Source organism: Schistocerca cancellata, chromosome 4 (assembly GCF_023864275.1).
Source record: "Schistocerca cancellata isolate TAMUIC-IGC-003103 chromosome 4, iqSchCanc2.1, whole genome shotgun sequence".
Taxonomy (NCBI): domain Eukaryota; kingdom Metazoa; phylum Arthropoda; class Insecta; order Orthoptera; family Acrididae; genus Schistocerca; species Schistocerca cancellata.
In genome coordinates this window covers 67,493,834-67,782,191 of record NC_064629.1, presented here as the reverse complement: position 1 = coordinate 67,782,191, position 288,358 = coordinate 67,493,834, and the positions used below count along the sequence as shown (strand labels likewise).

The 288,358-nt window shown below is 42.3% G+C and overlaps 1 protein-coding gene across 3 annotated transcripts; it reads right to left on the bottom strand.

Moving 5' to 3' along the window:
• Positions 1-84,805: 84,805 nt before the first annotated feature.
• On the bottom strand, positions 84,806-281,915 carry LOC126183485 (uncharacterized). Of its 3 annotated transcripts, XM_049925511.1 has the most exons (7): positions 281,823-281,915; positions 244,248-244,320; positions 188,009-188,297; positions 147,538-147,776; positions 132,645-132,786; positions 108,961-109,232; positions 84,806-85,842 (listed from the first exon to the last, which is right to left on the bottom strand). In XM_049925511.1, exons 3-7 carry the CDS (start codon positions 188,270-188,272, stop codon positions 85,515-85,517), a joined length of 1,245 nt encoding a protein of 414 aa, XP_049781468.1. In that variant the 5' UTR covers positions 188,273-188,297; positions 244,248-244,320; positions 281,823-281,915; the 3' UTR covers positions 84,806-85,514. The 3 variants fall into 3 exon arrangements, with proteins under 3 accessions (XP_049781468.1, XP_049781469.1, XP_049781470.1); XM_049925512.1 differs by lacking the exons at positions 244,248-244,320; positions 281,823-281,915 and adding an exon at positions 225,541-225,644; XM_049925513.1 differs by lacking the exons at positions 188,009-188,297; positions 244,248-244,320; positions 281,823-281,915 and adding an exon at positions 168,046-168,182.
• Between the last annotated feature and the right edge of the window lie 6,443 nt (positions 281,916-288,358).

Here is a 288,358-nt window from a genome sequence, read left to right as displayed (position 1 = left end):
GGACCTGCACCAGAGGGTATCGTCTGGGGTGTGATGATCATATAAAATTAATTGTTGGTAAGGCGGGTACCAGGTTGAGATTCATTGGGAGAGTCCTTAGAAAATGTAGTCCATCAACAAAGGAGGTGGCTTACAAAACACTCGTTCGACCTATACTTGAGTATTGCTCATCAGTGTGGGATCCGTACCAGATCGGGTTGACGGAGGAGATAGAGAAGATCCAAAGAAGAGCGGCGCGTTTCGTCACAGGGTTATTTGGTAACCGTGATAGCGTTACGGAGATGTTTAACAAACTCAAGTGGCAGACTCTGCAAGAGAGGCGCTCTGCATCGCGGTGTAGCTTGCTCGCCAGGTTTCGAGACGGTGCGTTTCTGGATGACGTATCGAATATATTGCTTCCCCCTACTTATACCTCCCGAGGAGATCACGAATGTAAAATTAGAGAGATTAGAGCGCGCACAGAGGCTTTCAGACAGTCGTTCTTCCCGCGAACCATACGCGACTGCAACAGGAAAGGGAGGTAATGACAGTGGCACGTAAAGTGCCCTCCGCCACACACCCTTGGGTGGCTTGCGGAGTATAAATGTAGATGTAGATGTAGTTTCCGTACGACAGCAGGTGCACTCTCGTTGTTACCACACGTATGCTGACTGCAAAACTGTACGTCCGTCTGTTGATTCGACCCGTTGTACTGTCATTCATGAACATCATTCCAGGGGGATAACGCTCACCCAAATACCGCTGTTGTAACCCAATATTCTCTGCAGAGTGCCGACATGTTGCCTTAGCCTGCTCGATCACCAGATCTGTCTCCAATCGAGCATATATCGGGCGTCATCGGAATAGAACTCCAGCGTCATCCACAACCTGCATTAACCGTCCCTGTACTGACTGACCAAGTGCAACAGACATCCCATTAACAGACGGCTTGCACGTGTATCACACAATGCATGCACATTTGCATGCTTTCATTCAACATTCTGGCGTTTACACCGGTTATTAATATACCAGTGTTTCACATTTTCAATGGCTTATCTCGCGTTTAAATTAACCTGAGATCTTGCACTGTCAATTACTTACATGTGTTACCTAGACAAATGTATTCCCGAAATTTCATTACTTAATTTTTGTTGTAGCGATTTTTTTCCGACTATGTATTGAACCGACGTGTATGTGTCGAGCAGCACACTGAAGAATGGAAATGAGCGTTTCGCGGTGCAGGTCCGGCCGCCTAGATGCAGGTCTTATTACATTCGACGCCACATTGGACGCGGATGGGTATGAAATGATGATGAAGACAACACAACACCTAGTCCCTGAGCGGAGAAATTCCCCGACCCAGCCGTAAATCGAACCCGGGCCCCTTAGGACTGCAGTCCATCACGCTGACCATTCAGTTATCGGGGCGGACCAGCAGCACACTAATAATGCTGTATTCGAACATTACGTGATAGTTTTTCCTACTCACCTCCACTGACTTACATTTTTCTACATTTGGAGAAAACTGGGATAAATCACACCAATTAGTAATTTTATCTAAGTCATCTTTTATCTAGTGCACCCCAGAGAATAACTCGAGTGTGTCTTGGTGTCTTGCACGCAAACAAGTTAGGTACAGGTCCCCAACTGGCTTCCTGATCGAAACACAGCCATCATTGTGACGGTGGTTTGGGGTCAGTGAATTCACGCTACAGAGCCTCTGGAGCGGAGCTGTACTTGAAGTAATCGATTTGTAGCAGTTCGTTGTGTCACTGTGGAGCCAACGGATGCTCAAATTGCTGTTGCAGATGTTGTACGATGCGACAGAGCCATACGCCGAACCTGATGATCTTCTCTCTCGGTAGAACCACGTGGCCACTCGGAGTCCTTGCGACCTTACGTTCTCGTGACCACTGTTGCCAGCAGTCATGTACAGTAGCTACATTCCTGCTAAGTATTTCTGCAACATCGGGAAGGAACATCCAGCTTCTCGTAGCCTATTACATGTCCTCGTTCAAACTCAGTGTGGTGCCGATAATGGCGTCTTTGTCGCCTTAAAAGCATTCTTGACTAAAGTCAACGCACCAAAGGTGACTAACGATCAAGAAACTTACAGCCTGTATTTAAAGCGAACCTGATTTTGCATCCTGTCAGCACTGTCAAAAGCTTCCTCTAAGTCTACAAATGCTGTAAACGTAGGTTTGCCTTTCCTTAACCTATCTTCTAATATAAGTCGTAGGGTCAGTTTTGCCTCACTTGTTCCTACATTTCTACGGAACCCAAACTGCTATTCCCTGAGGTCGGCTTCTATCAGTTTTTCCACTCGTCTGTAAAGAAAACGTATTAGTATTTTGCAGCTGTGACCTAATAAACTGATAGTTCGGTAATTGTCACACCTGTCAGCACTTGCTTTCTGTGGAATTATTATATTCTTGTTGAAGTCTGAGGGTATTACGCCTGTCTCATACATCTTGCTAACCACATGGAAGAGTGTTGTCATGGCTGGCTCTCCCAAGGCTTTCAGTGGTTCTAACGGAATGTTGTCAACTCCCGAGGATTTGTTTCGACTTAGGTCTTTCAGTCCTCTGTCAAATTCTTCGGGACCGATGACCCACCAGTTGGGTCCCTTCTCCCCCAACCGCCAGGCCCTCAATCAACCAACCACCCAAATTCTTCGCGCAGTATCATATCTGCCATCTCATTTTCATCTACGTCCTCTTCCATTTCCACAATATTGCCCTCAAGTACATCGCCCTTTTATAGACCCTCTACAGGGTGTTACAAAAAGGTACTGCCAAACTTTCAGGAAACATTCCTCACACACAAAGAAAGAAACTATTTTATGTGGACATGTGTCCGGAAACGCTTACTTTCCATGTTAGAGCTCATTTTATTACTACTCTTCAAATCACATTAATCATGGACTGGAAACACACAGCAACAGACCGTACCAGAGTGACTTCAAACACTTTGTTACAGGAAAGGTTCAAAATGTCCTCCGTTAGCGAGGATACATGCATCCACCCTCCGTCGCATGGAATCGCTGATGTGCTGATGCAGCCCTGGAGAATGGCGTATTGTATCACAGCCGTCCACAATACGAGCACGAAGAGTCTCTACATTTGGTACTGGGGTTGCGTAGACAAGAACTTTCAAATGCCCCCATAAATGAAAGTCAAGAGGGTTGAGGTCAGGAGAGCGTGGAGGCCATGGAATTGGTCCGCCTCTACCAATCTATCGGTCACCGAATCTGTTGTTGGGAAGCGTACGAACACTTCGACTGCAATGTGCAGGAGCTCCATCGTGCATGAACCACATGTTGTGTCGTACTTGTAAAGGCACATGTTCTAGCAGCACAGGTAGAGTATCCCACATGAAATCATGATAACGTGCTCCATTGAGCGTAGGTGGAAGAACATGGGGCCCAATCACGACATCTCCAACAATGCCTGCCTAAACGTTCACAGAAAATCTGTGTTGATGACGTGATTGCACAATTTCGTGCGGATTCTCGTCAGCCCCCACATGTTGATTGTGAAAATTTACAATTTGATCACGTTGGAATGAAGCCTCATCCGTAAAGAAAACATTTGCACTGAAATGAGGATTGACACATTGTTGGATGAACCATTCGCAGAAGTATACCCGTGGAGGCCAATCAGCTGCTGATAGTGACTGCACACGCTGTACATGGTACGGAAACAACTGGTTCTCCCGTAGCACTCTCCATACAGTGACGTGGTCGACGTTACCTTGTACAGCAGCAACTCCTCTGACGCTGACATTAGGGTTATCGTCAACTGCAGGAAGAATTGCCTCGTCCATTGCAGGTGTCCTCGTCGTTCTAGGTCTTCCCCAGTCGCGAGTCATAGGCTGGAATGTTCCGCGCTCTCTGAGACGCCGATCAATTGCTTCGAACGTCTTCCTGTCGGGACACCTTCGTTCTGGAAATCTGTCTCGATACAAACGTACCGCGCCACGGCTATTCCCCGTGCTAATCCATACATCAAATGGGCATCTGCCAATTCCGCATTTGTAAACGTTGCACTGACTGCAAAACCACGTTCGTGATTAACACTAACCTGTTGATGCTACTGATGTGCTTGATGCTAGTACTGTAGAGCAATGAGTCGCATGTCAACACAAGCACCGAAGTCAACATTACCTTCCTTCAATTGGGCCAACTGGCGGTGAATCGAGGAAGTACAGTACATACTGACGAAACTAAAATGAGCTGTAACATGGAAATTAATCGTTTCCGGACACATGTCCACATAACATCTTTTCTTTATTTGTGTGTGAGGAATGTTTCCTGAAAGTTTGGCCGTACCTTTTTGTAACATCCTGTATATACGCCTTCCACCTTTCTGCTTCCCTTCTTTACTTACGACTGAGTTTCTGTCAAAGCTCTTGATATTCATACAGGTGGTTCTCATTTCTCCAAAGGTCTCTTTAATTTTCCTATAGCCGGCACCTATCGTACCCGTAATGATATATGCTTCTACATTCTTACATTTGTGCTCTACCCATTTCCGCTTAGCCATTTTGCACTTCCTGTCGACCTCATTATTCAGACCTTTGTATTCTCTTTCGCCTGCTTCATTTATTGCATTTTTATGTTTTCCCCTTTCATCGACTAATCCAATATCTCTCCTGTTACCCAGGAATTTCTACTAGCCCTCGTATTTTTACCTACCTGATCCTCCGTTGCCTTCACTATTTCATCTCTCAAAGCTACCCATTCTTCTTCTACTGTATTCCCTTCGCCTGGTCTTGTCAATCGTTCCCTAATGCTCCCTCTGAAACTCTCTATAACTTCTGCTTCTTTCACTTTATCCAGGCCCCATCTTCATAAATTCGTACCTTTTTGCAGTTCTTTCAGTTTTAATCTACAGTTCACATCCAACAAATTGTAGTCCACATCTGCCCTGGGAAATGTCCTAAAATTTAAAACCCTATTCGTATATCTCTGTCTTACCATTATGTAAACTATCTGAAACCTTCCGGCTTCTCCAGGACTCTTCTACGTGTACAACCTTCTTTCATGATTCATGAACCAAGTGTTAGCAATCATTAAGTTATGCTCTTTGCAAAATTCTACCAGGCGGATTCCTCTTTTATTCTTTACCCCTAGTCCATATTCACAAACCACTTTCCCTTCCTTTTTCTACTATCGACTTCCAGTCCCCCATGACTATTAAATTTTCGTCTCCCTTAACCCTATGAATAATTTCTTTTATCTCTCATACATTTCTTCAATCTCTTCATCAACTGCGGAGCTATTTGGTGCATAAACTTGTATTACTGTGGTAGGTGTGGGCTTCTCGTCTCTCTTGGCTACAATAATGCGTTCACTATGCTGTTCGTAGTAGCTTAACCGCGTTCCTATTTTTTTAATTCATTATTAAACCTACTCCTACGTTACCCCTATTTGATTTTGTATTTATAACCCTGTATTCACCTGTGAGGAAAATTTACTCCTCCTGCCACCGAACTTCACTAATTCCCACTATATCTAACTTTAACCTATCCACTTTCGTTTTTAAATTTCCTAACCTACCTGCCGGATTAAGGGATCTAACATTCAATGCTCCGAACCGTACAACGCCAGTTTCGTTTCTCCTGATAACGACGTCCTCCTGGTTAGTCACCGGTCGGAGACCCGAATAGGGGATTGTTTTACCTCCGGAATGTTTTACCCAAGAAGGCGGCATCATCATTTAACCATGCAGTAAAGCTGCATGCCCTCGGGAAAAATTAAGGCTGTAGTTTCCTCTTGCTTTCTGCCATTCACAGTACCAGCACAGCACAGCGATGCTGTTTTGGTTGATGTTACAAGGCCAGTTCAATCACTCATCCAGTCTGTTGTCCCTGCAACTGCTGAAAAGGCTTGTGCTCCTCTTCAAGAGCCACGCGTTTGTCTGGACTCTCAACAGATACCATTCCGTTGTGGTTGCATCTACGGTACGCATATCTGTTTCACTGAGGCACACAAGCATCCCCACCAACTGCAAGGTCCATGGATTATGGGGAGGGGGGGGGGGGGGGAGCTGGTGACCTATTTGTTTTTAACTCTTTCAGTTGCTTTTGTACACCAGAAATGCCTAAATGCCTAATACTGTGTCCTCGATATAGAAGTCTGTCTGACGGTCAGACGACGTTATGCTAGTACGATCATAACTGTGAGAATGATTTCTTAAACACGAAATTTATAAAGTCTACTTTCCTTTTTCTGTCTTTTTATTGCCACACCAGACTGGCTAATGAGTCTCGGATACAAGCCTTTAACCCGCTGATCGGTTTTGTGCGGGACCAAAATTTTTTTGGGTCCATGGCAAGATCTTTTGCTGAAGTATGATGGTGGAATGCTTTGCGAATCGCTCTTTATACAGACGCAAGAATTTCTACTAACTTTTACCTGTCATTTTTGCGCCTCTTTTTTGAGCCGAGAATGCTAAAATCTCTGCTTCTTCAGCCATTTCCGAATTCTGTTATTAAACCACGGTGGGTCTTTTCCGTCCTCAATTTACCAACTCGGAAGATTTACAATCAGTTCAAACTTTGCCCATTATTCCTCTGCGTCCATAATACTGAAACTAAATGATACCCATTCATTTTCTGTGTGGGATCTTCACAAATGCAGTAGTATGTCTATGTACTACCTGGCCCACATTGTTTACATTTGTGACTTAGGTCAGTGACCTTGACCTAGATTCTGGCTTACTTTGGTTACATCGCATGACTCATGTCATTGGCCTTTTGATTGCATCATCACAGATAATTCCCAGAATTTCTTATCTCATTATGAAAACTCCCACTAGCTTCGAGTCTTCCTGCTGAATCTGCAAGGTATGGGGGGCCAATGCCCCAGAATTTGTTATTTCGTTTCAAATGTTGTAAGTTGGATCTGTAGTAGTGCTCATGTGCATGTTTTTCAAGCAATTTTTACGTATTTATACGAATTTAAGGCACGGCACAAAGATGAAACTACAGTCGTCTACTAAACCGTAATTTAAGTAGTGTCAATAAGCGATATGTACGCATTTTAGTAAGTAATATACACAATTTAGATATGGAAGTATTTAATTTCAGGGTCCACAGAACTTGTAATGTGTGTGAAATCCGACATATTTCGAGAAATATTAGAATTTTATTTTGCTTGCATCTTTGTAGAGGCCTGTAATTATACTTTCATATTGCGAGGAGCCTGGTAGCTGCGTGTAATTTACTAAGTAATGCAGCCAAGTTAAAGATGGAAATATTTAATTTGAGGTTGTACTGGAACTTACGCCAGGAGTAGGTCTAATTAATTACATTATTCCAGTAAGTAACACTTTCTCTTTATCTGTCTGCTTATATGCTTAGCGTAGTGTTGTAGTAATTATATATTTTCTGTAGTTGGAGGCTTGGTCAGGTGAGTTTTACGACATCAGTCTAACACGTAATTTTAGCTGTTAATTTATCCTTCTATTTGTAATTGTTTAGGCATCGAAATAGCATTGGAATACTTACTTTAGAGTACAAAATTATGTTTCAGATACTCACGTGACGGTTATATGTGTATGTGGAAAATAAAGTTGTGATACTTGATGTAAACACTGCACTTCTTGCATTTCTGATGTATTTTTGCAGATGTTTAGACTCTGAAAGAACATTGTAGCCCTTGAAACCCATCATAGATGGGTAAAATATTTAATTTGAGGCTCTATGGTGACCTAAGCCAAGGGTGTTACTTAGATCAAACTTTCTACGTCACCACCTGTTGGTGATGACAGACAACAGCAGTTTGAATTAGTAGTTGATTTTATTTATTGTTCTTGGAGTTTTGTGGAATAGGTTTCAAAGCAAAACTCATCTTTGACAACTGTGTATTACTAATTTGTTAATTACATTAGAGTTTAACATTTTGTGAAGCGTATCTTTTATACTTGTTCTCATATACCATAACAACTTTGACTGCCTGTCTAGCAGAGCTCATGTGTTTACATTTGAAAACAGTATTGGTGTATTTACTTTAGGGTTTATGCTCATGTTTTTATCTCCCTCGGGAATGTGTGTGTGTGTTGTCCTTAGCGTAAGTTAGTTTAAGTTACTTTAAGTAGTGTGAAAGCTAAGGAACCGATGACCTCAGCAATTTGGTCCCATAACACCTTAGCACAAATTTCCAAATTTTTTTTGGATCCCAATCTGATGTACACATTGCACATTGCTTGCATTGCTGATCCATTGTTCAGACTTAAAAAGAATATTGTGACATTTGACAAACATCATAGATGTGGTAAACAATTAATTTGATCTTCTTTTGTATCTTACGCTATGGTACAACTATCGAAAGTTGAACGTTTTACCAGTGCAGCCATCTGTTGACGAAGACTACCAACAGGAGCATAAGAGCAACAGTTGATTTCCTCTTGTTTTTTTTTGAAGATGTTTCACTGCTATGTATTACTGATCTATTAATTGAAGTGGATAAGCAAATGTCGGCTTTTAACATGTTGTGGAGAGTATGTTATCTATTCATTCTAATATTGTATAGAGAATTATATACATCATTCAATGAAATTTACCAAAGTGACTCGTGAGCTAGTCGATAAACGAAATTTTGAAGTCAGTAATGCGAACATTGTTGACAATATTTTTGCCATTTTACGCAATCCAGATACTTTTGCATTTGTGTGAAATATTTTTTGATAAATAATTCAGGTCGTTCGGATACCTTTGAGCACAGCCTAGATGGGGTTGCGCTGTAACTGACTCTTTCACTTTCGTGATGGATAAAATACTATGCTCTGAGGAGAAGAAGATGGTATATTATACAGTGTTTGTGTGAGTATGTGTTTGTGTGTTTTAAATTTCTCGCTAGTTCTCGAAACTACTTGTAAGTATTCGGAACGAGATGTAAACAAAGTGAGTCAGAATCTAGATAAACGTCATTAACGTGGGTCATAAATGTAAACCAGGTGGACCACATAGTAAAATTATATACTTCTAACTGCATATCCGTTCTTTCTAGAAAAAATACTCTCCTAGCCTTCTGGATGGGTTTATTATCTGTAGTAACCATCATGGCTATGATGTTATCATGATAAATAATCCCTGTCTTTATACTGACACTTTTGGTAAGGTCAGGCCTTTTTGTAGATTCAACATCTAAAATATTTCCATTGCATATGGGCTGTAGAACTAGCTGATCAGAACAGTTTTCTGTAGACATGCTCAAAACAACTTGGCAAAATTGTCTGTCGATACTACATGCAAGGGATCCATTGACGTCCCAGACAAGGTGGTTAAAGTCACGTCCAACTAATATTGCATGCTCTGGGTATTTCCATTCTACTGAGTATAGATATTCTTTGGATGATTTTAAAACATCATGGCACAATTGGGTGACCAGTAAAAAATCAGATAATTAACCTCAGTTTATCAAAGCCTGTTACTTGTATCCACATACCTTCACATTTAGACTCAATTTCTACCTTGATAGACACAATACGTTTGTCAACTGCAAATGAATACTCCTGATCATATACTATTTAATCTCTCTTTTCGATGTCGGTTCCATGCCTCACTAAATATATTTGAACCTTATACTTCGGATTTCAGCCACCTCTCGACCTTGAGTGCGCTGGCGTAAGCTGGCACCTGTACACCATGCGGCATAGAGGTTGCGCGAAGATAGACAGAGGCCAAAAACAGACTCTCAGGAAATGCGCAGCCAACGCCCTCTCGGCTGCTAGTATTTAGATAGCCGCCGCGGAACAGAGGGCACTCCAGCAGACCTTGTCTGAGGCCATTGAGGCTCACATCCCTACCACCGCCATCCACCTGCACCACCCCACCTTACCCCCACAGGCCATCCTCCTCCTTCGTGAATCCCACTGTCTCTACCGTGCATTCCTCCACACACAGGAGTGGGACACTGCAACGCCACTGGCAACTTCAAAGACACGTATGTAACTTGCTCATGGCCAAGAAACGCTGGGACTGGCGACAGACATGCACCCGCCTCAATGCTAACCTACTATTAACTCGTCTAAGTACTGGTCAGCCTTCTGTCTCCTTACTGGATCTAAACCCTCCCCCCACTACCCTCTCTCTCCTTCATGATGACCACCCCTTTCCTGATAACCTTAGTAAGGCCAACCATTTTGCTTCCTACTTTACGATATCCTTACCATCCCTGATGATCCCCAGTTCGACTACATCCTCTTCCCTGATGTCCGTGATCGAACTGACACCTCTGCTCCTCTGCTCGCTTCTGGCTTCCAGTACTTGGACAAAATTCCCCACACTGAACTCAACACCCCCATCACCGCTCAAGATAGCATAGCTAAACTAAGCATGAAACGCAACACTACTCCCGGTCACGACCATGTTACCTACTGTCACCTCCGTTAAGCTCCTGCATCCTTCCTCACCACCCTGGTCGACTATATAATGTGGTCTTGTCTACCAGCTTCTGCCCCGACCTGTGGGAAGCCTCCCAGATCCTGATGTTCCTCAAACCAGACAAACCACTGTCTGCTGTCTCCTCCTACCGTCCCACCAGCCTCACCTCTGTCTTCAGCAAGGTCCTGGAATCCACCCTCACCTGACGCATCCACCAGCACCTGCACCTGCACCGCCTCCTTCCCTCTACCCAATGTGGCTTTCGTCCTTCGTTCTCTGCAGATGATCTCCTTCACCTCACTCAGCTCCACTCCGAACAACTAAATTCCCTGACGATCGTGTATGGCATTCCGGTCTCCTCTTCAAGCTCGAATCCTTCGCCCTCTCTATTAACTACATCCGTCTGATCGCCTCCTTCCTATGTCACCATCCATAACACAGACTCCTACACCTTCTACCCCTCTGGCAGTGTGCCCCAAGGTTCCGTCCTCTACCCTCTTCTCTACCTCCTTTATATGGCGGACATGCCGCTGCCTTCTCACCCCATACACCTTCTCCAATACGGAGATGACACCACATTCCTTGCGCTCTCCCCATCCTGCTACGCTCCCAGCACCTTCTCCAATCCCATCTTGATCAGTTCACCACCTGGTGCAACCAGTGGCTCCACAAGGTCAATCCTTCCAAAACCCAGGCAATCATTGTAGGCAAAACAACCCCTTCCTTCCATATCCTTCATTTTTATATCACTATCTATGGCCATCCTATGAACCTCATCCCCACCCTCAAGTACCTTGGTGTCACGCTTCACCATCGCCTTTCCTGGACCCCACATCTCCAGACAACCACCTGCTGGAGTGGCCGTGTGGTTCTAGGCGCTACAGCCTGGAGCCGAGCGACCACTATGGACGCAGGTTCGAATTCTGCCTTGGGCATGGATGTGTGTGATGTCCTTGGGTTATTTAGGTTTAAGTAGTTATAAGTTCTAGGCAACTGATGACCTCAGAAGTTAAGTCACATAGTGCTCAGAGCCATTTGAATCATTTTGAACCAGACAATCCAAGCCAAGGCACGCTCCCCACTCTGCTTCCTCAAACTCCTCTCCGACTGCACATGGGGTTTGGACCCCTCCACTGTCCTCCACACTTATAAATCCCTCATCTGCCCCATCCTCTGTTATGCCCATCCCACCTGGATCTCCGCCACTCTTACCTACTACAAGTCTCTTCAAATCGTGGAAAGCCATGTGCTCCGTATCGCCTATCACATCTGCCTCCCATCCCCCACGTGGCTCCTCCACGACTTAATACCTTTCCCACACCTCCTCTTCCTTGAACGGATATGGATCCTTTACACCTCCTGTAAACTTGATCGCCCTCACCCACTTGTCTCTTCTGTCCTTTCCCACCCCAATCTGCTGCCACGCCTGTACTCCTCCATCCTACTAGCTTTCCATCTTACCACCCTCCATACCCTAGGCCAAGGTGGCTTCCGCCAAACTCCCCCTCCTTGATGAGGCACTCGTCCCTTCCATCCAACCCTCCTACCATATTTGATCCTCCCTTTCCTCCTCCTGAGCTTTTCCTCCAGGGCTCCCTCTTTCCCTTCTCACCCCCCTAACTTCCTTTCCCCTCATCTCTCCCTCTCCTCCCTTCCCGGGCTTCCACACCCAACCCTACCCTCTCCCCTCCCCCTCACTTCCCCTCTCCCACTGACGTCTTCCCCACCTCCCTCCTACTCTCCCCTATTCAGTGTGGCAGTCCCCCCCCCCCTTTTTTGTGCAATAGTGTGTGCAGTGCGTCGAAGATCATCGTCAATGTTTTCTGTGCAGTTTCTCCGTTCCAGTGCAATTGTGTCTCTTCAGTGTCCTCCACCGTTCGACAGTGTACTCATTGTGCCTTCGTGTACGGTTCACTTGCTTATGCAATTCAGTGTCTTCAGTTCGAACGTCTTCGTTATTATCATTATGTGTGTCTCCTGTTGTTTCATATTTATTTTTTCTGTATATCTGTCTACATGTTATCTGTTCTTTGGTTTTCTGTGCCCGAAGAGCGGCGTAGATAGGCCGCTGTCGGTCTACATTTCGTACAAAGTATTAAAATAACAATAAAGGAAAAAAGACGGAGGGTTAGTTAGTTCGAGTCTGTCACGCCGAGTGAGTTCCAACGTGTCACCGTGTTCGGAGGCACAGTCACAGCCTCTAGTTTAGAGTCAAGCAGCACATAGCAACCAGAAAAGTGTACATAGCGGACTTTGTACTTCACCTGCAGTGAAGCTGAAGTGGACTGGGACAGAGTGCTTGTACTACAGCACATGGAAGATTAAGTTTCGTAGTTCTTTGCTTATGTTTACAAAGAACCCTGCTACTTATGCGTGCAGTTTTTGTTATAGAAAGAGGATACCAGCCACCAAACAACATCCTCTCCTTGCTCCTACGGTACAGCTCTACAGAGACAACCGGAAGACATTTTTATGATAACGAGGATTTAAAATATGGCGACAAGAAAACTTAAGTGAAGAAGTACTTGCTTGCTTGTCTTGTGTTACAGATTGCAAGAGTGCTCCAGTTCAAGTGTTTGATACTTCGTTGTTGCGTTCTTGCATGTATTCCAAGAGGGGAGCCGCAGAACTAATCAAATTTCTGTTTTCAGAGGCTTTGCTTGCTTTTTGCTATTACGTATTTGTGTAAACCATGGCTACCCCGCCACCCGCCTCCACGCCTTAGCCGCAGACGGCCAATGTAACGGATCTATGACAAGCTTTTCAGTTTCAGGACCAACAATCGCTGCCTTGCTGATGACGGTACAACAGATTCTGGCTGCACAAGCAACGTCGCCCGCCGTTCAGACCGATTGACACACGCAACAAGTGCCGCCGACCAGTATACCACCGTTCTGGCATTTTAACGAAACAGAAGAGGAATGGCTCGAATACCTGACAGTTCTAAGCTCATTGTGCAGTTCATCGCGTTCAAGGTACTGTGAAGCTACAATACTTTCTTTCGATTACGGGGTCCCAAGTGTTCATGTTAATACACAAACTATTCCCAACTGTGTCTCCCTATGATCTCGGCTATGAGGAAGTAAACACTGCATTAACCAAGTTATACGACCAGCAAGTTCAAGTTGTACTTTTGACCAGGTCGCGATTTGTCGGGTGGAGTCGCCCCTTGCTCGCGACCGCACCAAGCAGCCACAACAGCGAGCATGTACACTGCCGATCGGACAGCCATGCAAACACGTAAACAGACCTGTGACCTTAGTGAAGTCTTGCCCTAGATGTTTTGCTCGCCATAAAAGGCAAGATTGCCCATCACGTAATGCAACGTGTTACACATGTGGAAATAAAGGCCATTTCCAAGCAGTTTGTTTGCAACGGCACAAAAACGCCAATCTTGCCCGCTCCCAGACAAAACAGGCTCTTGTAAATGCAGTGAACGTTGTGTTTTCCAAACCTACAACAGGTTCTGACAAAAGCAAGATTAAGGCTGTGCCTCCTTCTCGCTCTAGTGCTGTGCAACGATGTTCTAACAAACTGTTTGTCTCATTTTCAATTGCTGGCCGTCGTGTGAACTTTCATTTAGACACAGGTGCCTCGGTAACTTTGCTTGATCGTGCCACGTACGAACAGTTAGGCTCATCACGCCTTTCTAACTCTAGCAAGCACCTCACTGCTTACAATGGACAGGAAATTCTAATGCTTGAACAGTGTAATTTGCCTGATACTTACGAATCTCTCACTAGGACAGTGAATTTTACTGTGTTGAAATCGGGAAACAGTGAGAACATTGTCGGTTTAGATGCCTTTGGTTTGTTCTTAGCACCCACGACAATGTACTGTCGGTCTCTAAATTTGTACCACAAGGCAGTGTAGATAGCTCGCTTAAAGAATTTCCTGAACTACTCTCAGAAGGAATGGGAAAAGCAAATAACTTTGTAGCGCATGTTACGTTGAAATACAATGCACAGCCTAAGTTTTTCCGGGCCCACCCCGATACAATTGCTTTAGGAGAAAAAGTAGCCACTGAATTGAAAGAATTGCAAGAAAAATGGTATAATTGCTCCCATTCAAGCCAGTCATTGGGCAAGTCGACTAGTTTTGTTGCCTAACCCTTCTGGTCGCATTCGCATTTCTGTTGACTTCTAGCCTACAGTCAACCCAGAGACTATCCACCTGTCCATTACCTCGCCCTGAGGAGCTCATGGACAGGCTTGGTGCAAGACGTTACTTTTCTAAGATTGATTTGCTTGATTCCTACATGCAAATTCCATATGATGAAAAATCACAGAAAGTGTTTGTTGTAAATACACACTTAGGAATGTTCAAGTATTTGTGTTTGCTACTGGGTAGTGCTTCCGCACCCCCATTTTTCAACGTTACTTGGAGCAGCTGATTGCAAAAGTGCTATTTTGTTCAAACTACCTTGACGATATTGTCGTCTCGGGTCGTACACCAGAGGAACACATTGCCAATTTGCACACTCTTTTTTCGAGTGTTGCCAGAAGCAGGACTCCAGTGTCGTCTCGAAAAGTGTGACTTTTTCAAGCTGAACTACAGTACTTAAGTCATGTGATAACCAGTCATTGTGTGCACCTCCTCCAATCGCATTTGCTTGCAATCCACGACCTGCCTGTTCCCTCAACGTGTCTGAACTGCAGTCAGTACCAGGCAAGGTGACATACTACATTCGGTTCATACCGAATGGCCCTCAGATCGTGGCTCTGTTGCACTGCTTGCACTGCAAAAATGTTCCTTCAGTGTGGACTAAAGAGTGCCAAGACGCATTTTAGAAATTAAAAAATGCTTTTCTTAGTGACAGATGTTCAATGCATTTTGACCCTGCCACCCTAGCAGTTTTGCTAGTCAATGCTTCTTCCTACGGAATCGGCGCTGTGCTTTGGCACAGAATTGGTGCACAAGACACAACTATTGCTTTTGCCTTAAAGTTGTTAACCCAAACTAAGTGCAATTATTATCAAACTGAAAAAGAGGCTCTCGTTATTGTGTAGGGCGTGATTAAATTCCATCATTATTTGTATGGTCTCAAGTTCGATTTAGTGACTGATCATAATCCTTTGCAGTCCTTGTTTCATCTGTCAAAGCCGGTTTCTACGCGCATTGCTCAAAAATTGCAACACTGGGCTTTGTTGCTTTCGCAGTATCGGAATGGCATTGGGTACAGACCTACGGCAAAGAATGGAAATGCAGACGACCTATCCCACCTTCCGATTGGCCCCGACTCTGGTTTTGATGCATCTGCCGCATCTTGTTGAAAAGTGGGTGCAGAGGACTGTCAATTACTGGAATCTTTTCCCTTCCACTACAGAAAAGTAGCGCAGGGTACGGAAGAGAACCCATATCTCAAGATTTTGTTGCATTACATTCGCATGTCTTGGCCTCGTTCATTGAACAGTATCCAGAACTCAGTTGCACTCCGAAATTTTGCGTGTCGGCATAACCTTTCAGTTCAACAAGGTGTGATTCTAGTTCAAAATGAGAGTGGACAATCGTGAGTGCTTATTCCTGAAGTGTTGCAAAAGGATGTGCTGCTGTTGCTCCACCAAGGACATGGGGGAATTGTTCGCACTAAACAGTTAGCGTGACGGTACTGTACCTGACAGGGCATGGACGCCCACATTGAGTAGATGACGTCACAGTGTGGCGCAAGTAGTAGGACTAAGTATGTGCCAGCGCACTTTGCATTGTTGCCAAATTTATTCAAGATGGCGGCGATGACTTCATCCAAGATGGCGGCATGTATACTTGGCAACATCGCATGACGTCATCCAAGATGGCGGATTTTGGCGGGAGCATAGCTACACATCTGCGTGAGGTATTATTTAGTAGCACTTTGCTGTAGTGTGTACTGAAATTATGATTGGGTGCGTGTATGTGGGCTGTGCTACATGGCCCAGGGCACATCTGGGTGGGTGTTTTGTGATACCATGATAGATATACTGTATGGTTAAATTAGTTTTTCGAAAAAATAAATAGAGTGTTGTCAATCATTACACCGCAGCAGCGTTATTCGTGTGTGTCGACGAGCTATGCACTATTCTGACAATAGACGTGAAGGCAGGTCCAGACCTGAGATGCCTGTGGTAAACATGAGAAGAACAATGCAGCTTTCACGAGTGCCCTTTCTGGTCGGCTGTGAGGAGGGAGCGCTGGGAAGCTGAACTAGAGTGAAGGCTGTGGAACGCCCTCCCGCACGCGCGGCCTGGGCCTGCCTTGAAGCTTAATCTAAGGCGCATAGGCGATATCAATTTCTCCGGTGTTAGGCGCGAATGCGACTATGTTGAGGTCATGTTTGGGGGGAGGCCGAGCAGAGACTTTTGGTCGGTTTGGCAGCTGTGGGTGTTTGGGCGTGTCTGTTGCACTATTTTGCGAGCATGTCTGTGCACTGTGCTGTGCTTTATTTGGAGAGTTTAAGAGTACAGAGCTCGGCTGGTGATATTGTTTACCGCATTATTTAAGAGCTGTTTGCTATTGTGTGTTGAAATTAGGAGCTGTTTACGTGTTTGTGGGCTGTGTCATATGACCACAGTCGGATCAGTGCGGGTGTTTTGTGACAAATATACTCCTCTATTACATAAAAGGGCTTGAAATAAATAGAGTGCAGTCCTTCCTTACTTCCCCGAGAAGCACAGCGCAGTCTGAGCTGTTTTAGCGCAATAACGGCAATGTGGTCAGAATGTGAGTGAGTAGATAAATAACTGGACAAATTTATCTGTAGAGGAGTTACAGGTCTGGATTGGAATGAATATCTTGATGGGTGTGGTTGTGTTGCCAAGTGTAGTGCACTACTGGAGTTCAAAAACTGCCTTATGTCAGCCTTACATATCGAAACCTATGAGAAGAAAAAATTTCAAAAAGATATGTCGCAAATAAATAAAGTACCCTCGTTCCTCCTTCCATCAGTCTATGCACTGAAATTATTGCAGAAAATTAGCAGTTGTTTGGCTATTTGGACGTAAATGTTTTGCATTATTTACGAGCGGTTCGCATGTCTGTAGGCTGTGCTGTGAGTTATTTTCAACTGTTTACAATAGCAAGCGTGTGTCTAGAGCATTATAAATGAATTATGTAGGACTGTTTTGCAGGTCTGTGTGGTGTGGAACATGTCGGTGTGATACATATACTCCATTCCTAAATAAAGTAAATTGGTTGCTCCATCCATGGGCCAAGTGCAGGGTGACTCCTTTTAGCCGAAATGTGTAGGAAGAGGTTGAGTGCTGGTGGCTTAGTTTAGTGGTGATGAGCTTTGTTTGCAACAATTTTCTTAGGTTGGTGGCGGGAGCGCAAGTGAGCTTTGCTTACTGACAGATTTCAAACTTGGCGCTGGTTCCTAGGAGGTTGGTACAAGTGCCCTTTCTTTAGTGCCGGAACTCAAACTCGGCGCTGGTTCCTAGGGAGAAGTGGCTGTCTGGTCCTCGAAAAGTAGTTGAAATTAGGTAGTTGAACACCTTTGCATACATATATGAAATTGTAAATTGAATTATTTAATATGATTAAAATCGAAATGGAATTAAGTGCTTAGGTATTTACAGAAGACTATGCCCGTCGCGTGTATGGAGGGTGTGGGACGTAAGCGAGGGGGCGGCGCAGCAATTGTACAGTTACTACGCGCACGCAAGAGCGAGTCAATTAGTGAGTGTTCTAGTGTGGACCAAACATGCTGTTATATAGTCATGGCGGATTCCACTGTCGAACAAACTTTGCCGCCAAAAGTGTAGCACTGCATTCTCGATCGCACAAGGACATGTGGTGGATGGTGAGCGGTCGGCATATACAGGTTTGAATGTGCCCAGGAAAACAACTTTGGCGCCAAAAGTGTGGCAGTGAATGGTCGACCGTTGTGTGATTCAGCTCCGAGGCAAACATTTTTGGCGGGAAACGTGCGGAGGCAACGAATACATGTGATGATTGGACAAGGGGCACTGTGACGTCAAACTCGGCAGGTTCCAGCGTGTCCAGTGAAAACATGTTTACGACGTGGGAGCGATCGCTGGGCTCGCCCCCACCGCGAGTGGCCGGCCACCTCACGTGACAGGCGTCGGCTGTGTCTCCGCGCGCTGGCCAGGGGTGGCGAGAATTTGAACTAATTCAGTTGGAGCGTGGATGTTGTGGTGACTGCACTGCAATATCAAAGATGTGTGTGCTGACTGTGTTGGAGAACTAGTGATGACCGTACTGCTTGAAATAAAGTCTTCAGTCCCTTCCCCCCTGCAAAATCAAAGGACGTGACTTACGTTGCTATAAGTGCAGTTTATTATTTGACGCGATTATGATAGGCTACCAGTGAAAAAAGATAAGTGACGAAGAAAGCCAGTACGTGTGATCAATTATGGTGTTGGGATTTGAACTTGTGATAGATTTTTGTTATGGATGTAAGGAAAATGGCTTTCTTGCCGAGAAAATCGGCCATCTTGAATAAATAATAATTGATAATAAAAAATAGAAGTACTGTTTTCGAGACATTATCGTGTTGGAATTTGAATTTGGTGCAATTTTCTAGTGGAGGTAAGCCTATAATAATAAATAATAATAATAATAATAATAAATGATAATGAATGATAATAAATGATAAAGAATGATAATAAATGACAATGAATGATAATGAATGTTAATAAATGATTATGAATAATAATGAATAGTAATAAACAAAAGTTGCAGCCATTATCGTAGTGGAATTTGAATTTGGATGGAATTTTCTAGTGGAGGCACGTCAATAATATTACATAATAATAGATGATAATAAATAATAATAAATTATAATGAATGTTAATAAATGTTAATTAATAATAATAAACACAAGTACGGTCTTTGCATGCATTATCCTGTTGGAATTCAAACTTCGCGCCATTTTTTCTTCTGGAGGCTTAGGTTAGTGGACGTAGCACTATTGGCCTATTTTCCCGCCGAAGTTCAAACTTCCCGCCATTTTTTATTGAGGTTAGGTTAGTGGATGTAGCACAACTGGCCTATTCTCCCGCCAAAATCCACCATCTTGGATGACATCATGGGATGTTGGCAAGTCTACATGCCGCCATCTTGGATGATGTCATCGCCGCCATCTTGAATAAATTTGGCAACAATGCAGAGTGCGCTGGCACATACTTAGTCCTACTACTGGCGCATATGCAGAGAACCAATCCATTTGGCCCCAGACATTCTCAGCTTGGTCTACAATCGCCATGGCAACGAGTGCACATAGACTTTGCAGGATCACTGGAACCCTCGTTGGCTCATAGTGGTAGACTTTTTTACCAAGTTTCCATTTGCGGTGCCTATGGCTTCTACCACATCACGTAGTGCCATTCAAGCATTGTTCTCGATATTGAATCAGTTTACTTCATGTGATTTTGAGCAGTTTTGTGAACGAAATGTCATTCATCTAACAAGTGCTCAGTTTCACCTGCAGCCCGACGGAGAAGCAGAATGTTTCGTAGACACTTTTAAGCAACAGATGGCCAAGCTTCGCACCACCCACACACGGGAACTCCTTCTCTCCTCCTATCGCTCCCACCCACGAGACCGACCAACACCGGATGAACTTCTGCATGGAGGCTGCCATCGGACTATGCTACACTTATACACCACCGCAGTATCCAGAGTCGCCGGTGGTCCGCAAGTATCTTTTTGCGCCCCTTGGTCTTGTTATTTTCAGGGTTTATGGCAACCGTGGGCGCTGGGAAAGAGGCGCGATCTAGGAACGCGTTGGCTCTTTTATGTACTTCATTGCAGGTCCCGATCCTTTGCAGCGCCGCCACCAGAACCAAATTCGCTCACGTCATTTGCCCCGTGAGTCTGCTGCTTCCCCCCTGATTCACGGCTTCGCGGGACCGCGCGGCCTTCGCAGCCGCCCTCTGGTGCCACTAGGGCACCTCAGGAGGAGCGGATGGACGCTGCAGCCTCGCCCCCGCCGTCCTCGTGCGGACCCACTCAATCTGGACCCGCCATCGCCGTCGCCGTCATCGCCCCAGGACACGCCCTCAGGCCTGGATATGTGCCCTGGCAGCAGTTTTCCAGAGGATGTTCCTGTTGCCTCGCAAGCCAAATGGTGGGGTACGGTCAGGAGTACACTGTCCTCCACAACAACTGCTGCCAGCTCATCTCTACGTCCAGCGTGTTGCCTCCCTCCCCGTTGTCGTTTACAGCCTCAATACACGACAACGGTGCAGCATTTAGCGTGGGGGGGGGGGGGGGGGGGTAAGGAATGTGCTGGCGTAGGCTGGCCCCAGCAAACCACTAGGCATAGAGATTGCGCGAAGATAGACAGAGGCCCAAAACAGACGCGTGCTACCAACGCCCTCTCGACCGCCAGTATTTAGATAGCCGCCGCGAAATGGAGTTAGTTCGAGTTAGTTAGTCTGTGGCATCGAACGAGCTCCAGCGTGCCTCCGCGTCGGAGCCGCAGTCACAGTCTCTAGCTTAGAATCAGGCAGCACATAACAACCAGAAAAGTGTACATAGAGAGCTTTGTACTTCACCTGCTTCAGGCTAAAGTGGACTGGAACAGAGAGCTTGTACCACAGCTCGTGGAAGATTAAGGTAAGTAGCTCTTTGTTTATGTTAATAGACAACATTGTCACTTATGCGTGCAGTTTGTGGTATAGAAAGACGACACCGGCCACCAAACAACATCCTCTCCATGCTCTCATGGTACAGCTCTACAGAGACAACGACATGACATAAAAAATGAATATGATGATTTAAAAAAGAGAATAAATGAAGCATGCCAATTTTCCTGGAGAGTAGTCAATTTAGAAACTTTGTTGCAAATTTACTGTTAACATTTTGATAGTCGAAGTGTCTTGTACACAATCTAATTTTACTCTCTTCGTATCGACTGATGAGTGTTCATCAGAGGACCTCAGACTGCCACCTAGCCTAAGAAACCCCATGTGTACCCCCAAGTATTCTGCTGCGTTCTATGTGTAGTGACTCCTGATAAAACAAGGGGAGTCCTACAGTTCTCCACTCAATAACGCAGGCCCAGAAATCTGCAGCCAAGATTTTTACAGAAGGTATGGAGGCTTTCATTGAGACCCTCTACTCGGCTCCAAACCACAGGATCCCAATCGACTCTGGGTGTGATGCTCCATGTTGTGACCTCAGCTTGCATCCAACGAGCTAGGCCAGAATTCTTCACCACTTCCGCCAATCCACGTACGAATTGAGGATTTCCTCAGAACACAAGCGACAGACGTCACTGGTGCCGACCTAAGAAACAACTTGCAAACGACTATACCATGCACTCTCGATAGCTGCAGGCAGGGCCTCCTCCACATCTCGGATAAGACCCCCAGCAGAAATACTGAGTGCACATTGGACTTCTTTCCAACCCTGGATGCTATTTCCCTACAATGCTCCATAATGTGCCCAATTCGGTGCTCCAAAAGACTAGCAAATAACTGTCCTTGTGTGATTGATCGGACGCTGCTGAAGAAGCGGACACCTGTCCACTCAAAGGGTGAAGAGGGCAGGCCATATGGCCTCCACATTGACTATTTGTCTGAGGTTATCAGTCCCCTAGAACTTAGAACTACTTAAACTTAACTAACCTAAGGATATCACACACATCCATGCCTGTGGCAGGATTCGAACCTGCGACCATAGCCTAGAAAGTCTCGTCTACTCCGGCCGACGTTAACTTAATAATGAACTATAAAAGCACATAGAGAGAGCCAAATTTTCACCTTGTTACTCTTCTGGTGTTTCACTAACGGAGGCTGACGCCGTCGCATAGCTTGCGATTGCACATGAATAACAACTGCACTACAGACTACGTGAATCGTGTAGATTTGCAGTTACTAAAACGCGAGGCTAACACCTCTCAAATGCAGAAACACACCAGTAATTTACCAATTAAACTATGAAAGCAGACAGATAAAGCTTAATCAGTAACTTGCCGCTCTTCTGGTGTGTCACAGGCGGCAGGTGGAGCCTGACTGGTCCCCTCTCGTGTTTACAAAACACGCCTTCTGACAGCTCGGCAACGGGCGTTGTGTTAAAATACCTCCACTTCAAATCGAACATCTCGAAAATTCCATGTGAAATAGCACCATATACCCATTTCTTCATGTTTATACAACATGCATTATCTGTGACGGAAATAAAAATAGTCGTGGCAAGTGCACTAGTTTGAGTCTTATAGATATGACATAAAAATACATGCCAAAAACACAAAAAAATAAAAAAAACATAGTACGAGAAAGGCATTGATCTACTTCAGTGATTAAAGTCTTCCCTCTGTAGTATTACTTTTTAAATATTTTCTTTTCTTTTTTTATAGGATTATTAGTTCTGGGCTTTAATTACACACATAGATAAATTTAATTTACCTATGAATTATGTAAATCGACTGATTATTACATTTTTAAGAATTTAAGTATTGTACCGTAGCACATGACTTTCGTTACATGTGAAAATGATACGCTACTGCTGTGATCCGGAGTAGACTGTTAGAACTGTACGTTCTCCAGAGGTTTCTGTCGTGTTTGCGGCTCCAGTGACCAAGTACATCATTCTTACGTATGAAGATGCTCACATTACATTCAAGATAGTCGGTTTATGCCGTCTAAACACGAATTTGGTACAGGTCTAAATAATAATTCAACATAGCAAATACCCGTAGTTGAGGATGAAGGAAGGAAGAGTAGAGCTTTGTCCCAACAACGATGGGATTAGAAGAGATGGTGCACAACCCTCATATTATGGAAGGATGAGGAGGAAATCGAACACAGTCTTTTGAAAGGAATCATTCTTGCATTTGATTTAAACGATTTAGGGAAATCATGGGAACACAAATCTGGATGTATGGCTGGGGATTTAAACTATCGTCCTCCTGAGTGTGAGATCAGTGTGTAGCTGCTGTGCCACTTCGTTCGGTTCTGTACCTCACGCAGTGACCACTGTCTCCAGTGGCATCGATTTTTTTTCCTTTTTTAAAAAATTTGTTCGACCTACTGAGGACCTCATGAAATAACTTATGCATTCTTTCTTTTCTCCTTCTTTCTTTCCAGTAAGTTTTTATTCTTTCCCTATGTTCTTCTCTTCTTTCTTCTGTCTATATTGCACCTGTCTTTTTCTTTGTTTTCTCTTGGAAGCCCTTGAAACCTTTTACTTTTGCTCTGAACCTTCCTCTTTCCCCTATTTCTTCCTCCATTATTTCCATTTCCCTGAGGTCTGCTTTAACTTCTTTTATCCATGTCACTGATGCTTTGGGGTTTCTGATAAAGAAGCTAAAATCTCTTTTTGTTGTCCTGTTTTCATCTAGACTTTTTAAGTGTCCATATAATGCACCCTTCTCTTCCTCACGGTGTCTGATTGTCGCAGTATTTTTTCATAAACTTCGTTATTACTCCTAATTTCCATTTCCTATTCTCATATTTTTGTCCCAAGACTTCAAAAAAATGGTTCAAATGGCTCTGAGCACTATAGGACTTAACATCTCAGGTCATCAGTCCCCTAGAACTTAGAACTACTTAAACCTAACTAACCTAAGGACATCACACACATCCATGCCCGAGGCAGGATTCGAAACTGCGACCGTAGCGGTCGCGCGGTTCCAGACTGAAGCGCCTAGAGCCGCTCGGTCACTACGGCCGGCTCCCAAGACGTCACTGATCATTTTCCTTCCCTTTGTTGGCTGTATTTAACGAAAGACATTCTTATGCATGAAGGCATCATGATTTAATGACAGTATTGTAGTGCCGAAGTTTTGCATTTATAGAAATAGATTTCTTGTTGCCCAGTTTTTTTTTTGTTAGTATTTCCTTTAAATATGATGCTGGCAACAATCAGAGCAAAATGCCTCGGACCTTTGGAGGTGACGGAGTCCTACCTCTAACTGACAAACCAGGGACTCCTAAGATACGACTTGGCAAACAAATGGTAATGAGATGGGGAGCTATTAATATCAATGGGGGCTACTCTGGGAAGAACGTAGAGCTGGCAGAGGCTGCAAGTAAGATGGGGCTGGACGTTTTAGCTGTTAGTGACATTCGGGTAAGGGGTGAGAAAGAAGAGGAAGTGGGAGAATACAAGGTCTACCTGTCAGGAGTCAAAGCAGGAATAGCGCAATGGGGTGTATGGCTTTACATCAGGAAAGAAATGGAACCCAGCGTAGTTGCAATAAGGTATGTAAACGAACGACTGATGTGGATAGATTTGACAGTGTCTAGCAAGAAAATTAGGATTGTGTCAGTATATTCGCATTGTGATGGGACAGATCAAGATAAGATGGATAGTTTTTATGAGGCACTCAGTGATGTAGTTGTTAGAGTAAAGGACAAGGACAGTGTTCTGCTCATGGGTGATTTTAACGCCAGGATTGGAAATCGAACAGAAGGGTATGAAAAGGTTATGGGTAAATTTGGAGAGGATATGGAGGCCAACAGGAACGGGAAAAAACTCTTGGATTTCTGTGCCAGTATGGGCTTAGTAATCACAAACTCCTTTTTTAAACATAAGAACATTCACCGGTATACTTGGGAAGGCAGGGGAACCAGATCTGTCATTGACTATATAATAACAGATCAGGAATTCAGGAAGGCTGTGAGGGACACACGTGTATTCAGGGGATTCTTTGATTACACTGATCATTATTTAATCTGCAGTGAAATTGGGATTGTGAGGCCGAAAGTGAAGGAGGTCAGGTCCATATGTAGGAGGATAAGAGTGGAGAAACTTCAGGATAAGGAAATCAGGCACAAGTACATAACAGCGATCTCAGAAAGTTACCAGTTAGTTGAATGTAGTCAATTACAGTCATTGGAAAAGGAATGGACAAGGTACAGGGACACAGTACTAGAAGTGGCTAAAGAATGTCTTGGAACAATAGTGTGTAAAAGTAGGATAAGGCAAACAGCTTGGTGGAATGATACAGTCAAGGCAGCCTGTAAAAGGAAAAAGAAGGCGTATCAAAAATGGCTACATACCAGAACCCAGGTAGACAGAGAAAGTTATGTTGAAGAAAGAAACAAAGCCAAACAGATAATTGCAGCATCCAAGAAGAAATCGTGGGATGACTTTGAAAACAGGTTGGAGACTATGGGTCAAGCTGCTGGAAAACCATTCTGGAGTGTAATTAGCAGTCTTCGAAAGGGAGGTAAGAAGGAAATGACAAGTATTTTGGACAGGTCAGGAAAACTGCTGGTGAATCCTGTGGATGCCTTGGGCAGATGGAGGGAATATTTTGAAGAGTTGCTCAATGTAGGTGAAAATGCGATTAGTAATGTTTCAGATTTCGAGGTAGAATGCGATAGGAATGATGATGGAAATAGGATCACATTTGAGGAAGTGGAAAAAATGGTCAATAGATTGCAGTGCAATAAAGAGGCTGGGGTGGATGAAATTAAGTCGAAACTCATCAAATACAGTGGAATGTCAGGTCTTAAATGGCTACACAGGATAACTGAAATGGCCTGGGAGTCGGGACAGGTTCCATCAGACTGGACAAAAGCAGTAATCACACCAATCTTTAAACATGGAAACAGAAAAGATTGTAACAACTACAGAGGTATCTCTTTAATCAGCGTTGTGGGTAAAATCTTCTCAGGTATTGTTGAAAGGAAAGTGCGAGTATTAATTGAGGACCAATTGGATGAAAATCAGTGTGGTTTTAGGCCTCTTAGAGGTTGTCAGGACCAGATCTTTAGCTTACGGCAAATAATGGAGAAGTGTTATCAGTGGAACAGGGAATTGTATAGATCTAGAAAAGGCATATGACCTGGTACCTAGGAGGAAGTTATTGTCTGTTCTACGAGATTATGGAATAGGAGGCAAACTTTTGCAAGCAATTAAAGGTCTTTACATGGATAGTCAGGCAGCAGTTAGAGTTGACGGTAAATTGAGTTCATGGTTCAGAGTAGTTTCAGGGGTAAGACAAGGCTGCAACCTGTCTCCACTGTTGTTCATACTATTTATGGATCATATGTTGAAAAACAATAGACTGGCTGGGTGAGATTAAGATATGTGAACACAAAATAAGCAGTCTTACATATGCGGATGACTTAGTGTGATGGCAGATTCGATTGAAAGTTTGCAAAGTAATATTTCAGAGCTAGATCAGAAATGTAAGGACTATGGTATGAAGATTAGCATCTCCAAAACGAAAGTAATATCAGTGGGAAAGAGATATAAACGGATTGAGTGCCAAATAGGAGGAACAAAGTTAGAACAGGTGGACGGTTTCAAGTACTTAGGATGCATATTCTCACAGGATGGCAACATAGTGAAAGAACTGGAAGCGAGGTGTAGCAAAGCTAATGCACTGAGCGCTCAGCTACGATCTACTTTCTTCTGCAAGAAGGAAGTCAGTACCAAGACTAAGTTATCTGTGTACCGTTCAATCTTTCGACCAACTTTGTTGTATCGGAGCGAAAGCTGGGTGGATTCAGGTTACTTTATCAACAAGGTTGAGGTTACGGATATGAAAGTAGCTAGGATGATTGCAGGTACTAGTAGATGGGAACAATGGCAGGAGGGTGTCCACAATGAGGAAATCAAAGAAAAACTGGGAATGAACTCTATAGATGTAGCAGTCAGGGCGAACAGGCTTAGATGGTGGGGTCATGTTACACGCATGGGAGAAACAAGGTTACCCAAGAGACTCATGGATTCAGCAGTAGAGGGTAGGAGGAGTCGGGGCAGACCGAGGAGAAGGTACGAGTATTCGGTTAAGAATGATTTTGAAGTAATAGGTTTAAAATCAGAAGAGGCACCAATGTTAGCACTGAATAGGGGATCATGGAGGAACTGTATAAGGGGGGCTATGCTCCAGATTGAACGCTGAAAGGTATAATCAGTCTTAAATGATGATGATGATGATGATGATGAGTATTTCCTTTATTGTTAATTCATCCGCCCTCGCGTCATATGGGCAGATGGTGGCCGTCAGCGGTAGTCACCAGGTTCTTCAGCCAATTCACAAGGAAGTGTAAATGATACGAAAGTAATAAGCATTGAATTTAAGACTTTTTAAAGGTTAAAATAAAAGCGAAGTTTCTATATGTATGAGACAGGATTTCCTTCGCTTTTAGATAAAAACAGATGTAATAAAAGGTAAAAATCAGAAACTAATAAGATTACATTTAGAAACATTTTTGAAACCCATGATGCAGAACACTGATGTTAAAAAGAAGCACTACACTGGTACTAAAGCTGGAAAGACCTGCTCTGGGGCTGTCTGTCGTTGAAGATAGAGTGGAGGTGGTGTACGCACGGAGGACTGGTGCGGATGTATCGATGAGGTGGAAGTGGCTGTTGCAATACAAGCATAGGGTCATAAGTGAGGCTATACTGTGATGAGGAAAAGGGGCTAGAAAAAAAGGGTGGAAGGGAAAAGGGGTGGGTTAGGGAAAACATGGGGAAGGGAGACTGAGGGAACACTGAATAGGTGGAGTGGATGGGGTGGGTTTAAAGTTGGTAGGAGGGGTAAATGTCGGGACAGAGTTCATGATTTTAGAGGGAGAGACGGGTAAAGTTCCTTTGGGAAAGTATATAGAGGTTGTGTAGATGTAGGGTTGGTAGGATGTGTTGTTTGAGGCACGGCAGCGTACTAGGGTTGGAAAGTAGAGGGGAACCTATAGGGTTATTGGAGACGAGTTTGCGGAGTGTGTAGGTTGTTCGAGGTGTTCAATGAGAGTAAGGAGAGATGGGAATTTGATGAGTTGGTAGAGGATCGATATCGGCGAAAGCAGGCGCATGCAGAAGGCAAGGCGGCATGTGTGATGTCCAGGGATCTGGAGGGACTTAGACTTATAGAACTTCGGGTAGGGGGAGGGGGGGTGGAATCGAATACATAGTAGAGAATAAATAACAAGAAAAAAAACTTCAAGCCTTGAAAAAATACACTTGAAATGGTGATTACAGTTTTTCCTACAGTATCGTTCACAATCGTGATAGAAGGCGTGAACCCTCGATTAAAAGTATCCACAGAAATCTTTTGAATGTGCGGGGTCGGCAGTGTTTATTCCGACTGCACATGAAGCTGCAGGTGTGCCAGCCGAGAATGATAACTCTAGGCTGGCTGCCAGGGAGCGCCGCACTCGTCCCGGATTCTCCTTCATTCGCCACATGAGCGAAGGGTGGCGCTAAATGTCTGCAAATCGCCACGACGACAATGAAGCGAACTGTACCACTCCGCACCTCTTTATATGTCGATGCACGCAGAAGACACGGAGAAGACATGCGGCAGACGTGAGAAGATACACTCAGCTTTGGAGATCTGCTGCCGACGCCTGCTCAGAACCGAGAACAATATTCAGTGAGACAAACTACTGTAAATCCAACAGGTGAATTTAAGTATTTGTCCTTGCAAGTTTGGCTACATGTGACTACTGTAAATAAAAGTGTATAAGTTTTACCGATGCAGTTGTGTGTCTTTGTGCTTTTAGTATAGATATCTACCTGTTATTGCACCTACAACTGCAGATACAACCATGTCCATAAATAGTACGTATCGAGTACTCAGAATTCCGTTACTGCAGCATGTGATCGTAGACTAGAAAGGAGACCACAACCACAACTCTGCCAAATACGCCCAACACCGCTTATGGAGATCGAGATTCCAATAACTGACCTGCGTTCGTTTTTACACCGCCAGGTTTTTCGGCTTTGGGAGACGGAATGGCATAGTCTCAATACTCACAACAAACTGCGTGCCATTGAGGAGACTACGAATGTGTGGCAGTCCTCCATGCGGGTCTCTCGCAGGGAGTCTTTGGTTCTCTGTCGGCTCCGCATTGGCCACGCTTACATTACATTTACATGGGCTACCCACGGCTACCTCCTGTTGAGTGGTACTTAAGTAAATAAATTAGTGAAATCAAAGTGAATAAGAAATTAGAATATAAATGAAAAACTTGGTTTAGTTTAGAGAGTTACATTCTGGCATTCAGCGGGCCGAACAGCAGAACAGAAGAGACAATGACCGTGAAGTCAGCAAGTTCCACATAAGCGGGCGCTGTCGATTCAGCCGTCAGGGCATCGCCCGACCGGCTCACGTGTTTCTCAGTTGCCGCATGTGAGCAAAGGCCCTCGCCTACATCCCAAGAGCCAATGACCGACGTTAAGAAGATTCTTCGAGAAGCTTTTCAACGTGACAAAAGAGGCAATGACCGGCTCACGTGTTTCTCAGTTGTCGCGTGTGAGCAAAGGCCCTCGCCTACATTCCAAGAGCCAATGACCGACGTTAAGAAGATTCTTCGAGAATCTTTTCAACGTGACAGAAGAGGCAATGGCCGTGAAGTCGTTCACCTCCAGTAAACTGAAGTGAATAAATACGCGAGACGCAGTGGGCCCGACAGATGAAGACGAGAGGAAGACGAAGGCGAAGACGGAGACGAAGACGGAGACGAGCGACGAAGAAGACGAAGAAGTGAAGAAGCGTAGCAGTTGTTTTAAGTTAGTTTCGGTGCTGAAGACCGTCATGCAAGAAGAGACTACATCATGCACAGACGCACCAAGTCCGCCGCTGTAAAGGAATAGCAAGCAGCAGCCTCGGCGCCAGAAGACAGAAGTTAAAAGGTATTTGAAGTCTGATCTTTACGTACCCGGGTGACTCGTGAGGACGGGAAGGAGACGGCCTCACTTCAGCAGTCACCTGTGAGCTGGGATGAAGACCTGACAGCCGAAGACTGGCAAACGGGAGTCCGTGGTTCGAGTCCGGGGCACTGGCCTTCCCCCGCCGCGCCGCTCTGCTGGCCGACGCACAACACACGCGGCCGCTTAGACAAGAGAAACACTGGGACGCCACATTCAAGGTATCACCATCCGATGCACGACGTCGCTCGCAATAATTAAACGGGCCACCTCGCGCTGCGCGTCTCCGGTCAGCTGGGCGAGACGACGACACGAGATACACACCGCTACGCGTAATCAGACGACGCCGCCGCCGCCGCCGCCGCCGCCGCTGCCGCAGCAGAAGGCTACGTAAACGACACAGCTGCCGCTCTCCGAACCAGAACATCCCGTAAGATACAGTTGTACAAATCTTCAATAAAAGTTATCTTATGTAAAAATGATGTTTCATTCGACCTCATACCCGAGCCAAGGAAGAACCCACCCTGCCCACATGTTGTAAAGAGAGAAAAGTTAATTTATTTAATATTTTCACCCTGACAGAATGCTTTAGAATGCTCATCCTGACAATTGACAGCATCAAAAGAGAAAACCCAGTTACATTGAGTGACAGAAGTGTCACATTTAGTAACACAACTGTTACACTCCTGCGCCGTGAAGACTTGCCTCAGTGTCGATGGGGCGCCCAGTTAATAGTGGCCCATATTCTGGTGCACTGTCCCCTGCGATGAAATCTTCGCTTACCAGACTCGTTGCCGCTAATTTTATCTGACAACGCCTCATTGGCTGATTTAGTTTTACGTTTTATTCATGAGGGAGGGTTTTATCATTTGATCTAAGTTTTATTGGATGTCCTTTGTCCCTCTGTGTCCTCCACCCTAGTGCTTTTAGGGTGGAGGTTTTAATGTGTTGCTGAGTGGCTGGCATTTCCTTTTTATTCTCATGGTCAGCCAGCTACGGTAATCTGTTTTGTCGTTTCAATCTCTTCTACCTGTTTCTTGCTTTTCTTTGGTTTTGATCTCTCCTTTTGCCCATTTAAGTGTTTGTTGCCTTTCCGTCGTTCTTGTGGTTTTTCCTTTCTCTCCGTTTTGTGTTGTCAGTCTCGTTTGTTTTATTCTCACCCTTGTGGCATTGTTCAATTCGGATCAAGGAACCGATGACCTAGCAGTTTGGTCCCTTGCCCTCCCCCTCGCCCAATGACACGGCACAATTCTTATCTCTTCATATATAACCCCAAACTGTTTAAATTTCGTAGTCCCATTAGCTTCCAAGACAGAATATTTCTGCCTGTAAGCAATGTTTGTGTTAAGGGCAGAATGAATTGCTCTCACCATCGGCTTCTCTCCTTCTGAATTCGGAGCATTAATCCTCGTCATTCAGGGACATTTCATGTTTACTAAGAAAATCGGTTCCAAATTAAATGTCTTTTTAGCAAACCACTATAAATAAAACAATAGTTTTAACTCACCACACTTAAATTCCAACAACATTTAATTATGTATGAGCTTACTAAGTCCACAAGTGCAAGTATTCATATTGTCCCAATAAATTACGTGTTTCTGATGTTTGATTGCTTATGCAAAATTCTCGGAAAGCGCCGAAAAATTACTTGCTGGGTCTAAGAGGGCACATGAATAATAATTTCGATGATAAGCTGCACATATTCTATTACTTCCCTCTCCACATTTTTACCCTTAATAAGTCATTTTAAATACCTACTTCCTTTATTTTCTGCTTCCAAGTCACACGCTTATCTTCAGGAAAAGCCTCGACACCACGGTTTCCATTACATAATTAATTAAAAGCTTCTTTCACGCGAGACCCACCTTTTCACGAATTAGGTGCAAGAGTTGTATTAATTAAAGCACATGGTCTCCGGTCTGACCCATAAAATTCCCATTCATCTTTTGACATCTAACGTATATGTCTGAGCTAACGTGTATGTCAAAAAGTGTCAGCTCACCTCCCCCTGCAGAAACAAACTCATTAAGTCCCCCCTCCCAGGTATCGATCACAATAACCGCAAAATTATCCTCACGTATGATGACATTATCTAACTGTCCTCCATTTAACTCACCTTCCTCCGGTGATTCAGCGCAAATTTCTCGCGTACCCTAATAGTCATCAAATGGTTCAAATGGCTCTGAGCACTATGGGACTTAACATCTGTGGTCATCAGTCCCCTAGAACTTAGAACTACTTAAACCTAACTAACCTAAGGACATCACACACATCCATGCCCGAGGCAGGATTCGAACCTGCGACCGTAGCAGTCGCGCGGTTCCGGACTGAGCGCCTATAACCGCGAGACCACCGCGGCCGGCTAATAGTCATCGGCCGATGTTCCCGCGCTACGTTGCTCAAACCTCCCACAGATTTACGCATAAGAATTCGTTTTGCCTTGATGCTCCCGTTGCTGCGCCGCCTTCGCTAACATCAACCACCCATCTACCACTTTACCTTTTACCACATGATTAATACTAGAGTTGTAAAACTACCGTAGGCTATAGTAAGTAAGTAAGTGTAGACTACGGTAGTTTTTCTAGCAGCCTCGGTTAGTCAAGACACGATAGGTGTGTTGCATACCTATAGGGCATAACTCATTTTGATCCCTTTGTCTGCGTATGCGATCAGTGAGTGCCTTATTATATTGACCTACAAACAGGAAGCGGTGCACTGTCTAGAAACTGAGTGAAGAAATATAAAATGCCGCATAACCTACGGATCATTTTTGTTCCACATAGCTATCCTATTGTCTGTCACTTAAAAATATTCAGAAATTATAGCAAAATTGAAATTGTCAGTCTTCAATTCAGATTTTATTCGACAGTTGTTGATTTTTAAAGTGAAACATAGGGAAGCTGTAGGAAAAGGAAAGAACATAAGAGATTTATCATTTAGCGCTAGAAAAGGCATTTTTTCAAAAAAAGAAAAAAAATTGGAAAACCACAGAACAAAAACATATCAAACATCGCTCCAATATTTGATAGAGCTTATATACAACATGTTTCTGTTGTTCATAAACAAGTTTCGCACTTATTAGTAATAACAGGAGCCTCTTGTATTTGATGATGACGAAGAAAGTCCCATTGAGTATAAAGTAACAACAATAATTACATACATTGTTTTATGTTTGTGCATGTGAACTGTACTTTCATCGAAAATTATTGCTTTGGTTACATAAAAGCGTAGAAGTTACGCAGTCAGCTAATTTTTGTTACTCAGTTAGTGCAATTTATATTTCGTAAGGATATAAAATATACAATGGACTCACACTGAACAATGTGCGTTTCTAATTATGTGCAAAACGAGAAAGCAAAGAAGCAAAAAACAAAGATGAGTCTTCGGCTCCAAATTTCTCTATCACCCATTGATTTGCATTTCTTGCCTTAACAATGCTGCCAATACCATCGGTAATCCTACAATTTACTGTACCAAAACTTGAACATTTGATGGCGATATGCACATGTACAGATGGCGACAGTATCGCGTACACGAGGTATACGAGGGCAGTGCATTCGCAGAGCTGTCATTTGTATTCGGGTGATTCATGTGAAAAAGAGTCCGACATGATTATGGCCACACAGCGAGAATTAACAGACTCTCAATACGCAATAGCAGTTGGAGCTAGACGCCTGGGACATTCCATTTCGGAAATCATTAGGGAATTCAATATACTGAGATACACACTGTTAATAGTGTGCCAAGAATACCGAATTTCAGGCATTATCTCTCACCATGGACAACGTAGTGGCCGACGGCCTTCACCTAACGACGGAGAGCAGCGGCGTTTACGTAGAGGTATCAGTGATGTGAGACAAGCAACACTGCGTTAAATACCCGCAGAAATCAATGTCAGACGTACGACGAACGTATCCCTTATGCGGTGAAATCTGGCGTTAATGGTCTATGGCAGTAGACGACCGACGCGAGTGCCTTCACTATCAACATGACATCGCCTGTAGCGACTCTCCTGGGCTCGTGACCAAATCGGTTGGACGCTAGACGATTGGAAAACCGTGGCCTGATAAGATGAACTCCGATTTCAGTAGTTAAGAAGGTTCGAATGTGATGCAGACGCCACGAAGTCATGGAACCGTTTTCAATAAGGCGCTGTGCAAGTTGCTGGTGGCTCCATAATCATGGGGGCTGTGTTTACATGGAATAGACTGGGTTCTCTGGTCCAACTGAACCAACCACTGACTGGAAATGGTTATGGTTGGCTACTTTGAGACCACCTGCATCCACTCATGTATCACATGTTCCGTAACAACAATGTAATTTATATGCATGACATGCGCCGTGTCACCGAGCCACAATTGTTCGCGATCGGCTTGAAGAAAATTCTGGACAATTCGACTGAATGATCTGGCGACCCAAACTGCCCGACATCAATCCCATCGAACATAAATGGGACATAATCGAAAGGTCAGCTCGTGAAGACTTCTTGAGTCCATGTCGAGCTGCTGTACTACGCCGGGCTATAGGAAGTCCTACGCGATATTAGGAGGTATTCCATGACGTTTGTCACCTCAGTGTAATAGATTAACAGAAGTGTTCTACTGCATTACTCAATGTGACATTACGAGTGATTTGTTCTTAAAGGTTTGTGGGAGCACTGAATGATTGACGGAGCGGCTGTGGTGTGGCGTGCCCACACGAGCCAGTCTTGGTTCTGTGCGCAGGCAACCGGACGATGAGAAGCAGCGGAGACGGGAGGCGGCTACTGTTGGCCTGCAGGTAGCAATGAGGTGGCAGTGCGAAAATCCCGAGAGCAAATCCTTGGCGATCTCGTGGGGCGAGTTAAGAGAGTGGGCCCACTACCTTAGAATACAGAAACAGAAATACAGGGTGTAATGGGTATAAGTGCAGATACTTCTTTTGGTGTCTGAAGACGGTGTACTGAACAACGTTATATCAATATTTCGTCATCTGCAGACTAATAATCATAGCTCTTACGAGTCGTATATTTTTAGGTTGGATAGTACCTCCAAGTATATGTGGCAAGAGTAAGCCATTAATGTTTATTTCCTCTGGTCAGCAGGTCAGTTGTTGAAATGTGGACGCGTGAACACAAAACGGTTACTCTGCGCGAAACGGTGAGTCTGTATTGACAGGCGTAGCCACTCAGTGGGTCAGATACTACCATGTAGAAAACATCAGGTGGTAAAGTTTGTGAGGTGTTTGTGGAAATACTGTTCGACACATAGAGAAAATACCAACACACTGATGTGTGTACATATCAATGTACCATGTATAAAAATATCTGCACCTATACCCGTCACACCCGGTATAATATTTAATAAAATTACGTAACATGCTTCACAGACATTTTGAAGAATAACTAAATGCAGCTAATGAATAGCGGTGGTGAGATGAGCTCATTGCAAATTAAATTAAGATTGTAAACATATTTTAAAGTCATTAACATTTATAATTATTATTGTTTATAAAATTTGTAATACTTGAAAGAAGGAAGGGAGATTAGAGTTAAACGTCCCGCCGACAGTGCTGTCATTAGAGATGGAGAACAAGCTTCGATTGAGGAAGAATGGGAAAGGAAATGATCAGTGACCTTTTCAGAGGAAACATCGTGACCTTTGCCTGGAGAGATCTGGGATACCATGGAAAACTTGAATTTGGATGACGTGACAGGGATCTGAACTGGTGTGTTCCTGAATGCGAGTTCGTGTGCTACCACTGTGCCACCTCACTCATATAACAGTTGAATCCGACACCCTAAGTACACGTAAAACTTATTCTTACTCTCGTGGGCCCACAACCTGCAGTCTGTGTTTGGCATCATCAAGTAGCCTCCTCCACTGTTCTGTCCCTTGCTCCAAGTATCGGAGGATCCTTGGCTACCAGGTCTCTCCAACTTATTTTTGATCTGCATAAAGTCTTCGCCCCCCGGGTTTCTTCTTCGTCACTTCCCTCATTCTAGATCTCTCACCTATAGACGTGCCCGACCCGTCTCAGTCTCCTTGTCTTGGCTTCCAGTTCACTATATACTTCCCTCAGCTCCCCGTCTTTTCTTCTTCGCCATTCTCCTCTCTCACCAATAGTTCCAAATATCTTTCGCACGATTTTAATTTCGAAAACCTTTATCTTGGTCTTTGCATACTTATCTGTTCTCCGTATTTCTGCCCCATACAGTAATACTGGTCTGATTATGGTATTACACATTATGTGATCACAAGTATCCGGACACCTGGCTGAATACGACTTACAAGTCCGTGGCGCCCTCCATCGGCAATGCTGGAATTCAGTGTGGTGTTGGCCCAACGTTAGCCACTCTCGCAGGCATACGTTCAGTCAGGTGTTGGAAGGTTTCTTGTGGAATGGCAGTCCATTCTTCACGATGTGCTGCACTGAGGAGAGGTATCGATGTCGGTCGGTGAGGCCTGGCACGAAGTCGGCGTTACAAAACATGCCAAAGGTGTTCTATAGGATTCAGGACAGGACTCTGTGCAGGTCATTCCATTACAGGGATGTTACTATCGTGTAATCACTCCGCCATAGGTCGTTGATTATCAACAGGTGGTCGGTCGTGTTGAAAGGTGCAATCGCCATCCCCGAATTGCTCTTCAACACTGGGAAACAACAAGATGCTTAAAACATCAATGTAGGCCTGTGCTGTGATAGTTCCACGCAAAACAACAAGGGTCGCAAGCCCTCTCCATGAAAAACACGACCACACCATAACACCACCGCCTCCGAATTTCACTGTTGGCGCAACACACGCTGGCAGATGACGTTCACCGGGCATTCGCCATACCCACACCCTGCCATCGGATCGTCACATTGTGTACCGTGATTCGCCACTCCACACAACGTTTTTCCATTGTTCAGTCGTCCAATGTTTACGCTCCTTACACCAAGCGAGGCGTCGCTTGGCATTTACCGGCGTGATGTGTGGCTTATGAGCCTTCGCTCGACCATGAAATCCAAGTTTTCTTACCTCCCGCCTAACTGTCATAGTACTTGCAGTGGATTCTGATGCAGGTTGGTATTCCTGTGTGATGGTCTGGATAGACGTCTGCCTGTTACACATTACGATCCTTTTCAACTGTCGGCTGTCTCTGTCAGTGAACAGACGAGGTCGGCCTGTACGCTTTTGTGCTGTACGTGTCCCTTCACGTTTCCAGTTCACTATCACATCGGAAACAGTGGACCTAGGGATGTTTAGAAGTGTGGAAATTCACGTACAGACGTATGACACAAGTGACACCGAATCACCTGACCACGTCCGATGTTCGTGAGTTCTGTGAAGCGCCCCATTCTGCTCTCTCACGATGTCTAATGAGAACTGAGGTACCTGGCAGTAGGTGCCAATACAATGCACCTAATATGAAAAAGTATGTTTCTGGAGGTGTCAGGATACTTTTGGTCACTTACTGTATACCTATAGTCTGGACCCTCTCCATAAAATTTTGGATGACAGTAGTTTGTCCTTGGTTCTGTTTCTTGATTCCAATCATTTCTGTTACTCTAACCCCTAGCTATTTAAACTCTTCTACGTCTTCGAACACAAGACAATCAGTCTGTGTGGTTATTTGCCTTTTTGTCACGTAATTTCTTTCCACCCTCCTGAATTTTGTTTTCTCGTTACTTACATTTAATCCAAGTTTATTTGCTTTTTGAAATAGCTTTCTTGCCAGTATTTTCAGGTCATCTATATTTTCAGCGGCTATTACTGCAACATTTGGTAAGGCATTTTTATTCCTATGCTAATTCCCTCGTCTGCTTCACTTGTTGCATCTAGTGCTCTAGTGCTTCCTGTATTATTACACGGAAGAAGATTGTTGATATTCTATGTCCTTACTTGACTCCTGTTTTTATGTCAAAAGCTATGCAATATTCTCTATCTATTTTCACTATCCATTTTGAGCCTCTGAGTGTAACTTTTACAAGATTTGTAGTATCTATGATATTACAAAATTCTACATTTTCTCCCGCAGCTTTTCTCAGCTTATACTCTCACAGGGTTTTCTGAAATCAACAAACAATATTGCCATGTTTTGTTGTATTTTTAATATTTTGATGTGCCTTCTTTTAGCACTAATATCTGCTCAGTCGTGGGTCGATTCTTCATAAATCCTTTTTTCTTCTCCTGTATTATCTATTTGAAATACGGATCCTGTGTTTTCTGCAGTATCTTAGACAACACTTTGTAGGCTGTGCAAATTAATGAAATGCCTGTATAATTTCTGCAGTCTAGTTTATCACCCTTTTCAGATGGCTTTCTTTGCTAATTCCAAATAATGGTCGCGAGTTTGTGAACTTGTTTCGCAATTATATCCCCTCCCTTCTTAGTTCAGCTGTCTGATATTTATGTTGTTTCTCAATTTCTGTATCTCCATCTGCAACATCTGGAAGCTCCTCAGTATATTCCTTCCAAATTTCCATACCTTTTGTTCTTTCCAGAAGTGTATTGCTACTTTTATTTTTAATACCATATATCCATGGTATGTAACCTTTTCTGAAGAACCTAACTGACCTGTAAAACTCTCTTGCATTCCCTACAGTTTCACCCTCGCCTGCTCTTTTCACTAGACTTTTGACATGCTCCTTTTTTCCTTCTGAGAAGATTTTTGTTTCCCTGATTGCATTTTTATATGCTTCATCGCTTTCGTTGGAATCTCAGAGTAGCTGTTTCTCCTTTGATGCGCTTCTTTCTTTCACTTTTTGATCACATTCTCCCGAGAACCTTGGACTTTTCTTCCACCTTTCCCTTTCTCCGCACGCTTCTACTGCTGCTGCTTGTATATTTGTTTTTATTATTTCCAACTTTCCTTCATTCTTACGTACTATTTCCTCCCCTTGGCTTTTCTGTAGCTATTTGTTGTCGCATCTGTGACACGACTAGAAGTGGTCTTTGGCTGCCTTGGCTTCTCTTATGGTTTTCACATTCATTATACCGCTTTAGTGCCTTTGGTCTATCAGGATATGATGATGATGATGATGATGATGATGATGATGATGATTGGTTTGTAGGGCGCTCAACTGCGCGATTATCAGCGCCCGTAACAAAGTCCCAATTGTCACACAGTCCAATTTTTTCACAGTCCAGTCTGTCACAAATGATGATGATGGTGAAATGATACGGACAACAGAAACACCCAGTCCCCGGGCAGAGAAAATCCCCATCCCGGCCGGGAATCGAACCCGGGACCGCGTGATCCAGAGGCAGCAACGTAAGCTACTTTTTTTTTTTTGTATGGGGATGAGGTCACGGGCTGGCGGAAGCAATGTGGGCAGGGGTGCAACCCGAGGCCTGGCCACCATGTCTCTACTCTCACTTTTCTGGGGATGTGGTCCAAGGTAGGAAAGGGATTTTTTATATATATATATATTTTTAATTTCATACTTTTTAATTTTTATTTGAGGTGTTTTTTGTGTCTGTCGATTTTTATTGTCTTAGCTTCTCGCTAACTTAAAAACTATGTATAGTCCCCTGAATACATCAGGCTTAAACGTTAGTTCCTGAACGTTGAGCTATCTTCTCATTTCACTTCTCATACCCGGAACACCCCAACTAGCCGGAGGGTCCGTGAATGACGAACCCAAGTAATTGGAAAAACATGTTCTGTATTTCACGTGTTGCCGGAAGATATGATGTTGCTTTTGCAGTCTGTACCAGAAGTCTATGACGTTCTTGTCGTCGGTGCGATACAGATAATACGTCGCCATCCTCTTTATCCAGTTTACAGCATTTGTCCTGGCGGTGGGAAAGTATACTTTCTCCGGGAACAGTAGGTCATCAGCTTTGATAGCCGTGTGCGACATACGCACTAAAAGGGCCAGAATTTTCCTCTTTAGAAGCAAATAGTCGATTGCCGTGCAAGAAACCAAACGGTGCTCGTCGGAGTCGACATCCGCGCATTGGGGGCGTATCGGCGTGTCGACCAGATGAACAGAGTGCAGTCGTTGACGGTTCGGGAATTTGCCGATCACTACAACATACCACAGTGCACGTACCTCTGTAGGGAGAGAGGGAAGACGGACCGCTCTCCATATTCTCTGCCACTGTATCGCTGGGTACTTCTGTTCGGCCACATTGCGAGACTGTTGCTGAAGGAAGCTTCGATATATGTCTTTCGTTGTGGGCAGCCTGGTCTCCGACAAGCTGTCCTGAACGTAACTGTAAACGACGAAAAAGTCGAAAAGGTGTGCGAGCGGTGCCGTGGTGTGACCTACATTGTCTGGTGGACAAAGTGAATGGGGAGCCACTTCGTTGACCACAGCGCCCATTAAGGAGATGTGCTCAGTTCTTCAACAGCGTTGCGTCGTACTAAGAAATAGCGCACGCGCCCTGTTCTTCACGTTTACGAGTCTGATGCCTCCTCCTCGCGGTGGCAGCGTCAAGGTATCGTAGCGGATTTTGAAGAGAAGATCAGCACTTACGAAACGTCCGAAGGCCGACTGTAGTCTTGGCGCGTTCGTGGTGGGCAACGGCAGTATGTGTGCCAATTGAATTATTTCTGGTGCCAAATAGACGTTGACATAATGTGTGCGCTGGAACGTATCTGTGGCGCGCAGTGCATGTTGTCGTACGAATGCGCGAATCTGGGGTAATAGCCGCCGATAATTATCCGCCGCTGTACGTCGTACGTTTCCATGGAATACCATCCCCAAACACTTGAGTGTGGGGACCTTGGTGATAGGCACTGCTGTCCCTGGTGGCAGCCCTCTGACCACTTCCATACATCGGGTCTTTCGTAGGTTGGTGACAGTACTCGCTACCGCTCCATACTGCCGAACCAATTCCAGCGCCGCCTGGATTTCGTTTCCTGACTGGACCAAAAGAACGACGTCGCCGGCGTATGCGCGTCATTGGAAAGATGGGGTCCGTAGTTGGGCGCCTTCAAGTCGTCGTCGGAGGCCGTGTAGGGCAGGTTCAAGAGCGACTGCAAATAAGATGGCCGAAAGGGGGCAACCTTGCCGCACTGAGCGCTGGATCGTGAAAGTTTCTGAGCTAACACCGTTCACCAAGACTCTCGAGTTCGCGCCATTAATCAACCTCAAGATCGTGGCCACAAACAGGAGGGGGATTCCCATCCGTTCCATGACCCCTCTAGGAACACGTGGTCCATTCGGTCGAAAGCGTGATCGAAATCTACTGCCACGAGGGCTGCTCGTAATCGACATGCCAACATCAATGCTGTGACATCCCTGTATGCCCCTAGCGCTGTGTGTATATTGCTCTTCCCACCTAGACGTGTTTGATCTAAATGTATTTTGTCCTTTATCGCCGCTTGAAGGCGAACACGGAGGATATGTGCAAAAATTTTGTAGTCTCCATTCAATAATGTCAAAGGCCGGTAGCCTTGTGGTCTACGACCACCACTTGGTTTTGTAAAGGGTATCATGATACACTCTGTGAACTCGGTAGGGACACATAAGGTAGGTGTTAAGAATACATTGCACATCTGAACCCACCTCGGTGCCATCAGAGGAGCGAAGGTGTGATAGAACTCAAGAGGGAGCCCATCTGGTCGAGGGGATTTGTTTCGCACCACACTTTAGGGCAGCGTCCAGATCATCTACTGTGATTTCAACCATAAGGCCGTCCACTTCAGTGGGATGCTCGTCCGCTGGCATCTCGCGAAACACGTCTGTCAGTCCTGCTCTGTCCAGCTGGCCCTCCGGATAGAAACTGCGGTAGTGGTGAGCAAAAGCACGTGCAATATCCGTCCGTAAAGTGGCCCGCGATCCATCGGCCATTTCGACATCCCATATAAGAGTACGTCGTCGCTGCCTTCTTTCTCTCAGTATACAGGGCGAGTCAAAAGTCCTTGGACACTTTCATCAGTTGGAAGATTAAAGGGAAAATTGAAATGTGATGATGGGAACATAGGTTTGACTTGGGGCTGCAACTTTTGGAGTGAATGTCATTCATCGCCGCCATCTTTAAATGCGCTATTTTGGATTCAAGTCATTTTTTTTAATGGGAAGGGGGGTGTATGACACATCAAATAACACTCGCTGGAGTTTTGGAATTGAAAGGTGTAATTTGTTTTTGTCTATCTTGTACAGTTTAGAATTTATTAATTTTCAAAGTTACCTTGATACCAACTCATGTCCTCTTTGTTCCAGCTGATCTAAAATGGTATGAAGGTAATTTCCCAACTTTGAACATTAATAACTTCAAAACTGTGAAAGATAGACAAAAACAAAGTACACCGCTCAATTCCAGAGCTCAAGCGAGTGTTATTTGAGGTGTCATACACCCCCCTTCCCATTTAAAAAATGACTTGAATCAAAAATGGCGCATTTCAAGATGGATGCCATGAATGACATTCACTCCAAAAGTTGCGACCCCAAGTCAAACCTATGTTCCCATCATCACATTTCAATTTTCCCTTTAATCTTGCAACTTATGAATGTGTCCAAGGAATTTTGACTCACCCTGTATAGTGCAATGACGGCCGTTCGTTGCGTAATCCATCGAGCATCCTCGCACGAACTTTAACCCCTTACGTCTTCACTGCCGTAAGACGCAGCAGTTGTGCTTCGATACGCTGGACAGCCTGCTGACGGTCGGGACACGGTGGTTGTTTCGCCAACTCGCGTAGGGCTGTGAAACAAAATTCCGAAATCGCCCGTTGCCAATGTGACTTTTCTTGACCATATCGTGTAAACATTTTGCGTGAAGCCGGTTTGACGCAGCAGAGCCACCATTTAAGCGTTGAATCGTACGAATGTTGGCGCCATTGACATTGACTCCTCCCGTAAACAGTTTTCTACCTACAGGCGGGTAACGTCGAGCTTCCGTGGGCCCCTACTACGCCGTGTCCTCTGCCGTGGCAGAGCGATGGTGCAGTTGTAAGCCTGGTGGTCTGTACAGGCCGTAGGCCACACCTCGGTGTCAATCGTCGCCTTGCGTAGCCCACGTGACACATACACCCTGTCTATTCAACTAAATGGTTCAAATGGCTCTGAGCACTATGGGACTTAACATCTGTGGTCATCAGTCCCCTAGAACTTAGAACTACTTAAACCTACCTAACCTAAGGACATCACACACATCCATGCCCGAGGCAGGATTGGAACCTGCGACCGTAGCAGTCGCGCGGGTCCAGACTGAGCGCCTAGAACCGCTAGACCACCGCGGCCGGCTCTATTCAGCTAGCTGAGTGGCTTGTAAAGTACACTACTGGCCATTAAAATTGCTACACCACGAAGATGACGTGCTATAGACGCGAAATTTAACCGACAGGTAGAAGATGCTGTGATATTCAAATGATTAGCTTTTCAGAGCATTCACACAAGGTTGGCGCCGGTGGCGACACATACAACGTGCTGACATGAGGAAAGTTTTCAACCGATTTCTCATACACAAACAGCAGTTGACTGGCGTTGTGATGACTCGTGTAAGCAGGAGAATTGCGTACCATCACGTTTCCGACTTTGATAAAGGGCGGATTGTAGTATACCGCGATTGCGGTTTATCGTGTCGCGACATTGCTGCTCGTGTTGGTCGAGATCCAATGACTGTTAGCAGAATATGGAATCGGTGGGTTCAGGAGAGTAATACGGAATGCCATGATGTATCCCAACGGCATCGTATCACTAGCAGTCGAGATGACAGGCATCTTATCCGCATGGCTGCAACGGATCGTGCAGCCACGTCTCGATCCCTGAGTCAACACATGTGGACGATTGTAAGACAACAACCATCTGCACGAACAGTTTGACGACGTTTGCAGCAGCATGGACTATCAGCTCGGAGACCATGGCTGCGGTTACCCTTGACGCTGCATCACAGGCAGGAGCGCCTGCGAAGGTGTACTCGACGACGAACCTGGGTCAAAACGTAATTTTTCGGATGAATCCAGGTTCTGTTTACATCATCATGATGGTCGCATCCGTGTTTGGCGACATCGCGGTGAACGCACATTGGAAGCCTGTATTCGTCATCGCCATACTGGCGTATCACCCGGCGTGATGGTAATGGGTGCCATTGGTTACACGTCTCGGCCACCTCTTGTTCGCATTGACGGCACTTTGAACAGTGGATGTTACATTTCAGATGTGTTGCGACCCGTGTCTCTACCCTCCATTTGATCCCTGCGAAACCCTACATTTCAGCAGGATAATGCACGACCGCATGTTGCAGGTCCTGTACGGGCCTTTCTGGATACAGAAAATGTTCGACTGCTGCCCTGGCCAGCACATTCACCAGATCTCTCACCAATTGAAAACGTCTGGTCAATGGTGGCCCAGCAACTGGCTCGTCACAATACGCCAGTCACTACTCTTGATGAACTGTGGTATCGTGTTGAAGCTGCACGGACAGTTGTATCTTTACACGCCATCCAGGCTCTGTTTGAATCAATGCCCAGGTGTATCAAGGCCGTTATTACGGCGAGAGGTGGTTGTTCTGGGTACTGATTTCTCAGGATCTGTGCACCCAAATTGCGTGAAAATGTAATTACATGTCAGTTCTAGTATAATATATATCCGCGACTGTCGCCGTGCGTCATTTCCCAGGTGTCATGCAGTGCAAGATACCGGACCAACGTCTGTAACGCCGGGCAAGGAAAGAAGTGCGGTCGTTTGTCCTCGGGCCGCAGAACGCAGTTGAAGTCGCCACCGACAATATAATTGTGCTGACGTCCTCGAAATATCGGCGACACTTCCTCTGTGTAAAACGTTGTGCGTTCGTGTCTCTTGGTCGAGCCAGACGGTGCGTAAACATTCACCAAGCGTACATCCCCTACAGTCGGGGCAGCACCACTGGTCGACGGTAAGTATTCTGCATCTTCCGCCACTATTCCTTCTCGTAACAGTATGGCTGTGCCACAGCTACCGTCGTAACCTGTTAAATGATAGACGTCATAACCACAAAACTCAACTGGGGCATCGTTTCGTGCCTCCTGCAGAAAAACTATGTCGACGTCCGCTGTCCGCAGCATATCTTGCAGCATTTGTATCTTTACTGAGGTGCGAATACCATACGGTAGTCATGTAACATTGGTTGCGCACTGCTGGGAAGTCACGCGTCTACTGATCGGAGCGGTCTTCCTGAACAGGGACCGCACGACACGGCCTCATTGGCCGCCATGAACAAGGTTCCCTCCCGACTCTTTGTCGGTGGTTGAACGTCGGCGTCCTGCATCTCATCAGTTTGTTCCATTTCTTGTGCCCAATCTCCTAATGCATTGGTGAGGACTCTCGCTGTTGACGGGCGTTCATCTGCAGGTGAGACCTCATGCTTTTGCAGATCTGTATCCATCGCGTCTCTTTGATGTGGCGGCTTCTCCACGGTTTGTAGCACCGACGCTGTGGATGTGACGTCGTCCTGACCTGGCAGTGGATACGAATCACGATCGTTCCCACTGTCTTGTTCGTCGCCTCGGTTTTGGTGCTCGTCTTCTGCGGACAGCTGTCTTTTCTTTCGTTTCTTCGACTGCTGCTTTCGTGGTGGATCTTCCACGTCTGCTGAGGGTTGCTGTTCAGTGCGATCCTCTGGCGGATCCGCTTCCACAACTGAAGATGTGTTCGACTGGAGCGTGGTAGGACCGTGGCTGCGCAACTGTCGTGGGGCGTCTGGCTGTTGGTGTGACAAGCCCATTTGCGCCGTTAGTGACGTGGGATGGGGGGCGATACTCACAGACTCTACGGCCAGCGACCTGCCATGTGCGTCGCCCACATTGTCACTTAGCGCTTGCACGTACGTAATAGGCAGCGATGTCATCTGCTGTGGCGGGTGCTGGGTATCCCGAGGTAGCTGTACTAGACATCGCTGAAGACAGTCAGTTCGGATATGGCCTTTCTGCCCGCAGTCAGAGCATGTTTTCGGTTGACCAACGTATATAACGATGACTCGACAGCCACCTATCGTCACATAAGACGGTATTTGCTTCTGGAGTTCAATTATTATTTGGCGCACTCAGTTGAGTACGGGATACGTCTCGAAGCTGGTCCATTTCTCCGCAGCATGATTCAGGACCGAGCCGTAAGGGCGAAGTGCTGCGATAACCATGTCCGCAGGAACTTCGAACGGAAGTTCGAATACGGGTACCGTTCTCACTCCGAGACCGGCATGATCAACAAAAACCACACCCACAGTCCGTAACCGACCGTGGATCGACGAATAAGTCTGTCGCACGCTGCCTCGTCTATGAGTTTTACGTCTACGACGCTGGCCACTACTGATAGGTGAATTCGTATCAGCTCCCGGGGACCTAGTTTTACCACTTCGCTCATGAAACGTTCGATTTCGTGTGCTTTTTGTCTTGTGTATTGTGCGTCGAACGTGAACTTTATAGTCGCCTTCCGGTAAGAAAGAACCATCGTGATCTTTAGTAATCAACACACCGCTATGCGAAGCGTCACGGATGTAAACAAAGCTCGCGCTAAAGGGGGCGCGGCCAATGCGCCAGGCAAGTCCGAGCCGCTACAACGCCGAAGGCGGACTGCCGATAGACCACGAGCGGCGGACTATCAGGATATGGTTCTACCATCTGGCGATATACAGGGTGTTTCAAAAATGACCGGTATATTTGAAACGGCAATAAAAACTAAACGAGCAGCGATAGAAATACACCTTTTGTTGCAATATGCTTGGGACAACAGTACATTTTCAGGCAGACAAACTTTCGGAATTACAGTAGTTACAATTTTCAACAACAGATGGCGCTGCGGTCTGGGAAACTCTATAGTACGATATTTTCCACATATCCACCATGCGTAGCAATAATATGGCGTAGTCTCTGAATGAAATTACCCGAAACCTTTGACAACGTGTCTGGCGGAATGGCTTCACATGCAGATGAGATGTACTGCTTCAGCTGTTCAATTGTTTCTGGATTCTGGCGGTGTCCCCACAGAAAGAAGTCACAGGGGTTCATGTCTGGCGATTAGGGAGGCCAATCCACGCCGCCTCCTGTATGTTTCGGATAGCCCAAAGCAATCACACGATTATCGAAAAATTCATTCAGGACATTAAAGACGTCGGCCGTGCGATGTGGCCGGGCACCATCTTGCATAAACCACGAGGTGTTCGCAGTGTCGTCTAAGGCAGTTTGTACCGCCACAAATTCACGAAGAATGTCCAGATAGCGTGATGCAGTAATCGTTTCGGATCTGAAAAATGGGCCAATGATTCCTTTGGAAGAAATGGCGGCCCAGACCAGTACTTTTTGAGGATGGAGGGACGATGGGACTGCAACATGGGGCTTTTCGGTTCCCCATATGCGCCAGTTCTGTTTATTGACGAAGCCGTCCAGGTAAAAATAAGCTTCGTCAGTAAACCAAATGCTGCCCACATGCATATCGCCGTCATCAATACTCTGCACTATATCGTTAGCGAATGTCTCTCGTGCAGCAATGGTAGCGGCGCTGAGGGATTGCCGCGTTTGAATTTTGTATGGATAGAGGTGTAAACTCTGGCGCATGAGACGATACGTGGACGTTGGCGTCATTTGGACCGCAGCTGCAACACGGCGAACGGAAACCCGAGGCCGCTGTTGGATCACCTGCTGCACTAGCTGCGTGTTGCCCTCTGTGGTTGCCGTACGCGGTCGCCCTACCTTTCCAGCACGTTCATCCGTCACGTACCCAGTCCGTTGAAATTTTTCAAACAGATCCTTTATTGTATAGCTTTTCGGTCCTTTGGTTACATTAAACCTCCGTTGAAAACTTCGTCTTGTTGCAACAACACTGTGCTCAAGGCGGTGGAATTCCAACACCAGAAAAATCCTCTGTTCTAAGGAATAAACCATGTTGTCTACAGCACACTTGCACGTTGTGAACAGCACACGCTTACAGCAGAAAGATGACGTACAGAATGGCGCACCCACAGACTGCGTTGTCTTCTATATCTTTCACATCACTTGCAGCGCCATCTGTTGTTGAAAATTGTAACTACTGTAATTTCGAAAGTTTGTCCGCCTGAAAATGTACTGTTGTCCCAAGCATATTGCAACAAACGGTGTATTTCTATGGCTGCTCGTTTAGTTTTTATTGCCCTTTCAAATATACCGGTCATTTTTGAAACACCCTGTACAAGTGTGAATGTCCTTCCCAGGAAATTATTTGCTCACAATCCTTAGGTTGACTGTGCTTGTACAGCTAAGTAACCTTACTCCATTATCTTTATTTTCAGCTTTATTTCCCTGCTATTCCTTTCCAAAAAATGGCTCTGAGCACTATGGGACTTAACATCTCAGGTCATCAGTCCCCTAGAACTTTTAACTACTTAAACCTAACTAACCTAAGGACATCACACATATCCATGCCCGAGGCAGGATTCGAACCTGCGACCGTAGCGATCACGCGGTTCCAGACTGTAGCGCCTGGAACCGCACGGCCACTCCGGCCGGCCGACCGTAGCAGCAACGCAGTTACGGACTGGAGCGCCTAGAACCTCTCGGCCACAGAGGTCGGCTATTCCTTTCCAGATGGTCTCCCTACCGACTTTTTTTTTTTTTTTTTTACCTTATGGGACCAAACTGCTTAGCTCATCAGTCCCTAAGTTTACACAATACTTAATCTAACTTAAACTAACTTACACTATGGATTACACACACACACACACACACACACACACACACACACACACACACACGCACACACACACACACACGCACACACATGCCCGAGGGAGGACTCGAACCTCCGATGGGGATAGCCGCGCGCCTACCGACTTTAACACTGGGTCGTCAACAATGGGCTCTTGGAGTCACTGACAAGGGAACCTCCCCATCGCACCCCCCCTCAGATTTAGTTATAAGTTGGCACAGTGGATAGGCCTTGAAAAACTGAACATACATCAATCGAGAAAACAGGAAGAAGTTGTGTGGAACTATAAAAAAATAAGCAAAATATACAAACTGAGTAGTCCATGCGCATGATAGGCAACATCAAGGATAGGGTGAATACGGTAGTGCCGCGGTCCCGTGCGTAGCGTGAGAAGCTACGGCACGAGAAATCCGTAGTTCAAGTTTTCCCTCAAGTGAAAAGTTTAATTTTTTATTTTCAGTTTATGTGACAAACTCTTATGTTTTCATCAGTTTTTTGGGCGTGGTTATCACATCCACAAGAAAACCTAAATCGGGCAAGGTAGAAGAATCTTTTTACCCATTCGCCAAGTGTACACGTTAGGTGGGTCGACAACATATTCCTGTCATGTGACGCACATGCCGTCACCAGTGTCGTATAGAATATATCAGACGTGTTTTCCCGTGGACGAATCGGTTGACCTATAACCTTGCGATCAAATGTTTCCGTCTCCCATTGAAGAGGCACGTCCTTTCGTCTACTAATCGCACGGTTTTGAGGTGCGGTCGCAAAACACAGACACTAAACTTATTACAGTGAACAGGGACGTCAATGAACGAACGGACATATCATAACTTTGCGAAAATAAGGAAAATAAACTTTTCACTCGAGGGAAGGCTTGAACCAAAGACCTCTCGGTCCGCAGCTGCTCACGCTAACCACGGGACCACCGCGCTCCTGCCCTCACGCACTTCTTGATGTTGCTTATCTTGCACATGGACTACTCAGTTGGTATATTTTGCTTATTTTTTCATAGTTCCACACAACTTCTTCCTGTTTTCTCGATTGATGTGTGTTCAGTTTTTCAAGGCCTATCTACTGTGTCAACTGATAATTAAATCTGAGGGGCGTGCGATGGGGAGGTTCCCTTGTGAGTACCTCTTCAAATATTTCATAGAAACTATCTGTCTTTACATCCTCCGCTACATCAGTTGAGACATGTGGCGTAATTATTGTTATATTTGTGAATCTGCCTCTTAGTCTTATAGCAGCTAGTCTGTCATCAACTGGTGGAAAATCATTTACCGCCGCTACTACTCTATTACTAACCATGTATCGTACTCCATTTCAGAGTTTTTCATCTTGCGAACCACTGTAATATAGTATATGTAGTGCGTTTCCAGCATTCTTGTTCTTCAGTGTCTTGGCTTTTTTAGTGTGACTAGATCCATTTTACATTTGTCGAGTTCTGACAGCGTATTAGGGGCCCCAGGTGTTGCCAAAATTCTAATATTCCATGTTCAAAATCGAAAGTTCTCTTTCGTGAGCCGTTTTCAACGTCCCTTGCTACCATTTTCATCCGAGGCATGTTCTTGACGTTTCGTAACAGGTTCCTTTATATGAGACCGGTTTTCAGCCCAGTGCTCAACTCCCAACCTGGAGAATCAGTCCAGCTCATTTTTCATGGTGATTATTTTATTTCCTTATTACCCTCCAACTCTGTTGGCGACAGAACCAGAAAGCTTTCTCATTTCCTGTGGGGACGCACTAGTTGGAGTTAACTTGCAACACATATGGCACGTATTTTAAAAGCTCTTGATACTATTAGTAAGGACAGGAAGTTTCTACTCAGATGTATTAACAGCTGTAAACAACTTACTGAGTAATATGAGAAAATGTGCCTAAACTACGATATCTCTATATCAACACTCGTTATAAAGCCAGAATGAGAATCCCAGTTTATGATCCAACCAATTCCTACCTTGGTTAACTATAATTCGATATTGTAATGTATGCAAACTTCATGTCTTGACTAAAGTTGGACTGTATAATCTTTCATATCCCTTACTACACTCATGTTCAGAAAAAAAACAGAACGTCTTGAACGACTGGAGATAGGACGTTCATATTCACAGGACATGTACACTAGTATGTTCTGCAGAAATGATTAATATATGAACCACGTCGACCCGTGGGTTCAAGGTCAACATCGATGTCGCGGGACAACACAATCTACCGATAAAATGTGCCTGCGGCTCGCGTTGTCGCTATAAACCGAAGGTAATGCATCAGTGTGACTTGAACAGACGTGCAGGATGTCTCGCAGACGTATGCGCGAACCGTACCGTCATGTCAGTGAAAGAGGGCGTTATATTGGTATGAGCGAATGTGATGTGTCCATCCGGGAAATTGCTGCTCATGTGGGACTAAGTATTTCCACGGTGCAGCGGGTGTGTGCAGAATGATTCACGGAAGCCCGTAGAACACGACGAGATGGGTCAGGTCTCACCACCCTGACCATCCCCCGAGAATATCGAGACCTCACCCGAAAGGCATTACAGGACAGATCTGCATGCTTATCGGCACTGGCGCAACAATGGAACAGTGTAACACACCCTACGCTATCAGGGGTGACAGTCCGTCGCCGTTTATTGCGGCACGGGTTTCGTGCGCGTCGTCCACTTCTCCGCCTACCTTTGACTAATGTGCAGAAACATGCTAAACGGTAAATGTTGTACGGAACGACGTCACTAGGGACAGGAATGGCATCGGATAGTGTTTCCAGACGAATCCAGGTTATGTTTGTTTGAAAATGATGGTCGCATTTTGGTTCGCCGCAGACGGGGTGAGCGGCATCACAGTGACTGAATTCGCACGAGACGTACAGCGCCAACTTAAGACCATATGATGTGAGTCGTTATTGGGAACAACAACAAATCACAGTTGGTGTGTGTTCAGAGCACTATGACCAGTGTGGCCTACGTGAATGACATACTGCGACCCGTAGCTATGCCCTTTCTGCATAGCATCCAAGCCGCCATTTTTCAGCAAGGCAATGCTCGACCACACAGGATGTCAGTCTTTTGCCCTGGCCAGACAGATCACCAGACTTGTCCCCAATCGAAAGTGCATGGGATATGGTGAAACGATGGGTGCAGCGCTGTGACACAATGCGAACGACCACAGATGAACTTTGAAACCAGGTGAATGCAGCATGGACGGTTAACAGCAGGACGCCATTCTCGCCTTATACGTTTTGATGCTATCACGTATGGGACAAGTTATCAGGGCCCATGAGAGACCCTGTACCTACCAGGCAATGGGACACATGCTGAACGGAGGTGACTGAAATGCTGATCATTTCTGCAGAACATACTACATGTCCTGTCAATATGGATGACCTATCTCTAGTGGTTCAAGGCGTTCTGTTTCTTTTCTGAACGTGAGTGTTTAAAAATGTTCGTAGTTGTACAGAAAGTGAATATCCTACTTCTAGTGCTGTCAACATTCATATATTTTCATAGGAGTAGCAACATTATATTAGCAGATAAATGATACTTATCTTCCTATGGGTGTTTCGGCAAAAGTCGCTAGATTATTGTTGTTTTTTGACATCATCAGTGTTTATTCATAAATTCTTGACACTTTCTACAATACCACTTGTTAGATAACAGTACTGTACAACATTTCAACACCAATACCACTTGTTAGGTAACTGCACTGTACAACATTTCAACACAACACAAAGAATCTGATAGTTACATTGACCAATCTCGACAACAACTGACCCTTTTATGGCGCGTTTGGCGCTCAAATTGCTATAAATATTATGTACGTAGCTTCCAGATCCTTCTAGAACTGGATGTAATTCAAATGAAGTTTATTACGACTGTCTTAATTGAAATTACTTTTCAGGTATAATTCAAATAACGTTTTCTCCAAACAATTATTTATATAAAGATTTGTGGGCCTTGTAATTAATAATTGAGGCTGAAAATTATGACAGTATAAAAACAACCGGCTTCCTATTCAAACAAATTTCGGTCTTGCGGCAGGACGTCAATTAATTCATTGCATCGTCTTTCCACTGGGCACCTGCCAGTGATCTGCAGGTGAGCCAGCGAAGACTTGGGAAGACTTTTTATTTTCTTTATTGTGATTTCATTCCCCGGCCCGATATGGGCAGGGGAGGGCTGGCAGCAGCACAATCCGCCGCTCTTCAGCCGAGTGGCATTACAATGAAATAAAAAGAGAAAACGATACATAAAAAGGCGGAAAAAGGTGGATATAAATCATAGTAAGTGGAGACAATGGGAGTTAAAATATACACTGACACAGGGACGTTCACTGGGGGACAGTTAAAAAAATGGTCGACACAAAGCTAAAAGAATACAATTGGCGATTTGTGAGGCACTTAAAAAACACTGTGGCCACACACAAGTTAAAAGTCGGCCACAGTATTAAACACACAGAACGAGAGAAACTTAAAAACCACTGTTGGCGATGGAGCACGCATGAATAATAAAAACTGCCATGTGGGACTACCCAAGGAATAGGAGGCCTGAGGAGTAGGAGGGGGAAGGCGGGGTTGGTAGGACAGATAGAGATCAGGACAAAGTTCATCATCAGGGAGGGTTAGGTGCTGGAAGCTGAATTGGGAAAGGAGGTGGGGGGTATGGAGATGGAGAGAAGGCGGTACACAATGGTAAAGGTGCGGCAGCGGACTAGCGGTGGAGAGGATAGAAAATACCAGGGAGTGGGAGAATCGAGTTGGCGGACAATGTGCAGTGTGTGAATGTGTTTGAGGGAAAGAGGAAGGTGTTGGAAGGGGATGAGGTCATAGAGAATCTGTTGGGTGGACGGAAGTCGTATACAGGAGGAGAAATGGAGGGCATGGCGTTCTACGATTTGGAGGGCTTTATAAAATCTGTGAGGAGCAGAAATCCAAGTGACACTGGCATAACAAAGGATGGGATGGATCAAGTATTTGTAGGTGTGAAGGATGGTGGAATGATGCAGTCCCCATGTCCATCTGGACAGGAGTTTCAGGAGGTGGAGGCAGGTATGGGCTTTCTGCTAGATGGTCAGGAGATGAGGCGTGTCAAGGTAAGGTGACGGTCGAAGGTGAGGCCAAGGTACCTCAGGGTGGGAGTTAGCTTGTTGGGACCACCATAAATGGTGAGGTAGAAATCATGGAGACAGAAGGAGTGGGTGGTGTGGCTTATGATGATTGCCTCAGTCTTGGAAGGGTTAATGCGAAGGAGCCACTGGTTGCACCAGGTGGTCAACTGGTCAAGCTGGATTTGAAGGGTACCTTGGAACCGTCGAAGGGTAGGATAAAGAACCACGAAGGCAGTGTCATCAGCAAATTGGAGTAGGTGAACAGGCAGGTGAGGTTTGGGCATATCTGCAGTACACAGAAATAGAGGAGAGGGGAAACGATGGACCATTGGGTAGAAAGTATGGAAGTTGGTTTTGTGGATAGTGACATAGGAGAGACGATGGGAGAGGAAGGAAGCAACGACATGGACGAAATTGATGGGGAGAGCGTAAGTCTTGAGTTTAAAGAGGAGCCCAGGATGCCAGACATGGTCATAGGCAGTCTGGAAATCGAGGGAAACAAAGATAGCGGAGTGACGGGGCTTGAGTTGGAGGGAAAGAAGACTGGAAAAGTTAAGGAGCTGGTCGTCAGCTGAGAAGGAGGGCCAGAAGCTACCCTGGGTAAGGGAAAGGAGGTGGTGATGAATATAGTGGGAGAGGATGGACTCAAAGACCTTACTGAACATGGAGGTGAGGCAGATGGGACAATAGGAAGAGGTGTCAAAGAGGAGTTTGTTGGGTTTAGGGAACAGCAAGGCACTGGAAGTCTTCCACAGATCAGGGTAAAAGCCGGTGGAGAGGAAGGCGTTTTACAGAGTAGCAAGGGCAGCCAGGAAGGAGGGGGGGGGGGGAATTCCTTGAGGTGGCAGTAGGTGACACTGTCGTGACCAGGGGTAGTGTTGCATTTGGAGTGGAGGACTCGTTTGATGTGATGGGAGTGTTTATGTCTGAGGGGGGTAACTGTTCCAAGTACCGGAAACTAGGGGCGAGTGGCAGGACAGAGGTATCAGTGCGTTCAAGGACGGTGGGGAAGAGCGAGTAATCAAAATGGGGATCGTCATGAATGGAGAAGACATTAGAGAGGTGGGAAGTAAAACAGTTAGCCTAACTGAGGTTGCTAGGGAAGGGACAGTTGTCATGGAGAAGAGGGTAATGCAGGGCAGGATGGCTACCAGTAAGGCAGTGGAAGGCAGACCAGTACTTGGAGAGTTGATAGGGAGAGCGAAGTCAGGATGTGTACGTCTGGCGTCAATCCCAGCGTTTCTTTGCTGTGAGGAGGTTTCACACATGTCGTTGTAATTGTCAGTGGTAGAGGAGTGTATCCCAGTCACAGGTGCGGAGGAAAGAGCAGTAAAGTCTGTGGGATTCACAGAGAAGAGGGACGGCCTGTGGAGGAAATGTAAGGTGGTGAGGGTGGATGAGGTTTGTAGGAATGTGGGCCTTCACAGCGTCAGCGGTCGTCTTTTGGAGGAAGTTTCAACGTCGTCCGCCAACAGATAGCATAATAGCATAGCTACCAGGGCGCCATCTGTGTCTACCCTTTAACAGGGAATAATCACACCTAGAAGGCTCACTGGTGGAAACGTGTGAAATAAGTAGGAAATCATGCCTCAGAGATGCATTCGTGATTCCTATACCTAACTGTGGGTCTTTGAAAGGGGTCAAATTGTGACAGTCTCAGTGGCGGGGTGGTCCTTTTGGAGAACTGTCACACAAGTTGGATGTGGTGCATCAGTTTTGCAACAGCGCTGGTATCAGTGGTCACGTGAACATCCTCACACTTGTAGACGATGTTCTGGACGTCCACACAACACAGACATCCACCATGATTGATGTATTGTAAATGTAGCAGTGGCTGATCGTATAGCTACCACAGCACCGATAAGAGGACCTATGAGCCTAGAAATGTCAACACGAACTGTTGCGAATTGTTTATTAGCAGTGGGAGTACTGGCATGCCCAAGTCCAGCCCGTATTCCATTTAGGCCACAGTGTCGACGTGCATGGCTCGACTTGTGCCATCAGAGGATCAGTTGGAAGGTGGAATGGTGCACCGTGGTCTTCAGTGATGAAAGCATATTCTGCCTGCACGCAAGTGATGGTGGTTTGCGCGTTTGACGTAAACCTGGTGAGCACTTTCTTGAAGAGTGCATTCTTGTATGACACATAAGCTACAGCGCTCGTTCTCCTTTGGTGTTCCTGGAGGTGAAGGTAACCAGCGTTCGGTACGTGCAGAATGTTGTTAGATTCATTCTTATGCCGTCTTTGTAACAGAAAGGTAATGTGTTGTGCCAAATGAATAATACTCGCCCACACACTGCCAATGAAACTCAATGTGCTCTGCAATACGTGCAGCAACTTCCCCGTACTGCACAGTTATCGGATTTGTCTCCCATCGAGAACGTGTGGGACACGATGGGACGGTGGCTCTGAGCACTATGCGACTTAACTTCTGAGGTCATCAGTCGCCTACAACTTAGAACTAATTAAACCTAACTAACCTAAGGACATCACACACATCCATGCCCGAGGCAGGATTCGAACCTGCGACCGTAGCGCTGTTGGGACGAGAAGGGATTCGTGCGACATGGGTGATGTGAGCAGACGAAGACTTCCTCCGTTCCGCCCTATATAGCACGTTGCGAGTATTCCGCGAATGCGTCGAAATTCAAGTTGACAGATGGACCACACGTCACGATGGCAGCGGCCTCGCTGGTGTAACCGCAGAATTCAGCTGTCCTCTGCGTTACCGCTCGCCGCGGCCGTTGGCACAGTCTGTCGTCTTCGATCAGAACAAAACGTGGAAATGATGGGGTTCCACGTACTGTCCATCTGGTAGCGGCTATCACGGTTCATCAGATTTTCCACCAGGCGTATTTCCACGGATTCTTTAATAAAGGAGTTCCAAAAAGATGTAGCTGTGTTCAGAATCACGGTTCTATCATACTCCATTGAATATCAAGTGCAAATACAGTGTTCGGCAATAGAGGACTTGCTTGGTTGCGAAAGGCGAGTGCGACATTAAAGTCCGGCGCAGCGTTCTTTCACAGTGCGTGTCGTCTGTCCTATGTAAGCCATACTACACTGAAAAGGTATTTTGTAAATTACAGCCTTCCGCAATGACAAGTCGTGCTTCACCTATCCCAAAAGGTCTGAAATCTTAGACGGTGGATGGAACATCAGTTCCACTTGAAATTTACTGACAGTTCTTCCCATTTTAAACGAAATACTGCCCACAAAAGGAAAAAAAGCTAAAGATTTTGCTGGCGTGCTCTCCTCTTTATCCACTTCCTGATTCTTGATTTTAGCTGACAGTGCCCTGTTAATCTGCTGGGTGGTATATCCATTCTTTCTAAACACGTCTTTAGGAGGGCGAAGTCTTTAGGTCTGCATCTGAGGCAGTGTGAGCTCTGTTTACGAGTGTTTTAAGCACACTTATAATTTGCGACGGGTGATGACAACTTGACGCTTGCAAATACAAATCAGTATCAGTGGGCTTACGATAAACTGAATGCCCCAGAGAAACATCGTTCTTTCGTTTAACCGAGGAATCCAAGATTGACAGACAACCATCTTTCTTTGTTTCGATGGTGAACCGAATGTTCTTATGAATGGAGTTGCGGTGGTGAAGAAACTCCGTCAATTTATCTTCTTCATGAGACCACACTATGACAGTATCATCCACACGCCTCCAACATATAGTGGTTTTAAGGGCAGCTGATTCAAGAGCTCTCTCCTCGAAATCCTAAATAAAAAGGAGCGTGCTGCCCATGGTGACGCCGCCAGTCTGTTCAAAATATTCTTGGTTGAACATAAAAACAGTGAAACGTTTTGCCAGTTAGTGCCATAGACTTTGCGAGAGGGACCTTTGTAAAAATGGATGGTACATCAAAGCTAACCAAACGGTCGGAATTGCTTAGACGGAGACCCCGAAGTCTGTTGATAAAGTCAACTGAGTTACGAATGTGATGTGGGCATTTTTCCACCAACGGTCTCAGCAACGAAGGAAGATGTTCGACTAAATCATATGTAGGCACTCCAGTGTTGCTCACTACTGGACATAATGGAGCACTTTCTATGTGAATTTTTGGAAGGCCATACAGTCTTGGTAGTACACAACCATGGGGTCTTAACCTCTTGATTATCTCTTGAGGTAAGGAAGGGGAACATAATAGTGTAGAATTTCTCCGTTGCACACGTCCTGCAGGCTCGTAATCAATCCTCCTATAGGTAGAGGCACTTAACGGACCATACATCTTATCATTATACACACTACGAGGTAACAAAACGGTTGCGTTATCTTTGTCAGCCCTGAGTACCACTACATCAGTGTCCTCTCGTAGGTTTCGTAGCGCAGCCTTTTCTACAGAAGTTAAGTTACTACGTGGATGAAGAGCTTTTAAAAGAACACGGCAAGTTTCCCTTCTTATTTCTTCTGGAGCACCCGAATGAAGGCATCGTACTGCTTCTTCAACAACACTGACGAAACTAACAGAAGGCGGCGCTCTAGGTGTAGGTGCACAATTGTGTCCCTCGCTTAATACAGGCAGCGCCGCATCGTCAAAATTTTTTGCTTTCAAACTGACAATGGAACGTTGTGCAGTGGTGACGACTGCTGTGGCGACAGACGATCAAATTTTGACATCTGCCGAAAACTTGCATCCTTTTGGATGCAAATCGAACTTGGCCAAAGTCACTCCATCAAATGGTTCAAATGGGTCTGACCACTATGGGACTTATCTTCTGAGGTCATCAGTCCCCTAGAACTTAGAACTACTTAAACCTAAGGACATCACACACATCCATGCCCCAGGCAGGATTCGAACCTGCGACCGTAGCGGTCGCGTGGTTCCAGACTGCAGCGCCTAGAATCGCTCGGCCACTACGGCCGGTCGCTCCATCAACCCAATAACATGATATAGGAGAGAGAAGTGCTGCAATCTCTAGATGTTACTGGTACAATTCCTCTGAATCGGCATCCAGTCTTCGTCTTGGATTGCAAATACTCTCTTTGACTATAGCATGACTAACCTCCTCAGTGGCTCTGAGCACTATGGGACTTAACATCTGTGGTCATCAGTCCCCTAGAACTTAGAACTACTTAAACCTAACTAACCTAAGGACATCACACACACCCATGCCCGAGGCAGGATTCGAATCTGCGACCGTAGCGGTCACGCGGTTCCAAACTGAAGCGCCTAGAACCGCACGGCCACACCGGCCGGCTAACCTCCTTAGTAGTCGTTACCACATAGCCTGTCGAAAATTAGAATATGTGAGGCCTTCTCCTCCCCGTAAAAGCGTGTGATGTGAATTTTAAAATTTTCCAATCGAATTGAATGTTCAGATAAAGTTCAGGCTTGCAGCCGGTCGCTGATTAATTCATTGCACGATATTTCGTCTGGGAACTTGCCAGTCATCTTCAAGTGAGCCATCGAAGAGTGACGAAGGCTTGCTCCGTTCCTCCCTATATAGCGCTCTGCGTGTATTCAGCATATGCGACAAAATTCAAAACAATCATACTCCATTGAATGTAAAGTGGAAAACAGTGTTCGGTAATAGAGGACTTGTTTAGTTGCAAAAGGCGAGTGCAACGTTGATGCTGAATCGGAGGAAATACGCCTGGCGGAAAATCTGGTGAATCGTGGTAGCTGCTAGCAGTTGGACACAGTGCGGAACCCCATCATCTCCACGATTTGTACTAACCGAAGACGACAGAGTGCGCGAAAGGCCGGGGCAAGTGGTAACGCAGAGGACAGCTGAGTTTCGAGGTTCCACCAGCGGGGGGGCTGCCGCCGTGCAGTGTAGTTCGTCTGTCAGCTTCAATTTCGATGCATGCGCGGAATACTCTTAGCACACTATATAGAGTGTGCAAAGCAACCTTGCGTCCCCCCCTTCCCCCACTTCCACTGTCATCTCCTGAAGTGCGCCTCTGGCCTCAACCCTTACACATCGCTTCCCCTCCTCCCACTCATCCATTCCACCATCTCCTCCCCTGTTGTCTACCCCCACCTCTACTCCCTTCCCCTAACCTCCACTCCCCTAGCTCCTACTCCTGCCCCTGCCTCACATATGCCTCAGCTGCCTCCTCCACTACAACCCCCCAGGTGGTCAGCTTCCCTCCTCTCACCCCCCCCCCCAAAATCACTTCATCTTCTGCATCCTATGCCTGCATCACATCACACTGGGCCACAATTGCCACCGTGGAACCAACCACACCTCCCAGCAGCTCCACCACACCTGAAGGCTCTGCCGCCCACCACCTCATTCTCCTCCCATACCCACTCCTCTGTCCAGGCTACCCTCACCAAAAAAACCCAGAAGCGCATCACTGCCAGCTCTGATCCCACCACTTCCAACAAAAAATCATCTCCCCCTCCCTCCATCGTCTCCATTGATACCATCTCTCCTCTTGTCACCCACACCTTTGTCCTGTTGACCCCAGACCCCAAGTTCCTCAATGCCCATACCCTCACCATGGAGATATGAAAGTATCTCCCACATGTTCCTATCTCTCAACTGATTCCCCACAGGGACTCATGTGTGTGAATTCCTAAAGGATCAAACTGCTGAGGTCATCGGTCCCTAGACTCACACACTACTTAAACTAATATGCTAAGAACAACACACACACACCCATGCCCAAGTGAGGACTCGAACCTCTCATGGGAGGGGCTGTGCAGTCTGTGACATGGTGCCTCAAACTGCTCGGCCACTCCACACGGCCCCTCCCCCTCCTTTCAAATGGAACTCTTCTGTCAACTCCCACATATCATGTCCCTACACGTCCCTGACACCCTTCCTCTCCTCTTCCTTTTCTCTTCATCTCCTTGCCAGCCCCAGCCTCCCCGCCGCCCCCAACCTACAACATTGTGATCACCAAGCTCAGGCCGGTGATCACAGAAGATGAGGTGCTGGCTGAACTAAACTCCCAACCTGACGTTTAAATCTGCTCTGCCCATTGTACCCACAATGCCCACAGTTCCACTCACCTCATGCAGGTCTTTTCGGAGTCTGCTCCCTCCATTGACAATCTCCTCACTCATGGCACCCTAATTTTTCGCCGCCGCCACACCTCTGAATCCTCCAAATCCCCTCCCCAATCATACTGCTGCCAGCGTTGCTTAATGTATAATGATCACCTGAGTCATAACTGTAAAAGAAACCACCTGTCCCTATTGAAAGGCTTCTTATTTTCTCAAAAACTGACCTGAACTCGCCACCCCTCCTTCCTCTAATACCTGCAATGGACTGCATACCACCTACTTCGGTGAGGCCCAGTGGTTCTAGGCGCATCAGTCTGGATCCGCATGACTGCTACGGTCATAGGTTCGAATCCTGCCTCGGGCTTGGATGTGTGTGATGTCCTTAGGTTAGTCATGTTTAAGTAGTTCTAAGTTCTAGGGGACTGATGACCTCAGATGTTAAGTCCCATAGTGCTCAGAGCCATTTGAGCCACCTACTCACACAAATGTAAGGCTAAAGCCCATCCTGCCCTCCCTGAGCATACCATCCCCATTCATCCCACTGACCCCCCCACCCACCCCAACAATTCCCTCCATCCGATTCCCATGGCTGAAGATATGATCTGTTTCTTAACCATAGTCCTCCAAATCCTTTACAACGCCCCCACACCTTCCTACAGATCTCCCACACTGCCCACTCTGTCTTCCACCTCTACACCTTCGCCACTTACTCCACAATCAAAGCCACTTCATCTTCACCCACATAGACCTCCTAGTTTAAGCTTCTACTCTCCTCTCCCTTCAACCCCCCTCTCTTCCTGTCATGGCATGGTGCGAGTGTTGCATCCTCTTCTAGAACGTACACTCCTTCCGCACCAACAAATACCTCCTCATCAGCCAACACTGGATTGACACCTTCCTCCTGAATGAAACCTTTCCCCAGCCCCACCATACTGTCTGCACATCTCCCTATATCCTCTTCTGAACTGATGATCCTGGTCCCCAAGTGCAGGGTGCAGTTGCCATTGGTTAGCTCAAGCACATCCCCATCCGATCACAAACCCCTCCTCAATGACCCCACCAAACACCTCATTCTCAACATCTTTTTCCCTAACCTCATCCTCCACTGTGCCACCATCTACATCCGCTACACTGCTCCTATTCCCTATGACTTCATCTCCCATGTCAACCACACCTTCTCTGCCTATGTGATTGCTGCCCACATGAACATCCAAAGCCGCTCCCTGCCGCCTTTTGGCTGTGGCATCAGTTCCTCTCCACAGTCCAAGGTGACCTTGTTCCTCTTCCTCAGCACATGCATCCTGGAAGCTACACCACTCCCGATGTTGTCATTGCCTCTGCCAAGCTCCTTGGGTGTATCACTGTGGACATCCTTGACCCCATAGATAGCGACCACCTTCCCATCCTTCTCACTGTAACATCTGCTCATCACATGCCTCTGGCCCCCGCCCTGCACCCCCTCCCAAGGTAGTCCATGACTACAATTGCACCAACTGGGATACCTACCAGGAATCCACCGCCACCCAGGTCGAAAGCCACCCTCTTCCCTATCAGTGTCCCAACGACATCACCCACGTCTTGTCCTTCCTTCAGAAGACCATTACTGACACTGTGGAGGCCCATGTCCCTACTAAAACCATCCCACTCTCCCTCTATGGGCTGTCCTCCTCCCCCACGAATCCTGCTGTCTCTATCACTGCTTCCTGCACACTTGTGACAGTGATACACTCCACCACCACCAACAACTCCAGATACACGTTTGTTGCCAGATTACAGCAAAGAAACTCCAGGGTAGGCACCAGACCTGTACATGACTCAACGCTACTCTCCCTACAAGCTCCTCCAAGTACTGGTCGGCCGTCCATCACCTTACTGGTTTCCATCCCACACCCCCTTACCCCCTTCCTGACATCCTCAGTAAGGCCAACCACTTTGCTTCCCACCTTTCCAAGGTTTCTTCATCCCTGATGATCCCCACTTTGATTATTCTCTTTGCTCCATCATCATGGAATGCACTGGTACGTCTGTCACTTCACTCGCTCCCAGTCTCCAGTACTGGGGCTGTTACTCCCCTCCGACATCAACACTCCAATCACAGCAGAAGCAACATGGCCGTTGGTCACAACTGTGTCACCTACTGCCACCTCAAAGAGTTCTCTGTCTCCTTCCTGACAGCCCTTGCCACTTTATACAATGTCATCCTCTCCACCAGCATTTACCCTAACCTGTGGAAGAATTCCTGCATCCTCTTGCTCCTCAAACCCAACCAATCCCCTTCTGCCGCCTCTTCCTATCACCATTTTACAGTCACACCTTTTTGTATGCTCTCTTCCATTGTGTTCCTGCTTTTTATATCTATGATCCACCATGTTTTCTCCTTTCTATTGTTTCAAATGTCTTCATGTATACTTGTAATGTCTCTCGGCTGAGGAGCAGCGCCAGCCTGTGTGGCCGCGAGGTTCTAGGCGCTTCACTCTGGAATCGCGCAACCGCTACGGTAGCAGGTTCGATTCCTCCCTTGGGCATGGATGTGTGATGTCTTTAGGTTAGTTAGGTTTAAGTAGTTTTAAGTTCTGGGGGACTGATGACTTCAGATGTTAAGTCCCATAGTCCTCAGAGCCATTTGAACCATTTGAGGAGCACCGAATATGCTGGTGCCATCCTGCTCCAGATGGGGAACTGAAATAACATATAAAAAACCTTTCGTCCTGACCCCCACTTCACTCTTTACTCCACCCCCTCCAAACCCCCTTCCCTGCTGCACCTTCCTCTCCCCTCTTTTTCCCTTCTCTCACGTCACCTCTCCTTTGTCAGGTTCCTCCTGGCAGTTTTCATCATTCGTCATGTGTGCCCCATCGGCTTACCCTGGTTTCTGTAATTATCTTTTTTCTTGAGTGTTTTTATACTGTGGCCAACTTTTAACCTGTGCCAGTTGCCAACTGTTTTCTTTTAGCTTTATGTCGACCTTTTTACCTGTCCCACAATGAACGTCTCCGCGTCAGTGTATATTTTAACCTTTTTGGCTCCACTTACTATGTTTTTATGTGCCTCCTTTTTTTCGCCTTTCTTATGTATAGTTTCCTCTTTTATTTACTGTAATGTCACTCGGCTGAAGAGGGCCAGATTGTGCTGCTGCCAGCCCTTCCCTGGCCATATGGGGCAGGGGAATGAAATCACAATAAAGAAAAAACGTTTTTGTCAGTCTTCGATGGCTCACCTGAAGATGACTAGCAGATGTCCAGTCGAAATATTGTGCAGTGAGTTAATAGGCAACCAGCTGCAAGCCCGACAATTGCTTGAACATTCAATTCGCCATCAAAATTTTAAAATTCGTATCAACTTTCTGCCTTTTATAACTGTCGACTAAATTATCAATAATAAAATTAGAAAACTTAAAGATTAAAACAGAAATTTGGTTTAAATGAAAACTGAAGAATAATAATATTAGTTTCACTGTAATGAAGTAACAATTGCGATTACTAATTTTCATGGTCAAGATTGATGTTACTAACTGGATCGATATGAAAAAAAATTATATTTTCAGACAAATAGTGTTTTGGTGATCAAATATATGCAAAATTATCTTTTGATATGAAATACATAATTTTATTATAAAGAGTAACAAGCCGAAATTCATACGGAATCGAACATTTCAACTGAAGTACGAAAATTCTGAGGAGGCAAGATTCATTACAACTACAGCACTGATGTATGTACAGTCGATATTTTTACTGGAGTGGTTCGGTATTTCGTGTATGTACAGAGTGGTCAGGAACAGTCTGAAAAACCGGTAAGGATGTTGCAGGGTAAGTTTTGATGACAAAAATTGTTACGAAAAAAATTCGGTACGTTACGCTGTTTCCGAGTTAATTGGCATTGAAGTAAGCCAGTCAGGCAGTTGTGCACTTAACTTCTAGCTGCCCGCCATAGGCGGCGTCACAAAACATGTTCTTCGTTTGGTTTATTAAAACCGAACAAGAGAGCGACATAAAAACTGTACATGGAACACTAGTAAGGGTCGTACCCGAGCCAAAGGCTCATCATTCCCGTGTCCTATCATCTGCGCAATGGGAACAACTGAGACTGATTGTGTCTGGTGGGCCACTTGAATTTGCCTGCTCAAGGTTCTTATTGGCTAACTTCAATGCTAATTAACTCGAAAACGATGCAACGTATCGAATATTTTTCTTAACAGTGATTTCTCAACATAACATACCTTTAAACACCCTTGTAAGCTTTTCTGTTTCTCACCACACTGTGTATGTGGAATTTGATCTAAAAAGGTTAGAATGGTGGTCATTATATGAATACCTATGTTGAGTGGAGTAGTGGTCACGTGACCGAGTCTTTAAATAAGAATGTAAACAAGTGCGAAGGGTCTTTTGTTGATTTGTCTTCAGTTTGGTGAGGTCTTACGTCTCTTTAGGCGACCGCAGCCCCACTGAAACATCCGATTCTGTTAGTAGGACCTAGAATATTTTGGTAAACGCCAGTTGAACACTTGGAAATATTTCGGGACGCTGAATTCGGTTAGGACCGAGAAATTTGAAGTCACTTTTAATGCAAAATTGTTAAGCTTTCGCGGCCACTTGTTGACAAGCTGTCTATTTGCTTCTGCCTCGGGCTCTTCGGCCGACGTTCGTCTGATGATTTTACTGACGTTTCGCCAGCACGAGTGGCTGACATGGCCAAAGCTTCACCCTCCATTGCCGGTGGTGAACTGAAGCCGAGCTTCCACTTCCACTTCGCACATTGCTGAGGGATGGACCCTCTTCCGGAAACGAAGTTCTAGCGCTTACGCGCTTCTCCTTCTGAAATGGCGGGGTGATGCTACGGGATAACATGGCGGGTGTTTCTTCTGCTTGACTTGTGCTGGTTTTTTTTTTTTTTTGTTTTTTTTTTTTTTTTTTTTTTAAATAAAAGAAAGATGAAAGGATAGTGAGAGAGATAGTAAGAGAAGTGGAAAACGAACGGCCGAAATGACGGGCCGGTGGGGTTTGCAGGGGTCCCGCTACACAGGTGATGGCCTCGCATTACATTACTGGAACCGTCGCTGGTTACGTTCGATTTCGGCAATGGCTTCCAGGGCTTCAGGGGTCGGCTTCCTCCTACCAGACCGGAACTCTTCCTTCACGAACAAGTCTATAACGTCCACTAGATCGTCCCACTGGGAAGGCGTGAAGATGGGGTGGGAGTTTATCAAGGTCAGTTCCTTCTTATTGATCACTTCCGAAAATACGCAGCGGTACTTGTACGTGCGAAGGTGGAGCGGGCGATGGGGCAGTGGTGGTATGGGTTGGTCTGGCGGGGTGAAGGGGTAGGGTTGGTCGGTATAGAGGTAGGACCCGTTCTTCAGAGCCGCGGCTAAGTCCTTCAGGATGACCTGAACATTATACCTGTTGGGGAATGGGAGGCTAATCCTCCTCTTCTGCGCTGGCTTCCTGACGAGCGTGGAGTCAGGAGGCGGCTGGGCGCCCTTCCTTGCGGCTGCCACCCCGGAGGGGGGCAGCGCTGGCGGCACATCCTCCGTTTCCATGGGCGCCACCTCATGCATTGCTGCGGGAGGGGGAGCGGCGGATGTTGGCGTGGTCGCGTCGACCCTCACCGGACGGCTCACGGCGGGGGCGGCGGCAGGAACCGCCGACGTCTTCGTGTGGCGCTGCAACCTCTTGACGAGCGACTGCTCCACAGGGGAGGAGTCGTTCATTGGCACAGCACGGTGGTCGGCAGGCGTCGTAACAGAGTGGGACGGCGGCGGCGGCACGTCGTCGGTGTCCATAGGCGCAACCACTTGCGTCGCGGCAGGGGACGGGGCGGCGGTTGCCTGCGTGGCCGCATCGACCCCCGCCGGCCGAGGCACGGGGGGGGGGGGGGGGGGTGGCGGCGGAAACAGCCGACATCTTCTTGACGGCTCGCAGCTCATCGCGCAGCTGCTGGAGCTGGCGATGGACGGCCATGAGCTCTTCTTTCAGCGCGGCCCGTTCGGCCGCAAAGGCGGCTTGGAAGCCGGCCATAGCGTGGTCGGTGGCGGCTTCAAGACGGCGCGGCTCGCACCCCACGCCGGAGCGGGGGGGCGGGGCGGCCGACGTGGTCGTGGACGCCGCCGCAGGACGTGGTGCGGCGGACAGACGGCGAAACTCCCGAAGGTAGCCGCAGCTACGCGAATTTGCGGCGTGCGACCCGCCACAGTTCACGCACCTGCTGGCCGAACCTCGAGGCTTCGTACAGCGGCGAGTGTCGTGAGCCGCCGCGCACTTCAAGCACGCGACGGCGTTCGTGCACTCCCGCGCGGCATGCCCCAGTTGCTGGCAATTGTAGCACTGGAGGCCCATCCAATGCTGCTGCGTTCGCCTGCGCCGTGACGGACGTGGGCGGCGGCCGGTGAACCACAACGCGTGGAGGAGAACTTCGAGTGCGGCGGCAAACTGCTGTACAGCCATAGCGTGACGTGCGCGGTGACAGTAGCAATGTGTCGCAGCGAGTCGAGCAGCGAATACTAACTCGGTAATGAAGCCGAGCTCGCGGCCGCAGACTATATATACCTGGCGCGCCAACGTCCGAGGGCTTCTACGCGGTCATTTCCGGTGCGGTTCTCTTCTTGCTACCTGCCACGGTCGTTCGCTGCAGTACCGGAAGCCAGGATCCGTTTACCTTAAGGCATTTCTCTTTCTTGTTGAAGCTGTTCCCGTGTTTGTGTATTTCTACAGCTTCTCTAAACAATCGGGTGTGATAGTGCTTCTCTACAGCCAGAACTTCCGTGTCGGTGAATTGCATTACATGGTCGGTCTCACTCAGCGCGTGCTCTGCCACGGCCGATTTCTCCACCTGCCCTAGCCTGCAATGTCGCTTATGTTGTTTGATCCTGGTGTTAATTGATCGTCCAGTCATTCCAACATATACTTTTCCGCATGTGCATGGTAAGCAGTATATTCCCGACATTGCAAGTAAGTTCATTTTATCCTTTGCCAATCTAAGACATTCTTTGATCTTCCTTGTCGGTTTGAAAATTGTCTTTACGCCGTGTTTGGGCAATATACGGCCGATTCTGTCCGTTACTCTGGGAATGTACGGCAGAAAGGCCGTATCCGACATTTCTTCTCCTGATTTCTTACTTCGTCGAGTGTTTGGCTCTGTTACACTTCTAATATAATTTGTGAAGTACCCATTGCTCCTCAGAACACTTTCCAGATGTTTCATTTCGCGTTTGAGGTGCTGCGGCTCACATATTCATCCTGATCACGTTACGAGCGTATGAATCATGCCTCTTTTCTGGCTCGGGGGGTGGTTTGATAGTTTGTGCAGGTATCGGTCCGTGTGTGTCGGTTTTCGTTACACGCTATGTCCCACGCTTTCGCCTTCCCTTGTGACCAGCACATCTAGAAATGGTAGTTTTTTGTCCTTTTCTACTTCCATGGTAAATTTTATGTTGGTGTGGAAACTGTTCAAGTGTCCTAGGAAGTCACAGAGCTGTTCTTCACCATGACTCCACACAACGAAAGTATCATCGACGTATCTGTATCAGACTTTAGGTTTACAAGTCGCCGAGTCCAGTGTCTGTGCTTCGAAATGCTCCCTGAAGAAGTTGGCCACCACTGGACTAAGGGGACTACCCATGGCAACGCCTTCCAGCTGTTCATAGAAATTGCCATTCCACGTGAAATATCTCGTGGTGAGACATGCATGGAAGAGCATGTCTTGGGGGAAAATGGAACCGATGTGCTCCAGAAAGTCACTGAGTGGCTCTTTCATAAACAAAGAAACAACATCAAAGCTGACCAGGATGTCGTTTGGTGCAAGTTTTAGTTTCTTCAGCTTCTCAATGAAATGTCCTGAGTCTTTTATGTATGTGTCGGTCTCTCCCACGTGTGGCTGGAGCAGAGAGGCCAAGTGTTTGCCAGTTTATACGTCGGTGAGCCAGGAGCGCTAACAATCGGTCTTAGTGGAACGTTGGTCTTATGGATCTTAGGTAATCCATACAGCCGAGGTGGTAGGGCTTCCGTGTTGCGCAGGTTTCTCTGTATGTCCGACGGCAAAGAAGACGCCTTGATTAACCGTTTCGTATTCCGTGTGATACGCTGCGTCGGATCTGCGCTTAGTTTTCGGTACGTCGTCGGATCTAATAGGTCTCGAATCTTTTGCTCATAATCTTCGGTCTTCATTACGACGGTCGCATTCCCATTATCGACAGGCAGTACCAATATACCCTTGTTGGCGTTAAGATTCTTAATAGCTCGTACCTCTTCTTTCTTCAAATTGCAAGCTGGTGCAAGCGAACATGCCGAATTATTTTCGTAAAAGGTATTTTCTAGCATAACCTACCCTGCAACATTCTTACAAGCTTTCCAGATTGTTTCCGACCATCCTGTATTTGATGGTGGTTCGGAAGATGATTTGCTGTTCCTCCGTTTTCAGTTGAAGAACTAGATTTCCCTATTTGTCTTACACATTACTTAGCGTAAAGACAACTTCTTATCCTGACACATCATAAACACTACGCAGCTGTGCAAAGTAACTGACTTTATTTCTGATTGATTAATTCTTTTACGTTTACTGTAGTGCACAAATCTACATATATCTATTTTTAGAATCTTACTCTGCAAACTACTGCGAATTGTACGGCAGAGTATTTCCCGTTCCATTACGTGTTCAAACGCTGGTTCCTGAAAGTTTTTAAGTGGGCTCTCTTCACGATAATGGTGTTCCATCTTCAAGCGTCTGCCATTTCAGGTATTTTAGCATCACTGCGACTCTCTCTCAAGTGTCAAACACACCGTCACCACACGTCTTGCCCTTCTGTGTACACGTTCTGATGTGGGCCCACACACATGAACTGTACTCTAGGATGGGTCGTACAACTTTATTGTAAGCAATTTTATTTGTAAACTGATTGAATTTTCATTGTAGCCTAGTAGTGAGCCTGGGCCTACTACTTGCTTTCCTTACGACTGAAGTTACGTGATCATTCCAGTACCAGTAGCTGATCTCTAAATACGGTTAAAAGCTTACCGATGTCTTTATTTTCTGTGGATAGTGTTTCGTCATGAATATCTGTAGCATTCGTCAAATGTTCGAGGTTATAAGTAATATTAAGTCCGATTTCAGTAACATTCAGAATGAAAAGTAGTGGCGACACATGTGGCACTCTCTTCATGTTTGTGACCTCCTGTGTGCTCTTACACAATTTTCACTCCGCTCCCTAAGTATTTCAAAACTTGGCAAATTTCTAAAAAAAATCTTACACTGAGGTGACAAAGGTCATGCTTCATAATATCGTGTCCGACCACCTCTTGCCCGGCGTAGTGCAGCAACCCGACGTGGCATTGACGCAACAAGTCGCTGGAAGTCCCCTGCAGGAATATTGAGCCATTCTGCCACTATAGCTGTCCATAATTGCGAAAGAGTTGCCGGTGCAGGATTTTGTGCACGAACTGACCACTCGGCTATCTCCCACAAATTTTCAGTGGGATCCACGTCGGGCAATCTCGGTGGCCGGCTCTTTCTCTCGAACTGTCCACAATGTTCTTCAAATAAATCGCGAACAACTGTGGACCGATAACAAGGCGCATTGTGATCAATAAAAATTTCATCGTTGTTTGTTTGGGAACGTTAAGTCCACGAATGGCTGCAGAATGTCTCCAAGTAGCCGAACATCCAGACGATCCAGTTCATTCCATGTAAACCATTATGGATCCACCACCAGCCACCACTTGTTGACAACTTGGGGCCTTGGCTTCCAGGGACTTGCGCCACACTCGAACGCTCTTATCAACTGAAATCGGGACTCATCTGATGAGGCCACGGTTTTCCAGTCTTCTAGGGTCCAACCGATGTCGTCACGAGCCCAGGAGAGGCGCTGCAGGCGATATCGTGCTGCTAGCAAAGACACTCGCGTCGGTCGTCTACTGCCACAGTCTATTAACAGCAAATTTCGTCGCACTATCCTAACGTCCCACACTGATTTCTGTGGGTATTTCACGCAGTCTTTCTTGTCTGTTACCACTGACAACTCTACGCAAACGCCGATGCTCTCAGTCGTTGAATGAAGGCCGTCGGGCGCGGGATTAGCCGAGTGGTCTTTGGGAGCTGCAGTCATTGACTGTGCGGCTGATCCTCCCTCGGGCATGGGTGTGTGTGTTTGTCCTTAGGATAATTTAGGTTAGGTAGTGTGTAAGCTTAGGGACTGATGACCTTAGCAGTTAAGTCCCATAAGATTTCACACACATTTGAACATTTTTGAAGGCCGTCGGCCATTGCGTTGTCCGTGGAAATGGGAAATGCCTGAAAAGCGGTATTCTGTTGACATGTGGATCTCTGAATATTGAATTCCCTAACGATTTCCCAAATTGATTGTCCCATACGTCTAGCTCCAACTACCATTCCAATTTCAATGCCTTAAGAATCATTTTGCTTCTAAATCAGATAGACTAGGATGTAAAGTTAGTCGACAAGTCACATTACCACGTATGACGGTGGTCTCAGAAGTATCACTGTCATTTACCCCATCCCTGTTCCATTCTACAATTGTGCGTGGAAAGAAAACTGTCGATAAACCTTCGTATGAATCCTAATTCTTGTTACTTCCGCGCCGTGGTCATTTCGTGAAACGTACATGGTAGTAAGTAATAAGTTTCCCGACTCTTTCTTGAACGTCCACTCTCGGTATTTCAACAGCAAAACTTTCCGTGACACACAATGTCTACCTGTAGCGTCTGCACCTGGAGTTTGTCGAGAAATTCCATAACGATCTCGTGCCGATCTTCGTTGGATCTTCTCTACCTCTCACATCAATCCAAAGTCCCTCATTCTACTTTATATCGCTCCGGAAGATTGCTTTAGGTACATTTCAGTTGCTGCTGATTCGAGTGGTTCATCGCGAATAGCTTAATCGAAAGGTAATGGAGCTCTTCGCCTATTAAGGTGCAGTACGTTGTATACTGAATCGCCAGAGAAACTGGTATTCAAATACAGAGATATGTAAACAGGCAGAATACGGTGCTGAGGTCTATATAAGACTACAAGTGTCTGGCGCAGTTGTTAGCTTGGTTACTGCTGCTACAATGGCAAGTTATCCAGATGCAAGTGAGTTTCGGGTGTGGAGAAAACTTCATGAATCCATGAACCCTGCATGTCAGCAAGAATCTGTTCAAGATGGTGGGGGCTCTGTAATAGTGTGAGGCGTGTGCATTTGGAGTGATATGGGACTCCTGATACCTCTAGATACGACTCTAACAGGTGACACGTACGTAACCATCCTGTCTGATCACCTGCGTCCATTCATGTCCATTGTCCATTGTGCATTTGACTTGGGCAATTCCAGCAGGACGATGCGACAGCCGGCCGTTGTGGCCGAGCGGTTCTAGGTGCTTCAGTCCAGAACCGCGCTGCTGCTACGGCTGCAGGTTCGAATCGTGCCTCGGGCATGGATGTGTGTGATGTCCTTAGGTTAGGTACGTTTAAGTAGTTCTAAGTCTAGGGGACTGATGACCTCAGATGTTAAGTCCCATACTGCTCAGAGCCATTTGAACCATTTTGAGCGATGAGACACCCCTCACGTCCAGAACTGCTACAGAGTGGCTCCAAGAACACTCTTCTGAGTTTAAACACATCCGCTGGAAACCAAACTCCCCAGACATGAACATTATTGAGCATATCTGGGATGCCATGCAACGTGCTGTTCAGAAGAGATCTCCACCCCCTCGTAATCTTACGGATTTATGGACAGCCCTGCCGGATTCATTGTCTCAATTCCCTCCAGCACTACTTCAGACATTAGTCGAGTCCATGCCACGTTGTGTTTTGGCACTTCTGCCTATTCGCGGCGGACCTACACGATATTATGCAGGTGTACCATATGCTTTGGCTCTTCAGTGTTTTTACTTACGTTCAAGGTCAACTGCCAGTCCCTGTTACAGTAATCGATCCCCGTCATATTTCCCTGCATTTCGCAGCAGTGTTCTGGCGTTGCAAGCTCCCTGTATAGACAATGGCATCGTCTGCGAATAGCCCCATGGAGCGTCCGACGTTATTCACCAGGTCATTTGAATATACTGTAAGCAATACCGGCCCTGCAACGGTCCGTTGCGGAACTCCCAAAATTACCTTTATATCTGTCGATTTCGTATCGTTAAGAACAACATGCTCAGTTCTGTCAATGGGTCAGTCTTGAATGAAGTCAAAAAATCTGGCCGATACTCTCTAAGTTCGTATTTTGTTCATTAAATGACAGTGAGCAGCTGTATTATGGCCCTTTCTGAAGTCAAGCTACATGGCATCAAGTTGAAGCAATGTCTTCGGCGCTCTAGATTTCATGGACGAATAGTGTATGCTGTGTTTCGTGAAGATCCCTGTTTACGTAACACATATTGATTGTTTAAATACGGTTTTTACATGGAGCGGAAAGTGGCAGTTGGTCTCAGTAACAAAAGTTTGAGGTCATTACTATTAAAAGGATTTCGTTATATTTCAGTTACACGATAAACGACACAAATTTAAAGGCTGTCAATTCAACTAAATACCAAGGAATTACAATTATGAACGACTTAAACTCTAACGATTACATACACACCTCAACAACAGTTTAGAATCTCATAGAGTTTATTACCTTGACTTCTTATAGTACATCCACTGAGGTTTGTAAAATACCTTATTAAGAAAATAAACATAATTTCGTCTGAAAACAAGGAAGATTTTGGTTACTTACAAAAAATAATTACAAAGCAGTCATTATCTTAAGTGTACAGTTTGAAAACAAGAGCAGAGAAAAATCTTTATCTCTTGATGATGATTATCAGTTTTTAGTAGTGAGTATGTCCTCCTCGCACAAGGATGGGTTCTTCAACTTTACAAGCCATGTTTTGGATGAGACTATCAAGTTTATCTTGGGGTATGATGCTCCACTCTTCAGTGGCAGATTCAGTGAGGTCCTGAAGATTGTCAGGTGTATTCGGACGCTGTGCAATAACCACCTTCAACAGTTCCCATGCATCCTCAATTGCACTGATGTCTGGGGACGGTGCTGGCCAGTGCATTCGATTGATATTGCGTCTTCGAAGACACCGCGCAGCTATAGTACGGCATGGTCTTGGATTGTCTCTATTGGGATGAAGTTGCCACCGTCTTCACGTCTGTCTTATAGTCGTTTTCAGGACGTCTTGGAGGTATCGAGGACCAGTCAAATTTCCGTATCTGGGAATCAGAGGGGTCCACCATCTCATCATTTTTGCCGCCCAGAACATTATATTTCCACTTGCAAATAGATGGACTTTCTGACTGTATCGGCGTTCCTGGTATTGTCTAGCGCTTCTCCAAACCCTAAAACATCTACTGTCTGGTGGCAAACCAATCCTGGTCTCCTCAGCAAACATGACACTACTCCATTCTGCAATGGTCCAATGTTGATGTGCAAGAGCCCAGGCCCTTCTATTGCATCGGTTCCATTGATACAGCGCAAGACTTCTCATTGGTCCTCTAGAATAAAGATCACCCTGCTGCAATTTTCTACGCACTGTTTGGCCTGAGATATGAATACTTGTTGCCGGGAGAAGTCATTTCCCATATTTCATGCAGCTGATATTGAGCTCCTGCGAGCCGACAGTTGAAGGAAACGACTCTGCATTGGTGTTTCCATACGATGACGACCACTGCGAGGTCTAGCTTTCACATTTCTCGTGTCCCTGTACTTTCGTCACACCTTAGACACACCACTTGGAATGACATGTAACGGATCGGTAACATCTTCCAGCGTATGACCTGCTGAAAGTAAAGCCACTATCCTGACTCTGTCAAAGTGTTGGATGCCTCTATGTGGCATGTTACTGCAGTGCTGACCACAAACTGAACGAAGTTCTTGTTGATAGTACACTGTTCGCGATGTTCCGCTGCGGCAGCGGTACGTTATACGACAGTGAAATGGCCACAAAGCATGCCAGTAATAAAAATCGTCTAGTATATGGCCTCTCACTGGATAAAGCATGACCTGCCTATATCAGTGAGACCTCTAGTATCGTAGACTATATTTTACGATAGTATTCCAAACTCTTGTTCAGCAGTGTATAAAATGTTGTGGGAAAGGCAACCCAAAGTCTGCGTTTTACTGTCACGACACTTAAAAGATGAAGCAGGTCTACTAAAGACAGCGCCTACACTACGCTTGTCCGTCCTCTGCTGTGCGGTATGGTGCCCTTACTAGGTACGACTGACGATGGATATCGAAAATGGTTAGAGGGCAGCTCGTTTGGTATTATCTGTTGCTTGCGGCAAGACCTTTGCACGAAATTAAAATCTCGAACGTTCTACTCCAAATGTCAAAATGTTTTTTTCACGCCCTCCTACAAAGGAGGAAATGATGATTGTAATAAAATAAGAGAAATCAGAGCTAGTGCGCAAAGATTTAAGTGTGCGTTTTTCCCGCAGGCTACTCGAGAGCGAAATGGTAGGGAAATAGTTTGAAAATGGTTCGATGAATCCTCTGCCAGGGGCTTATGTGTGAATTGCAAAGTAGTCACGTAGATGTAGATGAAACGTGTCTAGTGTATCTTTCACTCGGTTTCTTCAATGTTTTAATGGTTTTCCATAATAAAGTTGAAGAAAGGGAAAAATGGCATTTGCTCCTTACCTGAAGAGATCATAGAAGTTGCCGTTTTCTGCTTCCCAGATTCTCCCGAGAATCCTCTTCATTCTCTGTAGTTCCTCCTTCTTCGCTGATGATATAACAGCGTAGACTCTGCAGTAACGATACGTATGAACTGTATTGGGATTCTTCTATTTTAACGCGCATTCCCTTTTAGAATCGTTCCTGGAATTGGAATAAATTTTGTAATTTCGTATACTCCTGATGATGCTGATTGTCAGATTATTTCACTTAAATTTTACGCTACCTTGTGCTTCACGTTCAACAACTGCTATTTTACTTCAAATCCAAGATCTTTTAAGAGGGGTGGCATTATCTTTTCCTGTGTCGATACCTTGGTATTATTAGAAAAGTAGCACCAGCAGTGCACTAAGTATGATAGGTGATTGGTGAATCCTTTTTCTTTTGGCGCTTACCTTCCGTGCTGCTACTACATAACTATTTTGTATCGCATTGTCTAGTAAGGCTCCGCTCGACTTTATGTCCAATCGGGTTTGAGCTGTTGCTCCCAGGGGTGACAGCTCTGCGTGCAAAATTGTGCACCATCTACATCCCCAGTGTAGCTACAAATTTAATCACATGTGTTCTTTCTACTACACATTAATGCGCATAATATTTAGTTGTTTGCTGTCCTTCCTGGTGAAGCAATTCTGATGGCCAGCAAAATTCCAGTTATGTTTCAACAGCCTACTTCAGGCCATGTATCCAGGACTTAAATGAATCAGCATTCTGTGAAAGTTGAGAATATAACCGCATCAGTGAAGACGTCTGACTCCTTCCTCAACAGTCGAACACGCATGATCAAAGTGGACTACATCCTCCATACGAGAACAGTAGATTTGATTCTCAACAAGACATGGTGTATTTTTTTGTAATTCTAGGAACTTCAGAAAGATGTGTTTTCCTCATTCAGTTGCGTATTACCGAACAGCCATACTCGTTTCAGAAGGCGAGGTCGTTATCGCAGTCTAGTCAGATGGCTCCTGAACTGTAGGTAACTGGTTTGAATCCTGTTGTGTAAAGAATTTTATAGCCAGAAAATGGCATGTGAAATGACATCTCAACACCTCGTCGTGCCGTAAATTCCGCATGATATTGTGAAGAATCATCGTGTGAAGAAACAGTGTATAATACTCCTCTCGTGATTGGTGAGGAGAACAAACGACTTTATGTAGCTGTAAGAGAAGTGAGAAAATCATGGCCTGTAACTTCCCCACTATCATCCAAAAAAGAAGTGTGTATTATTTCAATTAAACAATGACAGACAGACGTAGTTCACTAATATGTGATTGACGTAAAATATAACTTATTTATATTTAACTGCCAGTTGAAACCTCAGAATACATTCCTTGATCGACAAGTAGTCAATCCTTAACAACTCCACAAACCGCCAAATAATCCAAATAAGTTCAGTTTTGGAGCGTAGCCTTGTTGAAATCAACTGAAATGTGTCACAGGTATTTGTCTTTGTTGGTTCGCCCTTGGACGAGTTAGAAGCAAGTTTTATTTGTTATTAACTGCACTGCTTAAAAAAATGCTAAAAACCAACAAAAATTAACAACTCGTTTGTTTTTAAATAATGTTAAAAAATCGCAAAAGCCAATGCACCAGCCAATCGATACAAGACAATACACACATACAAACATTTATTGACAGATTTCACGAAATATACATTATCTATGTGACAGTGTGATATGGTAAAATATCAGTACACACATCAGTACTACATGTAATAACCAGCATGGTCAACGTGACTCTGAGTGATGATACATTTATTTTATGTTATTTCGAAATACGTATAAATGATAACAACATTTTACAAAATCAAAATGAAAAATAACAGTAGTGACACCCATAATCAATGAATACCGGCGCTAAACTTTCCTTTCTATACCACAACGTTTAAAGCATAAAAATCATAAATCTTACTGGCCACTTGATCTTTCTACAGCTCATGTACTTATCTGTTAGTTCTCACCTTTCAGGGTGACTCCATCAAACATTTGCTAAATGCATTTAAGAAATGGTATTGACCATATAACTTTTCTGCACTTAAGAAATACATGTGACCATTTGTTTCTTTTTGACACTTACAGATATTTATGCCATTTCTTAAAAACATTTACAGCATGTAGTGATCAAATGTCAGCAACTTTTTATAACCTATATAACTGACATGGATCTCTCATTTTGACGCACACGCACACACATTTACAACTTAAAATAAACAAATGTTGCTCCCATCATGGATTTAATTTAGCCTTTAAGACATATATAAAAGTTTAACTGATGTAATAAACAAATGTTTTGTGAGTTTAGTATTTAGTTTCATATTTAATGAGGGTCAGGCTCAATCACCCTTGTTGATCCACCCATAAATATTTTCACTGAGTGTTGACATGAATCTATATTCAACAGCCATTTATGGCTTTATTTTTGACACATATGTAACTATTGTATGAAACACACCATCTTTACATTTGACAGATATAAAGGTTTACAACAGATTAATGACAGTCGTGACCATCTAGCCTTTATGCCAGTACACAATTAATGGACGCCACTGCATATCATATTTCTTCATACACATACAACCAAATATAGAAAACGTGTGGTTTAGAAATTTCGAGGACCACCTCACATTCATGGATTTACAGAATGTCACTATCCATCTACCATTTTAAACTCATAAATATTTACAAGATATAACTGACATATACTCTTGTCCACATGCTCTGTACGTTATTAACAAATTATAACAGCCCTCTTCACATTTGATGGCTGCACGTACATACACACACACACACACACACACACACACACACACACACACACACACACACTGAGACACACACACATATATGTATTTATTTATTTACAAAGTTTATTTTTTCAGCTATATATGCTCATTATAAATTATATAATTAATAAATAAACCCAGTGTTCATATTTCCTTTACTTCAAAAACACTTGTGACATGTATGTCACAATCATAAGCCCCCCCCCCATACACACACACACACACACACACACACACACACACACACACACACACACACACACACACGCACATACACACTTTTCCTTTTAACATATCAGCCTTAACAGAATTAACTTAACGAATATGAGCATCAAAGTAGTCTTCATAAATGCTTAATTAACAAACTTCTGTTTCTCACATACATTTACATTTCTTAATTTAATAGCAACAACGAACACTTAATATTGACATAGGTATGAATGCTAATATTGATTACTCCTTGTGACGCACAAACATTTAAGACAAGGAATTAACATATATCAGCATCCACCTGGCCTGTATTAAGTATGCATTGCGTTTGTCTGCCTCTGCTTTTGACATGTGTAACAATTAACAGTGGGTTGGCAAGAAATTTGATAGACACATGGAGTTTATGTAATCACTATATCAGTGTTGATCTACTTTTGACAAAACATTTATTACAGATAATAATAAATATCCACACCTTTTATATAATTAATGTGCTCCAAGTCAATGTTTTAACATGGTAACATTTATGACAAGTAAGGAGTGTGTGCATATATATATATATATATATATATATATATATATATATATATATATATATATATATTCACCACTCATGTGGTTCTATGACACAATACACAAATACATACAAAGCATATTTCGTACACCATAGGACACACTACTAGCAGTATTATGGGGAACACATGTAAAAATAATAATACATTGAACATTAAGACATTTAATTTACTTGGCTCATTATTTGCTAGCTGCTGCAAGTTTGTAGACCCCATCCAGTAATATAGTGCATATAAATACTTGTAAACAATTTTGAATACATTCACCATTAAGACATTTAGTTTACTGGGAGCTGCTTTCGTAGCTGCTGCGAGTTTGTCCATATAATCCAGTAATGTAGTGCAATTAAATACTTGAAGACATGTTTGAAGATGTGGTGGATACATATTATGTCAGGTAACATTTGTGATCATAAGATTTTATAAACCTATAAGCAGTGCTGACACTGCAAGGCTCTTCACGACAATTTTAGTAAAGAAAGGAGTAAATATTCTCCAAACTATTTGCATCGTCTACTGACTCCATATAACCGACTATAACCTCTCAGAAAATCACTCAGTTTTGAAAAAATGTAGTACAAATGTAAATTCAATAGCGACAGTTCTACTGGACCCACTGAAGTACAATAATGTGTACATTTAAATCTGAAACATACAAAAAATTTTATACCATATTTGTCAAAAATCTGGATTTTATGTAAATCTGAAACTAGGCAAAACGTCAGCTACCTTTGCATATTACACACCAGTCCACAGCCTCGCTTTAGGCAGTCATCCATAGTAAAAATTGATCGAAAAGTTGAGAAGTGTTAAGGGAAGATATTTTATTTTGATAAATGGAGAGGCTGTAATTAATTTGCGGTCAATATCAACGATGGAACAATGTACATCTGATGACTCTTATGAAAATTACGCAAATGCAAATATAGACCCAATGAAGGTCTCGTCATAGACCGAAATCGATCGTCTCTAATAAACTATACAGTTACAGCTGTGTAATGCATTATGCAGTTCTCCACAAAAAACTTCATTAGCGATTTATGGTTCCCATAAGTCCATGCTACTAAATAACACCGCTATATGTTACGGTTACCATAATTATTATTATTATTAACATGGATATCCATTGTAAATTTCATTGATCTCAGACTGATCAGTGACAGCAAGAATTATACCTCCAATTGCTATTGAGCATCAGTGTTGCTATAGACACTACAATGCAGTGCTTGTGTCTTGCGATGTACTATACTGTGTCCGTCAGACATTTATAAAAACACAGACCTTGTAAAACAGTATTTCACGTCCACGTCACATTGTAAGAACACAGACATTGCCAAATAGTATTTCATGCCCACATAATGCTGCAACAATAATCAAAGGTTTCGCCCCGTGCACTAATCACAGCATGTGTGGGAGTATACAATGTTGGAACTCGGTGACAGGTGGAAATTTGGGTCGGTCCTGCAGGGAGGCGTTCGCGGATGGCCGAGGCGGGTTAGGCGACCGCTAGCGTAAAGCAGGAAACCCAGGTTCGGGCCCAGGTCCAGCACAAATTTTAGTCGTCACTAATACTTTACACACCTGGAGTGTGATCATATTCGCAACGGTGACTGCACTTCTTGTATAGGATACAAAAGGAGTTCAGCTTGCTATTATACTGAAAAGTACAGTCTACTACCTTGTAAGAATAGAAATTATCCACAGTCGGATCCAGTCGTCATGCCACCTTTATCACTGTTGGGCTACAGCAGCACCTATCTAAGCCTGGTTCACAATACAGCATAGTATTAAATACCACCGTTATGTGCGATGGCTATTATTATTCATATCAGTATCCATTCAGAAATTTCATTGATCTCAGTCTGATGAATGACAACTAGGGGTATACCACCGATTCCTATTGAGGATCATTGTAGCTATAGACACTATATTGCAGTGTCTGTGTCTTACAGTGTGCTATACTGTGTCCATCAAACATGTCTGAAGTCCACTGCAAGGTACATTGTAAAAACATAGATATTGCAAAATAGTATTTCATGCCCACACAAGGTTGCGACAATAATCGAAGGTTTCACTCTGTGCAGTAATCACAGCAAGTGTGCGAGTACACAATGCTGGAACTTGGTAACAGGTGGAAAATTGGGTCGGTCCTGGCGGTAGGCGTTCGCGGATGGCCGAGACGGGTTAGGCGACAGCTAGCCTAGAGCAGGAAATCCGGGTTGGAGCACCAGTCCGGCATAATTTTTCGTTGTCAGTAATGCTTTGCACACCTGGAGTCTGATCACATTCGCAACGATGAATTCATTTCTTGTACTAGATATAAACAGTCCATCTTGCTATTATATTGTGACGTACAGCCCGCTGGCTCTTGAGACTAGAGGTTATTCACAGTCGGATCCAGTCATCTCGCCACATTCATTACTGTTAGTCTAGGACAAGACCCACCTGAGCGAGGTACTGAGCTTTAGAGAATTTTCTGAAATCGATTACGCAGATGTTAAGCCAGTTCTTGATATAAGCCTCCAACACAATGTAGAAACGGTTATATTACATAAACAGATATGACAAAACTTCCACGATTCTTAGAGGCATTATTTTACACTGTTTTACCTCAAACCTTACAGTAAATGACCATGTGGTGATAGGAATGGCATTTTCCCACTAAAGTTTAGCAATTTTTTTGTGATATACAGGACAATGAGAAACAGTCTGAAAACTTGTAAGAGTGTTGCAGGGTAGGTTGTGCAGAGGAATAATTGTTTAAAAAAATCGATACGTTGCGCCGTTTCTGAGTTAATTAGCATTGTAGTTAGCCAATCAGGTCGTTGCGCGTGTAATTCCAGAGGCCCGCCAAAGACGGTGTCGGCAAACATATTCTTAGTTTGGTTTGCTAAAAACGAACAAGAGGGTGATACAAACATTGGACGTGGGGCGGTAGTAAGGATCTAACACGCAACAAGGCTGAGCACTCTCGTGGGCTGTCATCTACACTATGAGAACAACAAACACAAGTTTTGTCTGGCGGGCAGCTTGAATTTACGTGCTATTGCGTGATTAGCTAACTTCAACGCCAATTAACGTGGAATCGGCGCAACTTATCAATTTTTTTTCTTAACAATTATTTCTCAGCATGACCTATCCTGAAATACCCTTAACAGCTTTACAGACTGTTATTCACCAACCTGTGTATCATCTAGCAAACAGCAACGACTTCCGTTCTTGATATTTGTTCTCTGGAGAATCCTATCCTTACGTTCAATCATGTCTTATAGTTCTTATAAACAAATCTTCTATTCATGCTTAGCGAGTTTGAAAATATTGATCGCCCTGTTAAGGTGATATAAATTTCTCGCAAAAGGTAATTTGTCGGCAATGTGACTCCAGTATTTGAGTGAGCTCCGTGCTATAAATTTGTAAACACTTATTCGTCTGCTGTGAATTCCACTACATGTTATTTATGAATCCATAAACATATTAGCATCTACTGTGTGTGTAATAAATACGACTACTATTTAGAAGTGTTACTGAAAATTAGAGGAATAATTAGTTCCGCACCTAAGGTGTCAGTGACTCTCGCGTTGAAATCATGAAGGCTGGTAGAGTGAGGAAACAATAACGTGACAACAGGCCGTGAGCGTAAACAGGCGAAAAGTTATAAGGGGGCCGTGTCCACCCGCTGAGCCGATTTCGTCCAGGTTGATGGTATATGGAGGGTTTGTCCAGAAATGAAAGTGAGAGACGTTGAAACTCTAGATGGTCAAGGGTTTGGAAAAAATAGCAGTTTGGGTGCTGGTTGGGTGAGGCATGAGGCGTTCATGTTAGCAAAGCTTCCAGAAAGAGCTTGGCACAATGGGAGGAGTACAGAAGGGTATTGGGAGGGCCATAAGATTTCAATTTTTGCGTTACATTCGCTGCAAACAAACATAAATAATGCTCAATATATTGGATTTATTAATATTTTCATAAAAGGCATGAAAAAGAATGGTGAACGAATACTTGGGCTTGCAAATAAATTCGAGGAAGGGGACGTAAGGTGTACTCAAGAACATCGCATATAAAATTAGGTTGTTTTATTATTTTAGTGTTGATGATTTACACGTGCTGGGTTGATATTCATCGGAAAAACAGGGAAGTCTACTGTTCATGTGAAAATAAAAGTAACGGAATACGAATTTCTGGACGCTTTAATTGCAAACCCTTCCTGGAAAATTACTTGCAGAGTCCTTGTGGGTGGTGTATGTACAATTCTTTCTTGGAAATCATGTGCAATGTCGATTTCTTTTCTTTTTCTTTCCAGGCCTTTTATGAAGATATTATTAAATTCAATACATTGACCATTATTCCCGTTTATTTGCAATGTGTGTAATGTAAAAACTGAACAAGTAAAGATGGGTTTCTGCGTTGGGACACAACCTCACGACCCTCAGAATACCGTTCTGCATTCTTTCCGATGTGCCAACTGCTGCCTGGAAACTACGCTACCATGAACAGCTCACGCCTCATCAAAAATGCCGTTTTTTTTCGAAACGCCTGGCCATCTGGAACTCGCATTTGTAGTCTAACCCTGCATACACGATGAACTTGGACGAAATCGGTGGTGACGAGTAGGTACGGTCTCCTTGTTAGATCGCCGACGGGATACGACAGATCGAAGAAGAAATCCCACTTCCCTTTTCACCATGAGCAGTTTTTTGAATCATATTCCTATTAACGCCTGCTGTCCGGCTGCATAGCTGAGTGGTGATGGCGGCAGAATGATACGCGTGGGGCCTGGGATCGATTCCCGGCTGGGTCGGAGATTAGCTCCGTGCGGGGACTTTCTGCTCTGTTGTCTTCATCATCATATCATCCTCCTCGACACGCATTTCGCCGATGTGTCGTCAACTAAATAGACTTGTACAAGGCGACTGGTCTACCCGTCGGGAGGCCCTCTCAACACGACATTTGATTTCATTTCATTAACGCCTACTGCATCCCAAGTGAAATACTTAAAAAAAATTTAAAGCCTAAACATTACTGTCGGCCAGGAAGAACGGGTAATGTGCCCAACTGATGCCAATCGTGTAGCAGCAAGTGTCATTCCCAATGTGGACGACTGTGCGCTAGAATGATGGTGAAATTCAAGCCTGGAGAGACAAAAGTGTAATGCAACATTACCACACTGTCAGTTGGCTAATTGATGACAATAATACCGATCAGAAAATGAATAAGGCTGGAAGAATACGAAGTGGTAACGGTGCATCAACAACGTAAATAATTCACAAATTGGTCGAAAGTAGCAAACACGAATCAGTTCGACAAAGTGCACTTGTATACAGTATCGTTGATTAGGTAGCAGTCGCATCGATACGGTTTTAAGAAACGATGATCTTAAAAGGAGACGTAATAGTGAAGGATGAGGAGTCTTAGCTCACACGGTAGTAATAGTTATAAGAGTTTTGACAACGAATTTTAATTACTGCAAAGAAGTTACGAAAGTACACGCCGTGCTACGATGGTGTGGGAAGTTGCCACTCAGGAATGGATGGGTGAAGGCGAGTAACAGACGTGTTCCGCTCGTCACATTTTAATGACATGATGTTCGCAGATTCTGAGATGTTTGAAGACAGTCTTTTGTAATAAAGAAAACCACGAAACATCGAAATATTAAAAAAATAGTTCAGAAAAAATTTCTGGCTCCTGTAGTCCCCATTACCGGTAAGCATCGTGTGACGTCCTAACTTTTTTTTTTTATATACTTTATGCTGTTACGCGGACGGCTGTTAGTTTGAAACAATCGAGGAACTAAAGTACTGAATAGGTTTTTAGTCTGAGAAATGCCTTTTCAGTTCTCTTCGATTTGTAGCTGTTATCAAATATATCAAATCCAACTTTTAGTCATCTTTATGTCTCACTCTTTATAACTGAGAGATCCTAGTAGAATTCGATTTTTTCTGTTACCACATCTTATTATAACACATAAACTTTCAATTTTTGTTACGTTAGTATAAAGAAAAACAATAACCCACATGCAGTTTTCTGGGCCGCTTTATTCGTCAGAAATTCAGTTCGTACAAAACGGGATATCTCGTTATTAAAGTGCAGTGAGGCAGAGGACAGATGCCAATCGGAGATGCTATATGTATTATAGTTCCTAAGTGTGTAGTTAATAGTAAGTCTCAAATTTATGGTCTGTTTTGTACATTTCACAGTGCGTTATTGACTATCCGCGTAAATTTTATACACAAGTGGTAGTATAAAATGCAATGGTAGCTGATCTTGTTCGTGAAAATACGATATTTATGTCGAAATTTCAAATCTTCTTTTTTTTTCAAAATACAGTAAAATATTCCCAATTTCCATTTATGTGCCTTATTTCCGCTTTTTGGTAAAGTCTGTTTTTCCGTCACAGAGCACCAATAAACGGAAGCAGGATCGCGAGCTATGTTCGGCTCTTTCCACCGTTAACCTTCTTCCTGTAGCTTGCTGCAAGATAGGGACCTAGACACTTTTCGTATGTAATTTTTCTAGAGCAGTTTTCCATTTTTCTGGGGGCGTTTTTCTGTAGCTTGCTGTGGGCGAGAAAAGTAGTCAATGTGCATAATTTTTCTGAAGAAGTTTTCCATTTTTGCTGGCGGACATCATTTGATTACCGGACACAGATTGGGCAGCTTAGTCATCATCTTCGTCCTCCTCCTCCAGCTCGACCTCCTCTAAGGTGGCCTCCAGCTGGTGCATGACGCTGGCGGCGGTGGCCGCAGCGGCGAAGCTCAGAAAATCCACGGCAGCAGGCGGTAGGGCACCAGACGACAGTATGCTTGCCAGCTGCTCCCGTATTTCTGCTGACACTTCTCCTCGTCCCTGTAGACCCGATGGACCAGGAGTAGGGTCAGGAAGATCACGTACAGGAACGGCAGAATTCCCAGGCCCATCGCCGGCAGCGACCACGCTAGGGCGCTCAGGATCTCGAACGTGTAGTTGAGGTGGCGAGCCACCCCCCAGCTCCCTGACACCAGAAGCCGCGTTCGATGTACTCGGCCCTGCTTGTCCTTGTACTCTGCTTCCAGAAACTGCGCCGGACGACCCCACAGATGACATCTAAACAACAACACGTCGCGTTAGTACCAACTGCGAGTCCTTCTAGGAGTGGCAGCAAATAAAGTAGGCCGCTTAGTTACACGTTGCATAGATCATTTGAGCGAATATTTTATCGAAATGATGTGGAACGAGTCAGTTTACAGGATGTGTATAGGGGAAAGTGGCCCAAAAATGACACAGAAGGGCAAAACGACGTAGTGGTTTTTTCTTAACTTTGGCAGCTGGCAGAATGATAGTGGTTGGTTTACTCGATTGCTTGTGGTGGCTACACTTTGCCGTTAATCATTTCCTGCTTCCATTTGGTGGGATGAGACGCGGGAAACTACTTTCGAAGTTAAATATACCAATATTTCTGTTAAGAAACTTTTAAAATTGTGCAGTATTGATTATTTGTGTGGAAGATTTACTATCAGGCGGATATCTTATAAAAGTAAATCTTTAAATCTGTAGCAATATTTTGATTGTGTGTTTGTTAGTTTTCGAGCTTATGACCAAAGATTACGTTTGGGCTGAAGAGGGTAAAATGACACAGTATTATGTTGTTTTTGCGCTGCTCCATCACGTAGCTTATCGATTGCTGAAACGCAGTGTGTCTGTTCATAAAAAGCCTATTAGAAATTGAAACAGTAACTAGCAATAACAAATAGTATTTTTTATAGCTGAGTGGTAAGGTTCTAATTTCCTGGAAATAATTTGCCATAAATTTTGGTATATCTTACGAATTCACATTGTTAATTTGTTAGGATTACTGTTCTAATCCTTAATTAAGGCATGATATATGTTCATTCTGTAATTTATCCTTACATTAATAATTTAGTAGTAAAAATAAAGGAATAACTCTGCCTATTGAAAACTTGTATCATTTAGCCGCACAAGGTAGTCCAGAATGACATGCTGACAACATTTTTGAAATAATGAATTCATAGTGAAACTAATTATTTTACACTGAACTTCTTTATGACATCCTACTCTAGAAACCTCAGTCTAACGTAAAATTGCATTTATATAATTTTAATTGGCGTACATGGACTGTGAGAAATAATTAACTTTTTTAATTTAATTTTATCCGTATTTTGCATCTTAAAACGTGACTGTATTCAAAACATTGCAGGTATGAATTAAACAACGCCTTCAGTCACAACTTTTTCGTGTTTTATTAACTACACGATGCATTTCGGACCCTGTAGGTCCTCCATCAGGTGTAATTTTTCTCATTCAGCAGAAGAAATAAAACATGTATTGAGACAAATTACACCTGACGATGAACCCACAGGGTCCGAAATGCATCGTGTAGTTAATAAAACACGAAAAAGTTGTGACTGAAGGCGTTGTTTAATTCATACCTGCAATGAACTTTTAAGTATGTCATTTTCGTCCACTTTCCCCTACATGAATAGTTAACATTAATCAACACATTACCATTTCATTCCTATTCATGCAACTACACTTCAAAACAAGTGTTTTTAATGGCTACCAGTTTGTAAGCAGAGATTCGTCAATGATATAGAAGGGGTTGTCCAGGAGATATGATTTTAAATTAGATTTAAAACTGGTTTCGCTATATGTCAGACAGTTTATGTTATTGGTCATATGATCAAAAATTTTTACTGCTGCGCATTGAACTCCTCTCTGAGCCACTGACCGCATTATATATGGGAATGAAGGTGATTTTTCCCTCTAGTGTTGTAGATATGGGTATCACTGTCCTTCTCAAATTGTGATGGGTTAGTTATGACGAATTTCACTAGCGAAAATATGTATTGTGACGGTGCAGTTAAAATGCCTAGCTCCTTGAAGGGGTACCTACATAATAAGACACCACATATTATTCTTACTACTCGCTTTTGTACAATCAGCACTTTTTTCTAATTGGCGTTACCCCAGAAATTTTTTCGTACGACATTGTTGAATGAAAATATGCAAAATATATCACGAGGCTGATGCGTTTGTTTCCAAGATTAGTAATTATAGGAAGAGCAAAAATAGCTGAACTTAACTGTTCGAGAAATTCAGAGCTATGCTTCTTCTGGTTCACGTTTTCATCACTACACATGCCCCAGGATCTGAAACTATGTACCCCATTTACTGACTCTTGCTCATGTGTTACATTAGTTATTGATATGACTCTATTTGTTGTACAGGACTGAATGTAGTGTGTTTTCTTCAAAATTTATGGATGGTCCATTCTGAGAAAACCACATACGAATTCTTTGAAAAATATCATTTACCAATCTTCAGTTGCTTTCTCCCTAATGGGATTGATAATAATACTAGTCTGCAAAAAGTACCAATTTTGCTTATTGAAAGTTAAGTGGAAGGTCGTATATATATAATAAGAGTCGACCCAAAATTGATCCTTGTGGTACTCCTTTTGCTTTTTTTTTTTTTTTTTTTTTTTTTTTTAGTTTGGTCACCAAAATTTTCTACCTTTCAGACATTATCTGAGTTATTCAGCACAACCTTTTGCATTCTGTTTGTGAAGACACATATTATAGTGACATAGACGTATTACGAGGCTCACACCGACACTAATATCTCCCACTTTTTTTTGTTGACTTTGCACGTAAGAGGAAGATTAAGTTGGTGTAGTACTAATTTATAATAATATATGCTATCATGGTGGAATTTTAAGCTCTATTCCCGTGCTTGTAGAAGTTAACAATGAATTATTGTCTGTGACACTCATATAATAAATTATATAGGTTAGGAATACGTTGATATCAGACTTCCTTCTTGTTTAGATTATATATGTAATTCACCGTTTTTACTTCCCTGTAGCTGTCAACAGAAATCAGCCTCAAGCCTAAATTAATACAACGTGTCCCTTGCGACACATGGTTGTTCGGGAAACATCTAAATTGAATTCTGGTTTACAATATAGGCTTTCTACTACATACTCCGATAAAACAGTGACATATTCCCTTACGTTTTCCACTTACCACTGCTGTAGCTGACGTGCCCTGAACTATACTTGATTTTCATTGGCCTGCTAAATTTTTGTTGTTGTAGTTATTGTTTTCATTTTTTAATATTACCTATGTACATCGATAAAATTTTGTGTCGTTTGGTCTGGAAAACCATTTGGTGTGATTTGCTGTTTATAGATTGTGTTGCGTGTTTCTAATAGCATTTCGTTACCTTTTCTCGCGTTCATTAGTGAATTCTGAATGTTATTGTATTAATATGGCTTAGACACATTGTTCCACTGTACATTTGAGGAACACCGTCCAAGCAGAGCCGCACATGAACGAACCATTTCCTTTGATGTACCGACACTTCGTGGAACTTGTTCGTTGTGCGCGGAGTGGCGCGGTTTTACGTCAAACCGGACGCGCCGCGCTGCGCTGAACCCCTTTGCTTGGTTTTACGCAGCAAACACACACACACACACACACACACACACACACACACACACAACTCTCTCTCTCTCTCTCTCTCTTTCTCAAACACACAAAATGAAAACACTTCGGACCAAATTCAAAATTCACGGCCGCTAGTCTAAAACAAAACAGTAAAACAAACGATTGCTAACAGCGTATCTGAAACATAAATGTGCAGTGAAACAGTACGCTTGAGTCATATCAACATGCAAACATTCAGAATTCACCAGCGAGCAAGTGAAAAGGTAACGAAATGCTGTTAAAAATCCGCAACACAATCTATGAATAGCAAATCACATCAAATTATTTTCCAAACCCAAACACCGCGAAATTTTACAGATCTCCACAGATCATTTTAAACATAAAAACATTACCAACAACACTTTCAGAAGGCAAATAAAAACCAAGTACTGCTCACGGCATGTCAATTACAGCAGTGGTAAGCGTCAAAAAAGTGGCATATACCACTCTTTTCCCGGATTATAGAGAGGGTTTCACAATTCATGTCACATACTTCCAGACATTGTCGACGGGACTTAGTAGATTAAGCTTTGCGTAGGAGCGCACGGTCCGAAACGTCATCCAACGATGTTACAGAGCGCCGGCGCCTTCATTGCATGTAATATACAGGTGATTCCGTGACGGTGCTACAAACTTTCTAGGATGATGGAGAACGATAAAAGTATAAATGAGAGCCTGTGTTGAGAACGGCAACAAATATATATATAATTCAAACTTTTCCACCCGCCATCCCACAAGGTCCCTGTCCGGAAACGAATGAGTCGAAAGTCATAAGCGACAACCGTTCTTATAACTCTGACAGTGGAATACGTATACTGGTACTGTTGTTGTTAAGATTGTGTGGTACGCAACTTTCAGAGGTGGTAGTATGGACCAAAACTAGGAAAAAATGTCCAGTAACATGGACTCTAAAGTGATATCCGAGGACCTATGAGCACTTGTTCATCTTCACTACCGTGAAACACATCTCTATTGAACAAGTGCTCATAGCCCTTAATGTATGCGTTTTGTAGCCCATGCTTTCTTGAAACTTCGTCTTGTTTTCGTCCATCCTACCACCTCTGAAAGTTGCCTACCATAGAATCAAAAAATGGTTCAAATGGCTCTGAGCACTATGGGACTTAACGTCTATGGTCATCAGTCCCCTAGAACTTAGAACTACTTAAACCTAACTAACCTAAGTACATCACACATATCCATGCCCGAGGCAGGATTCGAACCTGCGACCGGAGCAGTCGCGCGGCTCCGGACTGAGCGCCTAGAACCGCTAGACCACCGCGGCCGGCACCATAGAATCTGAGCAACAACATCACCACTACATATACAGGGTGTCCCAGCTATCTTGTCCACCCAAAATATCTCTGGAACAATAACAGCTATTGGAAAACGACTTTCACCGGTATCAGTGTAGGGCTGGGGCCCATGAATGCACATATTTGGAAACATTCTAAAACTAAAGCATATGTGTTTTTTAACACAAACTTATGTTGTTTTTTTTAATGGACCTCCTATACAGGGCTATTACATATGACTGAAGCGATTTCATAAATTCACTGTAGCTCCATTCATTGACATATGGTCACAACACACTACAGATACGTAGAAAAACTCATAAAGTTTTGTTCGGCTGAAGCCGCACTTCAGGTTTCTGCCGCCAGAGCGCTCGAGAGCGCAGTAAGACAAAATGGCGACAGGAGCCGAGAAAGCGTACGTCGTGCTTGAAATGCACTCACATCAGTCAGTCATAACAGTGCAACAGACACAATGTGCGAATCTGGGCGGTAGAGAATCCTCACGCATTCGTGCAGCAAATTCGCAATTCACCAAAAGTTAACGTGTTTTGTGCAATCTCACGGTTTAAAGTTTACGGCCCCTTTTTCTTCTGCGAAAAAAACGTTACAGGACACGTGTATCTGGACATGCTGGAAAATTGGCTCATGCCACAACTGGAGACCGACAGCGCCGACTTCATCTTTCAACAAGATGGTGCTCCACCGCACTCCCATCATGAAGTTCGGCATTTCTTAAACAGGAGATTGGAAAACCGATGGATCGGTCGTGGTGGAGATCATGATCAGCAATTCATGTCATGGCCTCCACGCTCTCCCGACTTCACCCCATGCGATTTCTTTCTGTGGGGTTATGTGAAAGATTCAGTGTTTAAACCTCCTCTGCCAAGAAACGTGCCAGAACTGCGAGCTCGCAACAACGATGCTTTCGAACTCATTGATGGGGACGTGCTGCGACGAGTGTGGGAGGAACTTGATTATCTGCTTGATGTCTGCCGGATCACTAAAGGAGCACATATCGAACATTTATGAATGCCTAAAAAACCTTTTTGAGTTTTTGTATGTGTGTGCAAAGCATTGTGAAAATATCTCAAATAATAAAGTTATTGTAGAGCTGTGACATCGCTTCAATCATTTGTAATAACCCTGTATTTTTTCTTCAGCAATCCATAGCATGACAAAGCACATACACAATGGCGTTGGTTGCATCGCAATATTCCCATTACATCCCGAGATATTAAGACGCGAAGTTGACGCTTGAAACACCCGACATGCACTGCTAGCGCACGTCCTGAGGCTCAGGCGTGAACCCCATGTTGCCCGGAATCGCGCAGCAGACCGTATTATTCGTTTCGGACCTCTTGATAAGTATGGAAGTGTGATTACGCATGTCAATCACATCGCGATTACGGACAGCATGGCCCGCATCTCGTGGTCGTGCGGTAGCGTTCTCGCTTCCCACGCCCGGATTCCCGGGTTCGATTCCCGGCGGGGTCATGGATTTTCTCTGCCTCGTGATGGCTGGGTGTTGTGTGCTGTCCTTAGGTTAGTTAGGTTTAAGTAGTTCTAAGTTCTAGGGGACTGATGACCATAGATGTTAAGTCCCATAGTGCTCAGAGCCATTTGAACCATTTGAAAGGGCAGCATGGGGTTTACGCCTGAGCCTCAGGACGTGCGCTAGCAGTGCATGTCGGCTGTTTCAAGCGTCAATTTCGCGTCTTAATATCTCGGGATGTAATGGAGATATTGCGATGCAATCAACGCCATTGTGTATGTGCTTTGTCATACTATGGATTTCTGAAGGAAAAATACAGGAGGTCCATTTAAAAAAAACATAAGTTTGTGTTAAAAAACACATATTCTTTCGTTTTAGAATGTTTCCAAATATGTACATTCATGGGCCCCAGCCCTACATTGATACCGGTGAAAGTCGTTTTCCAATAGCTGTTATTGTTCCAGAGATATTTTGGGTGGACAAGATAGCTGGGATACCCTGTATACCATTGCCAGAAGTATCAGAATGGTTTCCGCCTATAATTTTCGCCTCGTTCGTTTCCGGTACAGGGACCCTTGCCTCAAATTTATACATTTATTCTTCTCCATCATTCTAGAAAGTCTTTAACAAGGGAAGAGAACGCCTATATACATACATTTATAGGCGCCGGCGCCTGTTACTTTGACGTTCTATAGCGTCGTTGGATGACGTTTTCGGACAGGGGTTCCCGCGTTAAACTTGATCTACTGAGTCCCCCCCTACAACCTCAATATGTGTGTAACATGACTTGTGATGTACCTTGTGTAGTTTAACGGCTACGTGCTGGACAAAATTTCAATTCAGATGTTGTCCTAACATACCTGTCTTGCAAATGAAAGATCTTTCAATTTAGACTTGTGGCTGATTTCTGTTGGCAGCTACAAGGCACACATAAGGTAAAAAAAAAAAAATGTCTTACAAATGAAAGATCTTTCAATTTAGACTTGTGGCTGATTTCTGTTGGCAGCTACAAGGCACACATAAGGTAAAAAAAAAAAAAATGTCTTACAAATGAAAGATCTTTCAATTTAGACTTGTGGCTGATTTCTGTTGGCAGCTACAAGGCACACATAAGGTTAAAAAAAAAAAAAAAACAAAAAACACCGGGACAAGCGCAGGTAGGACTCGTGCTCCGAGGGTTCTTTACAAACTTGCATCTGTATTTACATAGTTCATCTATAGGCTTTGATGATTGAGTTTGTGAGTATCAAAATATGTGACACGAATAACAGTGTCTTTTGACTACACTGACGTAGAAGCTTACATTTTTTACACCGCCAAGGGACCTTAGATCTTATAATTTCTTAGAAATTTGCTGAGAAGAAAGGGTCTTAACAGACTTACAGACAGACGGACAACAAATGGGGAAAAAATGTTATGCGATTTATGTGAAACATTTGTATGTGATAGAATTAAAAATTAACAATTTACGGATTTTTTTCGTTACTTATACTGTACAACCTTGCTTCTTGCCAAATTTCATGATTCTAAGTCAGTGGAAAGTACTCTATAGTTTTCGATGAGTGAGTTTGAGAGGATCAAAGTTTGTGACATAAATGGCCGTAGCTTTTGATTGCTTTCCCATAGAAACTTAATTTTTTTATAACGGCAATGGATCGTCTGCCTTAGTATTTGACATAAATTTAAACTCGATACCACCACCCGTTCCTGGGAAAAAGGGCCTCAATAGATGGACAGGCTAACAGCTAACAGCAAAAAGTATTTTTATGTGATATAATTACGAATTAACAGTTTTCGGGTTTTTGTCTTTACTTATGCTGTGAAAACTTGATCTTGCCAAATCTCATGACTCTACTTCATAGGTTTTGATGAGTGAATTTGCAAGGATCAAAATATGTGACATGAAGTGTCGTACCCTTTGATTTCTTGACTTAGAAGCTTAAATGTTTTGCACCGACAAGGGGCTGTAGACCTTTGTATTTAACATAAATCTCAACTTCTGCCCGTTCCTGAGAAAAACAGGGCTTAACAGACAGACGAACAGAAAAGTGATCTTATAATGGTTTCTGTTTTGCCCATTGAGGTGCGGAACCCTAAAATAGTGAAATACAGAGGTAGATTAAACAACAACAAAGTATGATGTCAATACCTTCCTAGTATGAATTATTTCGTACATATGTATTTCAGAAACAATAAAGGAAAAAAAAGTACTGAAGATGCTAAAACTGTGGTGAATCATGTTTGGGGATTAAACGAGCCTTCTTGGAAGAAGGCAGACCCACTTTAATTCATTATTAACATATACCAATTTATACTAATATATACTCATTACTATTAATCTTTTGCCTCCTTGTGTGGAAAAGGCCACCATAATCTGCGTGACTGCCTGCCACAGTAGCTACAGTCATCAAAGTACTGCCAACAAGAACTGAACCAACAAGAACAGAAAAGTCACAATGACATCTAGATGTATTAGTACCCCCAAAAATCTATTGTTTTTTGGCACGCTAGAAACCTCAACTGTAACAGCCACCAAGCTCCCGTACACAGGATCGTAGTGATGTCAGATCGACATTGCAGAGTCCTGTTAACGTATTTATGACAGCTGAAGACAACGTCCAAAAGAACAGCAAAAAATTCAACAGAAGAGTAAAATTGTCGTTGAGTGATTCTGGGAAACTAAACAGGGGTTTAAAAACTAAGCTTTCGATGTGTCTCAAAGTAAAGCTTATATGGGGAATATTACCAGTTTTTATGTTTAGCATGGAGACTTGGACTGTTTCATTCAAAAAGTGTTGAAAAATTGAAGGCCATTCAACAAGAAACAGGAAGACAGTTGTTGGAGATTATTATACTTTTAACGATGTGCTAAGTGCAGACTGAAATACGTATAACGCCAACTGAAGATAGGTGACAGCCCGAAACGCTTACTGGCATAAATAAAAATACATAAAAAGTGGGTGGTTGCGGTTTTTCATAAAATATTAAAGATTACTTGTTACAGCAAGAGTCACATTAGGGATTTCACAACCTGTTGAGAGGTGGGCAGGCGAGCTGTGTACAAAATCCTGCTGCCGGATGAACAGCAACCATACTGCCAGACCACCAACCACCATAGTGGTTGGCAGAATTTACACATGCCGTGGCAATCGTTGTCACCAACTTGTCAGGACGCGGGGTCGTGTAGCTACATAGCTGCGCAGAGGGACCATGAAGACTTGCTTATCAGCCAGTAACTGCACCTGTATTCATACTATAGCTCGTTCTGTTGAGCTCTCACTCGCCAGGGTACTCGCAGAATGCAAATCATAGATCCCACACACGCAATTCTGACAGAACTATTAATGGTGTTTACACTGCCGAAACCTTTACGTTTGGTGTCAAATGAAAGCCAGTAAGAGAGAGTGACGTTGCAGGCCAGTGCTCATCTGCATCATTTGAACGTGGTGAGTGGAAACTAATTGCACAAAATTGTTACTCATTCTGCGATTATGTGTTGACGTCAGTTGTTTTTGACACACGAAAATTTGTGCCTGACCAGGATTCGGGTCTGGATTTCCCGCTTATCGCGAACGGTCGCCTTAACCATATTGGCTGTCCGAGCACGCCAGCAGGACCGATCCGAACTTCCGTATGTCACGTAGTCATGGTCCTTATGCTTGCATAGTTAGTGATTCTCACACAGGGACACAAATATTATATCGTCATTTTAGACCGTCGAAGGATTTTGTACTGTGAAGATACACACACCGTATAAAACACAGACACTGTAAGTATGAGTGATGTATCCATGGCTCATCGTGCTAAAATGATGATATGTTACTTGTTTCCCTTTGCGGGAATTACAAAACGTGCGAGTATAATGGTTGTGACTACGTGACATATGGAAGTTAGGATTAGTCATTGAGGCATGTTCGTACAGCTGGAATGAGTAAGGTGATCACTTTCAATAAGTGGGAAATCCGAGTTCGATTCCAGATCTGGCACCAATTTTCATATGTCGCAAACACCTGGTGTCAGTGTATTGTCTCAGAATTCGGAACTATTTCGTAATGTTTAGCCCAGCTGTAATCTTCAGTGATAGTGTCTGTTCCTTCAGATAAGCATGCATATCTGAACGACTTTGTATTATGATGATACAGTTATTGCATAAACACAGACATTGTAACCAACAATGAAATGAACCGTTTTTACTTTTTTCCATGCGACTACACTGACAACCTCTAATCACCTGAACTGGAGAGCTGGGTCGAAGGTACGACTGGTGAACGTGGACTCAGTCATCGATTTAAGTAACTTCAGGTGGCATACTAAGAAAACAGACGGTGGTTCGCAATGAATTAGGTGTGGGCGATGTAAGCACTTCGGGCACAAAACTCCATGCGTCCAGCAGTGGTTCGTTTTAAATGTGTAATGCCTAGGCATTACGCCAGAGAATGTAGAGAATGCACATGGTTGATGCACTCAATCCTAAGGATTGGAAGTGTCTGTAGTAAAAAGTGGAATGGTGATAGTAGTAGGAAGTGCATCCCTACTGAATTTTTCCCTTTGTTGTAGACAAAGGCTTTGCAGGTGTACACGGGTTTACCATTGAGGAGGCAGTCCAAAAGCACAAATGCAGTCAGATAACACGGACTTGCATAACAATTAGATGCATTAAGAGAGAACAGGTCCTCCTCCAGTGTGTCAGTACCCATCTCAAATGTTGAATCACTACGCTAGTTTCTTCTTTTCTAGATTAAGTTGGGGAGGATGTCTTAGTATTAATAGACAACCTGTTAACAACTGAAAAGCTAGGAAGTTGACCACAGGGACAATTTTTGCATATGGACAAGTTATTTTTGGTAGGAGGTGTGAACACATACATGATGTATCACAATTATTTGTGGAATGCAGAGATATTTGAAATTCTGAGGACAGGCTTGTTATAGTGATATAAGAGGAAGAATAGTTGTAGATATAACCGGAAGCACTAGAACAGTGTATCATGAAGTGAGTTGACGGTTTGATGGACAGGATTATAAAACTTAGAGCAATGTGTATGAACTGATGGAATGTGGTGACATTAACAGGGTTCTTCTGCAAGAGCCAGCACAAAGAGCGTTGGATGCATTTTTATGGGGGTTGTCACTTAGTGCATCACGAAAAGATTGGCAAAATTTTTTAAAGAGTAGCTTGAGTCATAGGAATGGCAACAGCATTGAAGGAAATAGACATAGTGACCCAAGTCCGCCGAGGTCAAGCATTAGCATTGCGGTTGGTCAGGCCACATATGACGAGAGTGCCATTAGTTGCAGTGTTGAAAATGAGGGAGAGTAAGGCATCAAGAACGAGATTGCAGACAGAATGAGGCATATGATAGAAAGACATGGAATGAGAATGGTAACCTACCATTACATGGCAATGGAGGCCCCACGGTACTTAGCAGCACTCTCAGTAAATTTTATTACAACTAAAGCGTGTGCAGAGGGGAAATTTTGCTTAACTGGTTTAGTTAATTGTAGAGAACGTCAGTTTCTATTGGACACAGGTCCATAGGTGGATGTTGTAAGTTCGGACCTCGTGGGAAAGGGGAGGTTGGCCCCACCACACTATAGGTCATGTGGAGTGGATGGTAGTGATCTCTGGGGTCAGATACCCTCAATAGTTGTACAATTAGAGATGCTTTACCAATCTCACATATAATGGAAACTGTGTATAATCTGAGACAGTCTAGGTATTTCCCGACCACTGATCTAACGAGTGGCTACTATTAGCTAGAAGCAGCACTGGAGAACTTGTGGAAAATGGCATTTTTGGTTCCTTTGGTTCACTACCAGTATCATTGTATACCATTTGGATTAGAGAGTATACCAGCCAAATTTCAGTGTTTATTAGATGCAGTTTTGTGAGGGTTAAAACCAAATCAGTCTACAGTATATTTGATAAAATCTTTTTGGTTTACAAGCTATGTCACTTCGTATAAAATACTCGAACTTTCGATACCTGCCTCCACCATTGTCATCAGGACATAAAATCATTGACTGCCAGGGCTCGTAAAATGAGGAGATTTTATTGAAGCGTGCCACTGCAAAACACTCCAAGGACACATATAGCAAATCTGGATGAAATAATTACCTTTGTGAAGAATATGGATGAACATGTGTTACAGCTAAGGAAGGTGTTTAATTGGCTGTGTGCAACACACCTACAGCGACTACAGAGAAGTATTACTTCACACTACAGGAACTAAAATATTTGGGACACGTGATCAGTCATAAGGCAGCACAAACAGACACCACACTAGTAAAAGCTATTCAGAATTTTGGACGCCACGTATGGAGAAAGAGTTAGACTTTTTGGGCTCAGCAAATTGTTATAGAAAGTTTGTTCTGAAACGTCCCACTCCCAATGAGAACCATGAGTGTGTAAGGATGTGTTCAGCAAATTAAAATAATTGTTGACAATTGGTCTGGTGTTGATTTTTCCAAACTACACTCCTGGAAATTGAAATAAGAACACCGTGAATTCATTGTCCCAGGAAGGGGAAACTTTATTGACACATTCCTGGGATCAGATACATCACATGATCACACTGACAGAACCACAGGCACATAGACACAGGCAACAGAGCATGCACAATGTCGGCACTAGTACAGTGTATATCCACCTTTCGCAGCAATGCAGGCTGCTATTCTCCCATGGAGACGATCGTAGAGATGCTGGATGTAGTCCTGTGGAACGGCTTGCCATGCCATTTCCACCTGGCGCCTCAGTTGGACCAGCGTTCGTGCTGGACGTGCAGACCGCGTGAGACGACGCTTCATCCAGTCCCAAACATGCTCAATGGGGGACAGATCCGGAGATCTTGCTGGCCAGGGTAGTTGACTTACACCTTCTAGAGCACGTTGGGTGGCACGGGATACATGCGGACGTGCATTGTCCTGTTGGAACAGCAAGTTCCCTTGCCGGTCTAGGAATGGTAGAACGATGTGTTCGATGACGGTTTGGATGTACCGTGCACTATTCAGTGTCCCCTCGACGATCACCAGTGGTGTACGGCCAGTGTAGGAGATCGCTCCCCACACCATGATGCCGGGTGTTGGCCCTGTGTGCCTCGGTCGTATGCAGTCCTGATTGCGGCGCTCACCTGCACGGCGCCAAACACGCATACGACCATCATTGGCACCAAGGCAGAAGCGACTCTCATCGCTGAAGACGACACGTCTCCATTCGTCCCTCCATTCACGCCTGTCGCGACACCACTGGAGGCGGGCTGCACGATGTTGGGGCGTGAGAGGAAGACGGCCTAACGGTGTGCGGGACCGTAGCCCAGCTTCATGGAGACGGTTGCGAATGGTCCTCGCCGATACCCCAGTAGCAACAGTGTCCCTAATTTGCTGGGAAGTGGCGGTGCGGTCCCCTACGGCACTGCGTAGGATCCTACGGTCTTGGCGTGCATCCGTGCGTCGCTGCGGTCCGGTCCCAGGTCGACGGGCACGTGCACCTTCTGCCGACCACTGGCGACAACATCGATGTACTGTGGAGACCTCACGCCCCACGTGTTGAGCAATTCGGCGTTACGTCCACCCGGCCTCCCGCATGCCCACTATACGCCCCCGCTCAAAGTCCGTCAACTGCACATACGGTTCACGTCCACGCTGTCGCGGCATGCTATCAGTGTTAAAGACTGCGATGGAGCTCCGTATGCCACGGCAAACTGGCTGACACTGACGGCGGCGGTGCACAAATGCTGCGCAGCTAGCGCCATTCGACGGCCAACACCGCGGTTCCTGGTGTGTCCGCTGTGCCGTGCGTGTGATCATTGCTTGTACAGCCCTCTCGCAGTGTCCGGAGCAAGTATGGTGGGTCTTACACACCGGTGTCAATGTGTTCTTTTTTCCATTTCCAGGAGTGTATGAGAAGGAATTCGTACTGTAAAGTGAAGCAAGCAATGATACACATGGCTGTGCATTTCTGTCACTGAAATGGCTGTTGGTTCTGAAGGATGCAAATTCCAAGCTTGCTGAGTTCATCCAGCAGGCAGAACCCATGGGCATGCAGACGACCTCTGTCAAATGGTTCAGTATTATACGAAGTGGATAGCACCGCTACAGAGTTGCAGAAAGTACAAGCGCCATACGCAGTAGTAGATAGCCAGAAAATGGTATTAAAGCCTAACGTAGAGAGGAATGGAGACTCACTACAGAATTTCGCCAGAACTTTATGGAAGGTATAGAAACAAGTACAAAGAGCCCTGGAATGTCACAAACAGAATTAGATGACGGAATTGTAAGTTACCACATTGCCATGTAGGACAGCAGGTGATGTTAACAAACTCATAAAGACGAAAAAATATTTTACCCATTATCAAGACCAATGCCACGTGGTTGAGATCATCTCACTGATGAAAGTGGACCTACAAATTCCTACCCATACAATAATTATCCACATTGAGTGTATATTGCCCTATCATGGTGAGATGGACTCTTTACCACCATTACTGGCGTCAGTACCTGAAGAGTGGTGAGGAGGTAGCAAGGGGTAGGTAACACTCAATTGGAGCAGACCACTCCATACATTAAGATGACAAAAAGAGGAAGGTATACTGTATTAATTTTTTTTTTTGGTTATTTGGCCGGCCGCTATGACCGAGCGCTACTAGACGCTTCAGTCCGGAACCGCGCTGCTGCTACGGTCACAGGTTCGAATCCTGCCCCGGGCATGGATGTGTGTGACGTCCTTAGGTTAGTTAGGTTTAAATAGTTCTAAGTCTAGGGGACTGATGACCTCAGATGTTAAGTCCCATAATACTTAGAGCCATTTTTGTTATTTGTTTTAGGTGCATTTTTAATGTCGTGTACCACAGTGATGAGCGTATGTGAACTGAATCATGTACAGATGATGAATTCTTTTGTTTTTATTTATAAATATTTGAATTTCGCTCAAGAGTGTGCCAACGTCATGGATCACTGGTGTAACTATACCACTGTATGGTTCCTGGCTGGTAGTCTAGTGATGCTGACAGATGACAAGAACAATGTTAGTCTGGAAATTATAAAGTTTGAATGACTTTCACCCTTGTGGTATGTCAACAATTATTTGTCAGATATTGCGTGTAGAATCTGGTGAATTGTTATTGTAGTAATTTGCGGCTGTGCTTTGTTTTGCAATGAACGACAGATGGGAAAGAATACTATTTTTTATGTTTGGTATGGACATAGTGAAAGTGAAGTATAGGTATGGGTATGTTCAGGTTCCAAATTTAGATAACAAACAGAGCAGATCACAGTACACCATTCCATTGTAGTCCAAACTGTTATAGAGAAATGCCAGGTGGAGCCGTTTCTTGGGGAGGCAGGTGAGGGAGGATGTCCGCACTACATACTCGCAACATAACCATATTTCCAGAAGATAGGACTTCGCTGGATATACACCATACATGACCCGGTGGTAGTTATCACCGTTTTCTACAAGCAGGGAGATTCATAGGGAACAGAACACTTAGAACTGTGGAACAGCGGAGTAATACTGAATGGAAAGAAGTGTGATATCTCAGGACCGACTTTTCAGCTTCCAGCAACAACAACAGCGCCTGTGACCCTGAATCTAACGTATCCTCAGCTGTATTTGCCAGATAATCCTTTAACAATACTGCCAGTTAGGAACCTGACGTACCAGAATAATACCCTAGATCCTTCCATACTTCGTTCTCTTTATGATAACTGCTGAGAAGGAGTGCATTAGTGTTCCAAAGTATTGGGCAATGCTGCAGCAGTTACCAGCACCGGGTCATTCTATTACATACCAACTGAGCGGGGTCGACCAAAGATTTGAAACAGTAGTTGGTGTATCAGTCCCCATAGACTATGTGGCAAGGTGAACAAAGAAAAAAGATAATCAGTCAGAAAATGGTAAATAAAGGTGTAAGAGAATGTAAACGTTATAGTATTAGGTTATTTTAAGAAATTCACCAGCCTGGCATTCGAAGGACAGAAGCTTCCTAAGGGGGCAAAGAAGTGTTGCGGCAACTGCCACAGTCCAGACGTTGTGTAAGAGATGGGCAGGGAAGCTGCCTATGAAATCCTGCTGCTGGGTGCTAGAACACTGCTGGCACAGTATGCTGCAAGATCTTGATCTGTTGCAGTGATGGCATGAATTTATACACCTCCATAGTCACATTCCTGGTTGGATGCAGGGCCCTGTTACAACATAGCTGGGCAGAGCGACTATAAATACTCGCCACTAAGTTACTAACATCAGTTGTATTTCTACTACAATTGGTTCCAGAAATTCTGACTACAGCCAACGCCATCTTCACGCCAGTCGATGTTCTTACGCCACCCATGGAAAAGATTCCGTGATTGATTTTATTCTTTGTGTGTAAGCGCGAGCCGCGCGGTCTCGGGCGCCTTGTCACGGTCCGTGCGCCCCCCCCCCCCCCCCGTCGGAGGGTCGAGTCCTCCCTCGGGCATGGGTGTGTGTGGTGTTGTCCATAGCATAAGTTAGTTTAAGTTAGATTAAGTAGTGTATACGCTTAGGGACCGATGAACTCAGCAGTTTGGTCCCGTAAGACCTTACCACAAATTTCCAAATTTGTGTAATTGAGGCCAGGGCAGTATCCATCGTGTCAGCTTGAACTAACAGCTATAAAGAACAGAAGTGAATTCCACTAGTCCATTACGAGGAGTCAGTGTTAAGTAATGTATTTGCAGCTGTAGTGTGTCAGCATGGTTCTCTCACAAATCGCGATGGAGGAATATCTTTAAATCAAGTATTCAAGACCTTCCCCAGCGTGTTTTGAAGAAGAGAAAAGTGTGTGCGAAGTTTATCCCACACACCTTGACATCTGAACAAAAAAGACGGCACATGGGCACCTTCCGTGACTTAATTGGAATGCAAAACGTGCTCAGTTCTTTTCTGAAAAAAATCGTCACAGTTGACGAGACTTGGTGTTATCAATATGAACCTACCACAAAGTGACGAAGTGCAGAATTCACACGAAGGGTCAGCTATTGTGACCAGGAACACCTGCCACAGCCCTCACGACAGTTACGATGTGCGACTCAAAGTAAGTCACACGCGCGTGCTCCATAGTAGCCACACGGGAACATCAATAAATAAAAACCCAGACCACCAGAGGGGCACCGAAAGCTACCGACCACTGTCTACCTCACCATGCATCAGCACGAGGTCGCTAGCCGCACCAAAAAAAAACACATCTCCATCCGGTCACGAGTGACTAGGGGGCAGCACGTCTCTTCCTGAGGAATGACTATTTAATCCAACCCAGGGTTTCTCTGCAGACACCTTCATCATACCACCTTTTTCATGTGTCACTTGGCATCACCATTACACCCTGGCATCAATGACTATCTTTTAACTGTAATATAAAATTGCCAAACGACTTTTAAAAACCATCAGTATTTTACATCTATGGGTATTTCACCAAATCCTCGTTTATTGTCATTTATTTTAATGTAAGAATCGTAAATATCGTCCACCTACGTATTTTTTACAAAATCAACTTTTACTGTCACCTTTTATATATTTTAACCATCTTCAAATACAAATTGTGTAGCCTTTGGCTGAAGGGCGATTTTTTCAGTACTGTTTTTTCAGTAATCCATTCTCGAAACGTTGTGGCGTGATGGGGTAGGTGGGTCCAAGCAGCTTCATATTCGCATAGTAGGGTCATCAGCTAACGGCTGATGTGCAAGCCTAACTGTTTGTTTTGGGCCTCCAGCCGATGTCAAAAAAGGAAGGCCACCTCTAGAGTGACTTCATCCAGCACTCCAGGCGTCTCCTGGGGTCCTGGGTTCTCCAAGCCAGGCCTGCTGTTCACCGCCTTCCGGGCCGGATACGCAGCTGGGGGCTATGCTGAGGCACCACAGGACGCCGTGATCAACATTTGCACTGAAGACTTGCACAATAAAGAATGTTATTACTGACTGACCTCTTCTAATTCCGCGCTCGCCACGATACCGGTAGAAGACAACCCACAGTTCCCGCAGACGCCATTCTGGGGTAGATGTGACCCCATCCTAGCTGATAATATTGTGTTCGCACCCCAGCATTACACAGGTATGACATCAAAATAAACAAAGGGATCATGGAACTGATCGGAGTTGACGACGTAATTATGACCAACCAGGAAATGAAATAGTGGAGGATGCATGGTAGACGGACCAAGGAAGTTCTTTGGCGGATTTCAAGAGATGAGAAAAGATCGAGACGATGAAGGTGGGCAGGCATATAAGACGCTAGTGCAACCTATTCTTGAGTACTGCTCGGGTGTTAGCGATCCGTACCAGGTCGGATTAAGGAAAGACGTCGAAGCAATTCAGAGGAAGGCTGCTAGATTTGTTCCTAGTCGGTTCGAACAACACGCAAGTGTTACGGAGATACTTCCAAACTCAAATGGGAATCCCTGGAGGGAAGGCGACGTTCTTTTCTAGGAACATTATTGTGAAAATGTATAAATTGGTTCAAATGGCTCTGAGCACTATGCGACTTAACTTCTGAGGTCATCAGTCGCCTAGAACTTAGAACTAATTAAACCTAACTAACCTAAGGACATCACACACATCCATGCCCGAGGCAGGATTCGAACCTGCGACCGTTGCGGTCGCTCGGTTCCGGACTGTAGCGCCTAGAACCGCACGGCCACTCCGGCCGGCTGAAAATATAGAGAACCGGCATCGTAAGTAATTCTGTAGCTTCCAACATACATTGTCCGTAAGGACCACGAACATACGAGAAATTTGGGCTCATACAGAGGATACAGAGGCATACAGATAGTCGTCTTTCCCTCGTTCTATTTGTGAGTGGAACAGGAAAGTAAATGACTAGTACCGGTGTGAATGTAAATTAAGATGTAGACGACAATACAAAACATGTTGCAAAAAAATGTTTACCTGTAGCTGAATTCCGTAAATCCTGGAAAGGTGGAGAACAGCCCATTATCTGTCAGTGGATATTGAATTGATGATAATGATTTAAGCGGTGTCCTAAAATTATTTTTTCAAATTGGTACAAGAGAAACATACCATATGCAAAAGACATGAGCTTTTTTTAATACTTTTCACTAACATGTAGTGTCTCATTTGCGTCAGTAATTTTATAACTACATGATAAATTCACAAATAGTGTGATTTTATGCTTTCAGCTATAGAAAAGTACCTGATTTATGTCTGTGTGATATCCACGGTGTATTCTATTTCTACCAACATGCAAATGTATTGAACCAAGAACGATCGGAAGCTCTGCGACGGTTATACCACATGTTGATGAATATTTTAACCGTTATGGCAGTAAGTATTTTTTTCTTTACGTATATTTCTAAATAGGCCACAATTCTCCACTTTTTGAATTATTAATATTTCGCATTTAGCATTATCTGTTATACATAATGCCCGTATAAAGTGCACACATTTTACGAAGCAAGAATTTTAAGAAATATTCAAAACGCTCCCACCAGGTTTGACAAGTGATAGTAAGCAAAATGGGGAAAGTAGTATTTCACTCAGTGTCCTTACTTTCTGTAGCGAGATATTTAATTACAGTTCTTGATATAGAGTCCGGTACTTTATAACGGCAGACGAGAGTATTTGGAAAGAATGATATGACCCTTATTGTGACATGCAGTGGATTTTCACAAAGATAGGCCATAACTAGTCTGAAATACTGAGAACAATGTGCGTAAATCACAGGCAGAATACTAATTTATGATACTTATAAAAATAAAGTTTCACCATAAAATGAAGAGAGATAAGAGAAGAAGATGACAGCCTATCACCAGTGTTGTTGAATTTATAAGTCGAAGAAGCAATGAAAGATGCGGAAGAACATTTTAGAGGGGTGAATAATTTGCTACAGGATCAAAGAGCATAGCAAATGGTTCGAAAACTGACATATTCCTTCTCGCTGAAAGAAAGGACAAGTTAGGTAAACTGTTGAACGCAATGGGCACTGTGTTGACATAAAGGATGATACAAAGGCAAGAGTGATGAATAGTTGCATACAGAATAACGATAAAACTTGGGGAAGATACAGTAATAGTATCAGTAGTAAAGAAAAAATACAAATATGTACAAGACGACCGAAGGAAGAGACATCAGGAACAAATTAGACGGTGAGCGCGCCATGCTTGCGTGTGTCAGCTTTCGAAGAGTATATTCTTTGTTCAGTAAAACATCGTTGCCATTCCGGTAAACAAATCTTTGAATTTGCTTTGCAATGTCAATAGACAAACACGATTTCAGCATACTCTGCACGATACGTATCTCTTCGTGACACTGCACACAACACCAACTGGGGTACTAAATTTTGAATCAGACGTTCTAGAATAGTGACAATCATCACTCCATCACTTTGCACAGACAGTGGTCGCATCTCTGTGCGACTGATGTGTGCATCCAAGAGGTCACAACGCCATTCGTTTCAAGTATCAGCACCTAAATTTATGAAACCGTTGAGAACAGAGCATATATTTGTATGTTTTTGCTTCATAATGCTTTTTCCATCATACTAAAATATTTGCATTTCCTTCTAAAAAGCCGTGCAAAATTCTTCCAGATTCTTTTGATTTGTTGTTGTGGTTGCAACAGGTTCCACAACCATCATAAATTCTGTTTGTGATGACTTTTTACCACACTCCTTGTCACAGGATTAAGTAAAACTTCCCTTTACTTTGTTTGTATTACACTACAGTTTTAAATGCATCCATAAGTACATACACGAGAACGGCCATACTAGGATCAGAACCCAAATTTCACCAAAACGTTATTCCACTTTATCTTTCTAAGGCCTAGCAACATTTTCACAAGAACAGTACTTCTTTTAACAAACTCATCTTGCACCAGTTTTTAGTTATTATCAAGTGGCGATATCAGCAGTGAATCCACCACCTGAAAGGTATGCAGACATATAGGTATGTAATGATGTTTTTCTTTTCCTAGCTCACAAATAGTAAAAGAACAAAATAAGTAATTTAGAAAAACGTCTAGAAACGAAAGGGTCTGGAGACGATGGAACAGAAAATACTAATGTAATATGGCCACATGATGGAGACAGAAGCAGTTAGAAATTCACGGTTATCTTTCAAAAAAGTTGTAACACATATTAAACGTTCTCGTACTATGCGGCAGAAACACTGATTGAGGCATTAGGAACCAAACGTGACTAAAGTAAACTTTCATCTATGTACGAATTTGTAGAGCGATGAATTAGTAACTAATCTGAATGTACCAGTAGGCTTTATAAAAACCTCAAGATGTAACTGAGTAATATGAAGTTAGTCGGTGCACTGTAGCTGTAGTCGATATTCTGAATCAATATATCCTGGCAGAAACATCATGATGTATTTGATGTAATACGAATGCCTTAACAGATGATTTTAATCGAATACGATCCTATGTGTCAGGAAACTGAACAGGCTTTAGAGAGCTTTGTTTTATTTGTTCAATTTAATTGTATCTTGTCAACAGTGAGATAAATAGAAATTGAACATTTTTCGATTAATGGGAACGAAATTCATCCCTGAGCAAGAATCTCATGATTGTCTCATGTGATACAGAGATAAATATTTAGGAAACGAGATTTTCTATTTGGACAGCAAAATAATTAGGTTACCTTCTATTGGGAACGTAGGTGTACTCAGCGTCTGTGATATGATTTTCAAATGACAGAGCACAGCAATCAGTCGTTCTTTTTTCCAGGTTTTATTTGGCAAATCTAGATTTCGCCTGGTGCCTAGCCATTATCAGTGCACTATTTCATAGAATCAGTGCATGTCAGTTCCCTGTTTTTCGGGCGCCTGTCAAAGTTCTTTCATGACTGAAAGAGTCTTGAAAGAACTGACACACGTCCGAATAACAGAGAACTGACATACATTGATTCTATGAAATAGTGCATTGATAACGGCTAGGCACCAGACGAAATCTAGATTTGCCATATAAAACCTGCAAAAAAGGACAACTAATTGCTGTGCTCTATCATTTGTAGAACAGAATAATTTACAACAGTAGAAGTAAAGAAAAACGCAGTCTAGTAATAGCAAGAAAAATTGTTCTAAAATAGAGCAATATGTTAACGTCAAATAGAAATTTATATTGATTGGCGACTCCATGTTGTCCTGTGCACTACGACCAGATAACAGGTATACTTGAAAAAAGACAGCATTGTCGTATATTTTTTTACTATCGCAAAATCGATTTTCTGTCACTGAGTGACCATCTTCAGTGCTATATTGTATAACTTAAATCAGGATGCACTGTTGTCAATAAGCTTACCTCAATCACATAGACTATGTGATTGCCGTAAGCTTATTGACAACAGTGCATCCTAATTTAAGTTATACAATATAGCACTGAAGATGGTCACTCAGTGACAGAAAATCGATTTTGCGATAGTAAAAAATATACGACCAATGCTGTCTCTTTTTTCAAGAAATTTATATGTTAGAAAGTCTTTTCTGAAAATGTGTAAAACGTGGTTGATAAACAGTACACAGAAGAAAATAAAAGAGGCTTTTGAAACGCCTTCTTGAAAAGATTGCAGAAAATGAGAGAGATCGAAATAGTAATGAAGAGGTGCTGAATGGAACTGGAGAAAAATGAACTTTGTCCACAGCTTGACTTAAAGAAAGGGTAGGTTAATAGGATACACTCTGAGTCATCGTGGAGTTGTTAATTTGATAGTAGGGACAGGAGTTGGTGCAAAAATATTAGACGGTGACCCAGGTTCAATCAGATGTAGGGTGCAGAAGTCATGCAAAGAAAAGGCTTGAAATAGATAGACAAGCGTGGAGATATGCAACTTAACAGTCTTCAGACTGATAAGAATAGAGGAAATTAAAGAAACTTGTAAGCTATCAATAAAGTGTTTTCTTTGTTCATATGCCACATTTTCGCCTGTTAGTGCTTACGCTAGCGGCTTGCAAATATTGCCTTACCTGCCGTCCTTGGCGGTACGAAAGCATAATTTCTCGTAGTCGACGCGGTAGTTGAGAAGTACGGATGCGAGTCCCAATACGAGGGCGGCCGCTGCCAGAGGAGCGGTTGCCACTGGAGGATGCATTACCAGGTAGTTGCTGGTGAACGTGTACAGCGATGGAACTAGGACCAGGCACCCCCAGCATATGTAGTACCCGGCTCGGTCCAGCGTTATGTCGAGAGTCTGGAAGTACCCCCACTCCCAGTAGTAGAATTTCGCCAAGTATATCGTCTGCAGGCATACAAAAAGAACGAATCGCTGTATATTTAATATGCTGAGGAAACAGTATAAAAGTTACTGTAATCAGTCACAATTTATTTTTTATCGTCAGTTTACAAGGGTTAAATCTTTTCCCTCAAGTAAAGTTATGTCAATTAATCGTAGCAGTGTATTAAGTGCACGACTTTTAGGTAATCTGTCTGGTAACAGGAGGCAAAGAAATAAATACTTTTGGTAAAGGGCTCTAGATTGTGTAGAGGTCTTTCATTACAAATGGCCAAACGCAGAGTCATTTACATATTTTTCACCACAAACGACAGAACTGGGCAAAGATTACCATATAGCACCAACACAAATGACAACATTTACAATGGTGTTAACTCTGTTTTTAACAGCTGCGTACATTATTAAATAAGCACACACACACACAAAGTTTAATACAACAATAATTTAAAGTACTGTATAAATTAGTCACTGTTGGCAACATAATATGTTCTTTGCACTTAATCTAATATGCCATATTTGTTATTTCAGTATGTAATAATTTTATATGATTTAAACATCACTCGAATAGGCGTCTGCAACCACTGGAGATATTTATATGTATACTAGCTGAGTTCGCAGGCATTGCCCAGTCTTCTATTAGCCCATCTCGTCCTCCACCTGCTACACCATCTCCTCTCCATCTCCTCCACTCCCCTCACTCTGCCCATTTCCTCCTACCCCTCTCTCTGCCCATCACCTCCTCCCCCTCTCCTAGTTCACCTCCTCCCATCCTTTCTGTTACACCTACGCCTCACTGTCTCTCTGTCCATCTCCTCCTTTCCCCTCCCTCTGTCCATCTCACCTTCTCCCCACTCTCTGTCTATCTCCTCCTTTCCTCTCTCTGTGTCTTCTCTTCTCCCCTGTCTCTGTCCATTTCTTCCTCCCCCTCTGTCTGCTGTCTGTTCATCTCCTCCACCCCCTTCATCTACTCCTCCCCTCTCTCTGCCTATCGTTTCTTTCACCTGTTTCTGTCCATATCCTCCTCTTTCCTTTCACTGTCCATTTCCACATCCCCCCTCTCTCTTCCCCTCCCCCTCCTCCCCCCCTCCTCCCCCCCTTATCTGTCCCCATCTCCTCCTTCTCTCTCGCTGTCTGTCGATCTCCTCCTACCCCTTCTCTCTCCAGGTTACCACGCCCACTGCAATAAGAGGCTTATGGTTCTTACCATCAGAGTATTTATTTCCATATTATAACTAATATTAGTATCAAACTTGGTTGAAATCATTTCACGGATTCAGAATGTTCTTTTTACAAATTTCAAACGCATTTCACAAAAATTTAATGTATTTCACACGTATTTGTACACACATTTCACCTGTATCTCTAGCGAATTCCGACTTAAACTATGGGTCGTGCGCACTTCCAGTGGCACGTGTGGATACCGTCTGTGAAATGTTTTGCGAACAGTTAGTAATAACGAGGTAATAAATTACAATGTCATAAAGTGGCTCCAGTTTTTCAAGCATCTCATTTTTTATGACATCTCCTGAACTATGTATTGGACAATGATATTATTCCTTCTGGCGCATTCAGTGGTACATGTGGATATTATCTGCAAAATGTGTCGCGAATACAGTCAGTAGTAAAGAAGTAATAAATTAAAACTTCATGCTTGATGCAGCATTTTTACTGCATGAACAACGACAATGTAGTAAGCGGTTAACTTTTTTCCTTTCATCATTTTTTGGAGGTCGTCACCGAGAAAAAGCTTGGTGAAAGCTTTACATTATGTGTAAAGTTTTTTGCAGGTCTCAAAGTGCCCTGATTCGCAAATACTGGATGAGTAAATTGAAGGTATTCGAGCGTCTTGTGCTACACTTCATTTTTACCCTCACTCTCACCCCTTCGATAGATTGGTGATTCTTACCGACACAGCGATAGTAAGTGATGTGTGTACCAAGTTTCACTCAAATTGGTCCAATGGTTTATAAAGAGTTGTGGAACGTACATATAAACATACATACCTACATACAGGGTGTTACAAAAAGGTACGGCCAAACTTTCAGGAAACATTCCTCACACACAAAGAAAGAAAAGATGTTATATGGACATGTGTCCGCAAACGCTTAATTTCCATGTTAGAGCTCATTTTAGTTTTGTCAGTATGTACTGTACTTCCTCGATTCACCGCCAGTTGGCCCAATTAAAGGAAGGTAATGGTGCTTGTGTTGACATGCGACTCATTGCTCTACAGTACTAGCATCAAGCACATCAGTAGCATCAACAGGTTAGTGTTCATCACGAACGTGGTTTTGCAGTCAGTGCAATGTTTACAAATGCAGAGTTGGCAGATGCCCATTTTATGTATGGATTAGCACGGGGCAATAGCCGTGGCGCGGTACGTTTGTATCGAGACAGATTTCCAGAATGAAGGTGTCCCGACAGGAAGACGTTCGAAGCAATTGATCGGCGTCTTAGGGAGCACGGAACATTCCAGCCTATGACTCGCGACTGGGGAAGACCTAGAACGACGAGGACACCTGCAATGGACGAGGCAATTCTTCCTTCAGTTGACGATAACCCTAATGTCAGCGTCAGAGAGGTTTCTGCTGTACAAAGTAACGTTGACCACGTCACTGTATGGTGAGTGCTACGGGAGAACCAGTTGTTTCCGTACCATGCACAGCGTGTGCAGGCACTACCAGAAGCTGATTGGCCTCCACGGGTACACTTCTGCGAATGGTTCATCCAACAATGTGTCAATCCTCATTTCAGTGCAAATGTTCTCTTTACGGATGAGGCTTCATTCCAACGTGATCAAATTGTAAATTTTCACAATCAACATGTGTGGGCTGACGAGAATCCGCACGAAATTGTGCAATCACGTCATCAACACAGATTTTCTGTGAACGTTTGGGCAGGCATTGTTGGTGATGTCTTGATGTTCTTCCATTTACGCTCAATGGAACAAGTTATCATGATTTCATACGGGATACTCTACCTGTGCTGCTAGAACATGTGCCTTTACAACTACGACACAACATGTGGTTCATGCACGATGGAGCTCCTGCACATTTCAGTCGAAGTGTTTGTACGCTTCTCAACAACAGATTCGGTGACCGATGGATTGGTAGAGGTGGACCAATTCCATGGCGTACACGCTCTCCTGACCTCAACCCTCTTTACTTTCATTTATGGGGGCATTTGAAAGCTCTTGTCTACGCAACCCCAGTACCAAATGTAGAGACTCTTCGTGCTCGTATTGTGGACGGCTGTGATACAATACGCCATTCTCCAAGGCTGCATCAGCGCATCAGGGATTCCATGCGACGGAGGGTGGATGCATTTATCCTCGCTAACGGAGGACATTTTGAACATTTCCTGTAACAAAGTGTTTGAAGTCACGCTGGTACGTTCTGTTGCTGTGTGTTTCCATTCCATGATTAATGTGATTTGAAGAGAAGTAATAAAATCAGCTCTAACATGGAAAGTAAGCGTTTCCGGACACATGACCACATAACATATTTTCTTTCTTTGTGTATGAGGAATGTTTCCTGAAAGTTTGGCCGTACCTTTTTGTAACACCCTGTATATCCATTTTTATAATACAGGGTGCGGCGCTTAAATCCAGACAAATGAAACCTTTATTGAAGCAAATTTATTAAAACAAAATACAATATAAAATGAAAATCCTTTTACATGCATATAGTGGTATCTTTCAAGAGTAACATTACTCGATGTAACCCCCTTCAGCCGCAATGACCGCCTCCAATCTTGCCCTGAAGGGACGGCACGCACTCTTCAAAAGAGCGCTGTCCATATTCACGGATGCTGCTTCGACAGCGGTGGGTAGAGATGCTACATTAGGGTGCCTCGTCTTATTGGTAACTCTTTCGACTACGCTCCAAACATAATAGTCGAGGAAGTTCAAATCCGGGCTATTCGGGGGCCAGGACTACTTTGACCGGAACATGTCAACGCTATCCGAGAGCCAGTCTTTGACTAAATGGCTCGAATGAGGTCCTCCTCTGCCATCCTACGGATTGTTCGGTCGCTGACATTCAATTCTGATGCCAGGTTCCTCGGAAATTACCCCGAGTCCTCCGAAATCACCGACTGAGCCTTTTCAATGACTGCCTCAGTTCATGACACGCGCTTCCTCGAATAAGGTTTTCTCACCGGTTTGGTGGAATCTATCCCAGACTTCTCCGGAGCATTATACTCTGAAGCGCCAAAGAAACTGGTACAGGCATTCGTATTCAAGTACAGAGACATGTAAACAGGCAGAAACAGCAGGGTGGTCTCTATGAACAATGGAAGACCAAGAGTTACCTCTGCGTAGCGTAGAAAAAATGCCAAAGAGAGCAATGTCTGTCGCTCAGCAGCAGTACTGAACTAGATTGTTAAACTGCGGTTTTTTCATCAAAACGGTTAGTGCTACAAAAGAAAAAAACCGTCGTGATGTCTCCAAATGAGTACTTTCCATAATTATTTTACCCTTAACCTTCCTAATATAGTAGCGGCTCCGGTCAAAGAAAACCATCATAACGACTGGGGGAGCGGTGTGCTGACCACACGCCCCCCCCCCCCCCTATCCGCATCCTCACCTGAGGATGACACGGCGGTCGGATGGTCCCGATGGGCCACTTGTGGCCTGAAGATGGAGTGCCATGCCATGTAACCTTCCTAATATGTAGTGTTTGTCACCGACCTGGAAGATGTCGGAAGATAATTGTAGCAACTAGAGACATGTTTTGTACTTTTAGATCGTGTACCAGAACTCAAATGTTTTTTGTACGAGCGAACAGTTGATTCGTCGACACTGAGTTTTGATAGCGTATTTATTTAATTTATTTATAACAAACTATTTCATAATGATGAAATGAGGTTCAATTTGCCTTGGCGGACTTAAATAATTGTGCATGGTTATTTCTCTGTGCAAATCGGAATTACGTTCGTGTTGCACACAGACACTGCCTGTTCGCTCAGCAAAAAAGATGTATGATGAATTTGCTTACATACGCAACTGATGTTGCAGTAGGAATGAAATGCTCACATAAGCAAATGTATCACCACAATTGCTCACTCATACTTGCTCAACGTCGCTCATGCTCAAATTACATGGACGAATATATTAATTCCATACATTTCAACACTCAGCATACAATTTCTCAGCGATACTGAGGAAAATTACAGCCTCCTCAACAGCGACTCCGGAACCTCCCAACACTCTTAAAATGAAATGATAACCGAAACCCTCAGCTGCCGACAGGTGTTGTTGATATATCTCGACGGGGACAGCTGAAAATGTGTGCCCCGACCGGGACTCGAACCCAGGATCTCTTACTTACATGGCAAACGCTCTATCCATGTGAGCCACAGAGGACACAGATGAATAGCGCGACTGCAGGGACTTATCTCTTGCACGCCTTCCGTGCGACCCACATTCCCAACTGTCCACAATCTACATACGTAATGTACCTAATAGATAGTTGCCCGTCCACTCATTACTGTGACGATTCCCGTAGAGCGTCTGCCATGTGAGCAGGAGATCCCGGGTTCGAGTCCCGGTCGGGCCACACATTTTTAGCTGTCCCCATCGAGGTATATCAACAACACATGTCGGCATCTGAGGGTTTCAATTAACTATCATTTATTCTAGAGAAGCTGCACGGTCATCAGTGGTATCTGTTCTTTCGAGAACAGTTAGTATCTTCATATATACTCTTAAAAAGATTGTTGAAGCATAATTAACAAAACAAGAGTTCAGATTAATACCAGAAGAAGCCCAACCTAAATTAAAATACGTTCTTGTAAATAGCACCTAAAATATGGAGAGACTACTTACTACAAACAAACTATGTATTAATGTTTACAGATAATGTTAGACACCACACTTACTAGGTGGTAGCTTTTAAATCGGCCGCGGTCCGCTAGTATACGACGGACCCGCGTGTCGCCACTGTCAGTGATGGCAGACCGAGCGCCACCACACGGCAGGTCTAGAGAGACGTACTAGCACTCGCCCCAGTTGTACAGCCGACGTTGCTAGCCATGGTTCACTGAGAATTACGCTCACATTTGCCGAGACGATAGTTAGCATAGCCTTCAGCTACATTTGCTACGGCCTAGCAGGGCGCCATTACCAGTATAGATATTGAGATTCTATTAATGTATCATCAAGAGCGATATTCTACAAATGTGGATTAAAGTTAAGTATTCCAGAAGCTACGTACTTTTTTTTATAGCATTCATTACGTATCCTGTTTCAGACCTCACGCCAGCCTGCGTGAGTTTGAGCGCGTGCCTTTCGGCTTCCTAATCATTGTGTCTAGGCTGTCTTGTCTAGACACAACAGAAACATTTATGGGGAAAGTATTTTCAGGGAGATCACCAAAAATCACGAAGAAGTTATGTATATCTCATCATAAAATCATAAAATGAACAATAAGACTGAAAGTGAAGGTAGTAAATACACAATCCATTGCGACAAAGTATGAGATCTACATTTGTAATAAACCAAAATTTTTAGAAAGATCGTCATTGCAGTCAAGGTAGAGACGTCTATAAATGATAAAATTCTTTTTTTAAGGTGGTTTACTCTACAGAACCATAATTATTGTGTAAAGTGGCATAAAGAAAATAATACAGAGCCCACTCTTATATTCTGAAATAAAGTGAAAGAGTGATTTGTTAAACATGAGTTACTATTAATATTCCCAAAACTAAGAATTACGTAATAATAAAATTCCCTAGAAATAAGGCAACATCTCTGCAACATCTTTAGTTAAGACTAAGGCAACGCCAGCATCAAAAGTTTCACAACTGCTGTATCATGTCTTTGGGAATCATTTGAAACCATGTATTCTGTTAAAACATGCAGCATACAAGAAGAACATACATAATCCAGAAGGATCTTATTTAGCAGTTTTCACAGTAATTTACTAAACACCATGTCGAATAGAGCAAGGAACAGTTCAAAACAACTGTTCAGCATAAAAAGTTGTCACATACTGACAACTCAGAACTATTTACAGCCAATTACCTATAGACGTTTGATATTTTCAAAAACAGAAATGTTTTCCTATGGACAGCAGCAGCCTTCTAATTCCTTTTGACAAGTGTTTATAAACCGTGTAGAAATTAGATTTTCAACAAGACAGCAAACTTATCAGTAAAACAAAAAGGCAAATATAGTAGAGAGGAATCTTATTAAAAATGACTTTCATACTTACCTAAAGCATAAATTTATTCACTCCAAACACAGATATGACAGCAATAACAAAAGACAAAACGAATTAGTACTGCTTCCTTCAAATATATATGATATAAAATGTGGATAACTCTAATTTACTATGTGATTCACCAACTCCCGCCAAACTCAATACATGCAATATACACTAACTTAATTTAAGTTACTGCAACTAAACACACCATCTATCAATTAAACTTATTTACCACTGTTTAAATGAAATCCACATATGTTTATCTTTAATCTGAAGTAGTATGTGCTGCCAGTACAGTACTAGCCTAGGGGATTGAGAATTGTTGTCTCACTCGCCAAGGAGATGAAAGACTTTTTTCCGACAAAATACCCTATGTTAGACGATTCAAAACCATAGTGATAGCATAGACTTCTAGAATAACGGCAAAACACATGCAGTTTTCAGTGCACACAGAAAATTCGCATTTTAAACCGATGGTGATAGGCTACAACACCAGAATCTTATGGAGCTACAGACAATTTTCTGTAATAAAATTTCTCTGTAAATGTAGTTCTGAGAGAAGCATTTTCACTTTAGGATACTACGTTAGTGCTTGAGAACAGAAATAGTTCTGGACAGTCAGTATCAACCAAATCTAAAAGAGCAAACCTGCTCTGTTCCTAGCAGGCGTGACAGCACTGTACTCGATAATGGCACTGTGAGTGTTGGTCGAGTGACAGAGTCCAACTGAAAGCAATAATGAGTACTAAGCAAGACAGTCTCATTCTACCATTTTCTTGCAAGCCAAGGAAAAACATTAAAGACAATCAGCAACATATCAAGGGAGAGTTGTCTTGACACCTTGTAATTCACTGTGCAAGTGTATACAGACTACTTTCTTAAAAAGAGTATCAAATTTAAAATTGTTATTAAATTAAGTTAAAGCTTACCTAGTTACTAAGTCATCATATTAAGTGTAATACGATACAAATCGTATTAAAACCTCTACGACACAATGATTGTTTTTATTTGGTTTTTTGAATTGATTAACTCGTGTATTTATAATTAAAAATCTAAATGCTTTGCAACATAAGTCAATGCATCACAACAGGCGAGATGTTTAAAGTTAAACTGAGACATCAAACTACTAATTTACTGCCTAGAAGTCTCCATAGTGCGCCAGGCAGCTTTTCTTTTTCCAGAGCAACAAGTGCGCTTATGACTGTGTGCTGATTAATATTCAGCAGAATATATGTGCACAATAATCTCAAACGAACGTCAGAACGTTTAGAAGCCACATAAAAAGTCGAAGAACACTGTGTATGCCACGTGAGCTATGGTGTTCAGAATAATTACACCTACTTTACTGAAAATCAGCAAGAGGCCCTAATTAACGTTCCTAGGACATTTCATAATTACCTCCACCGCAATAATACACTCGCTAAACACTCTCTCCACACTCTTTCCACGGACAGACATACAGGAGTCTATAGCCGCGGTTACATATTCATTTTTCACTAACATTTTAAATATTTCCTCTCTTATACAAGCAGTAAAGAGATAATAAAGTGAGTTTTAAAAATGTTTAGTTGTCATTTGTCTCTTGATGTGGTGTGATACTGGAAATATTGACAAACCCGCAGCCGGTGACGTACGAAATTCACGTTAACTTTAGTTGTAATCAAAGACGTCGACCACAAATCGTTTAGGAATTTTAGATCGGCAGAAAGCCGTAACAGGTCTGTAAAGCTTCCCCTATTTATGCGGAACCCTTTGGGTTCAATATAGAAATCTAATTTACAAATAACTTTAAAATTACATTGAACAAGTCCTTCAGCGATAAGCTACACGTCAGTACGATATAGTGTTGGTCCAGCTTAAAAAGTTCGCAAGGCAGCAACACAGAATATCTCGACTCACCATGTTTTGAATAGCAACGAAGACCTGAGTGACGGTGTGTGTAAACATGAAGAACAACGTAAGTTTTATTCTTTCATGAAATACTATAAAAACAGATGTTACCGGAAGTCATTTCATGGCAGCTCATCTTTATACCAAAGTCCATGTACGTTGTCTGAAGATCAATGTATCACTTGCAAACCGGGAACTGTTACTTTTCAAGATGAATGCATTATCTCCAAACTATTAACAGTTATTTTTAATAAAAAACCAAAATCAAATTGTGGCTTATTTCTGCTGTGTACTATAAAAACTCTGTATCGCACAACAGCCAAGGTTTTCTAATACTCGTGATGTCATTATCTGACAAAATAGCATTGGAGTGAAACTCTTCAAAATAAAATTGCAGTACCAGTGTTGGTTGATCCCTGCGTATACTGAGCTATGTATAGTAAATAGAATTAGCGCTGGGCTGGTCTGGATACTAGCGCTAAGACACGTTGATTTCACACCAAATGTGGAATATAAAGCTAGAGTGTCTCTGCGCAATAAACCACCGATTTTATAAAAAATAAATCAATTATTGTGCTTATTTCTACAATCTAAAACTTTCGAGATTACAAATTTACATATCAGTGCGACGAGTATGCCGTGAACACCTATGCACCTCAAGAACGTGAGTTTTCTAAATGTGGACAAACTGCAAGAAACTATTCCTGAGAGGATAAGAAGCATAAAAGCTCATACTGACGGTCGGAAATGCATTACAGGGGAGGTGCACCGACTTAGAAGTGGAGATGAAACGTGTTGGAACACTGTGGAATATGACCCCAGCATCATCACAAGGTATGTGGTCTGCCAGCAGGGAGTAAATCAGAAAACCGTGTGGAATATTTTCCACAACTCCCACAACCTGTATGACAACGCATGCAGGCCTTGTTACCTACTGGCTTGGCTCTGTGGTGACAGTTTAGTCACTGATTCGCCACACACACCAGCAAGGTGCTGGGATTTCTGTCGTGCATCCTGTTCACAGATGACGCTAATTTTACGAGGGGCAGCATCAACAACCGTTACAACACTTCTCTTTGGGCTATGGAGAATCCCCACAGTACGATTGCAGCAAACCACCAGCACCGGTTCAGCCACTTAAATGTGGAGCTAAAACACTAGCACAGACAGAATATTACCACATGCCTGATGTGTTTGCAAGTGTGCTTTCAATCATTGATACCTACACTGGCAAAGATCTTTAATCTTCATCTTCAATTGGATATACCTACCTTCCTGGGAACACATTTACAGTCATATGTCTATATTACCTTTAGTGTTCCTTACCCTCTCACTGATTGTTTTCTACAGTTTGTCCCCATTTAGCAAAATCACCCTGTATAGAATTCTACAATGATAAACTTACAGCAGCAGAAACATAACATGGATCCTAATACTAACTTACGACAGAGGAGGGGTCATGGTTATTGTACTACTATACTAATTCATGTATGTATTACCACAAATTTCCTTTTTGTTACAGCAATTTTGACTTCACTAACACAAAAATTTGCACCATGAATGATTTTCAATTCAAGTAAACAACACAGGTATTGGAGACATTTATGGAACATTCAGCTGGCACTCGGAGAATCACAGACAAATTAAAAACTGAAATTATCGTTCCACAGTAACATTCATTTTATATTTTGTTGTCAACTAGCTTTCGGCTTTCTAGACTATCGTCAGACATCTTAAGATTGAACAGTAAGTCCAAGTAACATTGGTGAAAGCTTCTAGCTCTACAAAAACTGTTATCTCCAAAGATGTGCGATATTTAAAGATTATAAATCTGTGTAAAGAACAAAAATTGGAATGTTTCAATTTGGCCTAGGAAAAAACCAAGAAATATTACACAATGACATATTTGTTGAATGTGATGAATTGGTTAAGAGAGGCGGTGGTGGGCTGGAGGGAAGAAAGTAGACAGTGCAATGTGAGGATCGATAAACAAACAGTGACACACTTTACAACAAGCAAACATCTTATGGTGAGAACAATGTTAATTAACTGCTGACACTTAGGCAAGAGTGATAATGGAACAGTTTTTGATCCTTAAGAGTTAAGTTAGCATTCTGTGATTGATGTTTATTGACAGGCAGAGTTTCCAGTAATGTTTGTTTTATGCATATATTTAATCTGTGGGGAAAATTATATTTAATTTTGTAAGTATGGTGTCATTCACAGCATGCACCAGCAAATGTGAAATCCTTATTTTTTAGTCTCAAAATCATCTGATGTCCAGTTGCTCTACTAGTTGTAGTGATACCTCACTGACCTACATATAATCTGCCAAACAAATTTTAAAAAATCGTATAAATTCATTTCCATTCTAAAGGCAGAAAGTTGTCTTTACTGTTCAATAGATTACAGACAACTGTAATTATGGTGTAGAAAACTGATCTATATTTCCTACATATCAGTTTTCTGACAAATTTCTGTGAAGTCATATCTATACATAACATACTGACCCATTTGTTGTAACTATGATTTACTACCTTCTGAGCAGGATACAGCAGTGCTATTATACACTGTTCATTTTTGCTCCTAAGCATATTATAAATCAAAATTGGACTGCAACCATTACTATATGCAGATTTCTTTAATCAGTTTTGAATCACTTTGAAAATTTGATTCTGTTTACGGTATGGATAAAAGACAATTCAACATGGAGTGGAAGACTGATGAACATAAAAGGAGCTGGGGACTAAAAATGGATGCGCAGCATTGAAGTTGTCTCCTTGAGTCACTATTTAATAAAATTCTGATTGCTGCTAAAGCTGTTGAACGTTATTATTCTAATGGATTGCAGTGTGGTGCAGATTTAAGATTCTTATGGTATAAGCTGTTCTGGGGTTTTCTGCTGTTATTAATCGTCCTTTCTCGTAACTTTTGTAACTTGACATTTTATCACCAGATTTGTCAGACTGGCTGTTATGACAATTGGCCAAAGATGCTATATGGTTACAGTCGCTATGGTGTGTTGATGTTATAATTTTGGGCTATATGTATGATCTTTGAAATCGATGTGTCTGTTGGGAGTTGTTTCTATCTATTTGTTATCTTTGGTTAGGAATTCAAAAAAAATTTGTATGAAATTTTTATGTTTTAAATCTGTGTGTTCAAAAAAAAATGTCGTCATGGCGTTATATTGAGAGTATATAGAGTACTGTGTCTTCAGATAAGTTCATTGTTAAGCCTTTAGGTAATATCTGTCAAATTTTCAATGCTAACTCCATTCGCTCTGTCTTGTGGTTGTTGTTCTTTGAGTGGTTGAAGAATGAGGATGGATTATTTTCGCTAATTCTCGTGTACTCTTGTGCCTCATCTATAACATATGAAGGTACAAGATCAAACAAATTAAATGCAATAATGAACACAAGTATCCAATTCATGTATAGAATCAGCAACAATATTTGCCATAGACTTCACTCAGGAAAAACAAAATTACCAATATACACAAACCATACAAAATCATATGTCAGGATTGTACTCAATTTTACATAGAACAGAAGGGCTTAACTTGAAGGTAACACATTAGGGTACACGAGAATTAGCGAAAATAATCCATCTCCATTCTTCAAGCACTTGAAGAACGATAATGACAATGCAGAACTAATAGAGTTAGCATTGAAGATTTAAACATATTACCTAAAGGCTTAAGAATGAATTTAGTTAAAGAGATAGAACTCTACATACTCACAATACAACACCATGACGACATTTTAAATGAACACAGATTTAAAACATAAGCATTTCATACAATATTTTATTGAATTCGTAACCAAAGTAATATATAGGTACACAACTCCCCACAGACACATCGATCCCAAAGATCATACATACAGTCCAAAATGATAACATCAGTACACCATAGCAATTGTAACCATATATCATCTTTGGACCACTGTCACAATAATCAGTCTGCCAAATCTGGTGATAAAATTTCAATTTCCAAATAATACGATAAAAGGTGATTAATAACAGCAGCAAACCATAGAACAGCTTATAGAATAAGAATCCTAAATCTATACTACATTGTAATACAACAAAGAGTGACGGCGACCACTGATTATATGGGGTGTTCAAAAAGTCTCTCCGCAGTGCCGTATGATTGTTAGCCGCGCGTGCCGTATGCCGCAGTGAATATACCGAAATGAAACTCAGTGAAATACAAGTTGTATATTTATTGAATATTCATTTTTACTGAGATAAACGAAACAGTGAAATGATGGGAGAGTCCACTTGAATGGAAGTTACCCACGCAGGCGAACAATTATACGACACGCGCGGCTAACAATTATACGGTACTGCGGAAAGACTTTTTGAACACCCCGTACAACAACGTAAGTACCAAATTTTTATTTCCGAAAATACAGTTAACCAAGGTCACAATAAAATAAAAAATATTATGCAATTTTTGCAGACGGTCTGCATATGGCAATCTAGCTGAAATGGATCCATCAGAATAAAACGTTAGAGTACTATATCTGCAGTGTGGATTTCATTCAATAAAAAACATGATTTCATCTTTCCTTGACATCTCTGAATAAATGCCATTTCTATGACATTAAATGACATGTTCTACATTGACCTAATACGGACAGAAAATCAACCTAGAAATTAACCTATCTGCAAACATCAGTCTCCGTATCTTGAACACTCATTGCAAGAGTGAAACTGAAAATTGTGTGAAACTTCTAAATCTTATCAACTCCACTGTGCTGATATCGAGTACCACAAATAAAACTGAAGCTTAGCTACGATTTTATTTTCTTTTTTTCTTTTTTTTTGCAAATGATTTCAACCATAAAGGTAAAAAAGAAATGTACTGCCAGCATATACGAGTATATAATTATTGTATATGACGAGAATGAGCCAATATAATAAAACTATTATTCAACATTCAATTTATATCAGTTCGTATCTTACTTCAGTTAGTATTGTAAGCGATAGGTATTATAATTCGTTCTTATGCTTTGTTCTAAAGACATTTTTATAGAATTCATGAAAACTTTCGTAAAGAAATTGAATCTCGAAGGCGAAGTCTGTAGCACTTGAAGGAAAAGTTCCGAAGATTGAATGAAAGAACGTCAAGGAGGATATCTTCGTTGGCTCACATATTCGAGAGCGTTTCAGAGACAAGAAGTTTGACGAAATGTTGCGTGGCGATGAGCAGGCAGCATGGTTCAAATTTTTAAAATGTTTGTGTCAGATTCTTAGGAAATGAGAGCACAAATCTGGTGAATCGCCTGTGGGTGAGCAGCCGTCATGTTATGACATGCTTGGCTATAAAATTTCACTGGAAGACACTTCCTTCATGCCTATCTCAAATAATTCCCTGAAAACTGCGTAGCAATTTCTGAGCGACATGACGAGTGATTTCATCAGGTTATTGCAATTTTGGAGAAGGAACATGCAGGGAAGTAGTCTCCTGTTATTTTGGCAGACTTCTTCTGGTTTACTGGTAGGGACGTTCAAGATGTGGCTTATAAGAGACAAGCCATGCGGGAGCCTCCAACGTACAGTCAGTTTCATTGAAACTCTGCAGAATAAAAGGTCAGGATGGTGATGGTAGTGGAAGTGTGTATAGAACAGAATATCTTGTAGTCTAGCAGTGCCTAAAAATGGCTCTGAGCACTATGGGACTTAACTTCAAAGGTCATCAGTCCCCTAGAACTTAGAACTACTTAAACCTAACTAACCTAAGGACATCACACACATCCATGCCCGAGGCAGGATTCGAACCTGCGACCGTAGCGGTCGCGCGGTTCCAGAGCCTAGAACCACTCGGCCACCTCGGCCGGCAGCAGTGCCTACTGTTATGATCTTTATATATTATAAATTAATAGCCTACTTGTGTAGTTTGATGATTTCTATAAGAAACTGAAGGAAAAAAACACGTAAACTTCTTCCGTATCTTCTGGTTTAAATTAGCGATTTCATGAGCCGTTGTTTATCGAATTTTAGCAGTGTGTTTCACATTATTCGAGAGATTCTTCACCATATGGATTCACAGTTATTAACAAATTTCACATATTAAATATTTCTGTGGTATATTACTGTGGTGTCACCGCCAGACACCACACTTGCTACGTGGTAGCTTTAAATCGGCCGCGGTCCATTAGTACATGTCGGACCCGCGTGTCGCCACTGTCAGTAATTGCAGACCGAGCGCCACCACACGGCAGGTCTTGAGAGACGTACTAGCACTCGCCCCAGTTGTACGACGACTTTGTTAGCGACTACACTGACGAAGCCTTTCTCTCATTTGCCGAGAGATAGTTAGAATAGCCTTCAGCTAAGTCCATGGCTACGACCTAGCAAGGCGCCATTAACCATTTCTAGAGAGAGTCTCACTTATATCATCAAGAATGCTGTATACAAATGATGGATTAAAGTTAAGTATTCCAGCAGCTACGTACTTTTCTTTATAGCATTCATTACGTATCCTGTTTCAGACTTAACGCAAGCCAGCGTGAGTTGACGCCTGCCCTTTCGGCTTCATCGCCTTGTGTCTAGACTGTCTTGTCTAGACACAACAATTACTCTTTAAATAAACACACGTATTAATAGTATAAAACAGAACACGTATTTGTGAAGCTAGAGCTAAATATTTCTTGTAATGGATTTAGTGACTATTTTGCATCATATCATCTTTAAACAAACGCAGAAGCCCTGCCATTGTAGTCTGTACCATTACTCACATGCTGGACTATTTTCAGTTCAGTATCTCACTACACAGCATTTCTTCTTTCGTTCCACTGTCAAACTGAAGCATTCCAATATCGTGTTTTTTGTATAGATGCGTAATCTTTATAGGTCACCTGTCTTTGGAAAGAAAGTTAGAACTCTCATTCATGTCTTGTGGATTGTCTCTTCAGTCATAAGTTGCCTGACGATGACTAGAAAGCCGAAAGCTGGTTCACAACAAAATGAGTATGAAATATTATTTTCGAGTGTTAATACTGTGCGTTTCAATTTTTAATAAGTATTGGAAATTTTTAAGTTGAGAACGACAGAGATGAAGTCCAGGTCGTCCTGTATACAGGTTGCCACACTCTCTTAGGGATAATATTATTTTGATGCTAACGCATCCCAAACTAAGTACTTTGAAAACAAATAAAAACAAATAGACGGAATTGAACATTTAGCTTTTTATTGAAATAGACACCTTACACCTGACAGCAACGACTTACATCCATAGCAACAGGCCAAAGTGACAACTGCCAATCTCACTGCATGCACTACAAAAGCCCAAAAACATGTACTGCTCTCTCACAGATATTCTTCTCGTCTACACTACATCTACATCAATATGAATACACTGCAATTCTCACTTAAGTGACTGGCAGAGGGTTCTTCAAAGCACCTTCAGACTATTTCTGTACCGTTCCACTCTCTAACAACGTGTGGGAAAAGTGGACACTTAAATCTTCCTACGCGAGCTCTGATTTGTCTTATTTTATTATAATGACCACTTCTTCGCATTTGGGTTGGCGACAATAAAATATTTTCACAATCATATGCATAAATTGGTCACTGAAATTTCGTTAACAGATTTCACAACGAAAAACGCCTTTGTTTTGTGATTGGCATCACATCTCACCTATCATATCCGAGACACTCTTTCCTCTATTTAGTGGTAATACAAAACGAGCACCCCTTCCTTGACGTTCTTCTATGTCGTCCGTCACTCCTATCTGGTAAGGATTCCATCCAGCATAGCGGTACTCTAGCAGAGGACGAACAAGCGTAGTGAAGGCAGTCTCTTTAGTAGACCTGTTCCACCTACTAAGAGTTCTGCCTATAAACGTGGCCTTTGATTTACTTTCCCCGCAAAATTATCTGTGAACCTTTCCAGCTTAAGTTGTTCGTAATTGTGATTCCTAGGTATTTAGTCAAACTGACAGCCATTACATTTGTCTGATTTATCGTGTAATCGAAATTTCACGGGTTTATTTTTGTACCCCCATGTGGATGACCTCACACTTTTCCTTATAGAGAGGAAATTGCCACTTTCCGCACCATTCAGATATCGTGTCTAAGTAATTTTGCATTTCGTTTTGATCTTAGGATGACTGCACTAAATAGTAAATGACAGCATCATCTGCAAACAATCTAAGAGAGCTGTTCAGGTCGTCCTCCAAAACGTTTATGTAGGTTAGGAACAGCAAAGGGCGCATAACATTTCCTTTGGGAAAGTCTGATATCACTTCTGTTTTACTCGATGATTTTCCGTCGATTATACGTACTGTGAGCTTTCAGAGAGGAAATCCCCATTCCAGTCGCACAACTGAAACGATACTCCTTAAGCAAGCAATTTGATTGGAAGTCTCTTGTGAGAACTGGTGTCACAAGCCTTCCGGAAATCTAGAAATGTGGAATCAATTTGAGATCCTCCGTGGATAGCACTTATTACTTCTTGCGAATAAAGAGCTAGTTGTGTTTCACGAGAACAATATTTTCTGAATCTGTGCTGACTGTGTGTCAACAGACAGTTAGTTTCTAGGTAACTCACACACTGAGGTGACAAAAGTCATGGGACACCACCCAATATCATGTCGGACTTCCTTATGCCATGCGTAGCGCAGCAGTTCGACATGGCAAGGACTCAACAAGTCGTTGGAAGTCCCCTGCAGAAATATTGAGCCATGCTGCCCCTCTATAGCCGCCCATAATTGCGAGAATGTTGCCGATGAGGACGACTGGCCTCTCGATTATATACCATAAATGTTCGATGGGATTCACGTCCGACAATGTGGGTGGCCAAATCATTCGCTAGAACTGTCCAGAATGTCTTCCAAACCAGCCGTGAACACCTGTGGCGCCACAAAAATTTTATCGTTGTTTGGGAACATGAAATCCATGAATGGCTGCAAATGGTCTCCAAGTAGTCGAACGTAGCCGTTTGCAGTCAATGATCGGTTCATTTGGACCAAAAGACCCAGTCCATTCCAAGCAAACACAGCCCACACTGATTTCCTACACCGGCATGAGGTCGATGACACGCTGGACCCTTAAACCATCGTTCCTGGTCATTATTTCTTCACTGGAAATTATTATTATTTGGCAGATTCTGTTAGCTATTGTCATGATGGTTTGGAACGAATTATCTTGCCTGTTTTTGATGATACATTGGGATGATAAAAGTCGGGGGATATTCCTAATATCGGTCGAACCCCCTATGGCCCATCGTAGTGCAGTAACTCGTCATAGCATGGAATCACCAAGTCCCCTGCAAAAATATTGAGCCATGTTGCGTGTGTAGCCGTCCATAATTGCGAAAGTGTTGTCGAGGCAGGATTTTGTTGGAGCCATCAGCAGCTTGCACAGTGCTCGGTTGACAACTTGGGCTCATGGCTTCGTGGGGTCTGCGCCACACTCGAACCCTCCTATCAGCTCTTCCCAGCTGAAATTGGGATTCATCTGATCAGGCCACGGTATTCGTCTAGGTTCCAACCGATGTGGTCACGAGCCCAGTAGTACCGCTGCAGGCGTCGGTCGTCTGTTGCCATAACCTGTCATCGCCAAACTTCACTGCAGTTTCCTATCGGATACCTTCGACGTATGTTTCACATGGTTTTTCTGTGGTTATTTCACATAGTGTTGCTTGTCTGTTGGCACTGACAACACCATGCAAAACGCCGCTGCTCTCACTCAGTCATTAAGTGAAGGCTGAGATTTGGTACTCTTGGCACACGCTTGAGACTGTGGATCTCGGAATGTTGATTTCCTCGACGATTTCCCAAATGGACTGTCCCATGCGTCTAGCTCCAATTACCATTCCGGGTTCAGAATCTGTTAACTTCCGTCGTACGGCCATAATCACATCGGAAACCTTTTCACATGAATTCTCCAAGTATAAATGACAGCTCCACCAATGCACTGCCCTTTTATACCTTGTGTACGCGATATTTATGCCATCTGTATATGTGCATTTTGCTATCCCATGAATCGTCATCTCAGTATAATATTCGAACTAAGTATATATTCCAAAATCCTAATGCAAAACTACGTTAGTAATATGCGGCTGTAATTCAGCGGATTGCTCCCATTGCCTTTCTTGAGTATTAGTGTGATCTGTGCAACTTTCCAATCTTTTGGTACCTATCTTTCGTCAAGCAAGCGGTTGTATATGATTGCTAGGTATGGGGCTCTTGTATCAGTATACTCTGAAAGGGACCTTATTGGTATGCTATAGGGACCGTTTATTAAATGCTTCGCTACACCATGTGGTACGAGCAATGGAACATGTAGCTAGCATCCAAAAAACCAGTTCACCTTCAGTTTCTGCTGGAGTTTCGGACGCTGATTCCTTCAAGAAACTATACAGAAAGAAATGCATTATGGATACACCATATACGACTATGCGTCACCAACGTCGATACAGAAACATGAACAGTTTTCAACCACGTGCGTCACACGCATTTCTCATCGAAGACCTCCCAAATCCTCGAACATTCATTTCGGAACTCTGGTTCCTCATTTCATAATTCTCACTTTAGGGTACAGTGGGGCCTGTATAGTTTTCACTTTAAGCGTTTCGAACAGTCTGTCAAGTAGAAAATAAATACATCAGTTCACAACACTGTGTCCAGAAAATGCGATACGAGCCAATAGCTACAGAATCTGTCATAAAAAGGGCGTTGTCTAGGACTACAGGCGGAAATGAACCGCTGCAACTTTGATAATGGCAGCCTACGAAATGCTTGCGTGATAGGTGGAAGAATTCAGACAATTTTGATTCCGCATGCGGAGGACAGCTACCTAAATATCAGATCTTCATTTGAGATCACATAGATATTATTCCCTCAGATGTTCCACATAGTACTATGACGTTAAATATTCAGTGCAAGACAGATCTGTTCATCAGACAAAGAAAAGAAATGTGTAATCGACCCATGAGGGTACTGGCAGGGGCCCTGATGGACGTCTTATCAACGACATGAAGGATGACGAGCATGATTTCCTAGGGTGAATCTGAGGAGAAGGAATTCATAAAAAATATAGAGTGACAATTTGAGAACTATATGAAAAAAACGTAAATTAGTTACAAACGATGGTGTGCACAAACTTTATTCAACATGTAAACATCACTACAGATATTCGGATTTAGGTTATGACGTGCTCAATGTACCTGCCAGCATTGGCGATGATGTGGCGCAGACGAATAGGGAGATTCTGCATGACCACCTGAAGTGTCGGAACATCGATGCTGTCGATGACCTCTTGAATGGCTGTTTTCAGATCACCAATGGTTTTGGGGTTATTGCTGAACACCTTGTCTTTAATATAGCCCCACAAAAAAGAGGCGCATGTGTTCAGATCCGGAGAATATGGAGGCCAATCGAGGCCCATGCCAGTGGCCTCTGGGTATCCCAGAGCCAGAATGCGGTCCCCAAAATTCTCCTCCACGACATCAAACACTCTCCTCCTTCGATGGAAACGAGCTCCATCTTGCATGAACCACATCTTGTCAAAATCAGTGTCACTTTGGATAATGGAGAAAATCATCTTCCAAAACCTTCACGTACCGTTCGGCAATCACCGCGTCATCAAGGAACATCGCACCGATCATTCCGTGACTGGACATTGCACACCACACAGTCACCAGTCGAGGGTGAAGACACTTCTCAATCACGAAATGAGGATTCTCAGTGCCCCAAATGCGCCAATTTTGCATATTGACGAACCCATCCAAATGAAAGTGAGCTTCGTCGCCAAACCAAACAGCAATATGCATACTAATTCCCATCGGGCCCCGCGGCCTACCGTGCAGTTTGAACGTCCTAACGCAAACCGTTCAGAAGTTATGACGATTTTATTTCTTATAGTTCAATAATTGTCACCTTGTAAGTCTGTCTGCTGGTTCACCTAAAATCATTGTATGCATCAGCACTGGAGGCTTGGCATATAAAAGGAAACCGAGTAACAGCATCAGTACTCAGCTCCCTTACAATCGAGCCTGGCTCCGTTTGAGACATTAATTAAATACTTTGACCACGTTCAGACAAAAGACATCAAAATCGTTAAAGTTTGCTTAATGAACTATGTCCTAATCTAAATAAAACAACTGTTTCCCACTTATAAGAATATTGCACTCTGAGTAATGAAGCTGCAGAAAGAGCACATACAGTCACATATGACTGGCAGAGAGGGTTGCGAGGGAACTACTCGTAGGGCGCTGTTGACCTCAGCGGCAGTCATTCATTTGCTGGTCTTTTCATTCAGCTGCGAGGAATTCCTTTGCTAGAACTGTACGCGGTCTGTTGCTGGTTGCTGCTATGTGATTCCAATACACGCAGAGGTGAGTTCTGAGAGCTTCGTTGTATAGCATGCCCTCAATTTACCAAATCAACCTTCAAGCTTTCACAACTAAACTCTTGATTTAAAACTATTACAATTACTCCCGTTATTCTGACCCACATCGAGTAATATTTCTACTCTTGCGCATAGTTATTTGATGAAGCTTAAAGATTTACTCGGTTTGTAAGCATGGCCACAGGAGGTGAGGTATTCGTGAGTCTTAACCATATCCTTAGACTTCTTTGTGTAACTGGTTTTATAGCCCTGAAGATTAGAAGTATCTGCCCAACAATTACACATAGCTGAAGACCCATCATTAAATTACTGTCAGTGATTCTCTCTTGTGACTCCGAAAGAATAATGACAAAGTGAAGAATGACGATTTAAATACCAGTTAAAAAAAGAAATATATTTAATCATGAAAAACATGAAATTGTGGCTTTCTGTTTTATGAAGAATGAGAATCAAAATTTTAGGAGAAGTGTAAATATTTATTCATAATCAAAATTTTTTGAGAAAACTGATTTAATTCAAATTTAAGAAGGAACAAGTTTAACAATCATGAATAGATGAATTTTGACATTCCATTTTACGAAGAAATATGACTAACAGCTCTTTTTATAGGATTTTTATTTCAGCAGAAAGAGTTTTATTTCAGAAGAAGGCACTCTATTAACGAAGAAGCAGGCTTGAACCTTACGAAGCAATAAATTTCATTTTCCTCTTTTACAGAAAAGCCATTGGCGGAAAAGTCAGTTCGAGGAGGCAATCACTACTTTGAGAAAGGAAACGTTGTAAGGGCATGTCGGAGGCATAAAATATGGTTATCTTCGCTGGACACTAACCCGGAAGTCCTTGGTCCGGCTCCCAATGACAACATAAGATTTTTCTGCGTTGGAAGACCAGGATATCAGGCAAATCACACTCGTGAGAGCAGATCTAAATCTACTTGGCTCCATAAGTAGTGATCCTGGCACACAGTGGTTAAAGTGATTAAACACAACGGCTTGTACCACAATATTATTTAAAGTAACAATTTCAAAGACGATGGACATTATGGTTTTACGTCCCGTCGAGGACAAGGCCATTAAAGAAGGAGCACAATCTCGGGTCAGAGATATATAGGGAACAAAATCAGCTGAGTACTTTTCAAAGAACTCATCGCAGTATTTTCCGTAAGAAACCACGGAAAATCTAAGTCGCTACGGGTGGATGAAAATTTAAGCTGCTCTACTCCAGAGTAAGATGAAAGTGTTGTACTACTGCGCCACCTTGCGCAGTAATAATCACCTCAGTCATCACAAAATCATTGTCACCACTGTCGAAGTCCAAAATGAAGGCTATTTAAACAATGTTCCATAATTACTAGATCTAATGTTTTAAACCTATTTGTTTTAAACTAAAATCAAACACAGAGCTGAAGAGTTATTCTGAAGATAGTGTGTGAGGTCTGTCGTAACACTGAAAAAAAAAACCGAAAAGGAGAAGTAAATCTTGAGCACCGTGCTGCTTTGATTATATGCAACTGACTCAAGGATTCAACTCGTCACGGCCTCTTACCCTTTCCTTCCAAACTTAGTATTGGTGCTCCCACGATGCTGTGATACCACCATCTTCTTCAGAAATTACAAAGGTACAGAAAGGAAGGGAGAGCACGCGTGACAAGTTGGCTTGGTTCAAATGGCTCTGAGCACTATGGGACTTAAATTCTGAGGTCATCAGTCTCCTAGAACTTAGAACTACTTAAACCTAACTAACCTAAGGACATCACACACATCCATCCCCGGGGCAGGATTCGAACCTGCGACCGTAGCGGTCGCGCGGTTCCAGACTGTAGCGCCTAGAACCGCTCGGCCACCCCGACCGGTGACAAGTTGGAACACTGCGTTTGTCCGTGGTGTGTGCTCAGTGTTAATTTCTTAGATAGAATGAAAATATAAAAAATGCACATAAGGATAGCCATGGACGGACTCACTTGCAGAATCATCGTGACGGAGGCGGCTGCGCTGAAGCCATTGCGGCGCACGCCCGCTATAAAGAACGCGATTACGAGGAGCTGCCACGCCATTAAGCCGACGCGGCTGTTGGTCCACTGCTTGACGTCCACGCCCAGAATTCTGAGAGCACACACGCTTCATAAGTACCACATAAATTTTACTGCTCTTCTAACATAGCCTTCCCTTTGATCGAAATGCATTGGTGAAAAAAATCACAACAGCAAAAAATAATTAACGTAGAGTAATGAAATTTCCGGAATACATTTCTCTAGGTAATACATTTAAGTGACTGACGTTGCAAGATCACAGTTTAATGTAAGCGCGAGATAAGCCTTTGCAAGTGTGACGTGCTGGTACATTAATAACTGGTGTAATGGCCAAAATGTTGAATGCAAACATGTAAACGTACATTCATTGCGTCATGCAGGTACCGGATGTCACTTTGTGGGATGGAGTTCCATGTCTGTTGCATTTGGCCAGTCAGTACATGGGCGGTTAGTGATGGTTGTGTATGATGCTAGAGTTGTCGTCCAATTATGTCCCATATGTGCTCGAGTGGACACAGATCTGGTGTTCGAGCAGGCCAGGGCAACACGTTGCCACTCTGTAGAGCATGATGGGCTACAACAGCGGTATATGGGCGAGCGTTATCCTGCTGGAGAATACCCCCTGGAAACTGTTCACGAATGGCAACACGACATGTGGAATGACCAAATTAACATAGAAATATGCAGTCAGGGTGCGTTGGATAACCATGAGAGTGCTCCTGCTGTCATACGAAATCGCACTCCAGGTGTAGATCCAATGTGTCTAGCACGCAGACAGGTTGGTTGCAGGACCTCAGCTGGCCTCCTCGTGACCAACACTCGGCCATCACTGGCACCGAGGCAGAACCAGATTTCATCAGGGAACACAACAGACCTCCACCCTGCCTTTCAATGAGCTCTTGCTTGAAACCACTGACGTTGCAAGTGGAGGTGGTTTGGGGTCAGTGGAATTCACGCTACGGCGCGTGGTTCGGAACTGTCCTTGAAGTAACCAATCTGTAACAGTTCGTTGTGCCACTGTGGTGCCAACTGTTGCTCAGATTGGAGCAGCACGTGCTGTACGATGCAGCGGAGCCAATCACCGAACACGATGGTCTTCCTTCTCGGTAGTGCCAAGTGGGCGTCTGGAACCCGGTCTTCGTGCGACTGTTCATTCTCTTCGCCACCCCTGCCGGCAATCACGCACAGTGGCTACATTCCTGCCAAGTCTTTCTGCAATATCACGGAAGGAACATCCAGTTTCTCACAACCCTTTTACATAACCTCGTTCACACTCAGTGAGGCGTTGATAACGGCATCTATGTCGCCTTAAAAGCATTCTAAACTAACACCACGTCCAATCTCGAAGGTAACTAACTACACGACCGTTACTGCCTGTATTTGAAGCAAACCTAATTTACATCCTCATAGTGGCACCCGAGGAATCTTCTCCACTGCTCACACAATTTTTTAGAGAAAGCCTCCTTGTTGGTGCAGTTTTGTTGCCGAACACATCTATCCCGCTCGCCCCAAAGATGTTCTGGACTTGGGCTTGGCCATTCGAATGCCTTTACTTTATGCTGCTTCGGAAATGTCTTCAGATGGCCAGAAGTAGGCTTTCTATCGTTGTCACGCTGTAACTGTCAATTACGAGGTATATTTTGTCTTCCATGTGGTATCATATGGTCTGTTAATATTTTACCATACTTCAGATTATCCATTATCCCATGAATTTCCACAAGAGGACCTACATCACTTCGTGAGAAACAGCCCCAAACCGTGGTGCTTCCTCTCCTCCAGGCTTCATGGTGGCTACTTGGTACTTTCTGTCATTCCTCTTGTTTCTCGGTGGTCGAACGAACTGAATCCCGCCTGACGAGAGGAGATTAAACTTGGTTTCATCACTCCACAGCATTTTTGAGCAGTCTTCAGCAATCCATGACGCATACTTCTTAGCAAACTGTACTCTGGTCTTCCTATTTTCCGCACTTATTGTAAGTTTTCGAGAAGATTGTCTGCCATTCAGATCTATAGCTGCCAAACGACGTTTAATTGTCGAAACATGGAAGTTAGCCCTGTGTTTTATCTGTAGTTCATCGTGTATTGCTCGGGCTGATTTTTTTCGGATCAACCATTCGATTGCCTCAGGATGACCCTGCTTTTTTTTGGGTGTTCTTTCGGGGTCGACCACTTCATGCATTGTTTGAATGATATTTCCGCCATTTGCCTGTGCAACTTCTTTATTTTATATTACTCTCATGATTTCTGCTTTATGCCATTATCCAGTACAACAATGTTGGGTGTAATTAGACACTTTCTTAAGCGCAGTCATTGTCACATAACAAGGTCTAATTATATTCAACATTGTGGTACTTGATAATGGATTAAGCCCTAAATCAAGAGAGTAACATAAAATAAAGAATTTGTACAGTCAAACAGCGGAAATATCATTCAAACATTATTACATGACTGTGGCCCAAAAATATGAAAAGATTGTCAACTTCGTGCGCTATTCTCCATCGTCCACCCTTTTTTTCTGAAGCCGCTCTCAGACACCCTCAAGCTGTTGTGAGATACCAAACAGCTCCGCAACGAAGGATTGAGTTTGGTCTCGACTCAATGCTGTTAAGACAACTTGTCTGAAATCTACTGAATGCTCTTTAGCTTTAGGCATTGCTGTAAGTAAATAAAACATTAGAATTAGATTTGATTTATGTAGTTAGGTTTGTTGCAGTCTTCCCATTCTACAAAATACTTATGGACCCCTTGCAAACATTGTTTATGGCTGAAGTCCACGTTTTCCTGCACTCGGGAATAAATACATGTAACCGCGGCGTGGTCGAGCAGTCTTCTGTCTGAACAATCGGCTTGTTTGGATTTTGCATATACATAAACACGCCTACTAGACTGCTAGTTTAGCCACGAAATACCCTTGAGCGATACTGCATGATATGTTAGCCTGGTCAGTGCTGTTTGACGGGGAATTTACCGGGTGATCAAAAAGTCAGTACAAATTTGAAAACTTAATAAAACACGGAATAATGTATATAGATAGGTAAAAATTGACACACATGTTTGGAATGACATGGGGTTTTATTAGAACCAAAAAAAATCAAAGTTCACAAAATGTCCGACAGATGGCGCTGGATAGCAAAACGTCAGTAGCTGCTACCGTGACGGGTGAGAGGTACGCCGATATGTTAGAGAATCGCATCATCCCCAGCCTGGCTGATAAACACCTGCTGGAACGTACGATGTTTATGCAGGACGGCGCTCCACCCCATATTGCTAGACGCGTGAAAGATCTCTTGCGCGCGTCGTTTTGTGATGATCGTGTGCCCAGCCGCCACTTTCATCATGCTTGGCCTCCCAGGTCCCCAGACCTAAGTCAGTGTGATTATTGACTTTGGGGTTACCTGAAGTCGCAAGTGTATCGTGATCGACCGATATCTCTAGGGATGCTGAAAAACAAATCAGACGCCAATGCCTCACCATAACTCCGGGCATGCTTTACAGTGTTGTTCACAACATTATTCCTCGACTACAGCTATCGTTGAGGAATGATGGTGGACATATTGAGCATTTCCTGTAAAGAACATCATCTTGGCTTTGTCTTACTTTGTTATGCTAATTATTGCTATTCTGATCAGATGAAACACCATGTGTTGGACATTTTTAACTTTTGTATTTTTTTGGTTCTAGTAAAACCCCATGTCATTCCAAGCATGTGTGTCAATTTGTACCTCTCTATCTACATTATTCCGTGATTTATTGAGTTTTCAAATTTATACTGTCTTTTTGATACCCGGTATATTTGCAGCCTAGCAGTCTGTGTATCATTTAACCTCTGCATTGCGGGTTATCGTGTTTGAGCTCTTCATTTATTTTGTATCTAATGTGGAAAGGGAGGGGTGACCCTTCATTTCCTAATCTGTTGTAGAAAACTAGGTAAAAATTCCGCGGTGACGAACTACTAGCTGCAAAATCCGACACTCGGATATCAGTCACGGTTTTCTCACTTCCCCACTTCGGAAAACTAATAGTCAGAAAGTTATACCAGCAGTTCAGAATGTATTTGCTGAAGTCAGATCTGAGTAAGACTTCATACTGACCATGTAATGAGCGTCTCTGTAACAGATCTTCACGTGTTTTACGTAGCACTTAATACTCTGAAATTAGTTCTATGGACCACACATCTCAAACACAGCATTGTACATGTCGCATATTTAAGGCATTTATGAATTCTGAAAGTAAATGTGAAGACAGTGGCAAGAGAAAAGTGCTCTACATATCGTGACGTTCACATCCACTTGAAAGGTTTCCTTAAGGTATGCCTAATGCTGAGTAATGCTAATCTTTTGTGAATACAAGCGTCATTGCATTTACCGTGTCTATGGAAATTGCTTCCTGTGGCGTTACTCGTCCTATGTTCAAGTGTTTCGTATTGTGCCTCATGTTTGCTGGCTAGGATCTGAGGTAGCGATGGGCTCCAGTTTACATGAATGACAGACAGGTACCCCGTTTCAGTGTTAGACACAGTCGTCAAAGCCGTGAAGCTCTTATATACCAGGGTTGAGTGAAAAGTAATGCTTCCACCTACATTAATTGGGTTTGGACGGGAATATTTTAATAAATCAAACGCAGAAATAATCCTTAGAATGTGATCTTTAATTACTCATATTCACTTTTCCACATTGTCACCAGCCAACTGGATACATTTCTGCCATCGATAAACAAGTTTTCTGAAGCCGTCACACAACCACAGTCTCACAGTTCCCTCAACGTCTTCATCAGAAACATAATGATGTCCCCGCAGATCGTGTTTCATTATCGGGAACAGATGAAAGTCAAACGGTGTTAAGTCTGGACTGTATGGACGATGCCGTACGGTGGTGAGATTCAGTCTCCAAAGTTCTGCTCTTGTGGCACGTTAAGAGTGCGGTTTAGCACTGTCATGCTGCAGGAAAACATTTCCCTTTTCCTTTCGGACCCTTGTTAGCCGTCGTTTCAGAGTTCGATGCGTTGTGATGTAACGCTCTGAATTTACTGTTGTTCCACGATCAAGGAAATCAACACGGATACCACCGTCTGGGTCTCAGAGCACTGTGGTCATGCTTTCTCCAGCTGAGGGTTGTGTCTTGAATTTCTTTTTTTGGCGCCAGTCTTTGTGTCGATATTCCATAGACTGACGTTTCATATTCGGGTGGTAATGGTGTACCCACGTTTCGTCTCCTGTTACAGTTGAATGGAGATAGGTGTCACCTTCATTCTCTTAACACGAGAGGAGTTCATGGCAAATTTCAAGTTTGTGCGCTTTCATTTCAGGAGTCAGCATCCGGGCACCCATCGTGCACAGATCTTCCGATAGCCAAGCAAAGCAATAATGTGACCCACACGTTCTTGCGAAATGCCGATTGTGCTTGCAATTTCTCTCTGAGTGATACGACGATCGTCCTGAATCAATCTATCAACATTTTGTTTGTGAAAGTCAGTGGTTGCTATAACAGGACGTCCAACTCTTTGTTTGTCACGCAGGTCAGATGTTCTCGCCTCAATATCTTTAAACTTACTCGCCCGACGACGCGCAGTACTAACATCAACACAATCACCATAAATTGCTTTCATTCTCTGATGAATCTCCTTTGGGATGACACCTTCTGCTGTCAAGAATTCAATGACTGCACGTTGCTTAAATCGCATTGACCGACCGTCTGCGCAGGATTCCATACTTACACTGTAACAACACAACCGTTCAATGCTAAGGCTTCCCGTCAACTGGAGATGTAAATAAGAGGCTACGGAACAAGCCAGTACCTGCCGCATATCAATTCTGCCAACTGTTGAAAATTTACGAAGGTGGAGGCATTACTTTTCAGTCAACCCTCGTAAGATACAGAGGCGAACAAAAATATGGAAACATTGAAAACACAACACATTACCATGCCTAATATGGTGTGGAAAAACCGTTGCATTAAAAACAGCTTCGAGTCGTCTCGGAATGGGTAAATATAGGTTCTGTATGGTTTTCAAGGAAATCTTATACCATTATTCCTGCAAAACAGTGACAAGTTCAGATAACAATGATGGAAGTAGGTTGCGATCAAGCACCTTCCTCTCCAAATTACACCACAAAGGCTCAATATTATTGAGATCTGGTGACTGTGGCGGCCAGGGGATATGCGACAGTGTATCCGCGAACTCACAAAATCAGTCCTGGACGATGTAACCTCGGTGAACAGGAGCGTTACCATATTGGAACACAGCATCACCAATGATAAACAAACATTGTACCAAGGAATCGACCTGATCAGCCAAAATGGCCGCATTATCCTTGGCAGTAACGCCACATTGCAGAGTAACTATAGGGCCCATGGAATACCGCGATATGGCTGTCCAAATCATCACCTAACCCCCTCCACCTTTCACTCTTGGGACGCAAACTCGGCCAGCAGTTTGAATCGGTGCGCAATAAGGCTCATCCGACGAATGACATTGCTGTACAGTCCTTGGTCTACGGTTTCGGCACCACGTTTTACTGTTACGGGCATTTGCAACACTCATCTGTGGTTTTGGAATACCAACTTGCCCTACAATTCCCAACGTATGGAATTTTATTTTTCGTCAAAGTGTTCTTCAATGACCGTCTGTCACGATCATGCAACACAAGTATTCGTCCACGTTAGGACTTAGCAAATGATGTTTTTTCGCTTTCCCTGTGCGCGATATAAATCTTCGATTCGGTGCCTTGAAACACCAAACACTTCGGCCATCTAGGTTACGGTAACATCCACCATACGAGCACCAACAATTTGCCCACGTTCGAAGTCACTTACTCCGTCCGAACAGGCCTTGGAAGGCCCAACGGTACCGACGGGCCGCCGTGTCATCCACAGCCCACAGGCGTCACTGGATGCAGTTGTGGAGGGGCATGTGGTCAACACACCGCTCTCCTAGCCCTATGTCAGTTTACGAGACCGGAGCCGCTACTTCTCAATCAAGCAGCTCCTCAGTTTGCCTCACAAGGGCTGAGTGCACCCCGCTGGCAACAGCGCTCGGCTGACCGGATGGGCACCCATCGAAGTGCCAGCCCAGCCCGACAGCGCTTAACTTCGGTGATCTGACGGCACAATGCACCCACAGCTACTCAGAACACCGTTCCGACCACCACTGGCACTTGCAACGTATTGAGGACATTGCACATGTGCCGTTCGTGGTCAACCTGCAGTTTGGGCTAACATCTGCATTTCTCTCCAAGAATTCATTTCTCGTGTTGTTTCTATATTTTTGTCCCGTCTCTGTACTAGTTTAGAAATGTTAGTAATCTATCATTAGATTTACATTTTTTATTACATTACACTGTCCAGTCACAATATTTTATCCAAGCATAAAATATTGTTCTAATCGCAGCAGTTCGAAGAGACTTTTAGTTTCTGGTAGGGCAGGGTGAAAATTTATCTGCTTCCAAGGATATCCGTATCTATCACATAACTAGCACGCGGTTCAACAAAGCAAATCAAGTAACTACTTGATCTCTGTAACTGTTTTGTTCATGTAGCTCTTTTAAGCAGTTCCTTAGTGTGGATTTTCTCCGTAAGGGTGAACTGGACTGTCTGGCAAAATATTTAATTTGGGTGGTTTGTCGCCACTGGAAATTCATCGTAAACTGGCGTAGGTTTCAGTACAACGAAAAATCAGCCAAAGTTGCAACTATCACTTTTTTTTACTCACTCCGTGGCTTGTTTCGGGCCGGAACACATTTTCAAATCATCGTGACGTAGTCAAAAATGGTACTTCCGAAAATGGAAACAGTTTCAGCATGATGGAAGTTCGTGGCGAAGGTTCGTTAGGAATCTGATTTTTCATTTTTTATCGATTCAGAAGTTGGCAGCTAAATTCACACGTGGAGATTTTTGTCCGAAAGATGATCCATGTGAAAGACGTCATGAAATATTAGTTTCAGAAATTGAAACGAATATTTATATACTAGTGGAAACAGCACATCCTAACACATTTGATTTCACGAAACTTTAGTGACACATGGAAACATGGACAGGGTACACTACTTGTATCTGACGATCGGTCATTAGAGATATGTGAAGTAAATGGCTTCATAGCTACATCAGAAGAAAGAGTGCGGTACATTTTACGTGAAGAATAAACTGCAAGAAAGTTTTGATAAAATGGCTGTCCCATCTGTTAAACACTGACCAGTGTAAATAGGAAAAACAAATTTTGTGCAAAATTTGGACCTTGTTTTAAAAAAAGAGGCGGATTTTGAAAGCCATTTTATTACTTTAGAAGAGACATGTGTCATCATTTCACGCTAGAGACAGTAAGTGGCGATTATCACAAAGATGGTTTGCCAGTAAGAAGCTTAAGGCTCTGGGATCCACCTTGTTCATCAGTTTTGGTATCCTTTGACCTTCACCTATTCTCATACCTAAAGAAACAAAGATGTTGAAAACTTTTAAGCCCATTCATATGAGTATTTTTCACATGCTCGAGAACCTAAATTCAGGAGTGAAATCACCTTACTGAAAATGTTGTACTTAAAAGAGGACTTCGTCGAAAAAAAGTGAATTTTTTACTTGGATTGACTGACTGACCCATCAGTACTTGGTAGAATATTTTGTACATTATGAATGAAACACACACTACACTTGGCTTAATATTCTACAATATTTATTATTTGTTACATGAACGGGTTTTCGGCTGTTACGTGATGATCAGATACAAATATAAGTATCCGATGCAGTGAAATTTTGTTGCATCAAAGATTTTAAACTAATGCAAGTACAGAGTATCTCCATTTCCAGAGATGGAAATGTTAATGCTAGAATACGAATCAAACTAGCAACGGTATCTCAGTGTAAATGTGATGTAAGTTTATTTAACTAAGATAAAATATGTGAGATATTAACTAATGAACTATAGACAAACTGCAACAGTTATACATAGAACAACATCACTGAACAATAAGATTTGGTGACATATTCCAAAGATGTGGCTGAAAAAATAATCTTGTCTTTAATAGCTCATAAATTACAAACAGACAAGATACAAAAGTGATATTAAGCAGGTGAGTGATGCAGCTGTGATTAAACAACGTAATTTTTTTAATGCAACAAGAGAAATTATAGTAACTGAAATAACGGAAATGGAGTTTGAGTAAGAAGGGTAGTTTACAACGTGCCCTGGATGGGATTATGAGTAGTCTTTCTAGTTAGAAGTGGTGAGTATCAGAACTGTGTCTGGTTATTCAGTAGTAGACCTGTGTTGATAGACATATGTTCACTCATTTCCATAATTTTAAGACAGTTCATCTTCCTTCCTTTATGGGTATGATGTAATACTTCGTGTTTCACCTCATAACTGTGGCGTTCTTTAAGCAGGTGGTCTGCAAAAGCGGAGTGTCCTTTTCTAAGTTTCCAACTTGTGTGGTGTTCCTTCATGTGGGTATATATTGCCCTGCCAGACTCACCTATACAGTATTTGCCACAGTTACAAGTAATTCTTTAAATTCCACTCTTTTCCAAAGCTGGAGTGCTGTGTTTCCATTTGAGTAAGAAGTGTCCAACATTGTTGTGCACATAAAATGATGTTTTACATTCCTCGATTTAAACTTTCTGGTTACATGGAGTGACACTTTTCCTAAGTATGGAATTGTGCACCATTCATTGCACTGTTGAGGTGGTCGGTTGAGGGCAGAGTAAAGAAGAGAGTACACCTGTTGTTTCTGATTTTTGTGCATTATGAAGTCCACTAAGGTTTGTTTGTTTGATGCCATTTAATTCCATTTGGAAGTTGGCTTCACTCATGGGGATGGGTGATGTACCATAGAATGAAAGCTATTATGTTTATGGGTCACTGGGTGTTGAGAATTGACTGGTATTGCCTTATCCGTGGTGTTAGGCTTCGTATAAATCTTGAAAGTATGAGTACGGTCACTGATGTCTATAGTTAGATCTAAATAATATATGCAGTTATCCCCAAACTCCATTCTAAATTTTGTACTGCTGTGAGATTATTTAATTAAGATAAAATATGTGATATATTAACTTAGGACCTATTGTAATTTATGCTTTATTAAAGACAAGATTATTTTTTTCAGCCACATCTTTGAAAAGTGTCACCAAAGCTAATTGTTCAATTATGTTCTTCTATGTACAACTGTTGTAATTTGTCTGTACTTTATTAGTTAATGTGTTACATATTTTATCTTAGTAAAATAATCTTACATTGCACTTACAGTGAAATACGTGCCTTGTTTTATTCCTATTCTAACATTAACATTCTCATCTCTGGAAACAGAGATACCCTGTACATGCATTAGTTTAAAATCTTTGATCCAACAAAGTTTCCTGCACCACATACTTATATTTAGACCTGATGATGGCGCAACAGCCGAAAACTAGTTTGTGTAACTAAATTTTTTACTTGAAAGAGCACAATTTTGCACTTCTTGGCCGTGAAAAGTTTCACCTTTCCAACATAAATCTAATTTTTGGGGAACACCTGGCCGAATTTCATCTGTTATTTATTTATTGCAATGAAAGTAAGTTTAATTACAATGTATTTCATGCCATAATTGTTTTATCTTCATGTACATACTCACCACACAGCACAACTGCGATGTTAAATATTTGTCAATTAACATACATATGTATAAAACATGACAAATAAAATAATTACAGGAATCACAACTTATGGAGTATGCATAAAATATTGTCAACTGTATCAAATTCTACTACAGTTGACGCTTGGATATACCATAAATATCATGTTATAAAACTGACAATATTCTATGGAAGCGCCATAGCTATTGTTTTCTGTAGTTGTGTTATTTAGCTTCTATGTTACGTTCTATGTGACCATATGTTAATTGAGGGAATACTTGAATAATACCTGCAAATACATATTGAATATAATGCAGCTGATCACATGTGTGCTGTGTGGTGCGTGGGTACATGATGATGAGGCAGTATTCTCACGAATTAGGTTTTACAAACGTGAGATACACATCAAAATAAGATAATACATACGAAAATGCCCAAAAGCAAAGAAGGCACACTGTTAGAAATACAGCTGTATTAAATATACTCTGATTGTAATAAATAAACTTAATTTTTTGTATGGCATTGAAAACTGTTTATTAAGTTGGTACATATGTTGGTAGCGTTTTTATTTTGCATGTTGTTATTCCGGTTGCCGTGGGTTTGTTTATCGATTGTCATTTTTATTTGTAGTTCACTGTTACTATTTGAATTCAAATATTCTCATTTTGTCATTTGGATATAGAGGGATGTGGGGGGGGGGGGGGGAGAAGTGGACGCTAGAAAATGGAGTGCCAAATGGAGAAATTGGAGCATTTCCGACGTATTCTTTTGTTTGAGTTCAATAGAGGCGTGACAGCAGCTGAGGCAGCTAGAAACATTTGCGCCTTGTATGAGGATAATGCCACTGGACAGAGCGCACTAAGGAAATGGTTTTCTCGTTTTAAGGAGGATCTTTTTGACAGTAGTGGCTCTCCGCGTTCAGGAGGACCTTCATTATTTGGTGAAGATCATTTAAGCGCATGAATCCACAATGATCCAAGTCATTGTACTCTAGAGCTGGCAAATGTGATGCATTGTGATCATTTCACCACCGAGCTTGACTTCTGGAAAGCGTTTGACTCGGTGCCCCACTGCAGACTCCTAACTAAGGTACGAGCATATGGGATTGGCTCCCGAGTATGTGAGTGGCTCGAAGACTTCTTAAGTAATATAATCCAGTACGTTGTCCTCGATGGTGCGTGTTCATCGGAGGTAAGGGTATCATCTGGAGTGCCCCAGGGAAGTGTGGTAGGACTGCTGTTGCTTTCTATCTACATAAATGATCTTTTGGATAGGGTGGATAGCAATTTGCGGCTGTTTGCTGATGTGCTGTGGTGTACGGGAAGGTGTCGTCGTTGAGTGACTGTAGGAGGATACAAGATGACTTGGACAGGATTTGTGATTGGTGTAAAGAATGGCAGCAAACTCTAAATATAGATAAATGTAAATTAATGCAGATGAATAGGAAAAAGAATCCTGTAATGTCTGAATACTCCATTAGTAGTGTAGCGCTTGACACAGTCACGTCGATTAAATATTTGGGCATAACATTGCAAAGCGATATGAAGTGGGACAAGCATGTAATGGCAGTTGTGGGGAAGGCGGATAGTCATCTTCGGTTCATTGATAGAATTTTGGGAAGATGTGGTTCATCTGTAAAGGAGACCGCTTATAAAACACTAATACGACCTATTCCTGAGTACTACTCGAGCGTTTGGGATCCCTATCAGGTCGGGTTGAGGGAGGACATAGAAGCAATTCAGAGGCGGGCTGCTAGATTTGTTACTGGTAGGTTTGATCATCACGCGAGTGTTACGGAAATGCTTCAGGAACTCGGGTGGGAGTCTCTAGAGGAAAGGAGGCGTTCTTTTCGTGAATCGCTACTGAGGAAATTCAGAGAACCAGCATTTGAGGCTGACTGCAGTACAATTTTACTGCCGCCAACTTACATTTCTCGGAAAGACCACAAAGATAAGGTAAGAGAGATTAGGGCTCGTACAGAGGCATATAGGCAGTCATTTATCCCTCGTTTTGTTTGGGAGTGGAACAGGGAGAGAAGATGCTAGTTGTGGTACGAGGTACCCTCCGCCACGCACCGTATGGTGGATTGCGGAGTATGTATGTAGATGTAGATGTAGAGCGTCATGCAGTGGGGAAGGCTCAAAAATCGGGTGTACTGGTACCGCGTTCTCTAAGACAAAATCACCAGGTGGCCATATGTGGAACTCTGTTTGCTCCTCTTCAACTAGCTCGTAAAGAACACCGACCATTCCTACCCTGTATCGATACTGCGGGCAAGAAATAGTGTTTTTATGCTAACATAAGCAAAGGAAAGGAATGGTTGAGCTGTGCATCTGGTGGAACAGCGACGGGGTAGTGTACTGCGAATTGCTTTCCCGAAGTGTAACCATCACGGTTGGCATTTACTATCAACAACTGAGACGTCTTGCATACGCAGTCTGAGAACAACGGCCAGGAAGACTGCGTGAAGTGATGTTACTCCACGATAACGCCCTCCTGCATTCTGCGAGACTCACCAAAAAGAAAAAAAAGTCACTATGCAGGAGTTGGGTTGGGAAGTACGAGGGTCGTTCAATAAGTGATGCCCCACATTTTTTTCTCAGAATATATTTATTGTTAAGAGTCAGAATTTATTGACGATATACATCAACATGGCTTGTCCACAGGTATTCCCTACTGGTAAAAGCTATTGTACTGCAGGAGTAGCAATGTTTTCACTGCATGACTGACACTCTCGTCATCTTCAAAGTGTGTTCCCCGTAAAGAATCTTTAAGCGGCCTATAGAGATGGAAGTCGGAGGGTGCCAGGTCTGGACTGTAAGGTGGATGTGGCAATTATGTCCAATCCAATTTGGTGATGTATTCCCGAGTTCTCAGACGTGTGTGGGCGTGCATTATGGTGTTGTAGCAAGGTTTCTGCTGGATCCTTGTCCGATCGAACACGTCGTAAACGGTTCTTGAGTTTATTCACAGTCTTCACGTATGCCTCTGAATTGATGGTTGACCCTTTTGGCATCACATCCACGAGAATGACGCCATCACAATCTCAGAAGACTGTCACCACGACTTTTCCGGCAGAGGAGGTTGTCTCGAATTTTTTCTTTTGTGGTGAATGAGGATGATGCTACTATATTGACTGGCTTTTGTTTCCGGCGCAAAGTGGTGCACCCAGCTTTCGTCATTCGTAACGATCCGTGAGAGAAAGGCCTCTACGTAAGTATCAAAACGCTCCAACAATTTAGATTAAATGGCCTGTCTTTAAATCTTGTAGTCCGCTGTGAGCACCTCTTTGAATATCCGAGGGCCTCGATCACTGCAGACGCTCTTCCAATGCTGACCGACAACTGTAGAGCCCATTGTCGAGTTGTGACAAGCCGATCAGCACGAATAATGGCATCCGCGCGATTCAACAAATCTGGAGCAGTGGCTGTGACAGAACGTCCCGCGGGTGGCTGACCATGGAGCTCTATTTCTGCATTTCCTGAGGCTGTAGCTTTCTTTACCCATCGCCCAAATGTACTCCTAACAACTGCAGCATCGCCATAACTGCACACAAACGTTTGTGGATGGTCACCACGGTTTCTTTTTCTGTACACAGGAATTCAATAACAGCACGCTGCTTGTAACGTGAGTCGTATGTAAACGCCATTTTTACACTGTACTACGGCTCTGCCATCTGCCAGAACGGTTCTAAACTTCACCGACGGACAGAACAAACATCAAATGTAAAGCACCAACAAGGACGTTTGTCTATGTATATTAATGGCATTTTTTTAATGTAGGGCGTTACTTATTGAACAACCCTCGTAATTGCGCATCCCCTTCTTCACCTGATCTTGTGCCCTCAGATTTTCACCTTTTCCGCTATCGAACAACTTCCAACGAACTTTCTTTCCGGATTAAAATGCCCTCCGATCATGGCTCGACGATGTCTTCGCCTCAAAACCACGTCATTTATATAGTCACGGAATAGAAAAGTAACTCCAGTGTTGTAAGACTGTCGTTAATAGTGAAGGAGAATATATTACTGATGATTAAAGTCTCTACTGTGTGTATCTGTGTGTTTATTAAACTTTTAGAATAACGCTACGAGCTTACGTACCAACCCAATACATTGTGATAAACTGATTTTAGACTGTATGCATTTCCATAACTGTCAGTACCTCTGCCGTGTATCACAAACCCTTCATCGCATTCGAGGCGGAAAGTGCAGGACGGCGTCTTCTTACCTGGGATGAAGCTGCATGCCGCGAAAGAACTCGTACATTATTGGCCGCGGGGGGTCGTCGGACTGGGCGCGACGTTTGCCGTCGATCAGAAGCCACAGGCACAGAGCCAGAGCTACCAGGTTGAGCGTCCCCACCAGCTCCGGATGTGCCTGATGAATTGCGTCGGCGAGGTCCGGCCGTAAGGCCAGCAGGCACGAGAACGCCAGCAAGGTTGTCACGTGGTACGCTACGCCGTTGAGCTGGAACACATACCCGTCACAGCCCGTCACGTGTCGTACTAGTAGTTTTATTCATCTGTAGATAGATTTTACAGACATATCGGACATATCGTGGTACTGCAATTTAAGAACAAAAAAAAAAGTAATTCGTGTGCAGGGTGTAACGGGACATCCTCCTCTAGCATTACTTTTCCTCAACAGTAGTTGTCGATACCAGTATTATTTTTCGAATTTTGAACAGGTCACTATTATCTCGGTTGCGTTTGTCAAAACTTTCGTATGATTTTATTCACAATATGTTATATTCCAAACTAACAGTTGTGAAAAGGAATTACTTTATTTTGTATGTTATTATGGACAAATACTAGTTCTGAATGTACAGTTAAAATTATTTTTTTAGAAAAATTTTAAATTACGAATTATTTGGCACACTTAAAATATCTGTTAATAATTACGCAATCTAGTATTGTTTATTATGTTTATTTCTGGATTCATTTATGAAATAATAATCGAAATTGATAGAAATTCATTTGTCAAGAAAAATTGTAAACTATTTGGAAAGTGGTTATTACAGCAGAGTGAGTTAGTAGTAAGCATGCCTTTGATACGATCGGACGTAATTTTATATTTTGGGCGAACAATGTAATTTCAGCTTTGTTAATACGAAAATTCAAAACACTGTATGATATACTAAAACGTGACAAAATGTATTAACGTGACAACAAAAATTTTGCAACAACGATCTTCAAAATTATTTAGATAAATTCAACCATGAAGACCTGGAATGTGAAAATTTCAGCTTCAGGACAAGAAGACCTGGGGCCAACTCTACACGAAAATTTTATTGTAATCTTCGTTTCTCTCCAATTGTTCATAAAAGACTTTGCTTATTGTGGACAATAGCTGGAATGAGGAAGGAGGTGGCAGATACAAGGGATACTCGCAAATACCTCCGAGACTCCAGAAGGTGACTGCGCGAAAACTTGTAGAGTTTGAGAAATATGATTGATATCAGTGGATAGAGCATCTCTCCAAGTTGCGAGCCGTGGTGTAATTGCACTGGGGGGGAGGCACGTCACTACACGTAGACGAGGCATGCGCCTTCAGACGGGTAAGCTAATTAACAGATTTCCAAAGCAGGCTGCTGACGCGCCTTCATGGGAAACTTGTGTCACTAACAGAGTTGTAACACTACCGCAGACTACCTTAGACTATCAGAAATATGGGAAGACAACGGTAGCTTTCCTAGTAGCTTTGTTCAGTTAAGGTCGTACCCGTGTTACTTCTACGTTAGGTGTGTTAAATACTCATCGGGCATCAACTAATAACGATCGCTTTCTTTACATCTGCGATCACTGCCTTACTAGATTCCCCTAATACCAGAAGCGGTAAACCACCTAGAAACTGAGTGAGGGAATATAGATGGCTACGTAACATACATTTTTGTTCTACATAGTTATCCTCTTGTCACTTAAAAATAAACAGTATTTATAGCAAAACTGAACTTCTCAATGTTTAATTCAGATTTTATTCCAAAAATGTTGATTTGTAACTTTAAACAAGGAGATATTGTAAGAAAGATAAAGAAAGAATACAGATTTTTCCACAACAAAAAGGTAAAATTAAAAAAAACTGCAAAACAAAAAATTTATCAAACATAGCTTCAATACTTCGTCGAACTTACATAAAACATGTTCTGTTATTCATATACAACTTTCGCATTTATCAGTAATAATAGGAAACTCTTGCCTTTGATCATGATAAATAACGTTCTGAGTACAAAATAACAACAATTATATATATCACTTGTACCAAAAATAATTGCTTTGATTATATAAAAGCACTGAAGTTACACGATCAACTAACTTCTACTACTTACGAAATGCAATTTTTTAGTGTGTAAGGAATTAAAATACACAACAGATTAACATTCAATGATGCGCTATTCTAATTATGCGAAACTCAAACAAACAAAGAAACAAACAAAAATGGTCGGCACCCAGTTTCTCTCTTACGCGTTCATTCATGTTCCTTTCTCTACCACTGCTACCAATTCTGTCGGTAATCCTACCATTTACTACGTCACTTAAGCAGTGTACCACAGCTCCCGAACCGTAGTTTTGTTACAGCGCAACTCCATCGCCTTCAATGAACTGCGTGTGTATTGATGCTTGCCGCATACTGAGCATCTGTAATGTGAGTCACATACTGAGCGTCTGTAATGTGAGTCAAAACCTTGGAGAGGTGCTTCCTCCACTCATATGTGCAAGTTATCTGTTTATCTGCATTTTCGCGAAATCATTTTCTGAAACCCCAGAGGTACTTGCGAACAATCCTATACAGGCAGTTACATACTTACAGATCAAGTTTGATGACAACGGGACAGTTATTCGGCCGTTGTTTTATAGTGGGAACCATCCCTCTATTTGCATAAAATAGAAAGACCTTAAGTACAAACGAAGCAGCACGTCCACGTTTAAAACCATTTGGAGCACTGAAGAACAATCGTGAAAGCGATTTATTTTGAGTGTTTCTGACGTGTCACACCAGCTCTATTTTCCAAAAGTGGTACGTTTGAGTTTTATGAAACGAATATGCTTTAGAAAAATTAATATGGAAAAACTAAATGATGGACATCTTATTCCCTGAAATCTGCTTATAAACGGATGAAATGCTGTCAACTACAGTATTTGAACTGAGATCGTCGTATACATCTATATCTACATAGATACTCTACAAATCACATTTAAGTGCCTGGCGGAGGGTTCATCGAATCGCCTTCACAATAATTTTCTATTATGCCAATCTCGTACACCGTGAAGAAAAAACCAACACCTATAGCTTCCCGTGCGAACTCTGATTTACCTTATTTTATTATAATGATCATTTCTCTCTATGTAGGTCACCGTCAACAAAATATTTTCGCATTCGGAGGAGAAATTTCGTGAGAAGATTCCGCCGCAACGAAAACCGCCTTTGTTTAAATTATTTCCACTTCAAATCCAGTTCATTTCAGTGACCCTCTCTCCCCTATTTCGCGATAATACATAACGTGCTGCCCTTCTTTGAACTTTCTCGATGTACTCCGTCAATTCCGTCTGGTAAGGGTCCCACACGGCGCAGCAGTATTCTAAAAGAGGACGGACAAGCGTAGTGGAGCCAGTCTCTTTAGTAGATCTGTTACATTTTCGAAGTGTCCTGCCAATAAAACGCAGTCCTTGGTTAGCCTTCCCTACAACATTTTCCAAGTGTTCCTTCCAATTTGTTGTTCGTAATTGTAATTCCTGGGTATTTAGTTGAATTTACAGCCTTTAGATTCGACTGATTTATGGTGTAAGCGAAGTTCAGCGGATTCCTTTTAGCACTCGTCTGGATGACCTCACATTTTCCGTTATTTAGGGTCAATTGCCAATTTTTACACATACAGATATCTTTTCTAAATCGTTTTTCAATTTGTTTTGATCTTCTGATGACGTCACTAGGCGATAAACGACAGCCACATCTGCAAACAACCTAAAACGGCTGCTCAGATTGTTCCATAAATCTTTTATATAGATAAGGAACAGCAAGGGGCCTATAATACTGCCTTGCGGGACGCCAGAAACCACATCTGTTTTACTCGATGACTTTCCGTCAATTACTACAAACTGTAACCCCTATAACAGGAAATCACAATCCAGTCACAAAACTGAGACGATATTCCATGAGCACGCAACTTCACTAGAAGCCGCTTGTATGGTCAATGTCAAAAGTCTTCTGGAAATCTAGAAACACGGAATAAATTTGAAATTCCTTGTCAATAGCACTCAACACTTCGTGTTTCACAAGAACGATGTTTTCTAAATCCGTATTGACTGTGTGTCAATAGACCGTTGTCTTCGAGGTAATTCATAACGTTCGAACACAATATATGTTCCAAAATCATACTGCATATTGACATTAATGATATGGGCTTGTAATTTAGTGGATTACTCCTACTACCTTTCTTGAATATTGGTGTGACCTGCGCAACTTTCTACTCTGGATACAGATCTTTCGTCGAGCGAACGGTTGTATGTGATTGTTAAGTGTGGAGCTATTGCATCAGCATACTCTAAAGGAACCTAACTGGTAAACAGTCTGGACCGGAAGACTTGCTTTTGTTAACTGATTCAAATTGCTGTAATACTCCGAGGAGATGAGCGTACAAAACTAATCGTTGACCAGAGCTTTCTGACCAATATTAAGATATATTCTACTGACTCGGTGATATAATCAGAACATTCCCACTCGCACTTACTGGACGACGCAGTAAGGAAGAAGGTTTCTTGCTCTACTTATTTTAAATAAATGCATTTTCATGACAGTAGCATAAAACTTACATCTAATGAATTATGGATGATTTATTTGTTTGGAACACATTTACGAAGTTCGTGATACGCCTTGTTCCTTGATGCAAGATGTATTTAAAATTAAATTTTCCTAGTCCGTGAATTGGGAGGAAAAGAGTAATTTTGTACCATCATCTTGTTTGATATTTTCAAGTTGATTTCGTTTCATTATTTTTCACTCCAACGAAATGGCTCCGTCCCAACACACTAAAACTTATGTTGGAAGAAGTAAAGCTCAAATTCCAGTCCGTCATCAAGACTTAGATTTTCCGTGGTTTCTCTAAATGACTTATGACAATCTCCGGGACGATTTCAGTTTTCTTCATCATCCATGTCTAACCTGAACACGTGCTCCTGCTGTAATAGCCTTGTTGTTGACAGAATGCTAGCCTCATCTTCCTTTCCTTTTTGTTTCAGTGTCCTGCGGATTTAAGGAAATATGACGTCCATCACTCAATTCAACTTTAACGGTTTGCCAAGAATACATTGTTCTCCGAAAAAAAAGAAAAAGATTTCTAACAAATGATAGATACATTATGTCTGGCTCACCTTCAACAGGACACTGAGGCGTCAAAAATGAATTTGTCTTAACCAGACCAAGTTTAGAGGTAATTACTTATTATTAATAACTAATTAATACTTTACATATAGCTACTTCATGAAACAATACTGTTTAAATAACAGTGAAGAGGAAAACAAAATTAAAAAAAGTGTGTAAACTAAAATCTATATGAATCAGACTAGTGCAGCATTTTACCTGAATAAAACTTTATAGCAATTATGTAGGAAGAAAAATCATCGATTTCGGAAAAATACAATTAGCTTTCTTTGGAAAGAGGAACCATAGATTTCTCAGACATACGTAAATTTATTAAACGAGGGATTCGAAAGTAGGTGTGTTTGTAGAACGAATCTTTAAACTCTACAGTGGTATTTGGTTGAATGCAATCTCTGTGCCTCCTAATTATCCCTTCACCCATGATCTAAAATACGTACCGTAGATACAACTTCCTTGAATAGTGACGGCATGTCGTGACGGAATGTGAGAGTGTTGTATAAACAAGTTGTTTCATACAAAAAAATGGTTCAAATGGCTCTGAGCACTATGGGACTTAACATCTGTGGTCATCAGTCCCGTAGAACTTAGAACTACTTAAACCTAACTAACCTAAGGACATCACACACGTCCATGCCCGAGGCAGGATTCGAACCTGCGACCGTAGCAGTCGCGCGGTTCCGGACTGAGCGCCTAGAACCGCTAGACCACCGCGGCCGGCTGTTTCATACAGATTCAAACCTATAATAAGAATTTAACGGATTCAAATTCGGCAGGGTTGTTGCCATAAAACTGAATGTAGATGTTCTAGCCACAGGTCAGTACATGCTTGACTACGCCTCCAAAATTTTAAGCTTTTTTTCTCCAACTTGTTGTCACCTGTCAGATCATTTGCGCTGATTCATAGAATTTCTGCACAGCATACCTATCTCACTACATCAGTTTCCTTGCGCTTGGAACCTTGGTACCCAAACTTTCTTTTTATTTTCATTAAAACAGTAATGTAATGATGGGACTGTCTTCTATGGCACAAAAACACGGCTCTCCTGTTTTCTACTCTCTAAAACAAAGAATTTCTCATCGACATCGTGGCTTTCGCTTAGTTAATCCGGGTATAGGATTTTCTGAAGAACTAGTAAATTCTGAGGCTTTTACTACGTTTATGTGAGGATGATCTCTGACTAGCAACTAACCTAAATAAGTGTGTCTGTTTGCTGTTGTAAAGAGAATTGGGTGAAGCTATAAAAGGGGTGATTTTTTCCTGCTATTCAACATCGTCTTTCAATTAAGTTACAATCTTACAAAAATGTTAATCGGGCATGGAAAATTAATGTCTTGCTATCATCGGTTCAGACTAGCCCCAAGAGCTGCTTGTACATGCACATAGGGCGATCAAACAATCGATGGGTGTAGCGTGATACTAATAATGAGAGAGACATACTTAGGAAGAGTATTACAGAAAAGGTAGGCCGATGTTCGTCGGTAAACTAGTTTTAGTAACGCTATACTCGAACGAAATTCACAAATTTTGTAATGTAATAATCTTCCAGATCATATGAATAACTATGTTACTTGAAGTTAAAAAAACATGTTTTACCTGAAAATCTTATATGGATCCTATAGACGTTTACTATTACCAGTATAATTAATTGTCTACTTTTCATCCATACTATTGCAATTCGTTGTAATTAGACTCATCCTTTGAATACCTTGTACAAAAATTTATTCTAAATACGTAGTATTACAAATGTTCTAACGGGACATGTTGCAAATAAATAAATAAAAATAAACTTTAGGTGACAGGACACCTTAGACCGTACTACCCATCAAAATATCGTAGCTTATAGAAATGTATGATGGAAACGTGTGCAGAAGACGTCCAATGAGAGCTAATCTAAAAGAGTGGCCCATTAACATCAAGGAGGAAGAAGGTACGTTGTACAGTAAATAAAAGGTGGATTAATAGGTACAGAATTCAAGTACCATATCAAGTAATGCCTTCCGCTATTTAGAACACGAAGACGAAGAAGAAGAAGAAGAAGAAGCTAACAACCAATTTCGAAACTGAAAGAACTGAATACTGTATCAGAGCCGCAAGTTTTAGCAGCGCGCAATTTAAAAGCACTGAATTACAATACTTCGCATTTATCGAGTCAATATATGTGGAGGTGTTGATATCTTGGAGAGCATTTCAGTTCTTTTAATATAGATATATGATTCTGAGACAAGCCGCCGTTAGAAGGGAAGGAATCAAATTTTCCCGACCCACTCTTGTATCCTGGCATTCTAGATGACTATTGAGCGGATCCGCACTGGAATAGCATGATCTTCCAGGATGGACCTTGTATGGATCTTGATGGACAAATGCGTCCCAATTAAGATCTTACCTAATCGCTAACGTATTTTATTTGTATCTGTAAAAGGCGTTTCCCTTTCATTCGTCCTAGCTTGCAAATATTTTTTGTGACACCACAAACACTCAAATATGCAACTTCACTGCACGCTGAGTAAATTTTTAACTCCTTTTTTATGACTGTAGAAGAGGAGCATGTCGAAATTAAACAGTCTTCATTCCTAAATTGAAACTATGTGATGACATTTGAGGGGAAGAGAAGAAAATATGTCGACGGAACAAATATCTTAAGGGAAATGGTTTGGTGAGATGAAAGATGTATAAAAAGGTTTTAACTTACTCACCAGTTCAGCAGAACTTAGCCCTAGTATTATTAACTTCCTTACAGAATGATACCAGACTACACTGTAATTACAAAAGAACGTCAACTAATTAAGTACTATTAAATGTTTAAAGCTACAAACCATTGAAAGTTGAAAGTTCCTTAATAATCTGCCTGTTAATACAGACAGTACCCATGACCATACAGACAGATGAAATGTTCTAGATCTGAAGAAACACATGGAACTAAAAGTTAATCATTGACCGAGCGAGGTGGTGCAGTGTTGTTTAGCATTCTGGACTCGCATTCAAGGGTATTAAATCCGTGACCATGAAGTGTGATCAACATTAGTATTAACAAGGGACAAGTACTGTTTTACAAAGTAGACAGTTATGTGAAATTTTATGTAATATTTTGTGTGTGCAATTTAAACACTGTTGTACTGCCTGGCAGGCGTGGCCCCACCAGATATTAGAAGGAAAGTAGCGGCCAGGAGGAAAGACAAAGGCGTTGACCTCACCTGCCCACCCGCTGTACAAACACCAGCCAACCCGACGTCGACTAAAATCTAGAAAAAACTTCCTGCACACAGTAGAAAACATCGTCGGGACACCGCAGCAAACGAGGCTGGCAATGTGGCGAGAAAAAAACGCGCACCTTCGAGAATGGTTAATCCCAAACGAAGAACTCCCTCCCGGCCATATGGAAGGACGGACGATATGGAAATCTCTTAATAGGCTGCGCTCTGGTGTCACACGATCCAAAGAGAATATGCGCAAATGGGGCCTCTCAAATGAACCGGCACTGTCTGACTGTGGACACACTCAAACCACCATCCACCTCACGCAGTGTGTGCTGTGCCCAAGCACCTGCACCATGAAGGATTTGATGAATGCCGCCCCGGAAGCGCTGGACGTGGTCAAGTTCTGGTCCAAGACTTCATAAAATAAAAAAAAACTACTTGACCCTGCTTATATATCTGTATACTTTTATACTCTTCTTGTATTTGTTATATACTTGATATGTATGTGTTAATCATTCTGATTTTATGTATGATGCTTCTGACACGGTTAAATATACAAAAACTGCAGCACTAAATAAATGATAGGCATCCCTTGAAATAAATGTACATGCTCTTTACTGAACAGTAAGGTCATATTTCCCTACAGCGACAAAAGTTGTTGCATCACTTCCTAAACTGAGCCACAACCGAGCGTGATCTTCGGCCGCGAGAGGGATATTAACTTTAGAATACGCAAGCTGAGCTACAGACCCCCACCATGTGTATCTCATGCTGAACATATCCAGCTACTGGGATCACGTGTATGGTCATGCTGTTAGCTCCAAGCCGTCAGGGCATGGCTTTTAGAGCAGAGGAGTTGTAAATGGCATCCCCTGCAGGGGCGATTTTGACTGACTGTGACTGTGAAGGCTCGTACTGAAACTGATAACGCACAGTGAATTAGCAGTAGCAGTGACTCTGTGACTTCAGTCCATTGGACAGTGACTTTCAGAGGTTTTACGGTGATTTAATTAATAATAATAGTAAAGAGCACAAGATCAGAGAGACCTGTGAACAGTAGAACACTGAATAAGTGTGAATCTCTAAACAATAATTACTGGAAGTAATCTTGCCAATTTTTTTTCTGTAGCTCAGTATTATGTAACAGAGTTGATCAGTGGCTGTCAGTGTTTTGGAAATGTACACAATGGCTGTGGAACGCTATGTATCGTGAATTGAGTGCTATCTTAAAAATTGGTGCTATGAAAAATAGGACTTTGAGATTTTATTTGCAACGCCTCGCATCAAGATGGCAACATTGCATCAAGCACGAGGCATCAAGCAGACGACAGCTGAAGCTTCGCAGCACGCCGAAAACCTTTGTATCTGGTGTAACAGCAGAGAGAAGCTCTTATGAGATGGAAAGTCATTACCTCATCCGACGAGGAGGGAGGCCTTCCACGTAACATATGGCCAGACATGGTAAATTTTACGGTACGCCACTTTCATCTCTGTTAAAAGCCCACACCCACAGCTGGTAGAACACCGGAACGCAACACAGTGCAGTCTACTGACAATCATGGGTCAGAAATGAGTATACTGCATGGTTGTGAACTCTCAACATCAGCAAACACTGCCGCTGTCGATAGTGAGGGTGAATTGTCAAGTGAGAGAATGGTAGTAAAAGTTACTGATAATGAAGATAGGATGATGAGGTTTCTCGGCGAATTATGGGTACCAACTGAAAATTCTTTTATAGAAAATAAGCGATAAACTGATATGCAAGCAAAAGATTCTTGAGAATAGCAAGCAGAATCTTAGAAAAACCAGAAGCAACTAAAAATTCCACTAAATAACTTATTTGTTCTATTAAAGATAAATTACAAATTCAAGCAATTGCATTCGTACATTCAGCTGAAAATAACAGCAAAAAAACTTGATACTGTAAAACTGGGCAACTCTGCAACTTAGGTATTACTTTGTGACGTCAGTGTGCTCAAGCTTTTAATTTTTAATTAACTATACCCTTCGTCAACATTCAACGTATAGCTCTGCAGCATTGTCTTCTTGCATACCGCTGCAATTAATTATGGAAACTACAAATTCCTGCATTACCCAAGAACTAGTCATAATGACATTTTGTTATTCAGTTGGACAAACGTGTCTGTAGGTTTCTTGGGAACGTTCACCTATTGCCAATAAATTCGAAGAACTCACTGACGGAGGGTAAGTTGATATAAGTAAGTCACGTGCACTGGCCATACTCTATAAGAGTTAAATTTTAAGAAAGTGTTCTTCAGCCATTGGAAAGCGAAAAAGTTATTTCCACAAATTAGGTGACAGTACACATACCTGCAGAAATGCATGGTATTTAAAATGGTAGAAAACAAGTTTCATTAACAAAAATTTTCGAATTTTTCAGTTAAAAAACGAAGTTTTATTTTCCATGTTTAATTTGTTTCTAAATATAATATACAGTTGCTCAGAATACTGTGTTAAATATGTGATGACCTCGGTTTTCCTCATACCACTGATTCTGTAAGATGCACTGATGGCAGAGGACAAATGAGAAGTTGCTGAAGCGTATCAGCCTACTACTGAGATTCAGAAATACAATGTGAATGTGATACCAGTGGTAGATTCAGGAACATAGAACAGCACAATAATACAAAACCTTTATGACAGGATTAAAGTAGGTGATGCAGTCCCATAGTTACCAATTCAAGGGGTAACAATAATCACTGCAATAGAAGTTAAAAGTAAGCTAGTAAGAATACAGAAGACATCAGGACAACTTAAATAACGCAGACAGTTGTGATGATACCACATTTATTTGAAAGGGTAATACTAGGCATGAACTGGTTAATAAACAAAGGAATTAAGATAGACTTCACTAACATTAAACTCTATGTAAATTTGAATGCAAAAATGGGTACAGTAAAACAGAGAAAAAAGAATACATGGGTAAAAGTATAGACTGCGAGGGAAAGGTTTTTGTGAAATGCACCAGAGAAACAGGGTGAACTGATAACTGAAAATAGACATACAGGCGACGGTATATATGCTGAAACTACTCGCAACAACAAAATACAAGGTGTTTCAGAAATATCAGGTTTGGGAACTACAGAAACAAAAGAGTTAAAGAGCATTTTAAGTAAATAAAATAGAGTATTTCCACCTGAACTAGGATTAATGAAAAAGTATGTGTATAAACACAATGTTATACCTCATGATACTTCTAGAATGTGACAATATCATATCCCAATCTCAAAAAGGAAGGTAGCCGATAAAAACATTAAAAGAATGTTAGACTGGCCTGTAATCCAAAGATCAAAGTACAGTTATTCCACTCCAGTTGTGGTGACCCCAAAAACGATGGACCAGTACAAATTACAATAGATGCAAGGACAATTTAAAAAAAATATAATGCTACAAACAGATCAACCAGTGGCTCTTGAAGAACTTAGACAGAAATTTAATGATACAAATGTGATATCGAGCATAAATTTAACAGCTAGTTTCTGAAGTGTGCTGAGCTGATGGGTGTAGGAAATACACAGCCTTCATTTATAATCGGCAAAGTTACCACTTTTACCAATTCAGAGTATTACCATTGGGATTGAAGACATCCACTGCACCCTTAATTTGTATGCTAGACACAGCATTGGGTGAAGATTTACAAGCTAAGGTAACCATCTATCTAGATGACATACTCATAGCAACAAAAAATTGACATGACCACAGACGAATACTGGTATAAATTATAGTGCCATTTGCAGCCAAAGGCAGCAGAGCACATTTTCAAAAATCAGAGTTTTAGAAAAGGGAAATTTAACGTCTAGGACATTTTATTCCAACTTCTAGAGTAAGACTGAATCCTGAGAAAATTGAAGCTGTCAGGATCTTTTGTGAACCCAATAATGAAAACAAATAAACATATTTCTCGGCCTCTGTGAATTTTATCGCCATTCATAACAAATCCGGTATTGAATGCCACAGCATTGTTAGACTTAGTGAAAAATGATGCATCTTGGGTATGGACCAACCAGTACAGTAAGCAATTTGAAGACATTAAGAAAGAAGCATGCACAACTATCACAATGTCGTATACTGATCAATCACAGAGTTTTCGTTTAGGAGAAGGCACATCTGAATATCAGATTAGTTCAGCATTTTTTAAGATCACAGCACAAAAAAGGAAAAAAATCTGCTTTGCTAGCAGAAAATTAAAAAAATAGGATATAAATTATTAGGTTACAGAAAGATCAGCTTTTGTTATAGCATATATATATATATATTAGAGTCACAGCCTTCTTCTCAGACTGCAAGCTAACACATTGAGAACTGAAAATATGGGTGTTAGAGTTACAGGAATATGGGTTGAAGGTTATCTACAGATGAGGTTCAGAAAACAATATGACTGCTGCACTAGTGGTGGTAAGTTCATATGGGTCCAAACTGCTGAGGTCATCAGTCCCTTGTCATACACACTACTTAATCTAACTTAGAGTAACTTACACTAAGGACAACACACACACCCATTCCTGAGGGAGAACTTAAACCTTAGACTGGCAGAACCTCACAACCGTGACAAGCCACCTCAGGCCACCCAGCTACCCCACACAGCTTGCTGCATTGTCTTGGTTGCCATTTCATATGAATCACGTTACCATGAGTGACATCAAAGCAAAATAAATTAAGATTTTGTGTATGAAAGACTTTAATTTACAGGACATCAAAAATGGATGTCAAAACATGCACAGAGAGCAAACTGAAATCTTAAAAATGGTGAAATGAAGATGAGAGGACAAAAATGGAGTGAGAGTTAGAAAATATTATTTACTACACAATAGCGTTTTGTATTGAAGAACCAATCATGAATCAAATGACTGGAATGTCTGCCAGCAAGAACAAAATGTAGACAAATTCATTTAACATAAGTATCTCATTTATTGACATTTTCGGGTAAAGGAATGTACTGAAGAGCCCAGGGAAACTTTCATGTTTAATAAAGGTGGAAACATGTGACAAATATCAGAAAACTAACTTCTCAAATTTATATGCAAAAGGAGAACTCTATCTGATCATTTTGGACAAGACTGTAGTTGATTTACATGACCCACTGCCAAAATCACAAACGGGACTGATATATCTATTTGTAGTTTTAGACGTCTGTTTAAAATTTGTGAAACTATATACACAGAGAAAAAGCACAGGAGAGTGTTAGCTACTAAGACAAAAAATGACTATATAAAAGGGGGACATAAACTGGTACACCGCAGTTCCACCCCAATATTTGGAAAGAAACATTGGATCATTTGCGATAATACCCATCCATATTTATTTATTTACACGTCAAGTTCCGTAGGACCAAACTGAGGAGCAAATCTCCAAGGTCATGAACCGTGTCAGTACATGAAATACAACATAAAAGGAATAGATAAAAATAAAACGTTTATGAACCCGAAAAAAGTCAATCCACAAGTTTAAGTAAACAACAATACAACAAGAATCAGTTTAATTTTTCAAGGAACTCCCCCAACAGAATAGAAGGAGGGAGGCAAGAGGAAACTCTTCAGTTTCGATTTGAAAGCGCGTGGGTTAATGCCAAGATTTTTCAGTTTGAGTGGCAGCTTATCGAAAATGGATGCAGCAGTATACTGCACACCTTTCTGCACAAAGGTTAAGGAAGTCCCATCCAAATGCAGGTTTGAATTCTGACGAGTATTAACTGAGTGAAAGCTGCTTATTCTTGGGTATAAGCTAATATTGTTAACAAGAAATGACACTAAGAAATATTGGGAGGCCAATGTCAAAATACCCAGACTCGTGAATAGGGGTCGACAAGAGGTTTCTGAACTTAGACCAGTTATTACCCGAACCGCCCGTTTCTGAGCCAAAATTATCCTTTTAGAATGGGAATAGTTGCCCCAAAAATAATACCATACGTCATAAGCTAATGAAAATAAGCAAAGTAGACTAATTTCCACGTCGAACAATCACTCACTTCTGATACCGTTTGAATAGTAAAAATGGCATCATCAAGTCTTTGATCAAGTTCCTGAATGTGGGCTTTCCACGGCACTTTACTATCTATCTGAACACCTAGAAATCTGAACTGTTCAGTTTCACTAATCGTATGCCAATTCTGAATTCTGTGAAATTAAAACGGCAGGTTTTGTTGAACTTTGTGTTAGAAACCGTAAAAAATGAGTCTTACTGTGATTTAACGTTAGTTTATTTTCTACAAGCCATGAACTTAGGTCATGAACTGCACTATTTGAAACTGAGCCAATGTTCCACACAATATCCTTTACTGCCTAGCTAGTGTCATCAGCAAACAGAAATATTTTAGAGTTACCTGTAATACTAGAGAGCATATCATTTACATAAATAGGTAACAGGAGTGGGCCCAACACTGATCCCTGGGGCAAACACCCCCCCCCCCCTTCCAACTTGACCTTACTCCACTCAGACCATACATCACAGCCATTCTCAACACTATGAATAATAAATTTTTGCTATGTGTTGGTAAAGTAAAAGGTGAACCAATTGTGAGCTACTCACAGTATTCCGTAAAGGTCCAACTTCTGGAGCAATATTTTGTGATAAATACAATCAAATGCCTTAGTTAAATCAAAAAATACACCTAGCGTTCGAAACCTTTTGTTTAACCCATCTAGTACCTCACAGAGAAAAGAGAATATAGCATTTCCAGTTGTTAAACGACTTGTAAAGCCGAACTGTACATTAGATAGCAAATTGTGTGAAATAAAATGATCAATTATCCTTACATACACAGCCTTTTCAATAACTTTAGCCAACACTGATGTCATAGAAATAGATCTAAAATTATCTACATTATCCCTTTCTCCCTTTTTATAAAGCGGCTTTCCTACTGAATATTTTAATTGTTCAAGAAATTGACCATTCCTAAAGGAAAAATTACAAATATGGCTAAATACAGGGCTAACATGTGCAGTACAGTAGTTTAATACTCTCCATCATATCCATGAGAGTCCTTAGTCTCCAGTGATTTAATTATTGACTCAGCCTCCCCCTTGCCTGTATCACAGAGGAGTATTTCAGACATCAATCTCAGAATGACAGTTGCCAAGAAAGTTGTATGATTTATTGTAGAAACTAAAGTTTTGTTTAATTCACCAGCAATGCCCATAAAATGATTGTTAAATATTGTACATATATCTGATTTATCAGTAACAGAAATATTTTTACTATGAACTGACTTTATATCGTCAACCTTGTGCTGCTGACCAGACACTTCCTTCACAACTGACCATATAGTTTTAATTTTATCCTGTGAATTAGCTATTCTATTTGCATACCACATACTCTTTGCCTTCCTTAGAACATTTTGAAGCACTTTACAATAATATTTGTAATGGGCTACTGTAATTGATTCGGACTACTTCTAACATTTTGATATAATTCCCACTTTGTTCTAGATGATATCCTTATCCCACTAGTTAGCCACCTGGTGTGCCTATTACTGCTAGTACCCCATTTGGAATATCCTAATGAAAAGAAACTCTCAAAGAACATGAGAAATGTGTTAAGGAAAGCATTATGTTTATTATCTATGTTATCAACACCATAAACATCCTGCCACCCTTGTTCCATGACAAGGTTTAAAAAACTCTCTATTTCTGTTGGATTAACTTTCCTACATAGTTTGTAATTACATCTGACATTTGTCTGAGTACAAATGGCCTTTAGTGTGAAAATTTGTGCATCATGGTCTGAAAGGCCATTCACCCTTTTACTAACAGAATGCCCATCTAGTAATGAAGAATGAACAAAAATATTGCCTATGGCTGTGCTACTGTTCCCCTGCACCTTAGCTAGAAAAAACTCAGTCTCCAACAGATCATATGAATTTAGGAGATCTACCAACATCCTTTTCCTTGCACCATCATATACAAAATTTGTATTGAAGACACCACATACAACTAATTTTGAGTACTTCCTACAAAGTGAATCAAGAACCCTCTCTAGCTTGAGCAGAAATGCTCTGAAGTCAGAGTCAGGGGACCTATAAACAACAAAAATTAGAAGTTTAGTTTCACTAAATTCACTTGCCAACATTCAAATATCTGTTCAGTGCAGTGCTGTGATACTTCTACGAACTCCAATGGAATACTGTTTTTTACGTAATAGCCACCGCTCCACCCCACAAGGAACTCCTTGAGAAACAGCCAGCTAATCTGTATCCTGGTAAAGGAAGCCTCTGAATTGCCCAATTGGTTAAATGGTGCTCCAATATACCAATAATTTCAGAGTCAACATCTATAAGCAGTTCATTAACTTTATTTCTAAAACCTCTTATATTTTGATGAAATATTCTAATTCCTTTTGTACTTGGAAACATGACGTCCTCTGAAGGTGAGCCCTTAGAGGGACTTCCTTTAAGCAGGTATAACAATCAGCTGACTTCAGTCTAAAAGAAGGTGCAACTCTAACACCAACTACTACAGGAATTTTTCCATGAGTGATCCCACCGCCACCCACAACACTGTCACCTATATGCTTTGCGAGCCTCCACTTCCCATACCTATTGAGGTGCAGGCCATGCCTAGTGAAACCCAATCTACTGATAGACCAAACTGGCACCACTGCAATGTGATCCATGCCCTCTGCCATCAGCGCCCTCTCCAGCCCCATGTTAATGCACCTAACAGCCACATTAAGATGAGGCCGATCATGACGCTGAAACAGTTGCACGAAATGCACAACATTGACGCCAGTTCAAGTAGCTATCTTTACCAGGTCACCACCTACATCATATCCCCCGTCGCTATCAAGACTGTTCCCTGCTCTGCTCACTATCACTACCTGATCCTCCTACATAACTGCCCTACGCTGTCAGTCACCTGAGCCAACCGTGCACTAGGCTCCACAATGCTGGTGACCTGGTACTGACTTACCAACACTTCCTGCAACAGCTGGCCCACACTTCTACCATGCGAACTACCTAGCAACAAAACTTTCTTCTTTCTGTTAGACTTTACAACTGACCTAGGCCTCCTAACTGCTGAGGACATCTGCATGTGCCCTATATCTGCAGCCCAAGAGGCTTCCCTCCACTCAACTCTGACAGTAGGTCAAATATATTATATATTTACAAGTGTCATCCTTCTTCCCACTCCTCTAAAAGAGTTACTAGAGAATTCAGTAGGTTATGCAGAACCTATTGCTCTAACAAGCATTCCAGCTGGTATGGGTATATCAGAGATAATGAAGAGGTGATGAATGAGCTATCGCATTCAACTAGAGGAATGTATACCATTAAAGTGTTAATGGGTAAGAAACCAACCAACCTAATTGGAGAATCGCTATTCTTCCCCCCAACTCAGGGTCTCACAATTGACGAGAAAAGGAATCAGGCGTTACAAAAACCAAAGAACAAGGCAGAGAAAAGAAAAATAAGGGATCACAGGCAACATTCAGCAAAAGTGATTTTGTGTTAGTTAAGACTAGACACAAATCTTCCAAGATCAATGCACTGATCGAAAAGTTCTATGAGATATATGAAGGACCCTATAAAGTAGTTTGTATTGCTCACCTTAATGCAAAGAAACTGTAGCCAGTGGATCGAATTAAAGCAAAGGGGCGTGCAGTATTGTAGACTTAAAGAGATATTGTAATAGTTGACAATAAGACCTCAGGTGGTTTTCTATGCTACTATGCAAACTATATACTTCAAATGCAAGAAGGCCCAACTTACTGGCCATATTTATACTCATCTACATTTATGTATGACCAGGCATTCTCCAACTATCCTACCAGTCTTACGAAATGTAAAGCTAATTTTTCTCGAGTTATTTTTAAAAAACCTAGATTGAGAAGATATACTAGGAAATGTTTAAATAACAAACAAGACCTAAACTTCAAGATAAGATATAGCTTGAAAAGATGTCCAAAAGAAAAAGTAACAAGAGCAGTGTAAGGTGAATAGCATAGGTGCAGGATAAAATTCATAGGGTGAACGATATTTACAACAGGGCATAAAAAAGTTGTTCTGTCCTAAAACACGAACTCAGTATACTTTACAAAACTATGACCAGTATACAGACATGTAGATGGACACATATTCCATCAGATAGAACTTAATGAGCATGATGAATGTGTTTAGATGAACTGAAAGAAAAAACAAAAGGTTCATGAATAACACATTATAAGTGATGAAAGATCAATACCTGTCTTAAGAAAAGAAAAATGTCTTATAATGTAGAAAAGGCAAGTTATTGAGTCTTAGGAAACAGCTCAGTTTATTAAAGAATATTGAAAATGGTAAAGGATATTAAAGGAAATAGGTCACAAGCAGTGCACCACATGATAATAAAGAGTTTATTCAGAGGTTATTTAGTTGGTGATGAATATTCTGCCTCTAACAGTACTGATGTGAAGAGAAGTGTATTAAGCGAAGAATGTTTCTGCCACTAATTTACAAAGGAGAAAAGTAAGCTGGTAATTAAGCATGAGATAACATACAGAAAGATTATGACATAAGAGAGGAATATAGTAAGGCATAAAGCAGAAAATCTTATCAACAATGAACGTCACATTCATTACATCAAGGAATGAAGTTGTAGATGTGATACTATGCATTACGAGTAGTAACTACGTGATTTCAAGAATATAACAAAGGATCAATGCAAACTGTTACATATATGTGAAAAGTTGCAAAAATACTTTTATAAGAGTTGTGTGCACAGAGAACCGAATGAAAACTGCTTGTGGGACAGCAAAATTTCATAGGCGGAATGTAAGATGCCTGCATTCTAGCGAAGCACGTACTAATACTCACTTTCTTAATACAATAATTCTGTAATGGGTGCAGCCAAAACATTTTATCCATTTTAGTGGATTCTGAGCAGTGGACGAAGTGGAACTCTAATTAGACTGGTGTGTTTACGGGCCAGTGACATGGCAGGCCAAGCGAAAGGAGAATTGGCTGCCAGCAGGAGGTCTGACCCTTAGTGGGACTATTTGGAGGCCGAGCCTACAAAAATGAATATAGGGCAGAAGAGCAGGTGGCTGAGGTTGTTTCCCGCCAGGTAGCAATACAAAACTCAGTCTTAATAGGCTGAAAAGCATTCTAACAAGAGATTATACTGATGGATGCTTAAAGATGTATAAGAACTTTTTTAATGACAGCATCCATGATACCAAAGTACAGAACAGAGGTGGAGTAAATCTGCTTAAATATTATGATAGCTATATAATATGTGAAAAATTAATAAAACATGTAATTATGTTCCAGTTTTGCTTTATAATGACTTTCAACTAATTAATGTGTTTTTTTACGTGGAATAATCGTAAAAAGCTCAAATCATGGGAACAAGATACACCGATGAAGTGCTATATCACAGAAGCACTGAAGTAATAATGAGGGAAGAAATCATACAATGCCATACCAACTCATCCTCAGCTGGAAGAACACGCCAGTTCAACTCACATTAGAGCAGTGTTTCTATTTTGAATGTGAAAAGACTGCCTTTTTTCAAAAAGACAGCAAGGTACAGAAATATGTGTGCACAGTAACGTTTTGTGTTTCATTATGTGACAAGTTAAACGTTAGTTTAAAGAGGATAGCAAAGGACTGAGAAATGAAGGAGTAGTGGTTGTGATTAATAATATGGGCATCATTGCGCTAAGAGAGCTGTCAACATTATAGGCAATTTTGAAATATAACATGAATGATCTTAGAATTAACGAGGAGAACACGGCAACTGCAATAACCCGACTTTCCAGAAACTTCGCTCAGTGGAAGAGAAGTGAAAATAAGCGAACATATGCTTTGGCCCACCTGTAAATACTTGACTGTTTCTGAGAAGTCGATAGTCAAAGTGTTCGGGAAATTTATGTGCCTTTTAGACAGTAAATAATTCAGCTGCAGTGATGGTACAGTTGGGGCTTCACACTTTTGCGCCCTGTGTTCGAAACTTGATTATTATTTTTATTTTATTTTTCATTTGTCTACACATATCCGTAGAAGATTATTATACTGATGTTTTCCATTGCATGTTGAAATAATATCCTTTTTCGTCTACTAATTTATGTCTGGTGAACACAAAAAGAGAGAGACAGAGAGAGATAGAGAGATAGAGAGAGAGAGAGAGACAGAAACTTGTCTAAAGTTTTCGGTGAAATTCCAATAGTGTACCTTGATTCATTAGCAACTGGAGGAGCCAGTTTTCGGTAAACGGATCCATTATGCGTGGTTTGCCGCGAAATTATTGCCAACGCATGAAATCTTCAGCAGTGTTAACGACGTTTCTTTCCCGAGGGAGATTCATACAAAGGAATGTCACTGTGGTAAACCTGCCCTCATGCGATGCTCATGGTCTTCGGAATTTCTATATTTGGAATGTTTCTAGGATTGGTACCATCCAAGGGAATGCACCATAACTTCCTGAAATATAAACATCAGAATAAAATATAAGAAATTATATAAGAATGAAATATAAGAATATGATAATTTAAAAGGATTGTAACCCCTGAAAATACAATACATTCGTATATTATATAATATGAATAAATGTATGACTCTTATTGTGAAACCCATATGTAATTTTACAATTAATATAAGGCCACAAACCTGATAAGTACAGCTACCTTTTACAGACATGGTTAGATAAATGAAATAAAAATATAAACAATAATCGGATTTCCAACAAAGGGTGCAAAACTGAGAGCCTGCGACGCTAGCCACTGTCCACCACTTCGGCTGAGATTCTAGCATGCTAAAAGGCATCTAAATTATTTCTGGTTACGGAGATGTTCTTAATGTGGCAACAGGGTAACTGGTTCACCCATGGTTTCTTTGTAAATGGTCAGCTAGTCACATATCCCTGTCCCATTGTTTTAGCTCCTCTATCGTTTTACTTCTTTTTTCATCCCAGGTGTTACACCTTTCACTCCTTTGTTTTACGAAGTGTAATGTGGAGTGACTGTGTGGGAGTGTGGGAGTAAGTGAGTGCAAGGGTCAGTGTGCCAACGTTTTTAGCCCTTTCACTCATATTAGTTTCTTTTAATATTTGTAATGGCTCTAATAACTTCACCGTTGAGTGCCTGTACACTCCAAAATCAACAACAATATATAACGTCTGAAGCTCTGATCGTCGTTTCGACAGAAACAGTCGAGTATCTACGGATAAGCTGAGACACATGTTTGCTTATTTACACTCCTACTCCTCTGAGCGAAGTTTCTGGGAAATCAGGCTATGGCACTTGCCGTGTTTCATCTTGTAAGAGTTAGCTTACTTTACGGTATTTCGGTAATTAGACAAGATCAAGGTAATATTTAAGCCCTATCAAACTATATTAATTTCATTAACAAACAAGGAAATATTCTACAGTCTTAGTGAAGGAGCTTGCAAGACGGTGTGCGACTTATTGAGTTCAAACTTTTCATTGTTTTTGCGAATTTCTCATTTTGAAAAAAATTAAGGTGGGGGGGGGCCGTGTATAACACTTATGGCAAACTGGCGCTGAGCAAATCATAATGTTGTGCAATATGTCACAAGCCCTACTATTTGGCTAGAATATCACGTTGTTGCGGCGTCTTTGTTGGGTGCTAACTGAAGACAGCGTCTACACATCTCATTGGCTATTCAGAGCATTTCCATACATGGAAGCATTGCTTTTTCCTGACCTTGACCAGTCAAAGTGCTTCACAGTCACTGACAGGGGAGATGAGTTGTGGTGGCCGACCCTGTACATTAGATCACGGATCACAATTGTTAATATTTTGAGCTGAGGTGTGTTAAATGCTGAGAATAGTTATACTGATCGTTGGCATCGATTCCGTGATCAGAAAGTGTGGGCAATATTATTATTATTCATAAGTGTCAGTACTGATTTATGAAGTAGGTAGGAATGTGGAACGTTATGCAATATTTTGTTCATGTAATTTTAACACTGCTCTGGCAAGAACTCGTGCACTAAATAAGTGGTAAACATCCCTTAAAACAAATGTGCATACTCTTCACGGAATAGCAGACCTGTATTTTTCCACAGTCACAACAGTTGCATCACCACTTCATTAATGGAACCCGATCAAGAGTAATCATCTACACAGACAGGGACATTAAGCTTTAGAAGTCGCAAGGTGAGCTACAGAGCCAAACTGTAAGCCCCAGCCACCGATACACGGCTTACAGAATGGAGGTGTTGTACGGTCTCCACTGAATCATCTATTGTTGGCGAAAAATGTATCACAATGAAAGGTGAATATGAGGACTAGCACCAACACCACGTTTCTTGATTACAGCTTGGTTTCTTTTTTCGTTTTGATGATTAAAACTTTATGACTAACCCTTGTAAGTGTAGAAATACACAAAGAGGTGCTCAGGAGAAAATAATACTCAGTTCAATGAAACGGACCATTATTTACAGATTAGTTCAAATTCCTGGAGTAGATCTGCAACCTTAAAACACTTAAGCCAAAACTGATTTTAAGAGGTACTCACTAAATCCCATCAACATAGCAGCAATTTTTGAGGGAAAATAGAAACTGGAGACATTGTACAGCATCCTTCGACTGTATAATAATGCATCATAAATGGTTGGTGATGTATTGGTGGACATGGGCCCAAGCGAAAAGGTAGCAATGTACAACAAGAGATCAGCTTTAGATAAGGTACTACCAATCATTTTTTGCGCTACAATTTTATTTTTGTTGCAGTCTGATTGTATAACATTACTGAAATAACTATGTCATTCAATGTCTGTTCTTCAGTACTGAATCCCATTGCTCTCATGCTAAAACTGTGTCTTGATCTGTCTTCTACAGCCACCCAAAGCAATGGTTCCCGAAGCATCCTCCTTGCATCCTCGACGTGGTTTTTAGATTTCTGTCACATACTCCTAACTGTGACCACACGCCATTCACTATAGCCCTAAGGCGCATTTCCCTCCATTGTCTCTCTGTGACCGTCGCCATGCTCGGACTGTCATACTGGTGTCCCATGAGATCGATGTCTCCACTTGCCTGTCACGATCTGATCACGTGAGCGCCACGCAGCGGTTCACAGTACCAAAACTTGAGTTTTTGACGTTGTAGTCAGACGATCACAATACTTTCCTCAGTGAATCCTATTTTCATGGTACTTTTGAAGCCTAAGAATTAAAGCAAAGGAACATTGAGCCCAGGGGCAAATTCAGATTTTATTTGGTTATTAAAAAAATGTGTGTCAGTAAGAGCTGACATGTGAGGTGTCACCTCACAATGGTTCCTTTATGGGTGAGAGAGGCCCAAAGTTTTAGCTAGCTCATACAGGAGGATAGTGTGCCTAGGAACTCAGGATGTGTTTGCAGCAGTAAATATTTCGCTTTATACACATTTAAGCTCTGTGTAATATATTAAAGCCTTTTCAAATATATTGTTATGTCAGTTACATAATTTTATAGTGAGTAAAACGCTATGTATTTTTATAACTATTTATATAACATATGGATAGTTACGCTATGCTTCCTCGATCGTGCACCAACTTGCACCTTGAAACAGAAGATGGAATCTTACTGTGGAACAGGGGCGATTCTAAAAGTCAGTCAAGGGGGGGGGGGGGGGGGCTAATGGCGGTGGAGAGGGTGGTGGAGGGGGGTTGGGGGAATGGAATATCGTGTAACAAAAGGAGAGTTGGGATCCTCCACCGAAAAAGTGGTAAAATTTGGTGTTGCTTAAAGTAGTTTTTGGTAACTGTTTTGGAGTTCAGGGTAAAAACGTGTCTACAGAATGTTTGTGCCCGGAAACATAATACGATTTGACCCAAATGTCCGGCGATTTCAAAGTTTTTGTCTGGGGTCAGCAATTTAAGTTTTGGTAGGCATACCCGGCATATTCAGCTTTCTTGATTATTGTGTTACTCGTACATTAATATACATCCAACATATATTAATAAATAACAAGTGTAAGTAGGCTGTTTATGTTTTCTTTATGTAAGTAGGCTGTTTATGTTTTCTTATTGGCAACGTTACGTAGCGCTCTGTATGAAAATCACTGGCTGTGCTGTGTGCAGTCTGTGGCTAGTTTGCATTGTTGTCTGCCATTGTAGTGTTGGGCAGCGGCAGCTGGAGGTGAACAGCGCATAGCGTTGCGCAGTTGGAGGTGAGCCGCCAGCAGTGGTGGATGTGGGGAGAGAGATGGCGGAGTTTTGTAATTTGTCATGAACTGCTATATATATATATATATTATGACTATTAAGGTAAATACATTGTTTGTTCTCTATTAATATCTTTCATTTGCTAACTATCCCTATCAGTAGTTAGTGCCTTCTGTAGTTTGAATCTTTTATTTAGCTGGCAGTAGTGGTGCTCGCTGTATAGCAGTAGTTCGAGTAATGAAGATTTTTGTGAGGTAAGTGATTTCTGAAAGGTGTAGTTTAATGTTACTCAGGGGCATTCTTTTGCAGGGATCTTTGATAGTCAGACTGCGTTGCGCTAAAAATATTGTGTGTCACTTTAGTGAATGTTTGAGTACGTTCAGTTTTGCTCAGCTGTTTGAAAAGCAAATAGTGTAAGAGGTTTATCAGCACAGTCGTGTATAATTGTTCTAAGGGGACGTTTCATATGTCGACCCTTAGCCTAGGATACCTCACTGGAATCTTCTGATTTTTTCTTGTAGTTTGTGTAATTAGTGTAGCTATTGTTTATTGCTAGTGCGTAATTGTAGAGAGAATCTCCTTTGTAGTTGCAGTCTTTCATTGTTGCACAGTAAAACAGTTGTGGCATGCATGTAGATTTGCACCAAGTATTTTGCAGCTGCGCTTGCAATTAACTAGATATTATTTTCAGTGCTATGTTAATGTGTTCCCCTATTTTTGCTCTTCAAATTGTGCTTTTCTGTGTTATCGTGTGAAATATTGTGACAATAATGGCGTGTGAAAAACGTAACACTAGGCTCCAAAGTAAACTGAAAAATAATAGTGACGACGAGCGTAGCTTATCAGTACCACTGTGTAGTGAATTAACAGACATTCGAAGTAGTAATTTGGTAATTGTGCATAGGGAAATGGAGCGGGCGGCAAATAATGGTGTAGACGGTGAAACAATTAGTGAACAGGGAAGCATTATCGATCGATCGGTCGGCAACAGCTCGCCTCATGAATCCGAAATGACAGAACACAATATTGCAAATACTGTAGACTTAGGTTTTGGGTCCTCACCGTTTTCTCAAATGAGTCAAGACACATTTTCTGCTTGTCAAAATGTGAATGTTGCCGGTGATAATGCACTGCCAAAAATCATAGAGAAACAGATTCCAGACACTAATAGATTATTATTGCAATTAATGCAAAAAATGGAACAAAATCAGAAACAAACACAGCAACAGTTAGACACAATGGAACAAAATCTTCAAAAGTTAGACACAATGGAACAAAATCAGAAACAAACACAGCAAAAGCTTCAAACGTTAGACACAATGGAACAACACCAGAGACAAACACAGCAACAGTTAGATGCAATGGAACAAAATCTTCACACAACGCTTGAACAAACACGTGAAGATTTAACTACTGAGTTACATAACATTGAATCGAAATGTCAAAAAGTCTGTAATGACGTAAAAACACAAATTTGTGAGCATTTTCAACCTATTTTTTCGCGGCATGAAAATGCATTACAGAATCACGAAGCAGCCATAAAAGAACTGCAAACCATTGTTCATGAAAATCGTGAGACCTTGTGGGCTAAAATTGACTCAGTTGCATCTACCGATTCGGTTATGCAACTTGCAAAAACTCAGGAAAACTTAAAGGACACAGTAGATTCGATTTCAACACAAATGGACACTCTGAAATTTGGTTCAGAAAAACGCACTGAGGAAATGTGTTCACTATCGGAGAAAGTAGCCGAACTTTCGGATCAGGTCACTAACTTATCTACAAAGGTAGATGATGATCTGAATGACACAAGACCCGTAGCCTTCATTGACACAGAAGAGTATGAACAAATTAGAAAATTCAAACAAAATCAAAATCAAATCAATACACAGTACAAAAGAGAAATCCGGGAAGTACAAGATCAGTTGACGCAGGTAATACAAGAATTACATATTTCAGAGGACACTCGCTCTCCAACACGGGAAGAGCAACTTAGAAATACGGAACAGCCACAAAATAATAACACAGGGCATTTCGGAAGTTATGAAAGAAATTGGCAATGTGCACCGAATTTTGAGATGGAACCGCCGACACGACGTAACAATGACCGACATGCGACTCGCCGACATGATGATTTTGACTATAAGCTGTTCATTACTACACGTAAATTCAAAACGTTTAAGAATTCTGCCAACGACATTCATCCACAAGCGTGGCTCCATCAATTCTCTCATTGTTTCCCTCCCAACTGGTCACTGGAGCACAGGTTAGAATTTATGTGTGGCTACTTGGAGAATGAACTAGGTGTAAGAATGCGATCGGTCATTCACGATTGTCACAGTGAAGGAGAATTTTACCTTGCGTTCCTCTCAGCTTATTGGTCTCAAGCCACACAAGACCGAGTAAAACATGGCATCATAATGATGAAACATTTCGAACAATCTGAATTTTCCAGTCTTGTGAAATATTTTGAAGACATGTTGCACAAGAATCAGTACCTATCAAACCCATATAGCCCCTCAGACCTCATCCGCATTTGCTTAATCAAATTGCCTGAACATTTACGACATATTATTTTAGCAGGACGTTGCAAAGACGACATTAAAGCTTTTCAGGGACTGTTACAAGAACTGGAAATTGACACTGACAATCGCGGAACGCGAAAACAGGAGTACAACAATTACAGGTCACATCCGTCGCAATTCCACAATGAAAGAAATAATAACTGGACGCGACAAGGCTATTCTCACAATACAAATTGTGACCAAAACAGACACCACCCGTATGACAACCGTTGGCACAGTAGTAATAATTACAGGGAAAGATCACCTCTCCGCGGTAATGACTATCACAGAGACAATCAGAGAAACAGACAATATGGGAACCAAAATAATTATTATCAAGGGAGACAGAATAACTTTAGACGCAACGGTCCAGCGTGCAGTTACGATTCAGGGAGAAATTCTCCACCACGTGACCGACAAGAAAGATACTATGGAACCTACCGACATAACGACAGACGATATGATCGTAACGTCAGAGCTGAATTGCATCAGAACTGGCGGGATTTAAACAGAGCAGGGCCCTCTCGTCACAGTGAATTTGTAGAAGTTAGGTCTCCAAATCCCAATAACGACGCGCGCCAACAGAGACAATAGGCAATGACTCACACCGCTGGCAGCCACAAAACGTACTTATGAAACTGACGACGCAGCTGCTGTAGCTAGTAATTACGTAAAAATGGAAGACATTAGGGACATCTTACTCCAAGAACACGACGTAAAACATAACAACATTGCATATCCTGTGATTCACATTACAGTAAATGACGTAAAATTTACTGCAGTACTTGACTCTGGCAGTCCCATTTCAGTAATTAGTGAAACAGCCTTTAGCAAATGCAACAAATCGAACGATTGTCCCACACTTCCGTTACGTAAGATTAAATTACAAGGTGCAATCTTTGGGAAAAGTGTAGATGTACGCCAACAAACCAACTTAGAATTCGTTTGTCAAAGCCACAGCTTCTCTATGAACTTTCTTATTGTTCCATTATTGTCGACGGAAATTATACTGGGAGTAGCCTTTTTGAATGAATACAAAGCAATCTTAAGCTTTCACGATGCTGAAATAAGTTTAGAGAAAGAAGGTAAGTCAATAGCTTTGAAATTTGAAGACTGGCTCTCAAACCATGACGAGGAAATTAATCGGCTTTACCTTCTGTTAGACAACAGTTCGGAATTTTCTACGGAACTAGACACTAACAGTCACTCTGCAAGTACTGGCGGGGATGATGTCGACGGCATATTTGAAACTAATGAGTTAATTCAGAATAAAACTCAAACAATTGAGAATTGTAATGACACTGATAGGCAGGACCTTTTTGAGATTTTACAAGCACATTCCACAGTTTTTACTCACAAAACAGGAACAATCAAGGGATTTCAATACCAATTTCGTGTTCGTGAGCATACTAAATTTTGCGTTAGACCATACGTAATTCCAGCACATTATAGGGACCGTGTTGGAACAGAAATACAATCTATGCTTGACGAGGGCATTATTGAGCCTGCAGTAAGCTCATACAACAATCCATTACATGTTGTTGAGAAGAAAAATGGGTCGATCAGACTTGTCTTAGATTCGAGACAAATCAATACTATCATCATTCCTGAAACAGACAGGCCGCAAACGATGGAAGAACTTCTTCAAAATTTTAATGGCGTAAAAGTGTTGTCTTCTATTGATCTCAGATCCAGCTTTTATCAGATCGAACTTCATCCAGAATGCAGAAAATACACAGCTTTCCTTTGTTTCGGCGTTTGTTATCAGTTTCGGAAACTTCCTTTTGGTTTGAACATTTCTTCGGCAGCATTCATTTGCGGGCTAAATTCTATATTACCTGAGTTCTTAAAACGTCATATCACCTTATATGTGGACGATATTCTGATAGCAGAAGCCTCATGGGAACAACACAATCGCATCCTCAACAGCGTGTTACGTATTTTTGCAGAATCTGGAATTACAGTTAACTTGGAAAAGTCTGAATTCGGTAGGTCAAAGGTGAGGTTTTTGGGACATATTATTTCTTCTGAAGGCATTCAGCCGGATCCTGAAAAGTTAGAAGCAATCAGAGCCATTCCAGTTCCATCCACAAAAAGACAAGTCCGCAGTTTTCTAGGTCTCATAAATTTTTACCGTCGTTTTCTGAATATGCAAATTCTAGTTACACCAAAACTTTGTTCTCTCACTGGAAAAAATACTATTTGCAACTGGGACGAACAAGCACAGTTGGAATTCAATTCTTTGAAAGAAGCGTTACTCCATGCGCCAATACTAGCTCATCCAGATCTGTCACAAGATTTCTGCCTTAGCATGGATTCATAAATCCGTCGGTCTTGGTGCCCATTTATTTCAAGAAGCCACAGAAAATGACACTACTGTTCAGAAAACCATTGCTTTTTCTAGCCGAGTGCTAACAAAATCTGAAAAAAATTATTCCGTTACTGAATTAGAAGCTTTAGCTATCGTTTGGGCATTTAACAAATTCCGTTTCTTTCTTTCTGGTAAGCACGTAGAAGTATACAGTGATCATCGTGCATTACAATTTCTTATGTCTTCAAAATTAAATCATGACAGGTTAAAACGTTGGGCATTGTTTCTGCAAGAATTCCACTTCACAATAGTCTACATTCCCGGCAAGGAGAACATTGTTGCGGACGCACTGTCACGCGCACCGGCTGGGCTTGAGAAAAGTAACACAGAAGGCAACCTCGAGAAAAATTTCAGTATTCTTTACATTCAGAAAGTCGCCTTTGAAAACTTCATCACCACATCTTTAAAGGACATTGCTCATGAACAAGATAAAGATCCGATTTGGAAAGATATCAAAAGTAAATGGCATGAAAAGACACACACTCAGATTCGGCATTATTATCTGGTTAGAAACAACATACTCTTCAAACGCTGCACTGTTGATGACAAGCTATGGGTACTTTGCATTCCTGACGATTTTGTTAATAAGCTCATTTGGTACATTCATTTCAGTTACGCACATTTTGGTCCACGAAAATGTTATCATATTCTTCGAACGACTTGTTATTTTAACAATATGGTAAAGAGAATTCGAAGAGTCTTGTCTATTTGTAAACTTTGTCAAAAGGCGAAACCATCTATTATCTCACATCGTGCTCCGTTGTTTCCTATTATTCCTTCTAAATTAAAAGAATTTGCTGCTGTTGATCTCTTGGGACCCCTTGTCAGAACATCGAATGGATTTTCGTACGTTCTAGTCGCTGTTGAACTTACTTCAAAATTTGTTTCTTTCACTCCGTTACGTAAAGCCACTGGACGGTCTGTATCCAACGCCTTTGTTAAAAATTTCTTACATGAAGTTGGACACGTTAGTAAAGTCATTTCAGATAACAGACCGCAATTCAGATCTGTTGTTTGGTCACGCATGCTTCGGAATCATAAAATCAAACCTGCTTTTATTTCATTGTATTCACCAAATTGTAACCCGTCTGAACGGATTATGAAAGAAATCAATAAGCTTTGCAGACTTTATTGTCACAGAAAGCATCAGCATTGGGACAGATATTTACACTTATTTCAAAATGTGATGAATGAAATGCCTCATGATTCCACTGCTTTACCACCTACTCTTGTACTAAAGAATGAAGAACCACCGAACAGAATCAGTGAGCTTGTACCTTTCCCGAATACACATAAACTTCGACACAAAGACATAATTGATTTGGCTCTTAAAAATATAAAATTTGCAGCAGACAAAAGGAGAAAACTACACGGTAAAGCAAATGCAAAGAAATTATATATTGGTCAGAAAGTTCTCATTAAAGCTCATTCATTGTCACATAAGAAGAAACACTTGAGTCACAAATTCTTTCTAGTTTACAATGGACCTTACAGAATCCGACGTATACCACATGATAATTGCGTTGAAGTTTAAACTCTGCGTACTAGGAAGAGTAAAGGTTTACACCACATTTCACATGTAAAACCGTTTATTGAAATATAATCTGCTTTTTAACTTTGTCTTTGCCATAAAACGTTTCGCTTCACATTTCTAGTATACATTGTCACACTTAGAAACTATTATCATGCAACTATGTTTTGAAGTTAACTATCCAGTCTAGAACCTAGGGTACATATTTAGACAGTAATTACCACTGCATTGTGATAGTGAACAGAGGACACAGTGTCACTGTGTGTGTACATTCTTGCTTGTTAGTTCCACGATTACGTAACGACTATCAGGCTTACATACTTAGGACATATACTGGTACTGCTAATGAGATCTTAATGCAACATTTTGGTTTACTTGAAGAAACATTCTGGATTTAAAGTACTTTCTGTGAGATACCAGATGACACAGTGGTAGGTTTATGTGACAGCTACACGATTTTATCACGACACTACTAATGAGTGACAATTTACAATGTTGCTTTTGCGGTGTTTCTGTTTTATATCTGCACAGTTTTTCTGAATTATTCTGGAAAGTAAAACATGTTTTAGTAGTAACTTTTGTGGTATAGCTACAAGGAGACAGCCTTTTCCATAGCACAACAATACGTTACAGCACAGTACTTTCATCATCACGACAATAAGCATAATAACTAAGATATCTCTACGCAAAGCATTTCGCTTTTGTTTATCATGAGGTAAGTACATTGGCTTCTGCAGAACTTAGCTTTCGGAGGACAATAACTACGACACTTCCACAGAGATTATCTTACAACAAGATGCACATTTAGCGCTACAGGACACGTATTTGAGTGATTAATTTTGTACTTAAAACATTTATTTTGAAAGATTTTTGAATTACAAAGAAAGTTCTCCGTAATACATTTCATTCCATTGCTGTAATCTGTAACACCTGAGGGTATAATTACATTAATCCTCAGGGGGGTACACGCTTACTTTGTGTACCATGTGTTTGGCAACCACAAGGAGCCCTGGCTAATATGGTATTTGCTTATACAACTTTACACATAGGTACCATATTTCTCCAACACAGAATTACACAGCCACCTGATTATTTAACAGAGAAACAAACATTTTTTTTACTACATCAGTGACACATGTTTACGCAATTGCACAGTTGGCTAACTTCACACTTACGAAATTGTATTTTGTCTGTACTTTGTGAACTGTTCATTTTTTTCGGACCCATTGTGATATTATGAGAGCTTTGAATGATATATTTGGTATGGGATCATGATTTTAAAGTATGTTTGAGGCAGATGACACTTTTGACATGAGCAGAGAATTTTTTTTAATTATTGGAGGAAGCTACGACGATTTTGAGAGTTGACTGAGGTGTTATGTTGTTATTATTACGATGACTATGTGTATTATGCTGCTGCGGTATGTTTGTGATCAATAAGCTGATGCTATATGAGTTATTTGATTATGCTACGTATCTGTTATGATGAAATATTGAACAAGTGTCAATGAATAAGGTAAGGAATAATGAGTAGTGTTTAGGGACTCTAGTTTGTGAAAAAGGTTGTTGGAAACCAAGAATCGTACTTTAAGAGTTATGAAATCTGTGTAAATGCGTGAATGTATCACAATGCCGGCGCAAATTTTTTGGACACTGTTATATTCATAAGATTTTGTTTCTACACATTTGCAACGCAAATTCTCGACCCGTGAAATTTTGTATATGAGACTGTCACTGTAGCGGAAACTGTTGTCGTAAATATTTCCGTAAGAAAGTTAAGTGACCACCTGCACGTAATGTGTCATGGGCACCAGCTGTGTCAGACGCCTGGAGAACAAGCCATTAGGGTGTGCCTTTTCGGAAGCACAGGTAGAAAAAAAAAAGGGAGGCCATTATCCTCGCTATTGACGTTTCCTTGTTGAAAGCATACTGTGGAGCTCGTAATTTATGATATTCACTGAAATGCCTAATGAAACGATGAGGAAAATATCACGGCTATTGTCTTGCTAGTTGAGAAAAATGCCATATGGCTTGCTTTATGTATTTATTTACACATTTTGTTTAATATCAAGTTTCTAGCTGCACTGCAGCATTGGTTAAAATAAAATTTAATATATGTACTAATATAGTTATTTTATGCCTACAGATCCAGTCAATAAGAAATTTATGATCTACTTCCAAGGAAACGAGGGCACATAAATAGACATTTCCCTTCACAGGAATTGCATAAATAATTTCTTTACGATTTGGTAACTTATCTGCTAGTGTAAGTTCTCGTGATGCATCACTCTAGTGTTAAGATGTGACATAGGTATTAGACATGGCCATTTTAGTGTAATATTTTTTCTGCTTGAGCTTTGTCATATATAGATATAAGTTTTATATTTTTTATATTTGCTGCTGCTGTTTGCCAGGCATAGTGCTACTGAATTTTAATTTGTGTTACTCTTCTAAGCTAGTTTTACTACTGATTTATTTTTCTTGTATGCTGCACAGTGCCTTATCTTAGTTGTAATATTGCAATTGCTTTGCCAATTTGAATTTTTTGTCCTTGGGATTTGTGTTAATTTGTTACGTGCTGCTGCATTGCCTCGTCCCTTAGTTTAGCATCTGAGCTCAGTAGATTTAAGTTAGCTTAAGAGGGGGTAGACTATAAGAGAATGAGTTGCGATGAATTGGAAGAAATGCATTGAGAAGTTATACGAAAAAAGTACAGAAAGCAGGTATAGGTAGGATTTTCTTGGAAATAAATGATGAGGTAAGATAATGGAAAATAAATAATGAGGTAAGAAATATGTGACCATATAAATACAGAAAGCATGCTTGGATAGGATTTTTTGGTGGAAACAAATGTTGAAATAAGACGAAAGATCTATGGAATGAAGTTTTGGGTTGGACTGCAGTACCAAATGTTACACTGAAAACGAACCCTGTCCTTTCCTTTTGTATTATTCCGCAATATGTTTGTGCACCCTTGTGTATTTGTGTTCTTCCTGTCTCTATGTGTTTATGTGATACGATTTATGTTGTAGAATTTTTCTAATACTAAGCTACATTCACTATGATGAGGAATACTGTTACCCTCAAAAATAATTGGCATTAATAATATGTTATTTACCTTGTAAATATGCTTAGACATTATTTATTCTGTTTTGTTTTAATGCTCATGTGTGAAGTTGATGTTTCAAAATTTATTCTGATCGTTTATGTATGTACTCCTGTCATAATTCCTGTAACACTGATGTATATGTTAGTTCGATTCTTTTGTAAAGCCTGTACTACAAATGTTATCTGTATTGTTATGTTCTTTAATGATGTATTTTGCACCTTTGTTATTGTATTCTTATGTTATAAAATTGTAATTGACACCAGTTCATCATATTATTAACTTGTAAGTTGCATTTCACTGCACACGTTTCTGTTGGTCATAGTATATGGACAATATGCGAGAAGTAGGGACTGTTAGTGTTTGCACGTGTGTTGATAATTCAGCAAGGGACTGGATAACAGCATTGCTGGTTCTAAGGACAATTCCGAAAAATGGCTGCAGGCCATCTCTACAAGGACTACAGTGGGTCTACACCTTTGATGATCCACCAATACCATTACTTCTACAAGGACTACAGTGGGTCTACACCTTTGCTGACTCACCAATACCATAATTTCTACCAGGACTACAGTGGGTCTGCACCTCTGGTGGCCCACCAATACCGTAATCTCTACCAGGACTACAGTGGGTCTACCCTGTGATGACCTACCTACCAATATTCTTCAAAACGTCGAATGACTCTGCTGTGGGTTTGCTCTGTTGTGGCCCATTACCTGTCAGCATGTCAAGAGTCAGCACTGTCTTTCAGTTGGAAGGACAACACTACTTCTTCAAGACTGCATGGACATCCACTACTTCCGTGTGCATTGTCTTTTACTGCTCAGACTTTGAAAAAAAAAAAAACACTGAAATATTACTGTGATGAACAATCTGGACTGTCTTTATGGACTGTGAGAAAATTTTAGCTTCTGAGCAACATTGTATAAATAAGTGTGTGCATTTGATATCTTTGTTATTGTAATTATGAAAATTTTTTTCAAATCATTATTGGCCACTGCCCAAAACAATTTGTAAAATTTTTTTGTGGGGAGCATGGGGGCTATGTAAGTAGGCTGTTTATGTTTTCTTTATGTAAGTAGGCTGTTTATGTTTTCTTATTGGCAACGTTACGTAGCGCTCTGTATGAAAATCACTGGCTGTGCTGTGTGCAATCTGTGGCTAGTTTGCATTGTTGTCTGCCATTGTAGTGTTGGGCAGCGGCAGCTGGATGTGAACAGCGCATAGCGTTGCGCAGTTGGAGGTGAGCCGCCAGCAGTGGTGGATGTGGGGAGAGAGATGGCGGAGTTTTGTAATTTGTCATGAACTGCTATATATATATATATTATGACTATTAAGGTAAATACATTGTTTGTTCTCTATTAATATCTTTCATTTTCTAACTATCCCTATCAGTAGTTAGTGCCTTCCGTAGTTTGAATCTTTTATTTAACTGGCAGTAGTGGTGCTCGCTGTATAGCAGTAGTTCGAGTAATGAAGATTTTTGTGAGGTAAGTGATTTCTGAAAGGTGTTGTTTAATGTTACTCAGGGCCATTCTTTGGCAGGGATCTTTGATAGTCAGATTGCGTTGCGCTAAAAATATTGTGTGTCACTTTAGTGAATGTTTGAGTACGTTCAGTTTTGCTCAGCTGTTTGAAAAGCAAGTAGTGTAAGAGGTTTATCAGCACAGTCGTGTATAATTGTTCTAAGGGGACGTTTCACAAGACGCCCATTTTAAGCTAAATTATATTTATTGGTTTAGACAGTAAGCTATTTGCCGCTCTTATTCTTTTGTTAAAGTGTATTTCAAATACATTGTAAACTATATTGCTACATAATTATTAAAAAAATGAGTGAATCTGTTGAAGTAGTATATTCGCTGATTTCTGAAGTCATTTTATCCAGTGTAATATGATACTCCATATTGGGGAGGGGGGCTATAGCCCCATAGCCCCCCGCCCCCTTGCCATAGCCCCTGTCATGGAACATGTGATAGTTGCAAATGAACTGAGTGTCTTTAACGTCTTAACAATTCCACCTGCTGCCAAAATGTAAATTTGTGTTTCCAATACTTTGTACTTCAAAATGCTTATTTGATTTCACGTACTGAATATTAGCGTTTAATAGAGTAATAATGTAACAGATAGCTGGAAGGAGGTGCGATGAACCCTCTAACGGGCAGTTGATTGTGAATTGCAGAGTAATCATGTGTATGTAAACATCGGCTCTAAAATGCGTTCCTTAAGAGTTATGATCATTTCTTTATCTTAGATACTGTGAAACAAATCTTCTCTACTGCATGCTCCTTGATTTACATATTTTGGGATGAGGTAGTATACATCCAAAACAAGAAAAAATTGTTTAGTTAACATTGGTTCTAAAATGCATACCTGAAGCGATATGAGCTGTTGTTCGCTAGAAGAGACATGTTTCACAGCAGCGAAGATGAAAAAATACCCGTACCTCATAAGGTATACACTTTATAGTCCACGTTCGCTAGACTTTTTTGCTTGGAATGATCGTTCCCTTCATATCAAGACAATTCACTATCACAGTCCACACAATAAATACCAGACAAGATCGCGACGTCGACTAGCAGTATAACAACTTCCAAATCCAAGTCCGCAGTCAGGTGTACGTAAATGCTAATGAGTGACATCCAGGTAAGCACCCGATAACAACTGATCTGGCGTAAGGAAGATGCAGAAATAACGTGTTTTTCCGCAGTCCCGCGTTTGCTGTTGCGTCCGAACTGGCTGTTGGCCTTTCTTGTGCTGCTGTTCTGTTTTGCCTTACTCGTTATCAGTGGTACCGAAACTTTACATCCGGAGTAGTTGGGGTCATCTCGTTCCACGCGGGCCCCCAGAGTGCGTATGTGACGGTTTCGTAATCACACTGTCTTCTGGTAGAAGATGCGCTCAGAGGCGCGTGGCTGATCCGTTCTAGCTCGGTGGATGGGTATTCTCGCGGCAAATGCAGGAAGGGACGGAGTCCTTCAAAGCTCATGTGTACCTCCGCAGCGTTGTCCCATACGCTGCCTACGTACTCTTGGATGGGGTGGAACTGAAGCGGCGTGTGCACCGCCTCAGTACTGGTAACTCTTAACTTGCAGTTTACATTGACGTGACGAAAGTCGTGGGATAACTTGTAATATCGTGCCGGATCACCTTCAGCCCGCCGCTGTGCACCAACTCGACGTGTCATGGACTCAACAAGTCGCCAGAAGCCCCTGTAGAAATATTGAGCTATGCTGTCTCTGTCGTTGTCCATAACTGCGAAAATGTTGCCGGTGCTTGATTTTGTGAACGAACTGACCGCTCGACTATGTCCCATATATGTTTGTTGGAATTCATGTTGGACGATAAGGGGGGCCAAATCATTCACTCGAACTGTCCAGAATGTTCTTCAAACCAATTATGAACAATTGTGGCTCAGTGACATTGCGCATTGTCACCCATAAAAATTGGCTGCAAATGGTATCCAAGCAGTCGAACGTAACCACTTTCAGTTATTGGTCGGTTCAGTTGGACGAGAGGGCCCAGTCCCCCCATGTAAACACTACCCACGCCATTGTGGACCCACCACCAGGTTGCACAGTGCCTTGTTGACAGCTTCGGTCCATAGCTTCGTGGGGTCTGCGCCACACTCGAAACGTAGCACCAGCTCTTATCAACTGAAATCGGGATTCATCTGACCAGGCCACGGTTTTCCAGTCGTCTATGGACCAATCAATATGGTTACTCGCACAGGACAGGTGCTGCAGGCGATGTCGTGCTGTTAGCAAAGGCGCTCTCGTCGATCGTCCGTTGCCATCTAACGGATATATTCGTCGTACGTCCCACATTGCTTTCTGTGGCTATTTCACGCAGCGTTTGTTGTCTATTAGCACTGACAACTCTACGCAAACGGCGCTGCTCACGGTCGGCCACTGCGTTGTCTGTGGTGAGAGGTAATGCCTGGAATTTGGTATTCTTGCCACACTCTTTTCACTATGGATATCGGAATCCTGAATTCCCTGTCGATTTCCCTAATGGAATGTCCCATGCAGCTAGCTCCAACTACCATTCTGAGTTCAAAGTTTATTAATACCCGTCGTGCGGCCTTAATCACGTCGGAAACCTTTTCAGATGAATCGCCTGAATATGTCAGATCGGCCAATGAATTTCTCTTTTATGCATTGTGTAAGCGATACTAGCGCCCTTTGTATATGTGCGTATCGCTGTCCAATGACTTTTGCCATCTCAGTGTAAGATTAAAATTCTAGACTTGTATTTTCCCTTCATTCTTCGTGCATGGTTTTGTGTCTGTTCCTTATGTATGGCAGTAAAATATGGTGGACCCTATTACTGCTACCGAAGTAGTATTTTTTAATATTTTATTTATTTATTTCTTTATTATTGCACCACGTTAGTTCCGAAGGTGACGTGGCCATAGCAGAGTGAACCACAAGCTGCCTTAGTTGCTGAGGATTCTGATGTGTATATTTGGAGAGTTAGCAATCTGTTTGTAGAAAGTCTTGCAGCTTCTCGACACCGTCCTTTCAGTCGCGGTACAGAAGCCCGTAGGTGGGTAGTACCGAGCACCCTCTTCTTAATCATAATGGCCTGCGCTTTGCTCAGGTTGAGAAACAGCCGTCACGGAGTTGATCTATCACTACTTGAAGTCTTCGTTGCGGTATCTGTGAATTTAAGTTCTCGGTTCACAAGGCCATGTCATTAGCGTATAAGGCCGGCTTCACCTGTGGTTTCATGGGAATGTCTGTCGCGTATAACGTCTACAATATTAGCCCAAGCAGCGACCCTTGCGGTAGGCTGGTGACATTGAAGTGGCGTCGGCACCACGTACATAAGCCTTCCAGGTAGTTGCCTAGTAGTCTCACGTGTTGTTTTTGTACTGCGTGTATTACCAAGTTAAACAGTAGTCTCTCATGCCACACGAAGTCAAAAGCTCTGGTGACATCAAACGGCAAGGCTCCAATTGCATCCTCCATCAAGCGCAATACTTGGTCAGCTGAGAGTGCCCTTTCCGAATTGGACATCTTGTAAAGTTTTCAGCTTCCACATGGTCTCGTAGACTTCGGAGGAAGAGACTCTAGAATGCCTTGGATACTCGAGGGACTAGGCTTATCGGCAGGCAGTTTCATAGGGATCGTACGTCTGTTACAGGCTCGGTGATAGCTACGATCTCTGCACGCTTCCATACTGCAGCCTAGCTGCCGATCCTCATTATTGCGTTGAAAAGGGACGCCAGGTTGTGAACAGCTGCCAACGGCAAGTGTAGAAGCATACCGTTGGAGATGAGGTCCGTCCCTCCAGCCTTGCTTAGTGCTAAGCGGCGAAGATGGCAGCGGGCTGATCTGGTGTTAGCAGGTGTCCCTCCTATATGACTACACTATGTGATCAAAAGTATCCCGGCACCTGGTTGAAAATGACTTACAAGTCAATGGCGCCCTCCATCGCTAATGCTGGAATTGAATATGGTGTTGACCCACCCATAGCCTTGATTACAGCTTCCACTCTCGTAGGCGTACGTTCAATCAGGTGCTGGAAGGTTTCTTGGGGAATGGCACCCCATTCTTCACGGAGTGCTGCACTGAGGAGAGGTTCGATGTCGGTCGGTCAGGCCTGGCACGAAGTTGGCGTTACAAAACATCCCAAAGGTGTTCTATAGGATTCAGGTCAGCACTCTGTGCAGGCCAGTCCATTACAGGGATGTTATTGTCGTGTAACCGCTCCATGACAAGTCGTGCTGCTCGATCGTGTTGAAAGGGGCAATCGCCATCCCCGAATTGCTCTTCAACACTGGGAAGCAAGAAGGTGCTTAAAACATCAAAGTAGGCCCGTGCTGTGATAGTGCCACGCAAAACAACAAGGGGTGCAAGCGCCCTACATGAAAATTACACATTACGACATTCTTCAACTATAGGCCGTCTCTGTCAGTTAACAGACGAGGTCGGCCTGTACGCTTTAGTGCTGTTCGTGTCCCTTCATGTTTCCGCTTCACTATCTGATCGGAAACAGTAGATCTAGGGATCTACCAGTGTGGAAATCGCGCGTACAGACGTATGACATAAGTGACACCCCATCACCTGACCACGTTCTAAGTCCGTGTGTTCCGCGGAGTGCCCCCATTCTGTTCTCTCACGATATCTGATGACTTCTGAGGTCGCTGATACGGAGTACAAGGCATTAGGTGACAGCATAATGCACCTAATACGAAAAACGTATGTTTTTGAGGGTTTCCGGATAGTTTTGAAAACATAGTGCAGCTGCTTGTGGTTTATTGGCGGATGCTTAAGGCCCGCTTCCTTCAATACCCCCCGCCCCGCCGTTGAGCCATTCTTATAGCACGGCAAGGCTACTCATCACTAGATCCGTCGAATGCAGCAGAAACATCTGATAAAATTAAGAATCCTGCAACTGCTATCTCACGTTACAGCAATAGCGTGTTTACAAGTACAGTGAGGCATACCGTGTAGAGTGGCCTGGATTTGTCGCTCGAGGGCGGCCCGTATTTCAAAGGGCCTGGCGCGTGGAGGGAGAGTGCGGCCCACTTCAGCAAGAGGATTACGGCCGTCCACGAAAACGTGTTGCCCCAGCAGCGCGAGAGCGCGGCGGACAGTGTGGCGGGCTGACCGGCGCCAACCAGAGCAAGCAATTGAACGCCACATGTGAAGCCGACGATTAGCAGCGGTGGAGCCACGTGATACCGGACGATGTCGTACGCCTTGCCCATCTCACAGGACACTGCGCCCCACGTACTGCAACAGAACACAACACACATCTATTTAACTCCTCGTCAAAATCGTGCACGAAACAGCTTATCCTTAAATGATCGGTGTTAAGTTTTATCTGCTATTTGGAAAAAGACACAATCTGCTACTGCATACAACATACAGATCATTAACATTTTATACAGGGTGTTACAAAAAGGTACGGCCAAACTTTCAGGAAACATTCCTCACACACAAAGAAAGAAAAGATGCTATATGGACATGTGCCCGGAAACGCTTAATTTCCATGTTAGAGCTCATTTTAGTTTCGTCAGTATGTACTGTACTTCCTCGATTCACCGCCAGTTGGCCCAATTGAAGGAACGTAATGTTGACTTCGGTGCTTGTGCTGACATGCGATTCATTGCTCTACAGTACTAGCAGCAAGCACATCAGTACGTAGCATCAACAGGTTAGTGTTCATCACGAACGTGGTTTTGCAGTCAGTGCAATGTTTACAAATGCGGAGTTGGCAGATGCCCATTTGATTTATGGATTAGCACGGGGCAATAGCCGTGGCGCGGTACGTTTGTGTCGAGACAGATTTTCAGAACGAAGGTGTCCCCACAGGAAGACGTTCGAAGCAACTGATCGGCGTCTTAGGGAGCACGGAACATTCCAGCCTATGACTCGCGACTGGGGAAGGCCTAGAACGACGAGGACACCTGCAATGGACGAGGCAATTCTTCGTGCAGTTGACGATAACCCTAATGTCAGCGTCAGAGAAGTTGCTGCTGGACAAGGTAACGTTGACCACGTCACTGTATGGAGAGTGCTACGGGAGAACCAGTTGTTTCCGTACCGTGTACAGCGTGTGCAGGCACTATCAGCAGCTGATTGGCCTCCACGGGTACACTTCTTCGGATGGTTCATCCAACAGTGTGTCAATCCTCATTTCAGTGCACATGTTTTCTTTACGGATGAGGCTTCATTCCAACGTGATCAAATTGTAAATTTTCACAATCAACATGAGTGGGCTGACGAGAATCCGCACGCAATTGTGCAATCACGTCATCAACACAGATTTTTTGTGAACGTTTGGGCAGGCATTGTTGGTGATGTCTTGATTGGGCCCCATGTTCTTCCACCTAGCTCAGTGGAGCAAGTTATCATGATTTCATGCGGGATACTCTACCTGTGCTGCTAGAACATATGCCTTTACAAGTACGACACAACATGTGGTTCATGCACGATGGAGCTCCTGCACATTTCAGTCGAAGTGTTCGTACGCAGTTTGAACATTTCCTGTAACAAAGTGTTTGAAGTCACGCTGGTACGTTCTGTTGCTGTGTGTTTCCATTCCATGATTAATGTGATTTGAAGAGAAGTAATAAAATGAGCTCTAACGTGGAAAGTAAACGTTTCCGGACACATGTCCACATAACATATTTTCTTTCTTTGTGTGAGAGGAATGTTTCCTGAAAGTGTGGCCGTACCTTTTTGTAACACCCTGTATATGACTATAATAAGCGCTCATGGTTACATATGATATACGACGTGTGTAATTGTAAGGGTGTTAACCACTGGAATCGTAGTATAAATATCGATGTATCCAGACATTCTGTCTCATTTTTTGTTCGCCTAGTAACCATTAATAAGCTGTGTAATCGCCAGTACGTTGAATGCCTCCAAACAAAATGTTCGAACTAGACTGTATAAACAGAACTGAGGTCATCAGTGTTCGATAATTTTTATTGGCAATATAATACACTCCTGGAAATGGAAAAAAGAACACATTGACACCGGTGTGTCAGGCCCACCATACTTGCTCCGGACACTGCGAGAGGGCTGTACAAGCAATGATCACACGCACGGCACAGCGGACACACCAGGAACCGCGGTGTTGGCCGTCGAATGGCGCTAGCTGCGCAGCATTTGTGCACCGCCGCCGTCAGTGTCAGCCAGTTTGCCGTGGCATACGGAGCTCCATCGCAGTCTTTAACACTGGTAGCATGCCGCGACAGCGTGGACGTGAACCGTATGTGCAGTTGACGGACTTTGAGCGAGGGCGTATAGTGGGCATGCGGGAGGCCGGGTGGACGTACCGCCGAATTGCTCAACACGTGGGGCGTGAGGTCTCCACAGTACATCGATGTTGTCGCCAGTGGTCGGCGGAAGGTGCACGTGCCCGTCGACCTGGGACCGGACCGCAGCGACGCACGGATGCACGCCAAGACCGTAGGATCCTACGCAGTGTCGTAGGGGACCGCACCGCCACTTCCCAGCAAATTAGGGACACTGTTGCTCCTGGGGTATCGGCGAGGACCATTCGCAACCGTCTCCATGAAGCTGGGCTACGGTCCCGCACACCGTTAGGCCGTCTTCCGCTCACGCCCCAACATCGTGCAGCCCGCCTCCAGTGGTGTCGCGACAGGCGTGAATGGAGGGACGAATGGAGACGTGTCGTCTTCAGCGATGAGAGTCGCTTCTGCCTTGGTGCCAATGATGGTCGTATGCGTGTTTGGCGCCGTGCAGGTGAGCGCCACAATCAGGACTGCATACGACCGAGGCACACAGAGCCAACACCCGGCATCATGGTGTGGGGAGCGATCTCCTACACTGGCCGTACACCACTGGTGATCGTCGAGGGGACACTGAATAGTGCACGGTACATCCAAACCGTCATCGAACCCATCGTTCTACCATTCCTAGACCGGCAAGGGAACTTGCTGTTCCAACAGGACAATGCACGTCCGCATGTATCCCGTGCCACCCAACGTGTTCTAGAAGGTGTAAGTCAACTACCCTGGCCAGCAAGATCTCCGGATCTGTCCCCCATTGAGCATGTTTGGGACTGGATGAAGCGTCGTCTCACGCGGTCTGCACGTCCAGCACGAACGCTGGTCCAACTGAGGCGCCAGGTGGAAATGGCATGGCAAGCCGTTCCACAGGACTACATCCAGCATCTCTACGATCGTCTCCATGGGAGAATAGCAGCCTGCATTGCTGCGAAAGGTGGATATACACTGTACTAGTGCCGACATTGTGCATGGTCTGTTGCCTGTGTCTATGTGCCTGTGGTTCTGTCAGTGTGATCATGTGATGTATCTGACCCCAGGAATGTGTCAATAAAGTTTCCCCTTCCTGGGACAATGAATTCACGGTGTTCTTATTTCAATTTCCAGGAGTGTATGTTTCAGTATTTGACAACAGGTAAAATTGTCTACAAATGCGCTGTATCCGTTTATTTCGTTGTGTACATCTCTCAAAAGAAATAAGGGAACAAGACTTTTGGTGTCACCCATTCTACACTAACCAATGCTACCTTTTATGTAAAGTTTTGGCGGGAGTTGTACAATTATTTCTCCTATGTTCATGTATTGTGTGACTTTGTGGACCTCGTGTCATATGGACGTGAATGGAAGAGAAAATAGTTGTTGTGCACAACTATATACAAGACCGTGGAATTCATTTTGCAAGCATTGTCCCTTCAGACAAGACTGTGTCAGAACGAGTAGTAATGGACAATGGACAGAAGATAAGTGAAAGAATATTTAAATAATATGGACGTAAGTGCGTGACAGTTCTAATCTTATTCCCTCATTTAGTCTCAAGGTGTTGAGAAAATGACACAAACCAGACCACAGTAGAACTTAGTAAGGTTTCCTCGCTTGCTTTTATTTATTTCCATTGAACATTAAACATGCTGGATACTACAAATACTTGTGTTCAATACTAAAAATAAGTGTAATCGAGGTGCATATCTTTTATGTGATGTGTTGTCTGACTAAGGGCTGAAGTTCCCTTTGAATAAGCCAGAGTAATTATCACCTAATCATACGGTTGAGAGTAAGTATTGTGGTTGCTGTGCTGGAATTTAGAGATATTTTAATAGTGAGAAAAAAGGTTTTGATAGATATCAAAAATCTTACGGTCGTGTGTAAAACAGGTCACCAGGCTTTATCAACTCATTCCAAACACGAAATCTCATAGAAAACCGAGAGCGAGAGTGAATCCACTTGAATGTATCTGAGAATAACATACGTTATGAAGTTTTATTAGGACTGTCTTCACTATATCTAAACGATAACAAATATAAAATATCTCGCTGAGTCCGACAGTTGGTATACACAAATTTTCACAGTTTTCAGTGACTGCTTTGGATTCGGTAAGCAGTATGCATATTGAAAAGCAATCCCACACCTGAATTTAAAAAATAAGAATGATAGTTGATTTCAATATGTCTGTCATCGCTGAATAACTTACCCTCGACCAAATCGTGTATTTCAGACTCATTACCAACTAGGATGTAATTTCGACCACAATAATCTGGAAATCAGCTTTTATCTCTACAACATTTTGTAAGCGACACTCAGACTTCTGTGTATCGATTTTATGAGACTGAGTCGACAATTCATCGAATTATCTATTGTTGTGCTTCACAAATGTGAAAAGTTGGTATCGATCGAAAAACAAACCACCGTCAAAATACCGAAGTAAATTTCAATGAATAACGAAGTTTACACTAGCAAAGAAATCAACTCACAGAACCAAAATATTTTTCCACAAAAGAAAAAGGATTGATCTCCAACGGTTCTCAGAGCCTAACTACATTCTATGTCATCATAGAACTTGTCTTCCACTACTCCCTGCGTATGAGAATGGTGCAGCAACATTAAGCTTGGATGCCGGAGAGCGCCAGTAGGCTAACGAGAGAGTTTTAACCAGTAATGAGGAGAGGGAAAACTATATGCATAAAATTTCAAGTATATTTCCGCGATCCGTTGCAACATTTATATCTGCTAGTGGAAAATTAATTTATACAGAGTATAACCGATAACTGTTTACAACGCACCAGAGTTGTGTAGAGGAAGTCAAGGTGAACAAGGACACTTGTGGAGTCGGGCAGCAGTTTAAAACTTAACATCTGAGGTCATCAGTCCCCTAGAACTTAGAACTACTTAAACCTAACTAACCTAAGGACATCACACACATCCATGCCCGAGGCAGGATTCGAACCTGCGGCCGTAGCAGTCGCGCGGTTCCGGACTGCGGCGCCTAGAACCGCGTGGCCACCGCGGTCGGCTGGAATCTATACACTAATAAACACGTGTAATTGCAGTCTCTAAGCACAGTCTTCCGTTTACAGGCCGAAATTTTTATGCCCGTTGTGCCGCAGCGTCGCGTACTCGTGTGACAGATGAGTTGCGCATCACTAGGTGCTTCGCGAAGATACTAACAGTCTCGAAGAATCAGACGTTAAGGATGAGATGGATTTTACACAGAGCGGCCGCTCAGTGAGACACAGATATCAGCTCACCGACTAATTTTCGAGAAGGATCTCTACCTGGAAGACGAATAAACTTTCCGGGGCAAGAAGATGTCTGACCACGCAATGTTATTACGGTCATGTTCTACTGTAAGTGCTCGGTCGGTTTGCTGACTGTGCCAGCAACTTTGGCACATGATGAGTAAACGTATTACCACTGAACGGCCCATGTTTGATAGGTTTGTAATCCTATCTTGTCTGAGCTTTTAACCATATCTTCTACTTTATTTGTCTGATTCCAAATTATAATAATCAGGCACCTACACCACAAAATATCCTACAGTGACGCTACAGAAGACACTTGCAGACCGGGAGAATACGAAGTTTTCCCCATAAGATACATTACAGAGTTAATGACGGTAATAAGTGGAGTCACAGTATATCTGGCGATCCATTTTTGTACGTATTTCTGGTTCTCTTGATGCTGAAACAGTATCTTACACTGAAATAGGTAGTGACCTTTCCGCAAATGATAATCTAGGATAACGTTCCGCTTTTCTGGTGTTGTCCGAGACATCTTCTGCGAAGAGAAGATAGATTCCTTTGTATAGTCTTCGCGCTTTTGCTGGACATGTCTCTGATTCGAGAAATTTGGATTCTGCGAGAACAGAAACTAGTATGCTAATCACCGATAAAGAACTGTGAACGCTTAAGAAGCTCTTGGTGTTGTGTCTGGTGACCTCGCCAATTGCTAACTTCTCATCCAATGATGGTTGTGTGCTTCCGAAAACGAAAGGAAAATACCTCTTTTCACCTGTAATCTAATAATTCCTATTTATTCCATACATTTTGGGGATACCTTCGACTTGCGACTCACATTTCCATTATGTACGAAGTAAGTACAATCAAAGTCCGACAGTTGTATGTGAGGGGTGCTCGGTCGGACAGAAGATTACCGAGTCCGTGGAGCGCTTGATGTGGTGGACCAAAAAGCAGTCGACGGCGATACAATTTACCAGCACCACGATACCAACAGTTTCACAGGACAGTTTTCTATCGAAAGTGGAATCGCTTCCAAGCACGCAGTTGATGATACAGACACACTGATAGTGCAGATGGCAGAATCCCTGGCTTCTGCTCACAAGTGTCGCAATTGTGGAGGACGACGTTGAACTTCCTGATAATAATGATGGGTGTCCGAATTTCCCCGCTTCCACCAGTGTATATTTCCTCCACCTAGGGAGACGTACAGCCCTTCAGCTCCTCTACAATCCGCGGAATGCCATTGGAGCTGTAGCCCAGCAGTACAACGTCAGAGTTTTCCAATACGTGCAGCAGTGGATCACAAACTCTTTGGGTCCATAACAGTGGGAGTGGAAGCTGACATCAAATGGGTTGGCTCCCAATACCGTACTGAAACCCTCGGCTGTCGAGACTCACGTACATTACTGCATATAGAATTCACATTCATCTTTCTATTCAGTGTCATGTACGTAATACGTGGTAAATGTAATTTGTTAAGGCCTACTTCAAACATGCTTTTCCATCATTTCATTCAAAACAACCTTTTTTAAGCGTAAGACACCGAAAATATAGAGCCGATGACAGCTGGTGGAAGGGGTCATTTCGCTGCAGGGTGCAGAAGGTCTTTTCGTAATTTTCGCTTTGTTCTCGCCCCTCTTATAAGAAAATCGAATGTTACAGACATTTCTTGTAGAAAATATATTTTGCGAGTTGTAGGGTGTTTTTTACGTTTTCGCAGAAGGGACAAGAAATCGCTGCTCTTCAGTGAGCTTTAGCGCCGGTACAGCTCGTCATTATGTCCATCCAGACTGTTGTATTTTGTAGGAACTTTTGTGTGCTGTAATATTATGTAGAGACATCATCTTCGAAACACGTACAGTTTTCGAGATACAAGAGAAACACGGAAAACTGTGCGAAATTTTTTAGGTTTTTTGAGTTTCTCGTATGAAGCCGACTTCCTACGAGGCAGCAAACATGTAAGTCGAATTCAACTGCCAAAATACATATAGAACCGTTGAGAAAAAAACTTACTCAATTTTGTTACTAAAACGACTGTTTTGAACACTAATTGACTGGACTATTGGCTGATTGGTGGTTGATACCAAATAATTTCAAATATTTATTTGGTTTTTCAAATAGATGTTCCTGACCTAGTCTTCTCCATAGAGTACGTTTACACTTGTGTAGTCCCTGCTATATTGTCGACGCCGACTACGTCTTTAGACTCCATAAGCTCCATAAGCATATTGGCTGTTTTCTTTTCAAAGGAACAATCCCGGTGCTTGGCTTAATCGATTGAAGAAACTCCAAATCTAAATCTGGACGGGCAAGTGATGCTATCAGCTCCAGTACTCTCAAATGCAAGGCTAGTATCTTAACCGCTCAGTGTGGCTGTATGAATTAAGACACGAGAATATAATTATTGCCCCAGTGGAGAAATTCTTAAGCGTAGAAAGAAATTAATTACTGCCTGCTGATTCGACACACAGTCACCACTGAATTACACGCTTTTAAACAAATCTTGAGAGGAATTTGGCCACTACTCAGGACGAATCGTGTCCATTTTCAGAACAGCCGTCGGTGGAGCTGGCCTGCAGCTTTCAAGTAAATTTCAGATATTTAATACACTCGTGTCATCAGTTAAGAGATTTTCTAGACCCACGAAAAAACATAAAACACAGCGACAATATACTCTGAGAGTAGGGCTCCTCTCAGAACTTGACCGATGCCACTTACTATCACATTGGTGCCCACGTCGCTGCTGCCACAATTTTTTCTGGTGAAAGCCTATTGAATGAAAGCGCTCACAAGAGTAAATAAACGCGATTGAGGCTGTTTTTACAATCAATATACATCGCACTCATCCGGAGAGGAACGCATCTTCAGCAAGGCTAGTATCTTAACCGCTCAGTGTGGCTGTATGAATTAAGACACGAGAATATAATTATTGCCCCAGTGGAGAAATTCTTAAGCGTAGAAAGAAATTAATTACTGACTGCTGATTCGACACACAGTCGCCACTGAATTACACGTTTTTAAACAAATCTTGAGAGGAATTTGGCCACTACTCAGGACGAATCGTGTCCATTTTCAGAACAGCCGTCGGTGGAGCTGGCCTGCAGCTTTCAAGTAAATTTCAGATATTTAATACACTCGTGTCATCAGTTAAGATATTTTCTAGACCCACGAAAAAACATAAAACACAGCGACAATATACTCTGAGAGTAGGGCTCCTCTCAGAAATTGACCGATGCCACTTACTATCACATTGGTGCCCACGTCGCTGCTGCCACAATTTTTTCTGGTGAAAGCCTATTGAATGAAAGCGCTCACAAGAGTAAATAAACGCGATTGAGGCTGTTTTTACAATCAATATACATCGCACTCATCCGGAGAGGAACGCATCTTCAGCAAGGCTAGTATCTTAACCGCTCAGTGTGGCTGTATGAATTAAGACACGAGAATATAATTATTGCCCCAGTGGAGAAATTCTTAAGCGTAGAAAGAAATTAATTACTGACTGCTGATTCGACACACAGTCGCCACTGAATTACACGTTTTTAAACAAATCTTGAGAGGAATTTGGCCACTACTCAGGACGAATCGTGTCCATTTTCAGAACAGCCGTCGGTGGAGCTGGCCTGCAGCTTTCAAGTAAATTTCAGATATTTAATACACTCGTGTCATCAGTTAAGATATTTTCTAGACCCACGAAAAAACATAAAACACAGCGACAATATACTCTGAGAGTAGGGCTCCTCTCAGAAATTGACCGATGCCACTTACTATCACATTGGTGCCCACGTCGCTGCTGCCACAATTTTTTCTGGTGAAAGCCTATTGAATGAAAGCGCTCACAAGAGTAAATAAACGCGATTGAGGCTGTTTTTACAATCAATATACATCGCACTCATCCGGAGAGGAACGCATCTTCAGCACTCTGTCATGTGGAAAACATGAAGCTCGTTAGAATAAAATAAACGTTAGTAAATATATGTCAAATATCTTTCACCAGTAGCAAATATGAAGGTCCTATCAGTATGCCCACTACAGTGTGAACAGACGGCAGCCTTGAACCAGCACACCGATAAGACCGAAGTTTAATGACCGCCACGTCAGTACTGGTTATCGTGCGAGCTTGAGATTGACAATGGAAAACAGTTTCTTTTATCTACAGCATAACAGCTGAGAGTTCCTCAGAGGACTCAGAGGTCTTCCAACAGTATTTATTCTTATCATTAAGAAAATTAATTGAGCAGGGATTACGCAGTTAACTAGTGATGGACGCACGTAGAACAATAGCAAGGAAAGTAACCGTCTAGATATTGGATGCGCATCTGACGGCCAATGTCACTGAAGAAATTACACGATTCCACGATTATTACCTGCCCATATCTCCTGTAACCGAACGTGACCACTGCGGATAGTATATTCTATGAAACGTCGCAGGTAAGAGATCATCATCAGTCATTTTAATCCACTTCTAGATAAAGCCGTCTTCAGCATTTCTCCGCCAAAAATGATCTGCAGATGTACGCTCCGAAGTTTGTCTTCACCTCGCCCACCCTGCTTCTATGAATTCCTCGACTAGATTGTTTCTTATTGCGATTAACAGAGCGAAATTGATTTCCATACTTCATATACCGTTGCCTGACCTGGAAATACGGCCTGCAACTGTTCAACTTCTTTTCAAGAAATTTATCACAACGTACGCAAATCCATATACTTAAACATGAATGGAAACGAATTTCTTACTTCTTTCATCAGAAACCTTCGAACTCTCAGATGCACAGGTAGTTTTTCAACAGGCTAAGTTTCAGGGGATATGGTCTATTTCAGATTATATCGCAGCTGTTGTGGTGTCTCCCGACTTTAACAACTCGTCTCATAGTCCCACAGTAGAGTCGGAATTTGTGTCTCTTCTGGCATGATTAACTCTCTTTCCTTTTAGGTGAACGCTAGGATGGTTAGTTTGAAAAGGACACGCTTTTTTCCTGCCAACTACTTGTCCATTTTGAGGAAGTATTCCGCCTTTAATGATGCCGTCGCTCCATCTGTGCAGCTCGATGCGGTCGCACATTGTCATCGATAAAAATGAAGCCATGGCGAATACTCCCCTGAGAAGACGCACATGGTGAAGGAGTACTGTGTTACAATAACATTGACCGGTGACTGTACTGTATTTAAAGATTTGGAGGTCAATACCCCCACGCAGCATTATGTCTCCCGGCACCACAACACCGAGACCACCAAAACGATCACGTTCAACAATGATGGACGTATCCTCATATGCGAGAGGTAGTTCACCCACGAACATTCTAGTATCTAGCTTGCAGTTGTGTATTGGGTTTCGCACACTTGAATCTTACAAACGCTGTTTAGGTATTATAAAATAGAATTTCAGGTGGCGGGAGGTCTAACATTTGAGACATACTGTTTGCTTTGGGTTCGCCAGAGGGATGACGCAGTGGAGGTCGCTCCAAACATTTGTACCGTGTGAGGGGCGAGTGCTATCGGGGAAATCACGTGACAAAATGATTCTCTCGATTCAAATAAGATTGTTCTTGCCTGAATGATTTTCACATTCAGGAAATACCAATCATTGGTAAATGTGACGAACTTATACCATTTATGCTTATGTTACATTTTCTCTCCTTGGGCGCGGTTCGTAAATCAGGTGTAGGTGTACTGCTTGCTCTAATTTCTCTAATTCTAAACAACCAATCTCAAACGGGTGACTGTATCTGCATTTTTAAGTGATCGTCCTCATTTCGCTCATCCAGTATTCCTATTCAATATTGTTACTAGTGACGAGAAAGAATGCCTTTATGTTAACTTCATAAGAAGAAATTAACAGCTGAACCCTAACAAAAGACGTCTCATGCAAAGGTCAGTGTGAACAGATGGTTAATTTGTTTCTGGAGGAACAAAAAGGGGGTTGTGTACTTCGAACAGCTCCCCAGGTATGTGTCCCTCGCAGCTGTCACTTTTGCCAATAAATGAGTCGCCTTTCGGTCACAATGTAACACCGAAACTGCAGATAAAATACCTTCTCCACTATCCAAAATTTTTCGGCGTTTAATATCCGCTGATAACTCCTAATTCTGAATCTGTAGGATTTGTTACAGAAACTATATTTAATCTATAATGGATGTAATAGTTTATTTATTTCTGACTGTATATAACTGATTGTAATTATAATGTAAATATTGTAAATTGCTTTATTTTAACGCATCGATAGCAGGGGCGAAGTGGCAGTAGCTGTGCCGTTGTTTATAGAGAGTCCCCGTCGCGCTGCGAGCAGACAGGAAGCAGAGCAGTTTGAGTGATGAAAGAGTGCGGAAGTGATTGTTGACCGCTCCAGCAGACGCGGTGTGCATCTATGATCGCGCCAGTGTAGGCGCACCGAATTAGTTAACCCGCGAACGTTAAGAGCTCGGTAGGAGTGGACAGGAGGAAGTAACTGCAATTCCAACTATTGTCTGTCCCATAATTATCCGTCGCTCTGGAGACGACTCGGGGTTCTCAGCCAGCTGTAGCAGCGACAGCGGCAGTTCAGCATTGTCGTCGGCTACATTCTTCGTCGTCCGCACAGCTACAGCATCGTGAGAATGTTAAGCAATATAACCTTGTAGATGCATTACCCAGTGGGATTTCTAAAAGCATGACTAACTTAAATGATAATCAGCAATAGTTAAAACTTGAAGGGCACCTGTGTCGTCATTGTCCTCAGATATTGTTACCAAGCAGGGTACCTTTCCTTTCCATGCAGCCACCGAATGTCGTAAAAATATGAACATTCATTAACTGTTTACCGCCGTTTTGTTTGTTTGGCTCAAATGGCTCTGAGCACTATGCGACTTAACTTCTGTGGTGGTGGTGGTTGGGATGTTTAAGGGGGACTAAACAGCTAAGGTCATCAGTCCCACTTCTGTGGTCATCAGTCGCCAAGAACTAATTAAACCTAACTAACCTAAGGACATCACACACATCCATGCCCGAGCCAGGATTCGAACCTGCGACCGTAGCGGTCGCTCGGTTCCAGACTGTAGCGCCTAGAACCGCACGGTCACTCCGGCCGGCTTTGTTTGCTAATGGCCAGTTTCAATCTAAATTTTATGCCTCAGTAACTGTTCATCCTCATGTTGCATAACAGAGGCTTAACTAATTTGCCGTTTTCAGTAATAACTACTTTCCCTTAAAGTAACGTAAAATTTCACTGCCAAAAACTAATAACTACAGATACAGCACAAATTAAGAGTGCGAAATTTCATTTATTGTGTATTTAGCTTAGCGAGTGACTTCTGCTGGCTTGGTATGTATTTTATTGTTGTTATTTTATAAGTAAAATCAGTTACTCATTTGCTTAAAGTAAATTCAATAGAATCTTTCAATAATCAAAAGTAAATTGCTTGCCTTTTTCCAAAATTTTGCTTTGCGTTACACTGAGGTTACTGAAAGTCATTTTTTACATGACGAAGTTTTTGTTAACGCAAGTCACATATTTAACCAGTAACTTCATTTAACTTTATTTTGAAAATTCAATGTTTCAGATTACGTAATTGTAACCTCAGTGGATCGTGATCGACTGCACTATATTCCACCCATTTCAAAATTATCATCGGTATTTAGGTTAGGTTTGGAACAGATCCTTCTTCAGAAAGGTCTTTTGTATACTTTTCTCCTACTAACCGGTATTATTTTCCTTCGGTAACGATAGCCTTACTCATTGTAAAATTTCGTTTGGGATATGCGATCACCGTCAATCGTATCGCAATCCAGTAGGCCGATTAGGAAGGGGGATGTTACAACAGTTTAAGAAAAACGACAAAAAAAGCAGCACCGTGTTTTGTTACGCATGACAACGGCCGCCTGCACTCGGCTAAGTTCACAAAAGAAACTCTTCTTTTTCACACGAAATAGCACTTCCAATCTGTCTTGACGACATCGTTATCACCAAACCAGTAAATTTATAAAAGAGTGGAACCCCTGAACAACATGAGAATTGCCAGAGTGTATTAAATAATATGAGAGAATATGTTTTGTTGATTTCTACTGTGTTTACTGCTGTATTCAATAAAATAATAGAAAAATGTTATAAAATATGCATTGCAATACTACAAATGAATTACAATGTTGAATCATAACTTTAGGATGTAAGTGTATTTTAGAAACACATACAGTATCTGTAACACGAGCGTATCTAACTCGACAGAAATTAGTAAGTCATTACTTACACCAGACTTTGAAACAGACTGTATCTACTTGCTGTCCTGTCTCATACTCAAGTGGCATGGAACTACGTCAGTTGGAGTATACCAATAAAGAAACCCAGCTAACAAATTATTGTGCCACAATTGTGTATTCATAAAAAATTATTAATTTTCTCTTCGAAAGCAGAAAACATAGGAATTATCAAGTGTACAAAGTTTTTTGATCTCATTCTATGGGATCCTGAAAGCAGCGAGAAGACCTGTGACGGAGAAGTTTTTAAAATGTTTCAGTACTGATTTTCGATCTGTCTGCTGGCAGCTATGTCATTGAATCGGTAAAAGGCATGTCTCCATCCAGATTGATACCAGATTTAAAATGCAGCCTTCGATTAGAGGCCCTCTGCTGCGGAGCCATATGTTCAACAACGTGCTCTGAAACACCACTATTGCACTCTGCCGTCGGGTATGCCACAGATCGCCACCTGTCCTGATTTACAGACCGACCGGAACATCCTGAGATGAGCAGAGGTCATACAACTACTTGTCGTCTACTCTTGGTTTCATCGTTCTTCACCCGCTATCCGTAGATACTCACAAAAATAACATACAAACAGCAGACCAGCTTCACAGTTTCATACATTCTCGTTTCCAGGCACCGGGCTATAATAATCTGCCCTTCGTCAAAGTCCCTTCTACTAGTAGAGTTCTCCGTTTACGTCCCTTATCGTCGCTAAAATGTGACCTCATTTGTCGCTGGTCCACTAACATACACTCTACGAAAAAAAAGTAGTTATACAAATTGTTCACAAATTAATATTCATACAGGTATCAGCCGGCCGGGATGGCCGAGCGGCTCTAGGCGCTACAGTCTGGAACCGCACGACCGCTACAGTCGCAGGTTAGAATCCTGCCTCGGGCATGCATGTGTGATATCCTTAGGTTAGTTAGGTTTAAGTAGTTCTAAGTTATAGGGGACTAATGACGTCAGCAGTTAAGTCCCATACTGCTCAGAGTCATACAGGTATCGATGTAAAATACAAAATTGTAAACTTTGGCGGCCGATGGATGAATGTATGACGCTGCAGCTCTATTTCACCGAGCAGTTGACAACGATAGTAATCCGGGGACATGTCAATGCCAGGGCATAAAGTTTTTGCGAATTTCATTCCGTGTACTCAAGGGACGGTAATCATGCCTCGTAGAGTGGCGCGTGGTTAGTATAAACAGATATAAGCATTTTATAGAGGACGTATAGTTGGGCTCGAAGAAGCAGATTGGAGTAATTGACGAATCGGTCGACATTTTAATAGGAGCTACGTCATTACTCTACGGTGTTGGCAGGAATGGATGGACCACGGCCGAACATAGCGTCGATAAGGAAGCGGTCGACCTAGAGAGACGACAGATCCTAAGGGCCGAGCAGTCGTCAAAGAGGCACTCAGAGACACGGATACATCATTATCGTCAATCCGCCGTGTAGCTGGTGCTTCAGTGACCAAAAGAGTCATTAATAGACAGCTCACAGAGCAAGCCCGTTTGCAGTGGTGTCGGGTACATTCGGCCTGGAATCTCACTGAGTGCAGTAGTCTGACAGCACAACGGTACGTCGATGATATTCTGCTCCCCGTTTTGTTGTCCTTCATAAAAAGACATCCTGCGCTTAAATTTCAGAAAGATAAGCTCGTCCGTACAAGGCCAGAGTTTCTATTGCTTGTCTTCGTGTTTTCAAAACCCTATCTTGGCACACGAGGGCGCCGTATCCCTTCTCAATTGAGAACATTTGGAGTATTGCTGGGCCCTACAACCAGCTCAGGATTTTGACAATCTAAAGTGTCGGTTGAACAGAATCTGGCACGATATCCTTCAGGATGACACGCGATAACTCTATCAATCAGTGCCAAGTCGAAAAACTGCTTACATAAAGGCCAGACGTGAACCAAAGCGTTATTGACTTGCTCAATTTGTGAAGGTGTTTCTCTTGAATAAAATATACAAGTTTGCTGGATTGAAATCATTTGTTTGTCTATACATGTATATTACATCTGCCGATTACCATCTTATTCAGATAATTCCTTCGTGGTGCGCGTTTATTTTTATTTTTTATTTTTTGCCGCGTCATGTGCCTGTATCGCCACCAACTGGCGTTTAATCTCGCAATGGGCAAAGGCAATTTCTATAATCGTTTGCATACCTGCGATCGTTAGCGACATAGGTGGGTTGCACGTATCTAGTAAGTGAACGACTGTATAGTGTCTACTCATATGCGTCGGCCACTGTGGCCGAGCGGTTCTAGGCGCTTCAGTCCGGAACCGCGTTGCTGCTACGGTCGCAGGTTCGAATCCTGCCTCGGGCATGGATGTGTGTGATGTCCTTAGGTTAGTTAAGTTTAAGTAGTTATAAGTTCTAGGGGACTGATGACTCAGATGTTAAGTCCCATAGTTCAAATGGCTCTGAGCACTATGGGACTTAACTTCTGAGGTCATCAGTCCCCTAGAACTCAGAACTACTTAAACCTAACTAACCTAAGGACATCACACACATCCATGCCGGTGGCAGGATTCGAACCTGAGACCGTAGCGGTCGCGCGGTTTCAGACTGTAGCGCCTAGAACCGCTCGGTCACACGGGCCGGCTAAAGTCCCATTGTGCTCAGAGCCATACTCATAAGTAAATACATTTTTACATATACTATGCTTAAACTTTTTCGTAGGACATATTGTCCCAGACAAGGTTCTTGAGATGTTTCCCTTGGTGGTAAGGCAGATGCTGGAACTATAATCACCTCTCACATATTCCCAACTGGGACTCAGTTTGCCACACTACCAGCTTGACAGGAAATTGACTGCAAAGTTCCTGGGTATACAATGGGTCATTACCCTACCAGCGCGCTCTGCCTTTAGAGATATGGAGTGAAATCATTACAAAAAGTTAGCTTCGTAGTTCATATCTTGTTCTTGAATCCTATGTACGCCGATAGCCAAATATAACAACTGCCTTTGTTTTTGCTTTTGGACTGTGATGTAGAACTCTTGTTGTGTGTCTTGCTGTATACGACGATTCTGGCTTTGATCGTCCGAACTAATTTAAGATTGCATTACTTGTAATCGTAACGTGTAGTGTTTTCTTACATCGTCTTGGAGTCGGTTTTGGTTTCCAGACCTTAAGTGGTGATCTTTTTAGTTCGTCAGGCACAAAATCCATCTCCTGGCAGTCCGCTGTCATGCTGGGCTCCATCCTCGTCGTTGACAGCCACGAATCTAGCGCCGCCACGAGAGCTATCTTCGCACACCAGCTTCCTCAGTTCCACTCATCTCGCATCTTATTAAAAGCCGACTGGAGTCGCCTCATCTCACAGCAGTCTTTATGTCCCTAGAACTTCGCTCGCGTATCGGTCGACATTCAGATCGCCTTCCATACGCTGAAACGGAGTTCGTAAGTTGTATTCAACGGCGCGTTGGTGTCGTATTCGAGGACGCGCCGAAGCTGACTCTTGGCGCAAGCAAGAGCGCAGGCTGCCAGATCGCAGTCATCAAGATAGTGTCGCCAGATAGTGACGCATGTGCGTCCACACTCGCTGCACTACTCCAACGTTGTAATAACGAGGAAGAGATTGGGATCATCCCGTCCTGTGTACCATTTCGTCACTGTATACGCCCTTGTCTACCCACTGCTAAACCCTATTCTTCATTCCTTTTTGTCTATCAACTGGATTCATACATGCTTCACTGTTACAGTAGCAGGTCTTTTACGTACTTTTCCTCTTCCTATTGCTCCTTCTTATCATTCCTCTTTTGCTATTACAGTAAGTGGGGCCGCTCTGGTCGACTTCTGAGTGCTGAGACAACCCTCCTCACCTCCCCCCCCCTCACCCCTCCCCATCCTCCTCTGTTCCATTTTCTCTCTCTGGAAAGACTCATTGTAGCAGACCTATTTTCAGTTAATCTCTCCATCGTTGACGCCCCAGTCGCCCTCCGTACCTATGGCACACCTACCACTGCAGATGCCTTTCGAGGACTTCGTGAAATGCATCAGGCTTCGTAGATAGTTCCGGGATCTCTGTATTGAGACAGGGTTTCAGTTCTCTGTTGACAGTGACTGATCCACAGATTCCGCGAGGTATTGTGTTTCGTCATGTTGGCTTAGCTTAGCCAGGTACCGATTTAGCTCCCATTCGTATGGGCGCACAATAACCTGTCGCACTTCGGCAGGTCCAGAAACAATAGACAGTAGAGCATTAGTTAAGTAGTGTTGGGTACCTTCCACTCCTGTAGCACCTCTCCGTGGCTCCAGATGCAGAGTTTGAGGCGACTTATCCTCGTGCAACCCAACGCCACATGATGAGAGTATATCACTGCAGATGTCGTCGATAGGTGGTGATGCCCTTCCTTCCTCAGTATACGGTTATGCTACTTGTCCTCTGTCTCCAACTTCTACACTACGCTATGTCGAAATTAAGGAGTGAGGTGATACATCAATTAAGCATTGGGCTCGCATGCAGGAGGACCAGGAAACAAATCAATATCTGATCACATATAATTACGTTTTTCATTGTATTCTTAAATCACTTCAAGCAACTGTTGGGATAGCTTCTTTGAACAGATCACGCTGATATTTTTCCCAGCTCTAGACCAGCTAAGCTCGTGTAAATATTGGAAAATACAAAAGAATTCCCCTTTTAAAAAAACAGGGTGCATTAGTTGGCAACAAGTTTTTCGAGATAACTTCTCTCCTTTTCGAGGATGTTTCCAGCACTCGTGAAAAGGTTACTGTTTTGGTTTACCGTTGCTGGCGTTTATATTTCTAAAATTTTCATTGTGTCGTTTCTGAAAAAGTATCCGCCACCTGATTTCTCGAGCCGCCTCTATATCTTCTGTAAGCCTTACGAGATGCTTTATTTGGTGTTCACGAAACATTTTAGGCATTTACTTGCTCTGCACTTTTCTTGACGTTATAGGTCATGTAGAATATCATCATATGCTTTTTGCGCTCCATGTCTTGTAAGCGTCTGTAATTGAACCAGACCTTTCCACACATTTATGCATAGTACTGACGACGATATTTTTAAATTTGCCCCATTCATGCCCGACATATGGTTCTTCTTTAAGTCCAGCCCTCTGTACTTATTTTCTAAGGTATATGAACTCTCTCTTTAATGGTAGAGTGAGTCAGGTCATAAACTTTTCATTTCTTTACTGATACAATGCGCGGTAAAACATTTCGTCAAATTGTACACGACCACTTGCCTGTCCTGGTTCCGCAACTGAGCTGTCAGTACGTCAGATCGGAACACCGTGGGTCCGGGTTCTATCGCCGGTGCCAAAAACGAGTTTTCGTGTTGTGTGATGATTCCGTATTTCAGTAGGACCGTGCTTGGCAACATGTGACGCTCAGTGCTTAAGTATTCTACGAAGAACGACCCACTCTGTGACCTGCGCATTTGCCTGCGATGTCGCCCATCGTAAGTATATGGAATACGGTTGGTAGGAAACGTTTTTGCGGTCCTCCAGCATTCATCGCAAACTCGTACACACACCACACATATGATATATATATATATATATATATATATATATATATATATATATATATATATATAATATTGCGTTTTATACTGTTTGGTACGGAGGCTTTGATTACAGTACACGGGAACTTCATACCATGCTACATTTTATAGGAAATCACGTTCTGGTCACTTTATCATATGTGTCACATCTGCAGTATAAACTCTATTTCAGTCATATGCCTTCGTATTGGTCTTGCAATTTTTTCAAATGTTAATGTATTGAGTGGAGGAAAATTTTACATAACACTACAAAAAGATATTTTACTGTACTTCAAATGCGCCTGTCAGTGCCTCCACTTCCTGTGAGAACTTGCTATCACAGTTCAGTGTAGATTCTCATGTAAATTACATAGAGGGGATGTCACTAAAATAAACGAGTTTACTACGATCAGATTCTTGAACAATTTTTGTCTAGAAATTAAACACGGGGTGGTAGTAGTTAGCACAACATCACAACCATCAATTTCAGTGAATATCCCTCTGGGTCCATTTGTCGATTGGCGAGGGCTCAGAAATTTTATTGTCGACATCTGTTGCTGAAACACGTTGTTCCAAATCAATTAATTTGCCCGACATTTAAAAGTTCCGACATTAATTCGTTCAAACAAAGAGCTACAAATGCTAGTTTCCTGCTTCAGGATATCTTAAGGGCCATTACTAAAGCTTATAATCACACAAGATATCATTCCTGTTTCCTGCTTTACAAACTTCACAGAATCTCCCTTCCATACAGGGTGTTTCAGAATATGGTCAATATGCAGGGATATGACAGGAATGATCATTCGAAGCAAAAATTTCAAGTACACATAGGCTCTAGAACGCGTACCTTAAGAGCTATGACCACTTCTTGATCTTCGATACTGTGAAACAAATCTCTTCTACTGCAAATTCTTTGCTTTCCATATTTGGAAAGTATTAGTATGGACCAAAACATCAAAAAACGTCCAGTAAAGATGTGCTCTAAAATGCATACCTTAAGAGTTATGGGCATTTGTTCATCTTCGGTACTTTGAAACGCAACTCTCCTAATGAACAAGTGATCATAACTTTTCAGATATGCATTTTAGAGTGCATGTTTACTATACATTCTTTTCTTGTTTTGGTGCATACTACCATGTCCCAAAATATGGAAAGCAAAGAGCTTCCAGTAGAAAAGATTTCTGTCACAGTATCGAAGATCAAGAACTGCTCATAGCTCTTAAGATATGCGTTTTAGAGCCATGTTTACTTGACGTTTTCGTTTCGAATGATAAGTCCTGTCATATCCCTGAATATTGACCATCACTTTTACATCTACATCCATATTCCGCAAGCCACCTGACGCTGTGTGGCGGAGGGTACTGTGAGCACCTCTTTCGGTTCTCCCTTCTATTCCGGTCTCGTATTGTTCGTGGAAAGATTGATTGTCAGTATGCCTCTGTGTGGGCTCTAATCTCTCTGATTTTATCCTCATGGTCTCTTCGTGAGATATACCTAGGATGGAGCAATATACTGGTTGACTCCTCGGTGAAGGTATGTTCTCGAAACTTCAACAAGAGCCCGTACCGAGCTACTGAGCGTCTCTCTTGCAGAGTCTTCCACTGGAGTTTATCATCTCCGTAACGCTTTCGCGATTACTAAATGATCCTGTAACGAAGCGCGCTGCTCTCCGTTGGATCTTCTCTATCTCTTCTATCACCCCTATCTGGTACGGATCCCACACCGATGAGCAGTATCCAAGCAGTGGGAGAACAAGTGTACTGTAACCTACTTCCTTTGTTTTCGGACTGCATTTCCTTAGGATTCTTCCAATGAATCTCAGTCTGGCATCTGCTTTACCGACGATTAATTTTTTATGGTCATTCCATTTTAGATCACTCCTAATGCCTACTCCCAGATAATTTATGGAATTAACTACTTCTAGTTGCTGACCTGCTATATTGTAGCTAAATGATAATGGGTCTATGTATTCGCAGCACATTACACTTGTCTACATTGAGATTCAATTGCCATTCCTTGCACCATGCGTCAATTCGTTGCTGATTCTCCTGGATTTCAGCACAATTTTCCATCGTTACAACCTCTCGATATACTACAGCATCATCCGCAAAAAGCCTCAATGAACTTCCGATATTATCCACAAGGCCATTTATATATATTGTGAATAGCAACGGTCCTACGACACTCCCCTGCGGCAAACCTGAAATCACTCTTACTTTGGAAGCCTTCTCTCCATTGAGAATGACATGCTGCGTTCTGTTATCTAGGAACTCTCAATCCAATCACACAATTAGTCTGATAGTCCATATGCTCTTACTTTGTTCATTAAACGACTGTGGGGAACTGTATCAAACGCCTTGCGGAAGTCATAAACACGGCACTTGTGAAACACGCTGTATATCGCTGAACTAGCACTCATAGAAGACACTATATCGTGGAGAAATGGCTTAGTCACAGCTTCTGGGGTGAATTCCAGAATGAATTTTTCACTCTTCAGTATATTGTGCGCCGTTTCAAAACTTCCTACCACATTAAAACTGTTTTCAACTGTCCCAACACATGGCAGGCTTCACATACCCGTTTGCCTCTTCAAAACGCGTCGTCTTTAGGTGCAAATAGCCAAATGTAATCTTATTTTTCTGATCTATCTGAAAACTCGAGCTACGCTATCAGCTGGACCTGAACACCTGCGATACTTCCAAGTTTGATAAGGGTTACAAACAGCACCCAACTGTTAATAAATAAATGCTAATGATACTTCAGGACTGTGAACCATGAATGACTCCTACGTTTCGAGGAAACCAGACCTCTCAAAGAAACTCGAGCTCTTACCAATATCAGTTTAATTATATATAGTCCACAACAGTTACAAAACGGGTGTCTGCATCTTCTGTGACTCACGAGGTATCTAGCGTCATGCAGTCACTAAACATTTACTTTTTATGCTTTTATTTTCCAAAGACATGCTAGATACCATGTGATAATTTTGCTCATAGAGTTGTTTCTCATTGACTAGCGGAAATAACCTGTTCTGTTCACGATTGTAACACAGACTATCGATTGGAAACACGTGTTGTTTGCTTCCCACGTAGCAACGATGATTATGATGATGATGTTTGGTTTGTGGGGCGCTCAAATGCACGGTCATCAGCGCCCGTACAAAGTTCCAATTTTTAAATGGTCCAGTTTTTTCACAATCCAATCCAGCCACTGTCACGAATGATGATGATGATGATGGTGGTGGTGAAATGATGAGGATAACACAAACGCCCAGTTCTCGGGCAGAGATTAGTATAACAACTTGCGTAGTAGTTGAGAGTAGTCGATTAAGAATTATGGCCTTGTTTTATAGATTGAGAGTAAAGGTAATTACAGAAGAGAACTAAGTCGGCGCAAGAGGGTCTTTGAGCAAAAAATATGTTTTTAAGAAAAGTAATGAGAAGTAGTGTGGAAGCCAACGTGGAGCATTGCGTTAACGGTCGTAAGTCGGTAACCGCTCGTGTGGCGTCGTGTGGGTCACAATAACAGTTACGCAAGAGGATTGCAAAGCCAAGATAACTCAATGCAGCAGTAAAGTGAACTGCACAGCAGTGGCTGCGTAGCAAGAGAAGTGATGTCATAACAGCAGCACAAGTCTCTTGTTATGGACGACGTGTCTTAGAGCCGGGTTTTAGTGAAAAATGCACACCAGAGGCTTAAAATAAGTCTGAATTTGGAGACAGGCGATCACTTTCCATCTCTGGACACTAGCTGCATCCCACGATGCCGGAGCAGAGAGAGGGGCCATGCAGGCTCCATGACGCCGAGGACGTGGACGGCCATGGCCTCTAAAGGTTGCCGACCTGCGACGGGATGGCATCAGCGACGCAGGGTGTCAACTCAGCAGGAAGGGCAGAAGCGACCGCCGGTACGTCAGCGTTGGCCGGGGACAACAGAGAGAGGTATGGCTACCTCGCTACGTTCATGTATTGATGTCAATAGTAGTCTTTCTTAACTGTAAAGTGTGTTGGACCCACCCAGCCTACCATTCACCACCACACCCTTCAGCTGCGAAATTTTGCAGGAAGAGAGTCAGTGAGGTTCTGGAAGGTGCCGACAGAGATGTGGAGCCATGCCGACTCCAATGCCATGGACAGCTGCGCTGGGTTTATTAGTTGAGGACCCGTGGTACAAACAGCCCGGTCGAGACAGTCCCGCAAACTACCGATTGGGTTTAAATATGGGGAGTTTGGTGGTCAGGGGAATAGGGTAAACTCATCGAACCGTGCACGCAGACTGTAAGCTGTGTGACACGTTTCGTTGTTCTGCTGGTAGATGCCAATGTGACCAGAAAACTGCATGTAGAGGTGGACGTAGTCTCCAAGGAGAGATGCGTACTTGTTTTGGTCCAGTGTGTCTTGCATAATGACGAGATCATCAAGAGAATGCCACGAAAAGATTCCCCCAGACCATAACGTTCCCTCCTCCGACTTTGACCCTGCTGGCGATTATTGCAGGGTGTGCTTTCACACGTTTCACGCCGTACACGCCAACGGCCGTCTGTCATCTGAAAAGGCCACCTGTCGCTAGTCGGTAGTAGAGATGGGCAAAACTGTTCTTTTCAGAGATTGGATCAGAACTGTTCACTCCCTGAAATGAATTAGCTCTTTTTCATGACTCACCACTCATTTACAATAGAAAATAAATCGAAGGCACATTGCCCTTTAAACTTGGTTTATTCCAGTACTATACCTGTATTTTGATCTTATTTGATCCTATTTTGAAGTAACACAGATAATGAGTAAGAATTTTGTATTGTTTATTGAAATTTCCACGATATGACAAAGTTTTGGATTATTGATTTATTTTGCACTATCGTGGTTTTTTGGGTGATCGGAAAATGTTGTAACTTGAGATTTACATTAACAATATATTTGGCTATAATGTATTAAAATTTCATTAACCTCATACAAATACATCGAAAGCCATATATTTTTAAAGTGAACGTTTCCTTCCGAAGACGCCTAAAATCGCAAAATCCGTACCAGAATAAGAAAAAAAATATAAATTTGACTGTAAAACGAAAGTGCTGCATATAGCCTTACGCAGAATAAAACAAGGAAAATATTGGTGTATCACATTTTGCGATACGTTTATCGGTTCGCTCGTAATTAAAGCATAAATTCGAGTGTCCATAATAAAAATCCTATAGTAAGAGGAGTCGTCAGGAACCTAATCTAATCAGTTTAAACAAAGAAAAATAAAATAAAAACAATTGATGTATACATAACATAATAATGTAATATACATAGCGGTATTACTACGAAGAACAATATCCAGTAGAGACGAACTCCGATGCAGAGGCGCTGAGTCGAGCAGGTCGAGCCGCGAGCTGTGTTACTGCGTGAGCTGAGACCGCAGAGACCAGAGTGACACCTGAGTCGCTTTTCTCAACGCTCTGGCTAGAGTCGAGATGGTGGGGCGAGCGTTGAGCGGGCGAGTTCAGAGGGTGGGGGGAGCAGTGAACTCACCCGCTCCGAGACAAATCGTCCGTTCCCTTGTGAGCAGGTTGTTGCAAGTAGTTCCTATGTTATCCGCTAGGTGGCTCTCTGTCCTGTTGCTCGCATCCACTGCCCAGAGGGCAGGACGTGCGACTGAAACGATCGCCGACAGAGTGCGATGCGAAGTTACGCTGCGCCAGACACTGCAGGCGGCAGACGACGCACAGAGACGGCACGGCATATGTGAAACACAAAATCCAATGGGGCACTGCACAATGCAGGCAGCCAAGGTAGAAGCAGGGCAGAGGCCGGCGCTGGCTGTGTTGTGTGGCGTGCACTGTGCTCTGACCAGCAGAGGCGCTGCTGATATGCTCCGTCTCTCTGTCTCTCTCTCTCTCTCTCTCTCTCTCTCTCTCTGCCGTGGGAAACGTTTGGAGCTACCGTTCTTTTTTTCTGAATCACTGATTGTTCACTCCTTTGAAAGATGCAACTCTATGCATTAGTTCAAGAGCGGATCCCCCATCTCTAGTCGGTAGAAGTCCAGTTGCAGTATTGCCGTGCAAATTTCAGGCTTCGCTGTCGATGAATAGCAGTGAGCACTGGTGCTTGTACCAGACGGCCCATCCGCAGCAACGGTCGGTGAGGAGACACTGTGGGTAGCCCCTGGTTTCTTCTGGGCAGTCGTTGCTCAACAGTTGCACGTCTATTCGCCCGTATGCATCTCCGCAGCCGTCGCCCATCCCTGACATCTGTGACCCGTGGTGCACCACAGTTGCCTCAGCGCCGGTTTTGGATAGCTCCATTTTGCCATGCAAGGTATATTTTAACCACGGCAGCACGTGAACAGTTTACAGACTTAACCGTTTCGGAAATGCTTCCGCCTTTGCCAGTCATCATGCTCTTTCGGACGTCAGATAAATTGTTCCGTTTTCCCATTACGACCGACTGCATCATATTCTGCGTCCACTCGACACGCTTTATATACCCTCCACTGCTAGTGTTTCCCCCTGTCATCTGTCTGCTATTCCATGTTGACGTCAAACGTAGGCGGTGGTCACATTAATGTGAGTGGATCGTGTAATATTCATTCGTTGTAGCACAGTCGTGTGCTTTACGTAAATATGAAAGTCCGTGGTCTCTGAAAACGCACTGAAATAAATTACTCATGCAGCATTGTCCATCACGAGATGACTTACGATTCCGAAATTCACTCACCATTCATATATCGTGCAAATACCAGACAGACAAAATCAGCTACATTAAGGTACGTGCGGAAGCGAACTGACAGGTTGTGTATCTCATTCGTGTGTCTAATAAGAAGGCAACATTGGAAGTAAATGAAACTAGTACTATCAGTCCTCGTATAAGCAATACTCTTAAGTCGATTGAGGCAACAAAATTATTACAGGCTTCTCACTAAAACTGAGTACTATACCTTGCAATACAAATCATGTCACCGAAACAATAGAAGCGGATTGATGAGCTTTCGAACTGTGTTATATTCTTCATTACTTAAATGGATTGACTACTTAAGGAATTAATACTCCTATCCCAATTAGCAGATTGCAGATCAACTTTACTCAGAAAGTTTACAGCTTCTCTATTTTCCAAGAGTTGCCCCTGGATGCATCATTCAGGAGCTCCAATAAATTCTGCTAATACAATAATTTATTGCATGTGTTAACGCAGGACGCTGCCTTAAGTATAAGGTTCGTCAAATCAACTTTTAGCACAAATCGCAACCTAGGTGGGGCATATATTACGCGAATCTTCGCTTCTCGAATATATATGACTCTAATCAAAAAGCACTACGGAAGCAGGCAGCGTCCTAAGTCACTGAACTGTTCTCAGAGAGGCTTCTGATACGAACCCTGGATAAGGCATTGGTGGGAGCTGCATCTGTCTGTCCCAAGTCTCGGTTAAATCCTATGAGCGATAGACTTATGACAACTATGCTTGCTGTTGTCCACACAATAACTTATTCCCGTCCCTGAGGCTGTTGGAACAGCAGTCTAAAACGTGCAGAGGTACATCGCGACACACAAGCACTTATACAGTGTGTATGACGAGGATAGGAAGCAGCATAGAAGCAATATTTTTACACCAAGAAAGCTTTCAGCAAAGTTAGACATTCCTTCTTGACGTACACTGAGGTGACAAAAGTATGGGGTACCTCCTAATATCGAGTCGGACCACCTTTAGCCCGGGACAGTGCAACAACTCGATGTGTCACGGACTCAACAAGTCGTTGGAAGTCCCTCCAGAAATACTGAGCCATGTTGCCTCTACAGTCGTCCACATCACAGCGGTGTTGGCGGTGCAAGATTTTGTACACAAACTGACCTCTCGCTTACGTTACCATAAATGTTCGATGGGCTTCATGTTGGGCGATCTGGGAGGCCAAACCATTCGCTCGAATTGTCCAGAATGTTCTTGAAACTAATTGCGAACTATTGTGGCCTGGTAATATGGCGCATTGTCATCTAAATAAATGTCATCGTTGAATGGCTGCGAATTGTCTACAAGTATCGAGAATGAGATTTTCACTCTGCAGCGGAGTGTGTGCTGATATGAAACTTCCTGGCACATTAAAACTGTGTGCCCGACCGAGACTCGAACTCGGGACCTTTGCCTTTCGCGGGCAAGTGCTCTACCATTTTTTTAAGTAGAAACAGAAACCTTTATTATTCACAAAATAAACATAGTACGTCCTGACACATGTTAACTGTCCTGGAAGGAACCTCGCTGCCGTCCTACCATGCAGCATGAAATAACAACAAAATCAAAGTGGGGCCACCTCCGGCACCCTAAAGAAAAGTATTTATGGATATGAAAACAAAATTTGAAGTACATCCATTTGCTAACTGTGCAAGCGTTAGTTTTTCCTACGTCGCACACTCGCATAGTGCTCTTAGTCGATCATTTTACTTGGTCGGTTTCACAACGAAAGCACCGCCGCTCATCTTTGCGCACCCGGCACACCCCAAGTATATGGCGGGTCCGCAAAAACCGTTACTAGGAAATTGGCATATCAATCCTTGTACTTTTGCAGCCGTAATAGTTTTGTGTGTCCATCTTGCAAGTATTGCCAGTAATCCAGGACGTTCAGTAAGTTCATACGAGTGTCTCTATATATGTAATGGACCGTCATACCTGTGATCCACGCCACGGCGTTCGTCTTATGACGCGGAAAATACGTTTCCTCTGGAAAAAATACTATGTCAGAACAGACTGCTGTATAGATAGTGCGCCGCATGAACGCTATTATCTTTCTTGCGAGAGTCCGGACAGCCAACGCCTCGCCGCAGACCAGCCTATGGTCGTCCGTATCCAGCACGCCGCATTGCTGACACACGGGCGAATCCGCCAAATTTATTGCGTACTTTTTATCATTTGTAGGGTATTTTCGGTTGACGACAATGTACTATGTTGATCTGACTGATGTAGGTAGGTGGGGGTGGTGGACCGTGCGCCACACCACGTGTCAATTAACAGCTGGATGTTTGCGTTCCACCCTATTCCGGGCGATCTGTCGAAGAAGCAGATGGTACACGTCCTTCGATGTCGACTGTCGGGTCGTCGGTAAACGCACTCGAACGTAACTGTGTTCCACGATGAACGTGCGCACATACGTTAAAGGGGCCGATATATGGCCGACACTGACTGGAGGAAGATGCGATGTTGGTACGAGTTCTTCGATGATCGTCCCCGTAAGCGAGTGTTTCCTCTTGCGCCACCGCTAGAGCATAGTATTAATATACATGGCACGCGCCTTCTCGTGCACGTTCACTAAACCAACGCCCCCCTCTCGCGCTGGGAGGGTAAGCGTGTTGTACTGTACCTTAAAGAGTTGTCCCAGGCACACATAGTACCCAAAAGCCGCCTGAATCCTCATAGCCATCGTGCGCGTCAAGGGGAGAAGGTGTGTCAGGTGGCACATCATGGGCGCGAGATAAAGGTTGACGAGTAACACTCGCTGCAGCATATCCATCGACCGTAGGGCGTTTAGTCGTACTGCCGTGCGGACTCTGAGTAACAGTCTTCGGTAGTTGTCCGCAGCCGTTCTCGCTGTCTCTTTATGAAAGGTGATACCCAAACAGCGGAGGGTTTCCACCGCAGGTAAGGTTCCTTCCGTTCCTGGTTCTAGTACACGCCCCACATGCATGAATTGTGATTTTCGGTAGTTGACCACACTTCCAGCTGCCATCCCATACGTCTGTAGCCAATCCAGTGCTGTTTGAGTCTCCCTCTCATTCCGTACGAGGAACACAATATCATCCGCGTATGCTCTGCATTTGAATGATAAATGCCGTAGGGAGATCCCGGTAAGACGGCGGCGAAGGCCTGCGAGGCACGGTTCTAAGGCGATCGCATAAAGGAGGATCGACGAGGGGCAACCCTGTCTCACTGATCTTAAGATCTTAAAATACTCAGTTCTCCCTCCGTTGACCACCATCGCTGATCTGGCACCGTGCAACAGCCGCATCACAGCATTGGTCAATAATGGCGAGACACCCATCCTGTTCATCACCGCCGCGAGGTACACATGATCCACGCGATCAAAAGCATGATCGAAATCTACTGCAACCATTGCCACCCGAAGGCGGCATGCAGCCGCGAGGGCGATGACGTCACGATAGTCTCCCAAGGCTGTGTGGATATTACTGATGCCGCCAAGACAAGTCTGATCGGCATGTATTCGATTCTCCAGCGACTTTTTGATACGACTTCCCAGGATGCGCATGAAGATCTTGTAGTCACTATTAAGGAGGGTCAAGGGGCGATAATCAGAAGGCCGTTTGCACCACGGGGCTTCGGTATCGGTATCATGAGCCCTTCCGTGAATTGAATGTGAACCGGTACTTCTTGCCGCAGAAGTTCATAATGGTCACAAAGGCACGGTAAAATTCCAACGGGAATCCGTCTGGACCTGGGGACTTGTTGCAAGCACCTCGTGTAATCGCTTCCTCCAGCTCTTCACACGTAATTTCACATAACCCGTCCGCTTCCCCGTTCACACTCGTCGCGTCTGGGATCTCTTCCAGGACGTTCCCCAGCTCCCTCTGACCCCGTTGCTCGCATAGAATCTGCTACAATGATCCGTGAACGCCTGTGCTATGCCCCTTTGTGTTGTAAAACGTCGGCCATCGCCGAGATCGATCTCATGTATTAAATTCCTGCGTCTTCTTCGTCTTTCCTTTATCACATAATGATTCGAGGGAACCTCGTTGGGCAGGAAATCCTGCGACCTCGCGCGTATAATCGTACCTGCCATCCTCTGCGTCGCAAGTTGTACCAGCTTCGCCTTAACTCGGTGGACGGCGGTCTGGCGTTCTGGTGTAGGTGGTTGAGCTAACAGTTCCCAGAGAGCCGTAAAGTAAAACTCAGTGGTCGTGCGCTGCCATTGAGAAATCTCCTTCCCGTAACCTATTAACGTCCTCCGTAAAGCTGGCTTCGCGCACTCGATCCACCACTGCAGGACAGAACCGAAAGAATTTCGTCGACGGAGGCAGCCATGCCACGCGTCCTCCACCATGCGTCGGCATTCTGCATCTCGCAGGTGGGAGACGTTCATCTTCCAATTACCCCTCCGTCTCCATACCTGCTGTCTATCAAGGTTAACCGTACAAATATATGCCTCGTGGTCTGTAAACGCTGTCGGCCATATTTCTGCGTCCACTGTCGACATTGCTAACACCCTTGAAACGTAGATCCGGTCCAAACGGGCCGCGGAGTGGCTAGTAAAAAATGTATATCCTGGTTGGTTGCGATACTTCAGGTCCCATGTATCGACTAATTCCATCCCGTTGACCAGCTCCCTAAGTTCTTGGCTAGTAGTATAGTTAGGTTGATGGTCCTTTCTGTCGAGCACACAATTAAAATCTCCGCCGAGTGTGCAACCATCGTATCGTCCCTGAAACAACGGTGTAACCTCATGGGCGTAAAAATCTGCTCTGTCCCTTCTCTTATCCGAGCCTGACGGTGCGTATATATTGATCAAACGTATTCCACCTATGGTCACGGCCGTACCACGGGCAGAAGGCAAATACTCTACTTCGTCTGCACGTATCCCTTCCTTTAATAGTATAGCTGTGCCAACGCCTCTCTCGTCACACGGGGAACAGTAAATATCGTAACCGTAAAAGTCCGAGGGGGGAAGTACCCGATGATGGTGGTGGTGGTGGTTAGTGTTTAACGTCCCGTCGACAACGAGGTCATTAGAGACGGAGCGCAAGCTCGGGTTAGGGAAGGATTGGGAAGGAAATCGGCCATGCCCTTTCAAAGGAACCATCCCGGCATTTGCCTGAAACGATTTAGGGAAATCACGGAAAACCTAAATCAGGATGGCTGGAGACGGGATTGAACCGTCGTCCTCCCGAATGCGAGTCCAGTGTGCTAACCACTGCCCCACCTCGCTCGGTGAAGTACCCGAACTTCTTATAATAGTGCTATGTCTAAATCCGCAGCCTTTATCATGTCACTGAGCATCTTGATTTTTACCGGCGTCCCAATGCTATTGATGTTAACGGACCCTATCCGATAAGCTTGTTGCATGGCGGTCAACGTAGATAGGGTTCCGTACGGTCACTAATTTTGCCGTACATAGGCTGCTGTCGGACTAACGTCCCCCGCCGTCCCCTCATATGGTCTGCCGTTATTCCGTGCACTCTGCCGGTCTTACACCGGGAGAGTGCGCGGGAGTAGTTCCTCCGGCATCATCTGTTCCTCACGGGGGTGGGTCTTCTGACCAGTCCCCTAGTGTCCCATTGTTGTCGTGCGGTGCAGGCGCCGTAGCCTCCTCAGTAGCCTGTTGCCATCTATCGAGCTCCTTCGCTGTGTCTGGAGCATCGTCAGCGGTAGGTCGTACCGCCGTCCCGCTGGCCACCGTTGCATCCACGCTAGGCAGTTCTTCTGTATCCATGGTCGTTTGTTCCGTACCCGTAAACTTCTCAGAATTGTCTGCTAGATCAGAGTGGTCGTTCTCCACCGTGAGGCGGCGCTTCTTCCGGCGTTTTGGGGATCGCTGTTTTCGTTGCCGGGCCTCGGAATCAGAGATCAGCATGGTCAACAGTTGTTCGTGGGGGACGTCGGAATCGTGCGCCGTCGTATTATCGACGTCTCCAAGTGCCTTATCTGAAGGGGCCGCAAGCGGAACCGAAGAGAGGGCGTCCTGTGACTGCTGCAGGCGATCCAGCGCAACGTCGTCTTTCTGTGGCTCACCACGATCCTCCGCTGTCTGTGTGTTCTGGTACGCGTCTGTCTCGCGGCCCACGTCATCGTGCAATGCGGCGACGTAAGTCATGGGGAGCACGGTCGGATGCGGCGTGAGGGGTGGATCATCCCGTGGCAGCTGTAATAACCTTCGTTGAGCACACTCAGAACGTATGTGTCCCTCCTTGCCACATCCAGAGCACGTCCTTGGTTGTCCGTCGTAAATGACAATCGCCCTAAAACCGGCGATGCACAAGTATGACGGGACGTGTTTTCGGAGTTCGATCCGTATTTGTCTGACGCCATTGAGGACAGGATACGTCTTGAAACTCGCCCATTTTTCAGCCACGTGGGATAGGACCGTTCCGTAAGGACGCAGGGCGTCTGTCACCAATTACTCTGGCACTTCGAATGGAAGCTCAAAGACGCGGATCGTTCGGAGGCCCATGCCGGCGTGTTCAACTGTTACCGCTCCAACATTCCCGTCCGAATGACAGAAACGAAGTCCTTGTCGGTATCGAAATAGTAGGTCGTCACATGCCGCTTCATTTATGAGCTTGATATAGACCACGCTGCTGACTATAGATAAGTGTATTCCAACTAGAACGTCAGGTCCGATTTTCACCTCGTCCCGTAAATAACGTTCGACCTCGTAAGCCTTCGGTCGAGCATATTCGTTAACAAAACTAAATTTCAGTGTCGATTTGCGGAACGACAAGGCCATGATTCGTTCTATGTATACCGCGACACAGAGTGGCCGAGCGGTTCTAGGCGCTACAGTCCGGAACCGCGCGACCGCTACGGTCGCAGGTTCGAAGCCTGCCTCAGGCATGGATGTGTGTGATGTCCTTAGGTTAGTTAGGTTTAAGTAGTTCTAAGTTCTAGGGGACTGATGACCTTAGAAGTTAAGTCCCACAGTGCTCAGAGCCATTTGAACCATTTCCTCAGAGCTATTTGAACCACACCGCGACACACCGCTACACACGTAACGTAAACACCTCTCGCGCAGACGTGCGGCAGGGACGTAAACACCGTCCGAACCGCTGCGCCGCCGAAGGCTGACTGTGTTGGAGAGCTTTCGTAAAGTTTGGAAGGTAGGAGATGAGGTACTGGCAGAAGTAAAGCTGTGAGACCGGGCGTGAGTCGTGCTTCGGTAGCTCAGATGGTAGAGCACTTGCCCGCGAAAGGCAAAGGTTCCGAGTTCGAGTCTCGGTCGGGCACACAGTTTTAATGTGCCAGGAAGTTTCATATCAGCACACACTCCGCTGCAGAGTGAAAATCTCATTCTGGATACTTGGAGGAGGAGGAGGATATTAGTGTTTAACGTCCCGTCGACAACGAGGTCATTAGAGACGGAGCGCAAGCTCGGGTGAGGGAAGGATGGGGAAGGAAATCGGCCGTGCCCTTTCAAAGAACCATCCCGGCATTTGCCTGAAGCGATTTAGGGAAATCACGGAAAACCTAAATCAGGATGGCCGGAGACGGGATTGAACCGTCGTCCTCCCGAAGGCGGGATACTTGGAGACAATTCGCAGCCATTCAACGATGACATTTATTTAGATGACAATGCACCATATTACCAGGCCACAATAGTTCGCGATTAGTTTCAAGAACATTCTGGACAATTTGAGCGAATGGTTTGGCCTCCCAGATCGCCCAACATGAAGCCCATCGAACGTTTATGGTAACGTAAGCGAGAGGTCAGTTTGTGTACAAAATCTTGCACCGCCAACACCGCTGTGATGTGGACGACTGTAGAGGCAACATGGCTCAGTATTTCTGCAGGGACTTCCAACGACTTGTTAAGTCCGTGACACATCGAGTTGTTGCACTGTCCCGGGCTAAAGGTGGTCCGACTCGATATTAGGAGGTACCCCATACTTTTGTCACCTCAGTGTACGTCAAGAAGGAATGTCTAACTTTGCTGAAAGCTTTCTTGGTGTAAAAATATTGCTTCTATGCTGCTTCCTATCCTCGTCATACACACTGTATAAGTGCTTGTGTGTCGCGATGTACCTCTGCACGTTTTAGACTGCTGTTCCAACAGCCTCAGGGACGGGAATAAGTTATTGTGTGGACAACAGCAAGCATAGTTGTCATAAGTCTATCGCTCCAAGTAGCCGAACATAACGATTTCCAGTCAATGACCGGTTCAGTTGTTGTAGAGGACCCAGTTCAGTCCATGTAAACAAAGCCCACGTCATTATGGAGCCACCATCAGCTTGCATAAGGGTCCATAGCTTCGTGGAGTCAGCACCACATTCGAACCATACCAACATCACTTACCAACTGAAATCGGAACTGACCTGACGAGGTCAGCAGAGGCACTCCCCTCTCGTCAGTCGTCTGCTGCCATAGCCCATTAACGCCAAATTTCGCAGGACTGTCCTAACGGATATGCTCGTTATGCGTCCGTATTGATTTCCACATTTATTTTAAGCAGTGTTGCTTGTTTATTAGCACTGATAACTCTACGCAAACGCTGCTGCTCTCGGTCGTTAAGTGAAGTCCGTCGGCCACTGCGTTGTCCGTGGTGAGAGGTAATGCCTGAAATTTGGTATTCTCGGCAGATATTTGACACTGTGGATCTCGGAATATTGAATCCCCTAACGATTTCCGAAATGGAATGTGCCGTGCTACTAGCTTCAACTACCATTGCGCATTCAGAGTCTGTTAATTTCAGTTGTGCGGCCGTAATAACGTCAACTCTGTGTATGAAGTAATCAAGTTAGACATTCCAGCGCTCCGTAATTCGATCTCAGTCCTTTCATATCAATTTGAGAGCTTTTTGTGAGAGCAGCTAACATGATAACGATATCTAGAACGCTGTTTCCGGAGCCTCGGAGAAATCTATGTAACACGAGTGACGTATCGAAGACACCGAACAGAGGGGCTTGCTATACACCGACAACAAGTCAATTGAAAAAGAAAAAAACATCATTAACCTTAAATTTGTATCAAGGACACCTAAGAACATCTTGAAGTTTTCACCAATTGATGCGAAGTCTAGAAATTAGGTACGATTGCTGACAAAAATGTCTCTGACTATATTTATTTCCACGCAGATATTCCTTAGCCGTTGTATCTCCGGCGGCAGTCAGAAACTGAAATAGACCAAATACTGTATTTATTTAGTTAAAGGTAAAGTTAGATAAGTTTTTACCTGGCTGCAAAGTCCTGCCTCACATATCTACTCCGTAGGAATGGAACATATTCGGCAGATGTTCGTTTGAAAATGTAAGGACCAATTATATTGTACGCCATGATACATGGCACTGTAGTGTGTAGATATTACTGCGACGGTGGTGCAAACATAGCAAGAGAGCCTACGATAGTTCTGAAGCAGGACCATGAGCGCCATTACCACCGTGCCTCCACTTTGTCCGACGATTCTGCTACCCTGATGCCTGAGACAAAACTCGCATGTCTACAATTACCAGACAATTTACGATATTACAGAGTACAGACCAAATACTGCCATTCAGATCACAGGAAAACCAGCTTCCCATAATTTCACATGGACTTCAGGAAACACACACTCCTCTATTTCAAGTTCTGTACACAACGGAAACTGTCGCAACTTCACCACCGGCGCGTTTTGGGTCTGATATATCACAGTCGGCCTTCTGATTTAGAAATAAACTTGTGGAGATAAACAGAAGCGAGAGACTTACTCTTTGTGCATTTTTCTTCGGCACGTGCCGGAAAGAAATGTACACAGTGCTTCAGTTTATCACCTTAAGGACACGAGCTACTCAGCCAGTTAAAGCGCAGCCCGGCGACGACGATACGGCCTTGGTGAAAGCGCCATTACGTAACTACTGCCAGCAGACAGTTGCGTTTCTTTCAGAGCATCACAGACATGACGCGAAACTCAATTCTGTCCTCTAAAGAGAGTTTGTGCAACAGTTATGTGTGTGTGTGTGTGTGTGTGTGTGTGTGTGTGTGTGTGTAGAAATGTTATTTCATTCTAGGCTACACTTTAAATTAGACTAGTTGTTGACTGTTATAGGAAACGCGCTCGAGGTATCGCCTAGTGTTTGTGATACGCAGGAAACGACTTTTTAGTAGTAACGCTGTCGCTTATTACCACAATACGCTGAGTCGGAAACACCCTGCTGACAGAAATGTTACCTGGAGGGAAAGTGATTCGACATGATGAAACGTATAGGGCTTCCTTTCTTTTCGTTGCACTCTAGACTGGCATTTGAAACTATAATATATTGTACTGCGATGCAGTCGCCGTCGTACGTGAAGTACAACAAATAAGGCGCCGGTGTTTAAAGACTGAGATCGCTTCCAATACAGTTGATAATGTCAGGTAATCATCATATTTATTAGTCTTCAGTATGGAAGAGAAATTATATTTTCCATACAAAAATCTACGCACTGTTATTGAACTAAGTATTCACTTTCTGCTCAGTTATAGAGAGGGTCTTTCAATAGCAGACCCAAAACCTTCTGCAGCGTCTCGCATATCCGCATCCAAAGCAAAACGGCGGCCTTTAGCTTCATCTGCAGCATATTAAAAACGTAAAGTCTGCACTACGAAAAATCGGATCAGTATTGCTTTTCCACTGTCACACACACCACATGAAGAGATGCAGGTGTCTAATAACTGTATGTTTCTTTATCCCATACTACATATATATCATACTATTCATAGGAATACCTATAGGAGTCACATGTAGCAAAACAATGGGTTTGTTCCACGCAACGAATTCACTGTGTTTGGTTCGTCGGTGACTGATAATCAGATCCTAATTTCGGGGAACTGGAAGTATTTTACGAACAGAAAACTGTTGGGTTAGAAAACAGGGCATATTAAAGATGCAAAAGTAACAGTACTGCCGGCCGGGGTGGCCGAGCGGTTCTAGGTGCTACAGTCCGGAACCGCGCGACCGCACCGGTCGCAGGTTCGAATCCTGCCTCGGGCATGGATGTATGTGATGTCCTTAGGTTGGTTAGGTTTAAGTAGTTCTAAGTTCTAGGGGATTGATGACCTCAGAAGTTAAGTCCCATAGTGCTCAGAGCCATTTGAACCAAGTAACAGTACTAAAAATGTAAGTACTATATTATGTGTTACTTTTGAGTATGTCTCGCAGAGGCGACTGTTCTCATTGCTCTTTATGAGCTACTACAGGGTCAGTGAAATTACAGAAAAGACAAAAGAGATCACGAGAAATCTTTTTTATATGATTATGACGGAGTGTGGCTGTCAATCTTTTGTCTTGACGCCACTTGGTCTATTTTCGCTAGAGTCTATCGTTATTTTGTACGGAACTCCCTTTTCGGCCTCACTGTGCTTAATGGACAGCGTCCCGGAGCCTTGGGGCACACAAATATTAGGAGACGCTTACCAGTGTTGTAATCACCCAGCAGTAGCCGGCAACTAAACCGACAGCGGCAGTCCGTTCTTAAGGAAGCACTCCATGGGGTATCGCATTAATAACTGGTTCGTTAACACTAACGTAATCAGAAAGAGTGACCGCAGAATGAACGCAACACAGTGAGTTGATACAGATTTGTATAGATTCGGTGGCTGAACTTACCAGAAGTCGATACCAGCGGGATTCGATTAGACGTAAAAGAAGCAGGAGTGCGCGAGGACGCGAGCGGCGAGAGAAAACAACTGCGGCGGCCAACTACTGCCGACTGGCAACAGATGTGGGCGGCAGCGGCAAGAGGCGCTTCCGTCTTCCCCACCACTCCGCGCCGCCGTAAAAACACACACAGCCACGCTGCGCAGACACGCCGCCGCTTCATTCGCGTGCCAAGCCACTTTCTCCCCTCACTCCTCCTTGCACGCAATCACTCACTGCCGCCCAACTAACACCAAAATTGAGCACGATTCAGAAAAGACGTATGTCTACGTAAACACGGTGAACCACATCTATTTCGAGAACACTCGAAGACGTCGAAACACACTCTTCGGCAAATAATTGTAAGCCACTAAATTTTTTTTATGGTCAATTCTCTTAACTCTTGCAGCAACCGAATTATTGATGTATACATCTCTTCTCTGAATGGAACAATATACAGTGTGTTTCACAATTCATATTACACACTTTTAAAGGTTGTAGAGGGGACTTTGTAGATCAAGTTTTACACAGGAACTCCTACCCGGAAACGTCATCCAACGACGCTACAGTGCGTCAAAGTTTTAGGCGCAGTACCTCTAAATGTACAGACAGTTCCTCAAGGAAATATATCCAGTAATTTTTAATGTAACGTTCGCAGCGACATTGCTGCTAGTGGTCTCGAATCTGTAATCATTGCTCTTTTGCACAGTGTATGGATAAAGAGTGTGAGAGTTAAATGTTTTGTTTTGTCGGTTGCAGTTTAAAATGAGTGCAAAATATCTGAAGCGTCACGACGCAGCGTTCCTTGTAAATCATCCAAAGAGATGAAAGCTTTCATATGAAGCTGCTACTAAAATTCTTAGAAAGTCAAAGACATTCGTTACGTAGAGAGTCAAACGATATTTCGACGTTGGAAAAGTGGATGATTTACCGGAGCCAGGTCTAAGATACCGTCGATAATGACTGCGATTGGATAACCATTAGGTAATTGTGCATTTGGTAATAACAAACATTTTCATGTAAACATGTATTTATAATAGTGCTTTCTACATCTACATCTACATGGATACTCTGTAAATTTCATTTAAATGCCTGGCAGATGGTTCATGAACCACCTTCACAATAATCCTCTATTATTCCAGTCTCGTACAGCGCGCGGAAGAAACGAACACCTATATCTTTCGTGCGAGCTTTCATTTCCCCTGATTTTATTATGATGATCGTTTCTCTCTATGTACGTCAGCGTCAACAAAATATTTTCGCATTCGGAGCAGAAATTTCGTGATTGAAATTTCGTGAGAAGATTCCACCGCAACGGAAACCGCCTTTGTTCTAATTATTTCCACTCCAAATCCAGTTCATTTCAGTGACACTCTCTCCCCTATTTCGCGATAATACAAGACGTGCTGCCCTTCTTTGAACTTTCTCGATGCACTCCGTCAATCCCATCTGGTAAGCGTCCCACACGGCGCAGCAGTATTCTAAAAGAGGACGGGCAAGCGTAGTGGAGCCAGTCATTTTCTAAGTGTCCTTCCAATCAAACGCAGTTCTTGGTTAGCCCTCCCCACAACATTTTCCATGTGTTCCTTCCAATTTAAGTTGTTCGTAATTGTAATTCCTGGGTATTTAGTTGAATTTACGACCTTTAGATTCGACTGATTTATGGTGTAAGCGAAGTTCAACGGATTCCTTTTAGCACTCATGTGGATGACCTAACATTTTTCGTTATTTATGGTCAATTGCCAATTTTTACACATACAGATATCTTTTTTAAATCGTTTTACAATTTGTATTGATCTGATGACGTCACTAGGCGATGAACGACAGCAACATCAGCAAACAACCTAAAACGGCTGCTCAGATTGTTCCATAAATCGTTTATATATATAAGGAACAGCAAAGGGCCTATAATACTGCCTTGAGGAACGCCAGAAACCACCTCTGTTTAACTCAATGACTTTCCGTCAATTACTACGAACTGTGACCCCTATGACAGGAAATCACGAATCCGGTCACAAAGCTGAGACGATATTCCATGAGCACGCAACTTCACTACAAGCTGCTTGTGTGGTCAATGTCAAAAGTCTTCTGGAAATCTAGAAATACGTAATCAATTTGAAATTCCTTGTCAATAGCACTCAACACTTCGTGTGAGTAAAGAGCTAGTTGAATTTCACAAGAACGATGTTTTCTAAATCTGTGTTGACTGTGTGTCAATAGACTGTTCTCTTCGAGGTAATTCATAATGTTCGAACACAATATATGTTCCAAAATCCTACTGTATATCGACGATAATGATGTGGCACGGTAATTTAGTGGATTACTCCTAGTACCTTTGTTGAATATTGGTGTGTCCTTTGAAACTTTCCAGTCTTTGGGTATGGATCTTTCGTCGAGCGTACGGTTCTATATGATTGTTAAGTACGGAGCTATTGCATCAGCATACTCTGAAAAGAACCTAGCTGGTACACAGTCTGGACCGGAGGACTTGCTTTTGTTCAGTGATTTAAGTTGCTTCACTGCTCCGAGGATTTCTAATTCCACGCTACTCATGTTGGTATATGTTCCTGATTCGAATTTTGGAATATCTAGTTTGTATTCTTTAGTGAAGGAATTTCGGAAGGCTGTGTTTAGTAACTCTGCTTTCACTAATCCCTGTATTCATTCTGATGCTTGTTATTAGCTCGGGATTATTTGTTGCTAAGATGTCAAGTGTGTTTTCACAACTATTTATTATTCGCGTGGGCTCATGAACTAAGTGCTCCAAATAATTTTCAGAGAATTTAGAATAATTTCGGATGATGTTTTATGCATACCTTCGGATTTAAACATGTATTTTCGCCAACGTATCGAGGGTAGATTAAAGTCACCACCAACTGTAATTGTATGAGTCGGTACGTGTATGTTTTCTTTCAGCCTTTCAGCAATTGTATCATCTAAATTGAGGGGTCGGTAAAAGGATTCAATTATTATTTTATTCCGGTTGCCAAAAATGATCTCTGCCCATACCAACTCGCAGGAATTTTGCGACAAGATAAACTACTTCTAACAGCAACAAACACGCCACCGCCAACTGTGCTTAGCCTATCCTTTCGGAACACCGCTAGGTTCTTCGCAAAAATTTTGGCTGAAATTTATCTTCGGCTTTAGACAGCTTTCAGAGCCTACAATGATTTAAGCATCAGTTCTTTCTATTAGCGGTTGGACCTCCGGTATTTTCCCACCACAACTACAACAATTTACAACTGTTATACCGATGGTTTCTCTATCTACGTTCTTCCTGTATTCGGCCTTGAACCTTTCAGAATGAAGCCCTTTTTGTGTTTCCCCGAGACTCTCTAACTTAAAAAACGTCCAGTCGACGCCACACAGCCCCTGCTACCCGTGTAGCTGCTTCCTGTGTGTAGAGGACTCCTGACCTTTTCAGTCGAACCCGAAACCCAACCACCCTATGCCGGAAGTCGAGGTATCTGCAGCCTACACGGTATTCCTTACAGATAACGGCATACACTTTCCTGTGGAACGGACTGTGTGTATACACAGGGTGATTCCTTGATGATGTTACAAACGTTCAAAGGCGATGGGGAAGGATAAATGTATCAATCTGAGGTAAGGGTCTCTTCACCGGAAGAGAAAGAGTCGAAAGTTATAAGTGAAAATCGGTTTGAGAACTCTGACAGTGGAGATGTGTTTCACACTAGCGAAGATAAACAAGTGCTCATAGCTCCTCAATTATGCATTTTAGAGCCCATGTTTACAGGTAATTTTTTCTTCTCTTGGTCAATACCACCACCTATGAAAGTTGCATAGCCTACATTCTTAGCAACAACAGTAACCGTAAATGAATTCCACTGTCAGAGGTATCAGAATGATGTAACTTTCCACTCATTCCAGTACAGGGTCCTTGCCTTAAATCATACATTCATCCTTCTCCATCATCCTAGAAAGATTGTAACATCATCACGGAATCATCCTGTATATTCATGCATTTACAGGCGCGGGCGCCTACTACTCTGACGCTCTGTAGCGTTTCTTGACATAGGTTTCTATATAAAACTTGATCTACTAAGTTCCCTCTACAAGCTCTGCAAGTGTGTAAAATGAACTCTGTAACAAAAATAGCCAATGGCCTATCTTAAAACTTTTTACGCAGGGATTTACGTACAGAAATCCAAAAAGTGAAGGTGAGGGAGACATTGTGATTGATCCTCGGAGAAAGGGAGACCCCCCGGTCACTTTGCCTCTATTACCCTAACCCTAGCAGAAGTAGCAAACATGATGAGAGAACGGAGAAGGAAGATATCAGCTAATAACGTAAAAGTTGTAAGGTGTCAGGCGAATCCAACACTTTCCATGAAAACCCTGATATGATAAGCAAATCCAGTAGTATGTCACATAGCTCCGAATAAATCGTGACATTAAATTAACCAAAGTAATACGAGTAACGAGTGAGCAAATGGAATACCACAGACTAACACAACAATGCCTAAATGCATGTCATACCTTCCCACCATGAGACAGACGCAGTTCTGAGGGGAGAAACGAGAACAGAAGCCGAGAGCAGAACCGTGTTAAGCTAGAAGGCCCTACGATAAGGGACGGACTGGACACCCACGTCGCCAGCTAACCACTAGGACCACCCCAGCTGCAAGTTTTAGCGTGAGACTTTTTCGCGTCTCTGTTACGTTGCAAACTTTAGAAACATTGCCCCACCACGAAAAGTATAACGTTTCTCATTGGATAGACAGAATTTTTGTAGGCGGAGCTTAAGGTTAACATTGACACCCTGATTGGTCAGATGAAAACACAGCCAGATAGTTTCAAATGGCTCTGAGCACTATGGGACTTAACATCTGAGGTCATCAGTCCTCTAGAACTTAGAACTACTTAAACCTAACTACCCTAAAGACATCACACACATCCACGCCCGAGGCAGGATTCGAACCTGCGACCGTAGCAGTCGCGCGGTTCCGGACTGCAGCGCCTAAATCGCCAGATAGTTTTTTTAAACCAACTTCGGTAAATTGTAGTAAGGAGAAGTTCGGAGAGAGTTGCTTCCGAGACGGCGAGGTGGACGGAGCTGCGCTGGCCGCCACCCCCTGACGAACACCGACAAGGTAATGAACGCATGCGATGCCGCATAACAGCGCATAAAGCTTCACTCAGAACTGCAGAAGTCTCATCTGTTACACCCCCTTTTTTGCGTAATACTATTGTCGGTTGTCAATTAAGCTCATGGTGTTCACATTTGCCACTTGAAGTAAAAATCTGAAACACGATGATTTTTCTGTTATATAGTTATTGAGAAGCCACATCAGCCACTGTAATTTACGACAAGTTAGATAAGTAATTAAAGATAATTGAGGGTCACTGTAGACCATTTTGATAGTTTTCTCTTTTGTGAGACTTAATTTAAACCTATATTATAGATGTGATATGGCATAGATCATCCTTCGATCCATTGTAGAACTTGGAAACCCATTCAGGGAATATTCGTTCACATTTTTGTTGAACGCAGTTGGTTTTTACCATCCTGTATTAAAACATTTCCTTTTATCAATAGTGCAATTTATAAACAATGTTTTGTGAGTAGGATAAAATTTCCAGTGGTAAACTTAACTGCTTTTTCGACGTTATTCTTACCAGCTAACTAAAAATAGGAAAGCCTTGAACCCCTTCCACTAAATTTAGTTAGTATTAAGATTCTTTTACAGGGAGTGCAGTGGAGCTGACGCTGAAATCATTAAGTATTTGGTTATATCATCGCTAGTTTCACTGAACTCTTCTGAATTCTACATGTCATGTGTGGTCTGGCGTCTCCTTACCAGCAACAGGTCCCAGGTTCAAACTAGTCAATTCCCTAAAAAACACGCTCAGAGCGTCGTTGCGCGAAAGTGGTAGGGAGACACGATATAGAACAAACAGACACCACGCAGAATGTTAGAAAGTTAGTAGTTTAGAAATCTCAGTCGCAGCGTCCAGTGCCGGGAGTGGGAAGAAGAGAAGTGTTATGACCACGTGAGTGTGAAGCGTGATCCGGCTCATGGAAAAATGCTGCCCTGCGTCAAATTATTCCTAACCTCAGTGCTCAGTCGCTGATTACCCAAAGTCGCAGATAAAGAATGGAGAAGACATGATTAATTATTATGCATATTTATCTTACAGAGATGTATTAATTGAATCAATGGAAAAAAAATCTATGTATGTATATTTAGATGTAAAACGAAAAGAGAAACCCATGTATTCGTGTATGTATATGTACACACCAGTATAACTTGTATAACACAGAAGTGTAAAAACAGTGTATAAGATTCGAGAGCAAATCTTCCTTTGGTAAGGCAGGTGCAATGACCGAATCATGAAACGTTGCCGGAAAAAAAGAGAAAAATCTTCCAAGTACGAATGATAGGTGTAAGCTTTGCAACTTAGGTAGACCAGAGACGTAGAGTTAAGCCGCTTTCCTCAGCCCATTAAGAGGTCACGAGACTGGGAAACGCCGCAGTGCTGGGGTTTAAAAGATCCGCTGTGAGTGTGTGGTCTTTTACACATCGGACCGCGCCGACATTAACTGGTTCAAGAATAATATGAAAGTATCACTCGCTATTCAACTTTTTACTCATTCGACAGCTGATGCTTTAGAGGAAACATCTTCCCTAGCAATATCAGATTTCCTTATGCACAGTGCTACTGTCAAATTTTCAAGGGTTATGAACCGTCTTTTTTCCAACATGAATTCGAGAAGTGCGGTTCAAAGTGGGATGAAGAAACCAGTAAATGTTTCTGATTATGAAGAAGCTAACAAATTCCTTACTGAAGCGAACCTGTACATACCTGCACTAAAACTAAAAGGCACTGACGAACTGGTTATTCAGTCAAACAGGAGAACTAGGTTTGTCGGCTTCTTTGTTAGCATCTCAAGTTCACTGCATCTTTATTCTCAATTCTTACGAGGTAATGTACACTGATGAGCCAATAGCTTGCCGCCTTTAGAACGAAATACGTCACTGGTTCTGCGTATCGGATCCAACAGTTTGTTCGTAGTTAGTGGAGGTATGTGGCGTTAGATTTCTACGCACGGGTCATGAAATTCGCGTAAATAACGGGCGGCTGACTTGCGTACGCGGTGATGGCGTCCGATAGTGACCCAGATGGGCTTCATAGGATTTACATCAGGCAAATTTGGTCGATGAGACATCAACATGAGTCCACTATAATGCTTCTCAAACCACTGCAGCGCGGTTCTGGCTCCGAAACACGGACAATTATGCTGCTGAAAGATGACATCGGCGTCGGGGAAGACGTCTAGCATGAAGGGATGCAGGTAGTTCGCAGCTGTCAGCGTGTCTTCGATTACTACCACAATCCCATGCAAGCGCAGGAGAATGTCTCCCATAGCATAATACCGCCCCTACAAACCTGCGTCCGCAACGCACTGGACGTTTCGAGGGGCAGTTCACCCCAATTTTTTCTCTTTGTGGAGTCGGCCCTCTACCTAGTACAGCAAAAATGTGATTCACCCGAAGATCCGACACGCTTCTATTGATGGTCTCGGTATGACTGCGGTTGCAATTGACAGTGTCGTTGGGTCAACATGTGAACATGTAGGGGTGGTCTGCTGCGGAGCTCCATGTCCAACAATGCACGATGAACGTGTGCTCAGAAACAGCTGTGTGTGCACCAGCATTGTGCTCTTTCGGCAGAGATACCACAGATCACCATCTGTCATACGTTACAGGACAGACAAGCCTCCGAACCCCACGTTCTGTGAAGAATCGTGGACGTCCAATTATTTAGCGCATAGCGGTAGTTCGACTGTCTTACGTGTTTCCGCAGATAGTCACGACAGTACACGTGAATATTCTACCAGCTTCGCGGCTTCCGAGGTCTGGTTCACAGGTTCTGCTTAATAATAACATGCCCTTTGTCAAAGTCGCTTAACTCAATGTACACTCCTGGAAATGGAAAAAAGAACACATTGACACCGGTGTGTCAGACCCACCATACTTGCTCCGGACACTGCGAGAGGGCTGTACAAGCAATGATCACACGCACGGCACAGCGGACACACCAGGAACCGCGGTGTTGGCCGTCGAATGGCGCTAGCTGCGCAGCATTTGTGCACCGCCGCCGTCAGTGTCAGCCAGTTTGCCGTGGCATACGGAGCTCCATCGCAGTCTTTAACACTGGTAGCATGCCGCGACACCGTGGACGTGAACCGTATGTGCAGTTGACGGACTTTGAGCGAGGGCGTATAGTGGGCATGCGGGAGGCCGGGTGGACGTACCGCCGAATTGCTCAACACGTGGGGCGTGAGGTCTCCACAGTACATCGATGTTGTCGCCAGTGGTCGGCGGAAGGTGCACGTGCCCGTCGACCTGGGACCGGACCGCAGCGACGCACGGATGCACGCCAAGACCGTAGGATCCTACGCAGTGCCGTAGGGGACCGCACCGCCACTTCCCAGCAAATTAGGGACACTGTTGCTCCTGGGGTATCGGCGAGGACCATTCGCAACCGTCTCCATGAAGCTGGGCTACGGTCCCGCACACCGTTAGGCCGTCTTCCGCTCACGCCCCAACATCGTGCAGCCCGCCTCCAGTGGTGTCGCGATAGGCGTGAATGGAGGGACGAATGGAGACGTGTCGTCTTCAGCGAAGAGAGTCGCTTCTGCCTTGGTGCCAATGATGGTCGTATGCGTGTTTCGCGCCGTGCAGGTGAGCGCCACAATCAGGACTGCATACGACCGAGGCACACAGGGCCAACACCCGGCTTCATGGTGTGGGGAGCGATCTCCTACACTGGCCGTACACCACTGGTGATCGTCGAGGGGACACTGAATAGTGCACGGTACATCCAAACCGTCATCGAACCCATCGTTCTACCATTCCTAGACCGGCAAGGGAACTTGCTGTTCCAACAGGACAATGCACGTCCGCATGTATCCCGTGCCACCCAACGTGCTCTAGAAGGTGTAAGTCAACTACCCTGGTCAGCAAGATCTCCGGATCTGTCCCCCATTGAGTATGTTTGGGACTGGATGAAGCGTCGTCTCACGCGGTCTGCACGTCCAGCACGAACGCTGGTCCAACTGAGGCGCCAGGTGGAAAAAGCATGGCAAGCCGTTCCACAGGACTACATCCAGCATCTCTACGATCGTCTCCATGGGAGAATAGCAGCCTGCATTGCTGCGAAATGTGGATATACACTGTACTAGTGCCGACATTGTGCATGCTCTGTTGCCTGTGTCTATGTGCCTGTGGTTCTGTCAGTGTGATCATGTGATTTATCTGACCCCAGGAATGTGTCAATAAAGTTTCCCCTTCCTGGGACAATGAATTCACGGTGTTCTTATTTCAATTTCCAGGAGTGTATTTCCCCATTTGCAGCCCATGTCTTCGCTAAGGTGATTCTCCGCCCGTGTCTCCTCCGCTTACATACTTTCGTTACCACTTCACGTGCCCGCAGTGCCACCAGGCGGCATCTAATGTCGCGGTGGGCAGTGGTCATAATGCTTTGGCTTATCAATGTATGTACAACTGTGCTTCAGTTTGTTCTACGTATAAATGTTCTCAGGATCATTTAAAAATGTTATTTTGTCCAAAACTGACATTCTGCGGCCGTGGATGTGTGCAAAATATAGGTTGACTCTTACAGAGAAGACAACAACAACAATCAGCCAGCCGGTCGGGGTGGCCGAGCGGTTCTAGGCGCTACAGTTCTGGTACCGCGCGACCGCTACAGTCGCAGGTTCGAATCCTGCCTCGAGCATGGATGTGTGTGATGTCCTTACGTTAGTTAGGTTTACGTAGTTCTAAGTTCTAGGGGACTGATGACCTCAGATGTTAAGTCCCATAGTGCTCAGAGCCATTTGAACCATTTGAACAATCAGCCACTTGTTATAATGCTATTTATCTCTTTAAATAGCGCCATTACCGTTTTCGATCCGAAAGGTTTATCTTTAGACGGCTAGTTCGCGTTAAGATACATGTTATATTATCTTTCACTCTTTGTTTTCCCAAATGATGAAATTTCCTTGGTGTGGTGGTGTCGAAAACTCCGGGCGGATTGTCTGTTGCTGTCTTTGCTGCAGTATACATAGCCGGCTTTGTTGCCGGGTATTTTGGGAAGTCAAATGTGAAAACTTTGTAACTGCTTTCACGTGTGGTGATCATCATCCTCCCTTCTCACCAATACAGTGAAAGAGTTTTCGTGATCTTATTACCCCTTCAGATGTTGGTGATGTTTTTATGTTTGCAGAGCAACTGTTCCTTTGTAATAAGGGTGGAAAATATCCTCGCCTGCAGAATTGTATGGATATCATGGTTAGTGAAGTTTTAGGTATCTGCCTAAAAAGTTTTGGTGGTGCAACAAACATTTCTGAACTTAAGTACCCACATAGAAGATCAGTTGCAAATGGACAATCATTTGGTGTTACTTATAAAAACCATTGAAAAACAATATGTAAAAACTAAAACGGTTCATGAAATACGAATGCAAAATGAGTGTGCCCACAAAAACAAAATTAGGTGCAAATATACCAAACTAAGTACCTTCGAAGGTCAATAACACAGATATGTGACAAACTACTTTACTTAAAACCTTTGTGAGAGTAAGGTAAAAATTTTATGTGACAAAAATTGGAGTATTATTTTGTAAATAAAACGAGCTAAGTTCGACTTAAAACGATTGCTGTTTTGTCGTGTTGCAGATCATGCCTGAGGAATGAAATTATGCATCATCAAATTGTCAGCGGTCTGGCAATGAGTATTCCTCCACTAAAGTAGGTCGTATCTAAATACGTACTTCGAAGCGACTGTCATATTAATGCCACTGAGTAGAGAGGACAACTTCCACTCAGGGTTTTCATGGAGAAACCCTCGTCTTGGTCTCCCCAAGGTGGCGGACTGCTCGGCTTCCTAGTTTCAGACAACGGCTGTTCTCAGCATAGGTAATGCCTTGTCCCTTTGTTCGTGCCTCTTGGTCGGCTCGCGACGATGGCCGAACGGTATACGGCGGAAATAACTTGTGAAGAAACAGGATGACTGCGGCTGATCTGATTAATCATTTTTTGCTCCACTAAACATTGTAGCTGCACACGAACGCTTGGCTTCGATCGAAATCTGAAACTATTTCAGTGAATATAACTGCGTAGGCTTCCGCGGCCAGAGTGAGTCGACATAAAAATTTTCTGGGTTTGGTAGCGCGTCATATTGTATAAAACTACTGCTGGAGATAAACCAACATTTCGGCGACGGCTGCAGCGGCCAACCAGACACAGTAGAAGGCCGCTGCAATCGTAGCCGAAACGTTGGTTTATCTCCAGCAGTAGTTTCATACAATACGACGCGGTACCATATCCAGAAAACATTTATGTCGACAGTGAAGTACGATATCTGTAATTCATACTGTACTATTGACAACATGAGACTGAAGATGTGAAGAAATTCCGTTTGATTCACTTCATGAACAGTAAGTACTCTTCATGCTTGTGCCGTTACAGACACATTCTCGATGCTGACATTTGTTTCGTTATTCACTATCTTTCTTTTACTGGTAATTGATTGGAAGTGGCTTATCTACATCTGAATCTACGTCTACATATATACTGCGCAAATCACCACTGGAATTGCAATATAAGTTAATTGCTGTAAATGCATTCTCTTTCACAATTTATATAGTATATTGTAAGTATTTTTAAATCGCTATTTCAAATATTTCTTCTAACATTTTCTTTAACTCATCATCCCTATCACTAATAATATATGTAAATGTTAATGCATTAGTACAACATTAACCAGGCTTATCAGCATATTTTTGTGCTTATAGTACACACACACACACACACACACACACACACATATATATATATATATATATATATAAGCTGAAAACGATAGTGCCTTACATTTATATGCTATTCCATAGGAAATTTTCTCTATTCATACCTTTACATATCCTCTCTCTCAAATATGCATTCAATATCTGATATTAAAAATGAAAAATAATTGAAATATATTACAACCTTTAGCATATATATTTTAGTTACAAAGTGAAATCTAAAGAACATAATATACTGTAAGTGGTATTGGTTGATGTGGTTTACTGAGATACCAAGAAGAAGTGTTTGTGACAGGTGGTATCAGAAGAACTGTGGCCATCCTTCCTCAGCGGGAACATTGTTGCACGCAAATCCATCATGCTGCCCACAAGAATCATGGGGCCTGGAGTGGCAACGCCATCACAAAAAGAGACACACACTTAAGTAACAGTGCATGTATAGATGTTGTCAGTTGCAAGTTGTAAGTCAGTCTGAGTCTTGTGAAGGAGTTCCTGCAGAGTGTTCATCATTTCCTCAAGTCTTCAATTGAGATAGAAACAGTGGCTGACAGATGGACAGTGGTTAGTCTTCAGTAGAAACAGAATGGTGAATAGAAAATTGTGAATGGACAGAGGCCGCCTGCTTAGAGATTTAAATAGTACTATTAGTCTGGTACTGTCCTTTGAATAGTATGTCAAGTCAGAAGATTAGTTTTCTTACAACTTTAGAGAACATTACTTAATTTGTGTTCATAGAACACTAGTCATTGCAGGACAGTTAGGGAAAACCTGCATTGTGCAATTGCTGTAAACAAAGCTGAGTAATAAATTTTACTATTCACTCTCCTACGTTACTTTAATTGTGTGTGTGCTGCCCTAGAACCCATGTGTTTGCCCTACCAGGAGAGCTTTGTTAGTCTTTTCCAGCAGCAGCAAGATTTTCATAAAAATTGCCACCCTGGACCACAACAGTCAATGTTAGCATATAGGTAACAGTAGAACATTATAGTTAATATCAATTAAAATGAACTGCACCTACCTTCTAAATCTAGGACTGATAAATACTTTCCTCAATGCAGTAATCAGTGAAATGGGAGCTGTCAATTCCTGAATTTGTAGACAGATATGAATTAGTGCTCTCCATGTGAAAACACACACACACACACAGATATATAAATATATAAATATATATATATATATATATATATATATATATATATATATATATATATATATATATATACACACATCTCTCTGTACACACTCCACAGTGTGTATGTCCTGGATCTCCTCCCAAACCACTGGATTGATTTCAACCAAAGTTGGAACAGGAACAACAGGCCTCATGAGTATCAGCACTGTGAGAGTCACAAACTCATATCTGCAATTGGAGCGAAGATATAGGCAATAACATGTTTTTTCCAGTCCCTGGAGTATAGGCTGCCCTGCATTACAGGTATACTGTGTAGGAAGAGTACTGGCTACCTGATTGACCTGCTTTGTATGCAACCTACATATCAGGAGCAAGAAACTGTTTTCCAGACACAACATGTACCTAGCCCTGCACAACAGACATGCTGAGTTAGAGTGGAATAGGTCTGCCTTATCGACCTGCTTTGTGTGGCAGCCTATACATCAGTGGCTAGAAATGGTGTTGTAGCCCTCAACATGTAAGCTAGCATGTATGACTGGCTAGCTGTGCTGGAGTAGTATCAGTGTGGATGGAAGGATGGAGAGAGGGAGGCAGGAAGGAATGGACAGAGAGAATGGGGAATGAGGATAGGAACAGAGGCAGGGGGGAGGATACAGGCAGAGAATCTGGAGGAGAAGAAGGGGAACACAACAGAGAAGGACTGGAGGAGATGGAGAGAGAGAGAGGTGATGAGGGATTGGACGGAGTGAGGAAGGAGGAAATTACAGAGATATGGGGTGGGGTAGACAGAGAAATTTGTAAGGAGGGTATGGACAGAGAAAGAAAAGGAGGACTGAGAAAGAGATGGAAACAGAGAGAAGGAATAAGGTGTGAAAGTGGTAGACACCTGAAGATACACACCAATTATCCTGTGAAAGCTCTGAGCACTATGGGGCTCAACTGCTGAGGTCATTAGTCCCCTAGGACTTAGAACTAGTGAAACCTAACTAACCTAAGGACAACACAAACATCCATGCCCGAGGCAGGATTCGAACCTGCGACCGTAGCGGTCTTGCAGTTCCAGACTGCAGCGCCTTTAACCGCACGGCCACTTCAGCCGGCACCTGTGAAAGCCTACTTACCAAATTCCAAGACACCTTATTAGATGACAAATGTAGGCATATACTACAGTCTTCTACATATCACTACACAAAAACAATATCAGCCTAATTGCTGGGTACACTAAGGCATTTAAGCAATCATTCCCTCTGCTTGTGTTCCACATACTCTCTGCCATGAACTTCAAAGTAGCTTGCAAAGTATAGATGTAGATGTAGATGAAGATATAGATAGGCTAGGCTGTAACACACTCATCTACATAAACAAAATTATGTTTCTAGAAAGGATAGAGATAGATTTTTAAAATGTTAATTGGTGTACCTTACTATCCCAACAGCTCTTGTGCTGAATTCTGCCAGTGAACACCCTGTATACAAATCATATTTTTGTGTGTATTTTACAAGTTATATATTTCTTTTAAATGCAGTTATATGCATTTCTCATGAAATCAGAGAGACATAGTAATTTGGGAACTATATTTATCCACATAGTATCCACTACTCCAAAGTACTTGTAGTTAAAAATGTAATATCTTCATCAACAAACGATAAAACATCAGAAATGTAACTTGTTATGTAATAACGTAAGGAATGTGTTACCTATGGTCCTTGATAGCCACCATATTTATGGATAATGTAACTGTGTACAAAATGATTGAGTTTATAATATCGTTTTCTCTGCAATATAATTTTGTACTGTTAGTTTATGTACAAATTAGAAATTTCAGTTACACAATTACAGGTAACGCGAAGAAAATAAATTATGTGGTGTAGAATGGAGTGAGTGAAAAACGTGTGAGAGGGATAAAGATGTAGAGGTATATTACTGTCAATATTTGTTTAATTTATTATTATCTCATTACAAAATGTGATAATCTTTGTCAACAGAAAATATATATCGTTTCGATTGGTGTTCATTTACAGTATTCTTGAATTAAACTTATTAAAACCCTACTCAGTATGTGAACAGCATCCCTACTTAGTGTTCAGGTCATTCTGCTGCATCATTGTACTTACGTTTACTTGCCAGTAGCTCAAGAATTATCAAAAAGTATCCTGGATATTGAAACTATTTGACAATGATGAATAAAATAATAATAATAGACTAAAATAGAACAAAATAAATATTATATCAAGTGCATGCAATTTCAGAAAATTGCCTTTAAATTGTATCCTTTACATTATATTAGATAATAGAGATCCAAATTGAATATATGTATTATCTACATCGACATCTACATATGTTCACCGCAAGCCACTGTGCTGTTTGTGGCGGAGGGTACCCTGTACCACTAGTAGTTGTTTCCTTCCCTTTTACACTTGCAAATAGAGTGTGGGAAAAACGACTGTCTTTATGCCTCCATACAAGCCCAAATCACTCTACTCTTATCTTTGTGGTACTTCATGTATGCTGGCAGCAGGACAATCGCTCTGCAGTTAGCCTCAAATGCCAGGTCTCTAAATTTTCTCAAAAGTGCTCCTTAAAAAAAATATTGCCTTCCCTCCACTGATTCCCATCTGGGTTCCCAAAGAATCTGTGCAATACTTGCTTGTGGTTTGAACCTACCAGTAACAAATCTAGCACCCCACCTTTGAATTGCTTCAAAGTCTTGCTTAACCTGACCTTGTGTAGATCCAAAACACTCAAACAGTATTCAACAGTAGGTCACTCCAGTGTCCGATATGTGGTCTCCTTTAGAGATAGACCCCGCTATCCTAAAGCTCTCGCAATAAACCAAAGTCGAACATTCGCCTTCCCTACTATGATCCTTACATGCTCATTCCATTTCATACTGCTTTGGAACATTACACCTAAATATTTAATCAATTTGTTTGTGTCGAACAGCACACAACTATTGCTGCACTCGAACATTATGGTTTTGTTTTTCCTTCTCATCTGAATTAACTTGAATAAATTAATTAGGTAAAGGGACTATAAATTTAGATACTGGTACACTGTATGATATTATGTTAGCATGAACATTGCACTGGATTGTAAAAAGGAAGTCAAGGAGAAACGGTTTTCTAATCTCGTAATGATTGAATTGGGTATTAAGGATTATTTAGTGTAAGAACTAAATTGTGTAGCATGCATCCAGTAAATACATAATTCTCGCCAGAGAATGCTCATACAGAAAAGGAAGAGACATTTTTACAAACCATAAGGTGAAACATCCTAATAGAAACCTGACAATGATGCATTTGTCATTGAACATCAAAATAAAAAAAGAGATTATGTTACTCTATGGCTGAGAAGGTAACTGTATATAAAGTAACAAATGAACTTGGAAAAACAGTTAATAACAATCGACAATAGGAATAAATGTAGCACACATTATCAACAGAAAGATATATATTAGAAATAAATCTTGTGACCTTCCAATAACATACCAGTTCAGATACCTCACTGACTTAATTGAAAAAAATACCATTTTTTGGTGATGGTTACAAGATGAATGATAATAACAACAATAATAATAGAGGAATAATAGTAGAGGATTCTTAGTTTGAAGTAAATGTACAAAAGTAAGCAACGAAATCTGCTATAAACAGTTGCAAATGGAGTGCAGAAATAGGTGTTGGGGTAGTAAGCATATCAGCACGATCAACAGCCAAATTTAAGAATCGGATATGTTGAATATGCTGTAGACAGAGAGGTTAGGGTTTACATAAAGATGGTGAATATACAGGAGCCAGAGAGGGAAAGGGTTAGGCTGAGAGAAAGAAGGGAGTGAGAGGGAGAGGGTGGGGTGGGGGGGGGAAGGCGGAGGGAGAGATAGTGTGTGTGTGAGAGAGAGAGAGAGAAGTTAGGAGGCAGAAGACAGAGGAAGGGGAAGACAGGGGAGGGAACGAAGGGAGCAGTGGTTAATTCATTGGTCTCCTATTGGAGAGGAGTCGGTTTCACATCCCCATCTGGTAAGTGTTCTCTTTTTTCCCTACTGTACTTAAGTTAACTCTCGGATTAATTCTCTTAAGCAGGACACGACAGCCCCTTCCCCAGCCTGTGCCCTAGCCATGCATGTGCTCTGCCATTAATGCACTCGTTGACGACAGGGTGTTAAATCTTAGTCTTTCTGCCTCCTTTGTCTGTGTAGCAGTATTGAAGACTGCAGTCCAGGCATATCTACAACACTTAATACCACCATTCATAGAATCTCCTTAAGTCAATGAGATATTTTACGTAAAAATGGTATCACTAACTCATCTAGACATCCAGAAATACATCATCTGGTTGTTACATACTTTGTACATAGTGGATGATACAGCCGCCATTTTGGTGGGTGAGCTAGATCTGTACAAGATGGCTACCATGTTGATGTTCATTTGTCACAAGAATGCTATTTCTTTGTGTAAGTTCCATGTTAGTTTAATATATTGCAGGTTTTCATACACATATATAAATACAAACATTTTGCTTTCTTACTTTTGTAAATGTATTTTTCTTTCTATGAAACATACGCTTACCTTTTTGTTCCATGGGAGATAAACTGCCATCTGTCATTTGGGATTGGTCACTTCCAGCTTCATAAATGTTTATATACTAATAATGTGACTGACTGAACTTATAAACACGAGAGCAACATAGTTCTCTGGACGCTTGTGGCATGAAGCAAAGTAATTCTGCACTTCTTGTTCGTCATAAACAAAGTTTCATGTGGGGCTTTCTAGGACTCCTGCAGCATAATCTGCCTTACCTTTCATGTCTTCAGCGACCTACCCCACATGTCCATAACCCACATCGGCTTTTTAATCACCATTCAAAGTACCATATGCTACAGGGCCAGCATAACATAAATCTTGACCATTGCTGAATGACGGACGTGAAACTAAATTTGATGTTATTAATGCCGAATACAAATGTGAAACCATTATCCCACTTTTGTAAATATTGGTTTCTTAAGAAACCTATTTTTGAAAAGTTGCTTCATCTACTCACTGAAGCAATTCATACAAAAACAATGTTTAAAAAGATAGGTATAGGAAACTGATCATCACAATCGCATGAAACATGTAGATAACAGGAAGGAAAATAACATACTGAAAATAAGAGTATGGCACACAGCAGGAAATCTATGCACCACTATATGTATTTAATTTCTTATGAGCTTCACGTGCAGAAGAGTTAGGTCATTAATTTTCTGTTACTGAAGTTCACTTCCATTGTTACTGTGAAATCGTTTTATATGTGTATATACAGCCACATGTAGCATCATTTGTTTGTTATATCATACCTAATCTATGAATCAGTTAAAGAATCATTGCACAGTGAAACAATATTTAGTAAAACTTTACTTTCAGGTTTCCATATTGACTAACCAAATTAATCATATTTCTGTACTCAACAAGCATAGACACGCCAGACTTAAAAAATAATGGAATTAATAAAATTAATGTATAGTCAAGTGTAAGGGGCCCATAAATGAGTCAAATGCTGTGAAAACGGTAAAGCAGTAGAGATGTCCGTTTTCTTCATAACAGTGTAGGTTAATAAAATACGTAAACATGCGTCCACGAATATGTGGAAGAATACACCATATTTCATGCAATAGATCATATATTTCGATCATTTATAGCCAAACGCTGCCCGCGCATGCAAACGAATAACTTACTGCACGTGGGGGCGTGTCCGTTCCCATCTGGAAGCTCTCCATCTCACAGTGGGAATCCGTCACTGGGTACCATCTGTTGAATAAATAAACGTACATAAACAAAAAGGGCATTGAGGTGCTAGAGAACACATAAATAAGGGCGATAGCTACGTTGCATTTCCTGTCACAACTGTTATCTGAAACGTAATAATGGTATAAATCCAAGTAACACATTAGAAGTACACATACGTATTTCCAGGTGAAATGAAATCTCTTTCCGTCTTATGATAAAGCACGGTAACACTTTCAGCAACGCCGTTAGTGGTGCAGGTAATACCAGAGGCGCCTACTTACTGACGAGCGACGATTAGCGAGCGAGACGTCCACACACGACTGTTCCCGCCATACTTCTGCCAGCAGGCCAATCGATCAGGCAGCGCCGTCAATTGGTGTGTCGGCCCACGCACGCCCGTCGCCCGGGCCTGTTGCGCCTGTTCCGCTTGTATTGACGCCGCCTGGGGGTCGCGTCACGTGGTCTGCTGGCGGCAAGGGCGAAACGGCGACTGCTCGCGCGCTCCCTCGAGACGCGGCGCAAGACTGTCGCAGCTACTGGATATCGAAACGACTCATCCGGCACCTTTATGAGCTGCCGCGACTAGCTACGCCAATTCGGCGCCCACAATAGGGCGAGGAAGTCGCACACGAACGCGCGCACGGGCGCGACCTTGCAGCTCTATTGATCCCCTCCCCAACCCCGGGCTACTCGTTAACCGTGCGGGGCCACTTCCAGCGATTCACGCCAGGGGCGCTTCCGTCGGATAGCAGATTTCCTCTCAAACAGGTGGTACAATTTCTGATCAATGCTTCATCATACTGCGATGGGCGTCACACCCGTGGAGGAGGCAGGGGGGGGGGGGGGGGGACGGAGACGGGGGGGAGGCGGGAAGGGTCAAGTGGGCGTGTTTATCCCAAATATTTTTTGAAAAACAACTTCAGCATTTTGAGTTTTAGTTAACAAAAAATGACACAGTTGTACGAATATGTCCAAGCTCAACTAATTACACATAGTAAAAGCTCTTGTGGAGTAACGGTTTGCAGTATTTACTAACATGCCTGTAAAACAATCGACTTATATTATTTACTAAAACGACAATATTCTTAGTTTTCATAAACTATGTTGGTAAGACTACGGCTGATGAACGACCGGGATAGATAAACATGAATCTGCTTGGTTTTGGTGTAAGTTTGGAGGAGGGGTGACTAGGAGGTAAGGTTGGCGGCTATCGCTCAAACAACTGGTTTTCAATTACACCGTTTCTGCTTTTTATTTTTTCATCTCCAGTCTAATCTGAATCTTAAAACTGCTTTCAACAACCGGTTTGGGAAATTACTGATTTTCGGTTTTTTATTAGTGTTATTTCCAGCAATAAACGTGGACATCGAACAAAGGCTGAAAGACTTCTACATTTTTGAACACAGTGTTTGTTTGATTATGAAAACTTCATGATGAAAGTTCATCACAGTTTTTAATAAAAATAGAAAGTGGCTGATCTGCTGCCTGTGTCTACATAATGTGCCTTCATCGGCTCGAAGCCCTTGCAAACGGGCAACTTAACGCGAAAAATTGAGTTCTTTAACGTCAGTTTTCACACTTTTGCACTGATTATTCATAATTCCCAAATAGTTCTATGATTCTCGGTTACAAGATGATTTTTGAGCAGAGATTTAAAAAGTTATCATCAGTAGGATAATACTGATGAATTTTTTTGTAGCATTCAACCCTTCATTAGTTTCCGAGAAAAGGAGCGAACAGTTGACGGACAAAGTTTTCTTTTATTTACCTAGTTTATTTGATCTTTGGATTATATGTGCCTTCGAATATATAATGCAAAAGTCCGCGTCGTGGACTATATCCTATCTGCTGAGTCGGTCCCGCACAATAATTTAGTGCTGGTGAACCCGTACATCCTATCGCAAGTCAGACACGAATAAGGTGTGCGGAGGAAGCGTCGCAACAACGCGAAGCTCAATGCGTCCCAAACAACAGCTGCAATAAGCTCTTCATTCGAGTCAAAACGTTCACCAGAAATAAATTTCTGTAGATGTAGGAGCAGGGAGAAGCCAGTGGGTGCCACGTCAGCTAAATAAAGTGGACACTTTAAAGTTTCGCTCTTAATATACTTCAGTATTATCATTGTCAAACCATCATTGTCGATATGTTTGGCACAGACGACTCACATAGTATTTGCAGGTGACTAGTTTACCTTTTGCAAGATAACCAATAAGAAGTTTACCTTTTCATTTTAAATGAATCAACTGTGGGTTCTTGGTGAAACATTTAAAATTAACTAAACAAACACTGTTCTTGGCCTTGTTTCACAATCTGATTGTCAATGTTATTGCACAACCTAGGTTTCGGGCTATAAGCCCATTTTCAGTTACATTACTGTTTCCCAAAAATGATAATGCACAGATAAACATGATGACAAGGCAAAGATAATCATCTCAGTTTCTTAAGGTATCGATCCATAGCTTATTGGACAATTACGTCAATGACCATTTTTAACAAATTACATACATTATTACACATTCAGCAATTACACCACAGTGACCGGACTAAACTTATGCATCACCAAGAACTTTTTAACTCTGATGGAATGGGGCCCAAAGTTTTGCTTCTCTCCTTGGTTTGTGATCTCATCTAAAAGAGGTGAATATTGAATTGGGTTTGCTCGTTTAATAATAGGTGTGGGAATATTCACATCTGTCTTTTAATTTCTAAAATTTCTGATTGGTTGAGTTCGGCCTCCTTTCCCTCTGTGTGTAGGACTTGTACATCTATTGTGAATTTGTGGTTATTGTTCAGGGAATGTTCTGCAAAGGCTGAATCAGGCTTCTTCAGTCTTCAGCTTCTGCGGTGTTCTTTAAGCCTGGTACAAATTAACCTCCCTGTCTGTCCAATGAAGCAAAACTGACACTCACGGCATGTGATTTTATAAACCCCACTTTTTGTGATTAGTGATTGTTTGTCTTTTGCATTGAAGAAGAAACTACCTATTGTCTGAGGGACACACAAAAACACAGGGAACCCATTTGCCTTCAAGACGTTACTTGTGCTATTTGATGTTTTCCCTATAAAAGGTAATCGGCACCAATTCTTTTGAAGTTTGTCTGTGTTTTCCTTTGGGGACAGTAGGGACCTAGATGGCTGCTTCATCTTTTTACCGAAAACTTTATCAATGGTGTTTGGGTCAAATTCATTATTTGTGGCTATTGTTTTAATTGTGTTAAGCTCCTGGCCAAAGTCTTCTTGGGACATAGGGATAGAAAGGAGACAGTGGATCATGTGATGGAATTCTGCACTTTTGTAGGCTGTAGGATGTTGAGAGGAAGCCGGGATGAAAGTGTCAGTGAAGGAATCTTTTCAGTAAATTTTAAATTTATGATTATTGTCTTCTACCTTTAAGCTAACGTCCAGGAAATTTATGCTGCGCCTCCCCCCCCCCCCCCCTCCAACTCCATGCTGATCTTTATGTTAGTGTGCCACTGGTTCATATTTTCCAGAAATTATGGAGTTGTCTATTGGCACCTTTCCACATGCAAAGAGCATCATCTACATATCTGTATGAATACACAACATGTTTTGCCAGTTGTTCTCTCTTAAGAAAATCAGTCTCCCACTTGTTCACGAACATTTCAGCTAGTAAGGAGGAAAAAGGTGAGCCCATTGCCAGACTATCCGCTTATTGATAACAGCTCCCTTGAAAACAGAAATAATTTTGATTTAAACAATATTCCACTGTACTAACAATGTTCAGCTGCTCTTCAGGATTTATGTTGTGTGAAATTAATGATTGTGACACAATATCTACACAGTCTTTCACTGGAATATATGTGAGCAAACTATGCACATCAAAAGAGACTAATTTTGCGTTTGTTGGAACCTTAACGTCTGTTAACGTGTTAACTAAATCTAAACTGTTCTTAATGCTAAATCTCCCTTTGAAATTCAGTTCTTCTTCAAGATGGTGTTGATTCTCCTGGCAATCTTGTGTTCTGAAGCTTGTATTGAAGATACCACAGGACAGATTGGAACTTCTGGTTTGTGGAGCTTCGGTAAACCACACAGCTGATGTGCCCTGGGGTTCATTTGCAGCATGCTCTTACAGGCATATTCAGCAACGATGTGGGAACACTTGTTTACTACCTCCTTTGCCTGATCATTGTAACTAGCTGTCGGGTCTCTCTGTAATTTCTGTAGCTGCACTGACTGGAAAAAACCTCTACTTTGCTTGCATAATCTGTTTTATTTAACAGCACTACAGCCCGTTCTTTGTCTGCCCTAGTCACAATCACATTACTGTTTTCAATCCTAGTTTTAAGTTCCTTCATGACTAAGAACTCATTGTTCTTCCGACATTGTGCTTGTTGTTGTTGTTTCTGTGCCTGCTTGATTTCTTCCACACACTGCACTTTCGTTACTATAGCTTTCTGTAGAGCTAGTTCCAGATCTACCCTTGGATAGTCTAACACTTGAGGTTTTGTTATCCTGTCTGGAGCGTATTTGAGACGTTTTCATAATAACTTTTCTTCTGGTTCCGAAAGGGTTAATGCTGATAAATTAACAATTCTATCTGGAAAGTGGATCGGCATTTTTGCGGTTAAGGTTCTCTCCTTCAATGACAATAACTATTCTAATTTCTTCTTTTGCCACAGAAACGTATTATAAAAGATGTCTGAAACTGTTTCCCTAACAGTATTTTCCAACCACATAAATTCAAATGGTGGAGGAAGAGAGTAAGCTGCACATGTACTAATTTCATGTGCATACTAACATTATCACGAACTCTATACCAATTCGACATTTCTTGTTTAATCCATAGTTTTTCTGCTACCTTCTTCACATATCTTGCTAAAGCTGAGGTTTCTTTGATCTTGATGGTAGCGTATTTTGGTGTTATTTTGTAATTTAGGCATTGTTGATTAAACCGAATATGTTGACATGTTTCGCCTTCTTGGTTAGGAATCGTCTATAAAGCACAGTTAACGTTGCTTGACTTGCATTCAAAATCATTTTTAACTGATTCCACTGTGGGTTCTTGGCGAAACATTGTAAATTAACTAAACAAACACTGTTTTTGGCCTTGTTTCACAATTTTATTGTTAATGTTATTGCACAACCTAGGTTATTACACATTCAGCAATTACACTTCAATGACCGGACTAAACTTACGCATTGCCAAGAACTTTTTAACTCCGATGAACTGGGGCCCAAAGTTTTGCTTCTCTCCTGAGGTTGCGATCTCCCCTAAAAGAAGTGAATAATTGAATTGGGTTTGGATGTTTAATAATAGGTGTGGAGATATACATATATGTTTTTTAATGTAATAATGTAGGTAATTTGTTACAAAATGGTCATTGACGTAATTCTTCATTAAGCTGTGGACCAATACCTTAATAAGTTGAGATGATTATCTTTGCCTTGTCATAATGTTTATCTGTGCATAATCATCTTTGGGAATTAATAATGTACTTGAAAATAGGCTTCTAACTCGAAACATAGGTTGTGCAAAATCATTAATGATAAAATTGTGAAACAAGGCAAAAAACAGTGCTTGTTTAGTTAAGATTATATTTTGCATCTCAGAGAACACCTTCCCGGCAAATGAAGTCGGTTTTCTCCTCTTTCGATGCACCACTGCTTTGAATCTTTGTTCGTTTCCGTTGTGAAGTAGTAGGTATTTGTAGCACGGAAAATAATAAACTGATGTACAAAATCAGGTGGATTCTTTTTAAAGCTATCGGGGGAGGTGATGCAGTGGTTAGGACACTAGACTCGCATTCGGGAGGAGGACGGTTAAAACCCGCGTCCGCCCATATTGAATTAGGTTTTTCATGATTTCCCTAAATCGCTTCTGGAAAATGCCGGGATGGTTCCCCTGAAAGGGCATGGCCGACTTCCTTTCCCATCCTTCCTTAATGTGATGGGACCGATGACGTCGCTGTTTGGTTCCCCCCCCCCCCCCCCCCCCCCCGCCGAATAAACCATTAAACCATACAAACTTTTTAAAGCAGTGCAAATTGTCTTTTCGTATTTCCATTTGGTCAGCATTCAGCAAATTCGGCACCTATCTTGCACAAAACTTCCTTTTTTTGTTCCTTTATATAAAAGGTACCATGGTGTTTCCTCCGATATTCCCGTTGAAGTGAGCTAATTCATACACTTTTAGTAGTAGATCGTGCAGTACCATTATATGTCAGTTTTTTCGTACTTTTCATCTCTGGTCACAGCTTTGGCACATCCGCACGTGGATCACATTCAGTAGTAGTGCAGCCAAGTTTGAATTCAACTGTTAATTTCTTAACTTGCGAAAATTAAGAATCAGCCTCTTTGTAGCCCTTCCACAATATCAGGCGAATTTCTGTGTGCAAGAAACTGTGCGAATAAAAGAATGCTATGGTGGCACAGTATTCCAGTTATGCATTAGTACGAAACTAAACGCAGCTATTTAAGAAAAGCGTCTGAAAAAGAGGCATACTGTAGAACAACCTGATACTTAACTTACATTATTCTCGTAACATGGACTTACTTATCTAATATGATAATGACGTCAGCTTTGCACTGGGCTGAAAATTTCCTCCTTGCCCCAATAGTACTCAGCATTTTAAATGATTCAACTGCGGATTCTTAGTGACACATTGTATAGTGTATTATTTAAACAGAATACATTTTTATCCTTGTTGCACAAAGTGTATTATTATTACACGAACTACGCTCCGTATTATAAGCATACTTTTTTGCACATAACTGATCCCACAGATGAGAACCAATCAAAGATAAATTTGTCAAGCTTTTATATCTACCGATTCTTGACTTGAACTATAAAAGTTATCTTTGCTGGCAATTTTGACAAATTACAAAGGATTTAAAAATTCATTTGGACTGTATCCGCGAAATTCATTAGTAACGCATTCTCAGTACTATTACTAAACATATATTGGAGTACAGCTATGTACAAGAACGGAATTTTTTTATTATGCCTGAAAGATGAACATACTCTTGAGGAGAAAACTGAACTACACAGGGAAATATAGCATTAAGAACAGTTTGGATTTGCTTAACAAGTTAGCATATGTCAACCTTCCAACAAATGCAAAATCAGGCTCTTTGATGTACACAGCTTGTTCTCAATCATTCCTGTGAAAGACTGTTAGATATTGTGTCATAGTCATTGTATTTACACAGCATTAATCCAAAAGAACAGCTGAGTATAAACAGTACAGTGCAATGTTGTTTAAATCAAAATTAATCCTGCTTTCAAGGTAGCAGTTACAAACAAAACGAAGGGTTTGGCTCGCAGAAATGCTCGTAGACAAGTGGGAGACTGATTTTCTTAAAAGTGAACCAATGGAAAAAAATTTTGTCTATTGGTACAAATATCTCGAAGATATTCTCTGTATGTGGAAAGGTTCCACTAGACAACTCCATAAGTTCATGGAAAACGTTCAAAAATGGTTCAAATGGCTCTGAGCACTATGGGACTTAACTTCTAAGGTCATCAGTCCCCTAGAACTTAGAACTACTTAAACCTAACTAACCTAAGGACATCACACACATCCATGCCCAAGGCAGGATTCGAACCTGCGACCGTAGCGCACGGAAAATGTGAATCAATGGCACGTAACCATAAAGGTCAGTACGGAATTGGAGGGTTCTAGCATTAGCTTAGAGATAAAAGTTCAAAAGTTACCGAAAAGACTTCTTTACTGATACATCCATCCCAGCTTCCTCTCAACATCCTAAACCTATAAACATGCAGTGTTCCACCACGTGATCCACCGTCTGCTTTCAACCTCCATGCTTCAAGCAGACTATGACCAGCAACTCAACACAATAAAAACAATAGTCACAAATAATGCACTTCATTCCAACATTATACACAAAATTCTCAATAAAAACCTGAGCAAGCAAGCCAGTGTCCTAAAGTACCCTATGATCAACACAGACAGAACGAAAATGAAATGTTGCAGTTTACCTTTTATAGATAAAACTTTAACTAGGATGAGCAACATGTTAAAAGCAAAGGGTTTCTCTATACTTTTCTATATCCCACAGACAGTAACTAGACGTAATTTCAGTTCTAAAGATAGACAACCACATATCACGATATGTGCGGTTTATAAAATCATCCATTGAGATTGTCAATGTTGCTATACTGGACAGACTGGGAGATGAATCTGCACTAGGCTCAGAGAACACCATAGAAGTTGGAGATTAAAGAATCTAAATTTATTCTTTGCCAAACTTCGCATAAATGAAAACCACAAATACACATTAGATGTAGAAGTCCTACACAAAGAAAGAATAGGTGCACAGCTCACTCAGTTAGGAATTCTAGAATTTCAGGAACAGATCGGTGTATCCTCACATTTATTACGGAATGAACAAACTCAGTTCCGTTATTCACCCCTTTTAGACTGTATTGCAACTCTTACATACAAGGAAAAACCCCTAGTGCCTTCATTCACGTAACAAAAAATTTCATTCTTGTATATTGCTCTACTCCAATGCTAGTTTACTCATAGTTATTTTAAATGCTGAAGCAATGAATTTCGTAAATGTTGTCCTAATGAATTTTGTAAATCCATATGTTATATTTCAAAATTATCAACAGAGATAATTTCTACAGTTTAGCTCAAAACTCAATAGATTTATAAAGTTGACGTGTTTGTTTCAGCTTGGCTTACATCTTTGGAATCAGTTATGTACTAGGAAATGGGCTTAAACTCCAAAATAGAGGTCGTGCAGTAATAATAAAGTTTGTGAAACAAGGATAAAAAAGTTTCGTTTAGTTAATACAATACTCGATATGATGCCGTAATAATCCATACATAGATACATAAGCAAACCTGCCTCTTTTCCTCCAATATTGGCTATTATAACAAATGGCAGAAAGTTTCTTCTGTTAAAGCTTCTGGTCTGAGAGGCGAAGATCTATGCATAAGACTTAGGAACGTTTCATGTCCGTTTGTGGGAGACATCCTCAGAGCTGAAACACTTCCCACTAAATAGAGAGCTCAACAGACTGTGATCTAAATGAACGCCGTGAGCACTTTGAGCCGTAAAGAGGACCTTGGAATACGTCACGTGACGCAGATCGCATGTAATTATGTCCGACAAGTGGCATCATTCTCGAGTACGAATAATCTGTCCTAACAATTCCAGTCTTTGTGCTAAATCGGCATCCACGTTTTAAGAAATTTAATTTCCTCCATCATTCTATTAAAATTATTTCGAAGTTTATAAATTTGCATCGCTTCTCTGTACACGCGCTCGAGGAAGTGAATTGTCTTGACTGTAAAGACACTCTCATTACCTTTTATTACACGCTCTTCACAAAGTAAAGCATCAGTTGTCTAAAGTAACAGTTCCTCTTGTGTTCGGCTAAACGGATTTCATTTAAATTACGTCATTGTGTGTCATGTGTGGTGAAGAAATTTACAGGAACTCTAAATCGCCAAGTTCCAACGTGAAATTCAGTACACCCTCTCTATCTTCTATTGTACTATTTTAGAAAACGCAGTGAAGTCGTAGAACTAAAGTTTCGATCAATTTAGAAGCTATTCGTCGTTAAGCACCACGTTGGTGTAACCGTAGATTTGTGGCACAATAAGTTATTACGAACACCTGTCAGTCTCCAAATTGATAATAAGTTTAAATGAATTTACTCTTCATTGCCTTCGCCGGTTTCCAACGTATGCCTGCGTCTGTCTGACGCTGGTAAATACAATAAATAAAAAATCAGTTAAACATTTAGTCAGTTTAGAGGTACGCCTTTTTCTTTGAATACATTACTAGAGGCCCAACAAGACGAATTACTTATGATTACAATCTGAACGTTTTCTACTGTTTCAGAATCTCCGTTTAGCTTAATGCTATTAATGACAATATCTCTCTTGGTTTCTGAGCATTTATCCCTTGGTACAGGGTACACTACCTGGCAAATTTGTTTTAATTTTACTCTGTGGCCGAATAATCAGTTTGTCACCACAGTTTTCACTCAGCCTATGGGAGGAAAGTCGTGCGCGCTGTCTCTCTAGATCGTGTAAATTGTAGGGTGTGTTTTGTGGTATCTTTAGCTGTTTGTACATCGGATATTCAGAGGCGGAGACCGGAGTCATCGTTTGGGTGAACGAGCGTGTAAAACAGCCTAAAAAGCACAGTGAGGCTGGGCAGTGTACCAAACCAACGACTGATAGTCCGCCGCTTGGATTCGATCCAACTCTGATTTAAATCCCAGTCTCGCAGTTTAGCGTGCAGCGAGTTAACTGATAAGAAGGGCGATACATTCTTGTACACGTTAGCAACGTATTCTTCCTTCATTTTCCTAACGGTCCTTCAACAAAAAGTGTTGATTATTTGTGAATACCTTACCGAAACTGGTTTGCCACGATGGTTAGAAGTTGTGCTTGAACACGTGAGACTTCACGCAATAACATAATCCTCGAAGTAAGAGGTTATGTACTGCTATCTAATCCTAATAATTTATGTATTCATTTTAATTAAACTGTTATGTTTAGTCGTCGTGTCACGACTAACAACTAAAAATAATCACTAAAAATCACAAAGAACCATCTTGCCTATTTTTCCATTTCTTACATATCCCGTATGTAGGGCACGGGGAACTCTTGAGGTGTAATGAAACCTATCCTTCCAGGGGACAGAACCGAGAACAAATGCTGCTAGCTGAGGAGCAGAAAACTGGCAGTCCCACTACTAGGCTAACCTTGCGCAGCGCCCGTAAAGCGACCAGGAAAGATTTATCATCATCAAAAACCTTATAAGAGGGTCTCGGAAAACGATGGAATTCCATAAGGCGAAAAGGCCTCGACGGATTGGGTTAGAAGTCTATAAAGACCAAGAACTGCCATAATTGCAGTGTCAGAGTTGCAGGAGTGTTAAGTTGATTTAACTGAGTTACAAGAAACTAGATGGTGTGGAGAAGGGATATTACGCGAGGATAAATCAGTTATCTTTAATGGAGGGTACGAAGAGAGTGGAAGGCATGAACATGGAACAGGATTTGTGGTGAATGACCGTCTGGTTAGGCATGTGAAGAGCTTCAGTGCAAACAGCGAGAGGATATCATGCCTCACTATAAGGCGTAAGGATAAGATGTAACACTTGTTAATGCATATGCATATATGAAGAGGAAGAGAAAAGTGAGTTTTATGAAAAACCAGAATGATCAGTGGAAAGCATTGTTACCGGAAATGTTGAGATAATTTTAGGAAATTTCACTCCCAAAATTGGATAGGAAGACATGTACAGGCCAACAATTGGCAAGGAGAGTGTACATGCGAAAACAGTTGGCAATGGGCTGCGTCTCATCAGTTTTGTGCTAAGCCAGAACCTTACAGTGATCTCGACGACGTTTCCCTACAAACATATACATAAAGGGACTTGGACTTTCATTGATGGTAATATTTGTACAATCAATGAGATTCATCGTATACTTATAGAGAGCTGCAAGAAGTATATGAAAGGTATTAGATCCTACAAAAGGGCTGGTGCGGACACAACCGTTACCCAGTAATCGGCAAATTACAACTACAGGTGTGTTACAAAAGAAAGAGCAACAACTTAGTCAAGAGACAGTTTGATGTTGAGAAGCTTCAGGATCCAATGTTGTGTCACCGGTGTATTAGAGAGCATAACAAATTTGAAGTCCTGGCATTAAACCATAGTAAAGAAAGAATTGTTAATGATCAATGGTAAGATATAAAGATCGCTCTAACTGAAGCAGCAAAGGAAATTCCAGGAGAAAAAATGCCAACAACCAAGAAGAAAGGGTTCAATGATAAATGTAAACAAGCTGTGAAGGTCAGGAAGAGAGATAGGGAAACACTCATGCTGGATAAAAAGGATGCAGGAAAGCAGGAAGCAGTCAAGAACACAAAAAGAGAAAAAAAAAAACAGGATTGTGAGGACAGAGAAAAGAAAATTGATGATCCACATGATTAATGAAAGAGAGGACAAATACAATATTTGTCAGCAGAAAAATGTTACATATGATGAAACACTTGAGGAACGGTCAAAGAAATGAGGCGTTAGTTATTAATGGTGAGAATGGAAATATGCTAACGGGCAAGCAAAGAGTTCTGGACATGTTTGAGAAATATTTTGACCAGTTGCTGAATGCTGAAGTACCTGGAAATGTCTTCCCAGAAGGAAAAATTCCCAAAGGTGCAGAGGAAGAAGAAATCGAAGTAACTCAACAAAATGTAGACAGAGCATTTAAGAAAACGAAGGATAATAGGTGACCAGGTGAAGATAGGAAAACCGCAGGGATATTGAAGGCAGGAGGTGGAACACTTCAGAAAGAGAGACACGTGTTATAGAGTTTCACAGCTCATTTTTCTTACGTAACACTTTATCTTCTTATACCACTCACTTTCACACATATTTTTACGGATATTCATATGCGTGGCGAGTAAGATTGGAAAGTTGTACCCCTTGTATTACGCCTTTTACTAAAGACGTGTTTGTGGAAAATGAGTTTTTTAGGAGGATAACTGTACATCTAGAAAGGATACTTGATGCACATACTGATGTTAATGAAGTAAGAATCACCTCAATAACTTTGTTGTCAGTTTGAAAATACAGGATACCAGATTTAACGTTATTTTTATGCTATTACAACACCTTTAATTTCACCATCCCTATAGTTTTCTTGTCTTTTGCATTCCGATGACACGTAGTGCTTGATATTTAATATAACTGTGGTTATGTCTTTATTGTTTTTTGTCGCGTGTGAGGTTGATTGCTGCTGAGCTATGTCAGCATACCGTCTTCTTTTACTTCTAGAAGATTATAACTTGTATTTTCAACTTACCTTATGGTGTGATGATACATTGTGCCTGATATCAGCCAGAACTACAGCCCTGTCACACAGTTTGTTTACTGTTATAAAAATTGTGGTTAGTTTTATAGCTTTATTAAAAAACTGACTTCTATTTTAATATTTTACGTAATGTATATAAGATGCATTACAGCATTTTTATAATATTTTATGTACATTTATTTTACATTTTGCTGTCGTAATCATTGTCCATGTTTTTGTTATCTTTGTACTTCATTGTGCTTTATCCTGATATTGTGATCGTATGTGATTCTGTTGTTGACTGTCTTGAGCCGATTTAAATCTCTTCATTTTTACTGATTATCGCCTGTATTCCACATGGTTATTGTGTTCAGAATTGTTCTGTTTGACTTAACTTATGTGCCTTGGATTTCGAGAAACGTATGATATGTAATGGTGGTTTTATAGTTGCATATGTGACTTAAGTAACTTCTTATGAATTTTGCTATCCTACTTTTTTGACTTCACAGGCCATATTGGTCATAGCATTTAACGCAGGTTCTATTTTGTTTTTGTATAGTACCACCAACATGATCCTGCACTGAAACCGGTTGGTAAATAAATTTGCATAAAAGTCAACATTTGTGCTATGCATTTCCTAGGGTATAAGTCACATGCTTACCCAGTAACCCTGGTCCACTGTCTACCACTCTGGTAATCAGTGATGAGCTGTGGGCTTCAACTGTAAAAGCCTGCCAAATATCACATTATACCCGTAGCAGACACATTTTTAATTGGATGAGGTCATGGTCGAACTACATTTTAGCGACTGACAATATTCACATAGCAGTGACTGGTTCTTAATGGTCTCCAACTTCAATCATTTACTTATGCTACTGCCGGTCTTTTGTTATCTCCAGAAATGCAGAGAATATCGTAAGTACTGTCCAGCTTAGTACTTTCTTTTACTATGCTAAGTCAGTCTATTACATTCTCTTATGGAATATTTATAGTTGCGTTTCTAATTTACAGTGACGCTTTTATCCACCCTGCTCATGACTCGACACCATAGAGACATGTAAAAATTGATATATGTGTGAGTGTATATATGTATGTATGGTCCATATCCCGTCCTAAGCCACTCCATCGATTTCAACCAAACTTGGTACACATAACATTGTCTGAAAAGAAACTCTGTGGGGCTAGTAACCAACAAGCTCCCTTTGGGGTGGTGATGCCATAAGGGGTAGACAGAGAGAGGGGGAGAAACAGATGGATACAGAAAAGAAGGGGGACAAGATGGACAGGGACAGGGGGAGGAAGGGGTGGGCAATGGGAGGGAGCAGGAAGATATGGTCAGAGAGAGGAGGCAGGAAGGAAAGAACAGAGAGAATGGGTGAAGGAGATGTACAGAGAGGGGTGGGGGGAATTACATGGACAAAGGGAGGGGGCACGAAGACTTGGACAGAGAGAGGGGGGGTGAGGGAGATTTGTGCAGTATATGTGACGTATGTCTACGTGAAAGAAGCCCCAGGTAAAAAGCTACAATTAGATATATCACTTTATAAAATAATGTTGCAACTGTAATTGAAAGATCTCTTCGCCAACTTCACTACCGTTACCCTGTATTGAGCCTCGGTATGTGGTGTTGTTCAGGACATAAGTGTTTACATTATGTATTAATACGAAACCCACATTAATTTAGTGAGATGGTTATTTATGTTCGACAAATCATATTTATGTAAGTTTGTTTGGCTTTGGATTCAAAGGAATCGAATTCACCTCTCACAGGTGGTTTGTTCTTCAGTCACAACTAAATTCCAGAATCATGAGAAAATAAGGGTAGCAGTTACAAAAAAAGAAGATTAGGATTTAGGGATAAAAGGGTGATTCTTGAGTATGTTATAAGGTTCAGTATATTGCCGAGGACAGAAGTATACATAGGCGTCGCACTTCAGAAAAGCAGATCCATGTTTTCAACACGGGATATGACGTGAACCGAACCATTAACAGCAGAATTCAGTATTCAGTGACATGTCAATTTAGCAACTTCGACCATTTGGTACATTACCTGTTGCATCTACATGTACCCAAGCTATCTTAAGATGGATGTCGAATGTATTGGTGGTAATGACACAAAAACACAGTGTTGAACGACATAAATATTAACCCCTACAAACGGTGTGATGCCTAGTTTCGTAGTAACTCTCTGATCTCGTGAGGGATTAAAGAATCGATTCACCTGGAGCTTTCTACAGTAGAGCATTTACATGGAGACGTTTGTGCCTTCTTTGTGGGTGGCAGAGGCAGGGCAAAGTGCAGCAATCGGATCCAAGGCTAAACAGGAAGAAGCACTCTAATAGTTAACATAATGGAAACAACAGGCAGTGAATAACAAAATATTCATGATGTGAAAACGTTTGCTCCTCAACAATGTACTGATCAACATATCTATCCTCTAGCTGATCACAGTAAGAAGAGGAAGGGGACTAAAGAGCTTTTGTCCGGCAAGCTCAGATAGTATCTTTGCTTCTTATCTCTGGTCCTCCCTCAGAAAACCGTCTCGTTCGACACCGCAGAAAAGCCGTCGCGAGGAGAACTTTGCGTTGTTAAGTTTTCGTCTCTGGCCGATCGCTCCATCATTCTATGGGATAGTTTGCTATTTTGATGTCCTTCCTAGATTCAGACTAACTGATGGTACTTAAAAGTCATGTAGAAAGATGATTTCGAAAGTTACCCGATTAAGAGTAAGAGCTGTTATTATCTCCGAAATTTTGTCTTATGCGGGGCTGAATCCTGCTATATTCCCTTTATCTGTCTCCCCCCCACACACAAAATCTCACTCTCCTCTCTCTCTCTCTCTCTCTCTCTCTCTCTCTCTCTCTCTGCCTCCTCCATTGCATGTTCAAACTGGACTGGTTACATCAAGCGCTTATAAATATTGATAATCATAAAAGGTAAAAGTTATCATCATATATGCAGTTTATTTTTAACGTAATTCTTAACCGAGGCAATAGGCTCTATCGCGCAGGAAGCCTCAAGTCCGTCTCGTTATACAATGCGCCACTGATTCTATGTGGCCTATTTTAAAACGTGAGCACGTTGAGAATCTGAACTGAAATCTCTCTGATGTTATTACAAACTAGCTGAATTCCTGTCGTTGCCTGGTTATGTATTTATTCCAATCTTCTATTAGTCCCTGTCTCCCTCCTCCCTCCCTCTCTCCATCTCCTCCCCCCCCCCCATTTTCTCTGTCCATCTCCTCCTCCTCCTCCTCCCCTCTCTCTCTCTCTTTCTCTCTCTCTCTCTCTCTCTCTGCCATCTACAGCTCCCTCTTTCCTTGACCATCTCCTTCTCCCCCTACCACTGTTCATCTTCTCCTCCCTCCTCCCTCTGTCCATCTCTTCCTCTTTCCTTTCTCTGTCCATCAGCTCCTCTCCCCTTCGTCAATCTCCTCCTCCCCCTCTCTCTGTCCATCTCTTCCTCAGCCCCTCTGCCCTCTTTCTGCCTAACTCCTCCTTCTCCCTATCTCTGCCCATCTCTACCTCTATCTCACTCTATCTATCTCCTTCCCTTTCCTTTCTCTGCCCACCTCCTTCTCTCCCCTCTGTCTGTCCATTTCTCCTCCTCTTCTCTTTGTCCATCTCCTCCTGCTCCTAATCTGTGTCCATTTCCTCCTTTCCCCTATCCTTCCATCTCCTCTTCCCCCCTTTTCACCCCACGTTATCACCCCCCGTGTTTCTTTCCAATAGTAACTAATATGTGTACCAAATTTGGTTGAAATCGTTCCAGTGGTTTAGAATGAGCTTTTTACTCGTGACTTTGCCCTCGTGCTCACATGCTAAATATGTTTATACATTTAATATTTTCACGCGTATTTATAAACATATTTCACGTGAATCTCTATCGAATTTCGCCCAGCGGCTTCAGTTTCACGCATTTCCAAGTTTATGACGCCGTATCTCCTGAAGTGTGTGTCGTACAATCATATATTTTTGTAGGTACATGCAGCGGCATATGTGCACACTGTCCACCAAATGTGTCACGAATAGAGTTAGAAGTAAACCAGTAAGAAATTAAAATTTCATGCTTCATGGAGCAGTTTTACTGCATGAAAAGCGAAAATGTAGTAAACGATAAACTTTACTCCTTTCATCATTTCGTGGGGTTTCTCATCGACAAAAAGTTTCAGAAAGTTTTAAATTATTTGTAAAGTTTGTTGCAAGTCACCAAGTGCTCTCATTCTCAAATACTGAATGAATAAATCATGGGTATTTGCACTTTGTGGGTTACACTGCTTTTTCACCGCCCTCCCCTTGTTAGGTGCGCAGTTCTTATCCCCGCCCGCCCCCCTCCTCCGCAGCGACTCCTTCCAAACACCATGTGATATGTGTACCAAGTTTGGTTGAAATTAGTTCATACATACATGAGTAAAATCATTTTTATACTTTTTTCTGGATCTCACTGATCCTTAACTTAGATGAAAATCCAATTTCCACGATTTATCGGATAATGTGTTCAGTATTATTTGTTGGCATTCCATGCTAGTAGACTGAACATACATCCTAAGCACAGCAGACAAAAATTTAGCCACCCCCAGGAGAGATCAAAGTAATTACTTGTAACACACCCTCTAGCCTTAATCATGTCTCGATTCGACTCGGAAGAAAGTTAACAAATTTCTCTAGGTAAACCGCATCCACCTGAAGCCAGTCACTTGTGGTTAGGTGCCGCAGAGTTACCAACACACACATTGTTAGTAATTTATTAAAATTTGAACATGGTACATACGTAACTCTGTAAACAAGTACTGTTCACTCAGAGGACTCGAGATTGATGCTGTCGCTGACACTTATAACATTTAGCACTTCATTACATAATGACAGTTTCATACCAGAGTCTAATTGTCTTTTACATGACATAACGTTCAGTATAACTGTTCTAGTAGCAGGCAACCGGATCTGCACTAAGACGATAATGTCGTCGTAATCGATCATTACAATTGATCGCTGATCACCTAGAGGAAGGGCTGAGCGGCACTGCACTCGGACATAAATAACTTTCCGGCTGCAGCAGCGTAAGGAAACACTTAGGCGCCGACGTCTCCGATGCGTTGCTGCGTTTGGCAGCGACTGTCTTTACTTGTGGTCCCGTCTTGAGGTACCAACTTCTCCATGAGACCTCGTTCAGAGGACGACGCCACGTCACCTGCTGTTCCATACAGTCTCAAACATTTTCTATGAGATTAAGCGGGCCAGAGGAGGTATGACACAGTGCCTGAGTGTGTGTGAAACTAAGAAGAGACGCGTGCAATCAAGTGAGCACAGCTTTAGTCATCTTGGAAGATAGAAGCACCCAAATCATTCCCATTATGAAGATGCAGATGAAAGGGCAACACCTGTTCATCGAGAACCTTAAAATCAACATCCTTTTCCATGTCCACGGTATCCTGATTTGGGGGAGCGGAGGGCAGGGCTGGATGACAAGTCATGGTACGAAAAAAGACGCAAAATTGCGAGTTGTCGGATCACACTACACACCTTATCTGATACATTGCATTTTCTGTACTCTTTGGCTCATCGAATAATTGCATATCCATGTGCGTCTTATGTTCACTTTTATGGTCCCTTCGTGAAGTACCCAACTCCAAACTCTGTTCCACGCAGTTACCTTCGCAATGTTAGCTAGGAACGTGGATGAGATGGGTATGCATTCACTGAAAGCGGAAAATCTCCTAGGATTTGAAACCGCTTATCGTTGACAGTGTACAACAATCGTTTCCGGCCCCTGTCGGTTAGGAACGTTTTACGCCACCGTTCTTATGTCGTATTACGAGGCTGCGAGTGAGCGGGGCAGTGCATGCTGATACACCAGAAAATCGAGAAACTTCTTTCACGATATGCTCATGGACAAGTCCAAACACGGTAGCTTCTTCCTGCCATTCTGTCATATCGACCTATCTTTACAGCGCCGATTCCATACAACAGTCTTGTACATACACATCACTTCCCTGCCATGTCCTCAGTGGTGGAGATTCACATTACCGCCTGGTATCATTTTATTCACACTCCTCAAAATCAACTAATGTGTTTTTTAAGAGGGTTACTGGATTTCTTGTTCTAAAAGTGTCGAAGAATGATGAAAAGAAGAGAAATGAAAAGCACATAGAAGTGTATCAATTGGTTCACAGTTTATACACCAGTAGCAGCTACCCCACTCCGCCAGCAACCACATACCATTGATGTATAGGAGTCGTAACTGAATTTCTCATTTTCTTTCTATATCATAGATCTGGCCCAAATGGCTGATGTATTTGGAGGGTACCTTGTAGCAGGTAACATGGTCGGCCCAGGTGCGCTCCTGAAAGCTAGAAGGTAGATATGTTCTGTTATGGTCTTCAGTTGAAAGAGTAATTTGATGCAGTTCTCTTTGGTGCTCTATCCTGCGCAAGTCTCTTCAGCTGCGAATAACTACTGCTACATAGATCCTTCAGAATGTGCTTACTGTATTCGTCTCCTGGTCTCCCTCTACCATTTTTACCCCCCTCACTTGCCTCCAGTACTAGACTGGTAATCACTTGTCTCAGAATGTGTTGTATCAACCAAACCCTTCTTCTGGTCAGGTTGTGACACAAATTTCTTTTCCCCAAGTTCTGTTCCGAACTTCGTCATTAGTTACATGATCTACTCATCTAATCTTGAGCATTCTTCTGTTTCATCACATTTCAAACTCTTCTATTCCCTTCTTATCTAAACTGCCCCGTGCTTCCCTTTCATACGTGACTACAATTCATATAAATAATTTCACAAAATACTTCCTAACACTTTAATCTATATTCGATGTTAACAAATTTCTCTTCTTCAGAAATGTATTTTTTGACATTGCTGTGCTACATTTTATATCCTTTGTACTTCAGCCGTCATCAGTTATTCTGCTACACAAATATCAAAACTCAAGTGTCTCGTTTCCTGTTTTAAATCCCTCAGCGTCACCTGATGTAATTCGTCTCCATTTCATTATCCTTGTTTTACTTTTATTGATGTTCACCTTATACTCGTATCATACTTTCAAGACTTCCCGTTCCGCTGCTCTTTACAAGTCTTTTGCTGTCTATGACAGAATTACAATGTCATCGAAAAACCTCAAAGTTTTTATTTCTTCTCCCTGGACTTTAATTCATAGTACAAATTTTTCTTTGGTTTCCTTTACTGATTGCTCAATGTACGGATTGAATAACATCGGGGATACGCTACAATATTGTCTCAGTCCCTTCTCAACCACTGCTTCTCTATCATGCCCGTCAACTCTTTTAACTGTCATCTGGTTTTTGTACAAGTTGGGAATAATCTTCCTGTCCCTATATTTTACCCCTGACACCTTCAGAATATCAAAGAGAGTATTCCTATCAAAACTGTAAAAAGCTTTCTCTAAGTCTACAAATGTTACAAACATAGATTTGCCTTTCCTTAAACTGTCTTCTCATAGAAGATAGGTCGTAGGTTCAGGTTTGCTTCACGAGTTCCTGAATTTCTCCGGAATCCCAACTGACCTTCCCCTAGGTTGTCTTCTACCAGTATTTCCAATCTTCTCTACAGAATTCGCGTTAGTATTTTGCAACCATGACTTACCGGACTGATAGTTCGTCAATATTCACACCTGTCAGCACCTGTTCTCCTTGGAATTAAAATATTTGTATTTTTCTTATAGTCTGAGGGTATTTCATCTTTGTCATACATCTTGCACACCAGATGGAAGAGTTTTGTCATAGCTGGCTCTCCCAAAGTTATCAGTAGTTCTGATGGAATGTCGTCTACTCGCTGGGTCTTGTTTCGACTTAGGTTTTCCAACGCTCTATCTAATTCTTTTCGCAGTATCATGCCTCTCATCTATTGATATTAGTACAGTTGCTTCCCGTTTCACCAAAGGTCTTTTTAATTTTCCTGTCGGTGGTATCCATCTTTCCCTTTGTGGTATATGCCTCTAAATCCTTACATTTGTGCTCTAGCGATTCCTGCTTAGCCATTTTGCACTTCCTGTCAATCTCATTTTTAGACCTCTGTATTGCATTTCGCCTGCTTCATTTGCTGTGTTTTTATATTTTCTCCTATCACCAACTAAATTCAGTATCTCCTGCGTTATCCAAGGATGACCACTAGGCCTCGTCTTTTTACCCATTTGATCCTCTGCCGCCTTATTATTTCATCTCTCAAAACTTCCCTTTCGTCTTCTGCTGTACTCCTTTCACCTGTTGTTGTCAACCGTTGTCTAATACCCCCTCTGAAACTCTCAACAACACCTGGTTCTTTCAGCTTATCCAGGTCCCGTCTCCTTAATTTCCTACCTTTTAGCAATTTCTTCATTGCTAATCTACAGTTCATAACCATTACATTGTGGTCAGAGTTCACACCAGCACCTGTAAATGTCGTACAATTTGAAATCTAGATCCGAAATATCTGTCTTACCATTATACAATCAATCAGGAAACCTTCTTATGTCTCCGTGTCTTACTTACTTTCATGATTTTTAAACCAAGTATTAGCGATAAATAAACTATGTTCTGTGCATAATTCTTCACGTCGCTTCCTCTTTCATTCCTTTCTTCCAGTTCATATTCGCATAATTATTTTCCTTTTTTTTCATTTTCCTACTATCTAATCCAATTCGACGTTACTGTTAAATTGTCGTCTCCCGTAACAATCAGATTAATTCCTTTTATCTCATTATACATTTCTTCAATCTCTTCATCGTCTGTGAAGCTAGTTAGCTTACCCGCATTCCTATTTTATTATTCATTTTTAAACCTACTCCTGCATTACCCCTATTTCATTTTGTATTTATAAACCCGTATTCACCTGAACAGAAGTCCTGTTCCTCTTGCCATCTAAATCCACTAATTCCCACTATATATAAATTTAACCTATCTTTTCCCTTTTTAAATTCTCTAACCTACCTGCCCTATTACGGCAGAAATACACACCGATAAAAAAAAATTGGTGTCGTGCAGAAAACTTCAGACGAGCGTGTGTTACGTCGGAATTTGTTCCAGAAGTGTGCTGAAGGTAGACTGTGACTTTGGTAGCTATAACGTCCATATGATTTGGATTGGGGATAATTCAGAATAGTTTTCGTATAACCATGCTTTTGACTGGAGGTCTAGGTGACCACGGCCGTTGACTATTGTAAGAAAATGAAACGCCTCAGCCGTCCTTACGATGTTCTTTATTGTGTAGCTACCGATTTCGGCACGTCAATGTGCCATCTTCAGGCCTGTATGCATAAACAGTAATGACAGCATTATCAACTTACCAACCATGCAATACAAAGACAGATTAAAACCAGAATGAGTATCAAGGACAAGACTCTACAAGTGAATCTATAATAAACATTTGATAGAACGAATAGATACATCCATTGCCACATAACTAAAGTATACCATAACGAATTTCCACTCTATACATAGAAGAGCATCAAGCATTGATTGTGAAAGCTGATAAGGATAATACCCTGGTTATATGTATCACTGAATATAGTGATAAAGTTAAATAGTTTTTTTTTAAAAAAACAGGATTTCACATTTATACCATGACCCCACTAAACAGTTCGTTAAGCAAGTCAAAAACGCAAGTAGAGAGATTTCTTTCTTATCTGATGATAAAACCGGCAAGTCCCTCGAAGTAATGAATCCACGTGCCCCCTATTTACGAGCACAACCAAAAATTCATAAAACGAATGTCCGAATGAGGCCCACTGTTAATTATTGGTTGGTTGGTTTGCGGGATTGAAGGGACCAGACCACAAGGGCTATCGGTCCCTCACTGTTAATTATATAAGCAGTCCAGTTTATAGACTGCGCAATAAATTAAATGAGATTTTGGTCACTCACTATGTGTTGAGCGACAGTTCTCAGTCAAGATTACTTATGATCAGATTGGGAAAGTTAAGGTTATTCAAATACCTGATAATTAGAAGTTGATGAAAGAGAACGGGAAAATATGTTTCAAAGGATATAGCGTTCAATAATCGGTTTCGGCCTGAATTAATTGACCAAGTATAGTCAAAGATCATCAAGAAGAGTTCTGATTTTCTACACGGGATTTCTTTAGAGCGACGCAGAAAGAGACAAAAAAATTTTGCCAGTATGAGTTACGTTGGCCCACTGTCAAATGATGTGGCACATTTTTTCGTAAAGTTAATGTTAACGTAGGATTCAGAGATAACTGCACGTTGTCAAAGTTCTGACATATTCAGTGGAACAGTTCGATCCGTTACAGAAATCATACGTATACAAAATAACCTGTGCTGATTGTGAATCCATATACATAGGCCAAATTGGTAGAACTTTCAGAGAAAGATGTAGAGAACATGCTTCCCTGCATACTATTAAACATTAGACGTTCAAAGAACATTTGAAGACAACGAAACATACGGTCGTTGGTATAGATGCGAATCCAAAAATTTTGCACTTCGTAGATAAGGGAGGTACAATGGACATCACAGAAGATCTGGAAATTTATATCCATTCCCACAAAGAACCCAATTGTTTGCTGAAAGAACAATCTAAATCTAAGAACAAACTATTCTTTGACTGTTTTCGTAATGTCTTACGCACTTACGCCATAGTTTATGTCCTGCGTGTTAGAATTTCCTTGACATTGTATTCGGTAGATATTGTTATTAATGCTGTACAGACAGACTGTAATCTCAATCTATCGACACACATGACTTTCATGGAAACATTAAGAATCTCCACTTACTACTTTATACCATTTGTTTGACTATACCCCGTTATTGGGTTTCATCCTCTTATCTAAATATTTCAGTTACGATATTCCTTGTACATGGCTTTGTTTTCGATTACTGGTGTCGATTGTGAGACACTCTTACACTCTCAGTTTTGATGTCGACCGACTTCTTTGAGTATTCGCTGACACATATCTTTGGACGTTGTGATTTGAATGATTCTCCAATCAGTTAGCAACTGATGGTTGAAGTGCTGACATTACCGTTATTTGAGTTGTACCTTCTGGTACTGTTTTTATGTCGTTCTGTAGATAGCCTGCGTAATTCAGTTATGTTGGCCACTGATGCAGCGTATATTGGATCCTGATAACCCATTCAGCATCAACTACGTTGAGTGCCTCAGCGTTCTCAGTGTCTGTGCGCATTTGACATATGAGTGGTGAGGGTTTTTCTGTATTCACGTATGATTTCTTGACAAAACTCCGTAGTTGTTCGGGTCTCTGCTTGTTCTCGTATTAGTGGTACATCATTTGTAGTTGTGGTTTGTTGGGCGCCTATTACAATCTGTCTTGTGCCTGTACGGTTATGATAACTCTTTCTCCCTTCTCCCCCCTCCCTTTTCCCCCCACTACCTATTACAGGCCACGTTTCCGCCCTTTCATAACTGTTTTAGCATTGAGTAGGTACGTGCCTCTTACCAATTCTCGTTGGTAGTTGATTGATTCATGATACAACTGTTACTGGATTTAGTTTGGGTTATCTGATCACGCTTGGGATCGTACATGATAAATAATTTACAGCGTATTTAAGAGAATTTTTCGGGTAATGATCTATGCTGACGTGTACGTTGCTGTCATTGGCCTCCAGTTAGTAGCTTGGTGGTAGGACTGTGTTAGCCCCAGGATTATGAGTAGATCCCTTTAAATCTCTTCAATATGCAACTATTTTAGCTGTATGTGACACATTTAGTGGTTACGCAACCGTTTTCAAGTTTACAAAGGTTTACATTTACCTTCATTCAGGTCCCGCTGGACAGGACTTGTGGCATTGCCAGTGATTTTGTTGTAATAGTGTATGTATTGCCAACTTATAGATTGCTGTAACACGTTCATAGTCTTACTTTTAACAGACATAGTAGATTTACGGAGGATCTGATTACTGACATGTTGTGTGGTCTCCTGACTGGTCGATTAATAACATGGTTTGTGTTTTAGATGATATGTATGGCCAGTAAGTTCCTTTGAAATTTTGATTACATGGATGTAATGGCTTTTGGTTTTAATGTGGTGGAAAGACCAAGTTGTGTACTGGTTACAGTACATTTATTCATGACTATGTTACTTTAGATCTCAGAGTTTTTGTTCTCTTGTGTTTAATACGTATGGATATTTTTTTAGTGGTTTACTAGTCAGAAAGCTTTTCTGATATTTAATGTGTATATATTGTTGAGTCATCCTTTATGGGGCACTGCATGCGCCCTGGCTACTTAGTGTCCTTGTTTCATGGCAGTTCATGGTATATAGATACAATCGCACATGAATGTTGTTCACCATGAAGTTTCTTGTGGGGTTTTTCATATTTTCTACACATTTTATGGTCTGAGGTGGATCCTATATTGGTCTTCTGACACGCCTTGGCCATTCATTTTATGTATATGACATAAGTATTCCCCTCAACTGTTTACAATTCAGAATTTTATACTCCGACACGACACATGAACCATGTTTTTTCGCTCTACTTCTTTCTGTGGTTGTTATCTCCTTCATACATTTACCATCTTCTACAGTTATTGCCTTTCAGTAGGTTATTTCAGGGTTGGGTTGATAATGTATTTCAGACTGGCCAATAAAAATCATGGAACAGTTATTTAATGAAATTATTAATAAATAATATAATTGCACAATGTATAGAGTGGAAATTCGTTATAGTATGCTTTCGTTATGTGACCATGGATGTATTTGTTCGTTCTGTCAAATGCTTACTGTAGATTCACTTCTAGAGTCTCGTCCTTGATTCTCATTCCGGTTTTAATCTGTCTTTGTATTGTATGGTTGACAAATCGATAATGCTATCATTCCTTTTAATGCATACAGACCTGAAAATGGTGCGCACTGAAGCGCTAAAACTGGTAGCTACACAAAAAAGATCATAAAGACGGCTGTAGTCGTTTCATTTTCTTAAAGCTCAAAGTAGTTGTCGTTATCGTGGATAGCAATCATTCCAACGACTACATCGCTACCCTCTTGAGTTAGAGGAAATTTGGATTTTATATGCGTTCGATAGCGAGTTTTCAGAAAGAGAGGTAGTTCAGGATGTAAATTTTTGTCCACAAAGAAGTCTTTAGAACGAACCACAAATTCGGATTAGAAAATGAAGGAAATTGGCCTTGTCCATTTGCATGAAATTATCTGCAAATTCGCTGTAAGCGGTTTAGGGGAACTATAAGAAAGTGAGTCAAGTGATACCACTACGCCTCCTTGTTCGGTAAGCGTTGTACAAAGGACTCATGAAAGCGACCATCGGCTATAGATGTGACAACAGGCTGCGTTGCAATCCCATTCATCTTCAGTTCACATGATCTTCCAGTATCATAGTACTGGACGATTGGTATGCGCTTCATATCAGTTTATATCATCGATGTAAACTCTACCTACCAACGACTGCTACGTCCGGTGAGTTGCACAGGACAAGGATATATACTTCCGCCAGCACAGACGTGGGACCATATTTCTGCAGGACAATGCGCCATCACATGTCATATCAAAGACACAGATTTTAAGATGTTACAACTCATTCTGCCGTCATAAAATGCCAGTTACTTTTCCTTAGAAGATTTGTACTGATGCGTAATTCCAACTTTTCTTTGCCTGATAATTACTTCTCTGCGACAGAGTAATTTTTTTTAGTTATGATTCGTTCGTGGTGCATCGCATTTGTTGAGGTAAACGTTTGTCGCTCAGATGAGATTATATAGTGCATCTGCTCTAGAAGCGAGATGGAAGTGACTGTTCATGTATGTAGACACAAATGTACACAAGACAGTGCGATAAATCAGATGAATCATTGAAATATACAGCTCTCTCGAAAATACATTAAAAACTGGGTATTAAATTTGAAAATCAAGTGATTGTAACTGTCACACATACGCTATTCTTGTAATGGAGACCCATACTTACATAGTTACTATATTTTAAGAAATATTATTTATATCACATACCTATTCTATCTTAAAACACTGTATGAACGACTTGAGCCAGTTTTCGAAACATGGATACTAGCAGGTTTAAGTTAATGGCCTAAAGTGGATTGACACAGCCCCAGTGAAATTTAACAATTGTTGGTGGGAAATGAAACTTTAGCTCAACCAGATATAATCTCTGATAAGTCACATGTTATTTATCGGCAACTCTATCTGGCTGGATCAAAGTTTAACATACACTTGGAACGCAACAGGCCTGACCTCACCTCCAATTATGGTAGTACGAGGGCTATTCATAAAGTATGGAACGTTTCCGTCTGACGCCGCTAGGTGCGCGTCGATCGCGTATATTTTGGCATGTGCGTGCTCGACAGCAGTCGAAACAACAGTGGACACTGCAGTCAGAAGAATCAGTCCGCAAACCTAGACCCAAGAGACCCAACATGCCGAGAACTAGAACGGCTGAGGACCTCGAAGTCGTGACGTGGAACGCCAACGGTATTTGTCCACAGCTGTTGGAATTCAAGAAATTCCTACAAGAAGAAAATATTGACGTCTGTTTAGCCTCCGAAACCCATCTCAAGCCTGATATAAGAGCGAACGTAGCTAACTATACCTGCTACAGAGATGACAGGCAAACAGCCGGCGGTGGCACAGCGATCTATGTACGAAATTCCTTGAAACATTACCGTGCCCCGAAGCCGCAGCTGGAGAAGATTGAGGCGACAGTGGTAGCAGTAGAAACAACAACAGGACCCCTTACGTTCGTGGCAGTCTACCGTCCACCATCTGGTCATCTCAAAATAGAAGACGCCGCAGCTTTGTTGCGCATCAGAGGAAAATACTTCATAGCCGGCGACCTAAACGCTAAGCATCCGACGTGGAACTCCAACACCACGACCATCAGCGGCCGAAGACTCCTAACCGCAGTGGAGAGAGCACACGCCCAGACAATAGGACCACACGAGCCGACATTCTACCCAAGACCGAGAGGAGCCCCTGACGTAATAGATATAGGAATACTTAAAGGAGTGAGAGGTTTCATCACTGCAGAAATCATCCATGCACTCTCATCCGAGCATCTATCTGTTGTGTTTGCCATGGGTGAAGACCTGGAACGCCACGCCAAACGACTGAACACCAAGAAAACCGACTGGCAGCGCTACAAATGAACAGTGTTGCAAAAACTACTCGATAACGACGCTGCAGCAGACGTAAATGAAGAGGAGCACATGCTAACTGAGGCTATTACTAAAGCAGTGACTCAAGCCTCTCCTCACCCAAGACAGGACCAGAAGGGGAGAAGAGAAGATGACCTACCACAACAGATCACATGACTGATTACAGACAAGAACCGACTTAACAGAGAATGACATCAAACACGGCAACCAGCAACTAAACGACGCGTAAACCAACTGCAACGACAAATCAAGGTGCAGCTTCAGGAACACCGCAACCAACGATGGTCCGAGAAAATCTCAAATTTGGACTTTACAGAAGATGGATGGCAACTCGTTGCAGCACTCACCAAAAGAAGAACGCATATACCGCCGCTTACAGTCAACGGACAACAAGTTTACACCCCTGCGGACAAGGCCAGTGCAATAGCGGACGGATTTGAAAATAGCTTCAAACCCATAGACCAGCCAATAGACCAGAACCACGCCAATCCAGTGGAACAATGGCTACAAGACCATCTAGAAGACGACGATGGGACGGAAATACCTCCCATCTCGGCACAAGAAATCAAGAGTTGCATCAACAATCTCTTGTATACGAAGACGCCATGACTTGACAACATAGATGGAAGAATGCTCAAGCAACTACCACCGCAAGCAATCACGCGAGTATGTCAACTCTTCAACAACGTACTCGCCACAAGGGCATACCCACAGGCATGGAAGAAGGCAGTCATCATCCCTGTCCCTAAACCTGGCAAGGACAGGGCAGACCCGAAGAATTACAGACCCGTAAGTCTTCTGCCGCAGCTGAGCAAAGTCTTTGAGCGACTTCTTCTCATCCGCTTAAAAAGGAAGATTGAAGAACTCTACATTCTTCCACCAGAGCAGTTTGGTTTTCGCGCCAACCACTCAACTACGCATCAGCTCTTACGCGTCACCGAAGAAGCCATCTTAGCCTTCAACCAAAGAGAATACTGCGGCATTGTCCTGCTTCATGTCACCGGAGCATTTGAAAGCGTGTGGCATCAGGGACTGCTGCACAGCATGTTTGGCTATGGCATACCAACAGCATACATTCAGCTGCTTAGAAGTTACCTCACTGGCAGGGCATTCAAGGTCACACTGGACGGTGCACTGTCTACGGAACGACCTGTTGAAATGGAGTACCGCAGGGATCTGTAATGGGCCCCACCCTTTACACTGTCTACACTGCAGATATTCCAGAGACGCCACGTATCCGCCGAGCGGTATACGCTGACGATACAGCACTCATAACGAGGAGTCGACGACCAGGCACCCTCCACAGAAGACTGCAAGAAGCCTGCTCAGACCTAGAAAGCTGGGCAACGAAGAAGACAATTGATTTCAACGCCACCAAAAGCCAAGCTCTGCTGCTAACTAAAAGACGCCGTCCGGTGATACCGAATGTACAGCTCTTCGGCACCAACATTCAGTGGACTGACTCTGCAAAGTATCTGGGAGTCATACTTGATAGAGGACTCACCTGGAAGAAACACATAGACGCAGCTTGGCGGAAATCGTCTCAGAGACTGGGTCAACTATACCCACTAATCAACGAGAACTCGTCGCTCCCTCCAACAGACGGACTGTATCTCTTCAGAACGTGTGTACGACCAATAATGGACTACGCATGTACAGACTGGGGAAATGCAGCAAAACCCCACATTGACCGATTGCAGAAGCTGCAAAACAAGGCTCTCAGAAGAATATACCATGTGCCAAGATATTTCCCCGCCAAATATCTCCATGAAGCAGCGGAGGAACCACTAGTCATCGACAGATTTCGCCAGATAGCAGCGAAATTCTACGACAAGACTTGGGTTTCAGACAACCCATATCTCAACCAACTCGGACAAAACAGTGACGACCGGGACCGCCAAAAACGGCCAGTGGCACTTCTCCACCTTTAAAGAGAGGAGTCCACCAGAAGAGGACACTGCCCATGAAACTGCCAATCGTGAAGACGCATAAACACTAGAAGCACTTGAAGACAAAGACCAAAAGAATCAGTAGGCGAAACCTCCAATGGGTTAATGCTACACATAGACCGGGACGAAATACCCACAGAAGAGGCATGTGCGGCAGCTCAGTCGGCATCCATCCGTGACAGTGGGAACGTCTCTGCACTTCTGGTTTTTTCCATATTCGAATTTGAAATGTGCGCTGCAATCGAAAATCCCGCCACGGTTTTTGTTGGCGAAAAATCTAAAACCTATAGAAATTTATCATGAACTGTGCGAAGTGTACGGAAGCAACGTAGTGAGTCAATGTTCCGTCCGGAAATGGTGCATTCGGTTTAAAAATGGCCGAACCAACGTTCATGAGGAAGAGAAGAGTGGACGCCCGAGCATTGTGACTGAGGGTCTTGTTGCTAAAGTTAATGAAACGATTCGTGAAAACCGTCGCTTCACAATAATGGAGCTTTCGCTTTCTTTTCCACATATTGTTTGAAATTGTCACTCAAAAGCTATGCAGGCGTGACTCACTGGCTGAAGTCTCAGTCGGCAGAATTTTACGACGTATGTCTTTCAAAGCTTATTCACCGCTATGATAAATGTTTCAATATGTTTGGAGACTATGTGGATAAGTAGTACGTCAGTCGCTCTTTCAGATGTATATAATAAAACGTATTTCTTGTACTCAGTTTTTTTAATGCCAAAATATTCCCTACTTTCTGAATAGCCCACGTAAAATTTAGCAACAGGTCAGATGGTCCGGGCTTGAGAGGGGGCTATATTATATGTTCCTCTCTCCCCGGCCATCCATTACTTAGAACATCAAGGAATCCTATTATATCACTTAGAATGTGCAGGTGCTCTATAACATTTTACCCACACATAGAATAAAACATTTAATTAAAAATAAATTTATGCCTCTATGTTAAAGGGGATATATATTGTTTATTCCATGTGTTTCTGTGTAAATTTTGTAATTTGCCTCTTATATTCACGTAAAATCGAAGGATTTATCCGAAATATACACGTTGTTTCATTTCTTCTCGTCACGTATTTGAAAGAATTCAATGCCCTACGTGTTAGAGTTCATCGACGTTATTTGATGTTCTCACCAAAAATCCCGAAAAGTTCTCGATTGGAACATCTTCATCTTATTTTTGCAAACATAACATAAAAATGTGTGTTCAATTTCTAATGCTGTAATGTGTAAAAATGAAATTTCAAATTCCAGTTATCAGAAGAAGAACAATTATAACAAGGGAATAAGAACACAACATGTAGATCAACATCCACGAAATCTGTCACTGAAGACTCCTTGCAAAGATAACTATCTACATAGTTATACCGCAATAAGTTCTTGACAGATTTACTTCAATTTTTTCACTATACTCTAATAAACATTCAAACGTACGTAGGCTACTTTTTTTTAGCAACAATGTAAAGGTTTTCTGTTTACTCCAACTGGAGAAAGAAAATGCTGTACCATACTGTGCTGCGGAACCGTGCGGTTCCGTTTTCTCTCGCAGTCAGTGTTACCGACTATTGCAGGTCCCTTAAACGATTAGACAAATCGTTTCCCCCTTTTTTCCCTCATATATTATAATTTTAAACAAAAATTGTGTACTCAACAATGTGCTGTTTCATTTTCTTCCTCGCAGTCGGCTTTAGCAGAATATAGGACATGAAGAAAACTTTAAATTACGTTTCGTATATTTTTCATCTTTGAACGCATTAAATAAAAGGCGTGCAAATGACAGATACCAACAAGAAACAATCATATCATACATTTAAAAATTAATCCTTTATTGTAATATACATTTAGCCATTATGACTGTTGCCTTGTGTATTAGAGACTTTGGGATATATAATTGGCGTTAACTTTGGTTACATTAGCCCTCGAATATTTAAAACATTTCGCTCATTTCAGAGTTACGAATCAAAGGTGTTGACAAACAACAAAAATATTTTTAAAAACAAACTCACTTCATTTATGCTTGAGAATTCTTTCACACAAGAATTTCTGAATAGATCGTATTTGTAGCTCAGTTACATTTTCTTGTACACAGATTTTAATCGAAAACTCCATTATGTAAATGATCAATACGGAGCCACGTTCTACATCATAGCGAGTTGTTGCAAATATAACTAACATAAACAGTCCTATTATCATTGATTATGACAACTATCAAACACTGATAAGATAAGGAACAGGAACTGTCTCTTATTCAGTAAGACCACACATATCAATGATCGCAACCGATTTGTGTTATTGTCTTCAATCCAGACACTGGTTTGATGCAGCTCTCCATGTTACCCTGTCCTGTATAAGCTTCTCAATCTCGTAGGACCTACTGCAACCTACATCCTTCTGAATCTGCTTAGTGTATTCATCTCTTGGTCTCCCTCTACGATTTCAGTCCTCCACACTGCCCTCCAATACTAAATTGGTGATCATTTGATGCCTCAGAACATGTCCTACCAAGCGATCCCTTCTTCTACTCAAGTTGTGCCACAAATTACTCTTCTCCCAAATTCTTTTCAGTACCTCCTCATTAGTTACTTGATCCAGCCATCTAACCTTCAGCATTCCTCTGTAGCACCACATCTCGAAAGCCTCTATTATCTTCTTGTCTATACTATTTATCGTCCATGTTTCACTTCCATACATGGCTACACCCCATACAAATACTTTCAAAAAAGACTTCCTGACACTTAAATCTGTACTCGATGTTAACAAATTTCTCTTCTTCAGAAACGCTTTCTTTGCCAATGCCAGTCCACATTTTATGTCCTCTCTACTTCGACCATCAGCAGTTATTTTGTTCCCCAAATAGCAAAACTCATCTACTACTTTAAGTGTCTCATTTCCTAATCTAATTCCCTCAGCATCACCTGATTTAATTCGACTACATTCCATTATCCTCGTTTTCCTTTTGTTGATCATTTTATGTCCTCCTTTCAAGACGCTGTCCATTCCGTTCAACTGCTCTTCCAGGTCCTTTGCTGTCGCTGACAGAATTACGTCATCGGTGAAACTCAAAGTTTTAATTTCTTCTCCATGGATTTTAATTGCTACTCCAAATTTTTCTTTTGTTTCCTTTACTGCTTGCTCAATATATAGATTGAATAACATTGGGGACAGGCTAAAACCCTGTTTCACTTCCTTCCCAACTACAGTTTCCCTTTCATGCCCCTCGTCTCTTATAACTGCCATATGGTTTCTGTACAAATTGTAAATAGCATTCGTTCCCTGTATTTGACCCCTGCCACCTTCAAAATTTTAAAGAGTTTTCCAGTCAACATTGTCAAAAGCTTTCTCCAAGTCTACAAATGCTAGAAACGTAGTTTTGCCATTCCGTAACCTACCTTCGAAGAGAATCCAAACTGATCTTCCCCAAGGTCGGATTCTACTAGTTTTTTTTTTTTCATTCGTCTGTAAAGAATTCGTGTTAGTATTTTGCAGCCATGACTTATTAAACTAATAGTTCGGTAATTTTCACATCTGTCAACACCTGCTTTCTTTGGGATTGGAATTATTACACTTTTCTTGAAGGCTGAGGGTATTTCGCCTTTCTCCTACATCTTGCTCACCAGATGGTAGAGTTTTGTCTGGGCTGGCTCTCCGAAGGGTATCAGTAGTTCTAATGGAATGTTGTCTACTCCCGGAGCCTTGTTTCGACTCAAGTCTCTCAGTGCTCTGTCAACTGATTTACCCATTCATTTTAAGTGACTTCAATTGCCATTCAAAGTTTAGATTGAAAAAATAATAAGCAAGGTCAGGGTCAGAGATATTGGGGAAGAGGAGATAAACAAACAGGGTTTGGGGGCAGGAAATGGACATAGCGAGGGGAAGGAGGAGACGGAGAGAGAGGGGGAGGAGGTGATGAACAGAGAGAGACGGGAAGAGGTGATGCACAGGGAGAGGGGGGAGGTGCAGGAGATGAGCAAAGAGAGGGACGAGGAAGAGAAGGACATAGAGAGCAGAGGGAAGGACATTGAGTCTTGTTTATTATTACTGCAAACGAAACGTTGATTGAGAACTGAAGTCGGTTAAAATGCTTGGGTAAATCGGTTGGGATATGACAGAAACTTCTCAAGCTGCGGGCTCTGTGAGAATAGTAGCTTCAATAACAGCATTTCGCATAATGTATCTTAAAATGCAAAGGATTACACAGTATCGGACGGTTCAGATTCCGTAGTAGTATTCAGTTCCCATACATATTTAGGAATTTCGAAGCATTCCCAGGTTCGGTTGCTGAGGATAAACATCCGAAAGAATAAACTTAACACAATAATTATCTTTGGAATTCGTATACTGTTATTCAAAAGACACATTAAAACACAATAAGTAAGTATTCAGTTCAAGATTGTACCAAAATAAACGCAACCAATGAACTGTCGGCACACACAGCTCTGCCACGGACTCATGGCTGAAGTCAACAGACATCGACTACGTAACAGGCACCAAAGTACATTTCATCAGTTATACGTAGTGGTAAAACTAGGCTATAACTAATTTTATCTTTCACATTTTATATGACGTTCAGGGAAGTAGCTCTAGTAGAAAAGCTACATTCATTAAATTGTTAGTTATCTACTGAGAAAATTCACTGTTCAGTTACTAAGTCATTTATATCTATTATAGATACTTTATCTAGCACCACAGTCTTCAAGTGACAGCGAATAAGTAAAGAAATGATCCACTGTACACGTCACCGTTTCTTACTGAATAAGAGAGTTGTTATTCCTTCTCTTACCACTGTCTGGCAGTTGAAGTAATCCACAATTAATAGGGCTTTATTTTAGTTATTCATATGTTCTGGAAATTATATTTGCAACAACTCGCTATGATGTAGAACGTAGTCCCCTGCTGATCACTTACATAATGGAGTTTCTACATTAAAATCGATGTACAAGAAAATCTAACCCAATTACAAAACCTCTCTATGCAGAAATTCTTGTGTGAAGGAATTTTCAAGTATAAATTATGTGAATTTGTTTTTAAAACGTTTTCGTTGTTCGCCTACTAACAGGGTGAATTATTTTTATGGCTGCATACTTTTCTCCTTTCTGTGCAAGAACCGTGTTTAGTTGTAGACAGTGCAGTGCGTTTTGTTCTTAGCGGTATATCTGTGATTCCCACCACTATTTCGCTAATTCTTGACAAAACACTTCATGAGAGAGAAAGTGTAGAGTGAGACTCTTGTAAGTATGTCTTGTTTCTTAAAGTTCTGCCGATATGAGGTTGGATGGAGGACACCAGATTATATTCGTACAGCGCGTTTTTGTGTGCATACACAACCTCTTTCATGGGAAAAGTCGGTAACATCTGTTTCTTAAAATAAAAAAGGAGTCATGAAATCTAAATAGTGAGGCACACACAACAGCATTGCGAGTCGTAACAAGTAGTGTCCTAACAACAGGCATAGTTATATGTCAAAATACAGAATGAAAAAATACCTTGCTCGCTAGAGAGAGCACAATTAATATCAAGCCGAAAATTAGTGCCATGTTCCCAAACAAAACAATTATGGCAGAGGAGAAAGCACTGGGCGGGTTACCAGAGTTTATTCAGAATAAGGCACCGCACTGCAGTGAAGCTGTGCTGTGCTTGGTCACAGTCTAGTAATCCCAAGAAAGCAAGGCCTTCATGTGAAATGAATCAAGTTCTAGGGATAAATAATATCGTATGGAACGCGTAGAATTTACGACGATTCTTATCAGATTAACTGTAAACTATAACATATATCAACGCAGTTCGGTACTTTTGCGACAAATATAAAAAAATGTTCGTGCTTATCATTGCTGGAGATATTTCAGGAAATTTAAAATGAGAGTATACAACGATTAGCTTGAACTGAGGACCGTCGGAAAATTGTGAAAGAAAATAATTGCAGCCAATTATGTGGAAAACACTAAAGATAATTTACCATTCACAGATTTTTTTTGGAAGAATTCTCAGTAGCACATCAGGGAAACGGCGCAGCAAGTATTATGGCTTTACGAAATTTGAGGACCACATTATAATTCAAATTACGTAGCTCGAATAAATAGCTGGAAAATTATCAGTGAGAGATGAATGTAACATTACGTTTCAGAGTAAAAGATGTACTCTGAAAGATGAATGATTAGTCCTCCATGCTATTCACGAGGTGATGAATCTACATAAATAGCAAAGCAATTCCTAATTTTTATAGTCGGCATCAGGCCCTATTTGAAAATGCTACAACTAATAAACGAATATGATTGCTGGAAAGCCATTTCTACTACTTAAATATTTCGAAAATAATGCTTATGCCAGGGTGATTCATCTAAGTAATATGTAAAAGAAAAGTTGTACTCACAAGTCTAGACGATAATGATTGCTTGTATGGAATTTTAGATAATTAATACGTGGTATCGGTCACTTGTGATATATTCAAAAAAGTGGTTAAGGTGTCACACAGAAAGTCTATAAAATAATCTGCTAAAGTGTAAATGAAATTCCCCCTTCTTATTCGTGACTTTAACAGTCAGTGTGAAACACTCTCCCCGGGATCTTGGTACAAGTAATAAACACAATCTTAAAGATGTATTCCGCGAAGCAACAAAGAGGCATTTTATAATAGTTATCAACAATATATGTTACTGTCATGCACAAAGTTTTAGCTCAAAAATGCAAATGGAATGATATGAACACAGCAACTACTCTTGAAACAAGCAGGATAAGAACACATCACCTCGAGTGTCATCGTCAGCTGGTAGTTACGTTGAGTCTCAGAACTGCACAATTGACTGTATTTCGCAACGTAGCACTTGTGATCAAGCTTTAAAACTTAGTTCCACCGCTTCCTTCGCACAACAATAGTTTGCAGGTTGAATATGCATTGCTATGAACAGCAAATCAGGTAACAGTTACCAGTCATGAAATTTTAGTCATGTCAGCTGGAATTTTTATACGCAATAATACTGCCTGAAAATATGTACTGTAACTAACAAGAAATTCCGTACAAGTCCAGTTACTTAACAAACATGTTCACTAATCGGTTTATATCCCTAGTGAAAATATAGTGATTCGACCCTTCATTGATGTATTTCATTCCCGCGCCTATCTCATCAATTCTGAAATGATCGAAATGTTTTAAATACTCGAGGGCTAATGCAACCAAAATTACCGCCAATTACATACCCCAAAGCATCTAATACATCTGGCAACAATCATAATGGATAACTGTGTGTTGCCGGCCGGAGTGGCCGAGCGGTTGAAGGCGCTACAGTCTGTAACCGCACGACCGCTACGGTCGCAGGTTCGAATCCTGCCTCGGGCATGGATGTGTGTGATGTCCTTAGGTTAGTTAGGTTTAAGTAGTTCTAAGTTCTAGGGGACTTATGACCACAGCAGTTGAGTCCCATAGTGCTCAGAGCCATTTGAACCATTTAACTGTGTGTTACCACCAAGAGTTCATTTTTAAATATGTGGTACGGTTGTTTCTTGTTGGTATCTGCGAACTGCACGCGTTTTATTCACTGCATAAAAAATGAAAAATGCAGAAGTTTATTGTTGTAATGTAATATAAATTTTTATTCATGTCGGGATGGCACTGAGTATTAGGATTGAAATTACTGTTAGCGAGCATGCGAGAATACGAATTACTTACTGTGCTTCGCAGTTGCTGGATGCCGATGGCCTAGGTCCTCCTCCTCAAATTATGGGGATATTACACGGTCTTCACGTCGTGCATCAGTGTAATCTGGAAACATCAGCTAAAATTAATACTGGATCAGAGCTGAAATTAAATTTAAAAAGACAACAAAGAAATTAGAATATGTGTAACAGTGGCTGAATTTTATCAACTTCATCACGCTTTAAGATGTTACCACGAAATTGCAATATGTCTACGTCTCCCCTCGGGTATATTCAAACACAAAGAATTTCGTATGTCTGCCGGAACTCTACGTTATCAGTAGAGGAAGGCATCATCACACGGAGCAGCACACGACGCTGGTTGTTGTGAAATCACGAGCAGCGCACCCGCTGGCGTCTACCAGTCGCCTAGCCATACTTGTTGCTGTGAGATCGATAAGGGGGCGTCGTCGCTTATTGGCCCAGCATGCAACATCCGGGCCTGTTGCGCAGCTACCTCATAAAGTGCCGCGCGTTAAGGTAACAGCGGCTCACAGTTCTTTTTCGAGAGTGTTTCAAACAAAGATCTGTACCGAGCAAGAATAGCGGGCGGCGCAGTTGCGCCTACCCAGTACTTACAGGATACGGTAGAAGCAGGATGTGCGGGCACCCGAAGCGACGCCATGTTGCGCGTGGCAACCCCACCCCGCGTCTCTTCAATCCACAGCCGCGCGTGCTGTGATTACCGCTAGCGGCACTGCTGTCGCTCCCTCTACCTTCAGCTGCTTCTCGCGCATCGTGAGCCGTTACACGTACGAATGCAAATAGACCAGTTACTGTTTCTGATACAATGTATGGCAACAGCCTCGGAATGCAGTTGCAAGCGCGCGAATGCGTACGAGCGCGTGGTGTGTGTGTGTGTGTGTGTGTGTGTGTGTGTGAATTACTATGCGTCCGTATTTCTTCCGAATTAGCGCATAAAACGTCACCTGTCTCACATTAATTTCTCAATCGCTGAGGGCAAAATACAAGTATACGTCAAAATCCGAAGTTCGATGAAACGTAAAAAAGGATGGCCTATTTCGATTAATGGTGCTAATTTTACAGTAATGTGAAATTTAGCATACATCATAGTTCAGCGATAATTTAATATGTTAACTCATTCCCTAGCCAAATGATGTAGTCCAGCGGTTAAAACACTGTAAAGCACTGTCCCATTTTTGGACCTTCACTAAGAAGGAATGGTGTACAAATCTGTTTTCTTCGATGAAAAAATATACGTATACGTCTATACTACGCAAACCTTACAATGTGTGGCCGAGAGAACATCGAGTAACACCCTCGCTTGTCCTCTTCATCTGTAGATAACTGCCGGCCGAGTGGCCGTGCGGTTCTATGCGTTACAGTCTGGAACCGAGCGACTGCTACGGTCGCAGGTTCGAATCCTGCCTCGGGCATGGATGTGTGTGATGTCCTTAGGTTGGTTAGCTTTAATTAGTTCTAAGTTCTAGGCGACTGATGACCTCAGAAGTTAAGTCGCACAGTGCTCAGAGCCATTTGCACCTTTTTTTGTAGATAATTCACCCGAAACTTTGAATACTATGTGTTATAAGGGCTGATGACAAATCAAAGGCACTGTACGAAAAAATTATAAATTGCGCTGACTAAAAAAATTAGTCATTATTTACAAAAAGTCGTTATTAATCGCCGTCGTTTTCGTAATAACAGAATGCTGGTATTAAGCACAAGTATGTTTTCAGCCAAATAATTTACGAATCCATAAGTAGATGACAGTAAATAGCGTCGATCCATCACATAATACAAAATCTGCACACGGGAAGGGAACATCTTATTGAATCCTTACTGCTGGCAGACAGCACAAGATACACTAAACTGTGAAAACAGGACGACCACTTGCTTCATAGCGTGTTGCTACACAATATAGCACCTATTCGACTAGTGCTTGGTACAGTTGTGGAGATACGTGGCACCGCATGTCCGGGCCATTCTCCTACGCTTGCATTAGACCTGTGGGAGCAATCGAAGACACGCTGACAGCTGCGAACCACCGGCATCCCTTCATGCTGGATGTCTTGCCCAACGGCGATTCCCTCTATCAGCAGTGTATTTGACCCTGTCTCGAAGCCAAAGCGGTACTACAGTGGTTTGAGGAACATTATAGCGAACTCACGTTGATGTTTCGTCGACCAAATTCGCCAGATGTATATCCTACGGAACTCATCTAGGTCGCTATCGGGCGCCATCACCGCGTCCGTAGATCAGCGGCCCGTTATTTATGCAAATTACATGACCTGTGCTTATGCATCTAACGCTACACGCATCTACGAACCTACCAACAAAGTGTCGGGTCCATGATCCACGCAATCAGAGATGTATTTCGTTCCAAAGACGGGCAAGATGGTCATAATGTTTTGGCTCATCAGAGTAGTTTTAAAGATATTAAAGTCTTAAGTTGCAATGGACACGTTGTATATTAAAAGTCACTGTCTACCGAGAAAACATAAGCTTCTCCAAAAACAAATGAAAAAGTATTTTCAACTATATTTTATAAAATTACAAGATCATGTAGACTCAGTGGACAGCGAAATCTGGATCACTTTACCTCACATCACATGCATAGTCTCGTGTCTGAAAAATAGCGAAATTCTTACAGCTTGCGAGAGTAACGGAATGTATCAGGTTGTTAAGACAGCGATGAGGAACAAGTCTGCCGGACCTGATGGGCTTCCCATAAATTCTAACTTCAAACGTAGACAATTTTAAAACCGCAACTAAGTATTATATACAATGAAATCTTAAAAGGAACTCACTTACGCACGCCTGCAGAGAGCGCTTTACATTAGGACGTTCGTATGGACAAAACTCTGTCATACGGCAGAGGTTTAACCCATATCAGTACCCTCTGCTAAGCACATTTTAGCAGTTCCCTCGTGCCACATAAACAGCTTAAACATTGTTAAAATGCCTTTGTAACAAAACGTGGATATTTACATAGCAAACCCATTTATATCAGAGTAAAAACATCATCAACGCGACATCTCCGAAGAGCTCTTCCCAGTGTTTCAGTCCCCGTACATCAGGGTAGCCAGCAAGAGAAGGCATACCACCGATTATAACAATTTATATTATCTTAAATTCAGTAATATCTGGTCAGAAACCGCAAAACTGGCAACGGTGGAAATATATCCAGCCTTAACGTGAAATATACCGAGGCATTCAACGCTTACTAAATGTCCGAAAACGAATTGTAATGAAATAAAGAAAAACATTCATCATTTCTAACCACTAATATCAGAACCACATAGTACGAACTGGTAACGGAAACCTTAAGGACACCTGAAATGACGCCGGCCGGTGTGATCGAGCGGTTCTAGGCGCTTCAGTCTGGAGCCGCGCGACCGCTACGGTCGCAGGTTCGAATCCTGCCTCGGGCATGGATGTGTGTGATGTCCTTAGGTTAGTTAGGTTTAAGTAGTTCTAAGTTCTAGGGGACTGATTACCTCAGATGTTAAGTCCCATAGTGCTCAGACCCATTTTTGAACCTGAAATGAAGTGGATTTCAGCTAGCAACGAATTCAAACTGCAATGTCTGTATTCATGATGCCACCACGGTGGAGCACTCCATTCTTAAAGAGTCGGTCAGAAATAGAATACAAACGAGTGACGTTGGACATACTATGCTCAATCGGGAGGAACGAAAAGTACGATTGTAAATGTCATTTTTCAGAGCTGTTGTTTAAAAGTCTTTTGATTCCCATTTTATATACTTTCTGAGGTTATTAAGTGAAATTCTCTACAAAACTATCTTGGCTTTAGCAAACCAGTCTGAAACAGAAGTCGACAGATAATGTTACAACTGGTGTAACAATGATGTGCTAGAACAATTAGTGACACTTCGAAAACCTGGACAACTGTAATGCTTCCTTGAGACAAGCTTCCACCATCTTAAAACATTCACAATATACAATTTTATCATATCATGAGCGACATACAAATTTGAAAATCGGTTTATAAACGATGCAGTATTTTTCACTAGGGGTCATGCTGTATGCCTCTCAAGTACTCGTAAATCGGCGAAGCGCTTGTATCTTACAAAAATTAAACCACAAACAAGTAGCATCGATTGCTTGCAGTCCGGATACACACACAAATATTATTTAGTTGTAGTTGATCCGATTCCTGCGGATTGTTCTACAATGGTTTGTCACGATTTCCCTATGTCCAAGAACGACTATCTAAACCTAAGTGAATCATAATTTATTAATTTTTAGTGAACTTGTCCCGCACGTACGCAGACTAGGCCCGAATTTTGTGTTGTACTGCAAATTAAGAGTATTCGTTCAGCTACGTTGCAATACCCTTGATTATTGATACAGTTGTATTAAAAGTTAAGAAACTAGTTTATTCGGTATGTTTCCATTCACTAACGACTCACGGAATCAGTTTTTGAGGAAATTTAGCTTATAGGGATCATAATTTTAGAATACAGAAGCGCATTGTGAATACTATGTTTCGTGTTTCGTGTTAGCTCTAGTCATCCAAAAGATGCCTCTGCAAAAAACTTCTTAGTTTGAGAAATGATGTACAGTTTATATATATTCATTGAGTTTTAAATGATAAAAATTCTCTTTCCTCAGAAAACATTAATATAACATCAGGACCAATGACAACCTCTACTAACAAGGGGAGGCCGCAAATTGTGAAATTTAGATTCGATTCATACTGCGCATAATAAAAGCTCATGGCCAGAGGTATAATGTAGCAAAGCACCAAGATGCACTTCTCAGCCGTTGCCGAGGAAATCGACAGTTAAAAGAAATCGTTGCGGTGAAATACTCTCTACGATCAACAATTCTAATTCAAATGTATATATATATATAATTCCCGCAATCAGTTGCAACAATTATGCATATAATAAGTTGTTGAAAGTCGTGTGTCGTGGAAAAATAATACTTGAAATAAAACACAATATCACAAATAATATTCAAGTGTGTGTGTGTGTGTGTGTGTGTGTGTGTGTGTGTGTGTGTATACGTTTGAATTACAAAAAACAAATAATAAAAGAAATTGCATGGCGCGAGATTCGATCCGGCGACCTTCGGATTACGAACCCGAGCACTTACCGCTGCGCCACGACGCTGTGGAAAACTGTTGATCGTATAGAGTATTTCACCGTAACGCTTTCTTTTTAACTGTCGATTTTTCTTGACAATGGCTGAGAAGTGCATCTTGGTACTTAGCCACATTACACCTCTGGCCATGAGCTTTTATTATGCGCAGTATGAATCGAATCTCAATATCTCAATAGGCGGCCTCCCCTTGTAAGGCTTAACATTACTATAGAGAAGGGTCAATAAATTGGAGCGCATGTATTCAACAACCACCCACAGCACAGTTAATGTGTTGTACGTATTGTGGCGGAGCTTAAAACCGAATTTAAGAACTTTCTGTTATGGGACTCCTGCATTAATGTACATCTTGACAGAAACTCTAAACATTAGTGTTTTGGGTTACAATAGACATTATCACTGTAATATGATAATCTTTTGTAGTGTTAATTCATATCATTGCGTTGCAATAAAATTAAATGTACATCTTTGACTACTTTTCATATCCAAAAGATCCCGCCCTCCTTCCATACGCGATCCATGGAATGTAAAGTAAAAATAATACAAATTTTGTCTGAATGAGGATAGCAGAAACTACCAAAAAGTCTTAAAAAGTAACCATTCGAATAAAGAACCGACAAGTAGGTTCAATGCGTATGATTTGTTTCTGTAACTCGTTCGTGAAAACCGTGTACAAATAATTCAACGACAATTCTAGTTTTGATACATGTAGCTGAATCTCGCATAGAAATTAGGGCTTTGACTTACAAATGACAGTAGATTTCCATTATTTAGAGTTTTCCTGCTTCTTTTCCATAGCGTACTAGATATTGTGCTCTCTATCGACGTTAGCTATTTTTATTGGTATTTCAATATATAAGATAGCTATTGGGGAGAAAGGTAGACAGTATTTTAGAAATCGAGGTACATAACACTTCAAAGTAATTGAAATTTACCCATTTTTTTTAGTTAGTGTGCAGATACTAATCTGAAGGTTCTCAATTACCTTACATTCTTCCGTGTAAAGGTGAATTAGTCGCATTGGGCCACAGCTTTCTAATATGGCAGCATAATGTAATGGACAAAGGCTTTTGGTAGAATACCATAAAATAGTTAAATGGAAACAGAGAAATAAAGTGGGTGAAAGTGTAAATCTTCCCCATAATAAAAGGATTCTCTGGACAGCAGCTACAGTATTTTCAATTTATCAACGATCTCTCTATGAAAACTGCATTGCAATGAAAACCACGGGTATACGTTATCTTCTTACCTTGACGTTTCACAGTATAAAAACGTAATTACCAGATGAACATAGAGCTACGAAGCATAATGGTATGCACAACACAACTCTATCTTAAATTACTGTTCTTGAGGTGAAGAAGGTAACTTCATTTATTTATCAGTATCACATTTCAAGAGGCGTACTGTTTGGTATTCATCA

Coding starts and splice junctions, on each gene's coding strand:
- LOC126183485 (XM_049925511.1), bottom strand. CDS start 188,272: ATGGGCAAGGCGTACGACATCGTCCGGTATCACGTGGCTCCACCGCTG. Junction 132,787..147,537: donor GGCATGCAGCTTCATCCCAG/GTAAGAAGACGC, acceptor GTGTGCTCTCAG/AATTCTGGGCGTGGACGTCA. Junction 85,843..108,960: donor CGTACCGCCAAGGACGGCAG/GTAAGGCAATAT, acceptor GTTGTTGTTTAG/ATGTCATCTGTGGGGTCGTC.